Genomic DNA, 243,215 nt, shown 5'->3' with positions numbered 1-243,215 from the left:
GGCGCCCCCTCGGGGCGAGCCTGGCAGGGCGCAGGCGGGCGGGGGTCTGGGCAGCCCTGACCCCCGACACCTTTTCATTCTTCTCGCTCTGCTAGCGGAGAGCTGTCGCCGGGCCGCCATGACAGGCCCACCGTGCCAGGAGAGCGGGGGACCAGGTTTGTCCCAGTCTGTCCCCCACGTGCCTCTTCTTGCTTCCACTCCGCAGCTGAGGACACCGGCGAGGGAGAAGGGCGGACGGGAAACAGGCAGTACAGTCGGTGCCGAAAACTCCTGAGATGTTTGAGAATTCTGAGTAAGGTATGAGTGAACCTGACGTCTTAGGAATTAGGAAGATTATTCATTTTCTTCTGATAAGAGCAGCTCTCATCTAATGAGTTCCCCACTCTGCCTACCTCACAACGGCCTCATAAATTAGATGTTTACCCAGAATAAGGGAATTGAGGCTCAAAGTCATGGAGTACCTGGTACAAGACAGGGCTAGTGAAGTAGTGCAGTGAAGCTTCCAACCCGAAAGATTCCATGCCCCAAATCCAGACTGTTGGAAGTGGTAATTACATTACGCTCACCTGAGATGCAGTCGCCCGACTCTGAATTCTGGGTGGTAAATCTGTTTCTGCTCTTCCAATAAGTGCACCATCCCAGTGCACTGTTTGGGATTTCCAAATGTTTCATTCACTCTTTGTTCTTTGACCAAATTAGGTAACATCTGTCCCTGACTTCTGTTAACCAGGTTTTCTTAACCTTCACAACCTCTGCCCAGGCAAAGGCAAACACTGCCTCCTAAGGCAACTGGCAAAGCCCCCTGCTCCATATCTGCGTGTCCCCCCTCACCCCAACACACACACACACACACCATGGCACCATCCACTGCCGACACCCAGGGTTTGCTAAGCCCCAGCCTGTGAGAAATCTGTAGTACTTCATAGAGGCACAAAATTTTGAGTCAAAGAGCTTACAGAATCCAAGTTTTGCTCACGTCAAAATTAAAACCCAATAAATAGCAATATTGACCTGGGTTACACATCAAGAGTGGTCTCCAGGACACTTGATGCAATGCGATGGCTAAGCCCAGACCAAATGGTAGTTCCCCTGAGGGATAAGATTAGTAATACTAATCATGATGATAGCTAACACATTGGTGCTGTGTGCCAGACAAAGCCCTCATTCACATCCTATTCCCTGAAGGATGGTCTGGATTCTATGTGGATTTCAAGAGAGTTTAATGTAAAAACGTACAGATATGTTGAAGTCTTTCCAGCAAAATAAAAAAGAAGCATGTATTTGCAGATAACTTGAGCTAAAGACATAAATATATTTTCTTCATCATCATCACCAATCATTCCTATTTTCATTCAAAAGTCCTGCAGGCAGCCATTGCTCCTTTCTGAAAATGATATAGTTTGAACATTCTAACAGGAGAGTGAATCAATGGCTGAGGTTTGTCCCCTCTCTACTCAACAACTCTCTCTTTGTCTCTCTGTCTCATACAGAGAAAGAGAGAGCAGGCTGTCTTTTTTCGCCAGAGAAAAGAGTAGGTGGAAACTATATCTTTGGAATCACTGGAAATACTATTTCCCAGTAGTGTATACTGCTCCACTTAGCAGCATAAATTTTTAACCTCAGGAAAGAATATTCATTGGTTGGAATGAGATCTCAATTGTGTCTCCCCTCTCTGGGCATTTTCTCATTTAGTGGAAATCCAGGGAGTATCCATTTGCAGACTTTATATTCCTCCTCTAGCCCCCATGAGGAAAACTTGTTATACCTGTAGTAATGGGGGGCAAAAAGGAAAAGAACAAATCTCTGAGGAATGAGGACTTAAATAGTTTTGTCTTGTAGATTGACGTTAAATATTGAATTTACTCCCAGACACCTTGAGGATCTATATCAAGAATGATACAGTTCCCTCATTCACATTTTTGAAGCAAGCCAACAAAAGAACTAGCTTTTGTATCCAAGAGATTTACAAAAAAAAAAAAAAGTTTCTGAATAAAGAACTATGCAATGTAAAAGGTGCAGAATACTATGAGACCTAGTACAGCCTAAGAGAATACAGAGGCATTTTTCTGTGAAAAGGGAAGTTCAAAAGAGATTTTCCTTCCCATAACTAATGAAGATCGCTGAAGCAGTAAAGCAGATACCTTGTCACCACAGAGTCAGTCCTCCCCTAGCAGCTGTTCTTTTTTGACTTGAGCCTGTAAAATGGCAAAGGAAGCAGTTTGTCTCCTGGCCCCTCCCCCACTGTAAGCCTTTTCTGCCCCAGGTCTCTCTCCCGGGATCCTAGGCTTCCTACCCCTAGGGAAAATGTGGCCTCTGCTTTCTTCTCTCCCTTTCTCAGCCAATCAAACTGCTTAACCCTTTATACTGGGAAAGATAGCCCATGTACAGAAAAGAAGGTCACAAACAGAACTGTGTGATGATTTATCATAAGGCAAACACTGATGTCAGATGATGAAATGCATTACTGTCAGTCATCCCAAAGCCCCGCCCTCCAATCCAGATTTTCCGCGTAATCATAGTAAATTCATAGTTTAACCGTAAGTATCCATCCCTACTCACAACAGAGTAGGTTGTCTGGTTTGGACCTTTATGTAAATGAAATCAGGCAGTAGGACCCTTTTGTGCTTGACTTGATGGTTCCCTTTACCCATTGTTTACAATATGCTTCCATGCTTTTGTTTATGTTGTTTATTCTTCCTTGCTTTTACACGTTTCTCTAGTTTTTCTAACTCTTCTATTGTATGTAAATACCACAATATATGTATTCATCTACTACTGAGAAGCATCTGGGTTATTTCCAGCTTTGGACTGTCTTAGTACTGTTGCAGTGAACATTTTGCACCCTTCTCTTGGTGGTGTGCATGCATTTCTGCAGAGCGTGTATACAGAACTGGCATTGTGAGGTCATGTGTGTCTGTGCTCATCTCCTGTAGATACTGCCAGTTTCTCAAATTAACTCTACCAATTTTCACCACGCCAGCAATGCATGTTTCCCCAGTTCTTCACGTCCTTGACCTTTGGAATATTATTAGAATTTGTACAATAGACATTCTGGTGTACCTACAGAAATACCTCATGGTGGAATTTGACTCTTGATGACTGATGAGGTTGAACACTTGTTCACGTGATTATTTGCCATTTGGACATTCTCTTTTGCCAAGTACCAGTTCTCCTGCCTGTTTTATGATTAGTTGTCTGTCTTCTTCTTATTCTAGTTATATTCTAGTTATGGGCTGTTTTTTAATGTCTTGTAAATCCATTCTCCCATTCTGTCTTATATCTTAGACCTCATTGATATTTTTTGAGAAACTGTTCTTAATAGTTACAGGACTAATATTCTAATATTCTTAATCTAATATTCTTATTTCCTCTAGTGTCAATCTTGACAAGTAGCATTTTATAAGAATTTTTCTCTTTCATCCAAATTTTTAAATGTTTGGCATGTTCAGTTGCTCAGTCGTGTCCGACTCTTTGTGACCCCGTGCTCCAGGGTCCTCTATCCATGGGATTTTCCAGGTAAGATTACTGGAGTTGGTTGCCATTTTGTCCTCCAGGGGATCTTCCTGACCCACGTCTCCTGCTTCTCCTTCATTGCAGGTGAATTCTTTATTGCTTGAGCCATCAGGGAAATGTCTTAGCAGCAAATTATTCATATTTTCTTCTTAACTTTTTAATACCTAAAGGGTGTATTGTATTGGCCTATTCCTTAGTCCTAACATTAGCTATTTGTGCTTTCTCACTTTTCTTTTTGATGATATTCACCAGAATTTATGAATTTTAAAGCTTTTCAGGAATTACTTTATTGTCTGTGTTGTCTTGTTTGTTTCTATTCTAATCTTTTCTTTTTTCCCCCTTCTTCTTTCTTTGGGTTTATTGGCCCTCCTTTGTTTCCCCTAAATTTTTTATGTGGATGCTTATAGCTCATTGACATTTAGCTTTTCATATTTTCTAATATTAACATTTAAAGACATATGTTTCCTCTCAAGTATGACCATAGCTGTATCTCTCAAGTTTCAATGAGGTATATTTTGATTATTATTCATTTCAATGTATTTTCCATTGTGATAGAGTTTTTTCTAGCTGTCTTTTTCTTTTGTTCTTTTTTTTTTTTAATATAATTTAATTTCTTTGTTGTCACAGACAATACTCTATATGATTTCAGTCCTTTGAAAGTTGCTTTTTGGCCGAGCATATGGTCAACATTTATAATAGTATGTGTATGATTGAAAAGAAGGTATTTTCATTTCATGGTGTCAACCATGTTGTTTAAATTCTCTGTATTCATAGTGATTTTTTATTTGTTTATTCTACCGTATTCTGAGAGATGTTATATTAAAATCTCCCACTATGATTGTGGATTTTTTTTAACTCTATTTTATTTTACTTTATACGTTTTAAGGCTAAATTTTTAGAAGTTAGTTTTAGTATATTATTTTACAAATTTAGAATTAGTAGGTCTTTTTGATAAATTGAAACATTGAACATTTTGAGCTGTTCTCCTTTACCTCTCTTAACTCTTCTGCCTTCAAGCTTTCCTTTGCTATCAGTTTGGCTGATGTTTTATGGTACATCTGTTTTCCATACTTTGTGTCAGCATTTTTTATCTCCATGTTTTGTGTGTCTTTTATGTCATAAGATTAGGTCTCTTAGCTAATTTGTTTTTATCCAAGTAGATGATCATTGCTTTTAATTGAAGAATATTTTATGTTAAATGTCTATCCTAATAAGAGCTGTCTTCTTATCTAACCATTTCTGTGTTTCTTTTCCCCTTCTTTCTTCTCTTGGATTATTTTGTATTACTTCATGTTTTTCCTTCTGCTTATCCATTTGTCCTACCTGATTGATTCATTTTCTATCTTTCCCCACCCTGCCCTGGGTCCCAAGGAAGATCACGTTTATGGATGACATCAAAGAGCTTCCTTACTTTCTGACTTCTGGTTGGTTTTGTTCAGTGGAAGAAACCAGTAAGAAATTGAACAGTGGGAAGAATATGAAATTGGGGTGTTTATTCCCATTTTCTCCTGTCAGGTGGCATGGTTCCTCTCTTGCAATGCAATCCACTGCATGTATAAGTGTTACCTGACCTCTTTATGTAATTCTATGGGAATTTCAAGCTCAGAAAACTGCACAAATGCTGATACTTTGGCTACTGCTATTGCTGTGAGTGACAAACTGTCCTTTGTCTCTGACCCAGGAGTTTTGTGTCTTCTGCCAGCATCCTTGAATCTATAGCAGGATAATTTGTCAGCTTGCAAGCTGAGTAAAAACTCAGATAGATCTTGACACAGTGGAGTTCTGCACTAGCTCCTTTTGTTATATTTTGTTTTGTCTTGTTTAAACTTGGTCACATCTTTATAAGGAGCTCCTTTATTAAACTCTCTTCAAATTACCCAGTTTGAATGTGCCATCTGTTTTCTGCTTTATTAACTTGAGAATAATGCACATTTTTAGTATTCTTTTAGTGGTTGTATCAGAGATTACAGCATAAATAAATAATAATTTAATTTTAACTATCTTTCCAAACAATGCAAGGATATCAAACACTTTTATATGAAATGTCCAGAATAAGCAAATCTGTAGAGATAGATAGTAGATTAGTGGTTACATAGGACCGCTTGGGTTGGAGTAAAATGGAAAATAATTGCTAATGGGTGTGAGATTCTTCAGGGGGTGATAAAAATGTTTTAAAATTAATTGTAATGTTGGTTGTACAAATCTGTGCATATATTAATAGCTATTGAACTGTACATTTTAAGTGGTGAATTGTGTGGTATGTGGCCTGTATCTCAACATAGTTGGACAGTCCCTGGTGGTCTAGTGGCAAGGATTCAGCAGTCCCAACATAGTTGTTATATATGGTCTTTTATGACTGGCTTCATTCACTTAGCATACATTTTCAAGGTTCATACATATTGTAGCATTTATAAGTACTTCATTCCTTTTTATTGAGGAATAATGTTCTATTGTGTAAATACATATATACATGTATATATATATATTTTGTTTATCCATTCATCACTTGATGGATATTTGGATTTTTTTCCACTTTTTGGCTATTGCATATAGTGCCACAGTGAACATTTGCCTACAAGTTTTTGTGTGGACATATGTTTTCAATTCTCTTTGAAGTTGCAAGGCTATTTGGTAACTCTATGTTTAATCATTTAAGGAACTGCCATAATATTTTCCAAAGTGTCTACACCAGCAGTATACAAAGGTTCCAGTTCCTCCTCATTTTGACTAACACTTGTTATTTTCTGTCTTTTGAGTATAGCCATTCCAGTGGGTGCCATGTGGTATCTCATTATGGTTTTGATTTGCACTTCGCAAATGGCTAACAGTGTTGAACATCTTTTCATGCACCAACTGACCATTTTTATATCTTCTTTGGAGATATGTCTATTCAGATCCCCTCCCCATTTTTCACTTGGTTCATTTGTCTTTTTTTTTTTTTTTTTTCAGTTGGTTCATTTGTCCCATTATGGGTTTTCTTTTCACTTCTGATGATTTTTTAAATCACAATGTTTTAAGCTTAGATAAAGTCCAATTTTTTTGGCACATGCTATTGGTATCATATCTAAGAAGGCTGAGGTCGCAAATATATACTCCTATATTTTCTTCTATCAGTTTTAGAGTTTTAGCTCTTAATGTTTAAGTCCATAATACATTTTTATATATCATGTGAAAAGAGAGTACAACTTCATTTTTTTTACTTGTATATATTCAATTGTCCTAGCATATTTATTGAAAAGACTTTTGTTTCCATTGCATTATTTTGGCATCATTGTGAAAAATCAGTTGACCACTAATATGAGGATTTACTTCTTGACTTCCAATTCTGTTCCATTGAACTCTATGTTTCTCATGCCTGTTATATTCTTTTTATTATTGTAAATTTTTAGTTAGTTTTGAAATTGGGAATTGTGAGTCCTCCAGCTTTGTCCTCTCTTTAAAGTTTGTTTAAGCTCTTCTGTAGCCCCTTAATTTCCTCTTGAATTTTAAGGTCAGTTTGTCAGTTTCTGCAAAAGAACCAACTGAGATTTTGATAGGGATTTCACTTAAATTTCGGTTCAGTTAAGAAGAAAATATTGTCCTCTTAAAAATATTAAGTCTTCCAATCTATGAACATGGGATATCTTTCCCTTTATTTAGGTCTTCTTTAGTTTCTTTCATCAATGTTTTGTGGTTTTCAGATTATAAACATTGTACTACTTTAAAAAATTTTATTACTAAGTACTTTATCTTTTTTGGTGCTAATGCAAATGGAATTATTTTCTTAAATTCATTTTTGGATTATTCCTTTTTAGTTTAGATAAATTAAATTGATTTTTTGTATATTGATTCTGTATCCTGCAACCTTGTCGAACTGACTTGTTAGTTCTAATAGATTTGAGGATGCATTTTTTCCACCCCTGAGGATTTTTCATATGCAAGATCAGGTCATTTGCAAATAGAGACAATTTTAGTTCTTCATTTCTAATTTGGATACCTTTTATTTTATTTTGCCTTCTTTATTCTTTTTTTTCTTTTTGTCTAATTGCCCTGACTAGAGCCTATAGTACAGTATTGAATAGAAGTGGTAAGAACAGATATCCTTGTCTGGGTTCTAATCATAGGGGGAACAATTTAATCTTTCAGTCTTAAGTATGCTGTTAGCTATGTTTTTTCATAGATGACTTTTATCAAGTTAAAAAAGTAAACTTATATTCCTAGTTTTGAATGTTTCACTGTGAATAAGTATAGGATTTTGTTAAATGATCTTTTCTGCTCAGCTTGCTATTTGAAGAATTTTTTGTTGCATAGGGAATTCCTACTTGGCACTACTTTCTTTCAACACTTTGAATATGTTCTTCCATTGCTCTGACTTAATTGTTTATATTGAGAAATCAACTCAGTCTAATTGTCATTTATTTTGAAAGTAATTTGAATCCTATTTACCCCGCTTATTCTTAAGGTTTCCCTTTCCTTTAATATGCAGCAATCTTATTGTGTTGCACCTAGGTGAGAATTTCTTTTTCTTCTTCTTGCAGTTTATAAGTGCTCTTGAATCTGCTACGTAATATTTTTTATCATCTTAGAAATGTTTTTAGCCATTATCTCTTCAAATAGTGCTCCTTCCTCTTTCTCTCCTTTCTTGGATTCTAATTATGTATATCTTAGACCTTATCACTGTGCCCTCCTTGCCTATTGACGTTTCTCATGTATTACCAAATTTTTATTTTTTCATACTTTCTGCTAGGTATTTTTTTCCTGACATATCTTTCTTCAGCTGAGTCCAAGATATTAATAAATCCATTCATTCATACATAAATTCATGTGAAAGTATCCTATTTTTAGTATCTAAATACCTGTTAAAATTCAGTCTTCTTGCTTATCTCCTTGAAAGTAATAGGTGTTATTTAAATGTGTCTGATAATGCCAGTCTTTGAACCCATCATGTGTCTATTTGCTGTTATTATATTTGATTCCCGTCTTTTTGTCTCTTTAAACTCTTGGTTATTTATTTTTGTTTACCTGACGTTGATTTGCAAAATAACTTTTAGAAATAAGTGGAGGCCTAGGATGACACTGCCTTCCTTCCCAAAGGGTTGTAATTGCTTCTCCCTGCTTCTGAAAGCACTAGCACTCTGAAATTATCTCATCTGGTGATGACTCAAAGTTGAGCTCCCGGTCCTTTAAAGATTTACTACTTCTGATTTGCCATTACTGCTAGAGTACATCCTTTTGGTGACCCATCCCAAATCAAGGGGTGTTTCCAGGATTCCTTTTTCTACTTTAATAGTGCTCTATTGTCATAACCCTCACAAGACTATAAAAAAAAAATTGCTCAGCCTTTCAGCCATCCTCTAGAACTGACAAACGAAATTTCATCATCAAATCTTAACCTATGCTATATCTTACTCCTTTAAAACAGGAATATTGTAGACGACCCCCACCCTTCACCCCCACTTATAGCCAGCTGTGCTAACAAAGCAGTTAATAATTGTGGGAAAAGCTTAAGCATCTTCTCTGTGATCTAGGAGACATACATTTATTCATGACTTTTAGAAAATAAAGTCTACCCCTGAATAATAGAAAATATAGGAGAATAATAGTAACAATTTAAGTTCTTCTAAGATAGAAGGGTGGTGCCATGACCAGCCAGTGCAGAAACCTGTTTTCCAGGAGCGCATCAGTTGGAGATCCTGTCATCTTCTGTTATGTGGCCCTCTCCCGTGAGTGTGCTGTGCTTAATGACTCAGTCATGTCCAACTCTTTGCAAGCCCATGGACTGTAGCCCTCCAGGCTCTTCTATCCATAGGGATTCTCCAGGCAAGAATACTAGAGTGGGTTGCCATGCTCTCCTTCAGGGGATCTTCTCAGCCCTAGGATCGAACCCAGGTCTCCTGCATTGCAGGCAAATTCTTTACCATCTGAGCTACCAGGGAAGTCCAAGAATACTGGAGTGGGCAGCCTGTCCCTTCTCCAGGGGATCTTCCTGACCCAGGAATCCAACTCGGGTCTCTTGCATTGCTTTCTTTACTAGCTGAGCTACTGGGGAGGCCCCTGCCATGAACAACCATTTTAAATAATCTTTGTACCTTATTAAAAATGAAATTTCCAGGAGCCATAATTGACATACCAAACTACCTGCACTTCTTGTGAATTTATTCATTTATCTCCTACCACTGCCTTCAGATGCAACAACAACCTGATTTATGTAAAAATTTTGACATGCTTGTAAGTTCCTATAATGCCCCAATTAAGTCCCATTACTAAAAATGTTTCAGCACATTTGTAATATCCCCGCCTCTGTTGCTGTTGCTTTGCAGGAAGAAAAATGGGGCTTCAGAGCTACCAGTCTGATACTTTGACGAACTACATTCTATATGATATCATTTTTTAAGTGAAAAAGAAAACCACTACAATATTCCAGGGAGCGTACTTTATTCTCCAGTCGTTTAGTGAGTGCCTACCAGTGCACCTGTGCATGCCTGCCTTCATTAGCTCAAAATATGCATGCTCTCGAACTCCTGGACTCCAGATGGCTCACAGAGATTCTGCCACGAACTTTTTCTATGAAAGTTGTGTAAAACATTTTATATTTCAAGTTTTATTACTTTCAGTGTTTTGGTATGGTTCCCTTCTTGTTAATTTTTTTTTAATAACTAATTTATTTTAACTGGAGGATAGTTATTTTACAATATTGTAATGGTTTTTGCCATACATCAACATGAATCAGCCCTGGGCCCTTCATGTTAATTTTTTTTTAAATATAAACAAATCAGTGTGTGTGTGTTAGTCTCTCAGTCATGTCAAACTCTTTGTGACCCCATGGACTGTGGCCCACCAGGCTCCTCTGTCGATGAAATTCTCCAGGCAAGAATACTGGAGTGGGTTGCCATACCCTTCTCCAGGGGATCTTCCCAACCCAGGTATTGAATCCAGCTCTCCTGCATTGCAGGCAGATTCTTTACCATCTGAGCCACTTATAAGCACATTGGGTATGTCCTATTTAAATAACAATACCAGAAGAGCCAAAGACTAGCCTTTGAATGACTGTCTTAAGTGAGCATCAAGATTAGATTGTTGAAGGAGGAAGGTAGAAGGGAGAGAGGGAAGGAAGAAAGAAAGGGCAAAAAAGATTGAGATAGTGTAAAGATAAAGTAAAATTCACTTAAGGAGCATTCTAAAGAAATTGAAATCTCAGGTAGCAGTTTTTAAACCAGCCAAGTATTGTGGGCTTAGGCCTAAGGAAATCTGACAGTATACCCTAAAGAAAGGCTTCTTTCCCTAAAGAGGCTTTTTGCTCACATTCTAAGAAACTTAAAATTTCCCAAGAAAATCAGGCTCTACCTGTAAAGTTCAAATGCTATGTAAGAAAGGTCATTGTCACTCTTATCCATTTATAGCAAGTGTAGAGATTCCAAAAGCCTGCGTTCTCTATATGAATACTACCCATGGATGGAGCTTATTTCCCTTTCCTTATGTTCAGCATTGACTTTGACTTCCTGCTGTATATTTTGGTTTTTGCTGTTCTTTTTATTGTTGTCTTGCTGTGTGTGTTCTGGCCACCTCATATAGTTTTTGGAATGAACCTAGTGACGAGTAGATAAATAATAAGTAACAGTTTATTATTGTTACTGTGCACTCCACAGTGTTGTGAGGGGCCAGAAGGCCTGCAGAGTGGGTATAGACAAAGCTCAGAGAAGTGTTCTTTGTTAAAGCTGTTTTGACTAATTTTCCATTTTAGTGGGCTTCCCTGCTGACTCAGACAGTAAAGAATCTGCCTGCAATGCAGGAGACCCTGGTTTGATCCTTGGGTCAGGAAGATCCCTTGGAGAAGCAAACGGCTACCCACTCCAGTGTTCTTGCCTGGAGAATCCTATGGACAGAGGAGACTGGCAGTTTACTGTCCACCCAGCCAATATGTCTTGGGGAATCTCTCTTTTAATGGACACTTGCATATCAAAGGGATAGGAGGATGTTAGAGGTAAGATTTAAACCTCCCTGCTGGTGCCAGTGTCATACTGCTTAAGTCTCATGCCACCTAAAGCCTACTTCAGTGTCCTCTTCCAGTCACCAAAGATGTCTCTCATAAGCAGTTTACCTGATGTGTAGATAAAGATGGATCATTTATCCCTTTCTTAAATATTGATGCAAAGCATATTATTTATTGGGTATGGTATTCTAATAGAAAGCCAAACCAGGCCTTGTATCAGCCTTCAAGAAATTTAGATAATATATTGTGGTGGTTTAGTTGCTAGGTGGTGTCCAACTTTTTGCAACCCCATGGTTTGCAGCCTGTGAGATTCCTCTGTCCATGAGATTTTCCAGGCAAGAATACTGGAGTGAGTTGCCATTTCCTTCTGCAGGGGATCTTCTTGACCCAGGGATCAAACACCCATCTCCTGCGCTGGCAGGTAGATTCTTTGCTACTGAGCCACCAGTGAAGCCCAGGTAATATATTACCAGACACATACTTTTATAGGACTACCATGATGATTTTCTTTTGGCTTGAATCTCACCTTTGATTCTGAGCTGCTGTTTTGCCTAATATCAGATACTCAGTTGAGTTCATCCTTTTTTAATTGAGTGATTTCTCTTTGCCTTGTGAGGATTCATAAGTTCTGCTCAGAATTTGGTTGAGAGTTCTATCCACTTCTCTCAACATAGCCTCCAGCCTCACTATAAGATAATACTTAATTGCACAGATCTGTGGCATTTCCATCCCTAATGTTAAGATCCATAAGAATATTCGTGAACCTCTTCTGTAAATTCTTTAGAAAATGAGGAAGATAGGAGAGGTGTATCATTCTGTAGCATCTCTTGGATTTGAGGTATCATCTCTTGAGGGGTTTTGTTGTTGTTTTTCTGTTTTTTGGCTGCTGTGGGACGGGATCTTAGTTCCCTGATCAGGGACCGAAGTCTTGCCCCTGTGCAGTGGATGTGCAGAGTCCTCACCACTAGACCACCAGGGAATTCCTTCCAGGTGTCATCTCCTAATACACACCTGTCTTAAGAAAGGAAGCCTCTCTTCCCGTTTTAGAGATTGGCCCACCTGGCTGTGAGAACCTAAGTTTGTCAAATATCTGAATCTTTTCCCCTTCTCCTTCTAATTCCATACAGCTACCTGGTTAGATCACGATGAGGGGTCAGCGTGTTTGACAGTTAAGACTTTCAGCATAAATAAGAAATTGTTTATTCTGGTTTTATATATTTGTGTTAAGGGTGCTGTTAGCAAGTATAATATGCATTAACCTAATCAATTCCCCAGGTCATTTCTGAGTCTTTAAAGTGAAGGATGTACTCTGGGGCTGAGGTGAATTCAGATTGTTGGCTCCATGAAAGCAGGGACTATGTTTATCTTGCTAATCACCCTGTAATTTAAAGTGCCTGGTCCTCCGTTGGTGTTTGATATATGTTAATGAATAAAAATTTTACCATCTCAGGTTTATTGAGAAGCTTCTAGTTACTGAATTGGACTCTCTCCTGGTGACATCAATTATACCACACAAGACTTCTTTTGAACTTCTTGGTAAGCTGTATTATTCTCATTTTATATATTTAAAAACCAAGATTTAGTTAAATGACTTTCCTATTGTCACAAAACTAACAGAATGACTTTGGAACCTAGATGTAAAGAATTCCAAAGCCCATACCGTTTCCATTACATCACGTCTTTAGGAATAAATCAATGGGAGATCTCAGCTAGCTAGAGTTATCAGTTAAGGCATCTTGGAAAAGGTTTAATTTGAACTAGGTGTTCATAATATCAGCAACATGATATCAGCCAAGGTGAAGTGGTAAGATACTGCATGTTACATTGAGGAAATATTAGGTAATAAAATTCAGATTCAGTGTATAAGAAATAAGTTATAGGATGATAGACAATGAATCAAGAAAAGTATGACAGATAATTAAATTCTTGAATAGCAGACTGAGGAATCTGAACATTCTTTATAAATATTCTTAGACTTCCCTGATAGCTCTGTTGGTAAAGAATCTGTCTATAATGCAGGAGATCTGGGTTTGATTCCTGGTCAGAAAGATTCCCTGGAGAAGGGAATAGCAACCCACTCCAGTATTCCTGCCTGGAGAATCCCATGGACAGAGGAGCCTGATGGGCTACAGTCCATGGGTTCACAAAGAGTCGGACACAACTAAGCAACTAACACAACACTAATTTTCTTGCCTGGGAAATCCCATGGACAGAGGAGCCTGGCACCCTACAGTCCATGGGGTCACAAAGAGTTGGACACAATTGAATACAACCAAAAGACTAAAAAAGATAGCAGTAAATGTTTATTGGGCTTCCCTGGTGGCTCAGGCAGTAAAGAAGCTGCCTGAAATGCAGGAGCCATTTGCTATTGCAGGGGACCCAGGTTTGATCCCTGGTTGGGAAGATCCCTGGAGAAGGAATGGCAGCATATTCCTGTATTCTTACCTGGAGAATCCCATGCATAGAGGAGCCTGGTGGGCTCTACAGCCCATGGGGTCGCAAAGAGTTGGACAAGACTGAGCGGCCAACTAAATAAATCAGAAGCAAATGAAGATTTTTAAAGACGATATGAAACATGGTTAAAGCCATGCTTTAGAATGATGATTCAACCTGACATGTTCCTCAGTTGGAAGCAAGGAGACTAGTTAAGATGTTACTGAAAGTAGTGCAAGTAATGATAGGAAAGGTGGAACAGTAAGGAAGGAAGCATATAATTCAAACAGCTCTGAACCTCAAGGCAACATAGATAGGAGAATGAAGTACTGATAGAAAAGAGGAATTATTTTATCCAAATATAGAAGACTAGCACTTCCCAGGTGGCTCCGTGGTATAGAATCTGCCTGCCAATGCAGGAGATGGGGGTTCGATACCAGGCCCAGGAAGATCCCTGGAGAAGGAAATGGCAACCCACTCCAGTATTCTTGCCTGGAAAATCCCATGGACAGAGGAGCCTAGCGGGCTACAGTCCATGGGGTCACAAAGAGTTGGATGCAGCTGATCACAGAGCGTAGCAAAGAAGACTAGCAGGAGGTTGGGATGTGAGACTATAGCTTGAGAAATTTCTACTAGACTCATCTATTTGGGATTCTTCTGTAGGACGGCAACATTGAAATCATAGGCTAAATGAGATTATCAGAGGCAAGAGTCTGAGGAGCAGAAAGTAAAGACTTGAACGAATCTCAGGCAGGAACATTTAGGGGACAGAAGGAGGAAGAAGAAGCCTCAAAGTAGACACAGAAGGCGCGGTCAAAGAGGTAGGTAGTTATTACTTCCCTCAGGGGGTTATTTCTGCTAGTTTCAAGACTGAGAACTACTGTCTTAGTTTAATGATAGAAAATGATGGAAATAGCTAGGAGGAAGTAAGTTGGTAAATATGGATTAGGCCAAGGCAAATTTGATGAGCTGAATAGAATTTTTTTTTGGCAGCCATTTACTTTTAAAACTTTTTTTTACAATGCTACTTCGAAACTGGCTTATTTTCCCAAGCATTCCCCACCCTATTTTGAACAAAAGCAATAGGCAGTAATGCATAAACAATTCCTGGTAAATTCTTAAAACATTCAGGAATATGACTCGAAGCTGAATTTTAGACTTGATTCAAATATGAATTGAATTACTAGCGACTGATGTTATAAATTGACTTTGAATTGAAAATAGTCTATTAATTGAACGACTATCTTAGCTATTAATGTACTCTTTTCTTTTTCTATATTTTGTCTCTGAAATACTAATCCCTCTTTGCCCTCTGGTTTCCAATCTGGTAAGTTAGATAATGTCATTTTACTTTTTAAAAATTCCAATTTGACATAAGTAACATTTGTTTCTCTGACCTTTAATAATGCTTAAGTCACAGAAATGCTGTTCTATATTTGGATTTTTGGTGAGGGTTGATAAACACACAGCATATTTCTATTATATGATTATGTGATAATTTTATAGAACACACAAAAAAAGTGAGAAAATAGCTATTGCTCAACATCAAAAGTTGTTTGCATAGTCTTTTTTTTGCTTTTGAAGTATACTTCATTTACAATATTATACTAGTTTCATAGGTACAACATATGACTCTGTATTTTTATAGATTATGCATAGTTTTTATAAAGTATTGACTATATTCCCTGGGTTTGTTCACTCTTAATAAAAATATGCATATTTCATAGCCTGAATATTTTTTGCTAATGTAGATTTGTTCTCTTTGAATAATGAATGGAGACTTTGGAAAATTGCTTTTTAATTGCAGAAAGTTTTTTCTTCAGTTGATCTCTATGATTAATTTCAACTGATATGAGAAACCCCAAAAAGAATGTTAATAAATGCACAGACTGTTTAGAAAGTGTCAGTAATCTCTATACTTATTTGTTATGGTTATTTTTAAAAGAACACTTTGATTGGCTAAAATTTTAAAAACGAATTGATGTCATAGTAAATATATTAGCAAAAGATAGCTAGAATTAAAAAAATTTTAAAGATGAGAAATACCCAATGGGAATTTAACAGAATGTTCTCTAAAAGTAAATAATCCACTTTCATGCAAGACAAAAACATCAAGTCTCCTATTTATATTCATTCCGTGCCTAAAAAATAGAAAAGAAATTCAGTTGTACCAGTCATTGATGTAGATGTTTACACTGACACCTTACTCGCTGTGTGTGTCAGGAGGTCATGGACCACACAGTGAGGGCAAGGTGCACCAAGGGTACGCTGTGACATCCAACGCTGCTCCATTGCTCTTGGGTTCCCTTTCAGCATTTGCCATGTGTTGCAATTTCCTTGTCCCATTAAGTGAATTTTTAAATTTATTATTTCAGTATTATAACCATTAAATAGTTTGTAATGAGAAGGACAATATCTAAAAACTTTTGTCTTACAAAGACATTCACTAGTTATTTCATTGAAGTACTTAAAGTGATTGTTGAAATAAAAATTGAGTTATACATTTTTATTTTATATATTAAATAAGGGTTTCACATTTGCTGGACTTTTCTGCACTGGTAGGTGGGTCTCAACAAAATGCCACCTTATAGATATTTTTTGAAAAAAGATATGTTTTCATCCAGCCCATCAAGATAAAGTAGGTGGCTTAACAATGAGTGATTCACAAATTACTTTTGCAACTCATTAATTAGACAAGGCATTTTTGAAAATATGTGATTTTGCTGCATTTTAATAACAGATGTAAATATGACATCTATAAATATCTCTTCCTTATTTTAAAAAATAAACTAACATTATTTAATCTGTTTTAAAGTCCTCTAACTGAAAATTTAAGTGGATCTTGAACTCATTGCTAAAAATATAACAATGCAACAACTTCTGATTAGGTGTCAAAATCTAGAAAATGCCAAGTTGCTGAATTTCAAAAAATATTTGGGTAATTGGTAGATGGAATTGAAAAATGAGTAGTATCATGATTTCCTAAATATTTTCCTTGATGTATTCATTTCATTAGAATATAACATTTTTTGTAAAGTATCTTCTTCAGATATGTTAGCCATTAAAACCAAGTTTAAAAAGTTGAACCTTTAACTTGACTTTCAGATCACTAAATGTTAAAATAAAACTTTCATAGAAATTCAGCATGTGAGGTTATATTGTTTTCTCTAAAAATAATTATCAATAATTTTAACAGCAAAGATTTTGTCATTAATAACTTAAGAATTATTTAAACATTATTTCATCTTTAATCTAAACTTTAAAGTCTTCCATTCTTATAACTACGTATATATTATATTTCATACTCTATCATAGAACAGTGGTAGATATATATATTATAATTATTTATTTATTTATAGCTTCCAGGGTACACACAGGCTTCCCAGGTAGTGCTAGTGATGAAGAACCTGCCTGCCAATGCCGGAGACACAAGAGATGTGAGTTTGATCCCTGGGTCAGGAATTTGCCTAGAGGAGGGCATGGCAACCCACTCCAGCATTCTTGCCTGGAGAATCCCATGGACAGAGGAGCCTGGTAGACTACGGTCCATGGAGTCACAAAGAGTTGGACCTGACTGAAGTGACTTAGCACGCATGCATGCATGCATGCACACACACATTCAAATAGTTTAGAGTCTATTCAATCATTAAACTAAAATGAACATGATAACATGTTTTTCTGTGAGAATAATAACTGTACTGAAGAGTACACAGCCTCTTAGTGTCTGTTATCGCATAAACACATGCTGCTTTTATCATGACTTTCAAGGACCCTAGACACAGCCTTCATGGGCCTTTTCTTTAATAAAACTATATTAAGTTATGTTTTATAACTGCATTGGCTGAAAATAAATATATCAATATTACCTGTATTCTCTAACCTAAAAGTTCATTTTTTTTCTTCTGATTTTTAAAATAAATTGAAATATCTGCATATTTTAAATATTGTGGGCCATAGGCACCATAGCATGTGGACAAGTTGGCCTTGGCGCCAACACCATAAGAGATGAAATACAGCTTCTCATGTTCAGATTCCAGTGCCATAACTAGTACACCATTTGTTACAAAATAACCACACATGAGGACCAAGTATACTTTGTAAGGAAGGACTAATGCAAAACACAAGGTATATGTTTTCTCTAAATGATCCAGCAAAGACATTAAGTCCTTCTCTTTGAAAGATAAGGGAGTCCCAGACCAGCAGCGAGCACAGGAGAGAGGAGAGAACGTGAACCTGAAACTACAACCCAGGAGCAGGTAGAAAATGTGCGGGTACTACCAGCATCAGTACCACAGTGAGGGTCCAGTCCTTAATGAAACTGAAGCCCAGCTCCTCCCGTTGGCCCGCACATCTGACCCACCCTCTTCATTCCTGTGTCCTTCGTCAGGTCCCCATCACAATGGCCTGCCCGCCATTCCTCGCGAATGTGTTGCGCTCCCTGCAGCCTAAAGGCCCTTGCTGGGTCATTCTTTCCCTGCGTTAGGGCAGCTCTGCTCCCGTGTGTCATTTTGGCCTCTGCTTACATGTCACCTCCCCAGACAGTCTTTCCTCGCCACCGCTTCCCTCACTACTCTGTTAAAACACCCTGATTCCTTTTCTTTATAGCATTGATCACTGTGTGAATCTTGATCACTAATTCATTGATCAATTGTCTAGCTCACCAAACGGAACACCTGCACCGTGGTTACAGAGGATGTCTGTCTTGTTCACGGGTAGCTCCTCAAAGTCTGTAGCCGTGCCTGGCATTCAAGTGATAAATGAAAAACCTGAGCTTAAAGCAACCGCTACCTCAGTCTTTCCTTCCTCTGCTTCTGCTGAAGTCCATGGCTCTGTCTACCATGTGATCTTTCCTTTTAGGCATGTCAAATGTAGTTCATCACCTAGTTTAACGTACTGTATCTGAAAAGTGCTTTAGTTAAAGGATACAGGGTAGTGCAGTACGGCTAGACAGCTGAGAAAAACCTACCCAAACATCTTAAATGTTTGTAGTGTTCACTGGTGTTAATACACTTCACACCAGTATGTATCACAACATCATTAACTAACTGGCACTCTGTTGTTACATAAAACATCTTTGTGCTCCGTCTATAACTTGGATGACAGTCTGGGTAAAATGACATGGCACTTGCAGTATACCTACTGATCATGTATCTGCCTCACAGAAGTGAAGACGATAGCAGAGAATGCAATGTCTAATATTTAAAAGGTCAACAGTGTTGTTTTCAGGGCCTCTTTTCTCTAGCCACCAGATCTATTCCCAAGCAGGAAAGTTTCTGAAGTGCTCTATCGCCCGCTTTCATTTTCTGTGAGGCAGTCATACTACTGCCTACTATCCAATGCTCATTAATTGTGACTACATAGCTCTAAAAAAAACTGCAGAGGGTGATGTTTAAGGCCCCCTCATACCCCCAGACACTGATTTTGACTTCAGTCACAAGTTCTTCTGCTGGAACATCTTCAATGTTCTGTTCTTCTTCCTCATACTCTATTATGCAGCCGTCCCCACAAGCACTCACAAAGCGATGAACCCAGAAGTACTTGCTTACTGCTGGTTTGCTCAGTACTGTGCCAGAGCTTTGAGGAGACGGAGGTGAGTTGTAAAAAGCATTCCTGTTCTTGAGAACTTATAGACCGAATTAGAGACAATGTTGTTCTTTAGTCGCTAAATCGTGTCCAACTCTTTTGCAATCCCATGGACTGTAGCCCCACCAGGCTTCTGTGTCCATGAGATTCTCCAGGCAAGAATACTGGAGTGGGTTGCCATTTCCTTCTCCAGGGGATCTTCCCAACCCAGGGATCAAACTCACATCTCCTACATTGGCAGGCGGATTCTTTTACATTGAGCCACTTGGGAAGCCAGAGACAAAATTACTAGGAATAAAAAAGTATCAATGAATATTAACTAAACTTATTGTTCTGATCATTTTGCAATAAACATATATTGTACTCCTGAGACTAATGTTATATCTCAATTATATCTCAGTTTTTTAAACGTTAAAAGCAAATAAATTATTTTTTTTTTAAAAAGCATTGAATCTTTGAGGACAAAATACAGTTACAGGATGTGGACCAAGAGCCCATTCCCCAAGTAAGCGAGAAGGCATTTCAGGCAAATGGATAAAGGCATAAAGAAATGGCTTATTTGTGGACTTTGACAAGACTTGATTAAAATGGTGTCTATGTTAAAAAAAAAAAGTGGGAAATGCGGTTAGTTAGCAAATGAGAACACATCATCAAGACGTTGAATGTTAGGCAGAAGCATTTAGATTTGTTTGAGCGGAAAACTTGGAATTATATTTACTCTCATTTTTCTCTCCATGTCCCAAATTTGTGGAGAAAATAAAAGACTTCTTTTTGTTGAATAATTCCTTCCTGGAAGTCTTCTGTTTGTAGTAATGACAGTCAAAACCCTCTGAAGGTATGTTAAGAATAGTTGCCGAAACCTCAAGCTGGGATTTTTAGCATTTATATGTTTTTTCATAAGGTTCTTTTTGCTATTTTTAACCCTAAATAATTTGGTTTGGAAGAATGAAAGAAATGATCCTTAATGAGAGGTAACTTTTTCCCTGACAGCAAATAGATTTTTCATTTCAGCTGGTCTTAGGACATGGTGACTTTCTCAACTATCTTAAGCTGCTTTTGGTTTGTCTCAGAATCTGGAATAAGAATATATTATATACAAGTGGACAATACATGCCCTAATTTTTAATTTTTTTAATTTAAAGCTTATTTCTATCATCTCGTGCACTAAATTATTGTCAAAGGAAAGATGAAAATTTGTGGAGCATGTATTATGGATCATTGTATTAGTCAGGATAGAGTAAGATGCAGGACAGATAAAAGAACCAGATTCTGGTGGGCACTAGTAAGGTCTGTCAAGACCATGCATCTGGCCAAAGTGCTTCATAAGTTTTATTGAATCTTTACAAAAGCTTTAAGGAGTAATATTATCCTCAATTTTGCAAATGCAAAAAGCAAAGTGGTGCAGTGCTGTAGAAAGAGATTTGGGTCAGAGGTCTTGGATCGGGATCTCAGTTCTGTTATATATTTAGTTGTAAGACAGTTCAGCTGATATGTCACTTCTGTAGAATTAAATTATATATATCACAGTAGAATGATTTTCCTGATCTCTTGGTCATATTAGGTGCCTCCTCTGCCTTCCCATAGTAATCTGTACTACTTTTCCATCATCACCATTATTGTAGTATAACTACTGTGATAATGATCAATTTCTTAATAAAATGGTTATTCATAGTTGTATCCATTGTATCTAGTTCAGTTTCTGGTACCTGGTGTTTAATACTGATATTTATTGAGGGAATAAATTCAAAAACTTAACTTTCTAGTCATCTATTTGCTGACAAAGGTCCATATAGCTGAAGCTATGGCTTTTCCAGTAGTCATGTATAGATGTCAGAGTTGGACCATAAAGAAGGCTGAGCACTGAGAACTGATGCTTTTGAACTGTGGTGCTGGAGAAGACTCTTGAGAGTCCCTTGGTCAGCAAGTCCCTTGATCAAACCAGTCCGTCCTAAAGGAAATCAACCCTGAATATTCATTGGAAGGACTGATGCTGAAGCTACAATACTTTGGCCACCTGATGCAAAGAGCTGACTCATTGGAAAAGACCCTGATGCTGGGAAAGATTGAGAGCAAGAGGAGAAGGGGGCAGCAGAGGATGAGATGGCTGGATGGCATCATCAACTCAATGGACATGAGTTTGAGTAAATCCTGGGAGATAGTGAAGGACAGGGAGACCTGGCGTGCTGCAGTTCATGGGGGTCACAAAGAGTCAGACATGACTGAGCTACTGAAAAACAATTAAGCTGAAATATCAGATGAAAATGGAGATGTTGGTAATGGTATGAAGTAACTTGCCATATTCCAGAAAAACATAGCCAAAAATACCTATTTTTACAAATTCCTAGGGTTTTTATCTAAAAAATAAATAAATTTAACAAAATTACTTAATATTACAGAGTGGTAAAGCATATATGCAACTGACAGGTGAACTTTTTTTTTACAATTGTATCAGTTTCCTAGGGCTGTAGTAACAGAGCAACACAAATTATGTGGCTTAAAACAGAATTTTACAGTCTCATGGTTCTGGAGTCTAGAAGCCAACAGGATCAGTTCCTTCTGAGGGCTGTGAGGGAAGATCTGTCCCGTGCCTCCCTTCCTGGCTTCTGGTGACAGCCAGCAATCCTTTTTGTAGACGCATCATTACAACATCTGCCTTCCTCACGTGACCTTTTCCTTGTGTGTGTTTCTTCTCCCTTCTTTTCTTATAAGGACGCCAGTCATGTCAGATTAGGGTGCACCCTAGTGACCTTATCTTTACTTGATTACATTTACAAAGACCCTATTTCGAAATAAGGTCCGGGACTTCCCTGGTGGCCTAGTGGTAAAGAATTTGCCTTGCAATGCAAGGGACACGAGTTCAATCCTTGGTCGGGGACCTAAGATTAAGCCCAGGTGCCACAACTAGAGCATCTATATGACGCACTGAAAAGATCCCAAATGTCGTGCCAAAGATCCCAAGTGCTGCAATTCAGACCCTACCCAGCCAAGTAAAATAAGAACAAGTTAAATAAGGTCACATCCACAGGCACTAGAGTGTAGACTTCAACACATCTTTTTAGAGGCCAGATCAAACTGCAACAACTATGAACAGCATTGTTTTAAATATGTGAGTCAACAGTAAGATCATTAGACCGCAAATAAAGATCTAGATCTCTAATTCTCTTGAAAACTCAAAAGATCTTAAAAGAGAGAACTGGGTTTTCAAGGTTGTGCAGCAACACAATATCAGCAAAGGTAAAGGGGCAAGATGTATGATATATTGGAGAAATATTAAGTAATAAAGTCCAACTTTAGTGTATAAGCTTTAAGATATAGGACTACCAAAATGAATTTATTCAGGACAAGTTATTTCAGAATGAATGACTTATTTTAAAAGCCTGAAATATAATAAGGTAGAGCCCATGAGAAATGAGAAGGTAGTGTCAAAGGAGAAAATAAGGTCAATAATCACTTTTTCACTAAAACAGCTGAAACAGTGCAGCAATAATTAAAAGGAAGAGACACAGGAAAATGAATTGTATCATATGACCCACCCATGGGCAAGATAAGGGCTTCCCTGATGTCTTAGATGGTAGAGTCCACCTGCAATGCGGGAGACCTGGGTTCGATCACTGAATTGGGAAGATCTCCTGGAGAAGTAAATGGCAACCCACTCCAGTATTCTTGCCTGGGAAATCCCATGGACAGAGGAGCCTGGCAGACTACAGTCCATGGGATTGCATAGAGTTGGACATGACTGAGTGATCAAGCATGCATGGGCAAGATAAAAAGATGTATTCAGGAAAAAAATAACATTATTTAAAATCATAATAGTCAACTTTTAAGGATACACAAAGAGAATTTATAAGTAAGAAAAGAAAATCCCTAAAGGGACTCATGAGGTGAGGGTAAAATGTTAATTGTCTCTTAAAGTTGTTTTATGTATTGCTAAATAGAAAGTGGGCTTCCCTGGCCCAAACGGTAAAGAATCTGCCTGCAATGCAGGAGACCCAGTTCAATCCCTGGTTTGGGAAGATACCCTGGAGAAGTGAATGGCTACCTACTCAAGTATTCTTGCCTAGAGAATTTCATGGACAGGAGAGCCTGGCAAGCTACTTCATGGGGTCACAAAGAGTCAGACACGACTAAGCAATTAACACTTTCTTTCAAATAGAAAAAATAACTCTATGCAGCGTTCATGGGCAGTGGATTTAACAAAAGAGAACAACAATAGATCGTTAGACCTAAATAGACATGAACCACCATCCTCTAATCATTAAATTATCGATATCAAACCTGATCCAAGTGTGTCTCTCTGCTGAATTCCCTGAGTTAAAAACTAACCCTGTTTTCCAGTTGTCTGAGACACAAGCATCCCAGCCTCACCCTTTACTCTGAGTCATATTCAGTCATGAATCTGGTCTTGTCGTTTTTTACCTCATAAATATATAGGGAGACATCTATTTCCTTTTCATCCTCACTATCCCCACCTTCATGAGGCCCCCTCCACTGTACCCACTCTGCAAAATGGAGCTACAAATAATCAGATGAATGCATCAAAGCAGGTCCTCATCATCCCTCCTGTGGACTATTGCACTTCCTGGAAATTGGTGTCCCTTGCCTCTGTCACTTGCCTCCTCCAATGTTCTTTTATTTTACACCCAGGCTATGGCCATTTGCACATCTTGTGTCCTGTATAAAATACTGCCTCTACTCAAATGCATATACCTGCATGCGTGCTCAGCCACCTCAGTCCTGCCCAACTCTTTGTGAGCCTATGGACTGTAGCCCAGGAGACTGTCCTCTGTCCATGAGATTTTCCCAGCAAGAAGACTGGAGTGGGTTGCTATGTCCTCCTCGGGGATCATCCCAACCCAGGACTGAACCTGCATCTCCTGGGTCTCCTGCATTGCAAGCGGATTCTTTACTGCTGAGCCACTGGGGAAGCCCACTCAAATCCTTTCCACTTTCTATTGCTTATCCCTCAACTCCATCTCCCTCTATGGAACCCTCCGTGTTGAGTTAGTTTCCTTTCTTCTGTGCTCTCTTACCATCACCCTGTTTATATCCCAATGAACTTGCTCCTAAACTTTGGTCCATTGGTCCACAAGTCTCCACAGCCTGGGAACTTGTGAAAAATGTAGAATCTCAGGTTCTTCCCCAGACCTACTGAATCACAATCCGCATTTTAAGGAAACCTGCAGGTCATTCTTACGCACACAAATGTTTGGGATGTGTGAATAGAAGTGATATTATCAGAGATTTGGATCTCTATCTTTTACCCTGAACTCCGAGCTCCTCTAGATAAGAGCCATATATTTTATTTCTGAATGCCTAACAAAGTGTCAGTGTATGCCGAGCACTTACAGTATGTAAATGAGTGAAAGAGAAATAGAAAACAGATGGTTCAGTGGTCACCCGAGTGTCAGTGGCAAAAACAGGACTCCTCAGGCACGTACATATCGGAGCGTTTCTAACACCCATGCTGTGCCACTTACAAAATGTCTTTCTTTTACATTTCCAAGCCTTCAGAGATGTTGAATGATGCACTTATAGTCACAAGGCTATTTTAAGTGGCAATGAGGACCCTAGAATACAAGTTTTTGTCTTGACACTTGGTTGAGGATCTTCCCGCTGTGTCATTTGGCCTCTATCTGTCAGAAGAACAAGTGAAAAACACATTCATTGAACTTCTGTGCTCACAATTCAAGTTTCAAAGAGCATCTGCCATGATGGATAAAAATATATTTGTATTCCCCCAGTGTGCTTCAATTCAGTCAGTCCTGGGTTACAGTCCAGTAAGCTAAGCTCCCTGAACATGTTTATTTCAAAGTTAAAGGAAAAGCCCGAATTGAAACATAAAGAAATAAATAGAAACATAATTACTCACTTAGTTTGTCAGTTTGATTTTTTTTCCTGTGTGGTTCAATAATTTCTAGCTTGTAACATTAAGTATATTTTTATAGTACATTTATAAAATGTTTGATATAGAATGGTTACAAACTTTCATTTAAGACATGTTTATATTCCAGATTTACTTATGTATTTCCAGCATGCTTAAATATTTTGGGAAGGGAACAAATAGGACATTTATATAATTGCCACCAATAAGCTTTGTTTTGTTTCACTTTTGAAATAATAATCGTATTATGCCATCCTGTTCATTCATGAGGGCAGCAAATATTTATTATATGTGCACTATATTTCAGGCACTGTCATAGGCTCTGGCCTCAGAAAATTCTGCCTGCAAGAGTCTTATGGATTAATGGGGGAGAGAGCCAAAGAAGCAAGCAGTTTCATGAAGGCAGGTGAAAACACAAGTCCTACAGGGCATCTAGGTAGAAAGAGCACATGGTCCTGGCATGGGAGACCAGAAAAGTCTTTGCAAAGAGGTGGATGCAACTGGAGCCTATCATACAGAGTGAAGTAAGTCAGAAAGAAAAACACCAATATAGTATATTAACAGATATATATGGAATTTAGAAAGATGGTAACGATGACCCTATATGTGAGACAGCAAAAGAGACACACATGTAAAGACTTTTGGACTCTGTGGGAGAAGGCAAGGGTGGGTTGATTTGAGAGAATAGCATTGAAACTTGTATATTATCATATGTGAAATAGATTGCCAGTCCAGGTTCGATGCATGAGACAGGGTGCTCAGGGCTGGTGCACTGGGATGATCCTGAGGAATGGGATGGGGAGGGAGGTGGGACGGGGGTTCAGGTTGGGGAACACATGTATACCCATGGTTGATTCATGTCAATGTATGGCAAAACCACTATAATATTATAAAGTAATTAGCCTCCAATTAAAATAATTAACTTAAAAAAAAAAAAGATGGCCATGAAGCTATGTCCTAAAAAAGAATAGAATTTAATTAGGCAAATTATGTGAAATGGGATTTGCCAGATATAACAGCTACACATACAAGAGAAAGAATGTGTGTGCTGAGTCGCTTCAGTCATATCCGACTCTTTGCGACCCTATGAACTTTAGTCCTCCAAGGTCCTCTATCCATGGGATTCTCCAGGCAAGGATACTGGAGTCCGTTGCCATGCCCTCCTCCAGGGCATCTTCCAAACACAGGGATTGAACCCACGTCTCCTGCGTCTCCTGCACTGCAGGCAGATTCTTTACTGCTAAGCCACCATGGAAGTCCACGAGGAAGAGTGGAAGGTTCGAAATAGATGCAAGCAGTTCAGTATAGTGAGAGCAGAGCTTTGCTGGTCTGAAGGAGGGAAAGATCATAGAGAGAGAAAAGGGTTAATGCCAGACAGGAAAGTAATGGCGACATCATGAGGGGTGCTGGATGCCCTACAAAGCACTTTGGATGTCATGCTAAAAAGTAAGAGTGACAAGTAATGCACTTCTAGTGCTTATTATGGGCTCCACATTGTTCTAAATGTATCTCATTTTGTCTTCATAACTGGTATATTCTTTAGGTGCTGTTATTACTCCTACTTTTATAGATAATGAAACTGAGGCAAAGAGAGTTAAAAGTCCTTTAGCAAAGTTGTTCAGCTGGGTGTTAATGGTGCTAGGCTTTTAAAGGTGATGGGAAGGGGGATGATTAATTTTTGTTTTGTAAAGATCATTCTGACTCAAGAGTGAAGAGCGACTTTAAGAAGATATTTCAGTAATCCAGGTGAAATAAGCCAAAGAGTTGAACTAAACTGACGCAACCAGGAGGAAAGAAGTAGAGGCCTCGAGAGATGTTCAGGGGACTCGGGCCAACATAGTGATGGGTCAGTGAGGTGTGGGGCCAGCTATGTGACGAGTTGCACTCCTCCAAACAGGCGTAAGTTCCAGATTTTAGGGCGTAAACAGTCAAATATGCATTTTCCATGACCACATTTTTCGTTAGAATGACTAAAATAAATATCAGCTAATCTCTAATTGATGACACGTAAATTAATTTGAATAGTGACATAATTTAAATGACTAATTGGAAGACCTAGTTTCATTTTATAATAAATAATGTAATCTGACTATGGTGTCACATCATTCTTATGTTGTTTATAGTACAGTTCTCGCTCATTCTCTTTTTTTCCTGCCAGTTTTAATTTCTCAGCAGTAGAGCCTCATCTGTGACTATTCTCCCAATGCTGGCAGGAACTCAAAATTCAGGTTGTTCCCTGCAAGTTTTGAACTATCCTTGGTAGATGACTCAGATTCCAGGTTGTGAATATCTTTCTTGATCCCATTCATCTTTCTGCCTTGTCTCTAGTTACCCTACTTTTATATGCCAATTTCTATGCTTGGGTTTTTCACCATGCAGTGCCTGCCATTCACATACGCTTGAACCCTGGCCTCTCTAGTTCAGGATCCATATTACCAGCTGCCAAACCAGTATATCAGCTCATCAGTTCATACATAGTGATCTTTTCTCTTCTCCTCTGAGGTTTTTTTTTTTTGTGTGATATTGATAATGATATGATAAAACTAATTTTTTCAGGCACTGTGTTGTTTATTAATCTTATTCACAATCTGTATTAAAATGCCAACTAATTAGTATTCTTTAGTTTTGACCTAAAAAGACAGTTTTGAACTTTTAGGACTTTTGTCACTTATTCTCATAATATAACTATCCTTTTTTTTTTTTAATTGGATGTAGGGCCAAGCCTTGAACTCCCTTTAATATCACATCTTCACTTCCTTATCATTAAAGCAATTATCCTGTGTGTTTCTATTTCAGGTCTCCACCCAACTTTTAATCTTGCCTGTACTTGGTTCTTCTCTTCCATATGCTTACCAGTTCCACAAGGGCCAAAGTTCAGTCCCAATGTTATTAATAGCTATTAATCCCCATTTTAGATTACATCATTATTAGAATAGCCAAAATCAGAGTACATCGCCGTATTTTAAAGATAATCTATCATAAAGAGAAAGGTGAGAGAAGAGAATTTTATATTATTAAGAAGACAGAGGAATACTTACTACATTTATGGAAACTTAAAAACATAAAATAACAACCATTTATCAGAGCAAGGATAAAGAAGCCAATATATTCTTTGCTATCAATTATCTCAGTTTTTATCAATTATTATAAATAATAACAATAGAGCAAATTAGTGCACATTTTGAAGAACACGGTATCAAGGGTAAAATGGTTGATGGACAGTAAAAAAAGAAAAAAAGATAGTGGATTTGGAAAACATTGCAAATTTGGAAGAGGTAACAAAAGAAAATTCCCAGCAGAGATTAAAAGCAAAAACAAATATACTAATTAAAATGCCGCTATCTCTACATCTTTATCATTGACCTTTAAAAAAATCAGTTCATTGGCAGATTTTTGTTATTTTCATTTACACCTGACTTCACTGTTTTTTGCAGGGGTTAATAAACTATAGCCAGAGGACCCACTAGCTAAGAATGATTTTCACATTTTTAAATGGTTGAACAAAATAAAAGAATAATAGTTTGTGATACATAAAAATTAAATTCAAAATTCAGTGTCCATAAAGTTTTATGGGAATGAAGTCACACTGTTGGTTCATGTATGACTGCTTTTGCATTACAATGGCAGAGTTGAGGAGCTTCAACAAAGACTGTATGGCCAGGAAAGCCTGAAATACTTATTATCTGATCCTTTATAAAAAAGTTTGCCAGCCCCTGATTTTGCAACTAAGTTTCATCTTATTTGACAAAGGCCTTTGAACTCAAATATTTTGTAAGTATTCATTCCCCAAAGCAGTGGATGCCTATATAATGATGTAATGCATAAGTATATAAGTGAATAAAACAACTAATTTCCTACACAGATCATCAGGTCATTCATTTACCAGACTATATAAAAACAATGATTTTTTTGGCACATGTGACAGTTGAACAGTCTATAAAACTTCTCTAAAATATTCTTTTGCTTGCTTATTAATTCTTGGATATTTTTCTGGAAAGTTCTAAGGGATAGAGTGAGGTTGGTTTGGATATATGATAGGAAATGAAAATCCTCAGAAATCCTAAAAAGAAACAGAGAATAGTGGCAAATGAATAAAGGGGTCTACATAAAATGACTGTCATTTTTGTAGCATATAGAAATGTCTTTTGGGAAATAAATGTGGCCTCTAAAAATGACTTGTATTTTTGGAATAAGTTCGCCATGTCAGATTGAACTTGACCTTGGTATGTAAAGGCCACTGAAGCAGTCCCTTGAGCAAATCCATTGTATTTACATAGGTCATCAATGTGCTCTACAACTTCACTTAATCTTTTTAAAAATGCAAGAGCTTTTGTTTTTGTTTACATATTATTAAATTTGGAATTAAGACAACTATACAGCATATACATCAAAGGTCAGCACAATTCCATGCAAAGCAAGGTGTTTATGTTAATATTAGCCAACAGATTTTATTAAAGTTTAGGAGTAATATTTTTGCTAAACTGAATTTGAGACAATAATAAGATAAATTAACACAATTATGTAGGAATGAAGAGGAGTTTTAAAAACTCATAATCCAAGGAGGAGTTTTGTCCTCCATAATTTCAGTGTTTAATGTATTTATTTATTTAAAAATTTTATCTATTCAGTTTGCATCCATCACAGGCAAAGTGGTGTGGCTAAGTCCATGGGCTGTGGTAGGAAAAGACCTGACTTCAAACCTTAACCCATCTGTAACTAACAGGATGTACTTAGGCAATGTGACTAACTTTTTTTGTACCTTAGTTTTTCTCCCTAAAATTAGATGTAATAATATGTTCATGTTGTAAAGTTAACATAAATATTAGTTCATTGTTATGGTTATTTTATGTCAGGCTCTATGTGAAGAGTTTTAGCATAGTATAAGTGTGAACATCTACTATCTTCTTGATTTTTCTATCAGCTTGTGAAAGTGTTAGTTATTTAGTCATGTCCAACTCTTTGTGACCCCATGGACTGTAGCCTGCCAGGCTCCTCTCAATGGGGATTCTCTAGGCAAGAATACTGGAGTGGGTTGCCACCCCCTTCTCCAAGGGATCTTCACAACCCAAGGATTGAACCCTGGTCTCCTGCATTGCAGGCAGATTCTTTACCATCTGAGCCACCAGGGAAACCCATCAGCTCATGAAGTAGATCATTATTACTGGCCCCTTCAGCTGCATGTTTTTGTTTGTTTTTTTTTTTTTGTAATGTTAGTGAGAAAATGAAAATGTTCCAAACAGCACTGTGTCACTTGTGAAATCTACCCATCGTCTGTTCATATTAAATCTTCACCCAACCAGTGATCTTTAGTTACATCTATATAATAAAATATAATAGCCGTTGTCTGCCATAATATGGGGATTTAATATAGCTGGTCAGAAAGTAGTTTCTGAATGCATATTCCCACTGTGTGAACATCCCTGTAATCATGGAGCTAGTCTCACAGAAAGATTGTGGGAGCCAGTCTGACTGTAAGCTTCCCTTGAATGAGGTCCTGTTTTGAGCTGGTGTTGGCTTGAGGAGACTGGAGCACACCCAGCGGTCACATCCAGGACCTCACTAGGAATTTCCCCTACACAGACATGACTCAAGTCAGCTAAATAAAACCCAAAGTCCCCAAGTATGAGAACTTCATGTTGCTAGGATGAGCAGACATTTCTGAATGCCTATTCCGATTGTCTTATTTTCCTGTCATAACCCTGTTGGGAAATTTGGACCCATCCTATGTGCACTGTGCAAAATTTTGACCAAGTATATTTTTGTCCAAAATGCAAACATACTTCCCAGAATTTACAAAACATTGCTCTGTTGTGAGGGATGGACTGTGGGAGTCACTATAAGTAAAGTCTTCTTTGAAGATTTGGTCTTGGTTCAGTATTGCCTGCCAAAAGACGGATCCAAGGGGGATTCCCTATAAGGTTGAGAGACTCCCTAATAGAATTACTGTGAAAGGGGAAGCCAGACAGTCTGGAGGGTCATCATCTTTTCCTTCAAAGCATATTTGTGATCTTTCCCAAAGGAGAGGGTAAAGATTCCGTGTTATCTTGAAAAGGTTGGATCATCCCTCAGAAGTGACATCTAGGCCACTGAAGGAATGACTCAGATGAGACATGAGGCAAATTAGATGGAAAGTCCCTAGATTTCCTTATGGAGAACCTTGGAACCAAGTCTCTCATGAAAAGATTTCTGTTACCAAGAACCCACACTCTTTGGGGAAAGATAGTTCTTGAATTTGCCATTTTCAAATCTATTGGCTGTCTCCAGACAGTGTTGGAGTTGAGAAAACGAAGCTCTGTGGGGAAAAAAATTTCCCAAATTTCTGCACACACAATGGAAAATTGGATGGATAACCATTAAGTTTAACCAAGCTTTGTTCAATAACCTTTCATTAATATACACATATTAAAACAATCCATTGTAACTTCAAAGAAATTAGCCAACTTGGTTTACTAAGAGTTTCTTTAATATTATAAAACTGAGGCAGTGGGTACTGCCAAGTCCCAGGCATATGGCTCCACCATGTGGATGAGCCTCTGCAAGTTACACTGACAATAATTTTTTAAAAAGGACTTAGTCATAATGCAAATCCGAGATCAGAGGCCGAACTCTCATTTTATATATGTAAGACAAGAGAACTCAAGAGGTTAAATGATTTACCCAGTCACACTTCAACACTAAGGCTAGCAGCTTCGGGATCTTTTTATTAAAGTAGTTGCATAAACTAATTAAATCTTACTGTTATTTCACCCATTCATTTGTTTTAATTATTAAATAATAGATTAGGCATGTTCAATGGGTATGTCCCTCATTTTTGTCTGCTCAGAATCTAAGACCCCTTTTTATCTGATAGGAATCTTGTTATGGAAATACCTTTGGGGAACCAGAAGGAACATTCATTCCCTCACCCCGAGAGCTAAGATGCAGACATGTCTCTTAGGTTTGGTCAGCAGGAAGCTCTTTACGAGAATGTTGGATCTTTAGGAAGTGACAAAATCAGCGGTAGATGAGGGTTGTTCTGGAGGCAACTGAGCAGTTAAGTCACCACAGTTCGAGGCCTTCATGCTAGCAGCAGCAGTCAGGATCCAGTGGCAGCACTGCTAATGGGGATATTCTGTCCAGGCTGATCCTGAGCGAGACACTTAGCTACCTTCTCTGCTTCCCAGTCTCTAACCCAGGCCCCTTTCCCCAGCTTGATTCTCTAGCTCTCTTATGGACTGTCTGAGCCAACATTTTTTTCTTCCAATGTAGTCCTTGTCTGCTTTGTAGAATCGGAGTAGGCTTCTGCTATGCAAGCAAGACCCCAGTTTAAACAGAAACTGTTACTAGTAAGTGAGGTGCAGCAAAGAACCTCAGTGAAATTGGGCAGGATCCAGGGCTTTTATCTGGCTTTGTTGAGGGTGAAGGAATAGAAAATTCTAGTCATTTTAGAGATAGAATGTAGATCTGCCTGATTCTAGTATGAAGAACTGAAACAGCTAATTAACTTGTTTCTTGTGGTCCCTGGGAATGAAATCCTACCACTCTCTGACCATTATGGTCTGCGGTTGCCAAGAGAGGCCTTATGTAATTACTTCAGTCATCAGTCTTTGTCCTTGAGTCAGTCCAATCTAGGTACCATATATGTGCGAAGGAGACTTCAGATGGCTCCGGCCCATAGTTAACGAGTCATCCCCAAGCTCGGGATATCCTAACTAAGGCCGTAGCCATCATAGGACAGGGGAAAACCTTCCCCAGGGTTCCACCTGAATTCCTTACCTACAGAATTCATGATCCTATTAGAATGATTGCTTCAGGCCACTAAAAAATAAAGTGAAAGTGTTAGTCACTCAGTGGTGTCCAGTTCTTTGTGACCCATGGACTGTAACCCACAAGGTTCCTCCGTCCATGGAATTCTCCAGGCAAGAATACTGGAGTGGATGGCTGATTCATGTCAATGTATGACAAAACCCACTGAAATGTTGTGAAGTAATTAGCCTCCAACTAATAAAAAAAAAAGTAAGCAAGAAAAAAAAAAAAGAATACTGGAGTGGGTTGCCATCTCCTCCTCTAGGGATCTTCCCGACTCAAGGATCGAACCCTGGTCTCCTGCATTGCAGGCAGATTCTTACTGTCTGAGCCACCAGAGAAGCCCTAAGCCAATAAATTTTAGGTTCGTTTTATAAACAGCAAAGATAATCAGAACAAGAACCTATACCAATCCAGTGGCTAATGAAACTAGTCAGATGGCCAGGTAGTTGGGAAGAGTAGGATTGGAGGATGATGGAGGAGTCTGGGGAAAGGGTATGTTGAACAAATCTGTGCTCTCATAATGTGAGTACCTTTCTTGGGAGGTTATATGTTCACCACAAAGCGTCTAGTGTGCATATGTGACCCACTCCATAAATATAGGTTAATCTCCTTTCTTGGCAATGCCAGTGGGTTCATGAACCAAACATTTATCATAGAGGGAATGAAGATTATCCCTGGTTTCAGCAACATGGAGTTCTCATCAGTGGCCATCCAGCTACAGGGAACACTCCTTTTCCTAGTATCAGTAACTAATCACAGGCTTCTAAAAAGCATTATACCTGGAGAGACCAAAGAACAATTTAATGTCAAACAGCTCAGCTGGTAAAGAATCTGCCTGCAATCCAGGCTTTGATTCCTGGGTTGGGAAGATCCCCTGGAGAAGGGTTAGGCTACCCACCCCAGGATTCTTGGACTTCCCTGGTGGCTCAGCTGGTAAAGAATCCGCCTGCAATGCGGGAGACCTGGGTTTGAGCCCTGGGTTGTGTAGATCCCCTGGAGAAGAGAACGGCTACCCACTCCAGTATTCTGACCTGGAGAATTCCATGGGGCCGCAGAGTCAGACACAACTGAGCAACTTTCACTGTTTACACAGAATACCAGTCATCTTGATGGTATGGGGAGCAGACAGCAGCAATTTTTCCAAATTGCAGCAGATATTCTGAATTTACTTTTGCTTTCCCTTATCATTTTTCTCTGCCATTATGCCACCTGTAGGTTAACCGGTTGCCTTATGCAAAGACGTGGTTCAGTTCAGTTCAGTTCAGTCACTCAGTTGTGTCCAACTCTGCGACCCCATGAATTGCAGCACGCCAGGCCTCCCTGTCCATCACAAACTCCCAGAGTTTACCCAAACTCATGTCCATCGAGTCTTTGATGCCATCCAGCCATCTCATCCTCTGTCATCCCCTTCTCCTCCTGCCCCCCATCCCTCCCAGCATCAGGGTCTTTTCCAATGAGGCAACTCTTTGCATGAGGTGGCCAAAGTATTGGATGGAGTTTCAGCTTCAGCATCAGTCCTTCCAATGAACACCCAGGACTGATCTCCTTTAGGATGGACTAGTTGGATCTCCTTGCAGTCCCAGGGACTCTCAAGAGTCTTCTCCAACACCATAGTTCAAAAGCATCAATTTTTAGGCACACAGCTTTCTTCACAGTCCAACTCTCACATCCATACATGACCACTGGAAAAACCATAGCCTTGACCAGACGGACCTTTGTTGGCAAAGTAATGTCTCTGCTTTTTAATATGCTGTCTAGGTTGGTCATAACTTTCCTTCCAAGGAGTAAGTGTCTTTTGATTTCATGGCTGCAATCACCATCTGCAGTGATTTTGGAGCCCCACACTAAATAGTTTCAGTTTAAAGGAAGTCATTTTTTAAAGAAACAGGAAGTCAACGAGTTAATGTTCAAGGGATTCACTGTTCCTCTTGCATACTCCATTTCTAGTCACTTAGGTAAATTCACCTGAGAGTCAACTGCCAGAGTGAGGCAGTTTGATGTGTTGTCCTGCAGGACATATTATACACTTTGAATAGATGATTACCCCATGGAGTTCCTTTTCCACTTAGAATATTCAAGTCGGAAACCCTAGGGTTTGAAATTGGGATGGAGGTTCTTGGGATTATATTTTACTGACTCTCATGCCAATTGTTTTCTTTCTATCCTTTTGATTTTAGATTCTGATGGAATAGTTACATGAGGATTGGAATTCCACTGAATTGAAAAGTAAGGCTGCACCTAATCAAATTGGGTTCTTCATGCCCTATGTGTGTTTGTGTGTGTATGCTCAGTCACGTCCACCTCTTTGTAACCCCATAGGCTGTAGCCTGCCAGGCTCCTCTGCCCATAGGATTTCCGAGGCAAGAATACTGGAGTGAGTTGCCATTTCCTTCTCCAGGGGATCTTCCCGACCCAGGGATGGAACCCATGTGTCCTGTATCTCCTGCATTGCAGGCAGATTCTTTACCACTGAGCCACTGGGGAAGAAACCAGAAACCTACAGAGAAGGACTTTCCTGGTGGTCCAGTGGTTGGAAACTCAGCTTCCAGTGCAGGGGACGCGTGTTCCATCCCTGGTCAGGAAACTAAGATCCCACATGCCGTGGGGCAGCTAGGCTCGAGTACCGCAACTAGAGAGCCTGTGCTTTAACTAGAGAAGCCCGTGCACCACAATGAAGATCCCGTGTGCTACAACTAAGACCCGATGCAGCCGAGTAAATAAATACTTTGAAAAACCACCAAAAACGCTACAGAGAGAAGATGATGACTGTTGCTGTGTTGCTATGTTTGTCTGTTCCCCTTAAGGGAAAATAGACTTACTGTCACAGTGGTGGGTGGAAGAAAATGTCAGTATACTGCAAGCTGACTTAAACAAGGTTCCTGGGGGCTCAGCTCCCTCACCATGTTGGGTAAAAAGTCATGACCCACTGAGATTCAAACTAAAGGCAAAGGAAAGTATAACGCACAAAGGGAGTCACAGAATCCAATTAAGGCCTCAGCTGAAGAAGCTGTGGTTACTTTTGCTATGTCACTTTGCTTTGTTTGTGTTACTTTTTGCAGCCAAGAACTTGGACTGGTATAGTCTCCAGATTTGTTCTTAACTCATTTTTCTGGAAAGTGATAGAAAAATCACAGTCCAGTTTAAGTTTATAGCTATTGGAATAATATAAACTTGCATCAATTTTAAATTATATTATCTAAATTAATTATAATTTAAGAAGAATTATTGTATTTCAAGTGACAGACATATACATTTTCAAAATAGGATTTATTTGATTTAAATATTTATTTGACTTAAACATTTCATCAAGTAGTGAATGGTAGTGACATGGAAAATTATTAATTTTTAGTGTCATAGTATTTTATGATTAAAAATACTTATTTCTCAACTTTACATAAAATCTTTTCTGTATTAATAATGTATTAATACATTTTAATAATAATCTTTTCTGTAATAATGACATTTCAACTAGTCTCCACCATAAAAATGAACGCTTTTCTTAAATATTCTTAATAATAAAGTAATAGAGTATGGAAATAGAGCATTACTACATTAGTATACTAAATTAAGTAGCTTATTATTGGGGAAAAGAGTGTCAAATTTTTAATTCTAAGCATTTTTCATTATTGAAGAAACCGTAGTATACCATGATATTTAGTACATTAAACTCACATAGATATTTTGAGTTTAAGAACTGATAACTAGGCTGTGGAATGGAAATAAGAATTTCATAAATGTTAAGATTATTTGCTACCAGAAAAGAAAATTAAGTCCTGCAGGGTACTGCTTTGGATCATACAAAGAAAATAACGTAATGATTTGGGGTTGTTGGAGTCTTTCAAAATAAATTAGTAGTTATGTAAGAATATTATTTCAGTGTTTACAGAGTAATTTATCACAGAAAAATGTTCAATTAAGATCCCAAAATGATTTACCACAGACATTTTAAGCATATCCAAACATTTTCCCATAAATTAAACATGATGTAATTGAGTGTTACGTTAGCAATGTACCACTGTTGATTCATGTGGAAATCACAGACGTTTCACTGATTACTATCCTTTCACCATGTATTAATGTAGAGGTCATAGGTATTTTCACGAGATTTTCAGTAAATCAACTTTAATGTACCATTTTAAGGATTGAAGCAGTTTTCAAAATGTCATAGTCCATTTATGCAGGTTCTTATACTGTTTAGAACTTACAAATAAGTGGTATTAGGATTACTTCAAGTAAAACTATGTATTTAAATAAGTCATTTACCTGTGAGTATTTCTTCATGTTTACTAATACATGACTTGTGTGTGCTCAGTCGCTCACTTGTGTCAGACTCTTTGAGACACCATGGGCTGTAGCCTGCCAGGCTCCTCTGTCCATGGAGTTTTCCAGGCAAGAATGCTAGAGTGGGTTGCCATTTCCTACTCCAGGGGATCTTCCCAGATCTGGGATTGAACCCCCGTCTCTTGCATCTCTTACTTTGGCAGGCAGATTCTTTACCACTGAGCCACCTGGGACACCCCGATACATGACTTATTATCTGCTAAAAAGTGATTCTTTTTTATGGCTGTTCCTTCTGGATATTCTAGCATAAACATAATTAAAGCAGTAGGCTATTTCATAATTCTGATCTTTGGGTTTCCTAATAATCATACAAATTATTTAGCCCATCTTTATTTATATCTAGATAAGCACCCAGAACAATTTAGGGTAGATGATTGAGAGTTTATTTCACATGTAAAAATTTTTTTGAACTTTTAAATAAGTGTTTGTAAACAAGGAAAAATAAGAATGGAAAAGTTAGATGGAGCCAGGAGTAAGGTTAATATCTAAAAAGCCTACACTTGCTACTGAACTGCAAATTTGGCTCCAAGCTCTCCAGCAGCCGGATATTCCTTAAATAGCTTGAGGCTGTCTTTACACAGAAGCAAAAACTGGTCTGAATGACCTTGAGGCTACTCAGCCTAGCTTAGTGCAGTATAAGAAGATTACAAGTGAACCATGCTTTACACAATAGATCATTACTGATAAACTGTGCAGAAACAAAAATTTTGTACATGAAATAATGTTATAAAGATACTCATGGAAGGATCATAAATGACCCCTTTTAAAGAAAACCAAAAAATGACTCCTTGTGTAACATGGAACTAATACACATACTTCTCTCATGTGTTTAGAATTTTTCATATTAGATTTTCCAAAGAGTCGATATGTAACAAAAGGCCATCCTCTCATCTCAATATCATGGTAGTAGAAATATTTAATGTATGCACCGACGGGAGTAGGTTTAGACTATGTAAAATCCTTTAACTTGTATTTGTTCAGCTGTATTTGTCATGTTTCATTGCTTTTGTTCAATTTCCTGAGTGCATAGGGCAACCTACAATTTAAATTCCTTTGTACAATACACATGTATTATCCAATGTTTGAAAATAGAAAAATACAAATCTTTAGTCGTATTCAAAGATAACTCTAACATTCACCAGTTATAGCCTACCATGGTAAACTCTAGATATTGAACCAGGTATCACTTAAAATATCTTCCTTTTTTTTAAAGCTTTGCATTTACTAAAATGGGTAATCTTTTATGATCCTTGAAATAAAAACAATCAGATGAATTAGTTTACACCTAAAGGGAGCTTTATGAAGTTATCAGTTTCCTATTTTGCAAGAGAGAAGCACAGGGTACCAAGAGTGTTTTCCTTCCTGTTGTATTCCAAGGCACCACACTGCTGCTGCTGCTGCTAAGTCACTTCAGTCGTGTCCGACTCTGTGCGACCCTATAGACGGCAGCCCACCAAGCTCCTCTATCCCTGGGATTCTCCAGGCAAGAACACTGGAGTGGGTTGCCATTTCCTTCTCCATTAGGCATCACGCTGAGCTAATGCATAGTAGGTTCTTGGTGAGTATGTTTAATGAAAGAAAGAAAGTGAAGTCGCTCAGTTGTGTCCGTCTCTTTGTGACTCCATGGATTGTAGCCCACCAGGCTTCTCTGTCCATGGGATTTTCCAGGCAAGAGTACTGGAGTGGGGTGCCACTTCCTTCTCCAGGGGATCTTCCCCAACCCAGGGATTGAACTTCGGTCTTCCACATTGTAGGCAGATGCTTGTTTAATGAAGGTGAGGTAGTTGAATATTATTTCATGATGACATTGCTTAAGTGTTCACCTATGATAATTAAATTAAGCTTCAGAGGTACTCTTATGAAAACAGAGAAATATGACTTATATGTCATCTATAAAAGCAATGAAACAGAAAATGTAACAGTGTTACATTCTCATTTAGAGAAGCATAAGTTTTTGTAATACTGTCTGGTATTTGCAAATGCTTAAAGAACTAAGTCAAAGAAAACCGTCAAATTAGTCTTTGCTTATAATCAAGATTTCATAACAAAATGAAAAGTCTAACTTTTACTTATATTTAGTAAGTTGAAAAGTATTTTAGGGCAGTTGATCCACTTAGACTGAAACTGTTTCAATATGAATAAGTCAGAAAATAAATCATTAGCAACACCTAATGAAAATACAATATTGCAGATCAAGCAACAGATACCTGTCTCGCTTATTCCAACACCAATGAAGACCAGAAATACTATTCAACCGTATGACAAACTGTGTACATTAAGTGACAAAAGCTATTTTAAAAACAAGTGGGAAAATACACTTAATTTTCCCACAAAGCATTTATTTTTACTATGTAAATATTAGGTTGATACAAAAGCAATTGTGGTTTCAGACCATGAATTTTAAATCATTATAACTAGGCTCAAGCACATCTTTAATAATCAAAATAGGAACCGTTACAATCAACACATTTTTGCCAACGAGAAATAAATTTGTTTATTCTTGTAGCGTAAAAATCTGTGCTTTAGGATTTGAAGAACTCTTGGAAAGTATTTTCTGCCTCCTGCTGGTTGTGGAGGCATTTTTCCTGCAAAAAGTTGTTAAGATGCTTGAAGAAGTGTTAGTTGGTTGGCAAGAGATCAGGTGAATGTGGCAGATGAGGCAAAACTTCGTAGCCCAATTCATTCAACTTTTGAAGCATTGGTTGTGGGATGTGTGGTCAGGCGTTGTTGCAGAGAAGAATTGGGCCCATTCTGTTGACCAAAGCCAGCTACAGGTGTTGCAGTTTCTGGTGCATCTCAACGATTTGCTGAGCATACTTCTTAGATGTCATGGTTTTGCCGGGATCAGAAAACTATAGTGGATCAGGCCGGCAGTAGACCACCAATCAGTGACCATGGCCTTTTTTTGGTGCACTTTGGCTTTGGGACATGCTTTGGAGCTTCTTCTCGATCCAGCAACTGAGCTGATCATCTCAGGTTGTCTTGTAAAATCCACTTTTCCTCGCATACAGCAATCCTATCAAGAAATGGTTCATTGTTTTTGCATAAAAGAAGAGAAGACAACACTTCAAAACAACGATTTTGGGGGGGGGGGGCAGCTCATGAGGCACCCATTTATTGAGGTTTTTCACTCCAATTTGCTTCAAATGCCGAGCAACTGAAGAATGGTCGACACTGAGTTCTTCGGCAACTTCTTGTGTAGTTGTAAGAGGATTGGCTGCAGTGATCCTCTCTATCAGTCACTGTCAACTTGCAATGGCTGGCCACTGTACTCCTCATCTTCAAGGCTCTCATCTCCTTGGCAAAACTTGACCCACCACTGCAGTGTACATTCATTAGCAGTTCCTGGGCCAAATGTGTTGATGTTGCGAGTTGTCTCTGCTGCTTTACAACCCATTTTGAACTCGAATTAAAAAATCACTCAAATTTGTTTTTTGCCTAACATCAGTTCTTTTGTCTAAGATAAATATAAAATACACAGCAAGTAATGTGATTAGAAGAAAAGCATAAAGTGAGAAATGTGCATTAAAATGAGGTATAACATAACCACAGTTATTTAAGAATGTATTCCCATGTCAAACAGCAAAGTTCAGCAATGCAAAACAGCAATTACTTTTGCACCAACCTAATAGCATTTACTCTGTTTGTAACAGAATTTGAATAGAAGACAGGAATAATTAGAAGATGTTCTTAATGACCCAAAGCCATTGTCATTTAGTTCTTCTGAGAAAGTTAACCATAACCATAAACTTAGCCATAACCACTTAACCATGAAGTACTGTTTAAGGGCTAGAGTTGAATTTACCTTTATTTATGTCCATTACTAAAAATGAAATTATAGCTAGTCAGCCAGGATATCTTTAACACACACACACACACACACACACACAAAATAGAGTGAGAATAAAAGTGCATTAGTGAATTAACTGTAAACATATAGAAATAAAAGATAAAATAATTATATCAAGGTAGAAGGTAAAGAAAAAAAATTTACTAAAAAGTATTGAAAAGGGAGCCAAAATCCATGTTGAAAAGAAATTTGTAAGAGGAAAGAAGAAAGCAGCAATATAAACATCTGCTGTAGTTGAAGGAAGAAAGGGAGGGAGGGAAAGGGGGAGGCAAGAAGAGTATGATCTCTTTTTATTTATTTATGTATGTATCCGTATATGTATTTATTTCCGGCTCTGCTGGGTCTTTGTCGCTGTTCACCGGCTTTCTTTAGTTCCTCTGAGTGAGGGCCGCTCTCTAGCTGCAGAGCCCGGGCTTCTCGTTGAGGTGTCTTCTCTTGGGGAACGCAGACCCTATAGCATGGTCTCAGTAGTTGTGGAACATGGGGTTAGTTGCCCCAAGGCCTGTGGGAACTTCCTAGACCAGAGACTGAATCCATGTCCCTTGCACTGGCAGGCAGATTCTCAACCACTGGACCACCAGGGAAGTCCAGAGTAAGATACCTCAAAGTTCACTCCAAATTGAAGACCCTGCTCCAGAAGATTGTTCTCAGTCTCTTTTCTCACCAGAGTGGCTATTTCAGAAGTGTAAGCTCTAAACATAATAGCTTTCCTTAGAGGTGAATGGCAAGAAGTTTTTTAAATGTTTGTTTTTTTCTTTCCAGTTTTGGTGTGTTTGGTTGGTTGGTTTCTGTCACTGGGGGTGGGAAGAGAAAGCTCTATCTATTCTTCTAATGGCAAAGAAAACACTCCATCATTTATTTATCTTATTTGTTAATTCTCTTGCATATCTCAAGCAACATTTTAAGAAATTTAAGAAGAAGAAGAAAAAAAATCACCTAATCCTTATTCCTATTTTAACACCATTGCTTCCATTATTCAATGTTATTGAAACAGAATAAACTAGAATAAACTTTCTAGTTTATTCACATCACATGGTATAATCAAAGTAAACAGATCATTTAGTGCCCTGATTTTTAACATCTTGTTTTTCTATGTTATTATGCAGTTTATATTTATCATTATTTGAGGGAATGAAGTATTCCATGTTGTTTACTTCTCTATTTATCTATTGTTGAACAATCAGTATGCTCCTTAGGTTTTATTTATAATTGACACTATATTTGAATTCTTTCTCTGTTTATGGTTTTTTTCTTTTTTAATTATTGCCTTAGGATAAACTCCCGGGAATAGGAGGAACTGTGCCAAATATTATGAACATTTATAGTGCACTTTGTAAATGTTGCCAAATTGTTTTCTAAAAGGAATATACCAATTTATACTTTCATCAGCAGTATCTGAACATATCAGTTTTCTCCAAAAGTTGACAGCAATTTTGCTTTATCATTTGACCACTCACATGCTTTGGGATGTTTTCCTCACTGTCCAAAAGGGATAAGTAAATGAACTTGAAAAGAATGGAACTTTTAACTTAGTCAGTTTGGAATGACTGAGGGTTCTTGTTTTCATTCAATAGCTGTTGTTACATCCACTCAATGAAATATTATGCAGGAATAAATAAGGATAAACACAAATGCTACATAGTAACATAAAAACCACATTCTGGAATTCAATTCAAAGGAAAAGGAAGACTTAAAAGGGTTTGGCTTGTCCACTTATGTTTCCAAACGCACACCATCTGAGAGACAACTGTGTATACTCAGCCTCCTTTCATGCCAAAAACTTTCTTGCAACACAGTCTGTTTCCAAGGGTAATACAAATCTATTTTTCCAAGAACACTGCTTGCTGCCTAACCATTTCTAGCTACCTACAAAGTTCAGAAGAGATGGATCAACTCTGAGGTCCTATAACTTCTCTGGATGGGTGTAATAAGTCACTTGGGAACATTACAAAACATTCTTTCATAAAGAATAGGGCATCTATCTAATTCTTTTCCTGGTAGTTATCTATCTGGTCCTTTTCTAATTAATTGCAATTAAATTGTAAAAAATTTATGGTCTTTTTAGAATGTTTGACTTAAACTGCAACATTAACAAAAAATATCTGCTCAATATTAAACTCTTCTATATCCGTTTATGTATGGTCAGGCCATTCAAGACGGCTCTTCTCTTATTCTCTGGATGCCCCCCTGCTCAACCAGGCTCTGCTTCTCTCACATGAATATCTAATCCTCTTAATCATGGAACCTAATTAACTGCCTGCGTGCTTGCCCCTTGCCTCAGCTGTTGGTCTCCCTGGTAACTGGCCAACCTGACATCAATTCTCCTATAAATGGAGAATTGCCCCACCCCCAGGTAGCAAAGGTTGCTGGTATTTCCTGCTCGCTGGCTGCCTCACACAGCACACAGGGGGATGCTGCTCCGGGACTTCGCTTCAGACAAGTAAGATCTGTCCCTTAAGCCATTGGTGTGTCTGTCATAACTGCAGACTATTTCTTCAGTCTTAAAACTGGGCAAGTACAACAAAGGTCCGTCTTAGTCAAAGCTATGGTTTTTCCAGTAGTCATGTATGGATGTGAGAGTTGAACCATAAAGAAAGCTGAGCACTGAAGAATTGATGTTTTTGAACTGTGGTGTTGGAGGAGACTCTTGAGAGTCCCTTGGACTGCAAGGAGATCCAACCAGTCCATCCCAAAGGAAATCAGTCCTGAATATTCATTGGAAGGACTGATGTTGAAGCTGAAACTCCAATACTTTGGCCACCTGATGCGAAGAACTGACTTCTTTGAAAAGACCCTGATGCTGGGAAAGATTGACGGTGGGAGGAGAAGGGGATGACAGAGGATGAGATGGTTGGATGCCATCACCGACTCAATGGACATGGGTTTGAGTAAACTCCGGGAGTTCGTGATGAGCAGGGAAGCCTGGCATGCTGCAGTCCATGGGATCGCAAAGAATCGGACATGACTGAGCGACTGAACTGAACTGAACAGCACTTGCAGCCCAACAATTGGTGAGCCAGCCGGGTGGCCGAGAAAACTCCCGTAAATGTCAAGATGTTGGGAAGTAAGGACTGGGAATGAAATTTGCAAGGTGTCCCCCCACCCCCAGCATGTGGAGCCCTGTGGCCACTGTTTACCATGAAAGGTGTCTTTTTATTCCATTATGTTGATGAAATCCTGTTAACCTCAGAGGCTCTTGCTAGTTGAAAAGTAGCAGCCCCATGCTTGTGCACAGGAAAGGCTGATGAATACAGACAAAATGCAGGACCTCGGTTATCATATACCTGGCTGTTTTCTAGTTGGGTGGAGGGGGTGGTTTAGTCACTAAGTCATGTCTGACTCTTGTGACCCCATGCATTGTAGCCCGCCAAGCTCTCTGTCCATGGGATTTGCCAGGCAAGCATACTGGAGTTGCCACTTCCTGCTCCAAGGGATCTTACTGACCCAGGGATCAAACTCTGGTGTTCTGCATTACTGGTGGATTCTTTACCAACTATGTTGAGCATACCCCTAATGCACCACCCTTAAGCAATTACAGACACAGGCTTTTGGGGTGTTAACTCAGGGACAGGTTTGTAAATTGGAATGGCTGGTAACTTGGAAGGGTTTGTTTAGGGGCCTGTGACAATAGCAAAATAATTAGAGTGTTCTTGGGCTTCAGGTCCCAGCTATGCAAAAGGGCAGAGCGAGATGCAGTGTGATGAAACAACAGCTAAATGTAGCCTACCATATAACAGGTGGAAGATATTAAGGAGGCCTATCCTAGTTATCTAGCAACCCAAAAAGGATTATTTGGGATCTAGAATAACTATGCATGATAGACTCCCTCCCCCTGCCACTGTAAACATTGATAAGAACAAAGGGATCCACTTTTCTTGACCATGAGTTTAGGAATGGCCCAATAAAAATGACCTACACTGGCATTTCCACCTTCCTTACAACCCCACTTCTGCCAGGCTACTTAAACATTTATTGAGACGGGAAACCCACTCTCCCCATGTGTGGTCCCATCCCAGTTCTGATGCCGTGTTAACCCAGAAGCAGGGAGTCCATGCAATCCGAGTTCAACTACTGACCACCAAAGGATGACTGCTGGTTATTGATCAGGACACTAACTTGCTCTTGCCCTTGCCACAAGCTCTAGCCCCAGAGGAACACATTGTAAAATGGCCCTGGGACTGGCAGGTAAGGACTTGGTGGTTTCAGTTTGCTGCCTACAGATCTCACCTGTCTCCTGCCGGCCCCCACCTAGTAAAGTAACTACTCCAGGCGCTCTACCGGAGAAAGGCACCCTTACGTTACCATGGGGTCTGTCACATCGCTTCTCCAGTATTCAGCACCAGCTGTCAGCACTGTGGGTGGACAGGCGAGATGGTCCTGCAGGCCAGGATGAAAACCACAGGCAGGGTGACATTGTCTCAGAAGGCTGTTACTGCTTGCATTTTGCTTAGTGGTCGTGATCCCCCCTGTATTGTGCCTGTTAAACATCTTGCATTTCATCCTTAGTCTGAGCGGAGGGAATCTGTTCATGAACAGGTGGCTTCACTGCAAAACAAGTATGATTGCTGAGTTGCTAAAGTGAGATGACTGTGTCGTCCTCTTCTGGACGTCCATGAAAAATTGACTTGATAAGCTTGTGACCCCCAAATTGTCCGTCTCTTGGCCTCTCAATACTCTTTAGCTACAGTTCGTCAGTTCTGTATGTGTGGTGTATGGTTTCCATGTACCTCTACATGCCTGACTCCAGGGGTATCCGGGAAGATGGGTGGACACAGACTGTAAGAGTTATGCATGGGTGCCGGAATGGAGTGTATAGTCAGGCCGCTCAAGATGGCTGTTCTCTTGCTTTCTGCGTAACCAGGCCCTGCTTCTCTCACGTGACTATCTACTTCTCTTATTATAGGGCCCAATTAACAGACCATGTGCTTGCCCCAGGTGCTGGCCTCTCTGGTAACGGAGCCAACCTGACGTCAATTCCCCCTGTTGATGGTAGCCTCTTTTTCCCTGAGTAGTGAAGACTGTTGTCATGTCCCTCCCACTGTCTCTGCACAGTAGGGTATACAACCTTGGATAAGATCCCTCTATCCCTTAAACTACTGATGTCTCTGTCACTTACTCTGGGCTTTTTCTTTAGTCTTAAGGCTGGGCAAGTACAAGGCTTGCCACCCAGCAGTTTATAAGAATGGACTCTGGAACTAGATGGGTTACATTCAAACCCTAGCTTTGTCACTTAGCTATGAGATTTTGCATATTACTTAACCTGTCTTTGATTCATTTTGCTCATTTGTAAAATGAAAATAATGATACTGCTTGTCTCAGGACTGGTACAAGGATTGAATCAGTTATATTAATGATATCCTAGTGTCTAGAAGTACATAATGAAACATTGAATAAATTGTCTCTGATGTGTTACACAAGAAATCTTTCTGTACTGTGCTGGCTCCAAGCTCAAGACAGTAGCTTCCTAGTGACCTTCATTTCCTCTCCAATTGTCATTTTTTCATTTAAAATAATACACAACAAAGAGAATAATTACAATAGCTGTCATGACTGTATGCTTATTATGTACCATACACAGTGCTAAGTGCTTCATATGCTTTATTTTATGAGTCATCAAAATAACTATGAAGTGGATACCAGTTTTCAGATGCAGTGACAGAAGCTTAAAGAAACTAAGTGGTATGCCCAACACCAGCTAACTAGGAAGTGGCAGAACTTAAAAGCAGTCCTGCCTGTCAGACTATGTGCAGAAAAAGAGAAAATGTACTCAAATATCAGTGGTTTCTGGATCATAAAGTTGGAGTGATGATTTAAAATGCCTCTATTTCTCTGTTTTATGTAGTAAGAGCATATTTCTCTGATAATATGAGACTTTGCATATTTAAATCTATTTCAAATTCTGTATATATTAGCATTTCTGTTTCATAATGAATAATAGTTCCTCTTATTGCTCACTCCTGTGAACCAAAAGGAAGTCTATCTTTGAATCAGTCTTTTTATCTTTTGCACAAAGCAGTTCTGTTACAGCTTTCTAAAAATGAGTATAGTGTTTTAGAATCTGAATTCCATCTACTTGGTCTTAGCTTAAACATAACATACACAGATTTTATTAAAATCAAGTTAACATCCAGCATAGTCTTGAGCTTGGCATTGTAAAGTCTCCTTGCTCTTACCCCTAATGTCCCTAAGGGAAATCCCCTGATGAATTTGCATGGGCCTCAGCAACAGAAGAGAGGCCAAATCAAAGCAGAAACACAGCCTGGTTACACTCAGAGGAGGCAGATGTGTCCCACACACCATCACTTCTCTCCCAGAACTTTTAACGAATGGAGAAGAGGTAAGAAAGGCAGTGTGTGGCACATCAGATTTGTGGTTAGTGTCAACTAACACTTACTCTACTGCCTGTTAGGTCCTATGTGCTTTTACCAGCGTTTTCCAATTTTATCATCCAAGACCAGTGTGAAATAGGTATTATTAGTTCCTCTTACAGGTAGGGGCGGTAAGGATCAGGTTCAGCAGCTTACTCAATCACCCAGATGACAGGCAGCAGACTAGAGATTTGAACGCTGATCTGCCAGTGGCCTACACTAATCTTTATATAGTGCCACCATCACGTTCATCATTCCTAGAGCCCAGAGACATATGAGGCAGTAATCTCTAAGAAGCATTATATATAACAGCAGATCCATAAATTGGAATACTGTAACAACATTAGTAAATAAATATGGGTTTATTTGCCTACCAGTCTGTACTTCCTTTGCTTTTTTATGTGAGAGCTTATTTCTCAATTACATGTTTCAGGTTAGATAGTGTTTGCTAACCTTATGATTCTTGGTATGAATTGCAAGGCAAAATTTCATTTATTTTTGTATGATAAATCCTAGATCTGATTTATAGAAAACAAATAGTTGGAACCATAATGTTACTGTAACTAGAACCAGAGTCCACAGATGTGCTAATTATTCCCTTTTCTGGGGTCTCCGAGAAGATATAACCAGTTCTGTGACCCATCGCGAAGGCTCTCATCATCAGTGTTTCTGTCAATTTTATTATTCTGTATATCTGTCAACAGGGAGCTTAAACAGGTGTGGACCTATATTGCTTTCAGAACTTTATGAGGATAAGGACATTTTAGACAATGGAATATGTTACCGAAGCGCCTTATGAAGTTTTGTGTTTTTTTTTTTTTTTTTTTTTCCTCAGAGGCTGAGCTGTCATTTGCCTGGAATGGTTCAGGACAGTTCTGCCTGGAGGCAGGACTATGGACTCATTAACCTTCTAGCCCTGCAACTCTGTCAATCTCAATTCTCTCCGCAGTTTCAATCAGATACAGCGGCCTCTAGTTTCATTCTGGTGGGTTCAGTGTGGCTGTGTGCTCTTGCAATTTTCCATATTGCAAGGGAAAAATAAAGCATCTTCAATATATGTGGCTGTGTGTGAGGCAGGGTGCATGGTGGATCTTCCCTTACCGAAAGGCTCAGCATAAAATACACAGATAGACAAGCACACTGGTATATAGAGGAGCACCACATGCCAAATATAGAGGATTCTTATCATTTCTCTTTGCATATAGATGAATACACAGCTGCGGCACTCTCAGGAGGCCTCGGAGTTGACTTGGTCCAGAGGAATGACTGTGCTATTTTTGCACTTTCCCTCACATTATTTCTCAAGGCTTGAGGGAATTTAAATGTGACTTACTTGGCAGTGACAAGTCTCTGTCCCCTCGATACCTCCTGAATGAGATCATTTGCAAAAGTCACCTCACCATAGCTCATTCTGTTTCTTCATAGAGAAACAGTATCACTTAGATGGACTCTAGATTTCAAGAAAGGATGATGTTTTATTTCCCCTTAAAAATGACTCCTTTAGAATGTTACTATTCTAGTAACAGTATTCATTCTAGTATTCATAGTACTTCTGTAATTTACTTTAAAAGTATATGTTCTCTGGAAGCGATAAGGGTCGTGTCATAGAATTTTAGTTTTACTAATGAAGAAACTGAGGTTCTGAGAAATTAAATGACCTGGGTAAGGTCTCCTGGTAAGTCAGTAGCATTACAGGCCTAGAGTCCAGCTCTCTGGTGTCCCAGTCCAGAATGCAAGCCTCCTTTCCTTCTGAGGCCCTGTTTGCTATTTAGTCGCTCAGTTGTGTCCGACTGTATGCGACCCCATGGACTGTAGTCCATCAAGCTCTTTCCATGGGATTCTCCAGGCAAGAATACTGGACTGGGTTGCCATTTCCTTCTCCAGGGTCTGAGGCCCTACATACTCCTGAATGAAACTGATTTTAACAAAAGCAGTAAGATCTCTCCTCAGTAAAATGTTACTATACTTATCATTAAGTAGAATTTTGAAACTCTCAAATGTATTCATCGGTGGTGATTTAGTTGTTAAGTTGTATCCAGCTCTTGCAACCCAATAAACAGTAGCCTGCCAGGCTCCTCTGTCCATGGAATTTCCCAGGCAAGAATACTAGACTGGGTTGCCATTTCCTTCTCCAGGGGAATCTTCCTGATCCAGGGGCCAAACCTGAGTCTCCTACATTGCAGGCAAATTCTTTACCAACTGAGTTATTTCTTATACTTGAAGAATTTTTTGAAACAATGAAATTCATCCATTTTCCTGGAAAACCTTTTAAAATGGGACAAGTAGTAATCAAGCCAAGTGTAAAATACATAGTGAATTGGAGTCTGGAGAAAGTGACCATTTGGAGTCCTTCTCTATAGAGGGAATAATCAAAGGCCCTGAAAGAGGTGGTGACTTGATTAGAGCTATAATATTTTAGAGAGTAGGGATGAGGATTTTAAAAATCAATAAACAAACTCATTTATAGAAATTCTGTTTGTAAGCCACTTTTACAAATACTATGAAAGGTTTCTGTGCTTCCTAAGGTATTTGTATATATTTCTGGCAGAAAGTTTAATGGCAATCAAGACAGCTTTGAGTAAATTTAACCTAAATTACCCAAATTTTCTGTCTCTTTAGAATTTGAGGGAATTCTACAATAGTTGTATCAAGATTGAAGTTAGGTTCTGTCATTATTAAGCTCTCAATACAATTGGCTATCATTGTTTTCTTACATTATTTTCTTTGTTTCTTCTTACATTGTTTTCTTACATTGTTTTCTTTGTAGAGACGTGGATCAATATTTCTAATGAGAGAAAAGAAGAAAAATTCAAATGATCCATTTCTCACTTAGCCAAGATTTTAAAAAGCCATTTACTGAATTGCTCATTCATGCTTTTAACCAATACTTATTGCTTGCATAATATGACAGGTAATATAGGAGAACGGGAACTCTGAAGTCAGAGTACCTGGTTTAATGTTTAGATGTGGTCTTTTGGTAATTTGTTCCTTAGTGTCCTTGTTTCTAAGATTGGAGGTAAAAAATATCTATTGTTAGATTAAAGGATTAATGTCAAAGCATCTAGAAGAGCATATGATAAGGGCAAAATGTTAACTGCTGCTGTTATTATGTGTTATGGACTATGGATGGAAGATAAACTAGGTATGATTTTTTTTCCCTCATGGAGAATAAGTTAGTAATTGAAAAATAGTAAGCAATTGGATAAATAACTTTAAGCTACAATTGTTAAGTGTTAAGGGAAGTACAACATGGATAATATCATATGGAAATAACATCTCTCCAAATGCTCATGTGTCATTGTCTTATTTGCAACCAAGAGAACCACACTTCATTTTGCTGTTCCACACCCTCCATGATGACCGAGTCTCAAAATCTTTGATATTTTTAGGATTAATCATATGCTTTCAAGTGAGTAGCAAATGAAATTTCACATCAGGACCATTGTGTTGGGCAGGCATGCTCAGAATAATTTATTTTCCCACTTCTCATTGCTTTATGACCATTTAAAGTTTCAAAAGGGTTGCTCAGACAGTAAAGAATCTGCCTGCAATTTGAGAAACCTGGGTTCAATCCCTGGGTCAGGAAGATTGCCTGGAGAAGGGAATAGCTACCCACTGCGGTGTTGTTGCTACAGAATCCCACGGACAGAGGGACCTGGGGAGCTACAGTCCATGGGGTCACAGAGTCAGACACAACTGAGAGACTAGCATGTACACACACACACACACACACACACAATTTCAAGAAAGCAATCCTAATTCCCAATGGTTTGCTACATTTCTTAAGGCATAAATCTCTGTGATACTCCAGAGACCTTTGTCCTAATAAAGACAGGCTCTTCTGAGAGAAAATGAAGAGCCCATCAGCAAAATTTGTTGAGGGGGAGCCCAGCTGCTGCTTCCCTTCTGCAGGAATGGCATGGACAGCCTGAGTGCCAAGGAGGAAACACACAACCCCATCACCCACCTGTCCTCGTCTCACTCAAAAGCTCCATGTCACAACTACAGTCACCTCTATCAAGTCTCAGCCTTCTAGGAGGGAGCTGATTTGGATAATCTGCACTAATATTAACCAGATACCCCTAAGTACGCTTGGCATTTTGGCCCTACCCAGACATTTGAGGCAGATGTAAACTCGTTTAAATGAAGGTCAGCTTGTTCCACAGACTTGCCCATAAGGGTTTAAAAAAAGAAAATGGTCAGATTCTGAAAGAAGTCAGGCTTTTTTTTCTGATTTTTTTTTTTCCCCTAAAGAATAAAACAATTCTTATACAAGGATTCTCCAAATCAATCCTGGACACAATCAGAAGTCCTAGGTTTACTAAAAATGATTTACTTGACCTTTGGCACTTATATTAAATGCCTTATTTTTAGACAAGATTTTTGAGGTCTCCTCTCAAATACAGGGTCATCAAAATATTTTATTTGCTCTTTTTTCTTCTTGCCACAACACGGGTATTCTTTGGGCAAATAGGAAAATTTAGACTCACCCTTTAAGTTGGAAGACACAGATGACATAAGCACAGGCCGCCTGCTATGAGGGAAGGTGCAGCCTAGGACTGCCGAGGTTATACGGTGAAGTGTTAAAGCATTTCTGCCCTGCGGTACTTGAGTGGACTAAAAATAGGCAACCCTGAACTATTACTGCAGTTGAAGGACGAGATAAAAATAGGAAATAAAGTTGAAAAAAGTTGTATAAATAGAGTACTGGGATTAACAACTCAACCCACAGGATTGGATTCATTAATAAGATATATTATTTTTTGTTGAATGTAGCAAATAGGATACCATTTAAATATTTAAGAGAAATCTTGGTTATGAAAGTATGTTCAAAATTTAAGGACGATTGACATTCAAGCAACGACAACTTATTTGAAATAGGATTTCTTTCAGTTTTTCAGCTGGGAAGTCCCTTTATATCTTTTAATGGTACTCTTCTCACTTAGAAACAAAAATGCAAAAAAACACCCAAATTTGGATAATAGCATCAGCTAGCTAGATATAACTGATCTAGCAGATGTAGCTAAAACTCACTGGTGATTTACGGTGTCACTTTACCTTTGAATTCAATTCCCATTCAGTAGGACTAGGAAGAGCCCAAGAAATAAGGCCATTCAGTTTATTTAGCATAAATTTAGCCACTTATAGAGACAGCATCAGAAAGTTAAAATTCTGCACATCTCCTTAAAAGATGACATTGAAAATTCTGGCTTCACAAATTCTGTGACGAAAAACCTATCCTGGGAAATTAACTCTTGGCCTCCTCCTTCAGTCTTCCTTTGTTTTGGCCTTCTGTGTTTCCACCAAGAATGCTAGCAACACTTAGCCCTGTTTCTTGTTCCTTCTGATGCTCCTGCTGTGATTCCAGGACCAGAATGCCATTGCTAACTTCTGAATTTCTATGGTTGTCTGCATCCAGCAGATTAACATAAATGTGTAGGTATGTCACCTTTCTGCTCAAAAACTTCAGAAGATTAGAGGATAAATTTGAAACTCTTCACCTGGATCTAGACTTCCTAAACATGCTTTCATGTTTTAACATTAATAAATTATAGGTTTGCTTTTATTAAACCAATTTATTTTCACCCCGAACCTGCCATCTAATTCTTAACAAGCTATGTAATACTAATAACCTACCTGTGTCCTCCTTGTCTACCCTAATCTTACCCTTTTCCTCTCTCTCAGAGCTAACCACAGTCCTAAATTTGGTGTTTGTCATGCCTCATTCTTAAAATGTTTTAGCATATATAAATAATCTTCAGTTTTATAAAAGGTTATCATGCTCTAGTTTGCCTTCTATGGCTTGCTTCAAACTGTTGTCCTCAACATTTGGTTACTAAGACTCATCTGTGTTGCTGCATGTCTTACGGTTGGTTAGTTTTCACTTTTGTATAATATTAGGTTGCAAATATATCACGATTAGCTTTGATCCCACCCCTCCTTGTTTTCTGTTTTGCTGTTACCAAAGTGTGCCAAGTGTATTGCGGACATTCTTGCACATGTCTCCTGGAAAGCATTCCTACTTTGGTTTCTCTTGGGTGTGTGCCTAAGGGTGAAATTGTTGAGTTTTAGGTTGTACCAATAAGGGTCCGGCAGGAACAAGGTCAAATTGTGTAATTGAGGAAAGTTAAATAAAGGAACTATTATGGGATGATGAAGCATGCTAGCTCTAGCAAGGGCAGGGAGCCATGGCCATCCCGTCCCTGAAGAGGAAGGGAGAGGGAGGAATTACTGGAACCCGAAGAGGGCAGCTGCAGCTGTAGGAAGGGATTACCCAACAGAGCTCTAGCTTTTCGTAGAACTCCACCAATCAACAGCTTGGCAGAGAGGGAGCTGATCTCACTAAAAACCCTGACCTCACTCTCAACCCGTCCCTTCAGTGTTTGGCAGAGTCTCTCTTAGCTCAACCCAACTCAACCAGAATGCCAGGGAACCCATTGACTAAAGTCTCTAAAGGTCAGCTTGCAAAAACAGCAAGGTTTTGCCTTTTCATATTCGCAGGGTTCTCAAGGCAAGAATTCTGAAGTGGTTTACCATTCCCTTCTCCAGTGGACCACGCTTGTCAGAACTCTACACCATGACCGTCTGTCTTGAGTGGCCCTGCATGGCATATAGCTTCAATAAGTTACATAAGGCTGTGATCCATGTGGTCATTTTGGTTTGCTTTCTCTGATTGTAGTTTTCATTTTGGAGGCTGATGCAATTATAGTTCTTACTTCTTCTCTTTGCCCTCTGATGGATGAGGATAAGAGGACTGTGAATGTTTCCTGATGGGAGAGACAAGCTGTGGGGAAAAACTCTTGCTCTGGTGGGCAGGACTATGCTCAGTAAATATTTAATCCAGTTTTCTGCTGATGGGTGGGGCTGTGCTCCCTTCCTGTTTGTTGTTTGTCCTGAGGTGGCCCAGTCCTAGAGTCTACAGGCTCTATGGTGGGGCTAAAGGTGACCCCCAAAAGGACTTATGCCAACATGGGCCTCCCAGTACTGCTGCTTCCAGGGCCCGTATCCCTTCAGCAGGCCACTACCAACCCACATCTCTGCAGGAGGCCCTCAGATACTTGCAGGCAGGTCTGGTTCAGTCTCTTGTGGGGTCTCTGCTCCTTTCCAGCGGTTCCTGGTGCACATTAGGTTTTGTTTGTGCCTCCCAGGAGTATCTGTTTACCCTAGTCCCTGTGGATGTTCTGTAATCAAATTCACTGACCTTCAAAGTTGGATTCTCTGGGTATTCCCAGTTCCTTTGCTGGATCCTCAGGTCAAGAAATCTGACGTGGGGCCTAGAGCCTTTGCAACAGTACAAGAAACTTCTTTGCTAGTATTGTTCTTCAGTTTGTGGGTCACCCTCACAGTGCATATGTGATTGAATTTTAATGTAATTGCACCTCTATCATTTGTTGCAACTTCTCCTTTGTCCTTGGAGTCTGTGAGTTGAGTCTGTTTGTATTTTGTAGATAGATTCATTTGTGTCATATTTTTGATTCCACATTAAGTGATATCATATGGTATTTGTCTTTCTCTTTCTGACTTAACTTCACTTACTATGATAATCTCTAGTTATATCATCTTGCTACAAATGACATCATTCATTTTATGACTGAGTAATATTCCATTGTATGTATGTACCACATCTTTCTTTATCCATTCATCTGTCAGTAGACACTTGGGTTGTTTTCATGTTTTGGGCTCTTGTGAATAGTGTGGTTATGACCATAGGGGTATATATATCTTTTTCAATTATACTTTTGTCTGGATATACACCCGGGAATGGGATTACTGGATCCTAGAGTCATTCTCTATTTATTTTGAAAATATCAGTGAAGTCAAACTGACCTGTTGTATCATTTAGGATCTCTGTTGCTTTATGGATTTTCTGTCTAGAAAAATCTGTCCATTGATGTGAGTGAAGTGTAAAAGTCTCCTACTACTATTGTATTTCTATCAACTTCTCCCTTTAGCTCTGTTAGTTTTTAATGTATTTGGGTGCTCATATATCAGGTAGCTATATTTTTGATGTACTTGTGGGAGGAGATGAGCTCCATGTTCTACCCCTCTGCCATCTTCATCATGCTCCCTCTTGAATTTTATTTTCCTTATTTCTATCCTCTGTCTCACAGATAATGCTATATTTAATCAAATCTTGAAGTGTATCTTTTTTAGTTAAGACTTAACAATAAAACTGTTCAATAAACTTTGCTAGTAGCTAGTTGCTTTTGCCAAATTAATACTTGTATCACAACATCTCCTCTGACTTGCCTAAAATTCTTCATTGGTGAAAGGGAAACAAATGACTACAAATTAAACTCCTTCCCAACTTGTGCATAGTGCAGCTGTACACTATTATGGGAGTATCTCAGTAACTTGTTCCCCAAATTTATATTATGAATAATTTCAAACATGTAGGAAATTTTGAATATTCATATGTAATTATAACCCAGATACCCCCATTAGCTTTATCAGTCATTATAATGATTATCATATGACTGATGCTGAGGTTAATGAGGACATTAGCAGAATATCTTTTTTATTTTATTTTGTATTGAACAAAAGTGTCTTTAAATTCGATAATGCTTTTAAACAGTTTTCCAAAACAGTTTTCAAAAGTTTCACACACATAATTTCATATACTCTCAGAATATCCCTTTTTTTTTCACTATATTGTCTTTCCACCCTTTTTACTCCCTCCTACTAGTAACTGCTGCTGCAGCTGCCGCTAAGTCACTTCAGTCGTGTCCAACTCCTGCGACCCCATAGACGGCAGCCCACCAGGCTCCACCATCCCTGGGATTCTCCAGGCAAGAACACTGGAGTGGGTTGCCATTTCCTTCTCTCAGTGCATGAAAATGAAGTTGCTCAGTCATGTCCAACTCAGCGACCCCATGGACTGCAGCCCACCAGGCTCCTCCGTCCATGGGATTTTCCAGGCAAGAGTGCTGGAGTGGGTTGCCATTGCCTTCTCTGCCTAGTAATGACTAGTTTGTTTTATATATCTGTGTATCTGAGTCTGTCTCTTTTTTGTTATATTCACTAATTTGCTAATTTGTGTTTTTAGATTCCACGTGGAAGTGATATTTTACTCCACTTTTCTTTTTCCATTTGACATTTCACTTAGCATAATGCCCTCCAAGTCCATCCATGCATCCATGTTGCTGCAGATGGCAAAATTTTATTATTTGATTTTTATGTGGCATTCCACATCTCCTTTATTCATTGTCTGTTGCTGGATACAGGTTGCTTCACACGTCTTGGCAATTGTAAATAATGCTGTGAATATAAACATGAACATTGTTATTGTTGCTGCTGCTAAGTCGTGGACTCTTTGTGACCCCGTGGACTGTAGCTCTCCAGGCTCCTCTGTCCGTGGGATTTCCCAGTCAAGAATACTGGAGTGGCTTGCCATTTCCTTCTCCAGGGGATCTTCCCAACCCAGGGGTCGAACCTGCGTCTCTTGCATTGGCAGGCAGGTTCTTTACCACTGAGCCACCAGGGAATGTTGATATGAACATTGAGGTGTGAAGGTGAGGTGTTCACCAATGTGAACATTGAGGTGCTTGTATCTTTTCAAACGTGTCTTTTTTTTTTTAGGATACATACCATGGAGTGAAATTGTTGGGTAGTATGGTAGTTCTGTTTGTGGTTTTGTGATAAACCTCCATACTGTTTTCCACAGTGGCTACACAAATTATATTACCACTAACAGTGTATGAGGATTATCCTTTTTAAACATTTCTTTTTTATTTTTTTAAATTTTTAAAATTTTTTTTATTTTTTTCAATTATTTATATTAGTTGGAGGCTAATTACTTTACAGTATTGTAGTGGTTTTTGCCATACATTGATATGAATCAGCCATTTAATTCTTATTTTGTATTAGAATATGGTTGATTTGTTAATTTCAGGTGTATAGCAAATTGACTCGGTTGTCCATGTGTAAATATCCATCTTTTTTTCAGACTTTTCCCATATAGTTTATTACAAAATATTGAGTAGCATTTCCTACACTATACATTAGGTGCTTGTTGACTATCTGTTTTATATATGGTAGTGTGTGTGTGTATGTTAATCCCAGACACCTAATTTATTCCTCCTTCCACCTTTCCACTTTGGTAACCATAAATTTGTTTTCAAAGTGTGTGTGTCTGTTTTGATTTTATAAATAAGTTCATTTGTGTATTTTTTTTTTTAGATTCCATGTATAAGTGATATTATATGATACTTGTCTTTTCTCTGTCTCTTACTTCACTTAGTGTGATAATCTCTGGATCCATTCGTGTTGCTACAATGGCATAATTTCATTCTTTTTACAGCTGAGTAATGTTCCATGGTACATATGCCACATCTTTAACTACTCCTCTGTCAATAGACATTTAACTTGTCTCTACATCTTGACTGTTATAAATAGTACTACAATGAACATTGGTGTGCATGTATCATTTTGAATTAAGATTTCTCTGCATATATGCCCATTAGTAGTGATTGCTGGGTCATATGATAGTTTTACTTTTTATAGTGGCTACCAGTTACTTTCTGTCTACCAGTGTAGGAGGATTACCTTTTCTCCACCCCTTCTCCTGCATTTACTGTTTGTAGACTTTTTGAAAATGAACATTAACTACTGTGAGATGATAATTCATTGTAGTTTTGATTTACATTTCTCTAATGATTAGTGATGTTGAGCATCTTTTCATGTGTTTTTTTGCCATCTGTATGTCTTCTGTGGAGAAATGCCTATTTAGATCTTCTGCTGAATTTTGATTGGGTTTTGTTTTTTGATATAGAGATATATGAATTGTTTTTATATTTTGGGAATTAATCCCTTGTCAGTTGCTCCACTTGCAAATATTTTCTTTCATTCTGTGATTTGTCTTTTTGTTTATGATTTCCTTTGCTTTAAAAGCTTTTAAGTTTAATTAAGTACATTCGTTTATTTTTATTTTTATTACTCCAGGAGGTGGATATTGCTGCAGTTTATGTCAGAGTGTTCTGCTTATGTTTTCCTCTAATAGTATTATATTATTAGATCTTACATTTAGGTCTTTAATCCATTTTGAGTTTATTTTTATGTACAGAGTTAGAAAATATTCTAGTTTCTGTACTTTCTAGACTTGGATGACTGTTTCTTTCCCAGGTTAGGAGAGTTTTCAGCCATTATGTCTTCAGATATGTTCTCTATGTTCTTTCTCTCTCTTGTCTTTCTGGGACTTCTAGAATGCAAACATTAGTGCACTCGATGTTTTCCCAGAGGTCTTTTAAGCTGTGCTCACTTGTTTTCATTTTCTTTTCTTTCTTCTATTCGAAGGCAGTGATTTCCACTACTCAGTTTTTCAGCTCATTGAAAGGTTCCTCTGTATCATTTGGTCTACGGTTGATTCCTTCTAGTGCACTTTTCATTGAAATTACTGTGTCTTTTCATCTGCCTATGTGTTAGTTGTTCAGTCGTATCTGACTTTTTGTGACCCTATGGACTGTAGCCTGCCAGCCTCCTCTGTCCATGGGATTTTCTAGGCAAGAATACTGGAGTGGACTGCCATTTCCTTCACCAGAGGATCTTCCTGACCCAGGGATTGAACCCGAGTCTCCTGCGTTGCAGGCAGATTCTCTAACGTCTGAGCCACCAAGGAGGCCCATTTCATCTGCCTAGTTGTTTCTTCAGTTCAGTTCACTCACTCAGTCATGTCCGACTCTTTGCGACCCCATGGGCTACAGAATGCCAGGCCTCCCTGTCCATCACCAACTCCCGGAGTTTACTCAAACCCATGTCCATTGAGTCGGTGATGCCATCCAACCATCTCATCCTCTGTTGTCCCCTTCTCCTCCTGCCTTCAATCTTTCCCAGTATCAGGGTTTTTTCAAATGAGTCGACACTTCATATCAGGTGGCCAAAGTATTAGAGTTTCAGCTTCAACATTAGTCCTTCCAATGAATATTCAGGACTGATTTCCTTAGGATGGACTAGTCTGATCTCCTTGCAGTCCAAGGGACTCTCAAGAGTCTTCTCCAACACCACAGTTCAAAAGCATCAGTTCTTTGGCACTCAGCTTTCTTTATACTCCAACTCTCACATCCATACATGACTACTGGAAAAACCATAGCCTTGACTAGATGGACTATGTTGGCAAAGTAATGTCTCTGCTTTTTAATATGCTGTCTAGGTTGGTCATAAATTTTCTTCCAAGGAATAAGCATCTTTTAATTTCATGGCTGCAGTCACCATCTGCAGTGATTTTGGAGCCCCCAAAAATAAAGTCTGACACTGTTTCCACTGTTTCCCCATCTACTTGCCATGAAGTGATGGGACCAGATTCTATGATCTTAGTTTACTGAATGTTGACCTTTAAGCCAACTTTTTCACTCTCCTCTTTCACTTTCATCAAGAGGCTATTTAGTTCCTCTTTGCTTTCTGCCATAAGGGTGGTGTCATCTGCATATCTGAGGTTATTGATATTTCTCCTGGCAATCTTGATTCCAGCTTCTGCTTCCTCCAGCCCAGTGTTTCTCATGATGTACTCTGCATATAAGTTAAATAAGCAGGGTGACAATATACAGCCTTGATGTACTCCTTTTCCTATTTGGAACCAGTCTGTTGTATCATGTCTAGTTCTAACTATTGCTTCCTGACCTGCATACAGATTTCTCAAGAGGCAAGTCAGGTGGTCTGGTATTCCCATTTCTTGAAGAATTTTCCACAGTTTATTGTGATCCACACAGTCAAAGGCTTTGTCACAGTCAATAAAGCAGAAGTAGATGATTTTCTGGAACTCCCTTGCTTTTTTGATGATCCAGAGGATGTTGGCAATTTGAACTCTGGTTCCTTTGCCTTTTCTAAAACCAACTTGGACATCTGGAAGTTCACAGTTCGCATATTATTGAAGCCTGGCGTGGAAAATTTTGAGCATTACTTTACTAGTGTGTGAGATTAGTGCAATTGTGTCATAGTTTGAGCATTATTTGTCATTGCCTTTCTTTGGGATTGGAATGAAAACTGACCTTTTCCAGTCCTGTGGCCCCTGCTGAGTTTTCCAAATTTGCTGGCATATTGAGTGCAGCACTTTCACAGCAAGATCTTTCAGGATTTGAAATAGCTCAACTGGAATTCCATTACCTCCACTAGCTTTGTTCATAGTAATGCTTCCTAAGGCCCACTTGACTTTGCATTCCAGAATGTCTGGCTCTAGGTGAGTGATCACACCATCGTGATTATCTGGGTCATGAAGGTCTTTTTGTACAGTTCTTCTGTGTATTCTTGCCACCTCTTCTTAATATCTTCTGCTTCTGTTAGGTCGATACCATTTCTGTCCTTTATTGAGCCCATCTTTGCATGAAATATTCCCTTGGTACCTCTAATTTTCTTGAAGACATCTCTAGTCTTTCCCATTCTGTTGTTTTCCTCTATTTCTTTGCACTGATCACTGAGGAAGGCTTTCTTATCTTTCCTTGCTACTAACTCTGCATTCAGATGGGTATATCTTTCCTTTTCTCCTTCATTTTTTGCTTCTCTTCTTTTCACAGCTATTTGTAAGGCCTCCTCAGACAGCCTTTTTGCTTTTTTGCATTTCTTTTTCTTGGGGATAGTCTTGCTCCCTGTCTCCTGTATAGTGTCACAAACCTCGTCCATAGTTCATCAGGCTCTCTGTTTATCAGATGTAGTCCCTTAAATCTATTTCTCACTTCCACTGTATAATTGTTAAGGATTTAAGTCATACCTGAATGGTCTAGTGATTTCCCCCCTTTCTTCAATTTAAGTCTGAATTTGTCAATAAGAAGTTCATGATCTGAGTCAGCTCTTGGTCTTGTTTTTGCTGACTGTATAGAGCTTCTCCATCTTTGGCTGCAAAGAATATAATCAGTCTGATTTTGGTGTTGACCGTCTGGTGATGTCCATGTGTAGAGCCTTCTCTTGTGTTTTTGGAAGAGGGTGTTTGCTATGACCAGTGCCTTCTCTTGGCAAAATTCTATTAGCCTTTGCCCTGCTTCATTTTGTACTCCAAGGCCAGATATGCCTGTTACTGGAGGTGTTTCTTGACTTGCTACTCTTGCATTCCAGTCCCCTGTAATAAAAAGAACATCTTTTTCAGGTGTTGGTTCTAGAAGGTCTTGTAGGTATTCATAGAACTGTTCAACTTCAGGTTCTTCAGCATTACTGGTCAGGGCATTGACTTGGATTTTCGTGATATTGAATGGTTTGCCTTGGAAACGAACAGAGATCATTCTATCGTTTTTGAGATTGCATCCAAGTACTGCATTTCGGACTCGTTTTTGACTATGATGGCTACTCCATTTCTTCTAGGGGATTCTTGCCCACAGTAGTAGATATAATGGTTATCTGAGTTAAATTCACCCATTCCAGTCCATTTTAGTTCATTGATTCCTAAAATGTTGATGTTCACTCTTGCCATCTCCTGTTTGACCACTCCCTATTTGTTTTGATTCATGGACCTAACATTCCAGATTCCTATGCAATATTGCTCTTTATAGCATCGGACCTTGCTTCCACTACCAGTCACATCTACAACTGGGTGTTGTTTTTGCTGAGAAAATGTGGTCCACTGGAGAAGGGAATGGCAAACCACTTCTGCATTCTTGCCTTGAGAACCCCATGAACAGTATGAAAAGGGAAAAAGATAGGACATACCTGAGTTAAAATAACTAAGTTTCTTAGTTATTTCTAACTCTTTGTTTAAAAACGTCTAACTTCTTGCCCTGTGGATCCATTCTTCTCCCAAATTCTTTGATCATCTCTATTATCATTACTCTGAACTCTTTTTCAGGTAGACTGCCTATCTCCACTTTACTTAGTTCTTCCTCTGGAGTGTTTTCTGGTTCCTTTGTCTAAAACGTGTTCCTCTGCAGCCCTATTTTGCCTGCATTGCTATTGGTATTTTCATGTATGTGTCATTTTGGCTATGTTTCTCAGCCTGGGAGAAGTGGCCTCCTGTGGGAGATGTTCTGTGTGTTCTAGCAGCCCACTCCCCTCTCATCACCTAAGCTATGTGTTCTAGGGGTTTCATCTCAGAGGGCTGCATGGGTTCTTTTGTGACAGGCTGATTATGTTAGTGGTCTGGTAAGCTTGACTGGCCCATGGCGCAGTTGATTGCCATGTACTGCTTCATGCAGACACTGCTGGTTAGTGGGGCCGAGTCATGCAACAGCAGGCTGAAGAACCCTGGGAATCCCAGGCTAGTGCTGGCTCGATAGGGTGTGGAATCAGGGTTCAAAAGACTCAAGAGCTGTTGCCTGCTCACTGGAGAGTGAAGCCAGATCATGGGGTTAGCACTGGACTAATGCTGGCACAACCAGGTCCTATAGTCTCCAGGGCTCCTGGAGCTGGTGTCAGATCACTGGGAGGAGGAGGGACTGTTCCTGACACCTTGGGTATGGGGTTCTGGGTGTCCTGAAGCTTGTGTTGGCCTACTAGTGGGTAGGACTGGGGTCCCAGGGGAAGGGCTGGCCTTCTCTAGGCTGGCTGGGTCTGTGGGCTTCAAGATTATGGTTTTCTTATGTCTGGTGTCTGCCCTCTGGTTGAGGCTGGTCTAGACACTAGTGCATGCTTCTTGGAGGCAGTGCTGATGCCTCCCCACTGTGGAGTTGAGTTGGGTTTTAGTCCTCTGATGGGCAGGGTCACATTAGAGGGATGTGTAGAGGTGACCTGAGCTCAAGAAGTCTTTAGGCAGACTGCCTGCTGATAGACATGGTGTTTCCCTGCCCACTTAGTTGTTTGGTTTGAGGTGTCCTAGGGTACAAGCCTAGAGGCTGTTGGGTGGGGTCGGATCTTGGCACTGTAAACTAGAGGGAGGGTCCCAAGACGGCTCCCAGCGGGCTGCCCCAGTTCCGAAGCTGAATGTCCCCGAGGTGAGCCATAACTACCCTCCACCTCCCTGGGACACTCTCCAAGACCCACCTTTAGATCTGGCCCAAGAGAAAGTGAAAGTGTTAGTCGATCAGTTGTGTCTGACTCTGCCACCGCATGGACTGCAGCCTACCAAACTCCACTGTCCATGCAATTCTCCAGGCAAAAATACCAGAGTGGGTTGCCATTCCCTTCTCTAGGGGATCTTCCTGACCCAGGAATCAAACCTGAGTCTCCTGTGTTGCAGACTGACTCTTTACCGTCTGAGCCACCAGGAAAGCCCAGGCTCCTATCAAATTACTGCTTTTGCTCCCGGTCCCAGTGCACATGAAATTTTGTCAGCACCCTTTATGAGTGAAGTCTCTCTTGCCCCTAGTCCTGTGGGGCTCCTGAAATTAAGCCCTACTGGCCTTCAAAGCTGAATGCAATGAGAACTTGTCTTCCTAATGCAGGAGGCCAACGCTTGAGAGCCTGACATGGGGCTCAACTCTCATTCCTGTAGAAGGATCTTTGCAATATAATTATTCTCCAGCTTGTGGGTTACACACCCAGGGGTATGGAACTGGATTGTATCATGAGTCTGCTCCTCCTACCTGTCTCATTGCCTTCTTATGTCTTTAATCATAGAAGGTCTCTGGTATTTTTCATTGATCATTGTTCTGCAAATAGTTATGATTTTGATGGACTTGTGAGAAGAGGTAAGCTCACTGTCTTTCTACTCTGCCATCTTGGCCAATCTCTAGAAGAATTTTGGGAGTATATTATTTCCTGATGACTTAGAAGGTATCTAAAGTCCACCAACAGAAGTCATCCACAGGGTTTCTTCACTGTGAACTATTCAATGAAACTTTTCCTATCTACCATATGAGGGTTTCTCTGATGGTGAATTATCAAAGAGAATAAAGGTTGAGTCGCTCTTCCACAAGGTCACTTTCCAGTTTCCTGACTCGGCTGGGCCTGCTCTCTCCTTTCCCCACATGTGGGATGCTACATATCCTTCTTCTAGACTTTCATGAAATAGTAGGGTTGCCAGATTTGGCAAAGAAAAATATAGGCTGTCCAGTTAAATTTAAATTTCAGATCAGTGATTAATTTTTTAGTATATCTCCCAAAGAGTTCATGGGACATACCTAGACTTAAAAGTAATTCATTGTTTATCATTGAAATTCGTATTTAGCTGGGAAATCTTTATTTTATCTGGCAACTGTATAAAAAACAAATCCAAAGAGTTTCTAAGAGGGTTGTGGATCTCTTTGATATTGGATCTCTCGTTCTCCCAGTTCTGAAGATAAATTGAGAGGTGAAAAAGGGAAAGAAAATATTTCTGTACCACCAGTAATAAGGAATTTTTAAGTTAGAATGATTCTTTGAGCTAGCTGGGAGCTAAAGAGAGATTCAGAGGTATATTTTTGATGGATTTAGTAAATAGTCTGTGGAACTCTGGGGGAAATAGGGCATGTGAATCTGAACCAATTGAATGAATTTATATTTTGGGTTGCAGTCATATGCATATTTGTTTAAAAGGATGTATTGAATCTATTGCCACATTAATGCTATATAACCACCAACCGTGGAACCTTGGTTGCTCACACACCAGGGGCAGCTCTGTGGCCCTGCTAATCTTGATTGAACTTGCTCATGTCTAGGGCTCTGACTGTTAAATGCTGTAGACTGACCTCAGTTGGGAGCACTGCTGTCGGCATCGCTCATCCTTTATTTAAGGACCACTCAGCCAACCCAGAGATGTCTCTCACAGAAGCATTTCAGGAACTGGGAGAGCAAGCAAAAACACGCACCCTTGGATATCTGGTCTCAGAACTGGCACTGTGTCATTTTCATCTCATTCTATTAGTCCCGAAACCTATTTCTCTGGGTGGGGAAAAGGGCCGTGTCTCTTTAGTGAAAGGAAGTGCAAAGTCACATGGCAAAAGGTGTAGATACAGGTGCAGTAAAGAATCGGTTCCATCACTGCCATCTACCACAAGGAGTGGGTAGGAACATAAGGGGATCAGTTGGGAGGTAAAGAAATTCCTTGACTTGAAAACTATAAGTTTGGAATTCTAGCACTTTTGCTTCAAGATGAGTAATTTGTGAGGCATCCAAATGAATTTCTCCAGTTTGTGGAAGCAGAAATGCCAACAGTTCTACGCAAATTGTCAGAATGTTTCACAATTTCTCTTGAAGTACCTGTCAGAAAATTCTTTTGAGAGAGCACATGGTGGCATTTTTTCTTGCCATAAACAAAATGTATCTATCCATATGAAGAGTCTGAGGTGTTAAGGAAGAAAACTTGCAGGAAGGTGGTAACATTTAAGAGAAAAGCAAGACCAACTGAAGGTCTGGAACAAGTCAGTCCCTAAACAAGTGTCCCTTGAAATCTAGCACCAGATTCTCCATCATTTGCACAGTTTGGCCACAGGAAAGAGCAGACTGGAAATGAGATGTGGGATTCGGCCACCTGTCTGGTTGTGTGACCTTTGTAAAGTAGCAATTTCTTTGTGTACTTTTTTGTTCCATATGTGGATCAAATAATATAAAAGTTCTGTGTAAACTCAAACACCACATAAATTAGCTATTTTTACATAAAATATCATCTAAGAAAAACATTCTATCCATGGAAATCTTCACCGTGACCCCTAATTGCAAGTTCCCTTTTCTTTGAAGACATTTATGACAATCAATGAATAGTAAAAAATGATGAGTTTCTTAAATCTTGTGTTTTTTGTCTCTACTAGTAGTGGGTAAGAAATGAACTGGCACTAGACAAATAATTGTATCAACTGCAATTCTTTTAAGTTTCAAGGACAAGCAACATTAGGTTTCAGGAGAATGACTGGTCTCATTCAAGGACTTGGACCAACTAGCAGCGGTGGATTCTGGTGTCTCAAGCCAAAGCCAGATCTGATCTTAAAATGAGAGGGAAGGTCACTCTTCAGGAGGATGGGAAATAGATTAGATTATTAGATAAATAATACCTGTTCACTAATAGTAGTATTTAACATAGGTAGTTTTAGCTCCTCTGGAGAAGGGATAAGCTACCCATTCCAGTATTCTTGGACTTCCCTTGTGGCACAGCTGGTAAAGAATCCGCCTACAGTGCTGGAGACCTGGGTTCAGTCCCTGGGTTGGGAAGATTCCCTGGAGAAGGGAAAGGCTACCCACTCCAGTATTCTAGGCTGGAGAATTCCATGGACTCTATAGTCCATGGGGTGGCAAAGACTTGGACATGACTGAGCGACTTTCACTTCACTTTACAACCATCACCATGAGGTAAGTTTATTAATTCAATTTTTCAAAGGTAAAGAGGCACAGATAAAATAATTTTCCCAAACCCCATGATTGATAAATGGCAGACATATGATTTGAACCCAAGTATCTTGACTCTTGACAGAACTGTGTACCACAGCAAGAAACAATAGGAGAACAGCAAACTGAGACATGATAGGGTAGATCTGTATGTGCAAATGGAAAAGCTCTTCCAGAACATTGCTGGTACAAAGGGAAGGTGCTAAATAGTATTAAATCTTAAAAACAACACTAACAAAAACAAACTCTGTAAAAATACAAAAGCCCAAAACAAACCTATATATTGGATATAAATATATCTACATATAGGAATTCATATCAAAACATTAACGTTGGTTATCACTGAAGAGGGGAGTGGGATGCTGCAGACAGAAAAGAGGGTATCTCAGTTCACACCCTATAATTTACATAGAATCTGAATAACTTAAAAATATGCATTGTAAAGAAATAAACTGGTAGAAAATTAAAAGCAAAATACTTAGATGCCCAAAATTAAAGATGAAAATTTAAAGTTGCTTCTAAAAATATGTATTATAAAGAAATAATGTGATGGAGGGAAAAAGGAAAAAGCAAAATGCCTAGATGCCAAAAATCAAATATGAAAATTGAAAGTTCTGAATCACTCCTGCATCTTCATTTTGTCGTCACTTAAGGATATGGATAGTTTTCACTAGTTTTCACATCCTTTCCCAATTGGGGAGAGAATGTAGCACATGCTTTTCTCAAAAATAGTGTGGATAAGGGAACTTTTTCAGAATATGTGTATTCATGGTTCATATATATCCCCCTAAGTCCTGTGTGATCTTTAAAAAATATCCTAATTACAAACTATTTCAAGTATGCTAAAATCTGGAGTAAAACTTGTTTTCAAACCAGTTTGTAAAAGAAATGACTATAAATGCAATTGATTCTTCCTATAAATTTCCCCAATCCAGTCTTCATTGCTTGATTCCCACTAGCAAACATGTATTCTATTTTTTCTGTATTTATAGCCATAATACATAGTATCACTTTGCATTTTTTTTATTTTATATAACTGGCTTCATAAAACAAGTATTGTTCCACAACTTTTCTTCCTCATTATTTTTGAGATGTATCCATGTTGATATGCATAACAACTATTCATTTTGACTGTTGTATAGAAATCTACTGTATGTAGATTATCAGTGTTGACTGCCAGTTAGAACTCATTTCTGCTGCTTATGCCTAAGGCTGCCATGAACATTTTTATGTCTCAAGCACACACATAGCACTTCTTAGATGGAGCTAGTGTTAAAGAACCTGTGTGTCAATGCAGGAGACATAAGAGATGCGGGTTCGATCCCTAGGTTGGGAAGATCCCCTGGAGGAGGGTGTGGCAACCTACTCCAATATTCTTGCCTGGAGAATCCCATGGACAGAGGAGCCTGGTGGGCTGCAGTCCATAGGGTTGCAAAGAATCGGACATGACTGAGCAACTTGGCATGCACCCAAGCACACACATAAGTACTTCCTTAAGGTAACATGGCAAGAGATCTTTAATTTTATTAAATATTGCACATTTGATGGTTGTGCCAGTTTACTTTGCCACCAACAGTTAAAAAAAAGTCTTTATTACTTCATTGTCCTTGACAATACTTGCTATTTTGAAACTTACATTTTGGGTGTAATGTGGTACACTTCCTTTGGTTTGTAACTTGTGTTTCCTTGATTATTAGTGCAGAGTATTTTTTCCATATGTTTATTAGCCTTTCAGATTTCCTCTTGTAAGAAATACCTTTGTTTTCAGCATGTGCGTATTTCTACTGGGTAGTAGTTTCATGAATCTTAGAGATTTTTACATTTTTATAAATTAATCCTTCTATACAATAAACACTTTGTGGGTTATTTTTTCACTTTTATAGTACTTAATGTACATATACATTTTAATATTTATAAATGTATCTCTCTTATGACTGTGCCTTTGTCTTATTTAAATAATTTTCCTATTCTGAGGTCTGAAAAATGTTGAATATATTCATTTAAGTTTTAAAATCTTAATCTCAAAACTTTAACTCAAATATATTTGTTCATAGTTTGAGGTACAAATCCAAATTTATTGTTTTCCAAGAGGATAATCAAACACAATTTTTCAAAAAAGTCACTCCTTTCCCTATTGGTTTATAATGATGTAACAGGTTTCCATATATGTAGGTCTCTTCAAGTCTGATTCAAGGTAATAGCAGCAGTATTTAACTTAATGTGTACTTTCACTGTGTCAGAAACTCTGCCAAGCATGTTATGCATTTTGAAGTTAGAATGTGTGGGCTTATATACACTAGTTATGGTGGTGGTAGTGGTTTTTGGATTTGAACATGTGGGCTTATGTATACTAGAGAGCCCTGATAAATGTACGGTCTCAGTATAATGTTTACTGGCTGGTGGAGATGAAATCAGGTGAAGTGTAGAAATATCTGATTGACACACACTACATTTAAAAAAGCATCCCAAATATGTAACTTGCTTTTATTAAACAGGGGAAAAATCAACATATTTTCCAAAGAGGCAGATATCCCAGTAACTAACATAATATCAGTTTGTTTGACAAGGCATTTAGAATAAGCAAGCAATTAAACTCTTCAGGTAGGAACCAGGACATCAACAAGCTCCAGACCCCAGAATCGTTATAAGCCAACAAGTTAGGCATTGTTTTGCTTAACAATTTTAGCTTTAATGTAAATATATATTATTTAGAATATTAGCTTCTGAACTACATAATGACTTTATCACTTTAATTAAAACCAGGATTTCTGAAACCTCCAAGTAATCTTTAAAGTTTTCCAATATGGACATAAACTAACCCCTATTCTTCTCTACATATCGAATTTGAAATAACTGTCACAATATATCAACATTTTCACAGGAAGATTTTTAAGGCTTCTGGCACATAAAATGTGTAAAATCTGTGTGACAATAATGTTATAATTATATACAGAAAATATTTAAAATTCTTCTTGAGCAATTTAAGTTCTAAAGATGAAAAAACGTAAGTGTCCATGTTAATAAAATATTAAAATACTATGAGCTTTTCCATAAACTTGACACTGATTTTGTAATTACATAAACAATGTGCAAGATAAGACCTGCACACTAAGTGATTCATCATTGAAATTAACTGTTGAACTGAATATACTTATTGATATCATTAGTTTTCTAGATCAAACTTTCAGCACAAACAGGCTTTAATATAACTTAAAAACATTTCCAATTAAACTAACATTGAGGCAGCAAATGTCAGATCTATGTTTGCCTAGCTATTTAGGTGTCACATAAATAAGTCTATGAATCCTAATTTATCCATTTGTCTAAGTCACCATTGTAGGTAATGTATTAATAAGTGAAAAATAAGTGAAATCAACAAAAAGTGACTATTTCTCATTTGAAAAAATGAGTTATCAACACCTTGTCTTAAAGTTCTAAAGCAGCATATTCAGTTCTTAAGGCAAAAAAGGCCAAACTTATTATTATAAATTATAAATTCTGGTAATTCTTCTTTTGGCATTAAAAGTCACAGCACAAATTCTTATGCTTTAATAGATAATATATTAGTGTATATCTGAATATACATTTGCTAACATTCTCCATCAGTATGAAGTTGTTCTGTGCAGTAAAGGTGGTGAAGTGCGGCATGGCAGGGCAACATTTAACAGTTACCCGGGGCATCAAGGGACATAGAACGGCTGAGTCTTGATTTTCCATTCACATATATTGTATTTGGTTGAACTGTAACCTAAGAGAAAGAAACACACTTTGCAGCCATCAATGTAAAACTGGACAGCTGTCTAATTTTGAATTTTCATCAATTACCAACATTTCAATTTCTGCTTAATTGTAAATACTAACATTTAATGTTATTCAATAAATTTCAAATAATCCAGAATAAATGTTCATTCTACCATGAAATTAAAAATTAGTTATTTCCACAACAAACAAGTTAAATAATCCATTAACACATCTTAGTCTTTACAAAATTACCAAATCAACTCAAAGGACAAGAGCATAAACAGACTGCAGGCCAAGCTGTTAAAGCGCATTTTTAGCTAGATTAATTCTGGTTCCCTCAAAGTACCTTGGAGAATGTAGAAAAACATAGTGAATCCCACAGAGCAATGAATTCTGTAATTTTCATATTGATGATATTAACTTGAAGTTACTCTCTCCCAGGTACCCCTTATTTATAAGAAAAAATAGCTTTGGTTTTTAAAAATGCCTTCATTTGAAGGGCTAAAAATGTCAAACCTGTGACTGTTTTGCCAAAACTGCAAATACATTCCTAAGTTCCAAAATTCTATGGCAGAGTTTCCTATTTACAAGCTGTAAGTAAATAAAAAACACTAAAACAAAATTTCCTAAATAGCTTGAAATTCCGACATTATTTATAAGAATGTAGAAGAAAATTATCTGGATTCTACATAGTAAGCAGGTATAGTATTTTAAAATATTCCATGTAAAATATAACAATATTTTAAGAAAAATGATTTATCTCTTGATTATAATTTGACTAGCTTAGCTTCCTTACCAAACATTATCCTCTTCTCCCAAGCAGAGAACTGAAGTACAAAAGGCCAGATTCTGCCTAGCAACAGAGTAAGTGAGTGGCAAGGAGAATAAAATTGGCAAATTTAGCTGGCTTTGGTTTCCCGGTGCTTCATTTCTTGCCTTTTACTAAACAAAGATAAGTAATCCAAACGAATCAATTTTCTTGACTACCTTAGGAACCCAGGAGGGAGTAGAATGGTTGACCACCATCCACCTGAAACAGAACAGCTAAGGAAAAAAAGTTGCCACCAGAGGAAGATCACTTGTCTGCATCCTTTTCAGTACTCATGTGGGATTACTTTCCAGGTACAGCCAACAGACAGGTAATGACTTTTTGCTATGCGGTCTTGGGCTGAAAAATCTGTGTGTGAGGGGTTATTTTTGTAATTCTTGCCAAAACTGCAGTTCTCACATTCTTTGTAAAGTAAAAGAAACTTTGGTTTAAGCATTTAAAAAAGATACAGATGGTTTTAAATATCTACAAGTAAAGATGCTCATTGTAACATCATTTATAGGGTAAAAAACTAGAATCCAGTTAAATGTCTACCAACAAGGAGCAAATAAGCTATGGTTCTTTCACACAAATTCTGTGTAGTCTTTTTTTTTTTGGCTGCACTGTAAAGCTTCTGGGAGTAGGAAATGGCAACCCATTCTTGTATTCTTGCCTGGGAAATCCCATGGACAGAGGAGTCTGGCAGGCTACAGTTCATAGGGTCACAAAGAATCCAACACGACTGAGCAACTGAGCACAAAAACACATATATATGTCTTAACATCAAACACATTTTATAAAATACTGTGCTGGATGTAGTAATGCTTTATATGAAGACAAGACAAATCACCATGATTATATGCAGGTTGAGATAGGGGTAAGGTATAGGAAAAAAAAAAGCCTTCAGAAACATGAAAATTCATGACTACATTTACACTAGAGCTATCAACTGGATAATTGTTCTAATGTGAACCAACTATATAATGAAGGTTAATTGCTCAAGTATGAACAAGACCATAAGGCAGGTTGGTACCTGGAATTAAAGTGAACATTTGGTGCCAAAATACAGGCGCACACAGAGCCAACTTTCTGATGAACAGTCTAAACCCACTGTCAAAATCACTGGAGATTTTGTTTGGCACCATAACTGTTGTTCTATAAAAGAAATGTTAGAATTTAAAACAAACCAAGAGAAATGTTCAGAACAGCACAGAAATATGGGACTTAAGCATAAGAAAGAAATTAGCGTAAGAAAGGAAAAAAGCGTAAGAAATTAGAGCCTTGTGTCTATCTCTACCACCTTCTGCAATTTTTTGAAATATAATACGTGTACAGAGATGTGCATTGAACAGCGCAATGAAAACAGACATATATGTAGCTCACCACCCAGGTCAAGAGAAAGAATACCTCCAGCTCCCTCCTGATCTTGTTTTTATTTAAAATTTTGACTTTATCATGGATTTCTGCATTAATTTTTATATTTAAAAATACTGCATTAAGATATATTTATCTTGAAAAAAAGAAAATACAGTATTTATCCTGATTACTAATTTTTTTGGTTCCCTCTTAAATTGTGTTCCAGTCTTGCTCCAATAAACTTCTAACAACCCTTTTTCTTCCCCTTTGGAAGTAACCCTATTGTGATTTTTGTAATTACTTCCCAACTTTTAGGAATAATTGCCACCTATGCATGTATCACTATATAATTTAGTTTTTCATGCCATCAACTTTACACATATCTTTTATTTATGTCTCTATCTACATTGTTATCTTTAGTATATCTTATCCAATTTATTGCCATTTGATAGTCCATACTTTAAATATACCACTATTTATTCTACCATTTTTGGATATTAAGGTTATATGTATTTGGAGCTATTACAAACAATATTCTTGAGTCTTGGCACATAGAAACACATTTTTAGCATATATAACTAGAAGTGAAGATGTTAATCATGGCAGATAGATATCATAAACTCCACTAGACCCCGTGTCTGTCTTTAGAGGAAGAAAAAGGATTAAGTAAGGGATTTTCATTAAACAGAATTTAGGAGCTGGCACTGTAGAGTCAGAGCTATCAAAACCTCCTACTGAAAGAGATAAAATTTAGATTCAATAGAACCTAAAGTAATGAGTAATAAATAGGATACAATTATAGGATCATCATTTAGGGCCTGCTTTCTGTGTTGATTCACATCCAGCTCGTTCTGGAAGCAATGAGAGCTTTATCTGTGAAGAGACTGCCAAATCAGGGCCCATAACACACCAAGTATACAGCTGCCTGCCTGTATGATTTTGTTGGCCTAAAAGGCATTTCCAACTTAATGCACTATTTTTTGCAATTAGTTCATTGAAACTGATTATTAATAGCACATCCACTGACTTAACACAAAGATACTGCAGTTATTTTCTGTTCTGCCGTGAGCCTGAGGAACCACTGTTGTCAGTCCCTGGCTCTGAACACCCAGAAGGCAGAGGCTTCATTTGACTCAGTTTTGTATCCTCAGTATCTAGTACAGTGTTTGGTATTTTTCTGTTTTTAAAAAATGCTTATCAAATTTACTGAATTGAGAACTTTGAAACTCTATCCTTAATTTACAAGAGTAGAAATAGGATTAGAAAATAGAATTATTTTCATGAATGAGAATGTATAATTTACAGGAACATATTTCCCCCCAAAAGTATAAATGTCATGACCTATGAAATACCAATTTCAATATTCCTTTTTTGCTGCTGTTGTTTGCTGCCTGGGACCTAAACTCAAATTCTACAAATAATCTACGAAATTCAGACCTACCCCCCTGAATTATTCCTTTGTGTATCCTCCACTCCTGACAGCACACGATATTTTGCCTTCTCGCCATGTGTGCCCCGATGGGAATGCTAAGTCCTCTGGGCAAATGGCAGTCACTCAGGGCTCCACTGAAACCCACTAGGAAGCTGACTGACACGAATGCCTCCCCCCTTTTTCTATCTTTGCAGCATTCCTGTTCCTTCGCAAATTTCATTTTTGTTGAGTTCAGTGATTTGCTCAACAAGTCTCTTACTCTTCTCTAAATAGCTTCTAAAATGATTAGAAAAGCACTTCACAAAATGAAATGCCTAGGGAGTCAGTGAAATAATGAGTACTTTTCTTGTCTTGGTGTTGAGGAACTTGCAACCAAGATGACTAAGGGAAGAACAAGAAAGACATTTAGGGAGACTGCAGCCTCTGGGAAGTCCAAGTCATGATGCCAGGCTGAAGGCTTCACTACATCCTGTTTCAGAGGATGAGGGTGACAAAGAGGAAACTCATCTGTAAAAACTCCCTGTGATGCTTTCTGGTGTTTACCTGAGAACAGAGTGAATCACCTTGCTCTCTCACATGTCAGTAGAAGCTAGACTCTGGCAGTGCATTATTAAAACTTGAATTTCTGCATTAGGTCTCATCTAAATTCCCTAGATTTCCCCTACATTTTTTTTAGTTTAGCCTGTAAAACTCCTCCCCCTTAACCAGCCAATCAGTATGGTAGTAACTGATTACTATAGGAGCCAGGGCTGAAAACTTGCAGGCTCTTACAATAGCGCAGCTTTTCTGGAGTAAAGGAGGGATTTTCTTTCCAAAAGACTCTTTCTTGCTGTGCTAACACAGTTTCTTAAATAAGAGTCCAGGGCACTTTCTATATATAGTTATATAATAATGAGCAAAATTTGCTTTCTGCACCTGGCCCATGTTTTGGAAAATAGACCTGACATAGTTTTAAGGATGTGTAACACTCTGGGCTCTCTCAGCTTATACTTCAAAAATGACCCTGACATAAAGGAGGAACTTCTGGCATCTTCCCTATTCAGATTTAAAAGCCAGAAAACAATTTCCCCTAAGTATTAGTTTGACAGTGTTGAAAATAAACCCAGTGTCACCCATCTGATAAAGAAAACTTACCCTTTTCAATTTGGCAGCAGCCTCTCCAGAACGAATTGCAGTCAGCAAACTCTGTCGGATCTGTTCTGGGTCAGAGCTTTGGAATGTCGAAGAACTTTGTCTCTTAAGAGTGAACGACCGGCAGTCAGTTGGAGATGGTATTTGAGGATTCTGTTCATTATGTGCAGAGTTATTTTCCTATAAAAATAAATGTGAAAGTTATATGAATACTAGGTGAAGAATGGGCCAATGTTCAAAACACTTTCATCATCAAATAGCTCTTTAAGAACCCCCATTTGCTACACTGGTGTTTTAAACTGTTTCCTCATCCACTGAGTTATCTCTGATGTCAGGCTCAGCTGGAAGATAAGGGCCTTACTTTCCCTCATTTTGAACTCAGGAGGCTAAGGAAGAAAAATGATATGTCTCTTTGTTTCACAAATGCAGTGGTAATTTTACTGTCCTTGGGTAAATGAAATAATGATTTCTCCAATAGAGTTGGTTAGAAGAGACAAAGTAATAATAAAAATCCACAGACTTAAAAAACCAAAAACAAACCCATTTTCATAGTTCCAATATATTAGTATTATGAAGTTATTTTTGATGGTACAAATGGACATATATTGGCAATTTCATACTGGTTGAACCTAACACATCTAATGAAGGAGTATTAATGACTATGTAACAGCTTATTTTATCTTTCTGGAAGTCACTGGGACAAAGTGATGCCCTTTGTTTTATTTTTCCCATGAGACTGAAAATAAATATTAGAAATTTAAGAATCAAAATTTTAATTAAACTTCTTAGAAAGGAATATTTAGTAACTGATTTCACTGGCAACTGTATTCAAACAATCTTAAAAATGTCTTTTTCAAACTGCCAAATAAATATCTTTATAAAAGATGAGTTAAACAGAACTCAGGCAGTGGCTCGGAAACTGTATTATCTAAATCAAGCTTCTGTTGTTTAGAAATGGTATTCCATTCCAAGAAAAAAAACACATGCTTTGCTCCCAAGTAAAGAATTAATCTCTAGATCATATATCTCTTCCTGATATGATATCAAAGTAATAAACATAAATGAAAAATATAAAGAAATATTTTTCAAGGTAAATATTGCTTTAAATTATGGAAAAATCTTTACTTGGCAACATGGTTAATGTTCTGTTACTCTGGGAGTGTTTGAAAAAATAGCATAAAAATACTTCTGGAACTGTCATACAAATATGAAAGTATTCTTTAAACACTATCAGAAAAAGTACACAATGTATTTTTTTTAAATTGCATGGGGATTATCATAATTCATACTGTGAATTGCATCCTCTGACTCTACTACTTGAATCTAGCAAATTATATCATTTAGTTGATCCAACATGAAGTCAACAAATTCTCCTTTTTGTACATCACTAAGGTTAGATGGTGGTTAAGTGATATTTTGGTCAACATACATATAACTGGAAAGTTGACACTGAATTAACAAAATGGGAAATTTCGAAAATCACATATTTAAACTGATTTTAATTTAAATTATATATAACAGTATTTGGTTGAGTGTATATGATAGAAAGTGCAGAGCTGAGATATGTTTATTTTATCTAGTCTTTGATACTGCTTATGCTTTTATATAATTAAAACAATTTATTTTGCTATTATGGAGAACTGAAGAAAATAAAATAAACGAGAACATCCAGAAAAGTTTTCAACTTGAGAAAAGCAAAATACAGAAAACTAGTCAGAACTATAGTACACTATACAAATGTATGAGCAAGGAAACTTTAAATATGTGCTAAGGAGGTGATTATATAATGACCTTATAGTAATATCTGATTAAATTATATGAATTATAATGACTGAGAGTAAATAATCAGATTCTATGTATTACTACTCATTTTTCCTCCCTACAGCATCTTCATTGTAGATTATGAATTAAGTAACACACATGGTTGTTAAACCCACTTAAGTCATGTTGTATAAGAATCCCCTATTTTAGAAAAGGTCACATTTACCTCATCACTCACACCTAGTTGTGGCATGTTCCCAAATGTATTTACAGAAGGGATCTTCCCTTTCTCTGCATCAGTTGGAGTTCCGGCAGAGGCACCCTTGACCTCCTCACTGCATGACTCTGCAGGGCTTTTGCTGAAAGACTGTGACCGTTTCACCACAGCGAGGGCAAACGGTGAAGGAGCAGAGCTGGAGTATGGTCGTGGGGCACCAAAAGTTTTCAGAGTTTTCAGATTTAGTGTTGCTAACTGACTCTTGGGAAGAGGAACAGGTTTGGAGGCCACAGGAGGAGGGAGAGAGGCCAAGGGAAGAGGGGGAAGGGGAGAGGCCACGGGAAGGGGGGGAAGGGGAGAGGCCACGGGAGGAGTGGGGAGGGGAGAGGCCACGGGAGGAGTGGGGAGGGGAGAGGCCACGGGAGGAGGGGAAGAGGCCACGGGAGGAGGGGAGAGGGGAGAGGTCACGGGAGGAGGGGGGAGGGGAGAGGCCACGGGGGGAGGGGGGAGGGGAGAGGTCACGGGAGGAGTGGGGAGTGGAGAGGCCACGGGAGAAGGGGGAGAGGCCACGGGGGTAGGGGGAGGAGGCGGCGGAGAGGCCACAGGAGGAGGAAAGGTTTCAGTAGGCTTCTGGTTGCTGTCATCATCAGTGTTTTGAACGTGTGGCTGTGGAAAAGATTGAATAGTTTTACTTAAGGGAGAAAGAGCTGGCTCTGGAGGAGGTATTGTATCCCTTTCCACCTCTTTCTTTATTAATTCCTTTGGAGTAGGATTAGAGGCAGCATGAACACTCTTGGCGGCTGCAGATGACACATAGTGATCTGAAACTCTTTTTTGCATCTGCAAGAAAAAAGCACTTGGTTTGGAGTGGGGATTTGAAACCCGCGATTTAAATTTTGATTCCAAAATATTGTTTATATCTTCCAATTTTGGCGCAAAAGGAGCTGTGCCAGTGTCACTCATCATTCTGGGAGGTTTCAGAGGATTCACCACTCTGCTGCGGGTAAAGCTCTCGTCACTTTGCATCTGATGCTCTGTTCTCAGGGTAGGCTTTGATTTCAGGTCTGCTTGTGACTCCTTTGGGCTTTCAGAAATGACAAGATCTTCTGTTTGGATTGTAGTTTCTTTCACATTCTCATAAGTGTCCCTTTTCCCTAAAGTGTATATCTCCTGATCACTTTTATACCCTATGGTTTCCGATTCCCAATCTTTTGATATTTCTAGGGATCGGGGAGGCACTATTTTATAAGTAGTCATCCCAATTTTGGGTATGTACTCTCTTGTAATTTCATTTGAAGGTTTTGGTTTGGGATTATAATCTTGTCTGTAAAATGGATAATTCTTTACATAAGAAGCTGTTGAATTTTTATCAGTTCCGTCTATAGGAGACAAAAGATTGTCACTACCATGTGCACAAGTTGGATCTTTTATGGTGAATTGCTCTTCGGTATGTACAACAAGGGGGCTCTGACTCCTGAATTCTCCTGAGATATCTATAGACTCTTGTGGGCTTAAAGATGAGCGTTGAGTTGATTTGTTGTTACTTGAAGTTTGCACACTTTCATCAACTTTGACGTCAGACAAATTCTGATCTTGCTGATCCCCATCAAAACTGTCACAGGAAGGGATTGTCTGAATTGCTGCATCTTGCATTTTTGTCTTTTCTGCACTGGGTTGAATCAGGTTTTGATCTGGTGCTGATGAAACAGTAAGATGATTTTCTTTGTAATGTCTAGCAGTATCAGTTTTATATGCCTGATAATTTGATAGTCTGTCAACTTCTGTGTCCACATTGTTATTTTGGGCAACATCTGCTACATTGATTTCTGTTCTCACTCCATTTTTCATATTTTCTGTGTTTGTTGGAATGACAATTATTTCATGTTGATCTACTGAGAGAAAAAATATAAAGTATATGAAAAAAATAGAAAAGTGCAAGTTTTCAGTACCCACCCTCCCCCAAAGTGAACAGGTTGATTTGAATTCTACAGATAAATATTCAGCTCACCAGTTATACAGTAATTATACAGGTAATGGCATACAGAGAAAGTGGCATGGACTTTGGGATCATAGAGACCTGAGTCAGGAATCCAAGTTGACTAATTACAATCTGTATAGGTCACATCATGTTACTCACCCCATTTGAGCCTCAGATGTCAAAAACAAAACTATGTATTATATATCACTTATGTAACATGTTTATTAGGATACTGTATTACCCAAAACAAGTACTCATAGAAGATAGCTATGATTTTAAGTAAAGACCATATCTCAGTCATTGTTAAGAATGACAAAAAGACACTGACAAATTAAAAAAAAATGTTTTTGTTCTGTTTTTTCCATTCTGATTCTGTCTTTTCTATAATCCCTAGTATATTTATATTTCATACTTAGCGTTTGTTAGGATTGCTTCCCTTTTAACGTTATCAGTTTTATGACAGACCACAAAACCTTACCTTTAAGAGCTGAAAGAAAAACAACCTAAGTTCATTGTCTTACTAATTAGGTGTCCTTGCTAAATAATTTTAGAGGATTTTGTTTTCGGTCACAATATGGGTGGTTTCAACTACACTGAAAACAACCAGGTGGGTTTTTATTTTTTTCTCTGTGAGAAAAGATAATTTTTCTTGTGTCAGAATCCAGGTAGAGAAAACAAACTTCCCTCTCCCAACACTACTTTCCTCTTCATTTTAATTCAGACCTCCTGAAAACAAAAATCATTTGCCAGTGTCTAGGTTAACAAGGCAAGAGTTGCCAGCCAACAACATGATGGCAAAGAGTTGGAATGAGGCATCTAGAAGGAAACAGAGGCTTATGAATGTGCACCATGTGTCTTGTACTGAGCCAAGTGATTTACATATACTGTGCTCCTCTAGTCATGCACCATGAAGAATCATTTCTTCCAAATCACCAGCTAGCCCTCTTCTTCAAAATCCTCTGTGGCCTCTCCTTTCAGATATGACAGTTTGCACAACACAAGTGAAATGTGGGCCTTGGAAATCAAATTGTGAAAAAATGTCAAGTATTTCTCTATAGTTTTATAATCACTCACTTTCACCTATAAGATAAAGTTCACTGTCTAAAATATAAAATGGATCCTCTGTGAAAAATGAAAAAAGGAGCCTAAATGTATTTCCTTTTCTCTTGCTTATTTCTCATTTTCCACTGAATATAGATATATCCCAGTTACAGAAAGGAAACACTTTCTAAAAGAAGGTAAGTCATTATAAAAATATATTTTAAATGAAATTCCCTATAATCCTAATTTATTGGTTTTAGAACTTCTTCACATTTTCTGTGGGTTATAATTACTTTACCATTATCTACTGAATTTCTCACCAAAATTTCAAAAATTTCAGTGATTGTCAGGCCTGGAAACCTAGAATCACTACTGAATTCATTAGCTTGTCCATCCTGCTGTATATATGCTGATAAGGCAAACAAAATGTCAATGAATAGACAGGCTATTTTTCAAGAATGGCCAGTAGAGGGAGAAGGTATATTTTGTACTATACTATACTTTCCCCTACTCAAAACTGACACGAACATTAACCACCTGATGAAAGGATCATTTAGATAAGTGTACTGTTTAGGTTTAAAGAAAAAAGGAGAATAGCAGAATAAAATTAGTTCTAAGGATAACAAATTATTTTAAAAACCACCCAGAGTTGACAGTGGTCATTGTAAATCAAGTGCAAACCAAAATAAGTATATTGCAGAAATATGCTTGGGACCCTAATACTAATATGATACCCAGATCTTTGCAAAAATGATTTAATTTTACTATGATTTTAAACAGTAAACAGCTTTTAAATCACATCTTCTCAATAGAAATGCTATTGCCATCATAATATATGTTGTTAAAAAGCTGTGTCAGGAAGAAAAAAAGGGAAAATTATATACAAGTATATAAGTTGTACACTTGTATCTCAGGAGGTTATTGACCATAAGGAAAATGAATCATTCATATTCAAATTAACCAACACATACCACATATATAAAATGACATATCTATATACATCTATCTTGTTTGTGACATTGGGATAATCCAATACCTATTGGATTTATATACATATCTATATATTCCGGAGAAGGCAATGGCAACCCACTCCAGTACTCTTGCCTGGGAAATCCCATGGACGGAGGAGCCTGGTGGGCTGCAGTCCATGGGGTCGCAAAGAGTCGAACACGACTGAACGACTTCACTTTCACTTTTCACTTTCATGCACTGGAGAAGGAAATGACAACCCACTCCAGTATTCTTGCCTGGAGAATCCCAGGGACCGGAGCCTGGTGGGCTGCCATCTATGGGGTCGCAGAGAGTCGGACACAACTGATGTGACTTAGCAGCAGCAGCATATATATATATGTTTTCTATGGATCTTAACCTAGTTTTTTGTACTAACATAATAGATTGGACTTCAGAATAAGCCCATTTCTTTCATATTCCCTTAAAATACCATTGTGTATTCACTGCATTTCTGATTTGTATGGTATCATTTTTCTGAAATTCAATCCTAACTATATATTTTAACTGTTATCTCAGTATTCTGCTAGGTTCCATAAGGAATTCAAGCAGAGTATCAGATATAATTCCTCTGATTGAAGACTGTCCAATCTAGTCAAGTAGTCAAGACACAGAACTACATGGCTTCCAGCAGTCAAGCAACAGAATAAGTGAAGTGGCAGGATTTGGATAATAGTTGAATGGGTAAAGATTATTTTTCAGACAAAGATAATAATAAAAGAACCATAGGCCTAATGATAGAACTGAGTGAAATATATACATCATGAGAAAGAATAAACTACCTTGATTTGGAGGTATGGGGGGAGAAGTGGGAAATACTGGTAAACTTTATTACATGATTAGATGGCTTGAGCCTGAAATATCAGGCAGACAAGTTTTACCCAAGGTATATCAACTTGACTATGAAATAAAACAGGCTTGAGTTAGGGAATCAGTAGAAGGAAAAAGGAGAAGTAGATCATAAGTATGCACAGAGTATACATGGGTAAGATTCAGAACTAAGTTAGATAACCTCTAAGATTTAACAACAACATCATAACACATGGTAGTGAGACCAAATTTTGGAATCAACACATATTGAACACATACTTCCTGAGTTCAAATCTGAGGTCTACCACTTACTGTGGGACCTCAGGTGAGTTATGTAATATCTTTGTGGATCAATCATCTGTAAAGTGGGACTAAAGTAACAATGCCCATAAATGAGTTAATATATAAGATTAAATGAGCTAACATAAAGTGTTTAAGAAAGGTCCTTGGCACATAGTACGTGCTATGAAAGTGTTAGTTATTTGTGCTTATGGAACTCACCTTTCTCTTGGTTTGGGTCCAGTGACTTCAGGTTTCTTACACTGTCAACTACCCTCTCTTTGTCGCTTGAATTACATACCATAATGTGTGGCCTTCTGTAAAAATGATATTGTATATTATATGTGATACTATTCAAACACACACTCACACAACAGTAAAACAGGCAATAATTTCCAAAGACAGACTGGAATAATAATTTTTTTCTGCCAAATACTGGATATTTAATAGCAAAGAAAAAATACAGCTAAGAGGAAATGGTGCTAATGAAAACATTAGCTTTCATATGTGGCCCTGTAACAAAGCAAGATCTTAGAAGCTTGGTAAGATGGACAGTTTCCCCAAGAGAGTATCTTTCTGTTATTATCAATTATTATCTTTTAAAGATAAAGGAGCTAAATGAAATTTACTTTCATAAACATTTCCCTTACATCTGGCAAGGTCACCTTGTGGCAAGTCAGAATGTGAATTAACTTCACTGGGTTTTTTTTGTTTTTTTTTTTTTAATGATAGAGGAGTTTCATTTGGAGACAATCTCATGCAAATTATAGTAAAACTTTGATAAAATGGTTTATTTTACATTCTTGATTTCATCTTTATTCATAGTGTGGTATTTCTAACAGAATGTAAGTGTAACTTTATTATAACTTTCTAGAACCAAGGGGAAAGTGCATTCTCTGCTTCACAAAATTGACTGTAAAAATGATTAGTGGCTTAACATCATATTCTAATATGCAGAATTGCTTTATAAAGTAGTCACTAAAAGTTCTTTAGGAGTATTTGGTGAAAATTGAGATTAAATATTTCATTTAGGCCAAATAGATAACAGGCAAAACAAACACAACATAAACAAAAATGCTAATAATATTCATATAAAATAACTACATGTTACGGTTTATCTGCCACAGGGACACAAAAACCATTGGATTTGATTTTATTTAAAACCAATCACATGTAAATAGATGAACAACATCTTTTTAATGATGGTAAAAGGGATAAAGTATAAACTAAAGAAATGACTTCACTTGTGTTTAAAATATCATTTCTGTATTTCAGAAGACTACTATCAATTAAACAAAGCACCACCACCACTTCTGGCATACAGACTACTTACTGTTCATCTGTGTTTCTAGTTCCTTGTTTTTCTTTGGAGTTTTGTGAGGACTCTCCAGTAGCACTGCCAGGGGCTGAGTCAGGATCATTTTTCAGTGTATTTATTATATCAGTAGATACAGTAGGAATGTCTTGTGACTTCAGAGAAGTATTTTCAGCCTCATCTTTAGGCATTTCACTCAGTTCTTCCTTTTCATCTATCTCTTCAAGGCTATAATCAGAGCTTATTCCAGCTACAAAGAAATGAAGATATAATCCTAAATATTAATTTGTCTCATTCATCCTATGCAATTCTGGCAAGGAAGGAATTTTTAAAATAATAGTTGGACTCTTGTAAATTCTGATTCAAAGCTAATAATAAAATACTTGTCTAATGGTGAATAATTATGTTAATGTATAATCAGATTATCTCAGACATGCATTTCTAAAAATAATACGCTATCGCTCTAGGTTTTCTTTGTGGTAGAAAAAAGGTTATTTAAGCTTATAAACTTCAAGTTATATATTTCATTTAAGAATGTGTCTTTCAATTTAAATGACTTTTACCTTGATCCAATAGCATTAAATGTAAACAAAAAGAACACAAATATTTAGATAGTCTACAAGTGTAATTACAAAGTTTGATTCAGTAGTTATCAGTACTATGATTGAGAACTGTCTGAGCATCCTTTAAAAATACTGATGCTCACCTCTACTGTACATCTGTTAAATTGGAATCTCTGAAGGACAGGACCAAGAATTTTTAAGATTCTTTGGGTGATTCTAGTGTGTAACCAAGGTTAAAAGCCACTTACTTAGATGCTTAATATAATTTTTAAGATAATAATACAATAAGCATTATGCTATGAAAATTAATTTTAATTCCTATTGAGTTTGATTCTCAGAGGCAACTTCCATTAAGTCTTCTTTTCTCTATATTATCAAAGTATAATGAGCATATACCTTTTAAGCAGATATACATACATTTCCTTCTCTCTCTTTTTCTTGTTGGTTTATTTAATATAAATGGAACCATCCTGTATCTGATGTTTTCAACTTTTCTTTCTCCACTCAACTGTATCTTAAAGGCTGTCCCATATCAATACATGTGTGTGTGTGTGATTCTTTTCAATAGCTGTGGTTAATATTTTATTGCATAAAATGGTTTTATTATTATATCTTAGTTCTAACAACAAATGGCCAACAGGGTAAAAGACAAGGAGCCATCCTAAGTGGTTAGTGTCCACACTAGTTCTGAGAGCATATTTAGACCAACGAATGAGGTTTTGGATCTCTGCTTATTTGATATAATTCAGTACCTCCACCTACACAATAGCAGCTGAACAAAGTTTAATTTTGCCCCAATTGAGGGAGGAAAAAAAGTAGTATAGCATTGAATTGTAGTGATCTGCACATCTACAAAATTTAACAAAAAGTTTAATATATTTTAAGAATATTTGAAATACTTAAAATGTATTTATCTTTAAGCATATAGACAGACTAGTATGCCATTTGTGATTTTTTAATAAATACGGGGGATTTTAACAATGTTTTTGTTATAAATTAAAAAGTATATTACTAAGAAAAAATAAATAATTTGACTTTAAGTAAACTTATATACATAAATATATGCACATACTTATATATACAATCTTTATCATGACATGAAATATTTTGATGCCAATGTACAATATTAGGCCTTTAAAGTAACTATATAGATATGACATCTATGTAGTAAGAGCATATTTACATAATTTAAAAAATGTATCCAGGAAAACTTAATGGCCATTATGGTTTAGATGCAAGTGTGTTTTATAGATGGCTCCTTGATATATGTTAAGCTCTTTTGAAATTATATTAACTGAGGTAACATTTAGCAAATTATTGATCTTTCTCCCTATTTCTCTCTTTACAATCACAAGTATTTTATATAGATACACAATTTTAAGCACGAGGTCCTCACTGAGAAACTGGTCCTAAAGTATGAAGAATGAGCCACATGTTTCAAAAGTCTTTTCAAATCATTTTTCTGGGGTTTTATACTTAGTAGTTATAAGCATTATATGTGTGCATGCTCCATTGTGTCTGATTTTTTGTGAGCCCATGAACTGTAGCCCACCAGGCTTCTCTGTCATAGAATTCTCCAGGCAAGAGTACTGGAGTGAGTTGCCATTTGCTACTCCAGGGGATCTTCCCGACCCAGGGATTGAACCCTGCGTCTCCTACATTGGTAGGCAGATTCTTTACCATTTTGCTACCTGGGAAGCCCAAGCATTATGTAGGCTTTCTTAAATAAATGCATTCCTGTCATTAAAAGTCTTAGAAAAGGCTGTGATCTTTTAAAAAAAATTCTAATCATCCAAGAGCACTTTCACACTTTGTTATTTGATTAGTGCAGATTTTCCCAAGCTTTAAAAAATATTAAATCAAGTTTGTTTTGAATGTATTAATAGACTTATACTATGGTCAAATGACCAAATTTTAGAACTACAACAACTATAACAAAATGAAGTGGGGGCTGTGAACAATGAATACTTTTCACAGATGTTATATCGCAACTATCATATTTCAGCTTCATACATTCTAAGGGAAGACAATTCACTTTCAAAGAACAGATATCCAAACCTTTAGTGTAGTTTGAAGATACAACAACTTCCAAAGTGTGTTTTAAAAAAAAATTTACAAAAATATCATTTGAAAGTGTAATTATTGAAATTTCTTTTACATTTACTTAGCTTTCTATAATTTGAATATATTAATAGTTTTTTCAATCCTTCTAAAGGTTACAGAATTGAAGCAAAAATAAAATTTAAAATATTTAAAATTCACAAAATTCAATTGTGTAAAAGAAATTCAAATAAACTTAGTTTGTAGCATCTTATGTTATTAAAGCTTAAAATTTCACTAAGCCTTTTGGGACATCTTGTATATTTTTCCTGGAAATGGTCAAAAGAGCAAAATTGTTTAACAGACACTACCCTTTGCTAAAACAGAATTGTATTAGACTAAATCTATTCTTGTGAACTTTAAAAAAAATTCATTTATTCAGAAAAATGCTCATTGTATCAGACACTATTGTGGTTGTTACATGAGTTGTTTTCTCTTTCATTTTTAGAGACTGAGGAAAGGCCAGGTAACTTACAAGGCAGAGATGTGGCGGCAGCCTCAGGCGTCCCAGGGCACCCCGAGACAGGGGCTCCGGCCGGCAGCTGGGACACAGCGCGCTGTTCATTCCCAGGGCCGAGGGAGGCGTCTGCCAAAGAAGTAAAATCTGTGGTGATGGCACTTAGAAAACAGAATTAAGCAAAGCAGAGACCGAGAAGCATTTTGGAAGAAATTATATTTGTCGCCTCACAATTAGCCATGCATTAAATAAGAAGAGATAAATGAGGGTTGGGGGGGAAGGAACAGAAGGAGAAAGAGTTATGAAGCAGAGTTCAAAGAGCACCCACTTTTCTCTAATACTTCAGAAATCCTCTCATTTATATAGTTTGATATTATTTAATAAATTTCAATGTGAAACAGAATGGTGTTATTGATATTACTCTGGGTAAGACTTGAGAAAAATCATTACTAGTTACCTAATGATAGTGTTTTTAATCACAGAGGAAAGAATTCTATGTCAAAATCTTAAATTCCTAAGTATCACCTAAGGATTAATGATTCAGGAGCACTTGGGTGCCTCTGAGTTTTTCTGTATTTGTGAACATGAACTATAAAAATTAAGTAGTTATATTAAGCAATTTTTATACCTATCAAATTATCTCCATGTTAAAGTACTGACATAGTAATATTCTATTTTTTATCATATTCATTTATATCTAACTAAGTCTAAGGAATAAGAAATTTTATGATACCTATAATAGCTACTAATTAGCTATTATTTAAAATACTAGGAAACAGTATTAGGCTGAATTTTTTTTTTTTTTTTTTTTTACTAGAATTTTACTTATTTGGAGAGAATCCAAAATGAAACCATATAACAATAAATATTTCACAGTAAATTTTTACCATTAGATTAGGACACTATGAATTCACACCTATGACAGCTGCATAAAGAATGATACTTTATACCTTCATATACGTTTTCTTCTGAACACACCAAGGTACATTCCTAACTAAGATGTGTTGTTCCTCTGGGGGAGAAGGTTAATAAATGGCAACCTGACATTGCATAAGGAAAAGCAGGAGACCTAAAGGACAAGTACTCAGGGTACCATCACAGAATTAAAATTCTGATTGCTGTATTTCATGCTCTGAGCTTAGGAGGGGAATATTTTTCATTTCATACTATATAATGTGGGTGTTAGCCACTCGGTCGTGTCCGGCTCTTTGTGACTCCATGAACTGTAGCCACCAGGCTCCTCTGTCCATGGAATTTTCCAGGCAAGATTACTGGAGTGAGTTGCCATTTCCTTCTCCAGGGGATCTTCCTGACCAGAGATTGAACCCATATCTGGTGCATTGCGGGCAGACTCTACCAACAGAGCTACCAGGGAAGCTGCTCCCAGGTGGGAAATGGAGTCAAAGAATCTGTATCTCCTTCATGTACAGAGCATTACAAGTATAGCTTCTAACTTCATCCCCCAACTCTACTGGAAGCTCTTTCTCAGAGGTTACAAGATGAGGAACAGAACTGTCATACCTGGGCTGGACAGGCCCTCAGAAGAGCTCACTTCTACACCACTGTTGCTAAGAACTGCAGGGACTGACTGCGTGGCTAGAGGACAGAAGAGACATAACTTATAAGTAGGAAAATCACATTCACCAGTGAAACAATTCCTTACTAGCTTAACTTAGTGACATTTATATAATTCAGAAAGAGATAGCCCTAACCTCATTAGAAACCACTTTACTTGTCTAGCTCTGATATAGCTAAATCTGGTTAGATTCCCAATCCTACATGTAGTCAATCCTGGAAAGACAGTATCTTTCTTAATAGACTCATAAATTATAATATGCTCATTTTAGGATCATGGCGCTGTACAGTTTTACATTTTGTTAGGTTGCAGATTTTTCAAAGGTGGTGAAAATAATCAGGGACTATCTAAGTATTACTGTTAAAATCAATTAAAAGGTAAGTTTAGGTACTAGTATTATTTAATAAAAAGGCATGATTCATAACATAGCACAAATGTAATGCACATAGAAAACACAGCACAAATGTAATGTTAATGGAAAAATTAACATTACCAGTCACATGACTGTTCTCATCGCTTTGCAGCGGGACTGTTTTCGAGGGCGGGGAAGGTGCTTTTCGCTTTGTCCTTTTCAAAGATGAATTCCCAGCAGATGTGCTGCTGAGCTGCAGAGAACCCGTCCTCACTCTGCCTGCTCCATAGGAACTCTATAGAAAACAAAACGACCAAATGGAATCTCCATTCAAAAATGAACAGCAGGCTTTAGGAAGACACTGACCTTTCCATTCAGACACATCACATGCCAACATGGAGCTTAACAGTCAGAAAGCACTTACAGAGTATCTGCCATGTGCCAGAAATGGATATGTAAAGAAAAATAAAACATGGTCCTTCTCAAGAAAGTCGGGCTAGAATGGGAGGCAGGCATATAAACAACTAATTAAAATGTACATGACTCATAAAAACTAGCTTCCAAAGAAAAATCTAGAGGAAACTACTGGAGTAAAGTCAGAAGTGAAAAAGGGAAGAATATTTGTACATTGAGACTGACTTGATTAATCTTTCTCTTTTTAGCACAATACATCAATGACAAACATTTCAAAAATCTATATGTTTACCAAAGGCAAGGTCATCTGTGGTCCTTGACTGTATACACAGCTGACGCTCACACTCACAGCATGTGACTGTCAGCAGGCTGGCCAGTGCCTCCTGGCCCATTGCCATGTCATCTTGCTCTTGCCCTTTACAACAAACCTGCTTAAAAGAGTTATTCATAATTTTTTTCTCCCATTTCTCATCTGCCACTTGAACCCCTCCAATCAGACTTCTCTCAATCTTTGATCCATTAAAACTATTCCTGTCTGTGAGATAATAGAAATACATAAAGGTCTCTCTCCCTGTTGCTGGCAGAGAGCTCCTAAAACCCTTGAACTTTCCTACGTGACAAGAACACTAGAATCATCTCTTGTTCTAATATTGGTCTTGGACCCTGGTTCCTGACACAGAGCTCCTGAAACCTTTGTGGTTTTCTGCGTGATAAGAGTATCTTTTGTTGTAATGAGGCAACTCTGGAGGCCTCCTGAATGAGGGCTTGTCATGGGGAAGTCACCGTTAGAAGCCTGAAATTTTCAACCCTGCGCTCACTATCTTGAGAAAGGAGAAGGGCTGAAAATGGAGTTAATGACTGATCATGCCTGTGTGCTGAGGCTGCCATGAAATCACAGAAGTATGGAGCTCAGAGGGCTTCCGGGTTAATGCACATGTGGAGCTGCTGGGAGAGTGCCATACCTGGAGAGGTCATTGCAAGCTCCATGCCTCTTCCCACATACCTTGTCCTATATGTCTCCTCCATCTACATGTTCACCTATATCCTCTATCATATCCCTTAAAAAACAGGTAAATATAGGCAAGTGTTTCCCTGAATTCTGTGAGCTGTTCTAGCAGATTAATTAAACCTGAGAAGGGGGTCAAAGGAACCTCTGATTTATAGCTAGTTGGTCAGAAGTATAGGTAACATCTTGGACTTGGGAATGGTATCTGAAGTTCAAGAAGAGGTTCACTGGAACCTCTAATCAACAGCTGGTTGGTCAGGGCTTGTGACTGGTGTCAGAAGTGTGTATGGGAAGGGAGGGCAGGCTTGTGGGATGGAGCCCTTATCCTATGGAATCATGCTGTCTCTGGGTAGATGGGTCAGAATTGAGCTGAAAGCTGGTGTCTAAAAATTCCTTGGTGGTGTGGGGGAAAACCTCGACACATCTGGTGAGCAGAAGTGAAATGTGTTACGTGAGTAGCAGAGAAGACTCAGGGAAGAAACACACAGTAGGACAGAACTGAGTTTTCCCTACATTGGTAGAAAACTGAGTTTTTACTTTATACTATGAAAGTCATCAATGACCTTCTCCTTGACTAAATCAGAGGTTACTTCTTGGACATATTAGCAGCATTACATAGCTGACCATCCTCTAAAGTCTCCTTTTTCTTACATCCAGAATACTATATCCTTATTCTGCATACATCTGAACTTTCTATTTCTGTGTGGGTTCCTTTTCTTCTAGTCCTTGGACATATTCTCTTTAATATCTATTCTCACTCTTAGTAATCTCCACTATCTCTAGGTTTTCTGTATTATTTATATTATTTACAGGTCTTGGACCCTGTATATATATTTTCTGTATTTACTTATATAAATAAATATTTATATATTTTCTGTATTATTTGTATGTTGGTGATTCCAAACTATATCTCCATTCCTGGACCTCTGTCTGATCATTTAGTGTCAAAGCCCATTTCAAACTCAGCATGTCTAAAACTAAGATCCTGATAATCCCTCCTTTCATCTCCCCCATTAAAAATAATCCTGTTCTCACAGTCTTCCCTGTTTCAATAAAAAGCAAGTCATTCTTCCATCTGTTTAGGCCAGAACTTGTGGAGTCCTGCTTCCTCATCCCCTGTCTCTCACACTGCATATCAAGTCCATCCTGTTGGCTCATCCAGATCGACTGCTACCACAGAGTCCGAGTCACCACTAAGAACCTTCTACCTGGTTGCTTCTTCCACACTGCTTCCCTACGGTCCTTCCACAACATAGCAGCAAAGGCGCCTGTTACAATGAAAATCAAGGAGCTTCCCTGGAGGCTCAATGGTAAAGAATCTGCCTGGTCAAAGCATGAGACACCAGGCTCAATCCCTGGTCTGGGAAGATCCCACATGCCAGGTAACAGCTAAGTCCGTGTGCCACGACTACTGAACCAGTGCTCTGGAGCCTGTGAGCTGCAGCCACTGAACCCATGTGCCAAAACTACCAAAGCCCACATGCCTAGAGCCCATGCTGTCTGCAGTAAGAGAAACCACTGCAATGAGAAGCCCACATTCAACCCAACTGGAAAAGGCCCATAGGCAGCAACTGAAGGCCCAGCACAGCCATAAATAAATCTTAAAAAAAAAAGTCAGGTGAAGGCACTTTGTTCAAAACCCCCTAGTAATTTCCCAAGTGATACAGAGAAGCCAAAGTCCTTGTAATGACTTCTAAGGTTATCAGTCACCCAGCACCTAGATCTTTCTGACCGCCTCCTTCTCCAAGCGTGGAGCAGAGTGAGCCACACTGGCCTTTGCGCTGCTCTTGGAATGTGCCAGGAGCGTTCTCACCTCGGGATGGTTGCCTTGCTGTTCCCTATCCCTGGAATGCTCTTTTTGTAACTTAACATCTTACCCTATCATTTTCTTCAGGTCTTTTCTCAAGTGTCACTTCCCAGTGAGCTCCTCCTTGACTCCCTCCACCCACGTACCCACCCACCCACACACACACCCACACACACTCACACACACACACACACACACTTCCCATCTCTCTTGCGAGCTTGATTTATGTGCTTGCGCTAAGTCTCTTCAGTCATGTCTGACTCTTTGCAACCCTATGTTCCATAGCCTGCCAGGCTCCTCTGTCCATGGGATTCTCCAGGCAAGAAAACTGTAGTGGGTTGCCATTTCCTACTCCAGGGGGTCTTCCCAACCCAGAGATTGAACCCACATCTCTTGCGTTTTCTGCATTGGCAGGTGGGTTCTTTACCACTAGTGCCACCTGGGATATTTATTGTCAATGTTTCATCTTTCTCTAACAGACTGCAGGATTGGCCTGTTAACCTTGTTTATTGTTGCTTCCACCAGGTTTGACTCTTAGGGTAAGGATGTTTTTTCCTCCTATTTTGCTCAATGCTGTATCCCCAGAACAATGTCTGGCTCATAGAAGTTTCTCCATAAATATTTGTTGAATGCATGAGAGAAATGAACCCAAAATTGCCTTCTTCATTTGTAAATAAAGGCTCTTGATAAACTTGGAGAATATGTAAAGCTTGGGCCATCCCAATCTTATGAGACAATGTGAGTCCAGCTAAGGAAAGCAGGCTAGTTCATAAGATGTTTGTTAGTCATTATGTTTTGCTACACACCACAAAAAGTTCAGCAAATTTACTCTTTTGAAATATTGTAATATTTCTGTCAGAGAAGGAAAAAAGCCTGCCCTCCCAGAGAAAATTTTGAGTCAGCTGTTGTCACTGCCGGCTCTGTTAGGTATCCAAGTGGAAGGCAGATCATCTCACAGGGACAGAAGCAGAGTCTGGTCCACAGTGGCAAGCACTTGGTGGAACACACCTCTCACCGAGGTTAAGGCATCTTAACTGGGGGTCAGACAGGGTGGCACCAGGCTGACCTTATCAGTAACTGAAACATTAGACTTCTGTACCAGTTGATAAATAGCTGCAACCATCAATCTCCTCTCCTCTCATTACTCTGGTCTGTTCTACAGAACCCTTTAGACATCTCTAAAATCCAGCATGAAATGAGTTAAAACCTGCCACCCAAACCCAGATTCTGATTCTGAGTCACTAAAGCCAATTCTGATTAAATCAGAGGGTCACCGCCCCGCCCCCAGCACACCTCACCTGGATGGGCATATGGGTGGGTCCTCACCCATAAGCTGCTTGGACCTTTAAATAATTAGGAGAAAGGCCCTTAATGATAAAGAGATGAGAAAGGAATGTAGTGATGAATCAGCAGTATTTAAATATCATTTTGAGTAGAACATAAAGTTTAAATAAAAACCTTCTTATGATGATGTGTCTGTATTTGGAAATGTTCACTTGCCATCATAAAAGTAACAAATTTAGGGATGGTTAGGAAGAAGGCCAAAAATTCTCTTAAAACAATGCGGCACTTCACTTTTTGAAACACTGATCTAAAATATCAAAAGCAGTAAAAATGTCATTTTATTTCTTCATGAGATTACTTCTATAAAGCCCTATTCAAGTATGCCTCATTCCTATCACAGACCTAGTTTATCAGTAGAAACACAGTAGGTGATCAGTAAGTAACTGGTGAACGCATGAAGCCATGGCTGCATCTGATCCTCCTAATTCTACACTGACACCACGTTTCCCATCTCTGGACTGATTGCTTTCACGTCATCTGAAAACAACTCGTGTTCCCCTTCAGGTCAAGTTCCCAGCCACAGTCATTTATTGGTCTTTTCTATGACCTGACAAAAGCAGTCACAACATGAATTTCTCAGACAACTATATCTGTTTAAGAGTTAGAGCTCTTAAATTTTCATTATAATATAATAAAGCAGATAGCACAGAAATAAAAAAAAGGGAGAAATGTATATACAGAGACTCACAAATTTATATGGACCTAATAACTCAAAGACAGAGTAAAAATAAACTCATGTATTTCATTTATCACCCTAGAGGTCTTAAAATAAGCTAACTTTTTTTTTGTACAGGATATTTATATTTCTATGGATAAATAATTTAAAATTTGTCAAAATATATATATTTCAGCATCACAAATGTTAAACTATTTTTAATAGCATTTGTGAAGACAGTTGAGGGAATGCATGTTAGAAAGGGCAAAGCCATGAATGTCTTACAGGAAGCACATGTTTTGTAACCTTATTCTGTCAGATTTACCCCCTTCCTCTATTGTATGGGTGTGTAATGAAAGCAAATGGACTTGTGTTTCCAGACCAGCACATGGATCATACAGACTTAAGAACAAAGACCTTTGAAGAGAACATGATCATCACTGCATGTGACCAGGTCAACTTATGTTAACTATATCACTAGATTCCATGCTGTAATTAATGGTAAGAGCTTACTAAGTTGATGACAAAAATGTAAACTTAACAAATGCTGTAAGATGGGCCATGCAGGCTTTTTTAAGCACTAAGAGTGGTGAGTTTAAAAAACAAGACTCCCAATTAATGATGGGAATATTATTTTCATTCTGAGATATGAATGATACTAGCATTCAAAGAATAGCATAATACACATTTTTTGTTGTCCTATAAGAGAGAGCCACAAGAGTTGTTAAATTTGTGTGTGTGTGTTTAGAGGCTGTTAGAAAAGAATTTTAATTGGCTAAGCAGCAGCCAAGAGAAAATCAAACTTGGACTTATTTCATGTTAATTAAAATATCGCTATTAAGATTAAAATAAAGGAACCCCTGGATCCTATATGAAAATATTTCTCTTGGGTAAAAACCTGCAGAAAAAGAAACGGCATTTAAGGCAGAAGATCTAGGTATTTCTAAATAGATTGTAAACGACTGAGCGACTGAACTGAACTGAACTCGACTTTGCCTCTGTAGTGTGAGCAGCCATAGACAATGGTGTGGCTGAATTACCATTAATACAATAAAAACTTACATAAACAGAAAAAAAAAAAAGACTGTAGCCAAGAAAATTGGCATGTACCTTGGGATACTTGCAAAAATAACAGATCCAGTACACAAGCTTTCTAAAAAGCAGACATACTAAACTAATGCAGTTATTTAAGTAAACACATCATGGGTCCCATATAAAATATTAAAGAAATAAAAAACGGTGAGGAAGGGCACTGCGTATTCTTAAGCCCCATTGTGTTCTGTGCACTTCAGGAATATGCTTCTTAATCAACTCCCAGTAGTTCTACTCTTTCATTTATCAGGGTTGAGCTACCCAGGATGTTGAGTGTGAATCTGTCTAATTGGAGAGAAGTTTACAGAGGGTTTGCAAGCGGGAAGAGAGGCAATGTAATGGTTCCCGAACACAGGGGCTTTGGAGTCAATGTCAGGGCTTGCACCAGGAGAGCATAGCATTGACTGTCCCCGCCACCTTCTGCCTCCTCCTCCACAAAGTGGGAAAGTAACGGTACCTGCTTCACTGGGGCTGGATGCTCATGTGGAAGGACCTGTGTGAGGCACTGCGCGCTGCACCTAGGACAGGGACCCTGCTCCACAGATCGGAGCTCATGTTAGGACACGGAATTTGTCTATTTTCAAGTATGTGGAAGTGTAAATAAGATAAGCAAATGACAGTTGTAATTAGGGGTTAGAGTAAAAAGTATAGATAAAAGGCAGAGAAGGCAATGGCACTCCACTCCAGTACTCTTGCCTGTAAAATCCCATGGACGGAGGAGCCCGGTGGGCTGCAGTCCATGGGGTCGAGAAGAGTCAGACACCACTGAGCAGCTTCACTCTCACTTTTCACTTTCCTGCACTGGAGAAGGAAATGGCAACCCACTCCAGTGTTCTTACCTGGAGAGTCCCAGGGACGGGGGAGCCTGGTGGGCTGCCGTCTATGGGGTCGCACAGAGTCGGACACGACTGAAGCGACTTGGCAGCAGCAGCAGCAGCAGCAGCAGCATAGATAAAAGGAGGTATTTAAGACTGGTCCTTTCTTCAGTGCTGGTGGTGGTGGGAGTCCTACTAGAGTCAGTCTCAGTTATAATCAACCTCAAACAACTGCAGGAACTTGTGCTTAGTCCACTGCACAAACCAATTCCACTGTGTGTAAAACTCCACCTTAAGTCACTTCAGGCAGCTTCATCATACCTTCATCATATGTTAAAGGAGTTTAATAAAAGCTAAATGTTTAATACCAGTTTGTTAACTCTTAGTGGGGGGGGGGTGTATTAAAGTATATAAATCTGAAATATTTCATACATTTAGTGCAAACATTTAAAATAAAAGAACTGCTTAGAACTGTCTTTAGTTTTTACCAGCTAGCCAAGGTACATTTCCCTTGTTCAAATTATGATGGAAATTTTTAAAAGGAGTTGCTGCTGCTGCTAAGTGGCTTCAGTCGTGTCCGACTCTGTGCGACCCCATAGATGGCAGCCCACCAGGCTCCCCCGTCCCTGGGATTCTCCAGGCAAGAACACTGGAGTGGATTGCCATTTCCTTCTCTAGTGCATGAAAGTGAAAAGTGAAAGTGAAGTACTTCAGTCGTGTCTGACTCTTAGCGACCCCACGGACTGCAGGCCACCAGGCTCCTCTGTCCATGGGATTTTCCAGGCAAGAGTACTGGAGTGGGTTGCCATTTCTTTCTCCAAAAGGAGTTGAGATCATATTATATTTAAGTCCAGAGGATTTACAAAACAAGAAAACAGAGAGGTTTCTTCTTACTATGGGAAAAATGCTTTGGTTAATGATTAGAAATCTCCAATTATTTATTTTAGTGAGTCACTAAGTCTGCCTGCCTTCAGCAAAAACTACACCTCTAACAGTAATGTACATCACTGAATTTTATTGTCTGTGAAAAAGAATAATTACTGCATAAACAGAATTCACTAATGAAAGTGACAAGGTCAAGCTGAAAACCAAGCCAGATAGTTAATCCCTCATAATTCACATCCAGATCAGAATTCACTGGTTCAAAATAAAAGTAAATTTAGCTGAAGAAAACAGAATTGAATGGCATTCAATAGATTTACTTAGTACTAGCACTGTAGTAGTTATTAAATTACTTATTAATCACAGTTGAATTATAAGATGTGGATCATTGAAATCAATATATTCTAGTTAAAAGAGAAGAATACAAATAGGAAAATAAAAAGACTAAATCAAAGGATGGGAATACAGTGATTCAACTTCAATGACATTATTAAATGTTTCTATTAGAAGCTTTTGGATTTTAGTTTGTTTATAATACGCTTTTCCATATAAGGTGGGGTTGGGTTAGAAAGGACTTAAGCAATCTCTTAAAACTGTCTTAAAACTCATATAATTTTCTTTTCTTCTTTAGGCACAGATTCCCATTATCCTTCTCCAATTTGGACACTCTTAATAAATGCTGTAAAATATTATAATACCTTATAATTGACATTAGGTTTTCCTAATTTACTATGGATTAATTGTTTCTATCCTAATGACTAAATTTCCACTTAACTGAAGGTCATGCTTTAACTTTTTTTTTTTTTTTAAAGCCAGAACCACGGTTTTCAGGACCTTAGTTCACTGAACAACAACTGAACTCTGCAGTGAAAACATGGAGTCCTAACCCCTGGACCACCAGGGAATTCCTAACTCTTAACTCTTGATAGAATTCTAAAATACTTTTACAACTTAAACAACAAATCAATTTTCTTAAACTTTTTAAACATAACTATTATACCAGAGTGAATGTAATATAGAAGTATAAGATGTTCTATTGAATTTCAAAATAGGCAAAGCTCTGAAGGTAGGTTTTTCTTATTACAAAGAAATCGGTTTTGTTATTGATTTGATCATAAAGTTAGCACAATCTCCCGTGAGATTCAAACAGTGCATATGTTGACAAGGAAAAAAAAAAAAGAAACATCACTGCAAAATCTCAGTAAATACAGGTTACCTCCTAGAAATTTCGTTGTCCAACCTTTCCCTTATACCTGCATACACTCACACAGACAAATGCACACAAGCTTTGACTTGTACTGGATGAAAGCATACATGCCAGTTTCTTTGTCTATGATGATTTTTCACACAGTATGCTATCTTTTGGTGGGTCTAGAGCAAGTTTATTTTGCTGCCTTGAATCCTGCTTTTTCTAGACCCTTTTCCCCCTTGGGCAGCACTTTGTCAAGACTCCTAAACATTTAGAACTTATATATTCTATTTTTTTTATTCTCTCTGTAATCCTGTTTTAAGATCCTTCATTGACAGCACTGAAAGTCTAAGCTTGCTTTAGTCAACTGAGATTTTAAAAAGTCATATCAGTGAAGGAGTATAAGAAATAGGGGTGATATTCCAGGTATCAGACAACTATAATTAGGGAAGGGAGAAATAGGGAAGCAGTCTCAGAGGCTAGAGCTCTCAAATCCACAGTTATATAAGCAGGCATCTATTCTGCTAATTTTCATGGTGTTTCTATCAATCCCCCAAAATAAATTCTACAAGGAGTAGCAACGAGATTGGAGCTGGATCCACTTACAGGTGTCTCAATGACTACCACCACCTTTCACTTGTGACTTTTGGAGTTACTAACAAGTTAAATCTCTTCAGAGGATTCTGAGTTGCCAAGCTTGCCAAAGCATTGGTCTTAGAATCGTTCAGTTCAGTTTGGTCGCTTAGTCTTGTCCGACTCTTTGTGACCCCATGGACTGCAGCATGCCAGGCCTCCCTGTCCATCGTCAACTCCCAGAATTTACTCAAACTCATATCCATTGAGTTGGTGATGCCATTCAACCATCTCATCCTCTGTTGTCCCCTTCTCCTCCCACCTTCAATCTTTCCCAGCATCAGGGTCTTTTCAAAGAAGTCAGTTCTTTGCATCAGGTGGCCAAAGTATTGGAGTTTCAGCTTCAGCAATCAGTCCTTCCAATGAATATTCAGGACTGATTTCCTTTAGGATGGACTGGTTGGATCTCCTTGCAGTCCAGGGGACTCTCAAGAGTCTTCTCCAACACTACAGTTCAAAAGCATCAATTCTTCTGCACTCAGCTTTCTTTCTAGTCCAACTCTCACATCCATACATGACTACTGGAAAAACCATAGCTTTGACTAGACAGACCTTTGTTGGCAAAGCAATGTCTCTGCTTTTTAATATGCTATCTAGGTTGGTCATAGCTTTTCTTCCAAGGAGCAAGCATCTTTTAATTTCATGGCTGCAGTCACCATCTGCAGTGATTTTGGAGCCCAAAAAGATAAAGTCTGTCACTGTTTCCCCATCTACTTGCCATGAAGTGATGCAAAGTGAAATGAAGTGAAGTGATGGGACCAGATGCCATGATCTTAGTTTTCTGAATGTTGAGCTTTAAGCCAACTTTTTCACTCTCCTCTTTCACTTTCATCAAGAGGCCCTTTAGTTTTTTTTTTTGCTTTCTGCCATAAGGATGGTGTCATCTTCATGTCTGAGGTTACCGATTTTTCTCCCAGCAATCTTGATTCCAGCTTGGGCTTCATCCAGTCCAGCGTTTCTCATGATGTACTCTGCATATAAGTTAAATAAGCAGAGTGACAATATACAACCTTGACGTACTCCTTTCCCTATTTGGAACCAGCCTGTTGCCCCATGTCCAGTTCTAACTGTTGCTTCCTGACCTGCATACAGATTTCTTAAGAGGCAGGTCAAGTGGTCTGGTATTCCCATCTCTTGAAGAGTTTTCCACAGTTTGTTGTGATCCACACGGTCAAAGGCTTTAGCATAGTCAATAAAACAGAAGTACATGTTTTTCTAGAACTCTCTTGCTTTTTTGATGATCTAACAGATCTTGGCAATTTGATCTCTGGTTCCTCTGCCTTTCTAAATCCAGCTTGACCATCTGGAAGTTCTCAGTTCACGTACTGTTGAAGCCTCACTTGGAGAATTTTGAGCATTCCTTTGCTAGCGTGTGAGATGAGTCCAATTGTGTGGTAGTCTGAGCATTCTTTGGCATTACCTTTCTTTGGGATTGGAGTGAAAACTGACCTTTTCCAGTCCTGTGGCCACAGCTGAGTTTTCCAAATTTGCTGATATAACAGCAGGAGACTCACTGTTAGTCAATGATAATAACATCTGTGTTGTCTGGTTAAAAGACTCATTAACCTGAACATATCTTCCTCAAATTTTATTACCTTCAGCCTCTTTTAAGGGATGCCCAAAACACATGTGTTGACTTTTTGTCTTACAATCAAGGGTTCAGGGAGAAGGATCTCAGTTAGCCCATGATTTATTTTGCTATCCTTTTTCAGGGTTCAAAAATCTTTAGATGAGTAATACCAAGACTAGATATCACTGTCTAGTGTAACACCAACCAAATCAAAGATCCCTACAACAGAGCACTTTCATTTGTTAAAGCCCGATTGTAAAGTGACAACAACAACTTTAACAAAAAACAATTTTATATTACTGGAGTTGAAAAAGACTTTTGGAAATTTTGTTACAAAACCTTATTCTACAGAGGAGAAACCCAAGCCACAAAGTTCAATGGCTTGTCCTTCAAGGTAGAAGATGAAGAAGAAGACAATGAGAAAAATGACCTCAAAACAAACAAGAATATAAGAGACCTCTGGCAGATCCAAGACTGTCTCTCAAGCCAGGCTAGGGTTTCTTCTGCCGCAAAGTAATTCTTTCCAGCTCTCTCCACACACATCAGAATAAAACTAAAACACAAATTTTACAACCTGTGTTACATCTGTTCTTGCAACCGTTTTGTATTTCTCTCCCTCAAGCAATCTGCTTCCATTTTATCAACCCTCCAGTACTTTGAGAAAGTATGTAATCAAGTCTTATTAGTGGTAATCCCTTACTTATAACATTTTTTAAATGCCTGAACATATGGGCCTAACTAGTATATCTTGAATGAAAAAAGACAAGATGAACCAGGAGAAAGCAGAGATCAGGATCAAGTTAAAAAGAGGATGGTGGTAACTATGGTTCTCTGTGGTCATAGTGATCAAGACAGAGGGGTGTCCAGAGGCAGTCAGAAGATTACTCTACAGGTAACTGAATTAGGGTCTCTACCAGAGTAAAGGAGCAATCAAGGGAACAAGCTCGGAAAACTCAGTTCATCCCAGAAGAGAGTTCAGACTGCATGGCCGGCATTATCCAAGTGACCCCACCATTGTATTACTGCAGCCCCAGGAAAGGGGCCAGCTTCCCTCTACCCTGACCTCTGTTAATATGCTGGTTACTAGAGAAAGGCATGTCTTTAGAACCATGTAGGACTTCCCTTGTGGCTCAGATGGTAAAGCGTCTGCCTACAACATGGGAGACCCGGGTTTGATCCCTGGGTCGGGAAGATCCACTGGAGAAGGAAATGGCAACCCACTCCAGTACTCTTGGCTGGAAAATCCCATGGACGGAGGAGTGTGGTAGGCTACAGTCCATGGGGTCGCAAAGAGTCGGACACAACTGAGCAACTTCACTTCACTTCATTTCTTAGAACCATGTGGTCCCAAATATCACAGTAGTAGAAAGAATAAGAAAGCTTCGTCCTACAAGAACTTGTAAAGGAAGACCCCTAACATGGATTTTTTTCTGATACTTAAAAAAAAAAAGTTTTGGCCGTACCCTGCAGCAGGTGGGACCTTAGTTCCTCGATCAAAGATTGAACCTGTGCCCCCTGCATTGGAAGGCGAAGTCGTAACCACTGGACCACCAAGGTAGTCCCTCAATGATATTTTATTAACTCAGAATATGTACTTTAGAGAGGCAAAGCAGATAAGGAAGTGAAATCCCCACTAATTCCACAAATGACCTATTGTTCCTTGAATAGTACTATTCTTTAAAATTTAGCAACTTTATAATGTGCTTAGTTCTTTGCATTTAGGTCAGAGGTAAAGCTGGCAGAAACTTTAAAAGTAATTGCTCAGAGGAATGTCATGAGCATTAAACGAATAAAGTGAGCCTTGTCTGAAATATTAGCAAATGTTATATAAACATTTGTCATTATTTCTGCCCTTGTGTGATTATGACCCTTTCAAGATCTGATGAAAACTACAATGCAAAGTATGTCTTGTATCTGGGAAAACCTTAAAAGAGAAAGCAAATTAAATATTTTATTGTGCTGGTACATTTCTCTACTGAATGAAACAAGTCATATTTTTGGAAGTACAGACAGCTGTATACTGTATATCAAGCTGAAAATGCCATGGCAACCACTGTTCCTAGGCAATTGGAGAATTATATGTGTGGTCCACTTTTTATATAATAAGTGGAAAGTAGAGGTGAAAATCAAATGTTATGAGATATCCTGGAGAAAAAAAATTAAAAAGGGGTATATTTCTGAAAAGTTATAAATATATGCTCTATTACAACAACCTTAATGACTCTGCATAAAATGACTAGATTAAACTCATTAAGTGACACTAAAACCAAATGTATGCTTGCACATTTCATAAACGTATGACAGCCTCTCATCTGTTTGTAAAGCATGATAAATATTAAAAGCCAAAATTGGGTAAAAGATGAAAAATGTCAAGTATTTAAAAAAAAAACAAATCAGCTGTTAAAAAACTAACACTCTAGGTATTATATTTCACTTGCATAAGACTATATGGCAAAGAATTTCAGTTTCTCAACATTTGAGTGTTTGTCTGCAGAAGAAAGCAAAATGAGATCAAGTGAAATGCCCAGTCAAAAGCATTCCTTGTTGTGTTTCCAGCCAAAAGTCAATATCCTAAAGAAAATGAGATGTCATGCTAGTCGCCCAGGAAAAGCAGTTTTCTCTGTTGTATACATACACATCCAAGCAACAAAGCCACACCAAATGTATGAAGAATTCTCCGAAAGGTTCTTTGGATTCTATGGGTCAAGATTACCACAGCTTCTGTCCAACTCTCCTTCCACTTCTTCAAATGTAAAATAAGCATAAAAGGTTAACTTGCCAATAATACTAGGACATCCTTTGGCCACTGATTTCATTAAATGTGCTCTTCACAGATACTTGGTCAGCAGGCACGGGTCAGAAACTGGATTTCTGAACTTAGTTCCAATCCCAGAACTCTAAGTCACTTTTAAGTCAATATCACTGCATTTCTGACTTCTGTCATGTATGAAGTCAAGGACAACCTTATTTAAAAAATTATATGCATTTTATGCAGTGATACATGCGATCAAGTCCATGAAATGACAGCATGGGCCAGCTCTTACATATGTTGTTGCACAAATGGCATTTCACATCTTCAGGCAGAATCATATTCAAAAAAGGCTTTAAAAGAACCAAGAAAAACTGCCAGAAAATTTCTAATTGGATAGTTTTCTCTTCCAAATGAACGTTTCCATAAAAAACAAGGTATTTCACCTTTACAAGGAAAATAACACTGTAGCAGTGACAGTAAACTATGTAGTCTTTTAAAATATATGCTTTAGATGGTTAGAAAGAATTTTAGATGCAGAAATGTCCCCCCAAAACGTTAGGATAAATTATTTTACTAACTAGGATCATCATTGAATTCTCTTTGGAAACTGCACAACTGGTTGCCAAAATTAGCTCAGAAAATCAACAGCCTTTTATGTGAATATTTTCAGTTGATGCTCCAAAATCACTATCCAAATACCTTAATTTGCCAGTACTGAGAAATGCCTTAGAGGAATGAGGCAAATTATTAAATATAGACTGCCAAAAAGTATGAAATAGATGTGGTTAGCAACATTTTTTCCAAGCTACAGACAGACTGACTTATCTCTAAGCCTAAGGCAAATAAAATATCAGTGATTACTAAAGAACATTAAAATAAAAACTCAAAATGAATAAAATTGTGCTAACTATAAATCACTTTCTCACATGTTACTGTTATTTCTCTCTCTAGCTCTGTTTCCTGGTAGTACACCCACAAGAGAAGCATTTGCTATTTCTAATATAATGTAACTATTTCCAATATTTTCTTTCTGCTTTATTCAAAGGATGCTTTGGGGGAAAAAACTGGAAAAAATCAGAATGCTATAGTTCTGTTAAACAGCGCACCCTTGTGGTTTATTTTACCACCTAAGCAATGAAAATCATAGGACAAGGATGTATCCAAAATTTTCACCGACTTGGAAATTATATTGTCATTTATTTTTTTCCAGTAATTTTTCCCAGCTTGGCATTACTTTTAACCAGTAAAAATAGTGCCTTCTTAAAATTTCAAATTCAAAACTAAATTGTTAAAACAGATATAAAATGTCTACAGTGATTATGACTATATGCTTTGCTGAATTTCCGGAATATTTTCATTTGATGCTATAAAAAAATTTCAATTCAGGAGTGAATTTCATTTATATGCATTATGTAATGCACACTACATTTTAGTTGTTGGTCCTTAAGCTTTCAACACAACCTTGCCAAAATTCTCACTTCTTTGTAAAAGCTTAGGAAAAATATTGCCAAGAATTATTTGAGCCAATTACTATTAAAAGTAAATGTAAGTCAAAGCTATAGTTCTTCCAGTGGTCATGTATGGATGTGAGAGTTGGACTGTGAAGAAAGCTGAGCATCAAAGAATTGATGCTTTTGAACTGTTGTGTTAAAGAAGACTCCTGAGAGTCCCTTGGACTGCAAGGAGATCCAACCAGTCCATCCTAAATGAGATCAGTCCTGGGTGTTCATTGGAAGGACTGATGCTGAAGCTGAAACTCCAATACTTTGGCCACCTGATGCAAAGAACTGACTCATTGGAAAAGACCCTGATGCTGGGTTAGGATTGGGGGCAGGAGGAAAGGGGACGACAGAGGATGAGATGACTGGATGGCATCACCGACTCTATGGACATGAGTTTGAGTAAACTCCGGGAGTTGGTGATGGACAGGGAGGCTTGGCATGCTGCGATTCATGGACACGACTGAGCAACTGAACTGAACTGAAGCAATGTTTAAGTTATCCAAGTACTTCTGAAAATTTACCAGATCTACCCATGAAATACTAAAATTTTGACATTTTTATTGTATATCCCATACCTGATTGTGTGAAACTGTGGTTAAAAGTTTATTAATCAATTCTCTTGAACACCTACTGTGTTACAGAATTTCTCTGGGGAACACAAATCCCATCCTCTGATTGGGAATTTTAAAAGGGAGAATTTAACAATGTTATAAGCTTTAAACAATAAAATAATATTTATTTTTAGAAGATGGGGTGTCTATCCCATAACATGTTATATCCATCTATGGAATATTATGCAACCTTAAAAAGGGAAGCCTTTTATGTATTGATAAGGATATCCAAAATATATCATTCAATACCAAAAAAGCGAGGTATAACATAATACATGTAGCATATGACTGGCTGAGAAATTAAAAACATATGTAGGTTGAATACTGACTTGAATATATATACATATAGTCAGGCTGGAAGAATACACAAGACTGTTATTGGTTGCCTTTAGGCATGAGAATTTGGTTGGCAGCGAGGTTGGAATGGAGAATTTTCACTGTATTTTCTTTTTCATCTTTAGAAATAGATATCATAGGAATATACTACCTAAACATATACATAAAGTAAAATGAAACATAAAGATACAAGAGAGACAAATTCAGAGAAAGTAAGATCATCCCATGTTGGAATCTTTAAAAAATTCTTCATGAAGCAGGTAAAGGAAAGGTATAATTTGAATGAGTGAGGAGGAATAAAGATGAAGCTGGGGGAATTACTCTATTCTAAAAGCATAGGAAAAAAAAAAGCATAAGAAACAGGGTTTTTGCACAAGTGATGTCAAATCTTCTGGTTAGAGTTAGAAGCATACTGAAAATGATGAGGAATTAACAACAACAACAAAAAATAGTGCTTTTGTACAACAACAGAAACCACCAACAAAACGAAAAGGCAACCTGCAGAAAGGGAATATTTGCAAATCATGTATCTGGTAAGGGGCTAATATCCAAAATATATAAAGATCTCATACAACTTGATAGCCTAACAAATGCAATTTTAAAAATGGGCAGAGGAACTGAATATTTTTACAAAGATTCACAAATGGTCAATAAGTATTAGAAATGGTATTTAACATCATTAATTATCAGTTCAGTCGCTCAATTGTGCCCAACTCTCTGCGACCCCATGAATCGCAGCACACCAGGCCTCCCTGTCGATCACCAACTCCCGGACCTTACTCAAACTCATGCTCATCGACTTGGTGATGCCATCCAGCCACCTCATCTTCTGTCATCCCCTTCTCCTCCTGCCCCCAATCCTTCCCAGCATCAGGGTCTTTTCCAATGAATCAACTCTGTGCATGAGATGGCCAAAGTACTGGAGTTTCAGCTTCAGCATCAGTCCTTCCAATGAACACCCAGGACTGATCTCCTTTAGGATGGACTGGCTGGATCTCCTTGCAGTCCAGGGGACTCTCAAGAGTCTTCTCCAACACCACAGTTCAAAAGCATCAATTTTTCGGTGCTCAGCTTTCTTCACAGTCCAACTCTCACATCCATACATGACCACTGGAAAAACCATAGCCTTGACTAGGTGGACCTTTGTTGGCAAAGTAATGTCTCTGCTTTTTAATATGCTATCCAGGTTGATCGTAACTTTCCTTCCAAGGAATAAGAGTCTTTTAATTTCATGGCTGCAGTCATCATCTGCAGTAACCTTGGAGCCCCCAAAAATGGTCTGACACTGTTTCCACTGTCTCCCCATCTATTTCCCATGAGGTGATGGGCCCAGATGCCATGATCTTAGTTTTCTGAATGTTAAGCTTTAAGTCAACTTTTTCACTCTCCTCTTTCACTTTCATCAAGAGGCTTTTCAGTTCCTCTTCACTTTCTGCCATAAGGGTGGTGTCATCTGCATATGTGAGGTTATTGATATTTCTCCCAGCAATCTTGATTCCAGCTTGTGCTTCTTCCAGCCCAGCGTTTCTCATGATGTACTCTGCATATAAGTTAAATAAGCAGGGTGACAATACACAGCCTTGATGTACTCCTTTTCCTATTTGGAACCAGTCTGTTGTTCCATGTCCAGTTCTAACTGTTGCTTCCTGACCTGCATACAGGTTTCTCAAGAGGCAGGTCAGGTGGTCTGGTATTCCCATCTCTTGAAGAATTTTCCACAGTTTATTGTGATCCACACAGTCCAAGGGATTGGTGTAGTCAATAAAGCAGAAATAGATGTTTTTCTGGAACTCTCTTGCTTTTTTAATGATCCAGCGGATATTGGCAATTTGATCTCTGGTTCCTCTGCCTTTTCTAAAACCAGCTTGAACATCTGGAAGTTCGCGGTTCACGTATTGCTGAAGCCTGGCTTGGAGAATTTTGAGCATTACTTTACTAGCGTGTGAGATGAGTGCAATTGTGTGGTAGTTTGAGCATTTTTGGGATTGCCTTTCTTTGGGATTGGAATGAAAACTGACCTTTTCCAGTCCTGTGGCCACTGCTGAGTTTTCCAAACTTGCTGGCATATTGAGTGCAGCACTTTCACAGCATCATCTTTCAGGATTTGAAATAGCTCAACTGGAATTCCATCACCTCCACAAGCTTTGTTCGTAGTGATGCTTTCTAAGGCCCACTTGACTTCACATTCCAGGATGTCTGGCTCTAGGTGAGTGATCACACCATTGGGATTATCTGGGTCATGAAGATCTTTTTTGTACAGTTCTTGTGTGTATTCTTGCCACCTCTTCTTAATATCTTCTGCTTCTGTTAGGTCCATACCCATTCTGCCCTTTATCGAGCCCATCTTTGTGTCAAATGTTCCCTTGGTGTCTCTAATTTTCTTGAGATCTCTAGTCTTTCCCATTCTGTTGTTTTCCTCTATTTCTTTGCAATGATCACTGAGGAAGGCTTTCTTATCTCTCCTGGCCATTCTTTGGAACTCTGCATTCAAATGGGAATATCTTTCCTTTTCTCCTTTGCTTTTCACTTCTCTTCATTTCACAGCTACCTACCCAGGTCGGTAGGTGCCCAATATGCTACTGGAGATCAGTGGAGAAATAACTCCAGAAAGAATGAAGGGATGGAGCCAAGCAAAAACAGTATCCAGTTGTGGATGAGACTGGTGATAGACGCAAGGTCCGATGCTGTAAAGAGCAATATTGCATAGGAACCTGGAATGTTAGGTCCATGAAGCAAGGCAAATTGGAAGTGGTCAAACAGGAGATGGCAAGAGTGAATGTCGACATTCTAGGAATCAGCGAACTAAAATGGACTGGAATGGGTGAATTTAACTCAGATGACTATTATATCTACTAGTGTGGGCAGGAATCCCTTAGAAGAAATGGAGTAGCCATCATAGTCAACAAAAGAGTCCGAAATGCAGTACTTGGATGCAGTCTCAAAAACGACAGAATGATCTCTGTTTGTTTCCAAGGCAAACCATTCAATATCATGGTAATCCAAGCCTATGCCCGAACCAGTAACGCTGAAGAAGCTGAAGTTGAATGGTTCTATGAAGACCTACAAGACCTTCTAGAACTAACACCCAAAAAAGATGTCCTTTTCATTATAGGGGACTGGAATGCAAAAGTAGGAAGACAAGAAACACCTGGAGTAACAGGCAAATTTGGCCTTGGAGTACAGAATGAAGCAGGGCAAGGCTAATAGAGTTTTGCCAAGAGAACGCACTGGTCATAGCAGACACTCTCTTCCAACAACACAAGAGAAGACTCTACACATGGACATCACCAGATGGTCAACACTAAAATCAGATTGATTATATTCTTTACAACCAAAGATGGAGAAACTCTATACAGTCAGCAAAAACAAGACCGGGAGCTGACTGTGGCTCTGGTCATGAACTCCTTATTGCCAAATTCAGACTTAAACTGAAGAAAGTAGGGATAACCACTAGACCATTCAGGTATGACATAAATCAAAACCTTTATAACTATACATTAATCATCAGGGAAGTGCAAATCAAAATTACAGTAAGATACCATGTCATACTTGTTAGAATGGCTATTATCAAGACTATAACAGATATGTGCTGACAAGAATGTTAAGAAAAGAGAATCCTTGTGCGCTCTTGGTAGGAACATAAATTGGTGCTGCCACTATGGAAAACAGTTTGGAGGTCAGTGAAATAATTAAAAATAGAAACTACCATGTGATCCAGCAATTGCACTTCTGGATATGTATTCAAAGGAAACAAAAATAGGATATTAAAGAGTTACCTACACTCCCATGTCACAATAGCCAAGACACAGAAACACTCTAAGTGTCCATGTATGGATAAATGGACAAAAAAGATGTGATAAGTTAAATATGTGTATTTTATATATATATATATACATATATATGATACACACACATATGCACACACACAGGAATATTATTCAGCCATGAGAAAGAAGGAACTCCTGCCATTTATAACAACATAGATGGACCTTCAGGGCATTACAGTAAACGAAATAAGCCAAAGATTGGCAAATATTGCATGGTATCTAAAAGTCAAACTCAGAGTAGAAGAGTTACCTGGGGCTGGGGGTGGGGGGCTAGGGGGATAGAGAGAAACTGATAAAAGAGGACAAACTTTCAACTAGAAGATGAAGAAGATCTGAGGATCTAACTGAAACATAGTGACTATAGTTGACAACACTATTATATAATGGAAATTTGCTAAGACAAAACTTAAATGTTCATACCAAAAATACCCCCGATAATATGTGAAGCGATAGACATGTTAATTAAATAGATAGTGGGAATTCTTTCATGATGTATTTCAAATTGCCACAATGTATTTAAATAGCTTACAATTTTATTTGTCAATTATACCTCAAAATAACTAGAAAGAAAGAGAGAAAGGGGAGAGAGGAAGGGAGATGTGTGTCAAGCCTTTCACACCCACCAAACTGTATGTAGAGGGCCTTAAATGCCTGGAAAATAACAGCCATCTATCCAAAGTTTCTGAACTGAAAAGTGACAATTATTAAATATAAATGTGGCAGCTTGCCACATCCTTCATATTGTGAAGACAAGAAGGGGCAAGACAAGCTAAGTACTGACCTTCTCCTTACATTCCTGGCCCTGGACTTCCCTGAGGCATGGCTCTAGCAGAGGGAATAGAAGAAAGGGACAAGGAGACATGTGAAGAGAAATTGAATGGTTAGTCACTAAGTGGATGTGGAAAGAAAAAGAACGAACATCAGAGATCATCTTGAGCTTTTCAAACTGGGAGAAAAAAGTGAGATTGATTTTACATACATTGATATCCAGATGGTCAATGCCCAAATCAGACTGATTATATTCTTGCAGCCGAAGATGAAGAAGCTCTATATAGTCAGCAAAAACAAGACCAGGAGCAGACTGTGGCTCAGATCATCAGCTCCTTATTGCAAAATTCAGGCTCAAACTGAATAAAGTAGGGAAAACCACTAGGCTACTCAGGTATGACCTAAATCAAATCTCTTATAAGTGGAGGTGACGAATAGATTCAAGGAACTCGATCTGGTAGACAGAGTGCCTGAAGAATTATGGATGGAGGTTCCTAACATTGTACAGAAGGTGATGACCAAAACCATCCCCAAGAAAAAGAAATGCAAGAAGGCAAAATGGTTGTCTGAGGAGGCCTTACAAATAGCTGAAAAAAGAAGAGAAACAAAAATCAAAGGAGAAAGAGAAAGATATACTCAGCTGAAGGCAGAGTTCTAGAGAATAGCAAAAAGAGATAAGAAAGCCTTCATAAGCAAACAATGCAAAGGAATAGAGGAAAACAATAGAATGGGAAAGACTGGAGATCCCTTTAAGAAAACTGGGGATAACAAGGAAACATTTCATACAAAGTTGGGCACAATAAAGGACAGAAACAGCAAGGATCTAATGGAAGCAGAAGAGATTAAGAAGAGTAGCAAGAATACACGAAAGAACTGTACAGAAAAGGTTTTAATGACCCAGATAACCAAAATGGTGTGGTCACTCACCTAGAGTCAGAATCCTGGAGTGTGAAGTCAAGTGGGCCTTAGGGAGCGTGACCACAAACAAAGCTAGCAGAGGTGATGCAATTCCAGTTGAGCTCTTAATCCTAAAAGATGCTGCTGCTAAAGTGCTGCACTCAATGTGTCAGCAAATTTGGAAAATGCATTAGTGGCCACAGGACTGGAAAAGGTCAGTTTTCATTCTAATCCCAAAGAATGTTCAAATTACTGCACAAGTGCATTCATTTCACATGCTAGCAAGAGTACACTCAAAATCCTTCAAGTTAGGCTTCAGCAGTACATGAACAGAGAACCTCCAGATGGACAAGCTGGATTTAGGAACCAGAGATCAAATTGCCAACATTTGCTGGATCACAGAAAAAGCAAGGGAATTCCAAAAAACATCTGCTTCATTGACTGTGCTAAAGCCTTTGATGGTGTGGATAACAACAAACTGGAAAATTCTTAGAGACAGGAATATTAGACCACCTTACCTGTCGCCTGAGAAACCTGAACACAGGACAAGAAGCAATAGTTAGAACTGGACATGAAAGAACAGACTGGTTCAAAGCTGGGAAAGGAGTATATAAAGGCTATATATTGTCTCTCTGCTTATTTAACTTTCATGCAGAGTACATCATGTGAAATGCTGGGCTGGATGAGGTACAAGCTGGAATAAATCAGCTTGGAGAAATATCAATGGTCTCAGATATGCAGATGATACCACTTTGCTGGCAGAAAGGGAAGAAGAACTAAAGAGCCTCTTGATGAAGGTGACAGAGAAGAGTGAAAAAGCTGGCTTAAAACTCAACATTAAAAAAATGAAGATCATAGCATCCTGTCTCATCACTTGATGGCAAATAAATGGGGAAAAACTGGAAACAGTGACAGATTTTATTTTCTTGGGCTCCAAAATCACTGCAGTGACTGCATCATAAAATTAATAGAAGCTTGCTGCTTGGAAGAAAAGCTATGGCAAACCTAGATAGCATATTAAAAAGCAGAGACATCACTTGGCTGACAAAGGTCTATATAGTCAAAGCTATGGTTTTTCCAGTAGTCATGTATGGATGTAAAGTTGGACCATAAAGAAGGCTGAATGCTGAGGAATTGATGCTTTCAAACTGTAGTGCTGGAGAGGATTCTTGAGAGTCCCGGGGACAACAAGGAGATCAAACCAGTCAATCCTAAAAGAAATCAACCCTGAATATTCATTGGAAGGACTGATGCTGAAGCTCAATACTTTGGCCACCTGATACAAACAGCTGACTCCTTGGAAAAGGCCCTGATGCTGGGAAAGATTGCTGGCAAAAGGAGAAATGGGTGACAGATGAGATGGTTGGATGGCATTACTGACTCAACAGACATGAGTTTGAGTAACTTCAGGAGATAGTGAAGGACAGGGAAGCCTGGCATGCTGCAATTCATGGGGTCTCAAAGAGCTGGACATGATTTAGCAACTAAACAACAACCAGGCAGTGAGGAGTCAATAAGCAACCATGAGTTCAAACTGCAAGGGGAATGATAACTGAGACAGGAATATAAAGCTGATGTATTCGTTTCCTAGACTGCCAGAACAAATGACCATGACTGGGCAGCTTCAACCAACAGAAATGTATTCTGCTGCAGTTCTGGAAGCTAGCAGTCTGAGATCAAGGTGTCAGCAGGACCACATCCCTCAGAAGTCGGTGGGGAAGAGTCCTTCCTTGCCTCCTCTAGGCTCCTGGTATTCCTTGGCTTGAGGGAGAGCCATGCAATCTCCATCTGTCATCACATCACCTCTCCTTTGTGTCTTTGTGCCTGAGTCTTCCCTGGTGGCTCAGTGATAAAGAATCTGCCTGCCAATGCTGGAGATGGGGGTTCCATTCTGGGTTGGAACGATCCCCTGGAGAAGGAAACGGAAACCCACTCCAGTATTCTTGCCTGGAAAATCCCATGGACAAAGGTTATCTGGTGGGCTACAGTCCAGGGGGCCGCAAAGAGTTGGACATGACTGAGTGACTAAACAACATTCCCCTCTTGCTGTTGTAACAACACCAGTCACTGGATTGGGCCCAACTTAAGTGCAGGACTTTCTCATCTCTAGATCTTCGGCTTGGACTTATCTTTTCGGGGGATGTTATTCCAAACACTACAGCTGAGAATTCAACAAAGAATAGATGTTTTCTCTGAAAGAGTAGACATAGATGAAGATCACGGATTCAGGTACCTCCAAATTTAGAAAATGGGTAAAGAAGTTGTGGGGGAAAAAAAGAAGAGAGCTGAGCTATAAGAAGAGAATTAGGGCCACGGAAGAGAGAAAAAATAAGACCAAAGGGTGATCTATCCCATTGAATATGGCAAAGAAGTTAAGGAAATACATGGCAAGATGCCTTAGAAGGCATGAACTCATAGGAGCATGAAGGTGTGCATGTCCACACACTCACACAGAGAACCACAGCTTCACTGTTAAGAATTTTTGTAATGAATAAATTTTTAAAAATGATTTTTCAGCTTCTCTAGGGAAAAATAAATAATTCCAGATCCTGCTAAACAATACATCAAAGAACTAACCAGATGTCCAGATCAAAGGAAAAAATAATTAGAAAATTATATAAAAATGTCTAATTTTCCAAAGGCAACAAACTAAAAAAAAAAAAAAAAAAAATAGCCTTGAACACGGGGGCATCAACTGGTCACAGAACAGAGAGTGAGAATCAAAAGAAATGGTTTTTGGTGAGGTCATTGGTAGTACAGCCTAGAATTTTAAGAAGCTGACTTCTAGAAAGACAATGTAGACCTCTTCAGGCTCCAAACACAAAGGAGGTTTACTGTAATAGATTGGATGAAGTCATCTGGAAAGGTTTGTAAGCAGGGGCTAAGATGTATTTCTATATAAAGGAAAAGACAGACTTTGGTAACCACTCAAGAGTGTAATAATTTATACTGTTATAGTACGCTTTTATGGTAATTAAAAATATAAAATGATCCTGAAAGTGCTACCTTTTAAATGACTTGCTATGAAGAAGTGCAAACTAGTTATGGTCACAAAATGAAGTCTCTGACCCTGACGTGGGGTCCCTGCTTCTCTCGCTGTTTCAATCTCTGTTTCTTGTGCATGCCCAGACTCACCAACAGTCCTCACATTCCTTGCATCTTTCAACAGGGTTCCTCTTGTCTAATACACTGCCACACATTTTTAAAGACTGAACCCGACCACCAAGCATTTGCCCTGGAAAACTCTGCAGTAAATGATTCTATAATTTGAAAAAATAACTATCCTTCTGATGTGTAAGATGAGATTTTATACCACAGCCATTTGACAAGAGAGCCTTATAGAAATAATAAGACAGCTTAATAAATGACTTTCCAAGTAACTACTGAGCTTCAGCATTTTTTAAGTTCATTTCTATCTAATCCAGTTGCTACTTTCTAAAGACACATATGACAGTTTATAAATTACAATTTAAAACTATAGTTAAAATATCTCTAAGATTAAGAAAATACGAAAAAGTTTATTAGTTGAGAAGGGTTAATTTCTTGAGCACTGAATTTACTAATTTCTAAGGCGGAAACAAAGACACAAGAAAACTGAGTTTCTCAAATACCTCAAAATAAAATTTGCTCTCAAAGTTACTTAAAACAACTGTCAACTCCAAGCAACAAAATATATGGTCTCATGTTCAATCACAGTTACTTAAAATGTCAAATATAATTCACCTGAATAAACCAAAGAATGTACAGACATTACAGACATGAAAAGTTGCTTGCAAGTAGATCTCAACAAAATAGCATGTTCCAGGAAAATTTGGGATTAGAGAGACGTAATAGTGAGAATGTTTGGGGAAAAGGTATACCTAGAAGAGTGCCTTGAACATCAAAGTATATGATAGTAACTGTAGTATTTTATATACAAAGACTTTTTATATAACAGAGTATACATGTATCAGGCAGACCCCCTGAGAATCTGAGAGTCAGGTCAAGACCTGACTATATGTAGTTAGAAACCCATGAAAGTAACATAAAGATTGTGTTGCTGTTAACAAAAAGAAAAAAAGTTGTGTTCAAAAATAAATATTTCCTTTCCTAATACATGCATCAAACAAGAACCTCCAGCTGGGCCTTAATAAACCAGGACTTTAAGATTTACAGATGATGTATTTGCTTGTATATAAAAGCCACTTCAAATAGACATATTTTATTCTTCACTGCATTTCAGAACTGTACATAGGGACTCTCTTCATAGTACCAACGCTGTTAGGAACTAGGTATTCATCTAATTACATACGAGTAAATGTTCCTATTAGCAGCCTATGTGGAAAAGGACAAGTTAGTTAAGAGGAAAAATGGACGGTCCCCTTCCCCATCTTAAGTGAGTGAAGTCACTCAGTCATGTCCGACTCTTTGTGACCCCATGGACTGTAGCCTACCAGGCTCCTCCGTCCATGGAATTTTCCAGGCAAGAGTACTGGAGTGGGGTGCCATTTCCTTCTCCGGGGAATCTTTCCAACCCAGGGATCAAACCCGGCTCTCCCACATTGCAAGCAGATGCTTTACCATCTGAACCACCAGGGAAGCCCCATCTTAAAAATACAAACAAAACAAATGTACATACCTCCTCTGTTTCATCCACACTAGGGGATTTCACCATACAAGAAGCTGGCCTCTCCTGGATGTGCGCGAGGTCCTGGGGGGCACTCTGAGACCCCGGCATTGGAGGCAGTGGGGCACGCCTCTTCTTGGGGGCATCCGACGGCAGGGTGTTTGAAATATACTGTTTGGAAATGGTATTGCTCTTTGTAAAAGTTGGCCGGTGCTTACTTACTAGAGGAGTCGCAGGAGCACTGACAGTCTAATACAGAATGAAAAGGCAAAATCTACAGGTAATTCCATGGTAAAAAGCACATGCAATTAAAACAGATTAGAAGAATCTTATAAAATACTACATAAGAAAATACGTACTTGCTCCCGCTTTTTCTTACTGCGTTGAAATAAGCTGAAAAACCCTTTACTTTCTTTATCCTTCATAAGGTCTAGGTTTTGTGATATTTGGCAGGACTCTAAAATAGAAAAAAAGCACCTTACTTTTGTTCACAGGGTTATACGTTCACCTCTGAGGTTTCTCTGGATTAATTTTCCTTGATAACTGTATTTAATGATAAAAGCTACTAGCTATGGTCTACTATGAACCAGGCACTCTGCTAGGCACCTCATATTTTAATTAACTCTCAAAGCAGCAAGCACATTTAGTATCATTGTTCCTGTTCCATAGTAGGGAAAACTGAAGCTTAAAGAAACTAAGATACATACTTGGGGCAAAGGTCAGGAAATGACAGCTAGGACATAAACCCATTTCGTTGTGACTCAGAGTCTGTTTTATACACAACTACCAACATTTTAGAAATAAAAAGGACACTTTTTACTTTTAAAAGGATATTGTAAAAAAGATGTTGTTATCATACAGTTTGTCTCTTTGTTGATTTTGAATTATACTTTTTTCTATCAGAGCTAAACTATCATGAAGTATTTAATTGTCCAAAGCATGATTCATTATAATTACTTAGCACTCTATTAAATGTTTTAAAATTTTGTATTTCCGTAATCCAACTGGTTCTGGTTCTCAACTGAGGGTGATTTTGCACAGACACACACACACACTCACATTCACCCAAAGACATTTAACAATGTCTAGGGACAATTTTAGTTGTCACGACTGAATTAGGGTGAAGAGAATGTGCTATTGGGATCTACTGGGTACAGGCTAGTGATGCTGCTAAATAATACTGTAAAGCACAAGACAGCCCCCCAACAACAAAGAATTATCCAGCCCCAAATGTCAATAGTGCCGAAATTAAACCATATTTTAATCAGAACGGCTAATGTCAAACCTCAATGTTGCATAGGTAACATTTTCTAAACAGTATTTTCTAATGTCAACTGAAAGGGCCTACAAACAACAAATCCAGTACCCCTGAGTCACCCTGGCCCAGACTGTTTCTAAATCCCATTTCCCACTAAAAGGAACCATCTCAGGAACAAATATGATACGGTTTCTCCTGGCCACAGTCAGGACAATTTGGTCATTGTAAGAATAACTCAATAAAGTGAAACATAGCACACATGTTTAATTCCAAGAATTCATAATAATACTAAAAAGTAACTGATTCTCATTGACCATTACTTCAAAAACTAAGGGAAAGAATCACATTTTATCCTGCGTTTTCTGAAAGAATCCTATCGAGAGAGACAAATAGCTGACATAGGAAAACTGGCTTTTTTAAGAAATATCTCAACTACTAATTACAGGAATATTTGTTACAGATTATAATTGTTTTATAACTCTTAATTAACTAAGACATGTGCAGTGATGTTCACAGCAGCACTACCAACAACAGACAAGACATGGAAATAACCTAAATGTCCATCGACAGATGAATAGATAAAGAAAGTGTGGTATATTGACACAATGGAATACTACTCATCCCCCAAAAACAATGAAACAACGCCATTTGCAGCAATACGGATGGCCCTAGAGATTTTCATACTAAGTAAGACAGAAGGAGAAATACAAATACCATATTGCTAGCATTTATACATGGAATCTAAAATATGACACAAACAGACTATGAAACAGACTCAGAGACATAGAGAACAGACTTGCGCTTGCCAAGAAGGTAGGGGTGGGGAAGGAATGGAGTGGCAGTTTGGGTGCAAACTATTATATATAGATAGTATGGATAAATGACAAGGTTCTACTGTATATCACAGAGAACTATATTCAACGTCTTGTGATAAACCATAGTGGAAAAGAATGTTAAAAAGAATTATATATATGTATAACTGAATCACTTTGCTGTAGAGGGATATATCAACTACACTTCAATTTAAAAAGATACCAGCAATGATTATTGATGGCTAACATCAATAAAGGTAACTTGTTATTACATGTCTGTTAATGGAAATACACAGTACAACCCATGAAATATTCTTATGAAAAACATCTCCCCCAAATCTGATCAAGTCTCTAGATTTAACAATCAATTTACAGGAAATAGAGGATAAAGGAACATGTTAAGTGGCACCACAGGATGCAATCAGCCAAATTCTGAATGTGGAGAACACCATAAGACAAATGACCTAGTTTCTTCAACAAATCAGTTGCAGATTTTAAAAAGAGAGAGACAGGAGTGGGCATTTATACATTTTAAAAATATCTCTCCTCTGAAACACATACGAGTTTTATGGTAAATCACAATATAATCTCTGTGACATTGGAGACAAAGTACTATACGTTAAAATGTGTGGGATATATCTAGCAGAACTTAGAGCTCAATGATAGTCTTAAATACATAGTCTTTTTTAGTCTTTTTATTTAAAGAAAAAGTTTCAAAAATTAAATAATTTATGACAAAGTAGGCGTTATTCCAGGAAAGCAAAGATAGTTAATACCAATAAATATATTAATGCAATATGACTCAATAAGACACTAAAGGAGAACTATATTTCACAAATTAAAACTTCATAAATCTGATGCTTCAAATATTAAATAAGCACTATGTATTCGGTACAATGAGTTTACTGGCATTTCTAGCAACTAACAATAATAGGCATTTTATGGTCAAAAATTTTTTCACATGCCTAATTCATTCTTTAGAACAATCCTATGAGGTAGGTGTCACAAGCTACCTGAGCTATTCTGAGCCCTTGTTATAAGTTGGGGACTGTAAAGAATTGAAAGGCCTGGCTGACGGTGACTAGAGAGTTTGAATAACTTGCACCAAAACAAATAGACATTAAACACTAGAATTGAATCCAGTACCCATTTCAAGATGATGTGCAATACCTCTGACTTCTTTTTTTAAGAAATGCTACTATTTCATTTCTCCACTAGTTGAATGTAGATATACAATTAAATTTCATTAGAATGGTAAATAGCAAGTTCACATGGCGGTGGAGTGCAATAACTATAACCAAAGTACTCATGTAGTTATTTTTGGCAAAGTAATTTCCAAAGTAATTTCCTCAACAGTGGTTAATTCCTAAGTCTTCACTTAAAGCTCAGTTTCAGGGATCACTACAAGTCAAACACCAGGACAAACAAGGACTTGAGCTTACCTAGAAAAGCAACTCAAATACTGTTAGTTTCCTGTTTCTCAAAGAGAGGCTGTAAATAATTGCACACAAAGTTCTAAGCCTTCTGATCATATCAGACAAAGTAAGGAGGCAGAAGCATTTACAACATTTGGATTGACCTTGTAGATTCTGACACTGTAAAAGGAGCTTTTTACATTTTCCTGTTACAATCTCTTAAGATTATGTTCACAACATTTAATACTCTGCATAAACCACATACTTTTTCAGCCGGAGGGGATATTAAATCAGCACATTCAACAGCTTCAAAATGAGGCCAACAACGTTATGGAATTTGCTTTAGGTTATGTATGTAGAGAGTGGCAAAGTTAGGAATGAAAGCCATGTACAAGTAACAGAATGCTGTTGCTGGAAAGAATCAAGGGAACATTTTTTTCTCTTGATTATCATAAAAGTGGGAGATGAGATCTAGACAAATAAAGTCATTTGCCTGATCAGCTTGCCAGATGAGCTTAGTAGCTAAGGTAATATCAGGATTAACATGCCTATCTTCTGATTATTAGCCAGTATACACATTACAATCATAAGAATTTTCAACTCCTTTGATTAGTCTAGTTTTCATGATAGCCACTAGAAATAAATAAGTACACTCTTACTTATGTGGGCTTAATTCTTGGAATTGAGAGGTTCATTGTTTTATGAAAAAATTCTAAATGGTGAAGAAGGAAGATTTCAGTAATTTAATAACACTTAATGTGTATAGTTTATTAAGTTTTTTTAGTAGGGGGTAATTATTACAGTAATCAATTATCTGAACCTATTCTTTTTTAATGGGGAAAAGATTTCCAGACTTTATTATTATTGGCTAATTTTTAATAAAGTTTTCTGCCATGAAAGTATTATATTTCCATTATAAAATTCTATAATATAAAGAAGAGAAGGATGAAAAAAGTCACTCATAGCCCTACCACCCAAAGGTATCCACACTTAAAATTTTTATATATTCCTTTTCAGAAATTTCATATAAAAGTTTTTTAATATACTATATTAAACATTAAAGAGCTTTAAAAGCTGATTTTAGCATAAGCACTTTCCATACTATTACAAAATATTCACAAGCAATTTAAATTTGCAAACATTTCCTGTAATGAATATACCCTTAGTATTCTGAATAACTATTTCAAAAGAAATAATTTGGGACCCTTCTTGGAACCATCAAGCTTTCAGTGTATGTACCCAATAAAGGCCCTAGCGAAATCACTTTTTCTTGTCTGAGAGTCAAGGATATGTTTTTCTCATTCTTAATGTGATATTAATTTTCAAATAGTTATTGAAATGTAATTATTGTATTAAATTCAGAAATCAAGGCAGGAGCTTATAAACTATTTTTCAGAAATAAAACCCAAAGATTTTCTAAATTAAAATCTCTTACAGAATGTGCATATTAGTAGTGTTAAGAAAATAGGTAATATTATCAGCTTAGTTAGTTAGTGTTAGTCACTCAGTAATGTCCAACTCTTTGCAAACCCGTGGACTATATTCCGCTAGGCTCCTCTGTCCATGGAATTCTCCAGGCAAGAGTACTGGCTTGGGGAGCCATTCCCTTCTCCAAGAGATCTCCCCAACCCAGGGATCGTACCTGGGTCTCCAGATTCTTTACCATCTAAGCCACCAGAAAAGTCCCATTAGCAGTTTTTATAATTTACCCAATTGAAACAGAGATTTCATATTATAATCTTTCTACAGATTCATATATCTTACCTTGTAAAGATGACTTACTGAAGGCAGTAACAGAAGTGGCTACAGAAGGAGGGAGTAAAAGAGGGTAAATTGACTGTAAAGATAATGTCTGTTCAAGTATAAAACATCACTGAGTTGAAACATTTGTCTATGAATTATTTAAAGCCACAATCTCAAGATAAAGTTGAACTTCTCTACACATAGAAGATGTAAGTAATCATTCTTCACAAAGCTTTCATTACTCCTAATAAAACAGATTTCCGTTGAATAAATAAACTTGCATTTATCTATTAGATATCACAGAAACCAACATTATCTAAAATCTCCAAGTTTTAATACATTATTTCTATAGATTTATACTCCAAGTTATTCCTATTTTGAAGATTTTTGTAACTAGACTGACTCATCTTATAAGTTAACTGATTTTGGGTGCTGAACTTAGAAAAATATTTGTCAACATACTCCCAAATTCGAAAGAAAATTAAGACTCAGACAAAACCATCATGAGTCTCCTGCAGCACAGTCGGATTTTTTACCGTCTGAGCCACCAGGGAAGCCCATGAATACAAGAGTGGGGTAGCCTGTCCCTTCCTGACCCAGGAACCAAACCAGAGTCTCCTGCATTGCAGGCAGATTCTTTACCAGCTGAGCTACCAGGAATGCCCTAAATATTCAAAGGTAGATGGAAAAGTGTAAAATGTGAATAACAGCTAAGAAACACAAATTTTTATTTCAATTTTAATAACTGAACTCAAGTTAAATTTTATATATTTAGTTTTCTCTTTTTATTTCCAATGACATGTACTGACTTTACTACAGGATTCATTATGAGTTTGAGAATAGTTATACATAAACACAAAACATGCACACATATGCACATCATGTCAAATAAACAACATGAAAAGTCTTACTTACCTTTGCTAACATCGATGGCATATAATTCTCTCAGTCCCAGTTCATTAAGAGACTTTGTCAAGTCAAGGGGCTCCTGAGACTGATAGTCCTTCAATAACTGTGTGTGTAATGGATCAAACTCACATTTGCTGCATATAATGGCGTTAAGTTCTTGAAGTGGTGCATGTGGGCTAACTCTCACTATTGTCTTCTGCGTTTTCTTAAAATTGATCACTACTCTCACAGTTTTCTGAAACACAGATTAAAGCCAGAGTTAAAACATAATTTACTGTTTTTTTTTTCAAGATAATAAGAACCTTCATTTTATTGTGTAAGAATCCTTCTTCCATAGCCAAGTTCAACAATATAGGTAACATTAAGAATTAAAGTGAATAACATGATGATATACAAGTCCTGTGACCTTAGTTTTAACTTATGGTATTTCTGGTGGAAGTAAGTGGCCTGAATATCCATCCTGAGATCTGGAGGACATTGGAGGCATTTTCTAGAATAGTCTTTGTAGCACTAGAATGTCATAAATTTCTGTCTCATACTAAGCCCCAGGTTCTATTCCTATATCTCTAGCACCCTCACATTGCATAATATGAAATCACCATAGTTTACTGACAAATTTTCTACAGTGATGTCTAGAGCAATGATATAATCTATGGAAAATTATGTATTGGAACAAATGCAATATACAGTATTTTTCTCCTTTGTGGTAAAATTTTCATTTTGATTAATGAAATGCAAACCAGATTCTTGGAAAAACTTTGCTTATTAAGTAATCTAGATTAAATTCATAACTCTTATAAAGTATTAAGTCGATTTAAATCCAAAACAAAACATAAAACCCTCTTATCTAGTCCTACAGGTGTTTTTGCTTTATTCCTGAAAATATTTACTTTAAAATTAGCATACATAATAGAAATATAAATGTTTTATTCTTTTTTTTCAGTTGAGAAATATTTATCTTTCTAATGGTTTGTCAGTTGTCTCAATGGAAAAAATGGGATATTTTAATTAAGACACTAACATTTTTGAGCTTCTATTTGAGATAAGTGAGTTAATCCATATGAAGAGCTTAACACACTAGCATATTGTAAATTATCAACACATAAACATTAGCAATTGTAACTATTGTTGTTGTCACTACTATTATTACTACTTTGGTTAATTTTAATATATTAGTAAAGAATAGTATAATAGTCCTCATTTAGATATTTAATACTGCTAACTCAAAGTTACCAAGAAGATTTTAAGCACCTCCGTATTTTAATGCAATTGAATTAAATTTTGTATGTAAATGAAATTTAGAAACATGACCACATTAAGTGAAACTTACAGATTGCAGCTCTTTAAAGTTTAACATATATTCCTAAAATACTACATGTAGTCCAATGCTACAGCATAAATAATACAGTTTCCATTTAGATAAATAGTATCCATATCTTTATGGAAAATAGCCCAATATCCTAATTAATATTTAATATTCAATCAAATGTTGTAGAAAGCAAAGAATTTTTAGTATTGTCCAAAAAAAGTAACTTTTTTGTTAAAAAAAAAAAAAAACTTGTCATAAGAATATGAAGAAAATATGAGAATCTATGTACTTAAATCAGGTGTAAATGAACTAAGAAATAAACCTTTATATATTTTTTACAGTTAAAAATGGTTTATGTTGTTCCTAATGAAAGAGCATTTCTGGAAACCCATTACTTCTACCACCCCCTTTGCTTACAGAAACAGAACAATTTTATAAAGGAGAACTGATGATATTATCACTGTGGTAAAAAAATTTTGCTTAAAATTCATACATTACAGAAAACCAAGCCATCATGCAGCTCAAATTAACAATAATTCATAAGTTAAAAAGTTACAACCACCACTCACCAAGTACAGAGAAGTCAAAAAAAATTATTTTAAATTCTTAGAGGAATTTGTATTAAAGAATTCTAAAGTCTTTTTTTAAAAATGTAAAATACTTTTTAAAAGAGTAGCTCAAAGTATAGGTCTTTCATAATTGTCAGATTCTGATACTGTCAAAAAGATCACTTTAGCACATCTAAAATCTAAAGTATTCCCCAAATCCTAGTTAATCCAAGGATAAACAACCAAGTGAATCCTAAGCATTTTTGCTTAGGTCCAGGAAAACACAATAGCCATACTTACATCGAATTAGACCAGGAAAGGCAAATTTTATTTCATTTACACTGAGCTGCAAAGAATGATTTTAAAAATTAACTTAGTATTATGTCAAAATCTACTATGAAAATCTTACCTCTGGTATTAAAGGTGTAGGTTTTTTCTTATCCAGAATTTTTGGCTTTAAAATTACTTTCTCCACCTCCAACATTCCTATTGGTGTGTTTGGCTTAAATTTAATGGGGTTGTTTTCAGCTGAGAGCAGATCAATTGTGTGACTTGATGGATTTAAGTGATATTGTGCACAGAGGAAAATCAACAAGTCCATCATAGGTTTACTGTAAAACAAGAGTAGTGCTGATCATGGACCAGTTTCATTACCTGTTCAATTTATTGTTTCAAGCATGTTTTTCTAGGGCCTCCGGGGAATGGCAACCCACTCCAGTACTCTTGCCGGGAGAATTCCACGGACAGAGGACCTGCTGGGCTACAGTCCATGGGATCACAAAGAGTCGGACACGACGGTGTGACTAACTTTCCTTTTTTTGCTTATCTTCAGCAGATAAAACAAGCCTACAGAATACTGTGAAAGCTGCGTAAAAAGCTAACCACAAGATATTATATCTAAGCAGACAAAATTATAATAGTTTAAAAATTCTAAGTAGTATTCAAGAAAACTTGGATCCTTGTGTTGGTTTAAAAATTCTGTATATTTTATCTGCCAAATTGTCTTCATATCATAGATTTCAGGAGAAGGAAAAGATCTTTACCCAAAAGCAGTCACTTAACTTAGCAGATGCTCCTTTACAATGTCATCTGGAATATGAGCAATCTTTAGCTTACAAATTGGTTCTGATAAGAACACAGTATTGTCACTTTTGGTCTTTGGAAAGCATAGAATCTATATGAGGAAGCCCACAAAATCCTAACGAGAAGTGTCATACAGACTTCTTAATTCATTCAGTTCAGTTCAGTCATTCAGTCGTGTCCAACTCTTTGTGACCCCATGAACTGCAGCATGCCAGACCTCCCTGTCCATCACAAACTCCCGGAGTTTACTCAAACTCATGTCCATCGAGTCGGTGATGCCCTCCAACCATCTCATCCTCTGTCGTCCCCTTCTCCTCCTGCCCTCAATCCCTCCCAGCATCAGGGTCTTTTCAAATGAGTCAGCTCTTTGCATCAGGTGGCCAAAGTATTGGAGTTTCAGCTTCAGCATCAGTCCTTCCAATGAACACCCAGGACTGATCTCCTTTAGGATGGACTGGTTGGATCTCCTTGCAGTCCAAGGGACTCTCAAGAGTCTTCTCCAACACCACAGTTCAAAAGCATCAATTCTTCGGCACTCAGCTTTCTTCACAGTCCAACTCTCACATCCATACACGACCACTGGAAAAACCATAGCCTTGACTAGATGGACCTTTGTTGGCAAAGTAATGTCTCTGCTTTTTAATATGCTGTCTAGGTTGGTCATAACAGCATTTAATATCCCTAGGCACTGGCGACAGGGTACAACTTTATGGCATACCTTCTCTCACATACCCAAAACACTGCTAGATGGACTAGACTAAGTGTCAGCAAGCTACAGTCTGCAGGTCAAAGTGGGTCCACAGTCTTTTTTTTGTAAATAAAAGCTTATTTGCAAACAGCCAAGCTCATTTGTTTATATAATATCTACGGCTACTTTTGTGTTATGACAGATTTGAGTAGATGTGACTGACTGTAGGGCCCGCAAAACCTAATACTTTTTTACTGATTGACTCTTGACAGAAAAAGTTTAGGGACTCTTGTGCTAGACAGTGAAAAAATAACCAAGTAAATGTATGATAAAATTTCAAACAGTGATTAAGTGTTGAACACTAAGAGTAATACAGAACCTATTTCTATATGGAATTGCTAATTCAACTTGAGATTCAGAGACACGTAACTTTTTGCTTCCCTTTCCACAGATTCCAACTGCTGACACAGACTTGCTTTCATTCACTTCATCTCCCTTCTCTCTCCCACATACAAGTTGTACCCATTATACATATACCAAGAAAAATAAGCAGAATTGTGTGGTCTCAAACTCTTAATTGTCAGCATTTGAGGAAAGCATACCAAAAATTCTTTTGTATTATGTGCTTTCTGCAAATGTCTGGAGGTCCTAAGCTGTTAGCTCATACTCAAGACTGAGGCAATAAAATACTGTCTAAAAGTCTTATTTTTGTGAACTGAGGTTTACAGGTTGATGGGCTTCACTTGAGGGTAATCAGGTGGCCAGCTTTTTTCCTCCCCCACAATGGTAAATATAAAATGTCAATAAAAGATAATTCTCCAATTCCTTGCCTAGATTATGAACAGCTATCAGTCTTATAGAAACTTGACAGGGAAATGAGACTAAAATCCTTAATTTAGTACATCTGTTCCCTTATGCACCCACCCTCAGTCTCCTAGGTGGAATTCCCAGGTCTGTAGCGTCTCTGGTTCAACGTTTCCAGAGAGGAAGTATCCTGCTGGGGAAGAAATAGTTGTCTGACATTCAGTGGTCCTGAGGTCAAATACTTTATACAGATTTTCAAACCATCCCCTGGGTTCAGCTCCCTACTCCACCCTCAGCTTCTTCGGTTGTTGCCCATTCTTACAGCATCCCACTTGTTATGGGATAAAGAGGCATTTTTCATAATGGTGCACTCACTTCCCTTCTCTCCCAGATATTAGTTGTACCCATTATATATATGCCAAGAAAAATGAATAAATAAAAAATAAGTCCCTCAATAAAAAAAAAATAGTCCTCTGTAGTATGTTTCAGTCCCCATATATGTTTCCTATGTCTTTAGTAAAGGCTTGCACAGTAATATTTAGGAGTTTTACTTCCCTCTCTTGAGCTACCTAGTACGTTCATACATAAATTTTCTATAATTGTCCAAATTTTGGCTTTGGATAGTACACACTCAATTTCATCCAGAGAAAGACTAGCATAATAATACTGTTGAAGTTCATTTTTTGGTAACAGTGCTCTATGATAGCAATTTGATGCTAAATACCAATTCTAGATTTGGAAATGGTACTTATTTCCCTGATAGTAAATAAAGTTAAGAAGGATTAGGTAATGTCTAAATAAATACAATATAATTATAAATACAAAATATTTATACAAAATAATTATAAATTATAATAAATTGTAAATCCTTATACATATAAGCTGGAAGAGAAGAGAATTTTCAGTGCCAACTCAATGGAGACATGTCCACCGTGGTCTATGAATAAATGGTGTTATGTTCAGATTATATTTCCCTTTCTCTGTGCCAGTTAATACATGTAAAAACTCTAAACTTTATACTTCATACATCTTTTACTTGTTAAATGTACAGTCTTTTTAGAATCTCTGCCAGAAGTATACACTAAATATTAACAAGACAAAAACAGTGATTAGTATAAAGTTTTGTTTTTGTTTTGTTAATCTTATGTTTATGCTACCATTTTTTATCTTTTAAGGAAAAAGATACTTTAAAAACTTTTTAAAGAACAGTTTGACACTCTAACTCTTCTGATATACCTTAATGAATTATTGTATTTTTATCTGTGATATGCAAATTTTCTAATTTAATAAAGGTGATGGAGAATGGGCCAAGAATATAATAATTACAGCTTATTTCTTTAGTCAAAGTGGTCACCTATAATTTGCACACTATACCAGATTTCACAGCAAAAAAGTTGCACAGTGAGTAGAACCTTTTAATTCACTACCTAAATATTTTCTAATAAACAACTCCTGGAAAAGCAAATAAAAGTTACGGATCTTCTTTATGATCTTATTCTCTCATTCTATAATTACAGTTTCAACTTTTACTTAATAATTTCAGAGGCCAGTTCTCTCTAGAAAATATTTGTAGGCAGATAAAAGCAAAAGATCAGTAAGTTCTGTAACAGACAAAAATACACAGGGATTTGATACTGCCTATGATAATGATATTTCAAATTTCTGGGCACAGAATTGAATTTTCAACAAACTTGCTCAGTCTTGTTCAACTCTTTGCAACCCCATGGATTGTAGCCCATTAGGCACCTCTGTCCCTGGAACTCTCCAGGCAAAAATAATGGAGTGGGTAGCCATTCCCTTCTCCAGGGGATATTCTGGACCCAGGGATCAAGCCTGGTTTCCTGCATTACAAGCAGATTCTTTATCATCTGAGCCACCAGGGAAGCAAATTGGACTTTAAAAAAAAAAAAGCTATCCATCTACCTTATTCCTAACACTAAAGTAAGCCTAGGCAGACCACTGTATAAATATGAGAATATAATTCTGGGGGAAAAAGCAGAAAAGAAATCCATCTTCATGTAGTTCATGTTCTAGAGCAGGACTGTCCAATAGAACTTTCTGCAATGATGGAAATGTCCTGTATCTGTCTTGCCCAATACAGGGGCCTCTCACTGCATGTGGCTGTTGAGCATTTGAAATACACTAAGCTAGTGGACTAACGAATTGAATTTTTTATTCCACTTAAATTCAATTTGAATAGTTTAAACAAACATGTGATGAGTAACCACTACACTGGACCAAGCAGCTCTACTGCATTGATTCTCAAAGTGTGATTCACAAGTCAACAGTATTTGTGTTACTGAGAACTCGCTGGAAATGCAAATTCTCAAGCTTCAGTCCCAATCCTTGAATTAGAAACTCTGGGGGTGAAGCCTAGGAATATGTGCTTTGACATGCACTCCAGCTGATTCTGACACATACTATGGCTTTCCCACCAGTGATCTGGAGAGAAGATAAAGAAATGAGTAAATTATATGGTATAATGATAAATGCTATGATGAAAATAAGGAAGGAGATTAGAAAATGTCCTAACGAAGAAAAATGACATTAGAAAAGAGATCTGAACGGCAAAAGATACTGGTGAAATAGCAATCCCAAGCAGAGCTGACTAGTGCAAAGGCCCTGAGGCAAACGTGTGTCCCACGTGTTTAAAGAAAATCGGAAACCAGCCTGCTGGGGTGAAAGCAGTAGAGAAGATATTAGAGTGATTTTCTTATAGAGCTGGAAGGCCTGGTGGAAGCCTGGGATTTTATGAAGTGAGAGAAAACCACAGAAGGGCTGTGAGGAGTGATAGGATCTACATTACACTTTTAAAGGATTATATTCTGATTGCTGTATTCACAGTGGTCTGGGGGAGCAGTTACAAAGCTACTGCAAAAATTTAGGCGTGAGATGGTGGTGGTTTACATTAGTCAGATTTCAGATGTATTTCATAAGGTGGTGAAAGGATTCAATCTAACGTGGGAAGAATGGGTATAATGGCACAAGAGACAGAAAGAGGAGACAGGACTTGCCTGGTGGTCCAGTGGCTAAGATGCCGCGTTCCCAATGCAAGGGGTACAGGTTCAATCCCTGGCCAGGGAAATAGATCCCACTTGCTGCAACCAAAGATCCTGTATGCCGCAATGAATACCTAAGATCCCAGGTGCTGCAACTAAGACCCAGAGCAATCAAATAAATAAATTTAAAAAAAAAAAAAAGTGAGAGAGAGAAGCTAACCAGTGGGAAGAGGCCAGGATTGAGGGAGACACTACCAAATGGCAATGTTGCTAAAAGGACCCTATAGAAGGTCTGAAATGCTCATTGAAGTGATTTGGTATGTGATATGCTTACTAATGTCTCCCCAGTGACCCACAAACCATTGTAATGGTCCTGGTAGCTTTGAGAGTGGTTAAATCAAGGACAGAAAGGACATTTCAAAAAGTAAGGGACTGAAAAATAAGAATCCAAAGTTAAGACATAAAGTCCAAGTCAGAGGTGGCTTCAAGAACACAAACCCTTGGGAATTTACAATAATATTATAAAGGATATTTATGAAACAAGGGTTCAGGCCAATCTTTCAGAGACCTAGAAGAGCAGAGTGATCTCAAGATGTTATCTGGGTGCCCCTATACCTAGATGAGAACTCCTCTCCAGCAAGTCAACCTCTTAGGAGACTTTCTTTCCAGGACCTAATACAACACAGGTCAGCGTCACTGAATGAGGAATTCATAGGAGCCAATGATTCTTTCTCTCTTAGGTAATTCTGCTTAAATATCCATGAGCTCAAACACACAGCAGACAATATGCATTTGAGACAGCTGTTCAGTGTCTGATGCCTGAAAAGGTGAAACTGTCAAAAGGAGACTCACATGCTTAAAAAAAAACACAGAGGTGAGAAAGCGGTTTTGTTTTTTGTTTTTTAATTAACAAACTTGACTAGTAGCCTTGGTGCATCTAAAGACAGTACACTTAACATAGAAGTGGGGTATAAGCATTAAGTTGGACTAAGACTTTTTCCAAAATCAGCCTCAGATCAGTTCAACTGCTTGAAGTATTTAATTAAAGGCTCAGCATTTGGCCCTAAAAGCACAGAAGAGATGACCCTGACCTAGCCAGTTCTGAGGGTGGGAATTACTGGCCATCTGGTTCTACCTTAAAGGAGCTGTAACACAAGAAGAGCAGGACATTAAATTTTATGCAGACCCTGCACACAGTGGGACTGCTTTGGGGATTGACTAGTCACTTCGTGACTCTTGAGTATAGTTTAGAATTACCTACCTGGATGCCAAGTTACTTCTACCAAAAACAACAATTTTAGTTTGATGGTAATTATCCTTAGCAGATGTACCTAACAACCATTGTCTGAAAGGTTTAATTATGTGATCACCATAGTAAGGACACTTGTTTTCCTATTTGCTAAGGTGGGAGCACATGCCAGCAATCCACCTGAAGCCCAAGCCAAATAACTGAAAGTTGAATAGGATTGGCTCAATTTGATCACCACTTCCTCATTCAAACAAAAAACAGTCTTTTCCTCCTCTATATCACCATATTACTTTGAATTTTGGCTTATTATTTAACAAAGTCTGCTTTGCACTATTATTTACAGATTTTTTTTTTTTTTTAATCTTGTAAAATAATGACTTTCTAGAGAGCGGACTTAAAAAAAAAAAAAAACTTAAAAAAAAAAAAAGAAACTCTTCTTTGAACCAGAAGAAATCCCTGTGAGATTTCCCACTCCATTTTGAAATAACAATCCTTTGTATTAATTTCGTATCTAGTATCTCCTTTGAGTTCACAACCACCGCAAAAGCTACTTCCACTTTATGAAGAAAGAAACTGTGGTTAGAAAAGTGACATAAACAGATTATAAAGAGCATAAATAGAACTGGCTGCAGTCATAGTGAAAATGTCCTGACTCCTAATCCAGCTACACTTTAGCCCCAGGATCACACGCAAGACTCAGCAGACGGCTTGTAACAGGTTACCTGCTCTCTACTGCAGCTTTACTTCAAAGATTGATGGCATCACTAAGTAACTCCCTGAAATCCTCCAATGACCCTTCCTGCATTCATGGGACATATGAAGGGTAATCTTGTCCTAGTTTTATTACCTGCTAGATAAAAGAAGACTTCTGCTTTGAGACTTTAAAGATCCACTTAGGTATAAAAATGAAAGTCAGGATTCACCAAACAGCTTTCAGATCAGCTCCAACAACTACCTAGGTGAATTTCCAAATCCTAACAGTGCTTAAACAAGTCACTTAGCAATAGGGTTGCTATGTAACTGATCCAATCTGGACACGTGAGAATGAAAGGGGGTTAGTCATTACTCTGGGCTAATAGGTACAAACAGGGACTGACATAAGAAAATGAGGATGCATGATCAAAGTACTTTTTATGACCAGATGGCTTTCAAGCATCTGATAAGGGGTTGAGCACAAATGAGTAAGATTCTTTCTTAATGAGATTCCTTAAATCTACCCTAGTATCTAATAAGGTATATTTTACTCATTCTCAATAAATCCTCAAAACTGAGTTGAGTTGAATTGGTTCCAGCTGTCCCTGACAAATGTATACCAACAACCCAATTAAACTTACTGATGACAGTATAGGAACTTTTAGGACATTCTCCATTGTTACTGATGTTTATCTTACGATAACCCACCTCATTCAATAAAGAGTTCAGGAATGAAGCTAACCCACCTAGTTCAGAATGAGTTCAGGAATGTCCATGTGCCTGAAATGAAGTGGACCAGGTACCTAAAACAAGAAACTTCATCTCAAAGTTGAGAGTGTTTACTGAATTACGCAATAGGAAAAGGTTATATACCACAACGTTAATAGTTGTAACTGGTCTCCTTAATCATAACATGGTGTTTTAAGTATTTTTTTTTTTCCTGGCTTGTCTGTATTTTCCCACTTTCTATAATAATCCCCAACCACTGAATTTATCAGGCTTCCCTGGGCTCAGTTGGTAAAGAATCTGCCTACAATGCAGGAGACCCGCACTGTTCGATCCCTGGGTTGGGAAGATCCCCTGGAGAAAGAAATGGCTACCCACTCCAGTATGCTTGCCTGGGAAATTTCATGGACAGAGGAGCCTGATGGACTACAGTCTATGGGGTTGCAAGAGTCAGACACAACTTAATGAGCAAACCAATCACCACTGCTGCATTTAGAGTCATAAAAAATTAAAAATAAAATTAAGGGTCATTGTTGCAAGGTGTAGATTCCAGGAAAGGAAAGGGATGAGGGTGGCCCTTCTAGGAACCACACTTGGAGGGTGTTATTGTTAGTATTCAGTCACTCTAACAACCAGGAGAGCCATCAGCCAACAGATGCTTATGTGCTGCCTGGCTCAGGGCTGTTGGGGGCAGTACAGTATTCAAACTAGCTAAAAACTCAGGCAGGGCTGTTACGCTTAAATAACTTAACAGTTAAAATTCAAACTTTTATTTAGCAGGTGTAGTTGAATAAGTATCTAAATCAAAATTTAGAGCTTTCTTATGGAGCTAATGGAAATGACCCTGATGCTGGGAAAGATCGAGGGCAAGAGGAGAAAGGGGTGATAGAGGATAAGACAGCTGTGGATGGCATCACTGACTCAATGGACACGAGTCAGTACAGCACCCAGGCTTCCCTGTCCATCACCAACTCCCAGAGCCTATTCAAACTCAAGTCCATCAAGTCGGGGATGCCACTCAACCATCTCATCCTCTGTGTCCCCTACTCCTCCTGCCTTCGATCTTTCCCAGCATCAGGGTCTTTACCAATGAATCGGTTCTTCACATCAGGTGGCCAAAGTATTAGGGTTTCAGCTTCAGAATCAGTCCTTCCAATGAATATTCAGGACTGATCTCCTTTAGGATGGACTGGTTGGATCTCCTTGCAGTCCAAGAGACTCTCAAGAGTCTTCTCCAACACCACAGTTCAAAAGCATCAATTCTTTCGCGCTCAGCTTTCTTTATAGTCCAACTCTCACACCCAAACATGACTACTGGAAAAACCATAGCTTTGACTAGATGGACCTTTGTTGGTAAAGTAATGTCTCTGCTTTTTAATATGCTATCTAGGTTGGTCATAACTTTTCTTCCAAGGAGCAAGCGTCTTTTAATTTCAATGGCTGCAGTCACCATTTGCAGTGATTTTGGAGCCCAAAAAAATAAAGTCTCTTACTGCTTCCATTGTTTCCCCATCTATTTGCCATAAGGTGATGGGACCGGAAGCCATGAACAACAAATGGAGTACAATGTGGTTGTGCCATGCAACAGATTTTCAGCAGTGTGTTTTTGAAATCTATCGCCCTATCATATAATGTATTTACTACACATCTGTCACTTGACATTTTTCAGTAAATATAAGAATGATTCTGAAATTCTAAAGTTCTTCTGAGATCCACACCACTTGCTGCATTACTGGTTTAGGGGTGGGGGGTAAATAAAACTGACCCACATTAATCCAGTAAAATCTTGTTGTTTTTATAGTTCTACTTTCTTCCAGTAGGTGGCACTGCAGTTCATGTAAAACAGTCCTGAGTTAGTTCTCTGACCCACTGGGTACCAGTCAAAACTCTGCTCATAAAGGTCAGAGATATGAGGTGACTTGCTTGAGGTCACATAGCAAATTATGGAATAAACTGTAGAGCCCAAGACTTTTAACATCAAGTTCCATGCTTTCTTTATTTGTGTTTTCACTCCTGATATTCTAAGATTTGCTCATATCAAAACAAGTCCCTATTTATGGTATTCAGGACGTAAAATATCACAAATTACAGGAAAGAGAATAGGCTAACAGACATAGAGTGCTCTCCCTGTAGGCCAACAAAGAGAGTTAATATCAATCTTTTATCAAATTTCCAAATTAAAACTGCTTTTAAAATGTCCCCAGAGGAAAAAGGAAAAATATTTATTCAATGAGAATGACACCTGACTATAAAGCTAGGACATAGAGTGACGTACAAACATACCCGCATATTTCCTTTTTCACTGTAGTATCTATCAGAGTTTAACCTATAAGCTCATTTTCATTAAAAATTAACTTTTCCCAAGCACTAGTAGATACCACCACATATGCTATTGCATAGCGTGGCATTTTCTGAGGAGCTTAGCCCCTACGAAGCTTGCCTCTAACAACAATATTCTTTAATGTTCACTTTTAGCAAGGCCCAGAGCTGCTTTGCCTGGTGAAAAAGATTGTTTACTTGACCTGCACACACACACACAGACAGATATATATATATATATGTATGTATGTATGCATGCATATATTTATATACACACACATACATATACATACACATATACCTGTACTTCCTTCCTTCAATCCGATCATCTGTAACAACAGGGCAAACAGAAATGCCCAAAGTTTTCATGCTGCCACTCAGCTATCTTCAATGTAAATGAAGGATCACAAAGGCAAGATGACAGACATTGGGTGACTTTTGGTCACTAAAGAGGCAATATCACTAAGCTCTGATACCAAAAGATTGGTAAGCCTGTACAGATAGCTCCTGATTCAGGATAACAAGTTTTTAGTTTGCCCTTGAGCATAAGTCTATTACCATCTCCAACTTTATTGTGTTCCCTAATCTGAACAAGCTCTTCAATGAAAAATCAGTGTACAAACAAGATAATGCTGTGTGTTACATTCTCAAAAATGGGACTTTCTGAGCATACCTCTGTATGTGGTGCATGAGAACAAAGGGGAACTTTCTAAAGAACTTCCCCAAGAAAACATTTTGAGAAGCACAATTTTTCTGAAAAGTTAAATAAAGCATAAGTTTCTAAATATTTATTTCAGGCTCATATTGACATTATTCTTCAAAGGAAACATATATAAGTTAACACCATTGAAATATACAATACAAAGAATATTTAGGCAAATTAAGAAGAAATGGCCTCAAAATATTAAAAATATTATATTAGAGAGCCCCTTCATAGTGACATAATGAACTTTGATTTATTAATTGGTAAGAAAACTTTATGCCCTTAATTAAATTACATAATTTAAATTACATAATTTAATTAAAATACTCTTCCATTGTATACTCTTCCACTAAATCCCTGTATCGTTTTGTTGAAAATTGTCTTATTCCATTTATGGTAACAAAGCCAGGAAGAAATTTAAGTTATCTATACCATGGCTCTGCATTTTAGGTAGCTAATATTCTTCAGAAACAGAATTTTTTTTTCTATAATTACATTTTTGTTTTTCTTGTTACTGTTAAACATTGAATTTTTTTTTTTTTAAACAATGGGCCAGCAATTGCTGCAACCTTCAAAATATCCCAAATCACACTCAAGATAACCTGAACTGCTCTCTAAAATATTTGGAATCACTCCTAGATATCCAGAATCATACTCCTGAAATATTCAGAACTGCACAAGCACTTTTAATCATAAAGAATTAATATAAAAAAATTAGTCATAGTGTTTTCAACTTGAGTCATCCCTGAGTGATAAAACTATTAGGAACAAATTCTAAAATCAAACTCCCTCATAAAAATACTGATATAAAACAAATTTTACTCTCAGAAAAGTTTTTCAGCCCCAAAGAAAATTTAAAAAGCAATCAGAATTTGGGGCATTCTTGCCTTGCTGTCTATCTGAGAAAATATCTTTATTTAAGAGATTCTGGAAAAGCTACTGAGGCCTATCCAATTGCTTCTTCAAGATACAATATTTGTTACCTCAGTCAGCACATAAGATTTTAAGGAGACAACATCTGAATTTACTAAATGTCTACTACACTGCAAGAAACTGTAAAAAAAAAATAAATAAGAAGAAGAAGAAAAAGAAAGAAAATAGAAACTATGATAAGGACTAAGAAGAAAAGTCATGACCCCTGCATGGATGTTTTGGTTTGTTTAAGAAGATAAGACACACACACAAATTACAGCCTGAGATAATGTATGATAACCATCAATGGTATCAAGTGTCAGAAGAGTTTCGAAGTAGGAGGTAAACAGTTCTTTCTTGGGAGACCAGGGAGCCTTTATATAAGAAGTGTCACTTGAGCTATATTAACTGGATAAATGTGGCTGGTATGGTACTCAAGATGGAAGGCTTTTTTTAAAAATGTGAGAGTGGAAAAAGCAGAGTATCTGTAGAAGAAAAGAGTCGTGTGGCTAAAGCTGAAGCTATTCAGAGGGGAGTAAGTGAAGGAAAGCCTGCCTAACTTCAGAGAAGAAGTCAGGCAGGGCACCTCATGTCCAGGCTTAGCAGCTTGGACTTCCTCACGTTGGTGTTGAATTGCCATTCCCGAAGTCTTTTATCATAGGGAGTGCCACAAACAGAGGGGTGTTTTAGTCAGATTACCCTGAGGGTGGAGAATGAATGGAGAGAGCCCAGGGTTAAGAAAAACAGCTCTCAATAGAAAATGGAGGAGGCCATTATGTGCCAGGCACTGATAGTATTTCATTTAATCCCCAAAACAATTCAGTTATAAAACATTTTTATAGATAAGAAAACTGAAGCAATTCAACAATAGTTGGCAGCCCAGAAACAAAAAGCTGACTGGTGGAAAATTACTCCGGTTTAGGAACCTGGGAGGTAAACAGGATAGAAGGTCAAATGGGTGCAGAAAATCTAGGGTCCTTGTAAGTACAAATATAGTAGAAATGACCAATGAAGAATTCAAGTCAAATATGAAAAAAACATGCAGCAATTGGAAGAGACATCAATTAGACTTAAGGAGGATGAAGAACAACTCCAATTTATAAAGTGGATAAGCTAGATTCAAAAAAACTGTGTAAGTGGAAACCCTAAAATCTCACTTTTGAAACAGTTTCAAAGTAATAAGATACCACTGTCCACTTGGACAGGGGAAGTAGACTATGGACACAGTTTTCCAGAGTTAAGGAAACAGAAGGAAGTTAGCTTGGTGTAGCAGGTGGGAAAATCTGAAGCAATTACAATGGGTTACAGGATAGAGAGGAAACCTGTGATTCTAATACTGAAGTCATTGAGGTTAAAAAAAAAAAAAAATCTAAAGAACCCAGAGGGCTTAATAGTAGAGAAGATGGCAATATAAACAGGTGACTGGTACATTCAAGAAGAAATTTTGAGTACTGATGAAACCAGTTATCTGTCAGCATTAGTGAAAAACTAGGAAAAATAACTGACTTAAAAAAATTACCCTGAATTCAGGGAACACAAGAGGAATTGCCTTTACATTACCCAAGCCACATCCACTAAAATCATTATTTTCAAACCAGGGTAATGGTGTGATTTCAAGGGTTAAAGATGATACAATGACCATTGTTTCTAACTCACAAGATGCCTTCTTCACACAGAAGAGGTGGAAGCCTACCAAGGTCAGTCACAGGGTTCCCAACCTCTAAAACACGATTCAATGTGTCATCTCCAAAACTACTTTCAATACAAAACAAATGGCAAAGTACAACTTACTTGAATTCAATAAGCAATACTATGTATTGTTGGCTAATGCTGAACTTTTCTATTTTCATGTACTTTCAATAATTCATAAAGTTGTACATAATCTTAAGGATAAATCTGAAAAGTAATGTATCCTGAATGAATTTCTTCTAGATAAAACCACATTACAAAAATGCAATACCCAATCGATTATTTACTTATTCTTTCATTCTACAAACAAATATATATACATACACATGCAACTAAAGGTCAAAATAGCTTCAGTTTCTAAAACAGTACCCCTGATAACAAACAGGTAGTTAAAGGTGGAAGGTGGAACAAGACCAAGTATACAACTCATGTAACTTTCCTTTCAAAATGAACTTTTGAACAACTTTTGAACAATAAACAACTTTCAAAATGAAATGGAAAATTACACTTGGCTGCATTCCATTTTTCCAGTTTTCATTCAGGTATTAAAAATATCAGTCTCCTAAATCACATATTCCCTTCTTGCTGGGTTAAAGTTTAATTTTCTGCTTCTATTAAATTTATCTACATTTTAATAAATTCATTAAATCATTCAATGATGTAAAAAATCCTGCTGGTTTTAAAGACAGATTTATCTGTTTGGATAAATAAGAGAGTACCTTTTAAGAGTAGCTAACAAAGCTTCTGCAAGTCAAATTTGGAGAAGGAGCTTAAAAAAGAAAGAATAATTTGGAAGCGAAGGGCAGGAGTTTTCTTATGGCTCTCTGGCTTGCTTTGTAAGTTTGACTTAGAAAATCAATAAAACTGATGACTATTCTTCTGGAAAAGACTATTTTTTATAAAACTTAGTAAATGATGAACAAAATGTAAAATAGTTCCAAATTTCAAGAGTCACTTCACCAGGGTTGTGGAATCCATGCATTTGATATTTACAGCATTGTCAGGAAAATTTTAATACCTCTTATAATCTACTTCTTTTTTTAATAGGTAACTAAACTGAGTGATGAATAACATATCTGTCAAAGAAAAAAGAAGTCCAAACAGAGGGTTTCAATTACAGAAGAAAGAGAAGTCCTGGTGTTTCACTCACTCCACCGTACCTGCCATTAACAGTAGTAGATTTGATAATATCTCCAGGTAGAACCACCAAGAGTTCAATGTCTTTATCTGTCATGTTCTCTTTCTGATCCATGATAAAAGCAGAAGATTCTACAGAATCATCAACTGAAGAGGCATCAAGGCATTTGGTCTCAGCTGGAGGAAGTGGAGCCTTGGCTTTTGGTTTTCTCCTAAAACAAAAACAAAACAGAAAGAATAAAGTATATATGTTTTAAAAATAACTTGCTAATAGGACCTCATTTAATAAAAACACAAAATGTGTGTATGCTTTTTCACATCCAGGAGAAATGCACTAAAATATTACAACTGTTAGCTTACTAGGGATGTTAGAATTAAAATTTCTTTTTGCCTTTTTAAAAATCAGCATATTTGTTTGTTTTCAACAATATGCTTGCATTACTTGGCAATACCAACAAACAGGATAACAAAGAGATTTGATATCGGCCTTCATTAAATTCAATTAATGTGTGTTCACTACAGCAGGCAAAAGTATTGCATTTTGTTTGATGGAATGAATTATCAAATTCTTACTGCCCTAATATCTCATTTCCATACCTCCTACTAGCCCTTACTTTCATGTCTTTCATTCTGCTTTTTTCTAATGTAGTATACTCTGCATCTTTATCCAGATTAAACTCTACCTATGCTACTAAATCTAGCTGCAACCACCCTCCTCCCACCGCCTACATCAACGTGAGGTGGCACATATCTTACATGGCACATACAACAAATTACACAAATGTAATTTTTTTTTTCCATTCTTCCCCCCTGGAAAATTTCATCTCTCTGCCTACAATTATTACTCCCTGTAAGAAAGAAGTATGCTATATTTCCCACTAGGCTTACTAATGAATAGTGAACTGCAATTGGTTATTTGTTAAATTATATGGAATTTTCCAGGCTAGAATACTGGAGTGGGTTGCCATTTCCTTTTCCAGGGGATCTTCCTGACCCAGGGATGGAACTTGGGTCTCTAGCATTGCAGGTGAAGTCTTTACCAACTGAGCCACAAGGGAAGCCCCCAAAATAAAAAATGTTACAAGTAATTATTCTAATAAATATATTTCAGTGTCACTTACCAGGACAACCCCTTAACTGATTTATAACAGAAATAGTAGTAGACTTTCTGCACAAGACCAATTCAATGATTTGAGGGGTTGAAAAAAATGAGACATGGAAATAAACATCATAAGTACATACACATATTTTCTAAGTACTGCAAATTAGAGCTTTTGAAAATGTTACTTTTTACCTTTTTTATTGAAATATAGTCGACAGATAAGATAATGGACATATAACACTACACTGTATCAGGTGTACTACATAGTGATTTGACGTTTGCATATGTTATGAAATGATCCTAAATCTAGTAACCATCTGTCCCCATACAAAGTTATTATAATATTACTGATCATATTTTTTGTGCTATTAATATATCTTATATCCCTGTGGCTTATTTAAAATGGGAGATTTGTATCTCTTAATTATGGGCTTCCCTGGTGGCTCAGTGGTAAAGAACCCACCTGCCAAGCAGGAGATGCGGATCAATCCCTGAATCAGGGAATACTCCCTGGAGAAGGAAATGGCAACCCACTCCAGTATTCCTGGGTGGGGAATCCCACGAACAGTGAAGCCTGGAGGGCTACAGTCCATGGGGTCTCAAAAGAGTCAGACCTGACTTAGAGACTAAACAAAAACAAATCTCCTAATTTCCTTCACCGATTCTTTCCCATCCCCAGACTGATTCTGAAAGAAAAAATACTTCTGCTTTCTATCCAGAAAAATATAAATTTTAATTTCTCCCTCTTTCCATTCCTAGGCAAAAACAAAAACCATAAAGATAAAAGGGCTTCTCTGTAAGTAAATATGTAACATCCAGTCATTCAGTATTTTCAAAACTTAATGTCTCACAAACCTAAGCACCTTTATGCACTCAGCATCATGAAAAAACAGAAACAAGGTTCCTACATTAATTTTCTAAAATAATAGAACTTTAATTTTTAGGAGTATAATTGCAAAGTTATATTACACTTTAGAAAATATTCCTTTTACAATAGTGACAAAAATGAATTTTTAGGAGTATTTCAGTAAATATAACAAGTTTATAAAATTTCTATGAAGAACAACTTTATCCAATTTCCAAATGTTTTTTAATCTATTAAAATTGACTGCTCATCTATTCAACAAACATTTACCCTGTAACTGATAATCATGTAGCAGATTCAGCTAAACACTGGGGATGTAAAGACTGTGACAGCCAGAACCAGTTCTCCTACCCCGAAAAGGACTGATAGATACATGCAAAATTAGAATAAAGTTTGATGACTCTTCTAGTACAGGTATGCGGATGATACAGCTGAAGCTCATGGGAATAGAAGCCTGTGTAGCAATCCAGAAATGTTTGACAGATGGGAAACATGAGTTGAGTTTGGAGAATGAATAGAAACTCACAGGAAAAGACAAGAAATAATTGATATTTTAGCAGGGAAAAGCAAATCAAACCATGAAAAAAAGTGGTACTTCTCAAACTTGAAGAGTTTGGTAAAATTCCACAGAGAAGTCAAAGGAGAGGAGAAATCAGTAAATCAATGAAAAAGTTTTTATAAATAAGAGAATTCAACAAGGTGGCTTGGCACAATGTGAACATGCCAACATGTTACATAGCCCATGTAAACATAAGCAAAACCTAGTCAAAGTATAATGAACGAGAAAACTTCTTTTACAGTAGCAACAAAAATAAAGTTTAAAAATTATTATAGTAAATACAACAAGAATTTTGTAAAATCTATATGAAGAAAATCTTAAATGCCAAATATTCAGCTTGGCTCTTTCCCTTCGACTCCAGATTTATAAATCCAATGCCTACTTGACATCTGGACTCAGACGACTGACTGGAATCTCCAACTTAATTTACCTTCCAATTCCTCATTGCAGCTCCTCCAAGCCAAACAATTTCCTCTCTAGGACTTCCATCTCAGTAAATCATAATTCTTTCAGTTGCTTGGGCTCCAGATCTCCTCTTTCATACACATACAATCCAATAATTCATTGACAAATTCTGCCAGCTCTATATTATAAATAGACCCAGAATCCATCAACAACCTTGACTACTAAATAACTCCGGTCAAGTTGCTCTTGGTCTTCCTGTTCCCAACCCTGTCACTTTACACTCTATCCTCAACATAGCAGCTGGAGTGATCCTCTTAAAATGTTAAGTCTGGTCACAGAACTTCCTTTCCCACCCTTCGATGGCTTCTGACCTCACCTAAAACAAGATCTAGAGTTTTATCATCTGTCCATCCTTACCCTAGCCTCTCCAAGCACCTCTCCCACATTCTTCCCAGGCTCACTGCACTCCAGTCCTGTGACTCTTGCCTTTTCCTTGAACACATTCAGGACGGTTCATACTCAGGCCTCTTTAAGGTCTGTCCTGACCTTAAGATAACACCTCTATTTCTCTACTTTACTTTTGTCTGAGGGCTTATCAGCAACTAACATACTTACTTATCACGTCTCCTTCCATTAGTAATTAACCCCATGAGTACAGGTTCTTGTTTCCACTGTCTAGGGTCACACATAGCAATATTGCTAATATGTGAAATCTCTAGAGCAATGTCTGCTACATAGCAGGCACTCATATTGCTAAATGAATGAATTCTGTGAATACTTCCCATAAGATGAGGTACCTAAGCATATAATTGAGAAGGAAAAAAGTCATACCACTAAGGTACATCAGAATTAGCTGTGCTGGATTTTAGAAACTGATGTTTTATTTTTAAGATGATGAATATTGAAAAGTATGCAGTAGCAAGGGATATTAGCAAGGGATAACTGAGAACTTTAGGGCTTTAGAGGAGTTTCATGAGAAAGGTCAGATGACAAGTCCAACTCCCTACAGGCACAGAGGTAGAGCATCAAGAACAACCTTGCGCACAATGAACCTGGCTTTCAAGAGAGGTGGTACCATAGAAGGTCTAATAGGCACCGCCTTCTACCACAGTCACCTCCCTATCTCCTGCTTTCATCTTTGAAGGTACCTTCCCATCTCCAAGTGTTCCTCCTTCTGGTCTCTGTTTGAAGGCCCTCCCTGTTTCCCCTGCATTGACAAATATTATCTATCCTTTGAGCTCCAGATTGAATCACAATTCCTCGTGACATTTTCCCTGTCTATTGCATACTGCAATGAATTCTAACAGTTTTAATGTTCTGTATAGAAAAGCAGAACAAAGCATTTGTTGAAATATCTTTTACATGGAACATCTATTAAGAACATCTCAGTGTTCCCTATGACTATAATAAAGCATTCATATAATATATAATAAAATTATATAATATATAAATAAAATATTCAATATAGTCATATTAAATATAAATATGTAATAAATGTTATTATATAAATATATAACAATATTTATTATATAATAATAAAAACAATATATATTATATAATGTATAATAAAGCATATTGAGAATCAAACCAAGATCCTTCCACAATGAATCAGAAATCCAACAGGGAAGATGCAATATGTAGGTAATTAAACAACAAATACAAAGAAAAAAAAAAACATTTAACAGGTAACCTTGAAAATTCAGAGCAATGAGAGCAAGCTAAAATCCTCTGTGAGGGTGAGAAGGCAGGTATCAAGGTATACTTCAAAGAAAAAAGAAAAATGACTCAGTTTGTGAAAGAAAAGTAGTATATAGGAGGTAGAGGCTGTAGGTTCATCTATGCGTTAGTTCCCAACTGCAATCCAGCTGCATTAAACTCAGGAATGTGTCTATCTAAAGTTTGCTCACTATATCCTGTAGTCTAGTGAAAGGAATACCACACAGAGGCCTGGATTGGGCCTGAATCCTAAGTAGCTTTAAGACTTTGTTAACTTACTTGACCTTTTACTCACCAGCAAAAATTTTTTAAATGCCTTTCACTTACTCACATACTTCCTAATGTTTTAAATGCTTTAGTTGAGATGCTTTGTAGTGATAACAAAATTAGGTTAAATGTCACCCAAAGCCAACGTATAGTAAAAATAAAGTTTTTAGCATAATCTAAGCATAGGAAATTCTGGTAAAGAGAGTAACATGTCAACATGCAATAGCAACCATCATTTATGGCTTATGAATGCTAGTTTTTATTAATATATTAAAATTACAGTACCATAACTGCCATTGAAATCCCTACACCTCTTTTAAATAAGAATGATGGTTGAGCCAGTTTTCCCCTCTACGGATTTCCACTTAAGCTCCTCTTCACCAGTGGCCTAGATTGACTGTTTTGCTCCTCAGAGGCCACTACTTTCAACGGTAATAGCAGCAAATTTTATACAAGGATGGTAGCTGCTGCTGCTGCTAAGTCGCTTCAGTCATGTCCAACTCTGTGGGACCCCATAGACGGCAGCCCACCAGGCTCCTCTGTCCACGGGATTCTCCAGGCAAGAACACTGGAGTGGGTTGCCATTTCCTTCTCCACTACTAAAAAGATATTTAAGATAGACATATTTTCTATGTCAAGGCAAAAATCCATTAATCGAGCCCTAAAAATAACAAGCCACAGTAAAATTATTGCTTAAGCATTGTTTTACTCATTGAAATGATAGAGACCAGCTCTTCAAAATAATTTCTTAGTGTGTCTCCCTGGGTTTAATAAGACAAGGGAAGATTATTTTAAACAAAAATCTGTTCCAGTGGTGAATATAACACTGTGCTATGTGCTTGAGGGAATGCAATTAAGTGCCTTTTCTTGATGAGCCTTATAGCTAATCAAAGTGAATATATCAAAGTGGCTTTAAAAGATAAGCAGTGATGAAAGGCAACATGGGGAGACCCAATGCATTTTATGACTCTTAACAGACATTTCTCTGGTCAAGGTCACCAATCACTCTTGTGTGTTCAAATCTATTTGTCTCAGTCACATTTGAGTAAGCTCCTAAATTCCAATAAGGACACATTTCACAGCTGCCCAACCCACCTCTGCTTGGAATTCTCTTCCATTTATCTCTTTGTGTAACAACACAATCTACTGTTTTCTTCTTTACTGCCACTCCTCAACCTCAATGCCCTTAGAAGTTTCCTTGTCTAATTTCTAAGTATTGGGCGACCCCAGGGTTTCTTGTCTTCCCCCTTTGTCTTCTCTTTCTACAGCCCTCACCCCCAAGTAATTTCATAAACTCCATGGCTTTACGCACCATTTACAAGTTGATATCCCTCAAATTCACATCTCCAACTCTGATATGTTTACTGAGTTCTGACTTACATGCCCCCAAATTTCATGGTCTTCTCCACTGGAAAGTCCCAAAGGTATCTCAGAATCAAAACTCTTGATTCTCCTCTCTTCCCCCAATTCTCATCCAACCCTTCCCCAGGATGTCCCATCCATGTAAAAGGCTCCACACTAACCACCTTGTTAACTCAAGCAAAAATTCTGGGCATATTTTGATTCTTCTCTATTCTGTTCTATTTTCAATCCATTATCAAGTCTTGCGGGGCTTTTAACTCTAAAACATAACCTGAATCTGTATACTTTTCACCAGCTTCTCTGCTACACCCTGGCAATTAAGCTATCATCTCTTGCTTGGACTACTCCAATAGCCTCCTCACTGATCTCTCCCCTTTTTCTCTTGTTCATTTAAAATCTCCTCTTGTCCCTTAAAATCTATTATTCTCTGTAGTCAAGAGGGATCTGTTAAATATGTAAATCAGATTACATCACATCTCTGACCCTTCACTGGTCTCCCAAAGCATTGAGAAAAACCAAATCCTGTCCTGATTTACTAGCCCTAGATAAAAGCCAGCCTGCTGGTTCTCAAAGTGTGATTTTAGAATGGCAGCTGGGATCTTGTGAGAAATGCAAACTCTCAGGCCCTACTCTAAACCTAAATAATCAGAAACACTGAGGGTAGAGCCCTGCAATGCACCTTTGACAACTCTCCCAGAACTCCTGATGTAAGTGAACGTCTAAGAAATCACTGAGCCACCCCATGTCAACGTCTGAGCTCCCCTCTGATTGTGTGTATGAGAGTTGCTCAGTCATTTCCAACTCTTTGGGGTCCCATGGACAGGAGTCCGCCAGGCTTCTCTGTCCATGTAATTCTCCAGGCAAGAATACTGGATTGGGTTGCCATTCCCTTCTCTAGAGGAGCTTCCCAACCCAGGGATGGAACCTGGGCCTCCTGCATTGCAGGCAGATTCTTTGCAGCCTGAGACACAGTGGAAAGCCCTGGGAAGCCACTCCTACACTTGGCTACAGCTCACAGTGTAGCTCAGCCTGGCCTTCTTTCCTTTCCTTCATATCTGAGGATTTGTAGAGCTACTCCCTCTGCCCCAGATGCTTTTAACCACAGAACTTCAAACTACCTGTGCCTTCAACTCTTTCAGATATCAGATCAAATATTAGTATTTCCTTGTCATATAGGTATTCTCTGACCACTCAGAAAGGGTACCAATTCCTATACCCATTCATCTCAGCCCAATCTTCACCCAGTGGCACCCAAATTTGACAACAGAATAAACTCACCTGAGGAGTTTTATAAAATGCCAATGCCTGGGTCCCATGCCCAGAAATTCCAATTTAACTGGCTACCAGGATTTTTTTAATCTCCCCAAGGGATTTGAAAGGGCAGCCAAGTTTGATAACTACAGGTCTAGCATAATGCCTGACAGATAGTAGGTATTCATTTAAAGTTAATGATTTACATCCCTAAGGACTTTGCAGAGTCTGAAACACCCCCTGAAGGTTGCTATTTAGGTCAATTAAGTTTGTGTAAATCAAGAAGGTCTTAGTCTCAGTGAAGGTAACAAATTTTAAAAGTAAGCCTGAAGTTTAGCAATAAATTTTCCAAATTTAAATCTTCGTTATATTTTTGCTTCCTTTTCTCTGAGAAGGAAATTCCTTATGAAAGGAAAGAAAACATAAATTTTCCTTGATATTTTTCACTAAGTTACAATTTATACACAGAAAAACACAAAATATAAATGGATACATTTTCATATATATGTGAATGTGGAATATGGAACCATCACACAAAGATTAAAGTAGGCAAATGTATCTATAAATTAAAAATTAAATATTAAATTTCTCATATCTGTCCCATAAATGTTGCAACTTCAGCTTGTCTCAGGGTTTTCTAAATATCTTATGTGGGATGTTTGTTTTATGCACAGTTAAGAAAGTCAAATATCAACAAGAAGAGAAATAAGGAAAGCCTTTAATAGCAAAGAACATATCAATGGAGGAGATACAAAATTCATCAAAACAAATGAGCAAAGTTGAAAAAACAGACTTGAAAGCAATGTAAACAGTGAGTCAAAAGACAGTCATCGCATTAATTGGTCACCCACTGTGTCCTTCAGTGCTATAGAAAGAATCTGGGTAGATTAAAGAAATACCGCATGAGGTCCTTTGACACTAGTAGTTTGAAAATGAAATGAGTCCAAGCAAACAATTTCAAAGATATCCTAAATGGGCCCTACAAAACTAACTTAACTGAAGCTTATCTAGTTCTAGGAACTGTGCAAATGTTTTACATAGATAATCCCTTAACAAATGCTATTCCTTTTTGAAAAAAAATTGGTATCTTATTAAATTCTTAAACAGTATAGAGATTAGTAGGTAATTTTTTTTTTAAATAAATTGTAACTCCAAAACCATGACCCATTGCTCACTGGCTACCCCATTCACTTTGTACATTAGGCTTTTGCTCAGTAATAAATGTCAGTAGCAACTGGGTTTAGCATCATTTACTGAAAGCTTCCTTTGAATTTCATATTGTTGCCTTGCAGGCAATGTACATGGAAAAGTTGATGCAGTTTATGAAAATTAGTCTGAAAAGGTGAATAAAAATGTGATTGACAATACAACTTAAAAATTCAAAACCAATGGGTAGAGAAGACTACACAAAACTTCTTGGGCTTCTTAATAATTAAGTATAAAAAGCCTTATATATTAATATTTCCACTTTTTCAAAAGAGGTTACTTATTAAATTTAAGGCAGAAAAATCATCCACAATTGGATTGTTTTATGGACTAGCTTCTCTGAAATAACAAAATATTAAAATTAAAAAAAAAAATTTTACCCCTAAAAGGAAGTTAAAATGTTCTTAGTTTGCAATCTAGATGTTCTTCAGTTAGGTCAATGGATAAATAAACTATGGTACATACAGACAATGAAATATTACCCTATCATTTTCACTTTTTCCACTAAAAAAGAAATGAACTACTAAGTCATGAAAAAAACATGGAGGAGCCTTAAATGTATATTACTAAACACAAGGAACCAGTCTGAGAGGGCTGTATATTGTATACTTCCAACTCTATTACATTCTAGAAAAGGCAAAAATATGGAAAAATGAAAAACACCAGTGGTTGCCAGGTCTTTTGGTGAGAGATGAATAGGTGGAATGCAAAAGATTTTTAGAGTAGTGAAAATACCCTACGTGATACTGTAAAGATGAATACATGTCATTATGTTTTTCTCAAAACCTGTAGAATTGAACTTTCCTGGTGGTACAGTGGATAAGAATCTATCTACCAATGAAGAGGACATAGGTTCAATCCCTGGCCCAGGAAGATTCCACATGCCATGGGGCAGTTAAGCCCATGTACCACAACCACTTAAGCCCAAAACCCTAGAGCCTGTGAGCCATAACAAGAGAAGCCACCGCGTAGAGAAGCCTGTGCACTGCAAGAAGAGTAGCCCCTCTTCACTGCAACTAGAGAAAGCCCACGTGCAGCAGCAAAGACCCAGTGCTGCCCAAAGTAATTTCTTTACAAAAATCTGTAGAATGCACATCAAAAGTGATTACTAATGTAAACAATAGACTTAGGTGATTATAATGTATCCATGTAGGTTCGTCAGTTGTGACAAGGGTACCATTCTGGTGGAGAATGTCTGTGTAGGGGCAAGGTTATATGGAAAATCTGTATCTTCTGCTTAGCTTCGCTGTAAACCTAAAACTACCCTAAAAGTATTAAGTGTAAAAAAAAAAAAAAAAGAGTTCTTAGTTGAAATGTTTTCTTAATTTTCCAAATGAAGCTAGGTAAGGAACTGAAAAACATTAAATGTGGATTAAATGTGGATATTATAATTATTAAAATATATGCACACATGCATATTAAACAGTAGGAATGTATATGTCAGCCAAGCAAGCACACTGGTAGACTAACCAACCCTAAAATGACAGCATAAGATGCTTTCGAATCATAACCTCAATAATCAACTCTCAAATATGTACTTTTTGGTAAATACTAAACAGCACTTAGTCATTAGTCTCTGTTAAAGTTTTAAATCTATGTTTAGGAATGGTGTCTGTTGTCATAAGCCATGTTCAAAGGCATAACATTCACTGCATATTGATAAAGAAAAATCCTAGGAATGAATTTTCCAAGTTAAGTTTCCTAGCTATAAGCTTTGTCAAATACTGGCTAGAAAAACTACTTAGAAACACTGTCTCAGTTTACAAAAAGTAACCTAAAATTGATCTAAATGTAAAATATAAGATTATAAAATGTTCAGGTCAAAACATAGGAGAAAATCCTTGGGACCAAGGCTTAGGCCAAAGGATCTCAGACATGACAACAAAGATGCAATCCAGAAGATTTTTTAAAATATCAGTAAACTGAACTTCATTAAAAACTAAAGCCTTTTGCTCTGTGAAAGACCAAGTTAACAGGATGAAAAGACAAGCCACAGACCAGGAGAAATTATTTTAAGACACATAGCCAACAAAAAGTCATATTCAGAATATATAGATAGTTTTCAAAATGCAATAGTTAAAAAACAAAGAATCCAATCATTAAATAGGAAAAGATTTGAACACTTCGCCAGAGAGGAGGAAGAATGTCAAAGAGGCACATGAAAAGATGTCTGACACTATTGTTCATTTAGGGAAATGCAAATTAAAGCTATGATGAGATACCACTGCCCACCTAAATCAAAACTACTGATAATATCAACTCCAGACAAGAATGCAGAGAAACTAGATCTTTCATAGATATCTTGAACAAAGTGAATGCAAAGTGGTATGGCCACTTTGGAAAAGAGTTTGGCAGCATAATATGAAACTAAACATATGCATACCATTGACCCAGCAATCTCCTCCTGGGTATTGACATGAGAGAAATGAAAACTTTTGTTTGCATAAAACCTGTACATGAATGTTTATTGCAGCTCTCTTCATAACAAACCCAAAGAGGTAACAATCCAAATGTCCTCCAACATGAAAATGAATAAACTGTGATGCACCCACACAATGGAATACTACTTAGCAATAAAAAACAAGCCTTGATACACATCATCTCGGACGATTTCAAGGGCTTTATGCTGAGGGGGGAAAACCAGTCTCAAAAGGTTAAGTACTGTATGTTCTATTTATATGAGTCTCAAAGTAACAAACTTATGGTCATAGAAGACAGATCACTGGCTGCCAGGGCTGGAGGCAGGGTGTAACCATTAAGAGTAATATAAGGGAGTTTCTTTGTGGTGATGCAACAGTTCTGTATTCTGCTTGTTGAATGCCACACAAATTTACACATGTATGAAAATTTCATAGAATTATAAATCAAGACAAATTTTTTAAAGTAAAGAATGCATTATCGTACCAAAGTCACTTCCCTGATTTTGATAACATACTATGGTTATGTAAGATACTATTATCAGGGGAAGCTTGGGGGAAGGCAAAGGGAAACCTCAGCATTATTTTTGCAATTTCCTCCAAATCAAACTATTTAAAAATAAAACTATACACAATTTCATTTACAATAAAATTATATCTAAGGTAGAGAGTCTCAAAATTCAGTGAGCATTAGAATTATCTAATGGAACTTGCTTTTAATACAGATCTGCTTAAGAGGGCCCACATTATACTTTTTAAAATAGAATCTGAATATGGGGTCCTAATACTATATACTAGTGGTCCAGCACATTACAGTTTGAGACCCACTGGACTAAAATAAAGGAAAAGGTATTAGAAAGAAAAATGATGATTTCCATCAATACATATTGTTCTATTTAATAGCTAATTACTAAAGAAGTCTTACCTACACAGAACCTCATTCACAGACTATCTTACTGAGCCAAGAGGCTCTCATTTATAGACTAAATGAAAGACATACAAATAAAACCAATACTTGATCTATTTTTTTAAATGCAAATATCAATATTCATAACACAAATCTGTTGTATCAATACAGAAGGGAAAATGCTGGCATTAAGAAAAATGTTATTAAAATAAAGCCATGTAGGAGAAACATTCTCAATAAGAAACACAGGTCACATTTTTAAATGTCTATTAAAGATCCTTACCTGTGCTCCTATGTAAAACCACTATAGTTGGCAAATTACACACACATACATAAGCATGAATGCATTTGATCTAAAAGCTTCTTTTTTTTTTTGAAAAATAAAGCATTAAAAAGATCAACCCAGACATTACTTCATATACAACAAATTAAGAATTAAAACCCAAGAAGTCTACCAAGACTTCCATCAATTACCCCCTCACTAAGCAGCCCAATTTTCAAACTCAGACCAATGTTTTTTGCATTTCTATCAGGGAGTCTTTGTGCCAATGACCTACTGGTTCCTTTCACTTTCCTCAGGGAGAATGACTGGCAGTTTCACACTGTCTATCATCCATCTTATTACCAGGAGAAATGTAGCAATATAACAGAATAAATCAAGTCTTAGAACACCTAAAGCTGCTAATTTCTGAAAGACTGCTAATCTCTATCTCAGACAGTTGCTATAAACTCTAAAATGCTAGCTCCCTTGCTTGCTCTCAGCTCTGTGGAAAACTAATTCAAAAGAATTCAAAAGGATGAAACATTAGTCATTTTCTGATTATGCTTAAATAGTTCAGCTGTTTAATAGTTATCAACATAATAATTATAAAAATCTAGAATGTGGTTAGCCTACAACCCAGTTTCTCTAACAAACTGACAATGTGGGGGAAAAGATGGGGGGCTAAGAACTGATATGGAATGAGACTTAAGTGACATAAACACCAAAGTAATGTGTGAAACTGAATCCAATTTGGACAAAGCGAACATTAGAGAAATTTAAACAAAACCTGGGTGTTAGATGATATGCAAAAGGAATTGTTAATTTTGTCAGGTACAATAATATCACAGAAGGTATGTTTAAAGTCTTTTTTGCTTCTTCTACTCAAACCGTCCTAGTAAGTGCTTCAAGTAAGCAAGGATCATAATTTTTCTTTCTAATATCTTCGCCTTAACTTTAACACATCTCAAGCCCTAAGCAATCACTAAGCAACTTTCTGTCTCAATACACTTGCCTTTTTGGACATTTCATACAAATGAGATCATACAATATGTGTCTTTTGTGTTTGGCTTCTTGAGGTTCATCCATGTTGTAGTATGTTATCTGTACTTTTTTACCTTTATTACCCGATAGGACTCCTTTATATGAATATATAATGTTTTATTTATTTATCTACCAACTGATGGATACTGAATTGTTTCTACTTTTTGACATTTACTATTGTAAATAATGCTACTATGAACATTTACAGGCAAGTCTATACACATCCATTCCTGGTACAGTATGTCACTCACATGAAGAATTTACAACAAAACTAATACAGCCTCTTCCTAGTATTCCGAGCACGCAGTGTAACTACATGCATGCTCAGTCCATACTCGGTGTAATAATTCCTCCCATTTCCCACAGGCCAAGGAAATAGTTTAAAGCCAAGATTCCTCAATGTTATTTGAAGTCACTGGCACTTAAAATCAACACAGTTACAAAAGACCAATAAATATTCAAGAATTATAAGCCATATGTAGACTATACAAAACACAGCTTCAGACACAAACTGATTATCCAAGAAACATCTCGATTATAATTAAAACCGCTCAGACCATAGGACTTCCCTGGTGGCTCAGGGGTATACAAGCATCCGCCTGTAATGCAAACAGGAGTTCGATCCCTGAGTCAGGAAAATCCCCTGGAGAAGGAAATGGCAACCCCCTCCATTATTCTTGCCTGGAAAATCCCATGAATAGAGGAGCGTGGTGAGCTATATAGTCCACGGGTTGGTTGCAAAAGAGTCGGACATGACTTAGCGACTAAACAACAAGGACCATAAAATTCTGCTTTTCCATTAACTATAATGAATAATATAATTAAACTTATTTGTTTTTAGACAAGATACAAAATAATAATCATTGAATAGACTAACATATCTAACAAAGGAAGAGGTAGTTGGTATAATGAAAAGTCAGTATAACTGCATTTAACTTATATACTCCACTAGATATTGCTTATACAACAAAGTGTAGTTCAAAACTGTACTTTTATACTCATACATAAAACTACATAAATGTTTTTAGTATTTTTCTCATATATTTAAAGTTTTCATTGGGAGAAAAAATCTATTATGTTTCTAAATATATAAATAGAATAGATATTAATGTTATCTTACAGAAAACAGTTTGAGAATAGGGATTTAGGAAAAGGATCAAAAAGGAATGCAAATATAACAAAAACCCTTTAAAATTTCTAATCAGTAGGTTATTTTAAAAAGCCATTTAAAGTGAGAAATCAAAAGTTCAAGTAAACCTTAAGCATTGTAACTTAAAATACACAATAAATTAATTCTTGATCTTTGTTGCAGAGTGAAATGCTTATATTTGCAACTGTACCCACTGACTGAATTTTCAGCTTGTCTTTCTTGTATAAGCAGCACATAAAGGCTTGCCTCCCACTTCCAATTTTTTCTAACTTTGTCAAGGATTTCAAGACACCTGCAAGCAATTCGAACACAAATTCCTTGATTTTAGCATTTTATTTCATTCCTTCAGTTGCCGCATTACATGTAATTCAACAGTACATTTTTTGGAGGGGTGGGGTAGCTGGCTCACCAAAGATTCTTTCTTAAGTATTTAACTTGGCTTTTATCAGACAACTCTTAGTGAATTCAAATATGTCTGTCATATTTAGGTTAATTATGTTATTATAATAAGTAATTATAAAAACAGGCCTTAACAGGTTAGGAAATAGTCAGAACAAATTTTTGATCAAGTATAACAAGAGGCATGTGCAGGCAATCTAGAGTATATTAATAGCTTACTGACTGGGAGTTCATTGTGCCAAGTACAGCCATTCGGCACATTTTACTAAGGGAATGGAAAGTTTATTTGACCCAATGAATGAGTTGTCTGAAATTTAAGAGCTTCGACAGTACTACTAGATATAAGATTTCTGGAAAACTCTGACCCATACACTGACAAACCTTTAAGACACTGTGGCCCAAAACTCAATTTGTTAGTTCATCCAAACACTCGAAGTCCAAGCAAAAACCACAGCAGCTGTCTCTTCATATACCACTTAATTTTGTAAGAAAGATAGTGAAAAATGAGAACACTATGTCAGTTCACACATGTCAGTTCAGTTCAGTCAGTCAGTCATGTCTGACTCTTTGCGACCCCATGGACTGCAGCACGCCAAGCCTCCCTGTTCATCATCAACTCCCAGAGTTTACCCAAACTCATGTCCATTGAGTCAGTGACGCCATCCAACCATCTCATCCTCTGTCGTCCCCTTCTCCTCCTGCCCTCAATCCCTCCCAGCATCAGGGTCTTTTCCAATGAGTCAACTCTGCTCATGAGGTAGCCAAATTATTAGAGCTTCAGCTTCAACATCAGTCCTTCCAATGAACACCCAGGACTGCTCTCCTTTAGGATGGACTGGTTGGATCTCCTTGCAGTCCAAGGGACTCTCAAGAGTCTTCTCCAACACCACAGTTCAAAAGCATCAGCTCTTTGACACTCAGCTTTCTTTATAGTGCAACTCTCACATCCATACATGACCACTGGAAAAGCCATAGCCTTAACTAGGCAGACCTTTGTTGGCAAAGTAATGTCTCTGCTTTTTAATATGCTGTCTAGGTTGGTCATAACTTTTCTTCCAAGGAGCAAGTGTCTTTTAATTTCATGGCTGCAGTCACCATCTGCAGTGATTTTGGAGCCCCCCAAAATTAAGTCAGCCACTGTTTCCACGGTTTCTCCATCTATGTCAGAAAGGATACTATTTTTTCTCTTAATAGAGTAACAATCTAAGCAGTAGTAGGATATAAATACGTAAGTATAACTCTCCAGAAACCATCATTTTAAACTTCTGTAGAAATAATCCCTTTTATCCAAGGAGGAAGGACATGAAATAATCCAGTTCTCTTCCCTGCCCCGCCCCCCCGCACTGAAGTATAGTTGACCCACAATACTTCAGGTTACAAGTGACTCAGCCATACACACACATGCGCAGGCGCATTCTTTTACAGATTCCCATTCACCACAAGACACTGAAAATAGTTCCTATGTCACTCAGCAGGCCCCTGCAGTCCATCCTTTTTACACACAGCAGAGTGTATCTGTTAATCCCGTTCCCAAATTCATCCCTCCCCAGAAACAAATCCATTTCTATTAATTAAATGCTTTCATGACTACTTTCAGTCCTCAAGTAATTTCATAAAAGGAAGTAAAAATTGATTAAAAACTGTATTTATGCCACCATAACTAAAAAATCACAATGAAATTAAAACCAAATAATATTTATTGACAAAGAATACTGACAAAGAGATAAAGACCTCTGTGAAAGAGTTGTCCTTCCTTAAAAAAAAAAAAAAAAAAAAGAGTTGTCTTTCCTATCTCCTTAATTATCTTTAAGGTATTTATTTGTTGTAAGCACATAGTGGCATACTAAACAAAAGATCCCAGTTTACATACCATATCCTTTTCATACAGTGATGATAATGTTCAAATGGCTTGTTATATATGGTCACATTTCTGATTAGTGATTAGTTCAGATTAGTGAATGGAAGCTCACTGAGTCGAGGCACTTTAGTCTCTTGTTTGGTGCTATATCCTGAAGGATCTAGGAAACTTTGGGCACAGAGAAGGTGCTTAATAAAATATTGTTCAATGAATGGATTTTCCCTTTCAGATAAATAATGTACACATGCAGGTCAGGTACTTAACTATCTTCCTAATTTTTTAAAAAATATCCAAATTTCTTAGAAGCATGCTGGGATAGGACATTTGATGTATTTGGTATGAAATGACAATTTCCTTTGACCATTTGACCCTGATTCTCAGAAAACAGAAAAACTTATAAAAGGAATAAATTATCCTCAGTCCTACAAAAGTCTGGTTGTCTTTAGGCAATGTATAAAAATAACAAATCAACACTTGGGATTCCTAACATCTATATCCCGTTAAAACTGTTCGTTTTCCTCCTTCCATCTAACAGAAAGTCATTAACTTTGTTAATATTTTCTTACATTGTCAGGCAACTCTTCCAAAGAAATTATTTTATACATAGTTTCCCATAATCATCAACAAAGAAGAGTGTACCTTATATTTCAGTTTGTGAAAAAAATCAAATCGTAGATTAATTAATTAAAATGAGCTCTTTTAATGATACACGAGAAAGGCTCTGAACCAGGAGATAAAGAAACACTAGGTCTTCCCACATACACTCCCATACAACAGGTAATTATTCAGCACCTACACTATCTTACTGCCTTTTTATACTGTTCATTGTGGTGCTGGAGAAGACTCTTGAGAGTCCCTTGGACTGCAAGGAAATCAAACCAGTCAATCCTAAAGGAAATCAACCCTGAATATCCATTGAAAGGACTGATGCTGCAGCTGAAGCGCCAATACTTTGGCCAGCTGATGCAAACAGCTGACTCATTGGAAAAGACCCTGATACTGGGAAAGATCGAAGGCAAAAGGAGAAGAGGGTGGCAGAGGATAAGATGGTTAGCATCACCGACTCAACGGACATGAATCTGGGCAAATGCCAAGAAATAGTGAAGGACAGCCTGGTGTGCTGCAGCCCATGAGGTCGCAGAGTTGGATGTGACTTAGAGACTGAACGACAACAGTTTGTTTCCAAGCCCATTTCCTTCCTCCGATGCCATTCTGTTGCTGAATCTCCTACTATGTACATCCAGCACTGGTCAAACAACTATTGGAAGTCTTAAAATTCTACTTAGAGTGACAGATTGGAAAGAAGAAAACATTGTGTGAATCTATCCAATAAATACAATTTATTTTCACTGAAAGAAGCACTGACTCAGCAAAAGAAAGCCATGAGACGTGTATATGCTAAAGACTAACTTCATCAGAACCATGCCTTTGTGCTCTATAAAACCACAATCCTTTCAAATAGGAAATCACTCGCATGCTAAAAGGTAAGTTTTGTGTCATCTAAATAGTTTAAGCAACCCAAAATGCTATTCCAGGACTTCCCAACTACCATATATTTCATTTCCACAAAAAGGTAGCTAATTTACCATAGAAGTACAATAAAATCCATTGCAGTTCTTCCTCCTGAGAAACAACAGAAGGAAATGACAAAGAAATATACAGTAGTCTCATTTATATAAACTTTCCCTGAGGAAACAGGTGGAACTAGAAACAAAGGCATATATAACATGCCAAGTACTGGTGGTCAATACAGCACAGTCTTAGCAAAGATTTTGTTCAAAAATAGCTCTTAGAATATCAAAGCCATTAAAACAACTCTTTTTTAGCAGAAGAATTCTGGTATAATAGGTGTGGTCCTGCTACGATAAATGCCAAGATAAAGGAGCTAAAATAATAACAACACATTCACTTTTTGACCCTAAAATAAAAACGTATTGGACATATTTATTGCAACGATCTCACAAAAAGACTGCTACATTCTTTTTGTCCCCTAAATTTCTTAAGCACCAGTCCCATGTTATTTTAACATTTAGGAAGACTAAAAATGTAAAAAAAAAAATGACTAGAAAAGATAAAGAATGTTATATTTTATCTCACAAGCAAAACTAACCTTTTTTCTATTTCTCTTTGATAAACTAATACATGTTTTCATGAATTAGATGAGATATAATGTATCTGCACTTCAAAAAATAACAATTAACTTTGACCAACAATCTTTTTTCCAATTCACTATGAAAACTGGAAAGTTATCTTTAGTGATTCTATGAGAGTAATTCTCAAACAAGCAAAAAACAAAACGACCTCAATCAAATGTAACCAGTCATCAGTTTAACACTTCATCTAATTTTTGTTTGTCTATACAACAGTTTTACATTGTTTTCCAAAGTTTCTCTTTGAGAAAAAAAATGGGTAGGTACATATTTTACAAAGTGAAAACGATTAACAAACAAATTACTCTGACAAACAGAACCATCAGTGGATTTTCCATATGACATGAGAGTTTAATAACAGAATTGACTATAGGCTGAAGTTTAATAAAAAGGAAAGAGGGGAATGCAAGTCATTACAAGGGACAGCATTGTGGGAAGGTTGAAACAGTAGGGTTCAAAACACATGAGTTTCTAGTTGTATATCTCCATATATATGGTTTATAGACTAACCACTGCAATCTGTCTTTGTACAAATTAACTCTCATCTTTGTTTTGACAAAGTTAATGAGAAGAACGCATCCTCACATTCCATTTAAAGTCATAACTATATAACTTCAAGATTCCACAGAAAACTCTCACCCAAATTTAATTCTAAAGATTAATGCATAATCATTTCAAACATGAACATGGAATATAATTATATTCTTATATTGAATGTATGATGACTTTGGGTTAAATCTATTACTCACCTTAGCTTTTTAGCTTTTCTCTTATTCCATCTGGTTCGGTAATTTGCTTTCTAAAAAGCATAGGCCTAGTGGGAGTAAGCAAGACACCCGTGAAGTACTCTCTCTACTTCCTTATTAACGGCATCATTAAATCTGCCTATTTATAGTCTCAACTATCTGACCTCATGGCTTACATGGATAAATGGATTTGTTTAGTTTTTAATCCTCAGTGTGTGCTTAGCAGCAATTAACCAGAAGGAGATAACAACATGATATATCTTTTTGATCTTTAAAATAAAATATTGTGTTATTGCATTTTCTATAGTTTTGACTTATGTGAACCTTAGGTATGATAATGTTTCTTTGTGAGTAAAATTGGAAAAATATAAATCTCATGTACTTATTTCTATGAGAAAAACTAAATTTGAATTATGCAAGTCAGATTTCTACAAGGTTGATTCTATCAGACAAATTATTTTTCAGGTTTAAGATCTATTTTAAAATAGCATGTTGATTTATAATCTGAAACACATAAAATCTTTCCTAGGAACAGATAATTGTTGCTTTTTCTCTACTCGCTAAGGTTTCTATAATCTTATAATTTCTAAGAAGACTTCTTTAAATACCAAACACCTATAAGTAATACTTTTACGCACTGTGATGGAAAGGTAAATTGGTGCAGCCACTATGGAAAACAACGTGGATCTTCCTCAAAAACTTAAAAATAGAACTACCATATGATCTAGTAATCTCACTTCTGGGTATATATTCAAAGGAAATAAAAAGAGGATATCAAAGAGATATCTGTACTCATATGTTTATTTCAACATTATTTACAATGGTTAAGACATGAAAACAACCTAAGTATCTATCAATGGATGAATGGATAAAGAAGATATGGTGTATACATATCATAATATTCCATATATATAATGAAATACAATTCATCTAGGAGAAAAAGGGAAATTCTATCATTTGTGACTTCGTGAATGGACCTTGGCCATTATGCTAAGTGAAATAAATCAGACAGAGAAGGACAAATACTTATGATATCATTTACATGTGGAATCTAAATAGCTGAACTTGGAGAAACAGATATTAAATGGTTTTAACAGTGGCTAAGGAGTGGAGAAAACAGGAGATGTTGGTCAAAGAGTACAAACTTCCAGTTACAAGATGTTTAAGTTCTAGAAATCATTAATATACAGTATGACAAATATAGCCAATAACAATACTATTATATACATGAAAGGATTTGCAAGAGTAGACCTTAAATGTCCTCACCGTTAAAAAAAAAAATAGTAATTATGTGATGTGATAGAGGTATAAAAGCTATGGTGATGATAATTTTCAGTATATAAATGTATCAAACCAACATGTTGTATACTTTACATTCATTCATACATGTTATAGGTCAGTTACATCTCAGTAAATAAACTCTTCCCTGGGGGCTCAGATGGTAAAGTGTCTGCCTGCCATAACAGAGACCTGGGTTCGATCCCTGGGTCCGGAAGATAACCCGGAGAAGGAAATGGCAACCCACAACCAGTACTCTTGCCTGGAGAATCCTATGGACGGAGGAGCCTGGTAGGCTACAGTCCATGGGGTTGCAAAGAGTCAGACACAACCGAGCGAATTCACTTTCTTTCTTTCAAAGCTGGAAAAAGATACTTTACACCACAAGACAACAGTAGCTCATATTTTTTTTCATCTTATTATTTAAGTCACCAAACCTCCACAGATTATCTACCCCCAAATTTCAGCATATACAAAAAGACTCATTTTCACATTTCATCTAAGATTACATAATGCCAGGCATCTATTTTAGCGATGAGGTTAGTGTAATCTTTAAAAAGAAAAAATATTTTCAAAGGAAAGTACTAGACCATTTTCAAAAGCAGATGATTAGAAAATGTGAAATTATTTTAAAAGTTGTACAAATCATATGTCCACATTTTTACAAAAGAAGTACAGTACTCTAAGCAAAGTGATGAGTCCCATTGTGTTCTTTGGTTAGTTAAGTGAGCAAAGTTATATGTAATCGACCACCAGCCATGTCAGAATTGCCACTAGCAACTTTCTTACATCCTATGCTGACAAGAGTTAATATTACATTCAGGGTCTGCTCTAAAAGTATTGTGTTAACCATTGGCTTTTTTTTTTTTTTAATTCAGGTAAATTTGACTAAAGGCTATTTTCACTCACTACCTAAAGGGGTGTTAATACAGGCAAGCCCCATGCCAGGAAGGCATAAGCCAAGAGCACAAATCTAGAGATCAAAATACTACATTCTAGTTTGAATTTCTCTGTTAGATAACATCACACCTCCGAGCTTCAGCTTTCCTGTTTACTGATACTGAGTGAAGAAAACATCCGAAGAATGTTTATAAGGTTCTTGTATTTAAAAAGATAGTGATTAGTATTTTGTAAAAGTGAACACTCTAGATAAGTGTAATTACCATACATTCTTATTTAAAGTGAAAGTCTCTCAGTTGTTTCCGACTCTTTGTGACCCCATAAACTATACAGTCCATGGAATTCTCCAGATTCCCTTCTCCAGGGGATCTTCCCAACTCAGGGATCGAAGGCGGCTTCTTTACTAGCTGGCCACAAGGGAAGCCCAAACTGAAAGTGACAGTCGCTCAGTTGACTGATTGAAATGTTCATGATAATTTAAAGAAACTTTACTGCATCTTCAAGCTTCAAAGTTTCAAGAGCAGAAATGAACAGCAGTAATTAATTTTATATATACATGGAGTTTAATGAATTAAACATTAAATTTTTGTTCTTCTCCAACAAGTGTAAGTTACATCATTGCCGTATATTTAATGTGTCAAGGAAAATAAATTAGGTGATTTACTTTCCAAAATATCAATTCAAAAACCCATAAGTAATTCAGCCCTTTCTATAAAAAGTTGACTAAATGAGTTCTCACACATGTTAAAAAATGTTTAAGAGTAATAATAGTTCATAGGACAATATCAGACCATTTTTAAAAGCAGGTGATCAGAAAATGTGAAATTAAAAGTTTTACAAAGCATATATACTTACAATTCTTTCCGAAAGTCTCTATGAAACAGTACTGTTCTATTGGTTACTTACTCCTAGAGAATGTTACACAGACGGTCCTGTTCTGTTACTGACTCTTCTGTTTATCCTGGGTTAAGTGCCAGGTACTCCTTACTTCTGGCAAGTACATAAAAGAAGGAATTCACTGGTCTTACAACATCATTCCAGGAATGATCATGTAACATTTTCACAAGTCTTTTTTCTGAAGAGAATGTATTTTACACAGTAGTTTTAAAAGTAACTCCTTACCAAGCAGTTTTAAAATCAAAAATTTCAACATGTGTCTCCTTTATAAAGTTATAACTGCTTGCAGATTCTCAACAGATGTAATTTTAAAAAGATTTTAAGCAACATCTTACTAAATAATTATTAGATGCTAGTTAAGAAACACATCTATATAATATTAAAAAATTATTTGCAGATAGTTTGAAGAAAGTTGGGTATATAAAAATCACATTCAGAGAAAAGATCAGGCTTTTAAAATTTGTAAAAAGAAAAAAGAAACAGGAAAATTCCCTGCAGATGCTCCAGTTGGTTCAAGACAAGCACCATTTCCTACCAAGGAAACCCTGATACAGTCAATGGAAGCTGATACTTGAGTTGCACAGGTTCACTCCACTGCTCCAGAAAGACATGAGCCCTGATGTGAACACAGTGTAATCTGAATGGGTAAATTTTGTAGTCAGTCCTTTTATAAATTAAAGCTCATCTTTGCAGCTATTTAGATTTTTCTAGGAAGTTCAAAATCAAATACACATTATTCAAATAAAAGCAACAGAAATTTTGATCCAAGATTGCATGTACCATTATTTTCACTAATAGAGGCGGTTATTTCTTTTTCCACAAGTGCAATCTTGAAACTAATAAAATCATAGTCTAAAATAAAACTGAGACCCTCCACTGGAAAGTTCTGGGGCTTGCTTTCCAGTTTTGAGGATAGGAGAAGCAATGGTCTCTTGGGTTTCCCTGGTGGCTCAGTGGTGAAGAATCCGCCTGACAAGGTTAGAAGATGAAGGAGAAGCAGGTTCAATCCCTGAGTCAGGAATATCCCCCAGAGGAAGGCACGGCAACCCACTCCAGTATTCTTGTCAGGAAACTCTCGTGGACACAAGAGCCTGGTGGGTTACAGTCCATGAGGTCACAAAGAGTCAGACACAACTAAAGTGACTGAGGAGCAGCAGCAATGGTCTCCTGTAGCACTCTAGATATCTTTCACCAACCTCTCCACAGCAAAATCTCTTTAAAAGAGTATCTATGGCTTCCATCCCTACTTCCCTACTTCACGTCCACTCAGAAGGGTATACCCATCTGGCTATCACTAACCCCTGCCACAATCCCTAACCCCACTAAGATAAGGCTGTCCTATGGTTTTATTATCACCAGTGATATATCATCTGTATATTTCAATGGATATTGAAGAGACATCTTCTCTGTTCTTATCTCACTTGACATCTTTGTAGTATTCTAAACATCTGATATTGTCAATCCTGAAATCTTTGCCTGGAAGTGGATTCTCACATATCATACATTCCACTTTGCCAAGACAGTCCCAGCTGGCCTTTGTTGTCCCAGCTTTAGAACTTAAAATTCAAATTCCACCCCACCCTCCTTTCACTCTTGAAGGTGTCCCTGCACAGTCAATTGCTTGGTCACCCTACCTGGGTGTTTTCTGCCCATTTTCCTTATACCTCCAGTTTGCTACCTAATTAGGCATCCTAGATTTGACAATGCTGGAAGTGAAATCTTTGTCTCTCCTTCCCTAGTCTTTCCTATCTCAGTAAACAGCCCCATTGAAGCCAAAAATCTAATAATTAAACTTAAGCCCTTTCCTTCCCTCTCTGCCCCCATTTAACCCAGAATAGATGCTGAAACCATAGACTTAATTTCCACCACAACCATCCCAGTCAACCCACCACCCACTCCCAACTGCAATCCAGGTCTTCCTGCCTCTTCACTCATGCTGCAATCCAGTCTCTTCCTGAAACTTCCATGGTGATCATTTTAAAACAAACTCTTTCAATTGATTCCATTTTCAATCCTCTGAAGCCTTTCTACGGCTCTAAGAATGAATCCCACATGCCTCATCCTGGTAAATGAAGCCCAACAAAACTGGCCTCTCCGTCTCTCACAGAGTCTTCCTTGGCCTCCCCTGCACACACACCCTCACTCCATCCCCGTCCTCTGCTCCACAGCCCTGGCTTTCTTGAAGGTCTGTCATCCACGAGCCCTCCCAGCCTTAGCAGCTTTGCCTTTCTGTTCCCAAGACCCAGGATGCTTTTCTCCTTGAACCTCCCTCATCCCTGAGATCTCAGCGTCTCATGAAGACTTTGGATCTCATCGACAGTAACAAGCCAGTTGCTATCACATCACCCTGTTTTAAGTCTCTTCAAAGCACATCTCACTGTTATTTTTCCGTCATATGTTTTGTTGGTCTGGCTGTCCTCGACAAACTCAGCTTCCCTCAGAATCTAAATTCTGACAAGAGAAACCATGCCACCTTTTCACTGCAGGACATCTCCCAGCCCCCACAGACACTCAGGCCCCGGCAGGCTGGGTCCTCAGAGCAGGGGGTCCCCCTGAGCACCTAACCAACAAGTCCCTTCCGCTCCCCAAGACAGAAGGCACAGACTAGGAACTCCACCAGCCACCATCCCAGTATTAAGTCCGGGGAGAAAAAAGAAGAGCTTAGGGGATAGAGCTCCACTAGTTTAGATGCAAAATTAAAAGCAAAGTAAGAGATGTCCAAGGGGGAAATGTGGGTCGAGCCTCCATCTGCAGAGAGTCCTCCTGTTGCAGTGAGCCTGAGGTGAGGCCTGTTGAAGCCTCATGCACTTTTATATTTTAAAAGGGAAAATTATGATGTGATTACTTTTATTCCTTTTGTGATTTAGATATATAATTATGGCATCACTCCCCTGTCTTAAAATTCAAAGTGCTACTTGTGCTAAATGTGGGGCAATCTAGCAAGAGAGAGCTGATCACCTGGGCTGATTCCCAGGATTGAGTGACTGTGTGATCCAGGGCCAGTTACTTATCCTCAATCTATCTTAAATGCTTATTTGTGAAATGGGGTGGAATAATGCATATTCAGGGGTTTACTGTGAAAATGTAAATATAAAGTCCTCAGCACAGTGCCTGCACCATTGAAATAGCTAATACTTATTGAGATTTCCAATGCCTCAAAGCAATGAAAGAGTTTCAAATGCAGTACTGCTCTTTCCTCAGGTATTTGTAAAGCCTCCTCAGACAACCACTTTGCCTTCTTGCATTTCTTTTTCTTTGAGATGGTTTTGATCACTGCCTCCTACACAATGTTACAAACCTCTGTCCATAGTTCTTCAGATCTAATCCCTTGAATCTAGTCATCACCTCCATAATCAGAAGGGATTTGATTTAGGTCATACTTGATGCTGGGAAAGATCGAAGGCAAAAGGAGAAGGGGGCAGCAGAGGATGATGGTTAGATAGCGTCACCGACTCCATGGACATGAATCTGAGCAAACTCCTGGAGACAGTGAAGGACAGGGAAACCTGGCATGCTGCAGCCCACAGGATTACAAAAAGTTGGACATGATTTAGTGACTGAATATACAATGCCCCAAAGAGAATCTAAGTAGACCTTCACAGTAAATAATTCAGAAAGTAAAATTATATTCAATCCCGTTTTTAAAAAGGTAAATCAATTAAAAATTTTTTAAATTTGCAAGTTATCAGTCAATTTAAACTATATATGTATGTGTGTATGTATATACGTGTGTGTGTGTGTGTGTGTGTGTGTGTGTGTGTGTGTGTGTATTTTTTTAAAGGGATTCTGAGTGAGTCACATAAAAAAGTTTTGAGATTTTTTTTTCATGAGGGTTTTTCCTAGACCGGCTTTTTTCATGTGGCTTCCTCTTGGAAAATAGTTAATAATTAAACATTAGTTGAAGAGGTAAATAAGTTGAAAAGTTAAACATTATTTTCCTTGGCTCTCAAGATTTTGGGTTATGAGCTCTACAAAGACAGAGACATCATCACCACAAAATACGGACAGAAGATGCAGGACTCCCATTGATTTAGCATCCACTCCATTTCTACGCATTTTCAGCTTTGTACCTTATTTAGGAACCAAACACTGTTTGCCCAGGGTGGTGCTGCCAGTGTCTCTGCTGGGCTAAGTGGAAACTCAAAGGCAGGGTAAGCAGAGACACAGTGGAGATGCTGTTTTCATGCAGACACGTTGTCACCTTGTGAGGTCTCTGAGCAAGTGGTAAATATAATTCCCAGTCAATAATTTGCTCTTCCACTTGGTCAAACTCTGGAACAGACAGCCTTTAAGAATACCTTGCCTGTGATGTGCATGTTTTCCCCTGGGTGTTTCTTTCATCTTGGGTGAATTTTAAATGCATACACACACACACACCCCTCCAGAATTTCACCAGCAGTGAGTAATGTGTTTTCCTCTGTAATATTCTGAACTTTATACTATTATATTTTCTTTGTAAAAATAATTTTCCTGACTTTAAAATCAAAAGCATGAAAATAAGATTTGACACCTTATATGAAGATCACCATGAATAATGCAGAGAAAACAGTCATTTACCTTCTTTGCATTAAGTTATCAGAATTTCTATCAAAAGTCTTCATTCTTAGGTGCCTTCTATCAGGGTTCCATCCCTGGGTTGGGAAGATCCCCTGGAGGAGGGCATGGCAACCCACTCCAGTATTCTTGCCTGGAGAATCCCAAGGACAGAAGAGCCTGGTGGGCTTCAGTCCATAGGGTTGCAAAGGGTCAGCAACTTAGCATGCATGGATGCATCTATATGACAAAAACATCACAATAATGGCCAATATCCAAAGGAAAAATGGTGTGTGGATACTAATGGAGAGGGGTTCAAACAGTTTTGTCATAGGTTGTTGACAATAAAATTGCTCCTAATGAGCTGCACAAGTGTTGAGCTAACATTTTAATATTCAGATAAAGAATGCTTTGTCATTGTCATGGGGCACCCACCTACTGAACACTTATTGCAGAGAGCTTCTCAGGCCCTCTTTCACTCTTCCTCATAACAGCCCACAAACAGGCACTCTACTTGTCTGCAAGATAGTAATACTTAAGGATAAGAACAATTTTGAGTCTTGTCAATGAAGTAGTTCAACTGAGGGGCAGGATTTGAACCTCAGCAGTCTGACTTCAGTGTTGTTAAAATTGTAAAGTAGGCATTTTCATATACTCTTTGGAGAGCACCTCTGTCCATGGAAAAAAACATAGGGAGGCATAAGTTAGAATCCATGGAAAACACACCACAATTAATAACTATCTTCTAAAAATCATAGGAACTAAAAACAAAATAAAAATAAAAAAATAAAAGAGAACTAGACAATGTAATACCTGCTTTTCTACTTAGCAGTCACAACCCATATACAACTTCGCCTAACCTCATAATATATCATATCCAAAGATGTGATTAATAATTCCTGGGACTTCTCTGGTGGCTCAGATGGTGAAAAATCTGCCTGCAATGCAAGAGACCCAGGTTTGATCCCTGGGTCAGGAAGATCCAATGGAGAAGGGAATGGCTATCCACTTCAGTATTTTTGCCTGGAGAATCCCAAGGACAGAGGAGCCTGGAGGGCTACAGTCCATGGGATTACAAAGAGTCAGACACAATTGGGTGACTAACACATAGTCTGACTCCAGACCTCACTAAACTTAAAGTCAAATTTCATTCCAAATGTGCTCCACATTAAATCTTCCCACACAGTTTTGTTCTAAAGGGCCTCACTGTGAAAGAGCTTATCTATAAGCACTCTGTACTCGAAACATTCTTTTTAAAAAGCATAAGGGAACTACATGCACAGAGGAAATCAATAAAACATATTTCTCAACAGATATCAAGACCACTAATCAAGGCTATAATTAGTATTCAAATATCACTACTGTTTTTTAAGCAAAAAGTAAAAATGCTTTTCTAAATAAATTATAACATCGTTTATCATCAATGCACTTACTTTTTAAACCTGAACAAAGTCACACATTATTTTATAATGGTATTTTTTCTTTAGCCTCAGAGTAGATTATCTAGTAGGAAAACATGGAATTTTCATCCTTGTAATTTAAGATATATTTTCATTTAGATGATATGTTAATTCCTGGTTACTCAGCATTTTTTTTACTTTGATGTTTTACAATAAGAAAATAACTAATCTAATTATTTCTATAACAATTTTGTGAGTTTTTTAGTCTGTTAATAAAATCATCAATATATTAATATTAAAGAAAATTTCTAATGTACAGCTGCTCATCCCTAAATAAACTCTATATATTGGTGAATGTATTAAAAAAAAATTCACCTGATCAGAAAATGAGTCTAACAAATTGAATAGAAAAGTAGTATTATACCCCTATATAAACTGAGCAATAAAAATCAAACCAGAGTACTTCAGTTATTTTGCAACCTCTGAGATCAAAGCATATACATCAAAAACCAAACAGAAAACAAATTAGTGGTTGCCAGGAGCTGGGGAGACAGGATGTGGAGTGACTGCTGAATGGACATGGATTTCCTTGAGGGGATGATGATGAAATGTTCGAGAACTGGATAGTCATGGTTGCACAACACTGTACATGTATTAAATGCTACTATATTGCACACATTAAAGCAGTTTATCTCCTAGAACATTATAACTTCCCAAAGAAAGTTATAAGTAAAATGGCTAGGTTTAAAAATGTTATCAATAGTTCAGTAGATTGCCTACCTCCCAACATTTTTTTCTTCTATTATACACAGGTAAGATTAGTATGTGATTATGATGACCATGTATCTTTGGACTCTACAGCAATAATCCAACAATAAATGCCAAACTTTCACAGATCTGTCAGAAAGGCAGAGTGCATACCTCTTGGACTGTGGTCTGTGGCCCTGATAGGCCATCCACTCAATCAGACAGTGTCAGAAACACAAGTTCTGGCTGGGCTGGCCAGAACCAAACACTAAAATCTCCTCCTCCATTCCAAACATTCCACACACATCCCAGATTTAGAGATAACGGCACTGCACATTCTAATCTTGTAAGCAAAAGGTTAAGGATGAGTTCAAACCATCAGACACTACTGATAGGAGTGGATATTGTCACACTCTTTCTATAGATGCCAACCCAGGCCACAAAGAAGAGAAGCAGCATGTCCAAGTAGACCATTATGACCTCACGGTTCTCTTCTCTCCGTAACTAGTGACGATTTCTTTTCCTCACTCCATGTGTTCACAGTGCTTATCTCTAATGCATTCATGTTAATTTTATGGACTGTCCAAAATGCTAAGTTTTCCTCTATGTATGTTTTATATTCTCAAATAGACTTTATAGACTAAAAACAGGTTTTCCTGGTGGCTCAGCAGGTAAAGAATCCACCTGCAATTTAGGAGACACAGGAGATGTGGGTTTGATTCCTGAGTTGGGAAAGTGAAAGTGAAAGTCGCTCAGTTGTGTCTGACTCTTTGCGAACCCATGGACTATACAGTCCATGAAATTCTCCAGACCAGAATACTGGAGTTGGTAGCCTTTCCCTTCTCCAGGGGATCTTCCCAATCCAGAGATCCAACCCAGGTCTCCCTCATTGCGGGCGGATTCTTTACCAGCTGAGCCACAAGGAAACCCAAGAATACTGGAGTAGGTAGCCTTTCCCTTCTCTAGTGGATCTTCCCGACCCAGAAATCCAAACAGGGGCTCCTACATTGCAGGTGGATTCTTTACCAACTGACCTATGAGTTGGGAAGATCCCTTGAAAGAGGAAATGGCAACCCACTCCAGGATTCTTGCCTGAAAAATCCCATAGACAGGGTCACAGAGTCGGACATGACTCAGCGACTAAGCAGAGAAGGGACTGCTATCCCCACAGACCATGATGCAGCAGCCACACCATAAACATTAGGAACACTTACAATCCTAAATTGTCTTATTGTTCTATTTTCATTTCTGCACTGTGTATGTGGGTGCACGCACATGCACGCACATGCACGGGTACACACAACCCCATATGCTCATCCCTGTCCAACTATTTCTGACCCCATGGACTGTAGCCCACCAAGCTCCTCTTTCCATGGAATTTTCCAGGCAAGAATCCTGGAACAGGTTGCCATTCCTACTACATGGGATTTTCCCAACCCAGGGATAAACCTGAATCTCCTGTGTCTCCTGCATTGGCAGGCAGATTCTTCACCTCTGCACCACCTGGGAAGCCCCAGCATTTTGTATCTCTAACTAAAGTTTGAGTTCCATTTGTTCAATATTCATAGATAAATTTTTTTACCCCACCTCCCAAGTTCCTTACACACTGCTAAAGCACATAGAAGGTGTTCAATCCACATATATAATTATTTTGTGTGGCCACTTCCATGAATCCCGTTGGCAATGTGTGCACATTTATTTAGGTCCAAAGCACTGGTTCTCTCTAAAAGGCCAGTTCTCTCTCTCTTTTTTTTTTTTGGCCATACTGTGTGCAATGCAGTATCTTAGTTACCAGCCCAGGGATGAATCCATGCCCCCTACAGTGAAAGCAAGGAGTCTTAATCACTGGAAGCCAGGGAAGTCCCTAAAAAGCCAGTTATGATGTTAATTCTTTGTAATCTCTAGTCCTTTCTCCTTTCAGAACATTCTAGCCCCCTGTCCTGTGTCCACTAAGCACTGAGAGTGGGCCATTCACAGGTAATCAGGGTAAAAAAGCTCTATATGATATTTGTTACTCATTTATTTGTTTTCCTTCCTATATTACAGATTTATTTATAGGAATTTATAGGGCAGGAAATTTTTCACTTTTCAATTTCAATGGTATCATATCAGAAGAATCTATAAATGATTTTTAATGATGAACATAAAAACAAATGGACATAAAAGTATTTTAATTTATTCATGAGAAAACTTCCAGAGAACCTCATGACTGAATTGAAGTATTCAAAGATTTAGAGTTGGGTTTTTTGTGTGTTTGTGTTTGTTTGTTTTGGGTTTTTTTAAAAGCAAAAAAGAAAAAAAAAAAACAAGGCAAAACTTTTTATGGTGAAACAGAGAGAGAGACACAACTTCCAGAAGGGAGGTTACACCAAACATTTTCACGTGTGAAAGGCCTTTTGGCTAAGATCAAGTGTAGTATGGGGGTGTTCCTGGTGACTCCATGGTTAAGAATCTGTCTGCCAACACAGGAGACATAGAGATGCAGTGTCGATCCATGGGTGGGGAAGATCCCCTAGAGTAGAAATGGCAACTCACTCCAGTGTTCTTGCCTGGAGAATTTATGGATTCCTACTTCCTGTACAGTTTAGCAGTTTTGGTGACTAGACAGAACTGATTTCCATAAGCTAGCCACATGAGTGGGTACTGGCCTAAAACAACTGGCAAAATCTCACAACCTTACTATTGTGATTGGCAGTAATTCAAGCCCAAACCAACTTGAGGCTGGCATGACTCTGACCATAGGAATTGCTATGGAGACCACAGCTTAAAAATGGTCCAGAGTGAAGCCCAGGAGTCCTCTTTGACAATCAGGGAAGAGAGACTTTCTTCCCCCAAGAAAGACTGAAGTGCAGATGTGACGTTTGAATTGCTGCATCTATTGCATTTATAATGGCATCAGAAGAGCCGAACTCAAATCAACTTTGCATCTTTTTTTAATCTAGAAAATGATAACAATAACTTTTACGGAGGTTAGGAAAATTATGAGATACATGCAAAGAATCTGCCACCAAGTTATCCAGGCCCACTTTCTCACCCTAGTTGTTATTGTTCAGTCACCCAGTCATGTCCAACTCTTTGCGACCCCACTGACTGCAGCACGCCAGGCCTCCCTGTCCCTCACCATCTCTTGAAGTTTGCCCGAGTTCATGTCCATTTCATCAGTGATGCCATCCAGCGATCTCATCCTCTGACTCCCTCTTCTCCTTCTGTCCTGAATCTTTCCCAGCATCAGGGACTTTTCCAAAGAGTCGGTTGTTTGCATCAGATGACCAAAATACTGGAGCATTAGCTTCAGCATCAGTCCTTCCAACAAGTATTCAGTGTTGATTTCCTTTAAGATTGACTGGTTTGATCTCCTTGCTGTCCAAGGGACGTCAGCAGTCTTCTCCATCACCACAGTTCGAAGGCATCAGTTCTTTGGTATTCTGCCTTCTTTACAGTCCAGCCGTCATAACTGTACACGACCACTGGGAAGACCATAGCCTTGACTATACAGACCTCTGTCAGCAGAGTAATGTCTCTACTTTTCAACACACTGTCTAGGTTTGTCATACTTCACCCTACTAGCACCCATTATCTAGAGGACTGAAATGGGAGATATTATAATTTGGGCTAATTCATTTTTATGATTGGTGGCATGTTGAGCAAAAGTTTGTCCAGGGAGAAGAGAAAACTTGAAAGTGAGCTGGCTATTGAAGGGAGTTTAAATGACTGATCCAGGAGTTTAGACAGAACAAAAGAATAAATGCATAAGAAGTCAGGTAACTAACAACATACAAAAATGTGTAAGAGGTGTAAAGAGCAAATAGAACAGGTTTAGTAAGAAAGAGAGGAGGATTAGAATCTATAGAATGAGTGAAATATCTGAACTAATTTCAGAGGTATGCTAATTTCAGTTCATAACAAGGGAGATAGTTGGCAGGACTACGAAATAGGGGATTTTATTTTTTGTTTTTAAAATAAAAACATAAAACATCCAGGGTACCAGATGAGTCAAATACTTCATTTTAATGGAGAGCATGAAGACAGTTTAAAGGGACTGAGAAAAAAACTGGTAGGGGATGGGCAGCTATTTTTCTGTTAACTTATAAACTGGTATCTCATATTTTACTCACTAAGCATAAAAACTTTTAAGAAAATAAGAAAAAAGATGGAAAGACTGCACATGGAACTCCAGAAAAGAAAACACAGTTTATATGGTCAAGTGTTTGGACAAACAGTATCCATCTCCCAGGTAATGAGCATTGCTATCAATCTCTAAGGTAGTGAGGATTCTTGATTTTTTTATATCCCCTCTGAAAAGAATATAGAATAATATGAAGCAAAAACAGGATTCAGGGAAAAGCTACTACTATTACTTCTGTGCTCAGGAGAATGACTATCTTCCAAAGGAAATGCAATGTTCTTGAAAAGCATGAATAACATGGACAAGTAGACAGAGGTGTGAAGTTGTGTTTGTTCCTGAGAAGTTCAGAGGGTATACTGAACACTTAGCCAACCCATTAATTCTCAAGTCTCACTATTTTTAGCATTGTATTATTTCTATGCAGATTTCAGAATAGGTGAGAAGATTAATTTAATTACTACTTAAATGTAATACCTACCTGAAAACCTATAATCAGCAAGCCTATTTCTTACATCAGAATATAGATTGTAATTGCATATATTCTCTCTGCTATTATGCCTTTCATAGGACATATTCCAAAATAAGTAATAATTGAGTGCAACTGGATAATTCTCAGTTAAGATTACTGCTTACTTTGCTGTCCTCAAGTTGATGAATGTTTCATACATGTTGAGCAAATTAAGCTGAGTGCTGAAGAATTGATGCTTTTGAACTGTGGTGTTGGAGAAGACTCTTGAGAGTCCCTTCAACTGCAAGGAGATCCAACCAGTCCATCCTAAAGAGATCAGTCCTGAATATTCATTGGAAGGACTCATGCTGAAGCTGAAACTCCAAAGTTTTGGCCACCTGATGCAAAAAGCTGACTCATATGAAAAGACTTTGATGCTGGGAAAGATTGAGGGCAGGAGGAGAAGGGGACGACAGAGGATGAGATGGTTGGATGGCATCACCGACTCAATGGACATGAGTTTGAGTAAACTCCGGGAGCTGGTGATGGACAGGGAGGCCTGGCCTGCAGCAGTCCATGGTGTTGCAGAGTGGGACAAGATCGAGTGACTGAACTGAACTGAATAATTCCAAAATAGTGAGCTGTTTTTTTTAGCCTATCAGGTTTTTTTTCTTATACTCAAGTACATTGAGAAGAAACAGATGAAGGTGATAAAAATACAAATGGCAAGATAAAAATATGAATACAAATTTTCTATAACTAAACATGAACCAAAGAGTCTTAAGTCAATTTTTTCTTTTAGGTTATAAACTGGCATTTTATATTTGCTCACTAGGCATAAAAAGTTTTAATAAGATAAGAAAAAAACAGAAAGTCTACACAAGGAACTTCAGAAAATACAACATGGCTTATATAACACACATCAGTCATTAAGGGAAAGTTTTGGAGGTCACTCTACTTCCCTCTAGAAACCAATTCAGCTTTTGACAGTTTTAGGCACCTGACCTAAAAACAACTGCCAAAAGACACAATTCTAGCTTAGAAATAACTTCCTTCTTTTCCATACTTCTATGTAGTTGGAACGACTGCCTAATAAAGTACTCTCCAAAAGGTAACACCCATCAGAAATCTCCATGAAAATTCATATCTTAATTACTTTCCATTCAGAAATAAGATACATATAAATATATAAGTTTATATTATACATACATACTTTATTCTCTGCAGCTTACCTTTGAAAATAGAATACAGCAGAACACTCTCCCTGAGATTTAGGACACTCTCCTAGTTACATTGCTAACTTTTTTCTGGTACTTTGGGATTAAGAACTAGAGTTTAGCTCTAGCATCCCTTGTTCCACTTTCTATAATATCCAACCTCCCAAATTAAAAAAAAATATATATATATATAAACTACAAAAAAGTATAATAAAATATTTATTTTTAAAGTATTTATTCACTAAAAAATCCCCTAATGGCATGGTTAAAAGAAAACCTTTGTGGTTATCAGAGGTAGGGGTGGGAGGGGGGCAGAATTGGATGAAGGTGGTCAAAAGGTACAAGTTTTCAGTTATAAGAGAAAAAAGTACTAAGGATGTAATGTACTATATGATCACTATAAAACTATTCTATGTTATATGTAAAAGTTGTTAAGAGAACAAATCCCAAGAGTTCTCATCAGAACAAAAGAATATTTTTTCTTTTATTTTGTATCTAAATGAGATGATGGATGCTCAGTAAACTTGTTGGTAATCATCTCATGATATATGTAAGTCAAATCATTAGGCGGCACACCTTAAACTTATACAGAGCTGTATGTCAATTAAATCTTAATAAAACGGGAAGAAAAAAATGAAACAACATAATAACTGAAAACAGATTACATCTAGTAGTCAATAACATATCATAATGGCAGTGTCTTAGAAATTAAATTATTATTAGGAAAAAATGTTGTCAATTATATATATGTACCTGCTGAAAACACTGGACAGGAAAGGTTGGAAAATCTTCCACAGAACACAGGACCAGAAAGGCTGCAGGTGATATTTTAAGGAGGGTTGGAGGTGAGGAAGATCAGGAAATGTGATTACAGGAAAAAAAGCAAGGTCTTCTCCACTGCCATGCTTCTTTTTTAATGGTATTAATGGTATGATGAATACAGTGGACAGGTGCTCCATGCCAGTTTTCTTGGAGGAAAAAGTCTCCATGCCAACTTTCTTCCTGTGTGCCTTCCTATATGACATAGGCCAAAACCAGTCACATTTCTTTTTCCAGGCTCCCTTGCAACTAGTGGTCTACTAATAAGATATACAAGCCTGAGATTAGGAAGAAAAAGGTGAGTTAAACAAGGTTGTAAGACACTGCTGCAGCACCCCAGGGTCCAGTAACTAATCTCATGGATATAAAAAGAAGCAGGGGACTTTTTTTTTTTCTTTCTGGGATGAAGGTTAACATGCCCAGAGTGGTTTCTGAGCCGTTTACAGTGATGTCACTGTGACTCCTGGATCACAGATATACTCCCAAGGCAGCTTCTCCACCTTCCTGCCTGAAGGAGAGGCACAGTACCCATCAGACCAGATAAATGGTATTTTCACACCTGAAGGCCTAGCTCAGGTCCTGCTACTCCAAACCACCAACACTTTTGTAAGTACCATTCCCTTTTCTTTTCTATTTAAAACAACTAGCTTTTCTTCTTTTCAGATGATACCACTCTAATGGCAAAAAAAGTGAAGAGGAACTAAAGAGCCTCTTGAGGGTGAAAGAGGACAGTGAAAAAGCTGGCTTAAAACTCAACATTGAAAAAGCTAAGATCATAGCATATGGTCCCATCACTTCATGGCAAAAAGATGCGGGAAAAGTGGAAGCAGCGACAGATTTTCTCTTCCTGGGCTCCAAAATCACTGCAGATGGTAAATGCAGCCATGAAATTAGAAGACACTTGCTTCTTGGAAGGAAAGCTATGACAAAACTAGACAGCATTCTAAAAAGCATAGGCATCACTTTGCCAACAAAGGTCCATCTAGTGAAAGCTATGGTTTTTCTAGTAGTCATGCATGGATGTGAGAGTTGGACCATAAAGAAGGCTGAGTACCAAAGAATTGATGCTTTCAAACTGTGATGTTGGAGAAGACTCTTGAGAGTCCCTTGGACTGCAAGGAGATCAAACCAGTCAATCCTAAAGGAAATCATTGGAAGGACTGATGAGGAAGCTGAAGCTCCAATACTTTGGCCACCTGATGCGAAGAGCCGACTCACTGGGGAAAAAACCCATGATGCTTGGAAAGATTGAGGGCAGGAGAAGTGGGCAACAGAGGATGAGATGGTTGGATGGCATCACTGATTCAATGGACATGAGTTTCAGCAAACTCTGGGAGACAGTGAAAGACAGTGAAGTGTGGCATGCTGAAGTCCATGAATTGCAAAGAGTCAGACACAACTTAGCAAGTGAACAACAACAACCACACAGAAACACTATGTATTAAAATTACATATGTCAAGTATCTTAACAAGCACTAGATGTCATGAGGGGGGGAAATTCCCATTTCAAGTCACTTAAAAGTTCTTAGGGCTCAATAAGACTTCTGCTGCTGCTGCTAAGTCACTTCAATCATGTCCAACTCTGTGCAACCCCACAGACGGCAGCCCACCAGGCTCCCCCGCCCCTGGGATTCTCCAGGCAAGAGTACTGGAATGGGGTGCCATTGCCTTCTCTGCAATAAGACTTCTAGTAACACAAATTTTTGAAGCCTCCATTTTTCAAATAATGCTCTGTATATGGTAAGAACACTTTTAAGCATGTACCCTTTCTCTGTGAAGATCCAGCCCTTTGAAAATTCCTGCCTGCAAGAGTTTGGACAGATTAAGTGACCCCCTGCTGCTCCACCCCAGGGTTAACCCCTTCCATGGCCTACTCCTCTGGGACCTCTTCCCAGGGCAGTCATTCCAGGGCAAGCGCATCCCGCAGTTCCCACCCACGGGCATTCCCACCACACAACTCCACGGAATTTCCTATTAGGGGTCACTACTCAGCCTGGGGTAAAAAGAATCACCAATTTATCTTCTGCCCCTGAATTACAAAAGGAGTCCAGAGATAATATGCTCCTAGAAACCCCCACCAAGAAGCAGAAATATTTGTTTACCCTAATAAGCCAGATGTACCTCTAAGTAGAATATGATTGAAATCTCTTGAAATACCCAGTTTATCCCTTTCTGGGGTGACTTGCACACTATTTAAATTGTAGAAATAAATGGAACTTTTTTTTACTGCTGGAACAAAACCCTCCTACATAATAGTGGTTTATAAATCCTTTTCAGGAAAGGTTTTGGCTTTTTCCTCAAAATATTAAAGTAAGAAAGAAGGGACTTAAACCATTTTAGATCTCTAGCATTACCAAAACTGAACCTTTTACAAATATGATCTACTTTAGCTAACAAGACTTAATTTCAAGAATTTTTACATGTATGTAATTTTGCCATATATATTATTTTGCTGGAAAATGCTAGAGGAAAACAAATGAGAGACTTTTATGATAATATTTTACCCTAATTCATCTTTATTCTTGCATCAGATCCTTATGACTCAAATCATTAGTGATTGATTAGGAAGTGTCTTGTACTTTGACAGACTTTTGTTTTTATAACTTTCATGTTCTATGTGATAAGTCTCTTCCAATATTAATGGATCTACATGTGATGAGGAATAAAAAGAAAAAAGGAATCCTAGTATTTCACAGAATAAGACAGACATTTGTATGAGGAAACATTCAGCAACTCAAAGGCAAGCATTGGTGCCTATTTTATAAGCGGGATAGCAGGCTGAGATTAGTATTATGTTGCTTATCATGAAAACCAGTAGAAGTATTTTCCTTTCCAAAGCATTACAAAGTATGAAAATCTTGAGGCTCATTTATTATAAAAGCAATTTTCAATCACAGATTAAAGATTTGTGTGCTTGGGTCTTCTTTTTATTTTTAATTGGAAGGTAATTGCTTTACAGGGTTGTGGTGGTTTCTACCATACATCAACATGGATCAGCCACAGGTACACATATGTCCTGTCCCTCTTGACCCTCCCTCCCACCTCCCACGCCATCGCACCCCTCTAGGTTGTCACAGAGCACCCAGTTGAGCTCCCTGTGTTATATAGCAATTTCCCATTAGCCATCTATTTTACATATGGTAATGCACGTAATTCAGTGCTACTCTCTCAATTCCTCCCATTCTTGAGTCTTCTTTAAGATTTTTCTTTTTTTTTGGATGCAGACCATTTTCAAAGTTCTTATTGTATTTTTTACAATACTGCTTCTGTTTTACATTTTGGTTTTTTGGCCAGGAGGCAAGTGGGATCTTAGCTCCCAAACCAGGGATCCAACCCTCACTCCTGCCTGCATTGGAAGGCAAAGTCTTAACCAGTGGACTGCCAGGCAAGTCCAGTGTGTGTGTGTGTGTATGGGTGTGTTAAAATTCATGTTATGAATGGTTTTGCAAGATAGTTAAAACAGCTTTTATATGTTATTTATATATAATAATATGTTATTTAATTACTCAACCATAGTTAGGACCTCCCCAAATTATATGGTATTCAATTTATTACAAGCACCAGGTCACACGTACCTAGAACAGGAAGAATAAATTTGAATAAAATAACAGCAGGACTCTCTCTATCAAGCAAAAGAATTGTCTGCCTTTTTAATGTGCCAATCTCTTTGAAAGGGAAAAGTCCCTCAAAACTGAAGTGGAACCATACACAGCCTTCTCATGTGTATCCTGATTATCATAGCACCTATAGTACCTATTCTTAATGTCATTATAAGACTTTAAATTATGCATACCTAAGTAATAATTCCATAGATGTAAGATAAAAGAAAACTGCAACTGAAGCTGCTCAATGCAACTAAATACAATATGGAATCTTGAATAGGATATGAAAACAAATAATGGACACTAGCATAAAATCCTGTGAAATCTGAACAAAATCTGTACTTTAGTTAGTAATACTGTATCACATGTTAATTTCTTTGGCTTTTTAAAATTTTTTTAATTTACAACATAGTAGTATCAGCTACATGCAACAAATTCTGATAAATTCTCTTTTCATTTTCATTCCATTACAAATATTTTCTAATTTTCCTTGTTATGGTTTCTTAGATACACCCATCATTTAAAAGTGGATAATTTCTAAATATGTGTGGTTTTTTAAAAGTTGCTTTGATATTAATTTCTCATTTTGATATTAATTCCCCATGCAAATGCTTTCTTCTCTGCCATCACCCTTCTGTGTCTTTTCAGTCTTGTAGCTATATTGAGGCTTTCAATGGCTAAGTCAAAATCTCTCTTGGTAAAATCTTTCTTGCACATGAAAATATGTGGTTATTTTCAAATATCTTTTGACATTGATTTCTAACATAATTCTATAGTGATAAGAGAACAGACTCTGTATGATTTCAATACCTTTAGACTATGAACATTTTGCACATTGTTTTATGTCCCTGGATATGTTCCAGTGTCTCCTGGTTTATAGTCTATGAGAACTTGAATAGAATTTGAATCCTGCTGGTTGTGTGAAAATTATATAAATCCTAATTATGTTAAATTGGTGCATAGTACCTCTCAGGTCTACCATATCCTTCTACTTTTCTGTCTATTCATTTCATTAAGTATTGAGAGTTTTATATTGAAACTTCAATTTTTCTCTACTTAAAAAGTAATTATAATATATAGTGGAACTATAAGCAACTTTGTTCTATATTTTCCAAGTCTCCTGTAAATGTATCATACTTTCATAATTTAAAAAAATAAAAAAGAAAGAAGATTCACTAAAATTAAAAAAGAAAGAAAACTACACTTCTCTAAAGGCTACATGTGAAGGGTAGAGAGAATATCTTTGAGTTTGAGAGGTATCTTAAACCTGGGGACAGTTCTGGTAAGAATTTTCAGAAGTATGCAAATTCATCTCAGGTGATTTGGGGGCATGGGGTGAGGTGGGTAGGAGAGGGAAAAATCAGGGAAATGCAGACATCCTTAAAAATTGTATAACGCCATACTTAGAATTCTGACATTCAGTGACCCTTTAGTTTAGGTATGGTGATGACCCAGCAAATTTCATACTACTTGGCAAATTCCACTGTTCAGTCAGGTGCACAATCTTGAACAATGCAGTCAGAGATGAAGGGAAGAGAAAGAATAGGACTAACTAGAGATCAGTTACATACACAGCAAAGGTACTTAAACTCCCCAGGAATCACAAGGGGATTTAAACTCCCTAAACAGAGTATGATTGTTCAAAGACATCCCTTTTCACTCCACCCCTTTCTCCACCCTCCCTGCCTTGGGTTGCTAGTGTTTTCTTCTTAAGTCAATATCATTTATACATAAAAGCAAAAGACATTGGTAAATTCACAAATCCCTTCCCCACCCAATAAGGACTAGTAATGAAGACCTGGTATTGTTCAGAAAAGCCAAGAATATGAATTTTTAAGCCTCCTAAGCCAATGCCAACAGCAAGAGCCAATACAAACAACAGTGAATTGTGAGGAATACTTATCACAGTTACCAGTCTTCACTAAGCCCACTTCCTTCTAGGACTCTTCTCATCTTCATCCCTAGGGGAAAGTTGCTTCCACATATCAAGTAATCAAATATGTTTATTCTGAAAGAGAAACTACCTTAGATGCTCCTTTTAAAGTTACTCCTTTATAGTAACATACTGAAATGAGAACTTTGTTTTTTAAAAAGTGACAGAGTACTTTGAAATACACTGAAAAGTTTTCAACAGAAGAGGATTATGCACATTATACACATACACACAGAGAAAGAAAGAGGGCAACAGAGAAGACATTACAAAAGGGAAATGACACTTTTTACTTCTGATAAAAATTTACAATTTCCTCAGGGCCTAGCAAATTAAAATGAATTAAATGCCGCTTAATTTTTTTCATGGCATCATTACTAATCATTTCCATTGATTATACTTTATTAAATTTACCATGCAAATATCTTCTAAACCTTTCTTGTATCTGAAGTGGATAGACTGCCTAATTATCATCTCCCAGTTAAATTAACTCTCTCTAGGATTGCATTTTAAGAAAATTGAGCCTGAGCTTGTGCTTCCTAATGTGACATGCTCTGATTTCATATGACAAATATATTTTAGTCAAAAACCATTTAACTTCAACCTATATTGGCTAGATCTAACTTTCCATACAGAAGGATTTAAGAACAAGCTTACACCACCAGAAGAAAGCAACAGAAGAATCCAGAAAGTGCAATATTTTGTAAATTGATTACAATATTACATAAAATGAAAATGTATTGACATGGGAAGGTGAAAAGCATTAATAGAAAAAATAACAACTGATAAACCAGCATAAACAGCATTTTATTTGCATAAAAACAAATGTGTGTGGACATAAACAGATCTTAAATTCTGCATATTGAAGGGTAAATGGAGATAATCTTTAGATAAGAGAATGTCTCTTTACCTTACTTTTGCTTATTAATATCTCTACTTTCTAGAGTGGATATTTTAAATAAAGTAGCATTAACAAAATTATAATTAAATAAAAACCTTAAAAAAAAAAAAAGAAAGAAAAAAAGGTTGGGCTTCTGCCCAGGCAACCAATCTCCTAAAATTTTATAGGAGACAGGCATCTGTGTGATGACAGGTAAAGTTGCTGGCCTTCCAAAAAGAAGGAAAAGTGTTTAGTTAATAAAACCATCTGATGGAAAAAAGTTAATTGAAATTCTTTCACATCTAGTACTGCACATTAAGGTTCTAAAACTCAATGCTATTTACAAGGCTAGAAGGATAATGGAGCATTACTTCTAGGAATTTAGGTGATGTCATCAGTCACAGGTAAAGTATCAATGTAGCTGAAAGTCCTTTCATGTGCAGGCATTACCAAACTAAGCAATGTTGGCTCCCTGCTGGCTGAAATCTGTCAGGCAAGCTAGAAGAGGGGGAGGATAAGGGGTAACAGAGAGGGAGGGATGGACCTGCAGCTTCTCCACTTATGCTACAACCTAAAACACCCTCTCCAAGACAACCATGAATAACTTGAGACCAGATGATGCAAAACTAAATAGCTTACAGCAGATTTAAAGGATGTTATGATCGAAGTTCAGCAAGTCTTTCATATACCAGTGTTTAGATTTCAATTCTCATAAGTTTTATAAACAGTTCCTATAGAAGACAAGAAATTGTATGCAAGGCAAAATGAGTATGAAGTTCACATTTTGCATAATTTCTAGATTTGATATGCTGGTATAACCCCTTGAACAGATGATATGTGAGTTATCAATTTACTGCCTCTTGGTCCCAAATGCTTCAAAGAAGGCCCTGAGATAAACAATGAAATTCCTTTAAGCATTCCTCCTTTAAAGTAGATATAATGTTAAGCTTTCATATAGAGGGCACTAGGACACTAAAAAGTAAGGGGCTTCCTGGAATTCCTAGCCTCAGTCTACAAGATGTTGCTACTAGGTAAGGACATCTGGCAGACCTTGCCTCAGTCAGGGGCATACATCACTATTCCCCATGATCTTGCTGCTGCTTCTTAGAAATAACCTTTCTGAGAGCCCCCACAGACCAAATGCTCTGAAAGGCTTCTGCCTGTGGTACTGGTGTCTTCACTTTCTAGGCAAGACCCTTCATGGCCCACACACAGGCACTTGTGACCCAGAAGCTCATACCGAGCAGTGACTCTTCTACATCCCTTCAACTTCACCAGCCCCATCATCCCTTCCCATTATCTCACACACTGGGAAGGATTTCTGCCACCTTCTACCTCCAGCACTTAAGACTCCCATGGCAAGTTCACAGCTGCTCTATGCCTACACTGCTGAAGGTGGTCTACTGCTTATCCAGAAACTGCAGAGCAGCTCCAGACTGGCTCACCCAGCAAGCTTCTCTGCTCTCTGGGGACTGATCCACATCTTCATGGAGGTCTGAGCCCTTTGAGAGTCCATCCATCCTTGGTTACTCTCCTTCTGCCCTAGGACACTATGCAGTGTTTCCTTACACGTTATACTCACTCATCTATCTCAGTTAATAATTCTTGATATTATATTAAATATAAATAATTTTTTATCTTATATTAAATTACCCATTTAACTTAGTGTGTGCTTTCTGTGTCCTTAGGAGACCCAGATGGCTACAGATGCTAAATAACATGATCAGTTTTCTCAGGAACATGAAGTAAGAGACTCAGATAATCACTACTTGGCCTATTACTTTTTATGGTGCAACTTCTTATCAGTCTAATACCTTCATGAGCTCACCTGAAAGATAAAAATGTCCACATAAATCCTGTATGGGATCTTTCTGATCCCAGAGTCTATGCACTTTCATTTCTCAAGACCATCTACCCATTCCTCCCTTCAGATGCTTATCCTTCATCAAAAGGAGCATAACTGAGTATATTGTCAGCTGGTCTTTAAGATATTTCAGTTATATTTTTTGAACTAAGGTACATTTTTCTTCTAAAAAAAGCAGGAGGGAATATGGAGGACTGTTCACTTTTGAAAAAGTCACTAAGTATTTTGTTTCCCTATGAAAGAACTGACCCCTCCTTTGTTTCCTTTTCCCCCAAGCAAGAACTGTTCTAACAGATACAAATGTTACTAAACAGTTTCAGTTTCTGAGGAAACCCATATGGAAACTGAAACTACATAATTATACTCCTAAATGATTTGGCTACAGCATTAAGAAAATTTACATTGAAAGGATCAATTGTTACCAGAGATAAGGTCAGAAATCTATGGTCATGTTGGCTTGTGCTCATTATACTGAAAGCAAACTTTAAACACAAAAGTGGCCAACAAATTTAAAAGAAAATGTATTTGCTCTAATTTCAACACAAAAATTGTTAGTGCTCTCACTGCAGAATTTCTAGATAGATGATAAATCTGCAGTAAAGAAAAAGTAAAATCTGAGACTCCTATGCAAATTAAGAAAATCTAGAGCCTGGTGGGCTGCCGTCTATGGGGTCACACAGAGTCGGACACGACTAAAGCAACTTAGCAGCAGCATTCCTTCTTTAAAATATACTTGCCTCTACATCTCATCATTTGTGTAAAAAAAATTTTAAATCTGTAACATTTTCCATGATTTGTTTCATACACACAGATTTGTTTTTTTAATATTAATTCTTTAATTCTCTCTAAAGTTTGCCAAGGCTGCCAGCCTAATCAGCCTTAAATAACTCAAACATAATCTTTCATGACTGTTCTTTAAGGAAAATTGTCAAAAATATGTCACTCTGACATCACATGTTCAATTACTCAAGCTAAAAATACTTCAACAAATACTTTAAGATTACAAATAGGCATTGGATATTCAGAGTTAAGAAAAGAGTTGTACCACAATTTTCCTACAGGGAGTAAATGAGGAAGAAATTTTACAAGATCTCAACACATCAGTGGATTCCCTGCTAATAAACAAAATTAGATATGTGATTAAAAAGATAGCTACAGTCACTGCAAAAGAGATAATTCATGGTTCCAGTTGCAGGAAAGATGAAGTAAGCACACACTACCCTCTCTCTTGAACAGAATACAACTATAAAACATGGACAGGATACATGAAAAAACAATTTGAAGACTCAGAGTAAACAGGTGTAAGTGGACTGAAGAAGACCAGAATTCAAAGTACTACTGAATTGGCAGTGAATTAATCATTTTTTTCCCCTTCAGTATACCCCAGCCAGGATTTAAGACAGCCCCAAACTCAGAAGCAGACAATAGATGCAAAGAGAAACCCAGCCTTGTAGTTCAGGGTCCAGGAGCAGGAAAATGGTCTCTTAATGCACAGAAATAAGAAGGAAAATACCTTTTACATTTTCCTTTCATTAAAAAAAAAAAATCTACAAAATAGCCAAAAAAAAAAAAAAAAAAATTATATACCACAAAAATGAACTACTAAGTATAATATCGTCATCAAAATGTACACAGAATTTATATTCTGAAACCTACATTACACTGATAAAAGAAATTTAAAAAGACTTAAATAAAGAGGCATACAATGTTCATGGATTAGAAGACTAAACACAATAAAAAAGTCAGTTTCTCCCAAATTTATCCATATATTTAACATACTTCTCGTCAAAATTCTAGCAGAATTTTTGTGTCTAGTACTGTGTATTTATTCTATTTCAATAAAAATAGAAACAATTTTGAAAAAGAAGAGAAAGCTAGAGAATCAGAAAAAGAAGGGAAAGCTATTTGATTTCAATCTCACTATAAAGCTGCATTTATCAAAACAATGTGGTATTGATGAATGGACAGACACATAGGCTGACAAAACACAACAGAAAGTCTAGAAAGAAAGCCATACAAACATGAAGAACTTATTTTTGATGTAGGTTAAAATTAAATAGACAGCAGATAGTCTTTTTCAGCAAATGATATTTGAGTAATTGGACATATATATGCTAAAACCTTATATCTTTAGCAAAGTTTAACTCAAAATTAAAAATAGCTTTAATTAGAAAAGAGAATCTGTAAGACTTAAACACACAAAATATATACAGGAGAATATGTTCATGATTTGAGGTTAGGAAACAAGTTTTTAGATAAGACACCAAGGAACAATCCATAAAAGAAAAAATATTGACAAATTGGACTTTATTGAAATAAGAAATTATAAAATACACCATTAAGAGAATGAAAGGACAAGCTACAGTTTGGGAGAAAATATTCACAACTTACATTAGACAAAGAACTTATATATAGAATACATTAATAACTGAATATTCAACAATAAGAAAACAAGCTAATTTTAAAAAATCAACTTAAATAGACATTTCACTAACAAAAAGTTCTTTAACATCTAACACCACTAGGGATATATCGATTAGAAGCAAAATGAGATCACTATACACCTACTAGAATGACTAAAATAGATATGGACAATACCAAGTGCTGATGAGAATGCAGAATAAACACAAGTCTCAGGCATTGTTGGTGGAATGCAAAATGGTACAGTCACGCTGGGAAATGGTTTGGAAATCTCATAAAGTTAAATACACACTTATCGTATGACCCAGCAATCACTTTCCTAGACACAAGAGAAATGAAAACTTAGTGTTTACACAAAAACCTGTACATGAATGTTCTATTCCTAATGACTCATAACTGGAAACAACCCAAATGGCATTCAATGGATAAATGGAAAAACACACCATAGACCATCCATACTATGTAATACTACACTAAGCAATATAAAAGAACTAGTGATACATATAAAAATTGGATGAATCTCGAAGGCAGTATGCTGAAAGAATATAGTCTCAAAAGGTTATGATTCCATTTGTATGACATTCTTAAAAAGCCAGCCTAGAGAGAGAATAGATCAGCGGTCACCAGGTGTCAGCGACAGGGGAAGGTCTAACTACAAAGAAGAGTTTTTCTAGAAAGACAGAATCGTTCTGTATGCTGACTGTGGTGTTTTCATGAATCTGTGCATGGGTCAAAATTCCTAGAATTGTACACCCAATAAATGTGATGTTTACACTAATTAAATAAAAAATTTTAATAAAATGGCCTTTATTTATAGCCATACTGTCACATAATTTTTAACATTCCTTCCTCCACTCCATTTTAAAGTAAAAATATCCATGTCAGGAAAAGGCAATTGAACAAGTAAATAACACATTTATTTCCATTATCTTTGAACATGCAATACAATTCTAGCAAAACAATGGGCTCTAGAGGCTGAAGGGAGGTGAGTGAAAGTGAAAGTGTTAATTGCTCAGTCATGTCTGACTCTGCAACCCCATGGACTGTAGCCTGCCAGGTTCCTCTGTCCATGGAATTCTCCAAGCAAGAATTCTGGAGTGGGTAGCCATTCCCTTACCCAGGGGATCTTCCTGAACTAGGGATTGATCCCAGGTTTCCCGCACGAAACTGTGTCCGAGTCTGCAGGCAGACTCTTCATTGTCTGAGCCACCAAGGAATTGAGCATAAATTCCCACTGACACTGCTAGTCATCTGAATCATGTTTTGTCTGAGCATTCAAAAGGAAAAATAAAAAGAACATAATAATGTTTTTTCCTGATTCTTTGTAATTACACCTGAAGTAAGTGTGAAAGTTCATTTTAGCTTGGAACCTGGAAATACAGAGTTAGCAACTGAATAACAGGAGACGAGCATTCACAAATGGATGTTCATAAATAACAAAAAAGAAAAGCATATCTGTGGGGAAATCAAAGTTAAGAATCTTTTTTAAAAAAAAGTAAAAGAGTTGTATTTTTATAGACTTAACAGCATTTGGCACAGTACCTGGCACATCAGAAACAATCACATAATTCCATAACTTATCATCTAATAAAAAGGAATATCCAATATTAGGCACCCAGGTGAAGCAGGTACCAATACATTGAAAGCTAAGTTTTAACAATTCACACAGGCAAACATGTGGCAGCACCTGCCACTAATAAACCTGAAGACAGGGAGTGATGCAAATGTGGAAAGACTGATTCCCTTGGCCCAGCACAGCAGGAAAAAGCAAGGGATGGGGCTTACTGAAGTTAAGGGGAGGGTATATGCTCAGGTTACTCTGCACCATTCACCCGAATACACTGACTTACTTTCCAAGGTCCAGTGGATGGTGAAATGGAGGAAGTTAGAGCATGTGGATGTTCAGGGATGTAGGCTACAGAAAATTTGAAACAAATTAAAATTCTGAGATAGTTTTATTTCAATACTAACAGGTTTCATTCTTTTAATTACTAGTATTTTGAGATACAACTATTTTTAAAAGCCTGTACCATTCTCTGAGAAACATCCAATTACATTTACTATCAACAAGTTGGTAATGACACTTAAAAATCAAACTTAAAATAAGGGAGTCAGGAAGGAAAGGGAGGGAAGGAGAGAGGGAAAGAGAGAAATGATTAAGCAAAGACATGATAGATACTGTCCAAAACCAAACAATAATCAGATAGCATAGCAGTGCTAAATGATCTTTCCCTTTCTGAAGAACAGAAATTGTCACTTCAGTCAAGGATTAAAACCCTGCATTATAATGGGGGGTAGGGAGGTGTTCCCATGATGACTATGACACTATTCTTTCCGACTCATTGTGACTCCAGGACTGTAGCCCGCCAGGATCCTCAGTCCATTGGCTTCTCCAGGCAAGAAAACTGGAGTGGGTTCCCATTTCCTTCTCCAGGGGATCTTCCCGACCCACGGATGGTACCTGTGTCTCCCACACTGCAAGCACATTCTTTACGGTTGATCCACCAGGGAAGCTCCTCCCTATGATAAACCTTATCCTAAAGCAAAGGAAAAAATAAAAGAAATGCAAAAAAGCAAAATGGCTTTCTGAGGAGGCCTTACATGAATAGCTGTGAAAAAAAAGAAAATTGACAAGCAAAGGAGGAAAGGAAAGATATACCCATTTGAACATAGAGTTACAAAGAATAGCAAGGAGAGATCAGTGCAAAGAAATAGAGGAAAACAATAGAACGGGGAAGACTAGAGATCTCTTCAGAAAATTAGAGATACCAAGGGAACATTTCATGTAAAGATGGGCTCAATAAAGGACAGAAATGGTATGGACCTAACAGAATCAGAAGATATTAAGACAAGGTGCCAAGAATACACAGAAGAACTGTACAAAAAAGATCTTCATGACCCAGATAATCATGATGGCTTGATCACTCACATGCCAGACATCCTGGAATGTGAAGTCAGGAGGACCTTAGGAAGCATCACTATGAACAAAACTCGTGAAGGTGATGGAATTCCAGTTGAGATATTTCAAATCCTAAAAGCTGATGATGTGAAAGTGCTGCACTCAATAAGTCAGCAAATTTGGAAAACTCAGCAGTGGCCACAGGACTGGAAAAGGTCAGTTTTCATTCCAATCCCTAAGAAAGGCAATCCAAAAGAATGCTCAAACAACTTCACAATTGCACTCACCTCACACACTAGTCAAGTAGTGCTCAAAATTCTCCAAGCCAGGTTTCAACAGTACATGAACAGTGAACTCCCAGATGTTCAAGCTGGTTTCAGAAAAGGCAGAGGAACCAGAGATCAAATTGCCAACATCCGCTGGATCATTGAAAAAGCAAGAGAATTCCAGAAAATCATCTATTTCTGTTTTATTGACTATGCCAAAGCCTTTGACTATGTGGATCACAACAAACTGTGGAAAATTCTTCAAGAGATGGGAATACCAGACCACCTGACCTGTCTCTTAAGAAATCTGTATGCAGATCAGGAAGCAACATTTAGAACTGGACATGGAACAACACACTGGTTCCAAACAGAAAAAGGAGTATCTGATCACCCTGCTTATTTAACTTATATGCAGAATACATCATGAGAAACGCTGGGCTGGAAGAAGCACAAGCTGGAATCAAGATTGCTGGGAGAAATATCAATAACCTCAGATGTGCAGATGACACCACCCTTATGGCAGAAAGCTAAGAAGAACTAAAGAGCCTCTTGATGAAAGTGAAAGAGGAGAGTGAAAACATTCAGAAAACTAAGATCATGGCATCCAGTCCCATCACTTTGTGGCAAATAGACGGGGAAACAGTGGAAACAGTGGCAGACTTTATTTTGGGGGGCTCCAAAATCACTGCAGATGGTGACTGCAGCCATGAAATTAAAAGACTCTGGCTCCTTGGAAGGAAAGCTATGACCAACCTAGACAGCATATTAAAAAGCAGAGGCATTACTTTGCCAACAAAGGTTCGTCTAGTCAAGGCATTGTTTTTTCCAATGGTCATGTGTAGATGTGAGAGTTGTACTATAAAGAAAGCTGAGCACTGAAGAATTGATGTTTTTGAACTGTGGTGTTGAATTAGACTCTTGAGAGTCCCTTTGACTGCAAGGAGATCCAACCAGTCCATCCTAAAGGAAAACAGTCCTGAATATTCATTGGAAGGACTCATGCTGAAGCTGAAGCTCCAATACTTTGGCCGCCTGATGCAAAGAGCTGACTCATTTGAAAAGACCCTGATGCTGGGAAAGATTGAAGGCGGGAGGAGAAGGGGATGACAGAGGATGAGATAGTTGGATGGCATCAGTGACTCAATGGACATGAGTATGAGTAAACTCCAGGAGTTGGTGATGGACAGGGAGGCCTGATGTGTTGCAGTCCATGGGGTCGCAAAGAGCTGGACACTACTGAGCAACTGAACTGAACTGAAATCAAAGGAGGAGGGAGGGGTAATATCCAAAGCATCTGGAGACAAGTATTATGATCACCAATACTGAAAAGTAATCATGTGGCAAGCCATCCCCAAACACCTCCCCCACCCCACCTACTACTGGAATCCTGACCTCTATTTACATTTAGTTTTATTAGCAGACAGATTTCTGACTGAGGCTGCAGAAAATCAACTCCACCATTCAAGGGCCCTCAAAGAATTGAATTAAGTTCCTACTGCTACAAGTTTCTGCCGAGAGCTTCAAGAAACACCAAATGTAAAAAACACAGCATCTAAAGCAAGGTGCCACTTCCATACACAAAAGAGTCCTTTCCTGAAAAGATCAAGGTGTGGGATAAGGGGTTTGGGAAACAGAGAGTCCATATGTTTGCCCAAATGTGCCTTCCTCTTTGAAGAACTCAGAAAATAACGCACTCTCCAAACCCCGTACTTAAATTGCAACGTGTTAAACGATAAAGCCACATGAGGCTGCCCAAGGTTGCTCCCAGCACAGAAAGCTCACTGTCTCTTCCCACAGCATAACTTCAGCACCACACATACAGTCTCTGACCCACAGACTGAGTGATGTCCTCAGGGCCTAACCATGCTTTAAAAATCAATTAAAAATGAACTTCTGTTTCTTTTAAAATTACATATCAATGTTGTTCTAATACTTTCTCACACCAGTGAGTCATCCCCTACTCCCCCTTTCTCTGGAGATTCCACTGATTTGGAAGCAGATGATGATGCCCTAAAATGGCTAAGGGGCAAAGATGCAGATTTTTCCATATGATATTTTTAACAGACTTTTTAAAAGAACATTTTAGGCTTCCGGAACAGTTGATGAGACAGTACAAAGAGTTCTCATATATCCTGTGCCCCTCTCCTCTCCCAGATTCCCCTATTATTTATATCTCGTACTAATGTGGTACATGTGTTATAATTGATGAACCAACACTGAAACATTATTATTAAAGTCTATAGCTTACATTACGGTTCACCACTTATGTTGTACAGTTCTGTGGGTTTCAAATAATGTACTGATGTGTCCATCATTACTGTATCATACACAATAGCTTCACTGCCCTAAATATCCCAGACTCCACTCATTCACAACCCCTACCCCAGTCCCAAATGTCAAGCAGTTCATTTTTTTTTTTTTACTGTCTTCATTGTTTTGCCTTTTTCAAAATGTCTTGTAGTTGGAATAACACAGTATATATTTTCAGACTGGCTTTTTTCACTTAGCAATATACACTTAAGTTTCCTACATGTCTGTTCATGGCTTGATAACTCATTTATTTTCACCCATGAATAAAGTTTCATTGTACGGGTGTCAACTACAAATTCTACAAATGGGCACTTGCCATGGGCACTTGCCATCTACCTCTACAAGGATTATATCGTGTGCTTCTGCACCTGCTGATTTTCAAACCCGACCCCAGGTCCCGAAAGGAACTCAGCGTGGAGTGCAGAAATGAGGCACTCTGTACTCTAAGAAAAACTGGCAGAACAGGTCTTCAGATAGTTAGAAACTCTCAAGAGCCAATTTTATGAGCCCAATTCTTGTATCTCCTTACATCTAGAAAAGCACTAAAATCTTTCATGGTGATGACTGCTCCTCATGACTAGCAGAAACCTGCGAAAAATATGTGCTGGACTGTATGTATTCCCCCTTCACCAAAATCACACAGATACTAAGCTTCCACCCTACCTCTTTGGAGCAGTTTCTCAGAGCTATCTGAAATGCTGTCTCCTGGACTGCAGTCCTCATTTTGCCCCACATAAAACTGAACTTGCAAATCTCATGTTGTGCTTTTCTTTTTTAATTGGCATTAGCATACCAGTAAATCCACTCAGCTATTTAGAGAAATCTTGTTTGCTTCCAAGTTTTGGCCTTTATGAATAAACCTGATGTGAACAATCATGTAAGGTTTTTGTGTGGATATAAGGTTTCAGCTCATTTTGAAACACATACATACCAAGGAGTCTGATGACTGAATTGTATGGTTAAGAATACGTTTAGTTTTGTGAGAAATTGCTCACCTGTCTTCCCAAGTGGCTGTATGGTTTTGCATTCCCACCAGCAGTGAATGAGAGTTCCTATCATTCAATATCCTCGTCAGCATTTGGCGTTGCCAGTGTTTTGAATTTTAACCATTTTAAATACATATTAACTTTCACATCCAGACAACTTTCTAAAGCTTTTGTTTTTAAATGTTTTTCCCTTGATTATCTTAGGTAGCTTACTTACCAAAAAGGGGCAGAAATAAAGAAAAAGGGGAGGGGAAAAAGTACACTCCTTTGAAATTTGTATACCTCTCATTGCCATATTTGATCTAACAGCACTCTCTAGAACTATCAGGGGAAAAGTTATATAGTAATGGTGATGGCGGGTGTCTTTGACTCATTCCTGGTTTCAGTGACACAGCTAATATTTCATTATTAAATACAATGTTTTTTATTAGCTTAACACACATATTGCTTAATCAATATCCCTCCATTTCCAGGTTTCTAAGTTCTTAATTTTCCATCATCTTTTGAGAAGAGCTATTCAGTGGCAGAAGGACCAGATAATGCTTTATCTCTTTAGAGGACACAATTATGTATAACTGTATGTATATAACTATATACAACTATAAAGTAAAAGTTAAAAGGACATGCACTTCAGTTCCATAAAGAACATTGTTCTGTCTGAGCTGCCCAATTATACCATATAATCTTTCCCAATCTTTATTTTCTTTCAAGGTTTTTACCACATTAGAGTAATATTAATGTTTTAGTTGTATATTTTACTCAATTGAACTTCTTTGATTTTAATTAACAATGTGTCAAATCCATGACACTTATATTTTCTAACACAGAATAAAAATGAGCATTAGAAGGAAAAAAATTATATCCTCCCAAAACAGTTTGTTACAGCATTGAGAAGTATTGATAGACCAGGAATTTGTCCAGTCAGGAACCCTGTTACAGACCTTTGTCTCCCCAGATGCTAACACAGTGGCTGGCCCTGAGCAATAAACATTCACAGGATGAAAGGACAAGGATGATGTCAAGGACATTGACTGGCTCAGAAGGGTGTGTGACCTCTTGCCTTGGAGTTATTTTAGTATTAGAGAAAAGATAAAACTGGGAGATACAGCAAGGTGGATAACCTCCAACAAGTCTAGGATAAGTCCTTCAATTTGTAAGAATAAGAATCACTTCCCAGGAAAGGAAGTGGCTAACTTTTGCATCACAAAACTAAGTTTAACACCTAGGTCTGTCACTTATAAACTATGCAGCCCTGAACATGATTTTCCCTTGATTTATTAGTGTGAGATACAGCTTTATACTAGCAAGCCATTTTTGAATTCCTGTAATAATTCTACTTAGTGACATACAAATGTATTCTATTATTATTTTATTAAATATTCTTATTTTATTTTGCAGGCATGCATGCATATTAAGTCAGTTCAGTCGTGTCCAAGTCTTCGTGACCCTATGGACTGTAGCCTGGCAGGCTCCTCTGTCCACAGAATTCTCCAGGCAAGAATACTGGAGAGTGTTGCAATATCCTCCTCCAGGGGATCTCCCCCACCCAGGAATCGAATTCACATCTCCTGCATTGGCAGGTGAACTCTACCACTGAGCCATCTGGAATGCCCATTTGTTACCCTAAGAGCTTAGAAGACTTTGATTATTATTTCCATAAATGGTCTTTGTTTGAGCTTTAAATAATATCTTTGGGTCAAATAATGTCTCTGTACAACTCATATCTATAGAAGTAAACTAGGTTTTCTTCTGGCCCAGTCTATAATTAATTTTTAACCTTCTTAAATATAAAAAGCACATTTTACCTTAGTTTGTGGCTCTATGGTCTCTCTTAAGTGGGTAAACACTATTTTCAGTGCTCTATGCTTGCCAGATTACATAGCACTTTGGGGGCTTCACTAATATGTACAGGCCCTCACGGTAAGGTCTACCAAGTCCCTGAATCTGGTTCCAATAGCTTCTCCTGTCTCTTTCCTCCAGTCATCACCACGTGCTGTTAGTGCCTCACCTGCAGTAGTCTATCTCCACTACTCTAAATCACTGCTTCTAGCATCTGCTTTGCCTTTGAAATATAATAGTACCACCTGTTAGGAATAACAGGTTAAATAAAACCTGATAAGGTTTCAGTAAAGAGTCTGTTAGTACCCTTTGAGAAAAATGCTTGACCTCTGTGAAAAAAGCTTTAGCTATTCCAGTCTCATAATATTTGCTTACTTTCTTGTTCTCAGTTTAGTTTTCCAAGGCACAGTGTAAGTTTAACTAACATTCACTGGTGGTTCAGATGGTAAAGAATCCACCTGCAATGCAGGAGACATGGGTTCAATCCCTGGGTTGGGAAGATCTCCTGGAGGAGGGCATGGCAACCCACTTGAGTATTCTTTCCTGGAGAATCCCTATGGACAGAGGAGACTGGTGGGCTATAGTCCATGGGGTCCCAAAGAGTCGGACATGACTAAGCACATAGCACAGAGATTAGTAAAATGCTTTAAAGTATTTATGTACTTTAATTTTAAGGATTTTAAAAGTATGTAAGTACATTTATACAATAAAATGCTATCCATTATTTTTTTAATTTGTGTTAAGTATCCAGAGAAAAGTCCGCAGTATTTCTATAGTGTTTTCCATATTGTTTCAACCAGAAATAGCTGGTCTGCTCCCCCACTCGCAGTCTTAAAGAGAAAGAACAACGTTTCTTTTTATAACTAAACAATGTGGTACTTTCTACAACATTCACTCCCCTCAATGTACCTTCCTTTCAGAACTGCACTAGACCATACTTAGGATTCTTTCACCATTGGACTATCATCCTCAAAACACAATACATTAAGTAGCTCACATTCCCACTTGTCTAACAGTGTTTTGTTAAGTTAGAAAATAAATTCCGTCATTTCATGGGATCTGAATAAAATTTATATGACGAATTTCAAGAAAACAACTAATCTTCAGCAATCTATTACCACATTTCTGTAGAAACATCAAAGTTGAGAAATATATGCAGTTTATATATTTTAATACTCTGGTAGGTATGTTTATAACATTCATATAAACTATGTGGTATACATATTCACATACAAAGGAAATAAATATTCCTTATTACATAACATATTTGATGATGAATTATTTCTACATTATATAGTAAAATTTCCCTAGACAACAAAATTCTTGTTTCCAAGAAAGTCATGCTGGGGATTCCTAGTCTTCACCTATATAATCAGAAGATTAATATAAAAATATTTTTGTGGTCTAAAATTCTACAGGATTAGTTGCCCAAAGTAAATGTAAAAATGCCTCCAAATTATAGATTTGTTCTTTCAAAAATAAATAGCCAATTCTCAGATTATTAAGAAATGACAAGATGACATTTAGTCTCTAAGTTATCAGCTACTTTCCCTGTGGCTCAGATGGTAAAGGGTCTGCCTACAATGCAGGAGACCTGGGTTCAATTTCTGGGTCAGGAAGATCTCCTGGAGAAGAAAATGGCAACCCACTCCAGTATTCTTGCCTGGAAAATCCCATGGATGGAGGAGACTGGTAGGGCTACAGTCCACTGGGTCACAAAGAGTTGGACATGACTGAGTGACTTCACTTTCACTTTAAGGAGTTTATCAATAAATTTCATACTTGGGGCTTTAAGAATATAGAGACTAAACAAACTTGCAACTCTTTCAGAGATCTGTCACTTATTATCAACTGACACAGTAATGTACTGATGAATTTATAACAGAGAGAACATACCTTCTAATCATAAGATTGATTACCTATATTTCTTTTTGGGGGGATGTTGCCAGTTTAACTTTTTAAATTTATTTTTAATTGGAGGATAACTGCTTTACAATATTGTGTTGGTTTCTTCCATACAACAATGTGAACCAGCCATAAGTCCCCTCTCTCTTGAACCTCTCCCCAACCCCCCACCCCATTCCACCCCTCTAGGTCATCACAGAGCACTTGGTTGAGCTCCCTGAGTTATACGGCAACTTCCTATTAGTTATCTATTTTACATATAATAATGTGTATATTTCAATGTTGCTTTGTCAATGTCCTACCCTCTCCTTCCCCAGCTGTGTCCAAAGTCTGTTCTCTATGTCTACATTGCTATTCCTGCTCTGCAAATGGATTCACCAGTACCATCTTCCCAGATTCCATATATATGCATTAATATACAAAATTTGTTTTTCCCTTTTGGACTTACTTGAGTCTGTATAACTGGCTTTAGATTCATAATGCTAGAGAGGGTGTGGAGAAAAGGAAACCTTCTTGCTCTGTTGGTAGAAATGTAAACTGATACACCCACTACAGAGAACAGTATGGAGATCCCTTAAAAAGCTAGGAGTAAAACTACCATATGTTCCAGCAATCCCACGACTGGGCATACACTCTGAGGAAACCATAACTGAAAAAGACACATATACCCCAATGTTCACTCTTGCCATCTGCTGAATCATCAAAAAAGCAAGAGAGTTCCAGAAAAAAAAAAATCTACTTCTGCTTTACTCACTATGCCAAAGCCTTTGACTGTGTGGATCACAAACTGTGGAAAATTCTTCAAGAGATGGGAATACCAGACCACCTGACCTGTCTCTTGAGAAACCTGTATGCAGGTCAGGAAGCAATACTTAGAACTGGACATGGAACAACACACCGGTTCCAAATAGGAAAAGGAGTACGCAAAGGCTGTATATTGTCACCCTGCTTATTTAACTTATATGCAGAGTACATCATGAGAAACGCTGGGCTGGAAGAAGCACAAGCTGGAATCAAGATTGCTGGGAGAAATATCAATAACCTTACATATGCAGATGACACCACCCTTATGGCAGAAAGTGAAGAGGAACTGAAAAGCCTCTTGATGAAAGTGAAAGAGGAGAGTGAAAAAATTGGCTTAAAGCTCAACATTCAGAAAACTAAGATCATGGCATCTGGTCCCATCACTTCACGGCAAATAATTGGGGAAACAGTGGAAACAGTGTCAGACTTTATTTTGGGGGGCTTCAAAATCAATGCAGATGGTGATTGCAGCCATGAAATTAAAAGGTACTTGTTCCTTGGAAGAAAAGCTATGACCAACCTAGACAGCATATTAAAAAGCAGAGACATTGCTTTGCCGACAAAGGTCTGTCTTGTCAAAGCTATGGTTTTTCCAGTAGTCATGTATAGATGAGAGAGTTGGACTGTGAAGAAAGCTGAACACCAAAGAATTGATGCTTTTGAACTGTGGTGTTGGAGAAGACTGTTGAGAGTCCCTTGCACTGCAAGGAGATCCAACCAGTCCATCCTAAAGGAGATCAGTCCTGAATATTCATTGGAAGGACTGGTGGTGAAGCTGAAACTCCAATACTTTGGCCACCTGAGGCAAAGAGCTGACTCATTTGAAGAGACCCAGATGCTGGGAAAGATTGAAGGTGGGAGGAGAAGGGGATGACAGAGGATGAGATGGTTGGATGGCATCACTGACTCAATGGACATGAGTATGAGTAAACTCCGGGAGTTGGTGATAATCAGGGAGGCCTGGCGTGCTGCAGTCCATGGTGTCACAAAGAGTCGGACACAACTGAGCAACTGAACTGAACCCCAATGTTCATAGCAGCACTATTTACAATAGCTAGGACATGGAAGCAACCTAGATGTCCACTGATAGATGAATAGATAAGTAATTTGTGGTATACATATACAGTGGAATATTGAAAGTGAAAGTGAAGTCACTCAGTTGTGTCAGACTTTGTGACCCTGTGGACTGTAGCCTACCAGGCTCCTCCATCCATGGGATTTTCCAGGCAAGAATACTGGAGGAGGTTGCCATTTCCTTCTCCAGGAGATCTTCCTGACCCAGGGATTGAACCAAGGTCTCCCACATTGTAGGCAGACGCTTTACTGTCTGAGCCACCAGAGACTCAGCCATTAAAAGAAACCCATTTAAGTCAGTTCTATTGCCTATACTTCTAATGAAAATCAACATATTTTTGGATGCTTGACTATGGAATAGTTTCTTTGGCTGATATTTGAGATGTATTCAATTCAAGATCTTTCTTCTTAAGAGATTTGAAAATTAAATTTGGGGTGGGGAGTGGTTATATTCCAAAAATGTAAGAGTGTCATATATATTTTCAGAGCAAATGTTTAACAGGAAAATTTGTTTTTAAAAAAAGCTTAATTTCTAAAAATTCAAGTTATATAACATAAGAGTAATTATATAACAAACCATGCACCAAACAAGAGTTAAATAATGGCACAACAATACAATTGAATATGATGTAGAATTAAAATTATGATGAAGATTGTACCAACATAGAAATATTTATATAAAAATACAGAATCTAAAATTTTAAAGCAGTTAAAGAAAACACCTAAAATCAAAATATTTGATTTTTTGGATGGCAAAATTGAAGCTAATTTTTTATCATTATCTATGCCATGAACATATTTTAAAAATTGATTATTTTTCAAATCACCAATTATCAAAATTCATACTGCTGAATTTTATTCAGTTCCCTAAAAAGAATTCAGATGTCAGAGATGTCATTGACAGTGGGAGCTTTAAAAACCAAAACTATCCTAAACAAAAATTATTTGAAAAGAAATAAAGAAAAATAAATATATGAAAAGCATATACCAATTAATTATAAAAGCATTCACTATATTGCTTACTCCTATCTAAGTACAAAAATTAGATCAGAAATACACACACACATTAAGTGGTACTGGTCACTTCTGGAAGGTGACTAGAACAGGAATAGTGGTTAAAGGAAATTTTAGCTTTATCTATAATCTTTCTGTCTTTGAAAAAAAGATAGTAAAATATTATGAAAAAATGTTAAATGATTTCTCGGTGATAAAAATCTGAATGTGTTTTGTAACTTCTAAAACATCTGTGTTTAACTTTTCAAAACAAATACAGAAAGCAAAACAACAGAGAATCCTTTAAACATTTGGACAGTATTGCGCTAGAGCCACTTATTGAATCAGGAAGCTGCCACGACTTGAGGAAGGAACTACCAAGTGTATGTTTCATGTCAATGATCAGACTCGTGGGACTTTTTTGTCATGCCTCAACACTTACATGCCAGGACTACAGAATTTCACAACATGATAAAGAAATTTAAAAGTCTCTAGAGTTATCTACCAAATATTTGGGACAACAGGTTTAATTTCATACAAAGGAAGAAAGTATGGAGAAAAGAAAATAGTATTTTTTCAATTCTAAAAAAGAGTATGTCATATTTTTATGCAAGTATTCATTAAGTGTAACAATTCTCTGAAGGAAGTATCATCATCATCAACTCATTTCTTGGATGAGAAAAAAAAAAAAAAAATGAGACAAAGAATGCAGATAATTTCCAGAGACACAGGTTTGTAAACCCAGAACAAGAATACAAATAACTCATCTGTTCGACCACCAAACCAATAGGCTTGCTATCACACCAGCCTCCTGTTAGATCAAAACATCTCTCCCAGGGGTATTATGAAAAGGTCTTCAAACTAGCAGACAGAAACCTAGTGTCTGGCTTCAGCTTTGCTCCCAGAGTTCTATGACCCTAAACTAATCACTGTGAACCTCAATTTTCTCATGCATAATAATGTGTAGTGGTGGGCATAAAACACTATTTTGTCTATTCTAATCCACACTTTTCTCTCACTTTTTGACAAGTGTGAAGCCTAGTTGTGTCCAACACTCCATGGTCGTCTCACACTCGCTGTTGGCCAGGTGACAGTCACGATGCAGGATGTCCATGTGTGGTCCTAGGTGTCCATGTTGTCATTAACCTCCGGGCATTATGTGCACTCTTGTAGCTATTCATTTGATACTGCCAACCAGGCAAAACATCAGGAGGTAAAGAAACTACCAGAGCTCTTGGAGAAGACAAAGATATGTGAAAGCAAGAAATAGCTAATGAGACCAATGACTTAATGCATCCAACAAGTGAGAGTTGGACTATGAAGAAAGTTAAGGAGTGAAGTCGCTCAGTCGTGTCGGACTCTTTGCGACCCCATGGACTGTAGCCTACCAGGATCCTCAGTCCATGGGATTTTCCAGGCAAGAATACTGGAGTGGGTTGCCATTTCCTTCTCCAGAAGAAAGCTAAGTGCCAAAAAATTGATGCTTTTGAACTGTGGTGTTGGAGAAGACTCTTGAGAGTCCCTTGGACTGCAAGGAGATCCAACCAGTCCATCCTAAAGGAGATCAGTCCTGGGTGTTCATTGGAAGGACTGATGCTGAAGCTGAAACTCCAACACTTTGGCCACCTGACAAGAAGAACCGACTCATTGGTCAAGACCCTGATGCTGGGAAAGATTGAAGGCAGGAGAAGAAGGGGACGGCAGAGGATGAGAAGGCTGGATGGCATTACCGACTCAATGAACATGAGTTTGAGTAAACTCCGGGAGTTGGTGATGGACAGGGAGGCCTGGTGTGCAGCAGTCCACAGGGTCGCAAAGAGTCGGACATGACTGAGCGACTGAACTGAACTGAACTGAAAGAATAACACAAAGGCTTCAAGCCTCAATATGTGAGAAAGTTCCTACTGACTTCGCACAGAAGTTGCTTAACTTCCAGTGACAGTCCACTCAAGGAAAAAACAAAACCTAGAAGTTAGTCAAATAAGAAAATGTTAGCCAAAACTTATGTAATGGACATAATCAACTTGAAGGAAAAATCCCAGGAGCCAGCAATAGAGTGCATTTCCAGGAGTGCTGTAACATCCTCCATGCTCTTGACTGCAGAGGACAAGATTGAATGAAATAGTAGTCACTGACAACTCTGAGTCCAAAAGAAGAATCAGACTCAGAATATGAAGAAATTTAAGGGGGAAAAAAATGTTTATTTTATTTATATGTTCCTTTCTATGATTACCAAAAAAATAATTAAATTGAAATTTTTTATATCCAAGAAATAAAATATAAATAAAATTAGAGACGCTTGCTTCTTGGAAGAAAAGCAACATTAAAAAGCAGAGACATCACTTTGCCAACAAAGGTCTATAGAGTCAAAGCTATGGTCTTTCCAGTAGTCATGTATGGATGTGAGGGTTGGACCATACATAAAGAAGGCTGAGTGCCAAAGAACTGATGTTTCCAAACTGTGGTGTTAGAGAAGACTCTTGAGAGTCCCTTGGACGCAAGGAGATCAAACCACTCAACGCTAAAGGAAATCAACCCTAAAATATTCATTGGAAGCACAGATGCTGAAGGTGCTAGTTGCCACCAGATACCAAAAGCCAACTCATTGGGATTGACCCTGATACTGGAAAAGACTGAGGGCAGGAGAAGAATGGGTGGCAGAGGATGAGATGATTGGACCAATTATCGCCAATTCAATGGACATGAACTTGGGCAAACTCTGGAAGACAGTGAGAGACAGGGAGGCCTGGCGTACTGCAGTCCATGGGGTCACAGAGATTCAGATATGACTCAGCAACTGAACAACAACATAATTAAATATGTCAAATTTATTTAAAATCCCTTTTAACATTATTAAATAGAAAAACTAATTGGAAATATATTGTGTATGGAATTTTTCTATAGCTCAGTTTTGATAGTGTTGGGATGGTATGTTATGACTGCATTTGTTTGTCAAAACTTGCAGCAATAAACATTAAACTAAGTAAATTTTACCACACAATTATGCCTTAATTAAAAAAAAGAAAAACTTAAGAACAGTGTACTAGTTTAATTGATAGTGTTTTTTCTTTTAGTAGTATATAAAATAAAGGTGAACCTAAAACTCGATAGCATTTTAGATTCAATGAAATATATATAAACAGTGACTATTAGAGGGCTAAAATCTATCATGTGTGACCAGTTTCTATATTGGGTTAGACTTTCCAACCCCCAATGCAAATATTTGCACCAGTTTCTCTCTCAATTTCCTTGCCTCTATGACTACTGATTTTGAAAAGATATTCTGGGGGGAAAAAAGAGGTATCCTAGAAAAAAAATCAAACATTAAGGATGAAATTAACAAGTATAAAAAAAATGACACAGACAAAAAGCAAGTCCAAGTTTCTGCCATCAAGTTAAGGCTAAGAATAAATCAAGAATCTGAACAGCAATCTGCAAAAATGCAGGGGAAAAAGTTTTCATTTATATCTTCCAAGTCAAATGCTAGACATCCACTCACAACTATTAATATAAATTTATCATCCTCTGTGGTAGCATTTTTGTAAGACATCACAACTAGAGGTATTTGGAGACTTACTTTTACCAACATCCAGCATCACAAATAAAAGAGAAGAAAACCAATAGAATTTCTGACTTTTGTTGTATTATGTAAGAAACTAGATCAGGAGACAAGACATTGAATGCCTCTATGGTTAATGCCTGCTTTACAGACAAAATTTAAATCATTATACATGTATAATTCTTTTCATACCACAATTCTACAAAAATGTATTTTAATTGATTCCATTTTAAAAATGAATTAACTGGTCTACTGTGTGCTAGGCATTTGCGACCTATGTAGGGAAGTAGGTAAGACATACATTGTCCCTGTACTCCTCTAGTTTCATAATCTACTTAGTTCACATCTAGTATTTATCTATCTATATTACTAGAATAAAATATTAATGATAAATTTCATTTTCACAGGAAAAAAACTTCATCAACTAGGAACCATTCTTGTAATACTAGAGAAACCTGGTAGACTAGTGGTTAAGTGAATGTGAATGGGTCCACACTGCTGCTCTCACCAGCTTCTAAGTCTCTAATCTTGACAAGGTCTTGCCTTTCTCTGCCTGAATTCCTCCGGTTGTTCAACAAGCATCTTAGCACTCATCTCTGAGTTGCTACAAAAATAAAACACATGCTAAGCTCTTGGTACCTGGCTTATAATAAGTAAACACTTCATAACTGTTTGCTAGGTTTTATGTTTAAGAAAAGTAGGGCCCTGATTTAATATAGAATAGACCTTATTTTTAAAAGTTATTGACTTTAATTACACAGTTGCAAAGTGATGTGTAACAAGATAGTCCTTTTTTGTATTTTCTCCATAAATATGGCGTAACTCAATAAAGTTCATTTGTTGTTGTTGTGTTAGTCACTCAGATGTGTCTGCCTCTTTGCGACCCCATGGACTGCAAACTGCCAGGCTCCTCTGTCCATGGAATTCTCCAGGCAAGAATCCTGGAGTAGGCTGCCATTTCCTTCTCAAAAGTTCATTTATGTAAACTCAAATATATTGTTGTGTTGTGTTAGTCACTCAGTCGTGCCTGACTCTTTGCGACCTCATGGACTGCAGCCCACCAGGCTCCTCTGTCCATGAGATTTTCCAGGCAAGGATACTAGAGTGGGTCGCCATTTCCTTCTCCAGGGAATCTTCCCGACCCAGGGATCGAACCCGGGTCTCCTGCACGGCAGGCAGAGTCTTTACTGACTGAGCTAAAAGGGAAGCAGGGCTTGATTATTCACCTCACCCCAAATTTCACATTGATTCCTTTAAGTAACTTCTTTCAGTATATTTAAGATCAAAAATCAAATTTCCAAATTTAAAAAAAGCTATTTTGAACAACTTTTCCAGAATTACAGAAAGTGACATATACTTCTAATTATGATTCATAGAGGTGTATCAAATAGATTGATGTGTAAACATTAAATTAATACAGTATTACACATCTTCACTGTAGTGAGTTACTACTTTAAATCTAGTTTTTCAGCACAGTTTAACACAATACCAACAAGAAAATCCACACTGTCATATGACATCTTCGTTTAATCAACAACCAAGATTTTCTAGTCATGCATTTACTTTAACCACTGGATAAACAACCATGTACCTTCAAAAGACCTCATGGGGGTAACCAAATATTACGAAATTGTAAAGTCAAACTGGGCACTCGAAAAGCTTACCCGAGAGGAAAGATTTTATCTAGAATCACAGTTGCTTCCCACATGGCACAGTGGTAAAGAATCTGCCTGCCAAGGCAGGAGATGCAAAAGACGTGGGTTTGATCCCTGGGTCAGGAAGATTCCCCTGGAGTAGAAAATGGCAAACCACTCCGGTATTCTTGACTGCAAAAATTCCATGGACAGAGAAGCCTGGGGGCTACAGTCCATAGGGTCACAAAGAGTCAGACATGACTGAGCATGATTGCGTGAGTGTGCACGCCCACACACATACATACACACACACACACACAGAGTTGTTTAGCTTGAGAGATAGAAACAGCATTATTCCCATTATGTAACTGACTCTCATCATCCAAACGGAACATTGAGGGTGTGGATTATTTCCCCTTGCCTGACTGCAGGGCTGGTAGCTCTTTCAAACACCAAGAAGTAGTAAAAAGTCATGAGGTAATTATTAACTGAAAGCATTTCCATCCCTCTTAAAATAAGAAAAGGACAACAAAGTAGCAAACTAACACAAGACTTCCAATTTCAAGTTCAGTGTTTACTTTCCAACTTCACAACTTATTAGGCTGCTGAAACTCATTGTTTACAAGAAAATTGTTAGTGGCCAAGCTAAAAAAATTCAGTACTACTTTTTTATACAGTTTTATGATTGAGTCGTTTTATGGAAAAGTAAAAGAGAAAAAGAAATGGGAACTGTTTTTAGGGATCTACTACCATATGCTTTACAAATACATGAAAATGTTTTAATTGCCATTTTGTGAGCAAGGGAACAGGGACTCTGAGAGTAACTTCCCCAAGGTTACTCAATAAGAAAATGGCACATCTTCAGACCCAAGTTCACATGACAAAGTGAGAACAGGCAGACAGAATATTGTTTGTCAAGTTTTGGGAAAGTAACTTCTAAAGAAAGTCCTTCACAAGAGACATACTAAAATCACATATACTTTGAAAGGATGGCTCATAGCAGTAAAGTACCAAGGATGATCTTGGAGAAGTTGCTTTCTCTCTCATTATCTCAGGTTTTGTTCTGTTTTATTTTTTCATCTGATAAATAAGGACAAAGATAGTAGTATCTCATACACAAGTTAGAAAGACAAATGCTCTAATATAGTTAGCATACTTATCGTAAGATTGTGTCTGACTCTTTGCAACCCCATGGATTGTAGCCTGCCAGGCTCCTCTGTCCATGGGATTTCCAGGCAGGAATATTGGAGTGGGTTGCCATATCCTTCTCCAAGGGATCTTCCCAACCCAGGAATCAAACCTGCGTCTCTTGTCTCCTGCATTGTCAGGCAGATTCTTTACCACTGCACCACGTGAGAAGTCCTTAGCATCTAATAAGGTCTTAATAAATGTTCGTCAATTTTTGTACATTCCTCTTGCTGTCATGTGTAAAATTAAAAACTGATGATCTACTGATCATCAGTTATGAGGTCTCTGAAGAAGTCACTGGGTCTGTCCTATTAGAGACTCTGGAATAGAGTAGTGCTCAACAGTTATTGAATAAATAAATCTAATAATTTCCCATTCACTTTTATCTCACTGCATAAATATTGACGGTCAGGAAAATAAAAGTCATCACTTTTGCTAATTTATTTTTCCCACAATGATGACTTGATTCAAAAGTTCCGAGGACAAATGATCCTTCATTGGAAATCCTATTTGATTAAAGAGGAAAAAAAAATAAAGAAAAGAAAAAACAGAACTTCCATACATCAGGTAAAGAAAAAGTAGGTAGACATATATGCAAAAAAAAAATTTAATTCACAGCTTTTCCTTCTCGGTTTGAAGGTAATCACCCCGAACTGTAGAAAAATGTGTAAATTCTCGTTATCTTCTGAAATCTTCCATCACCCTCCAATAGGATCTAATTACTAGTCCTCTAATCATACAGCAAAGGAAGAAGAGCTAAAAATCAATTCTTTGTGTTTATCCAATGACCAACTCTATGTGATATAAAAGTCTTTGAATTAATGTTTACATTTTTAACTTAACATCTTTATAATTGATTCTGATAAATTAATTTACCTTGTGGTCACCTTAAGCATCTTCAAGCTGATAAGCACTAGTTTGGGGAAGGGTACGCACTGAAATTACTTTTTTCCACTGCCAGCTGATCTTGAAGCTGAACTTGATTTGATCTCTGCAGCAGGTAGGCAGGGTCAGAAACATACACTATTCAAATGTTCAGGTAAAGCAGGACAGCACTGTGATGGAGAATATAGGCTTTGGAATCAGATAGACTTGACATGAAAACATGGTTTTATCCTTTCCTCCATCTAGGTTAAGAAAACTATGAGCTTCAGAGTGTCCTCCTGTGTAAAAAGGAATGAAATGTGAATCCCACAGGGTTGTTGGGAGGACTAAGTGAGCCAGTGTTTGTGAAGGTGTTGCCATAGTAGTTGGTTTTAATAATATCAATAAATGATAAGGGCTATGACTTATTTTCAAGCAACTTTCAATGAAAGCACTGCAATCACTTTTATTAGTTAAAGGTCCATAGGGAGTGCTCCTTCCCAAACCATTCCTTTTAGAGCCTCAAGCACTTACCCAGATTCTTCTGACATGTAAGAAGGAGAAAAGAGAAAGAACAGGCTAGAATAAATAGGCAACTATCAGAAAAACACAAACCCTTCCACTACATTGCTCTCCACAAAAAGTAGTTTCTTAGACCACCAAAATCCTAATGTGGACAAAGCAGTAATTGAAAACCCACTGTGAACAAAATAATATGAATCACTGCTATTGTGGATAAAATGATGAATAAATCTTACCCTTAAGAAGCTTACAACTTAGTGAGAAACAAGCTTATAAACAAAACAAAAATAAAACACAGTAATACATGCTCTGACAGAGTTAGAATCAAAGTACCATGAAAGCAAAAAGTAAAAAAAGAAATATATTTGGCTCAGGGATCTGTAAAAGCTTCCAGGAGAAGGTGGAATTTGCAACTGAGCCTTGAAAAAAATGTGTGGATTCCTCTGGGCAGTGAGGTGGCCAGTAGAATTCCACAACTGAAAAACACTTGACAAAAGCAAGGAGACTGAAACTTCCCAGTATTCAGGAGATACCCCCAGGTCTGAAAAGAATGTGAATACAGGGAGATGATGGGAGATGAAGCCAAAAAGGAAAGTTAAGACCAGGCATCCGTGCATTCCCAATGTTTGCTACAGAGTCTGGCTTTTACAGCATAGTAAGCAAAGACCTTTTGGGGGAGAGCAAGGGGAGCTTGATAAGAAATACCTCATGATTTGGAAATATTCCTATAATTATCTTAAATCCTGAAAAATAAAAACACAGAGCAAAAAAGGGGGCTATCAAAATAGTCCAGGCTCAAACAAGAACATCAAGGAAAGGGATATTATATTGTAAGAGTCCACAAGATTTGGCGATTTCTAATTCTTATAATGTACAAATACACTTCTTCCACTCAGAATAAAAGTAAATAGTGGGCTAAGGGGCATGGCGGCGAGAAAGGCTGACCAGTCTGTGAGACCAAAAGTCAAAATTAACCCCCCAGAGTTGCTAGGCTTAGGTTCAGCATTGGTTATAAAGGGCATCTATACTATAATAAAGGGCTATCGGTGGATAAAACACAATAGACCAGGTCTCAAGACACTTGTGCTATGTGTAGAAGTCAGGTTGGGGATGCGGTCAAGGCTCTTGGTGGGTCTCTCTGATTCACAGCAGGCTCACAGCTAATTAAAGGCCATAGAAATCCAGGCTCCAAGAGTAAAAAAAATTAGCTAGCCAGGGACTCAGAGCCCAGTCAAATGGCCTAGTTCCAAGGCATGACTCCAGTGGGCATAAGAAACATCCATGGACTCAGTGGGGAAGCCTTGGGTATATGGATGTTGACAGTGCTGCTTCAAGTAGCAAGGATAACTCTAGACCACACCCAAGGGTGGAAGAGGCTTTGTTGGAATTCACTAACCAACTTTTGAACCCACAAGTTATGTCTTTAATACTGAGAAAGGCCAAATAGGACACAAAATAAAATTGCACTACATAACATGAACTTTAAACAGAAATGCTTTTCTGAACTCATAACCTAAATTCCTTAGGTGATATGATTGTAACAGTATAGGTTACCAAAGGGAAAAAAAAAAGATGAAGACCTAAAAACAAGACAAAGTACTAAAGCAAAATGTCTTTTAGTCCACCTTAATCTTAGGAGAACTTGCATAACTGGGCTCAGCTTTGTCTGTAGCCTCACCTGCCCCTGCCCAGCCCATATGCTCTACTCACACTGGACTACTCCACATTCCCCAATAGTCAGGGCATTGTGGTGTATGTATGTCTCCATTTACAATATCCATCTCTTTTTTCTGGCTTGGCAACTTCCAAGCCTTTAAGTCACCTTCACTGTAAGAACCCTGGTGCTATCAACCAGAACTAATCACTGGGTGAGTTTTTATGGCATTTTCTACATACCTCTCCCGGAGGAGGATATACTTGTCTTTCAAGATCAGGTCACGAGTTACTTCTTCCAGGAAGCCTCAGAGCTCTCACAGCCATCCACGTGTGCCTTTATTCCTAGCCTTGCTACCAACAGTGTCACATCAAATAGGTATTTCTACCATCCAATTGTGAACCACTCATAAGCTATATCTAAACCCTAATCACTATTTTATGCCAAATACCTAGCCGTTTCTGACATAAACTAACCCATCCATATGCTGAGTAACATTTTTTTTTCCATTTTCCAGGTTCCATGAATTCCTGATGGAATTCCCAGGATTTCAATAATAGAGGGCTATAGTGTTTTCTCGCTTAAAAGGCATCAAACCTGAACAAGACTGAAAGTGTTTATCCTCACTGTCTACACTAGGAATTCTTATGCCTTTCTTGGCATCACCCATTATCTAGAACCCATCAAAACCAGCAACACCCCTTGCTTTCCAGACCTTTCTCTCCATTCCCCAAGATATCACAACTATCTAATACTCATAATGTGTACTAGAAGGCAATCTGATAACAATAATAGCTACTCAGCATCTATACCCTTTGCTTATGGTATTAAGAACCATGCTTATAATTCTCTTTTATACACACACACACACACACACACACTCACATATAATTCTCATAACAGCCCATATTACAGATGAGGCTATGTAAATATAAAATTTTTAATTACCCAATATTTCCCTGGAGTAAAGGGCTAAAGCGGGAATTTATACTACAGTTGACCCGTGAACAACATGGGGACAGGGAGACTGACCCTACACAAAGTTAAAATCTGCGTGTAACTTTATACCAGCTCTCTGTATCCTGGATTCTGCATCTATCCATAGGCTCAACCAGAAAGGATCACATATTACTATAGCATGTATTTAGTGAAAAATACCCACATTTAAGAAGGCCCAAAGTTTAAACCTGTGTTTTTCAAGGGTCAACTGTATGACTCCAACGCTAAGCTCCCCATCCATTACACCAGTTCTCAATCTTCCTCTTTAGTTAGAATCGTCTGGAAGGCTTAGTAAAAGACTGCTGGGCTCCACTCTCAGACTTTCTGATTAAGTAGGTCTGAGAATTTGCTTTTCTATCTAGTTCCCACTTGATATTAACACTGCTGATTACACTTTGAAAACCACTGCACTATACTGTAATGACAAAGTTAATTTACTTAGTTGTAGATACGTGGTTAATTCAGTAGCTCTCAAGGTGATTTGTTATTGGCAGAGGACATCTAGGAAGGCATACTTTTTCCAAATGGTAAAATCTGCAAGTTCTGCTGTTCTTAACAGAGGTAGACATCAAGGGAAGAGAATAGTGCTGGGGTCATGTTCCCAAATGAGAAAATTCAACAGAATAGCAATACCAATTCCCTAAAAATTTGTATAAAAACTGAAGCTGTTAATCAATTCTCATTTCCAATTCTAAATTTAACATGGAAAAAGAAATACCTGAGAGCAGCCAGAAGAATTTCTAAAAAGAAAACTAACCATGATGACTTAACCCTACCAGATCATTAAAACATACTAAAGAGACACCTAAACACGTTTAAATAAAACATTTTAGACCCATAGAAAAGCAGAAAAATCAACAGAGCAGAAGAGAAACACAGAACACAGAAACAAAACACATTAACACAGAAACAAAAATAAATATAATAAATGTGCCATTTCAAATCAGTAGGAAAAGATCAATTGTTCAATAGATAATGTTGAGGCAATTTTTAAAAATTTAGACTATTTCATATCACAGAAGAATTAACTTCAGTTTGTTTCTGTCAATCATTTAATCTATCATAAATTTAAGATAAAGGGTTAATTTTAAGACTAATACAGTAATGCATTTCTAAGTAAGTACAGGCATTTCTGAGCAAGACAAAGGAAAACATATGGAATTGTCTCTCAAATAATAAAAAACTAGAATGCTAAATATGTTTCCATAAACAAACCTGCATGATAAGTGATTAAAACTGCAGAAATATTTAGAACACAAGAAACTAAAAAGTGTATATTTTTTCCATATTAAGAGCAAAATACATATTAAGGACTTTCACAAAATCAATAAGAGAAAGATGAATACAGAAACATAAATGAGATAAAGGGTATGAAGTAGACTTTTAAGAGAAAAGTGAATAAAAATTAAACATTTTAAGAGTTCCTCAAACATCACAAATGATCTAAGAAATATACATTTAAAATAATCATAATTATTTTCTCCCATGAGACTGGAAACCATCAAGGTTTTACAAGGCAGAAAGTGATTTTTTTTTTTTAATCAAACTGAAAACTAAAAAAAATGCAGTGAAGGCTCAGTGATACCAGAAAAGATGCCAAACTGTCAACCACATTGGATTCTTTACCACTGACCCAGCTGGGAAGCCCCATAAAATATATAACTACTGTCAGGAAACTAAGTATGTCTGTTTCTCTGAAATCACAAACTAGTAATGTGCAAATAGTGTTCATACCATTCAAATAGCAGCCAGTTTCAATAAGAATGCTTGCACTTTTAACAAAACACATCAGTTCAAAATGTGAACACACTATAATGTGCTACCCTTTTCCATGATCATCCTTTCTTTCTTCACGACCTTGAGGGTTCTCACCAATTTTCTATAGTTTATGATCGGAGGGAAGCTGGTTCGGATACCGTAGTGAGGAAACAATGTAGCTGTTCTCTTTAAGACCAAAGTAATAATCTACCTTCCTTCAGAAATGGCATTGACACCTTTGAATTGAATAGGTATGGCACAATGGTAAAGAATCCACTTGCCAACACAAGAGACTCAAGACACTTGGATTGTTGGGTTGGGAAGACACTCAGCCCCTGGGACGGGAAGATCCCCTGGAGTAGGAAATGGCAACTCACTCTAGTTTTCTCACCTGGAAAAACCCACGGACAGAGGAGCCTGGTGGACTACAGTCCATGGGGTCACAAAGAGTTGGACACGACTGAACACACATCATGTGGAAATGAAACCAGCAGGACATGACGATGGCACCAACACACTTGATGAGAAAGAACAGCTTTATGCAGCCGTCACCTTGTGCTCCACACCTAAGAGAACTTGTGTGGTCAAGAGAACTAACCTCATCAAGAATCTAAGAAGGAAATACATAACCCGTTCAACTAAATCACTTCAAGACAGGTATCTGTGACAATGCATAAATGGTTCCCATCTTACAGATCACTTTAATGTAAAGGGGTTATTTATAGTTTACAGTATGTGAACACCTGGTACCAGGTTCCCAGCCTGGATTCTGCTCCTGCAGCTTCCTGATAAAAGAATGAAACCCGAGCCATGGATAGGGAAGGTCCAAAAAAAAAACCTGGTCTTCTTATACATGAGGGAACTGCCTTGGAATCTCAAAGATAAGCTCTTTTCATCAGGAAACACTGCCAACAATAAAGCCCAGTGAAAGAACATATTTGGTTAGTTGGTTATTTTCTTTTTTAGAGGAAAAAAGGAACAAATATTGACAATATACACATTGTGTGCTCACTATCTCCACATCTTACCAGGTAGAGGCCTTTCCAATGATTGTAAAGGACGAGAAAGCCTGCTTACAGAGAATCACATTCCATGAAGTAACAAATTACAAAACAGCATGATTTTTATTGGGGAACCATGATCCTTACCCAAATGTCGAATACCAATTTACTTGAAACCAAGAGTCAGCAGCTTAAACCAATTGCGTGAACCTTTCATATGGCTAATGTTCAAAATCTTTAATAATTTAACTATAGACATTTAATTGTTAAATTTAAATCACAGTCAATGAGCTTTATTATTCTGTCAATATTTCATGATTTCACAAATAAATACTTCCAGCTAACCTCAGGCTTGAGCCTATGAAATAGGTATCTTCATTTGCAGATGGAAAAAAGAAAAAGAAAACAGAAGCAAAGAGGTGAGACAATTTGTCCAAAATGTCTTAACTGTTCAGTGGCTGAGCCAGGATTCAATACTACATCGTCCTGAAATGCCAAGACTATTCCCAGTGCTTCTTCACTGTCACGTCACACAGATCAGTCACAAGTTTAAGGCTACAAGGGTGACAGCTGGAGTCCAGTAGGATGAAGAATAACCTCCACTGTTGCCTGATGTCAGACTGGTGGCTCTGCCCCTGCGCCTGCTCAGCTGCTCACCACCCCGCAACCCCCCACCCACTCCCCGCCGGAAGCTCCAGGCGGAGAGGGAACCGGCCAGAGCCAACCACCTCTTGCTGCCATAGCAACGGTCCTCAGGCCTCCGGGGCTGCTGGATATTCCCTTTAGGAATTTTCCCTTTGGCACCTCACCGGGCCTTGTGATCCACTGCCCCAGTGAGGGCAGCATTCTCCAGTCTTGCCATTAAAAATCTCAGGCTGAAGATGACAGTTTAGACACTCAGTTCTAAGAAAGTCAATGCTAACAACTTCCTAGAGTCCAGTAAGAAGAACTAATTTCAAGGAGAATTTTCAAGGGGGGAGGGGGAGGGCACATACACATTTACAAGTTCTATATTCAAGGAAAGGTTCATCTAAGAACCAGACATAATGTTAACCAAGGCAAAAAAAAAAAAAAAAGTATTTGAAACTGCAGAGTAACTGGCATTTCAGAGATTTGGACTTTACTTATTTTAAAACAAAGAGGGTATTGTTTACCCTGCCTTGGAGGTTGTTCAAAGATGTGTATTTTTAATAAGATTGAATCACGTTTTCATGCCAGCCAAAGTAATTCTATTCCATGAATATAAGTTCCATGTACTGTATATTTTCAACATAATTAGCTGCCAATGCCCAGCCCAATGCCTGACACATCATTAACCTTCAATAAGTGACTGTTGAATGGGGGAAAAAAAAATGAACTGTTAATTCTTTCAGGAAGATTTCCTTTCCTTGTTGTTGTTAAAATGAGTTATCTATTAAAGAACTTCAAACTCAAACCTCCCAAATTAATCCAAGTTTAAAACCACCCTTCTCAAAAGCCAAGCCCAGTTTTATTACCCCTCAACAGAGCCTGAGACTCCCAGCCCTCTCACCCTCCTTGACCCAGGGAAGATTTACTAACCCAAACTCCCCATGTGTCCAGGCTTCTGGGAGGAGATCAAGCCTAGCCTGGGGACCACACAGGCTGCATGTGAAGAAATGTATTCTTCCAAACCAAGTGGCTAATTATACACAGAGACACCTAAATTCCCAGCCCATTCTAATAACTGACTACTCCTATTCCCCCTAAGAATGTTCTTCCTTTGGCATGTCTCTCTCAGAGAGCAAGTCACAGGGCCATCCCACACAGATTTCTTTGAAACTTATAATGGTTTTCACAGTTTCTAGCTAGGCTGGTTTCCTCACTGCTAAAGACTCTGCAGTCTTTCAGTTCTGGAATCACATTTACCCAAATCTGAAACTCAGACCCTATTAATGATTTAATGGGAAATGGTCCAAATGTTTAACCACAGATGAAAAAATTTTTTAAAAGAAATGCAAACACACACAGAGACCCACATATGGTTTGTTATACAACTATTTCAAAAGGCATCTTTAAATTAGTTTTAAATAGCTGAAATAACCTATAATACAATCCTGGAGAAAAGGAAAACAAAAATAATATTTGTAGTTAAAAATTTAGATGTTTATTTAAGAGCCTAGAAGGATGCATGTTTATCTAAACTATATTTGAAAGAACACTCATTTTAAGATACAGATTAGTGTTCTTCTCATAAATTTGAAAAATGTTATTTTCCATGTTTCCATTTTGGAAGCCCATTGCACATATTAGCATATTAAAGTTTCCCAGAAGACCTTTAGGGAAGAAAACAGTTTCATTTTGTTTAACCCAGACTTTCCCAAAATTGGGACCTCCCTGATAGCTCAGTCGGTAAAGAATCTGCCTGCAATGCAGGAGACCCCAGTTCGATTCCTGGGTCAGGAAGATCCACTGCAGAAGGGAAAGGCTACCCATTCCAGTATTCTGGCCTAGAGAATCCCATGGACTGTATAGTCCATGGGGTTGCAAAGAGTAGGACATGACTGGGCATCTTTCACTTTCACTCTCACTTTCCCAAAATTATTTCACCATATAATTTGTTTTGACAGAAAACATGTTAACATGTCTTATTCAGAAAGTACCTTCGAGAATGCTAAAATGTAAACCATGCAACAGTGGTTGTCTCCAGTTGGTCTAGATAATGATTATTTTTCTTTACATATAGTCTTACTGCTTTCAAATATTCTGTGATAAGCATATCATTTAATAACCAGAATAAAATAAAAGCAAAATACCAAAAAAAGTTTAGTCGCAGTTTCTGTCACTCCTATTATTAGTCATTATACTGGCTTTGCCACCCCTAGCAGTTGGGGAGGGAGGGAAGCAGAATGCAAAGCGGTCAAAACAATGCAGCCCATTCTGAGATCAGCCACTGCCTGGCCATGTGACCCCAGACAGGACCCTCAGCTTCCTCTTCTGCACAACCTGGATAACAACTACATCGGCTTTATAGAATGGTTGTTGACTGTTAAATGCAGTAGTACATGCCATGGATTTAACACAAACCTGGTGAACAGTGTTCCATAAACACTTTTTGCTTGTATGATCAGAGTCATTCAAGCCATCATTCTTAAATGATGTTCTTAAACAGGCTGTGACCCGGATCCTTTCAATTAGTAGAAATTTGAAGGAATTTACAAATACTCATTCAATCTCTGAAGCATTTAATAAGGCTCCATATGATTTTACATACTATCTTGTAAAACACAGGGGGAAGGAGGTCCAAGACGGAGGGGATATATGTATACATATGGCTGATTCACTTCAATGTACAACAGAAGCTAACACAACATTGTAAAGCAAACACACTCCATATTTTTTAAAAGTACATTTACCAGGAATACCTTAGTGCTCAAGAAACTTTCCAAGAGCCGAGTCTGTACATGGGTATAATTTATTCTGCCTGAATTTTTTCATTAAACTTACCAAGTTTACTTGGAAAGCATCAATCTGAAAGCATCAATTGATGCTTTCGAATTGTGATGCTGGATAAGACTTTTGAGAGTCCCTTGGACGGCAAGGAGGTCAAACCAGTTAATCCTAAAGGAACTCAACACTGAATATTCATTGGAAGGACTAATGCTGAAGCTCCAGCACTTTTGCCACCTAATTCAAAGTGTCCATTCTTTGGAAAAGACCCTGCTGCTGGGAAAGACTGAAGGCAATCAAAGGAGAAGGGGACAGCAGAGAATGAGATGGTTAGGTAGCATCACCAACTCAACAGACCTGAATTTGAGCAAACTCCAGGAGGCAGTGGAGGACAGAGGAGCCTGGCATGCTACAGTCCATGGGGTTGCAAAGAGTTGGACATAACTTGGCAACTGAACAACAACAACAATTAAGGGAAAATGGATCTTAATTAGGCAAAGAAATTTTGAATTAGTCTTTCTTCTTTGACATCAAAACGCACCTCCAAGAATAGAGAAAACATTCCTATATAACATCCAGGAGATGGTGAAGGACAGGAAAGCCTGGTGTGCTGCAGTCCATGGGGTCACAAAGAGTCAGATATGACTAAGCAACTGAACAAAAACAATATAAAAAGGGAAAATAAGTAAGGCTAGTTTAACTATTTTCTTGACAACAGACTTTTAGTCAAGGGTATACTGGGTTAATTTTCAGCCTATGTCATCATGTTGCCACCAGAACTTAAAGAGGTACGATTTTACATAATCTGGACAAATGCTGCCCACTTGCCTCCTCTGTACTAAATACAGTCATAGCGTCATTGAGGGTGACGGAGTCGGCACCTGGAGATCACTCTCATAAATAACTAAAGTTAGTTTCTAAATTGTCACTTCATTCTACAGCATTTGTGGTAAAATAAAATGATTCATTATACTTTTGAGTCAAGTAAACTTTCTTGACACCACCATTATGGCAGAAAGCGAGGAAGAACTAAAAAGCCTCTTGATGAAAGTGAAAGAGGAGAGTGAAAAAGTTGGCTTAAAATTCAACATTCAGAAAACTAAGATCATGGCATCTGGTCCCATCACTTTATGGTAAATAGATGGGGAAACAATGAAAACAGTGACAGACTTTATTTTTGGGGGGTCCAAAATCACTGCAGATGGTGACTGAAGCCATGAAATTAAAAGACGTTTGCTCCTTGGAAGAAAAGTTATGACCAACCTAGACAGCATATTAAAAAAGCAGAGACATTACTTTGCTGACCATCTAGCCAAAGCTATGGTTTTTCCAGTAGTCATGTATGGATGTGAGAGTTGGACCATAGAGAAGGCTGAGCACTGAAGAACTATGCTTTTGAACTGTGGTGTTGGAGAAGACGAGAGTCCCTTGGACTGCAAGGAGATCAAACCTGCCAATCCTAAAGGAAATCAGTCCTGAATATTCATTGGAAGAACTGATGCTAAAGTTGAAACTCCAATACTTTGGCCACCTGGTGCAAAAAACTGACTCCTTGGAAAAGACTCTGATGCTGGGAAAGATTGAAGGCAGGAGGAGAGGGGATGACAGAGGATGAGATGGTTGGATGGCATCACCAGCTCAATGGACATGAGTTTGAGCAAGCTCTGGGAGTTGGTGAAGGACAGGGAAACCTGGCGTGCTGCGGTCCATGGTGTCGCAAAGAGTCTGACATGACTGAGCGACTGAACTGAACTAAACTTTCTTGTTTACAGGAGGTGAAAGATCTTATTATAATCTATGTGTAAAAATAACAAAAGTTATCTTCAATATATGACAGCTTATGATTAGAATGGTGTATCATACCTCAACTCCCTCTTTTGAATACTGATATTCTAATGTATGATACTACAATGGAAAATTTTCAGTGACTACATATCAGCCCTAACAAAATCAAAGAAACGCAGTTAGGGTTACTCTCATCTTACACGGGAGAAAAGTGAACTAGTAAAAGGTAGGTACTTCCCAAATGGTGAAGCAGAGAAACAAACAATTGCAATCACCTTGGTAGCATATTCCAAATCTCAGACAGGGCATTTTTCTCCTTTAAAAGGGAATGTAATTTTCATCCAGATCAGTACCCATTCCGTATTCAGTGTTCCAAGAACAACTTCCCCGCATCTGGCATGGGGAATTTCACAGTATACTTAGGAAGCAAACCAACCCATCACCCACTTCCGGGGAGAGGAAAATAAGAATAGGGCCTGTGGCCCTATTTCCTTCCTATTCTCCTCGTTCTGTGGCTTCCAGTTAGTGTAGTAATGATGCCAACATTACAAAAGGCTGCGTACCAGCAAAGTAGATAATATTTAAAAGTTATCAAACATAAACACAATACCTGGCAAGTGCTGGTGTTACTTTCGGACTTCCCTTCTGGGCTGTCATCTTCCTCCACCCGGGAGGAAGCCAAGGCCAGGTAAGAGCAGTGTGTGCGCTTTCTCGGTTGTGTCCCGCTCTTTGAGAGGCCATGGATCATAGCCTGTCAGGTTCCTCTGTCCCTGGGATTTTCCAGGCAATACTAGAGTAGCTTGCCATTTCTTCCTCCGGGGGACCCTCCCGACCCAGGGATGGAACTGGAGTGACTGCTCAGTCTCCTGCGTTGCCGGGTGCATCCTCCCACTGAGCCACCTGGGAAACACCTGTGACGAGAAAGTGCCCGAGCCCGTGAGTGGCAGGGCAGAGATTCGGTGCCAGGTCGACTGACTCCACCTCCCCTCTACAACAGCTGCCTGCCAAGGGCTGATTCTGACTTCTGGCTGGACCAGTTTTATTTGAAACCAAAACCAAACGCTGTTAAATGTCAGAGAGCCAAATTAAATGCACTCATTCGCCGCGTCAGACAACAGTAAGGTAGGCTGCTGAGTTAAATGGAGAGGATCAGACTTGCTTAGAAGGCTTTACAGAATGATCTCTCATCTGCCCATGTGTTAAATGATTACTTCTTTAGAGGGTGTTTTTTTTTTTTTTTTTTTCAGATCAATTCTAGCTTAAGAATTTTATCTTACTTTGGAACAGTATAAAATGCCAACTTGTTGGTGAAAGCATTCTTAAGGAAAAAAAACGAATGAACTTGTTTTCTATTATAATATTCACAGTTTTAGACCCATTTTGAAGTGTAACTCTCAAAAAAACACTAGGAGGAACATTCACTGATTTTTCTTTCCTAAGTGACTATTCGACAATATAATTTCTTTCGTTATGATACCTCTAAACTTTCAACCTCTTCTTTCATGAGCTGGAAAATATACCCTCTGTGTTTTTTTATCTTACTCTTCTGTAATTACTGTTCACATCAAAATACTAATTTTTTCTACTGATAGAAGAACTAGATCAAAATAGTAAGGCTCTCATCAATTTAGATTTCAGGGTATTGACACAAATGAGAAGAATTCTTATGTACTAATTAATCATATAATTAATGACTACTTGTTTTACTCTCAAAACCTATAAATTATTTTGTAAATCAAATATTACTCTGCTATCATTATTCAAATAGGACTATTAAAGCTGCAAATAATAATACAGCACTTATGCCCTGTTAAACAACTCTACCCATGAAGGCCAGAGTTCTTCTTTCCTGGAAGTTTGTGATGGAAGTGTCATTACTCAGAATTTTCACTTGAACTACTAATGAAATGCATATTTCTTTCATAAATACCACTGCAGGGATTAATGCTAAAAGAGAATCTCAAACCAAGAATAGAGTTTTATAGTAGAATACTGAGAGATTTACAATAGCATTTTTACATGTGAGGCTATTTGATAGGGTCTTAGCAACAATTTGTTGGTTAACAGCTACAAAAATGAATGTTAACTGTATTGTGTACTTCTAACTTACATAGTATTGTACATCAACCATATTTCAATGAAAAATATCACTGGACAGTTTCAAATAAGAAGATGAATGTTAACTACCCAGTTCTTGTGTAACTAAGCTTATACCACAAGTAACAAATAGACAAGTAATTTGCTGATCTGCATCCCCAACACTGATCTCTTGCTCAGGTTCACACAAATAATTTAAATAACACCCATTGAACCAATAACTGATCATTATGTATCTAGGTTTGTTCATGCATTAAATTAAACCCAGCAATACATACAAGAATAATATTTAAGAACATGGTTTCACATAGGAAACCATTTACAAAACAAAAAGACAACCTACCAAATGGGGAGGAAATATTTGACAATGATATAACCAGTAAGAGGTTAATATCCAAAATATATAAAGAATTCATACAACTCAACATAAAAAAAAAAAAAAAAAAAAAAAAAACCCCAGTTAAATGGGCAGGAGACCTGAACAGACATTTTTCCAAAAATGATATACAGATGGTCAACAGGCATAAGGAAAGATGCTCAACATCATTAATCAGAGAAATGGAACTCAAAGCCACAACAAGGTATCACCTGCCAGAATGGCTGTCATCAAAAAGCCCATAAATAACAAATGTTTGTGAGGATGTAGAGAAAAGTGGACCCTTGTACACTGTTGGTGGTAATATAAACTGGTGCAGCCACTATGTAAAACAGTATGGAGGTTCCTCAAAAAACTAAATACAGGATCACCATATGGTCCAGCAATTTCACTCTTGGGTATATATCCAAAGAAAAGGAAAGCATTAACTTGAAAAGATATATGCACCCCAATATATCAGCATTTATAGCAACATTATATACAGTTGCTAAGATATGAAAGCAACCCAAGTGTACATCAACAGATGAATGGATAAAGATGTGGCATACATACACACACACATACACACACACACACACCAGAATATTACTCAGTTATAAACTTTATAAGAATGAAAGTTTGCTATTTGCAACAACATGGATGGACTTAAGGCTATTAGGCTTAGTGAATGAACTTGGAGGCTATTAGGCTTAGTGAAGTAAGTCAGACAAACACTGAATGATATCACTAACATGTGAAATCTAAAACATAAAACAAACTAGTGACTATAACAACAAAAAAAAAAAACAGACTCACAAATATAGAAAACAAACAGTAATTACGAGTGCAGAAAATGAAGAGGAGGGACAAGATAGGGGTAGGCAATTAAGAGGTACAAAGTGAAAAAAAAAAGAGGTACAAAGTGTAAAATAATACACTTAGTATTTTACACTTAGTATTTTACTACTTATACTAATACTTAGTATTTTACTAAGTGTAAAATAAATAAGCTACAGGGATATGTTGTATAGCACAGAGAATATAGCCAGTATTTTATAATAACTATAAATGGAATATAACCTTTAAAAATTGAAATCACTAAGGTGTACACCTGAAACTTATCGAACATTGTAAATCAACTATACCTCAGTTTTTAAAATAAGGCTTAAAAAAAGGGGAACAAGAGAAAAGAAATGTGTATAGCCTGGGTAAAATGCTATGCTTTATATATCATTCAAGAATAATAAGAGTCTACAAGGAACTATTGTTCAATATTTTTAGTAAGATTGAACTGAGTTCATAGTACATGACTAGTTAATAATGTATCTTTAATCATTTAGTGATCATCTAGCATGTGTTAAGAACCACATGGAATTAAGAATTGTGTGTGTGTGCATGTGCACATGCTCATGTATGTGGAGAAAGAGAGATGAGGTTAACTCCAAATTATTTAGCCAGAAGTGAATCTTTATGCCAATGAAAAGACTGGTACAAAATTATTCATGGAAGCTTTGCTTGTAAGAGCCAAAAACTGTAAAAGGTCCAAATGTCTATAAATATTACAATAAAAATATATACTTACATGATGGAATATGACACAGCAATGAAAAAATGAATTACTGCCAACAAAAATATGTAAATGAATCTAACAGACATAATGCTAAACTAGACACAAAAGAATTGATTCCATTTATATGAAGTTTACAAATAAGCAAAACTTATCTATTGTGATGGAAGTCAGAGTAATGATGAGGAGAGAGCAAGACAGAGGACTCTATGCTCCTAGAAATATTCTATATTTTGATCTGGCTTGTGATTACAAGTTCACATATGTATAAATTCATTGAAGATGAAAAATTTTTTTAAAAAATATGGTCTCTGCTTTTTAGGGTTTCACAATCTAGTTAATTTAATCAAACATGCCAGGAAAGGATATTAGTACAGGAAATTGTACCCTGATTAAAGGATGCTTAATAATACTTAATAATCACTTAATAACAGTAAAAGGGCAGGAGAGGGAGAAATAAATTCAAGTATCCATCATTACAGGACTGGTTGTATGCATTATGGTTATCCCTACAAAGACATAACACGTAGTTATGGGGAAAACAATAGAACCCTTTATGTAATAAAATAGAATATAAAAGGGTAAGAAACAATATGCATACACACACCCATTTCTTCCTGACTGTAAGGAGATACTCTGCCCAATGGAGTAGACACCAGCCACATAAGGCTTTTCAGCACTAGAGATGTGACTGATGTGAATAAGAAACTAAAATTCAAATTTTGCATAATTTATCTATATTTCAAATCTGACAATGTAAAATATTTTTTCTATTAAAGACAACTTTACTGTTCTGTAGAACTAGAAGCATGTTAACCACTACATCGTGTAATACATCATTCAAATTGAGTTTTTAAAGCTAGCTCCTAAATTTAAAATTGTATTGGTGGTTCACATTATATTCCCATTGGACAGCACTGGTGTAGAGTATCCCACAAGGGTTTGTAAGAACCATAACATGATAACATGATTGCCTCTAGGGAGAAAGCCTGGGTGAACAGTATATAGGGAGAATCTCTCACTGTTTCATCATTTTTCTCTTTTGAATTCTGTGCCATTGGACTATACTGCCTATTAGAAAAACAAGTAAAAAAAAAAAAAAAAAGAAAAGAAAAACAAGTAATACAGTGATGTGACCTATAAATAACACTGTAGAGAATAATTGTCATTGGCATAACTATTAATTAACGTTCATGGAATCTCTCCTCCCACAAAACATACAGGGTATTTTTGAAGATGTTATATATACATTTGGGGGAAGAAAATGCTTTCTAATAACCTAAGATCACAGAAGTGTTTCACAAATTAATAGTACCAGAGTTACCGACTGAATGTAAGAGATTAAAGACTACAAACCTCAATCTGCTAGTTTAGTCTAGCAATTTTGCACCACTGCCTCCTCTTCTGCCATCAGAGACTGTTCTGCTCTTCATTTTTCCATCATTGAACATATTTTGCCTTTTTTCCTGTTCCTTTCTTCACCTACCTCCCCAAATAAAATTGTAATTACCTCTACATTTCCATTTAACTCAGCATGCATCTATTTGGCTAACCAAAGAAGGAAAAATGTCAAGAAAATTCTCCCCTTCACAAACCATGAAATTTCATTTTTTTTTTTCCCATGATACAAAAGTGTAAAAACATAAGCAGATCACATAAGGGCTCAATATACAACTGAAATACATTTAGCATATCTAAATATAAAAAATCAAATTACATACAGGTGTTAACCATTTCTCTCCTAAATTTTTCCCACTTTATTTTAAAAATAAATACTTTGAACATTTTTTCTGCACTGACATAGCCAATTTTAGACTTTTTTTCCTTTTTTGGCTGTGCTGCAGGGCATGCAGAATCTTTAGCTCCCCAACCAGGCATCAAACCCACACCCCCTGTAGTAGAAGCATGAAGTCCCACCACTAAACCTCCAGGGAAGTCCCCAGTTTTAGAACTTTAAGTACATACATCAGTGAAAAACTGTTTCTTGTTGGCAGTGTTAATTTTAAACTGGTTTTCAAGGATTCAAGGAAGAAAAAAGCCTCCATTCTCAACTCCTAAAGGTGCCCCTCCTTTTCTCGAATATTCTCCATCCACCTTCACAAGAGTCCCTGACTCACTCAGGGCCACACTGGTGAGCATTATCCTAAGGAAGGACCCCAGGGGCCACAGAGATAAAGGGTGCAAAGGTCAGCCCTGAGACACACCCTCACCAGTCACACAGGTCACATGCCAGGATGCACAATCATCACAACAAACAAAGGCTTTGACCGGAGAGCATAGCATTCTGAAATGCCTTTAACTAGTAAAGCAAAACGGCTAAGTGCCAGAATTTTTAAAAATTGTTTCTGGACAGGAAATGTTATGATATCCCCTGTGAAGGCTGGTAAGTGGTAAAGATGTCGATGATAAAAACAACTCCCTCCCTCCTGTTCTGAATCTGCCTTCATTTCTGGATGCTCCTTTGGTTGGTCCTTTAACACCAATGGCACTTGGGATGCTTTTGTATTCAAACCATTACAATTTTCTGTGGAGTTCCAGAAATTTGATCTCTTTACCCTGCCTAGATTTTACAGTGATATAAGGAAACTACGAATTACCAAAATCCAGGACATTCAAATATTCTATACTGCCAACTTCAACTCGTGTTATGCTTAATACCTGGAAGAATACAAAAATTACAGCAAATATTCATTCAACACCTTCAGATAACTTTTAGAATTGCCACTAAGTTGAGCCTGAATAATCTGCTTAGTGTCCTAAATAACTATGAGTCACACAAAAATAAAAGTCCAAAATATTTGGTGTGCAACACACACACACACACACACACATATATATATATATACTCCTAAATTTAATTAGGAAACTCTAAAAATGCTTCTAAGTGCATACATTCTAGGCTATATCACTTATAACTACTAAATTAGCTGAAAACACATTCCTAGGCTTCACAAAGTTACCAGCACAAACTTCACGACTATGTTTTCTTAACATCATCTAAGAGTGAATTTCCCATGTATTTCCACAGACATACAGGATCACAACAGATGAACAGACTATATGAACTCTTGGACACTGCTCCTTTCAGATCAGACTGTATATCAAAAATGTATGATAAACTAAACTATAGGTTGGAATAGGTTCTAGATACAAAATTTGTCCTAATTATATGTAAAGGGGAAAAATCAGTATTATTTCCCCTTTCAGATCTAGTTTTAAATATATATTTTTTTTTCAAATGAAGTCACACCTAACTCTTCTGGGCGTGGGGGAAAGTTTACTGGTAATAAAAGTCAGTCCAACTTATCCTCTTTTAGAGAAAGAGAAAACTGAAGAAGGACGACTGGTAGCCTGATATCAAAAGACAATGTGTAAAAAAGTAGTTTCTCTCCACCTGCCAACATTCTTTGCCACTTTCAGCTTTGCTCTTTTGAAACACAGCAAAAAAATAAAATTTAAGTTAAAGCATCTAACTGCTTTCGGGGAATGGGCACCTTATGTAGAAACAAAAGAGAGGGGGGTAGGACACGTTATTCAGTAGTTCTGCAGCCAGTAACTAACAGAACCATGAACACCTGAGGATCATGACAGCTCAGACCACGAGACGCAGAGGCTGTCCTATAAGACAGGGACCAGGGACACCTGACATAAAGAGGAGGAAGAAACAGTGTTACTCCTCTCTCTGCCACGTTAGCACAAAGAAGAAAATCAATTCAATGGCTTCATAATTATCCTGACCACGGTGAACTCACTTGGTCTAGGAACTACAGCACATCCATCAGACGTGGGAAAGGCAAGGTGGGAGCCATTTTTGGAGTTAGCAACTCAATTTCCTGCTTTCCCAGAGCAACTCAACTGATATACACGACTATAGCAGCTGTTAAAACTCTGGCTGTTCCCCTTGGGGCTATTCTAATACTTCTTCACTTCCATTTCTCCAGAAACAGTAGCCTGTGTGAATGTGCTTGCAATAGCAGGTGTATAGGTTAGAGAGACGAAAGTCAAGGACTGCTGATAAATGGCCCACCTATATTTGAGCATCTTAACTCTATTTCCTTACAAATAAACATTGGTGTTAAGTACAGAAGTGGCAATCGCATCACTACAAAGTGAAATGGTGTAATTTTTAAAAATACACCAAAATGCGTAAAGTAGTATTAATCTCTCAAATTAATTACATTGAGGAAACAATGCATCTTCCTACTGATATTATTGTGTACAAAACTTATTGTGATATGTTTCCAAAACATATCCTTTGGTATTCAACCCTATTTAAAATCAAGTTACACCCTACATGAGGAAATCAAAATCATTTTTTTAAAAGCAGATCCACATTTTGGACCCAAAGGGTTGTATCTCAGGTTTTTTGTTGACCCCACTGCAGAGGCTTAACTCTGAACCACTTTGAAAGTGAAAGTGAAACTCGCTCAGTTGTATCCGACTCTTTGTGACCCCATGGACTATACAGTCCATGAAATTCTCCAGACCAGAATACAGGAGTGGGTAGCCTTTCCCTTCTCCAGGGGGTCTTTCCAACCCAGGGATTGAACCCAGGTCTCCCCCATTGCAGGTGGATTCTTTACCAGCTGTGCCACAATGGAAGCCCAAGAATACTGGTGTGGGTAGCCTATCCCTTCTCCAGCAGATCTTCTCAACCCAGGAATCTAACTGGGGTCTCCTGCATTGCAGGCAGATTCTTTACCAACTGAGCTATCTATTTTTAAAAATCAAATCCCACCCAATATGGATGGCATTTTCACTTTTAATTTCATCCAAAGCAATTTTCTCCAAGCCTGAGGCAATTACCAAGGAAAACCTCTGTCCTATTAACCCACACTCTTTTTCAAAAAGTAATTATTTATTTACATTGTCTCTAAAGCTCTGCTTTCAGTGGGGGAGGGGGGGCAATCAACAAACAGGAAGGGTACATGAGTACCTACAGGGAAGATGAGGAATTCAGATATCATTCTTCTCATACTTTTTGCTCACCTAGCACCTTCATCCTCACCATGTCACAACCACATACCTGAAAGCCATAATGAGGCTACCTTTTTTTTTTTTTTCCTAGAGCATAGAGGTTAAGAAAATAACTCAGTTCTGTAATGTACTGTGTTTTCCTCCCACCAAATTCCTGAAAGCCTGCCTCTGTCTGAGCTATCAGTCTGAGTTACACAGCATGAAAAGGTACATCACGATACTGCTCCATATAGGATACCTAAATATCTTCACTTGTTCCCTGTGAAACTTGGAAATTGTAACCTTTGTAAAGATGTGTAGTTATTTAACATACAGTAAAAGCTGCAAATAATTCTTAGTTTTTGGCTTTCTACAAGTTAAGCTTAAACTGTTTCTCCTCCCTGCATTCTTTGCTGTTGTAATGATGAGATGAGCATCCCATTTAAAGCCTTTCTTGGTCAAACTACTCCACAATTCAACTCCACAGCGGTTTTTTTCCCATTTTCCCCCCCTGGCTTTATTGAGATATTACAGAATGCAGTATTTTTACATACCTGACAGAAAAACTAAAATGGAAAAGACTGACCATCACTAATTCTTAGCGAAACTGTGGAACAACTAGAACTTTCATATGTTGTTGATGGGAACATAAATTGGTGGAATCACTTTGGAAAAATGACTGTGTCTATAAAAGATGAATATACATGCATATTCTTCTGACCTAGCAATTCCACTCCTAAGTATACATGCTCATCTGAAGTGAGATTTTTTTACTTTTTTTGTATTTTGACTGTACGGTGTGGCACTCAGGATGGTTCCTGGACCAGGGATGGAATTCAGGCCTCTGCAGTGTAAGTTTTGAATCCTAACCACTAGATTACCATGGACTCCCCTCCACAGCTTTTTTTTTTTTTTTTTTTTAATGTACAAAGTCAATAAATAGTTTTGACTTATTTAAGTTTATAGGCAGCAATGTGAACTTAAAGTATGGGGCAGGGTGGGGACAAGCTCACTCTAGCATTTTTCTAAAGACTAGTCAGTCTTTGAGAATCTTTTCCAAGGGATTCATTCCTCAGATATGAAGTTTGTATCAAAACTGAAGACATTTGGCCCTTTATAAATAGTCATGGGAAACTTCTTTCTCCCATACTTTTAGTTTGTTTTTACTGTAACAGATGGGGAAAAAATTTAGCAAAGTCATTAAAAAAAAAAAAAAGGTCTTCTAATAACTGTCACTCTAATGTTAGAGCACTAAAAGCTGCAGGATATGAAAGATCTTTAATAGCAACAACAAAAACACTTATTATTATAAAGACAGTTTGCTTAACTGAAAATAGGTATAGGCTGAAAAAAACTCAATAGGAATTAAGTATACCTTTGGTCAAGCTTCTCCTAGGCACATTTGTTTCCTTTACCGTACATCAGTCATTTTTCATGAAAGCATCTCCAGCACAGAAGTGTAGAACTTTTCTTTAAAATATATTCTGAAATCACATCAATGTTATAATTTCTACATTGCTTGCCAATAGGCCAAGCCTAAGTTTTCATTTGGTGGGGGCAGGGGGGAGGGCAGGAGGAAACACAACCATCGATCACCATTGAATATAAGTGCTTACTATAAGAATTATCTTGCTTTATGCAAACAAATATCATTTTGTTCTAATTTATATTTAAGTTCAATACTTACATGCCTCCCTCCCAAGTAAATAAATTTGGAATCATCACTATTTCATTTACCAATTTCATAAGTTGGCCCGTGGGATCAGCAAACTTTTTCTGTACATGGACAGAAGGCTAATATTTTTAGCTTACAGATCATAATATCTCTGCCTGGACTACTCAGCTATAATATGAAAGCAGCCATAAACAATATTCAAATAAGTGGGTATGGCTGTGTACCAATAATGCCTTACAAAGACAGGTAGAGGATAAGGGATTAATATCTGGAATATGAAGAGAATTCCTAAAACTCAACAGCCAAAAAAAGCAAACCAAAGGAAACATTGGCAAAAGCTTTAATAGACATTTCTCAAGAGAAGATATACAAATAGCCAACAAGCACGTGATATGATGCTCAACATCATTAAGGAAAAGCAAATCAAAACTACAATGAGATACCATCTCACACATAACAGAATGGTTGCTTTCAAAAAAATAAAACAACAAGTGTTGGCAATGATGTAGAAAAACCAGAAGTCTTGTGCTCTGTTTTGGAAAATGCAAAATGGTATAGCTGCTATGGAAAACTGTATAGCAGTCCTCGAAAAAATTAAAAATAGGATGACCACGCTGTGTGTGCTGGCTAAGTCGTTTCAATCGTGTCTGGCTCTTTGAGAACCTATAGACAGTAGCCTACCAGCTCCTCTGTCCATGTGATTCTCCAGGCAAGAATACGGGAGTGGGTTGCCATTTTCTACTCCAGGGGGTCTTCCGGACCCAGAGATTGAATCCGAATCACTTTTGTCTCCTGCATTGGCATCAGGGCTTTTTCCCACTACCGCCACCTGGGGAGCCCAGGACGACCATAAGATCCAGTAATTCTGCTTCAGAAGAACTTAAAGCAGGGTCCCAAAGAGATAGCTAAACACTCATGCCCCTAACAGCAATAGTCACAGTAGCTAAAACAAGGGGAGCAACCTGTGTCCATCGATAGATAAATGCATAAAAGTACATTGCTATTCAGTCTCAAAAAGGAAGGAAATTCTGATATATGATACAACATGGATGAATCTTGATATTATAATATGTGAAGTAAGCCAGTCACAAAAAGACAAAGGTTGTTTGATTCCACTGATGCAAGGTAATCAGAGTGGTCAAAAATCATGGAGATAGAAAGAGGAATAGCAGATGTCCGGAGTGGTGGGGAGAGGAGAAATAGGGAGTTAGTGTTCAAAGGGTATAGAGTTTCAATTATGTAAGATGAAAAGAGTTCTGGAGATAGATGATGATAACAGTTGCACAATATGCATGTACCTAATACTGAACTGTACACTTAAAAATAGTTAAGATGATAAATTTTGTGTGTATTACTCCACAATAAAAAAAAAAAAAGGAGGAAAACTTAAGACAAACAGATAGAGGGCCCATTTCAACCCTCTGAACAAAGTCTGCTGACCAATGAACCATGACATTATATTTTAAATCCTAAGCATATCCACAGTATGCTTTTAAAGTTAATATCAAAGTACCACTTCTACTCTAACAGTACTTTCCTTTTTTCCCTGCATAGTTACAAATAATTTTAGTAAAGCTCTTTGGATCAGGAGCCAGTCTCCCCGTGCCCAGAAAAATGTGTTTAATGTAAAATAAGGGCTCACAAGTTTTGACTAATTAATTGCATTAGAGCAGTTGTCTCAATGACATGAAGCTTGAAATTTATTATATAAATACAACTGGCATTTCAATAAAAAGATTAAGTGATAACGGTATCAAATTACCATCTAATACATTCAGAGAAAATTATAGACTTTGAAAAAAATGTCTAGCAGTGTCTTAAAAAACACTTTTATTTTTCTTATTTGGTCAAAAATCCTACATTTGAAACTATGCTATAATAAATTTAATTGCTGCCTAAGAGCAAAAATAAGTATAGCTATGACATATCTGTCATCTGACAAAAAGAAAGGTGTCAATATACTATGAGATAAATCATCCCAAACAAACACATGAAAATGTTAAATATGACTTTAAAGATATAAACCAAAAATTTAAGTTCCTTTTAAATGGTAGGCTTTGGGTTTTTTCATACACATTCAATTTTGTAGGATTTTTTTTTTTTTGGATTTTTTTTTTTTTTTAAACATACTAGAAACGTAATTTCAAGACGTTTGCATAAGGCCACTTTAAATATTCCATTCAGTATCATCCATGGTAGCAAACATCCTGGGTAACAGGCCTAGGGATGAAGAGCATAGTTTTGGGGATTAGACCTTGTTTTTATTACTCGTGCATATCTTAGCATTGTATAGCTTTGCATATGTTAATTATCTGAGCCCCAGATACAAAATCATAAAATGGAGTTAATATACTTCCTCAAAAAGTAAAAAAAAAATTAAAATTAAACAATACTATAGAGCATCTAAATGGAATCTTTCAAAAAGTAAAAAGAAAGCTGAACGCTAGGGTCTTAAGTTTGCTAAAAATGATTAATAGCAGCCTCCATTCCATTTATGGTTTCATCTCTATCTCAGCTGGTGATACCTGCTTAATCAATGATTCTCAGATCTGGATGCATATTAGAAACACCTAGCAGTATTTTAAAACTCCCCATGCCTTCCTCCCCTCCCAGATCAATTAAAATTAGGATAGGTAAGAGTGTGAGAGCATGTGTACCTGTTTTAAAGATACCCAGGTGATTATGTTGAAACCTTTGCTAAGGCATTCAGCTTCTAAGTAGTTAATACATGTTAGCTAACAAGACCTGTTTAAACAATCAAAAGTAAAACTTTCAAACCAAAGATGCCTCCAAATAAAAGCTAAAGGAAGCAGCTGCTAAATCATTTCTTAATTTTTTTACTATGCCTTCAATTAGCTCCATAGTTCCCATGCTGCAAGTCAATAAAAAAATATGCAAATATGCCATGCTTGAAAACTTGTTTCAGAATCAAAACACCAATAAGGTCCCTCAAAGCAAGGTCAACTTTTGACATTTAAATTTCAAAGAGTTAAAAATATCTATCCACTTTGGCAAGTAAAATCACCAGCACTAGCAGCTCTAAAGATAAAGCATCCAGCTGAAATGTTATCATATTGTGATCTGAAAAAGATTAAAAGCAATTAATGCAATGAACTAGGCGACTAACACCCTGGGTTTTCCTTCAGGTTTTGCCATTAATTTGCTCTGGGCCTTCAAAAATCACTGTCTCTGTGCTTCAGATTCTCATTTGTAAAATAAGGAGTTGCATTAAATTTCTTTAAAATGACATATTACAAGGATCTAAAACTTGGAAAAGTACATACAGAAGCATTCTTTAGAGCAGCAATATTCAAGAATAAGGACTAAGACGTGAAGTGAAGTCACTCAGTCGTGTCCAAATCTTTGGGACCCCATGGACTGTAGCCTACCAGGCTCCTCAATCCATGGAATTTTCTAGGCAAGAGTACTGGAGTGGGTTGCCATTTCCTTCTCCAGGGGATCTTCCCAACCCAGGGATCGAACCCAGGTCTCCAGCATTGCAGGCAGGCACTTTACAGCCTGAGCCACCAGGGAAGCCTGTAAGGACTAAGCTAGGCCTCATAAGTTAAGGACTAAGCTAGGCGTCATAAATTACTGGAGTCATGATTTAATTAGTAAAGAATGTACTTTCAAACCTAACATTTATTATAACATATAGATTGGCCCTACCACTTCCCAAAGAACTGTCCATCTCTATAATAATTCCTTTTTTTCCGTCAGAATTAAAACCTTTTTAACATACTGGGGTTTTGATAAAAAGAACAAAAGTAATATTGAATAATGAATAGTCAACAAATACTATATAACAGGCACTTGGAATACACCCAGGGACAAGACAAACAAGTGAAAGCAGAAAAGTAATATTTTTTTCAACATTTATACCTTTCAAATATTGTTAACTTCTCCAAATAATACAGTAAAATGATATGGGGGAGGGGATGCTATTTTAGATAAGATGTTGAAGCATTTTTCAACTTATCTCTTCTTAAATTTGGAGAGGGCAGGACAAATTTTCTAAGATGTATTTTCTTCATATTTCAGAAATTAGATAAAGCAATGTTGTACATTCTTTTGAAGCACAGAATTTCAGTTTAACCTTTAAATCCTCAAAAGTAAAATCTGAAGTGTCTTACTACAGTCGTGCTTATCATTAGAAAGCTCTTCTCGTTTCCTTTATGTAAGAGGCATCTGACCTCGCCTATTTTACTCACAGAATTATTTGACTTCTGAACACCCATAAAAGTATACTAGTGTATTTTGTGTATGTGCATATGCTGGGTTCTATTTTTTTTTTTTTTTTAATAGTATCTGTGTGTGTGTGTTCAGTGATATTCGACTCTCTGCAATCCTATGGACTGTAGCCCGCCAGGCTCCTCTGTCCATGGGATTTTCCGGGCAAGAATATTGGAGTGAGTTGTCTTTTCCTCCTCTAGGGGAGCTTCCTGAGTCAGGGATCCAACCCTCCACTCCTGTCTCCTACACTGCAGGCGGATTCTCTACCACTGAGCCATGGAGGAAGCCCAAATAGTACCTTAGTCTAATCCACTTTCAAATCCACCAATTTAATGCTATTTTATTTTGAGATACCTGAATACATTTCAGTATTCCTGAAGCTCCCTTTAGAGGTTCATGCTTTTATGGTTAATATCTTCCTGCCAATTTACTTCTTTCCCCATACATTATATATATTATGAAATATATGAAAGAATATATATGATTATATCTAAATAATGAAAAATCTGGGTAAAGAATAGGAACGGAAGTCCACAGAAATACAGCTATTTGCAGAGCGGAGAAGATAGCTAATTGGAAGAAAAAGAATTAATTCATACACTGTATGTTTCCTCTACGTAAGCATTATACTAAATATCTTTTATATTAGTCATGCTGCTTTGAGACTTTTCCATGTTTCCTCTAGACAACTGCCAATGTTCAAATGGTCTCTGATGAATAAACATGCTGTGACCTGCTTCTAAGGAAACGCGTGTCATGTTCCGGGGTAAAAAATGACTTTTCTACTCTCAAATCAAGACAACTGTGCAAGCGTCATTCATTAGCTATAAAACAGACTTTTCCTTACCGAGTCTTTTCTGAATGTTCATAGTCTCTTGAGAGCACTGCCCTGTTCGGATTAACTATAGGGAAAGAAACTGAATTGGGGGAACACTTGAAGGAAAATGTTACACTTGCCCAAAGGGATTTCCCGCTTCAGAAGTTCAACTAGCGCCCATGTAAAGCCTTCAGTGTTTACCAAGACGAAGGTTATTTTCAGATTCTCCCCACCTCTTGCAGAACTACCTGTTCTCATTACTGTTTACCCAAACGCTTAGCAAGGTGATTATTAGCATATCTGGCAGGAAGACGTGCTCCACTGAATATTAACTCACCATGTGACAGCCCCTTCCATTCCAATCTCTCCTAAACATGTGAGGGTACAAAGAAACGCGCCGTGTTTGCGGTCTGACTCTGCGCTAGGCTTTGGCACTGGCAATTGGCCACAGGCACACACACCCCCAATCAGAGGCGCGCACCCGGCCGGGTCCCGGAACTGTCACTGCGGGCTGACAGCCGGCACACCTTCCTGTCGCCCTCCACCCGCCCGCGGAAAGCCTCCTCCTTACAGTCACCTTGACACGGCTCACCTGCTGAGCCTCAGCCCTCGGCCAAGGAAACTTTTTTCCCTTTCTCAGCAGCTCACTTACAGGTACCGTCCGCCGGTCTCCCAGAGCCCCAACAAGGAGCCCTTTGTTACCATTTTTGCTCCCGGAGTCCTTACCCAATTCTTGGCATTCAGCTGCCCTTTAGCAACTCAGAGCAGCCCGGTAGGAAAGCAATCAAAACCCACCGAGCCCCCACCCCGGGGCGGCCTCCGAGGAGGCCGGGAGGAAGCAGCCCCGTCGGCCGCGTGTCCCGCGGCTGGTGAATTCGGCCGCCGACGGGGCGGCGAGCTGCCAGCCAGGTGACGGGTGAAGGCCCGGCAGCTCTCGACCTCCCGGGTGAGGGGCGGCGCGGCGCTCGAAGCTTACCCTGCGGGTGCGGCCGGCGGGAGCGCCGCCGGAGCGTCCTGCACGCGCGGGGCTCGGCCGTCCATCGCCTTGCGGGGCGCTGCGCGGGCTCCGGCTCCGAGGCAGCGCGTCACTGCTGGGGTGGGAGAGGCCGGCGGGTCAGGGCGGGACGCTCGTCTCCCCGAGGCCCGAGCGGGGCTGGCCGCACGTCAAGAGCCCGCCCGAGCCGCCCCCAGCCCGGGACCCGCCCGTCCGCCCCCAGGGTGCGCGTCCACCTGCGGGCCCGGCTCCCCGTCCGCGGGCAGCGCCGCCGCCGGGTCTAGCGGCCGCCCGGAGCGGCGGCGGCGGGAGGCGGCGCTGCAGCCCCCGCCCCGCGAGGTGACTGGGTAGCCGTTTGGCGCCTCTCGGGGCGGGAGCGGAGCTGCCCAGGCTGGGAGGAGGAGGAGCGGGGCGAGGCGCACAGGCACAGCCGCCACGCCGGCAGCGCGATCCCGGGCTCCGCCGGCCGAGTTCGCACAAACAAAACGCCCTGGGAAAACTTTGCGCGAAGAAAAGTTGGGAGGGCGCCTTCGTTTTTTCCCACCCAGGGTTCCTACTTTCTTTTCCAAAGGGGACAGTGGCTCCCTGTTCTCTCCCGCGGCTTCCTCTCCCACTCTTCCCTCCCCCGGCCGGCGCGCTCGCGTTCGGCCCCAAGCCGGGACTGGGAGGAAGGGGAGAGCGGCAAGCCTCTCCCAGGCTCTGCCCTGCGCGGGCCGGGCCAGACAGCGCCTCCTCCGCCCACGGGCGGGTGCCGGGCGCTCCGGATCCTCTCCCCGGGCCGGCTTACTCACCCTGCCCCATCTCCCTCCCTGGAGCCCGGAGCTCGTCGCCGCCTCCGCCTGATGGCCGCCCAGAAGTGGCGTTGGGGCTCGGCGGCATCAAAGCGAGACAGGCAGCGAGCCGGAGAGAGGAACAGGGCGGGGGTGGGAGAGCACTGAGTGGTAATTTCCTTTCCCCGGGGCTTCGGGGTCCAGCTGGGGAAGCCGAACCGAAAGGAGGCTCCCGCGCGGCGTGTTCTCACTCCCACCGCTAGGGCATCGCTTCGGGAAGCCCAGCCGGACAGGTGGGGAGGAAGGGAGCGTACCCCCTTGCGGGGACCGGAGCGGAGGACCTGGGGGCTGCGGAAGTACCGGGAGAAACCCGCAGGATGGGGCCTGCAGCTTGCCCTCCCTGCAGTCTGACCTCCGTCCGGGGTGCTCTCTTTTTTTTCCCCCCAACTTGACCTCTGAGGTTGCTATCCTGTTAAGAGCATACCTATGACACTGTGATCTTTCTAATTGGTGGCGGGTTTAAGCTTGTCCTGTCTTCAGAGGCATTTTTTTCCTTCTTTTTATTTTTAAGCTTTTAACAACTGTGACATGAGGACTGACAATATTATGTCTAATAACCATCTATAAACTAAGAATCGAATGACAGGTTTTATTCACTTCTTGAAAGTTTTATGGGAAGAAAGGACTCCCATAGCCACAACCGTGTACTTGTGTATACGTTTTAGTTCCCACGTGCATGCTCTTTACGGGATTCTTTACACCTGACAAACAAATATTTGCAAATCCTGTGTGCTGTTATACGTGCCTGCCAGGTTTTGTAAAGTGCAAGCCAATTCTGATGGGCCCGAAAGTTTGCATTCCGAAAAAAAATGTGAATTAATTAAGAAAGTAACTTTACAGTTTAAAGTATTTCCATCAACTGTAGTAGAGAGGTTAGGTGAAAGAAGGTCGTAAATGAGGCCTGTACTGTGGTATCAGCATCGTGTAGTACATCTGTGTTAGCCATTTCACCCTACTGATTTGGAAGGTGGTAAAAATTAGGTTGATACTTAGAACCATTGCTTGACTAAATGTTCTCTCAGTTATATACCATTGTAGCTGGAACTACAGTGATTGATACAAAGATTCCTGAAACTAAGTAACACGCTAAATATCTAGTAGTATGCCTTTTGTCTCTACGGAGAGGCATTAATTTAATATTTATTCACTCCTGTGCATGATATATGCCTTTCAGTGTATCTCTGAATATAAAAAAGGGAAAAAAAGTAGCTTATGTGGATTACAATATCAGAACCGTACCAGAAAAATTTGCTTTTCAATATTTTCTTGGATATTAATATTAATCAAATCACTCCATTTAAATCCATCTGAATTTTAGTCTTTAAATGACACAGGTTAAACAGTTTCATGAATCAGATAAGTAACTTTCAATCGCTAGATGAAGAATAAACTGTAGTTAATTTCAACCTTAATTTATGACATGCTAGCAAACTCCATTAGACTAATCTGAACCATAAAACATTACCATAACATTTCATGACTGCTGAAGGCATTTTGAGTGCTTACTAATTTTCCCTGTCCCCTTTCTGGGTTTAGGTGTAGGGGAGGATTATATTCTCCACCCCACTGAAATTAGGTATGGTGATGTAACTTTTAAGTAAATGTGAGCAGACATGTAATGTTTCATTTCCTGGTAGACTCATTGACAGGCCAGTGCTTGGTTCTCTAGGTTCCCTTCCCTTGCGGCTGCAATCACGGAGGGTTATAGTCAGATGGAAGTGGCACAGGACCGAAGGACCCTGGGATGCCCTATTATTACCCTGAGCACAGCTGCCCTGGATACCCCAGGACCTACAACAGAATCTGCATAAAGCAAGAAACAAACTTGTTTTGGCTTAAGCTTCTAAAATATTGGAGTGATTTGTTGTCCAGCATGACTTAGCCTACCTTAGGTATAGTTGACCACTTTCAGAATCCCTAATAGGCTAGACTTGGTGTTCTCATATGGTAGGCACTAAACTGTTCCCCCTGTAGTCTGTGGGTTACATAGTTCATTAGCAAAATAGTAAACAAAGTTGCTAAAAGTCTTTATATATAATAGTGGGAAATTATCCTACTCCCCTCATCCTTTCCTCTCATTGTGATGAACTACTGCAAAATTGTCCAGGTTTCCAAGATTCTGCTCAATTTCTATTTGGAAATCTCCTTTGACCTCCCGATCCAGTCATGGTTAATGCATGTGCTTAGGTGTTATATCCTCTGGAAGACTTTCTGGACTACACATAAAGAACTGGCCCCTCCCTTTCTTAGCCCCCTTTAGATTCTAGGAGGTGGGGCCAGGCCCCATGACACTTTGTTTCAGTTATTCCTTTACACAAGAACACAATTGGAGTGTTTAGGGGGGCACTTCCTATTCTGCGTCCTGAAAGAACAGCCCAGAACATAGGAAGTTCTCTGCATATATTTGTGGAATGAATTAAGGAGTAAAGTGAAAGTGAAAGTCATTCAGTCATGTATGACTCTCTGCGACCCCGTGGACTATACAGATAGCAAATCATTATTTTGTTACCTGATATATCTGCAGGTCTTGCACAAAAAAGATCTTTCAAGCAGCGGGATTGATGCTTTATATTGGGAAGTAGTATATCAGTAAAGGTCACTGTGACAGTATGACTTATTCAAGTACAGTGCTATTACAAGCCGTCATTTTACACATTCCAGAATAAGTGGCAGGTATTTTTTATTTGTGTTTGTTTCTCAAAGAAACCTTATTTGAAATACTTCATTATTTACTATTGCTTTTTAGAAATGAAAGGAATGGAACTCTTTCCATGGAATTCCCCAGGCCAGAATACTGGAGTGCGTAGCCGTTCCCTTCACCAGGGGATCTTCCCAACCTTGGGATAGAACCCAGGTCTCCCGCATTGCTGGCAGATTCTTTACCAGCTGAGCTACAAGGGAAGCCCAAGAATACTGGAGTGGGTAGCCTATCCCTCTCCAGTGGATCTTCCCGACCCAGGAATCCAACCCGGGTCTCCTGCATTGCAGGCGGATTCTTTACCAGCTGCACTCCCAGGAAAGCCCTATTAAGGAGTAAGGGAATCCTTAAAAACTCCACTTCTAGGTTACTTGTAAGATGTGAGTGGGACCTCAAGTCAGGGAAGGTCTTTCCAATTCAAAGGGTCTAGTGGACTATTTAAAAAGGAACAGATAAAAGTTGAGTTTGTTCTATTAGAGATTTATTCTCTGCATGGAGTTAGTTTCAAAATCACTAGCTAGAGAGAAAGTCTATTTAGCTACATATCTCTCTGAATGATAATCTAGGCCTCAGATTTCTGCTGGAGAATATAAAAGGGAAAGAGGTTTACATACTAAGCTACTGGAAAAATCATAGCTTTGACTAGATAGACCTTTGTTGGCAAAGTAATGTCTCTGCTTTTTAATATGCTGTCTAGGTTGGTCATAGCTTTCCTTCCAAGGAGCCAGAGTCTTTTAATTTCATGGCTGCAGTCACCATCTGCCATGATTTTAGAGCCCAAGAACACAAAGCCTGTCACTGTTTCCACTGTTTCCTCATCTATTTGCCACGAAGTGATGGAACTGGATGGCATGATCTTAGTTTTCTGAATATTGAGTTTTCAGCCAATATTTTTACTCTCCTCTTTCTCTTTCATCAAGAGGCTCCTTAGTTCTTCTTCACTTTCTGCCATAAGGGTGGTGTCATCTACTTAACTGAGGTTATTGGTATTTCTCCCAGTAATCTTTGATTCCAGCTTGTGCTCCATCCAGCCCAACATTTCTCATGATGTACTCTTATTTCAGACTTTATATTTCTAGAAGCTATTTAATCTCAAGCAAGCAAATGTTTTATTTAGATACTTATGTATGAGTTTATTGATGACATCAGGGAGTTAAAAATTGGGATTGTGGCTATCTTCTGAGATATATTTGTTGTTTAGTTGCTAAGTTGTGTCCAACTCTTTTGCGACCCCAGGGACGGTAGCCTGCCAGGCTGTTCTATCCATGGGATTCCCCAGACAAGAATACTGGAGTGAGTTGCCATTTCCTTCTCTAGGCAATCTTCCCAAACCAGGGATCGAACCCAAGTCTCCTGCACTGGCAGGCGGATTCATTACCACTGAGCCACCATAGGAAGCCATAATAGTTTATTATTGTTTCGTCTTCATATAGTGTTTTATGTCTTTATAATTCACAGAGTTCTCCTAAATGAGTTAAAACACAGAAAGTATTGTTAGCATTCAGTGTTCCCTATATAAAGACTCCATAAGAGAGCTTTATCTCAAAGTACCAAAAATCTTTCTTTTTCTTTGCTGCCAGGACTCCTGGGCCAGGTGTTTTCCTTTAGTCACTACTGCCTCTCTCTCTATCATTGGCATATCTGCTTTTCTGTCCCCTCTTATTCTTCAACAGTTGTTTCACAGGTGAAAAGAAATCAATTCACTAGATATATATTTGTTGAAATGTTAGTTTCTTTAATATAGAAATTGCTATTTTTTCTTTTCTTTTCTTTTTTGATTGGAGGATAATTGCTTTACAGTGTTGTGTTGGTTTCTACCATACAACTTTGCAAATCAGTCAAAACTATACATATACCCTCCCTCTTAAGCCTCCCTTCCACCCACCCCACCCCCCATCCTGCCCCTCTAGATCATCACAGAGCACCAGTCCGGGCTCTCTGTATTACATAGCAGCTTCCACCAGCTTTCTATTTTACACATGGTAGTGTATATATGTCAGGGCTTACTTTCATACTTCATCCCCCACCTTCCCCACCATGTCCACAAGTCCGTTCTCTCTGTGTCTCCATTCCTTCCCTGAAAATAGGTTCATCACTACCATTTTTCTAGATTCCATATATATGCTTTAATAGCCCATATTTGTTTTTTTTCTTTCTGACTTACTTCACTCTGTGTAACAAGCTCTGTGTTGTGTACTAAGTCACTTCAGTGGTGTCTGACTCTTTGCAACCCTACGGACTGTGTGTAGTCCATCAGACTCCTCTGTCCATGGGATTCTCCAGGCAAGAATACTGGAGTGGGTTGCTATGACCTTCTCCAGGGGATCTTCCCAAACCAGGGATCGAACCCACATCTTTTACATCTCCTGTATTGATAGGCGGGTTCTTTACTAGTGCTACCTGGGAAGCCCAAAACAGGCTTATTTTCATCCAATTCACTACAGCTGACTAAAATTCTTTCCTTTATATGGCTGAGTAATATTCCATTATATAAATGTATCACAAATTATTTATTCATTCATCTGTCAATGAACATCTAGGTTTCTTTTATGTCCTGGCTATTATAAATAATGTTGCAATGGGACCATTAGGGTGCAAGTGTTTTTTTTTTAATTGTGGTCTCCTCAGGGTATATGCCCAGTGGTGGGATTGCTGGGTCATATGGTAGTTTTATTCCTAGTTTTCTTGAGGAATCTCCATACTATTCTCTATAGAGGTTGCATCAATTTACATTCCCAGCAACAGTGCAAGAGGGTTCCCTTTTATCCACATCCTCTCAAACATTTTTTTTTTGTAGATTTTTTGATGGTGGCCATTGACCACACAACCTGCCTCCTGAGATCTGTATGCAGGTCAAGAAGCAACAGTTAGAACTGGACATGCAACATCAGACTGGTTCCAAATCTGGAAAGGAGTACGTCAAGGCTGTATGTGGTCACCCTGCTTATTTAACTTATATGCAGAGTACACCCTGAGAAATGCTGGGCTGGATGAAGCACAAGCTGGAATCAAGATTGCCGGGAGAAATATCAATAACCTCAGATAGGCAGATGACACCACCCTTATGGCAGAAAGTGAAGAAGAACTAAAGATCCTCTTGATGAAAGTGCAAGAGGAGAATGAAAAAGTTGGCTTAGAGCTCAACGTTCAGAAAACTAAGATCATGGCATCCAGTTCTATCACTTCATGGCAAATAGATGAGGAAACAGTGGAAACAGTGACAGGCTTTGTTTTCTTAGGCTGCAAAATCACTGCAGATGGTGATTGCAGCCATGAAATTAAATGACGCTTACTCCTTGGAAGAAAAGCTATGACCAACCTAGACAGCATAATAAAAAGCAGAGACATTACTTTGCTGACAAAGGTCCATTTTGTCAAGGCTATGGTTTTTCCAGTAGACATGTATGGGTGTGAGAGTTGGACTATAAAGAAAGCTGAGCACTGAAGAATTGATACTTTTGAACAGTGATATTGTAGAAGACTCTTGAGAGTCCTTTGGACTGCAAGGAGATCAAACCAGTCAATCCTAAAGGAAATCAGTCCTGAATATTCATTGGAAGGACTGATGCTGAAGCTGAAACTCCAATACTTTGGCCACCCGATTCAAAGAACTGACTCATTTGAAAAGACCCAGTTGCTGGGAAAGATTGAAAGTGGGGTGAGAAGGGGATGACAGAGTATGAGATGGTTGGATGGCATCACTGATTCGATGGACATGAGTTTGAGCAAGCTCCGGAAGTTGGTGATGGACAGGGAAGCCTGGCATGCTGCAGTCTATGGGGTCTGAAAGAGTCAGACATGACTGAGCGACTGAACTAAACTGAATAATAAGTCATGTTGGGCATCTTTTCATGTGCTTATTGTCCATCTGTATGTCTTCTTTGGAGAAGGGTCTGTTTAGGTCTTCTGTTCACTTTTTGATTAGGTTGTTTGTTTTTCTGATACTGAACTGTTTATATATTTTGGAGATCAATCCTTTGTCAGTTGTTTTGTTTGCAATTAATTTCTCCTGAGATTTTTTTTTTCCATCTTGTTTTTAGTTTCCTTTGCTGTGCAAAAACTTTTAAGTTTAGTTAGATCCTATTTGTTTATTTTTGTTTTTATTTTCATTACTCTGTGTTGGGTCAAAGAGGGTAATGCTGTGATTTATGTCAAAGAGTGTTCTGCCTATGTTTTCCCCTAAGCATTTTATAGTTTCTGGCCTTACATTTAAATTTTTAATCCATTTTGAGTTTATCTTTGTATATGGTGTTAAGAAGTGTTCTAATTTCATTCTTTTACACGTAGCTGTCCAGTTTTCCTAGCACCACTTATTAATGAGGCTGTCTTTTCTCCATTATATAGTCTTGCCTTCTTTGTCAAAGATAAGCTGCCCACAGATGTGTGGGCTTGTGTCTGGGCCTTCTATCTTATTCCGTTGGTCTATATTTCTGCTTTTGTGCTGGTACCATACAGTCTTGATGACTGTAGATTTGTAGTATAACCTGAAATCAGGAAGGTTGATTCCTCCAGCTTCAATTTTCTTTCTTAAGATTGCTTTGGCTTTTGGGGATCTTTTGCGTTTCCATACAAATTGTAAAATTTTTTGTTCCTGTTCTGTGAAAAATGCCATTGGTAATGAAAATATGGAATGCTTCACAAATTTGCATGCCATTCTTGTGCAGGGGCCATGCTAATCTTCTCTCTATCCTTCCAATTTTAGTAGAGGTGCTGCCGAAGCAAGCACTAGAAATCACTATTTTATGAAAAATTCTCAATTTTTTTTAATTGGAAAGTTTTTTCTTTTTGAAGACAAAAGTATACATAGAAAAATATTTTAAGAGTTTTTAAATGATTTCCTTTTAGTATAATGTTTAATATATGTACTTATAAAACTTACAGGATTCATTTTGTCCATTGAAATTGCTTCATGAGTGTTTGTCAGTTAAATTTAATTTAAAGCTTTACTATATAGTTTTTAATAACCGTGGTAATCATAGCCATTTTTATATGTAAAGAATGCTCATGAAATTTATAATGTAAAATAAATGACATGCTCAAATGAAGTGGTAATATAACTATTCATGTTATCAAGTGTTACTGTAATATATGCCTCCTGTTTGTTGCATATCACATCTCTTATAAATGGCACTACATGTCTATATCATCATATACATTTCTAGGCATAGACTTTCTCATTAATATGCATACTTTCTAGGATAAAGATAAGGCCTGGAGAAACAAGCATAGGCATATGGGTGTATAAGATATTTAGTACAATGGACATGCAGGAGGGCCAACTTTTCGGGGCCAACTTTCCATCCAAATTCTAAGCTACAGATTTAGATAGCTCGGCACCAATTTGTCTAAAACCCACTTTCTCCTTCACTTTTTAAGGTGCCCTTTTGTCAAAGTGAATTTCTGTTCTTTATTATGTAATCTGTTACTGGTTGGCAGTAAATTTTCTTACTCATTGGAAGAGAATATTCCCTTTTAGGTCGTTAAAGTATCAGTACTGGTAAAAAATACCCTTGTGATTTAAAATTTAAACGTCATTCAAATAATGGTTGTTTCCTCTCTTTTAACAAAAGGCTAAGGATGAAAAATCCATTCAAATAGTATCTATTTGATATAATACAATTAAAATCTTGGTGTTTAGCATTTTAATATTGCCTATTAAGTTGCAACTATAACTGGGAACTACACTTCTCCTTTTACAAATCTTAAAGAGCTTGGTAAACTCTTAACTGCTTGTCCGGTTTTCATGTATCAAAATGTACAGCTTTGAGCCAGGCAGCCACTGACTCTGGCTTTCCAGGCCTAAAAATCAAACAAGTCTCAGCACATTTCCTTCTGGCAGGGCTTGCCACCCCCTTCTCTGCCTTTTCTCTTGGGAGGATGAGTGAGCATGTGTGATTAACTAACTACCACAGTGGCTGAGGCTCTGGAGCCAGGCACATCTGCGTTCACGTCCCTGGCCTGGCTATTCATTATCAGGGTGATATTAGGAGAGTTACTGCTCCTGGTAGAGAAAAACCACCAGTGAAGATAAAATCAGTGTCCAGGGAAGATAATGGAGATCCGTTTCTTAAATAATGTTACAAATGGGAGTCACCCGTGTCTTGGTTAAGGCTCCGTTTATGAAGCAAAAGCCTTCCTGCTCCAAGCTGAGACTTCTGGCTTTTTGTGCTTTTAATGATCTTAATCAAGTGACTCAACTAGGGAATTTTCAATTTCCTTATCTCTATAATGAGTCTATAAATATTCCATGATCTCTAAGTTCTTTTTATCTCTGTCTGTGTTGAGCAATCAAGCTCACTGTCAAGAACTATTGAATTTTTA

At 37.9% G+C, this 243,215-nt stretch overlaps 1 protein-coding gene and 1 non-coding gene across 6 annotated transcripts; both read right to left on the bottom strand.

Moving 5' to 3' along the window:
- Positions 1-69,337: 69,337 nt before the first annotated feature.
- On the bottom strand, positions 69,338-234,260 carry COBLL1 (cordon-bleu WH2 repeat protein like 1). Of its 5 annotated transcripts, none has more exons than XM_061135175.1 (16): positions 234,158-234,260; positions 233,349-233,463; positions 138,523-138,711; positions 123,907-124,108; positions 121,647-121,875; positions 120,753-120,791; positions 115,863-115,960; positions 115,516-115,752; positions 88,939-89,092; positions 88,391-88,465; positions 86,888-86,998; positions 83,768-83,999; positions 82,657-82,751; positions 77,328-79,210; positions 75,344-75,520; positions 69,338-70,620 (listed from the first exon to the last, which is right to left on the bottom strand). In XM_061135175.1, the coding sequence occupies exons 1-16, from the start codon at positions 234,243-234,245 to the stop codon at positions 70,534-70,536; spliced, it is 4,011 nt and encodes a 1,336-aa protein (XP_060991158.1). In that variant the 5' UTR covers positions 234,246-234,260; the 3' UTR covers positions 69,338-70,533. The 5 variants fall into 5 exon arrangements, with proteins under 5 accessions (XP_060991158.1, XP_060991159.1, XP_060991161.1 ...); XM_061135176.1 differs by having other exon boundaries at positions 77,328-79,207; XM_061135178.1 differs by lacking the exon at positions 88,391-88,465.
- Positions 234,261-241,513: 7,253 nt separating this feature from the next.
- On the bottom strand, positions 241,514-241,620 carry LOC133051319 (U6 spliceosomal RNA). The gene has a single exon (XR_009691823.1). It is a non-coding gene; the product is annotated as a U6 spliceosomal RNA (small nuclear RNA).
- Positions 241,621-243,215: the final 1,595 nt, after the last annotated feature.

This window comes from Dama dama, chromosome 33 (assembly GCF_033118175.1).
Source record: "Dama dama isolate Ldn47 chromosome 33, ASM3311817v1, whole genome shotgun sequence".
Classification (NCBI taxonomy): Eukaryota; Metazoa; Chordata; class Mammalia; order Artiodactyla; family Cervidae; genus Dama; species Dama dama.
This window is presented reverse-complemented; position numbering and strand designations above follow the sequence as displayed.

Excerpts from the sequence above, each read along its gene's own strand:
- COBLL1 (XM_061135175.1), bottom strand. The coding sequence starts at position 234,245 with ATGCCGCCGAGCCCCAACGCCACTTCTGGGCGGCCATCAGGCGGAGGC. Across the intron at positions 233,464-234,157 it reads AGGGAGGGAGATGGGGCAGG|CAGTGACGCGCTGCCTCGGA; the intron begins GTGAGTAAGCCG and ends CTCCCACCCCAG. Across the intron at positions 79,211-82,656 it reads GGACCCAAACCAAGAGAAAG|TAGATCAACATGAAATAATT; the intron begins GTGAGTTCCATA and ends TTTTTCTCTCAG.